We start from the raw sequence: 222,173 nt of genomic DNA on the forward strand, positions 1-222,173 counted from the left end.
GACAACCAATTCCATCATTCAAGACATGGAAAGGAGATGAACATGAAATGGACTTGTCATTCTTTATCACTCTTTCAGAATACAAAGAATAAAACCTGCCCTTCTCTCTCCTTGGCTTCTGAAAAGTGCGAGAGGAAATGTCTCCTGAGTCACTGTGGAGGTGAAACCTACAGTTTGTGACAATGAACTGTATCAGATGGATGACTAGATTGGCAGGAGTCTGAAAGAAAATATCAATACCTGAAAAAATCAGTAATTTTCCTGTTTTATTGTTAACTTCATGCATGTAAAGGGAGGTAAGCTGATCTGTAAATAGTAGTTGCCTCATTTTGAGACAGCAGTAACAACATATATTCTAAATGCACAGGTGAATACTGTAATAATACTTTACATTTTCATCCAACACAGCAGAAACATATACAAAGATGAATAAGCTATTGGCTTGATTCTGCATCTGCAAAATGCCTGGCATTCTCACTGCCATTTATGCAATAAGAGGGTAAGACCTAAAACCCCTTCTGTTCCCCAGAAGTACTTGCTATTGTTTCCCTTTCCCCCTACCTCCAGTTAAGTGCATCCATACATAGTGGTGATGAAACTCACCGAACACCGCAGCGGTGCAGCTGGAGAGACAGGGCAGTAGCGCACCTCTCCTCTACCCCGTGCTAAGACTTGGCCATCAGGACAGCCAAATTGTGCTCACACATCTTGCAGCCTGGCTCCTTCAAGAGAGCCACTGTCCCCCACAGGCCAGGGAAACCTCCTGGCAGTGTCAGTCACCTCTGCCCTTCGCAACACAGCGAGATCCTGTGCGCTGGCTGTCACTACAGGGAACAGAGCTGGGACAGCGCCAGCACTTTCTCTGCAGAACTGCTCCCCAGGAGCAAGGACTCAATGTTCTGGCCCCGGTTGATGGCACCACCACTGGTAGAAAGGAGGCTGCCCAAGCCTGCCCTGCCATGGGAACGTGGTGGGGAGCAGGCTAGGCAGCTGTACTTATAAATCGGTCCCCTCCAGACCAGAGACCTCCCCTTCTTCTCCCTTCCTCTCCAGAAAAACTGAGTTTATCTTATGTAAACCAGACTGGGTTTGGTGCCTGTCCTGAAAAGCCATTCAAATACTGCCAGGGCTGGAGGTCGTTGTTAGTAATTATATCACCACTGAAGATGGACTTGGCTGCCTGCCAGTTTCAGCTCCTGCCCTCTTTGACCAGAGGAGAAGCATAGCCATGGTAACTAAAACTTTTCATTTCCTCTGCAGGGTCTTGGACCTTCTGCATCCAACTCCTGGCTTGTCACCGGCTCCCATCTCCCCGGGCAGAGTCATGGGCCCGTGGCTGGCAGAAATAAATGGTGTAAGGAACAGCATGGGAGAGTCGGCTCTGCTCACTCGGCTACAGCCTGGGTCTGTAGCACTGCAGTAAATGGCAGCACTCAGTGCTTGCACACAGTCGGCGAGCTCCAAGTGCTTTACAAAACCAGCTAAGAATTGCCATCCTGCCTTTTCTGCAGAAGCGAGGCACAGAGGGTTCGGGTACCTGCCCACAGCAATCTCTATTGTAAGTGGAAATAAACCCCACCGCTTAGGTGCGGTGAAACCTCACACTTCCAGACAACCTCACACGGCTCTGACTCACCATGTCAGCGGGCAGCTTGGCACAACGGGTGGCTCTGCTGGACAGACTGTCTCCCATGCGGGTCAGCTGTTGTTAACCAAGGCCTCAGTAGGGCAATGAGTATGTGAGCAGCTCTGCCTGTTTGGCTGCGGGTTGTTTCTGCAAACACCTCTTGCTGTTTGGGCTGGGCCAGGAGAGGGACAGTCCCTACCCGCTATTGCCATGGCAGTGGTGGTCATCCTACCCAGCTGCCTAAAGAAAATTAATGCATACTTCCCTTGTCCTGCCATGTAGTATATCATGCAAAAGCATGAGATGCTAAGATCATACCAAACCCAGAACTGGCTAGAAAAGAAGGCTTTCCTGTCCTGTCTGCCCACTTCTCTCCACAGAACTTATTTTCACAAAAATATAGATCTGGCTGACCATTAAAATTTCAGGCGGGGCCATCCCCTTATCCAACCTGCAGCCTCTCATAACAAAATTTACAAGATAATCCATCTTTTAATCATCTCCTTCATAAGATTTGCATTTTCTGCCCTCCCAGACTAGTGCCAAGTTGTTCCCAATACAGTCTTTGTTGCTTTGTCCAGTTTTTTTACACACCGGGAAAACATAAAGCATTTCCCCCTTCTACTCTGAAAGACAGTTTTGTAAAATAAGTTGGCATTGCCAAGTGATTAGACAGACAGACAAGTAAGATCAACCAAGATGTCTCACTCTAAGAAAGTGTTCCTAGCATTCAAGATTACATATTTCTCCATTTTATTTAACTTCTTTTACTTTTAGATGAACCAGTTGCATCATGTTAAAGATTCCTATTCCTTCATAGCTGCTAACTTTCTTTTAAGTAGATACTGTAAAGTTTTCTGTAATGCAATTTCTTGACATGGTGGAACTGAATTAACCAGATATACAGTGGTGGACATGACACTAAATAGGAAAATTTGGAAAATTTCAATTTAGATAGACCTGAAATACTTTTGAGCCCCACATTAAATGTTTTATGTCAAATGAAGGCTATTTATTTTATTTTGAAATTAAATTCTCTTTGAAATTCAAATATTGAAGTGATTCATTCTAAAAAGATTGAAACAAGCATTTTCGACTCTTCTAATATTCCCCTCATATTTTTTGTATGAAATAATTTGCCAGAATGAACCTGGATATGTGGATAATTGTGGTTCTCTCAAAAGCACATTTTTAAAAAATAAATTCATTCCATGCAGAAAAATCATGCCCAACTCTACCTGGAATTTCCTGGCGCACAATGCACACTACCCCTCCGGCAGTGACAAGCTTAATTAATATTCCTCTCTGCCCCCATCCACTCCTCACCTCCCAGCTGACCCCTGTCAAAACACATGCTGTAGGTGTAAAGAACATGCAACAGCCCCACAACACTGCACAGTGCAGGAGAGTCTTCCTTTGGGGCAGAATTTACTAAGCTCCTTTTAAAGAAAGCTGAGAAATAATGATTTCAATGTTATTTAGAGCAACGTTTGCTTCAAAAGAACTCACTTGACGGTGGCTTTCCCAGCTCAAGAACTGGCCTAAGGTACATTTACAGAAATGCTGTAAACGCAGTCTGAAGTCACAGCTATGGAAGTACAGCTTGGAGGCAGAATGAGACCCCTTTCATTTTCTCAAAGGTATTGCCTTTCCCAAGCTACAGAGGAGGCTCTGTGATGGTAACACAAGCTCACCTCCTCAGCGGTACAGCTTAGATGCATTTTGTGACCATTTCTCCATCTCTCTGGTTTCCAAGGCTGCCACTGCAGCAGCTCCTCTCCCTAGCCAGTCTTCCCACTATGGGGTAGAAAACTGGGCAACCCAGCACATAAATGCTATGGAGGGAAAGCCAGAACCAAGCCATGGTTTCATGCAATATTGTCTGAATTGTTCAATCTCTGGAACAGCCTGAGGTAGCTAGCACCAAAGTAGCTGCTATCGTGGGCATGAAGGAGGTAATGTGTAATTTACTGCATCAGTAAAGGTGATTTTCTATAACTGACCTTTTCTAGGTTATCCAAAAGGGGTTAAAAAGGAGAAGGATCGCATGAATATGTTTAACTAACATACTTTAAGGCCATTATGCAGACAGAACTTGTATTTAAATACATCCTCTCCCACAGTAAACATCTGTTTTTATAATAAGGACAGGAAGAACAATTACATCATCCAGCCTGACTTCTATAACACAAGCCTTTTTCAGTCAGACATTCCTGTGATTAAGTAAGATTGCATTTAATTAAAATATATTTTCTGGGAAGCCGCTCATTCTTGATTTGAAGACTTCAAGGGATGCAGGATCTACCATCTCCCATGGCAGTTTGCCCTGATTTGTGCTAAAACATTGTTTGCCTTGCCTACACAGAAGAGTTTTGAAATATGCCAGAGTTGGTCACTTCAAGGGCTGCCAACAAACTTGCATGTCCTACCATAGAAAGAGAAGGATACAGAGTCGGAGTCCTTGCATTGTTTGCTGCCCAGACCAGATTGCTGCTACAAGCAGTTTCAAGTTTTGCCTGAGAGCAGATGGAGTCGCCCAAGTAGTTCACAACAGTGGTCACGCAGGAAGGCTGTCCCCAAGGGGGTACCAGGTGACAGGGAATCAGTTCTTAGAGTTTCTAAACTCTTCCTCATCCCAATGGCTGTGCCACAATCTCTCCACATCTTGGTAAAGCGGGTACAGCATTGTTCACTTGGTGAATAAATTAATATTTCTAAAGTGTGCTCTGAATGCATGCTAAAGATGTCACTGGGAGGTCCGCTCCAGCCTCTTATCTTAGACTGAGCTAATGAAGAAGGGAGATTGTAGCTGGAGGAAGTTCTCAGCATGGGAGAGCTGGCATCTCATCTGCTGCCAAAGTTACCTGGAGCTGCCTGGCTACACAGTGAAACAGCACAAAGCTGAGGAGATGAAACGCAGCTGGACCACCGTGGGTAAGTACCTGATTACACCAATCTCAAACGGCAAACAATTTTTTGCTGTTGAAGATCTAGCAATCTCTCCTTCCATCATTATCTCACTAGTGAAAAACTTCAGCAAGGCCACTGAAGAATATTTCCAATCATGAAAGACACTTTTCACTTCAGAATTCTTGTGAGAGGAGAAAACAGTCAGCGCTATGGATCAAACCCTCAAAATAGGAAAGCAGGTGTGTGTGCAGAGCACAGCTCATTTAGCAATGCATCCGTCACAGGGATGGAGAGCACTGACTTTCTGCACTGGCTGGTCCCACCAACAAGGCTACCTGAGATTTATGTGATAAGCCACTGCTGTCTCCCTAACACACTTGCTAAAACAATATGTATTTTCCTCTCCACTTTATAATGCAGACGTTGTCCTACTCCTCTCCCAGGGTCAATGTAAATACCAGGAAAATGGAAGGCAACAGCCATTTTTATGATAGAATTCCCTAAGCCCAGCAGGGCTGGTAGCCGAGCACCAGCCCGAACACTAACCCACCTCTGCTGCTGCCCCACTGCCAGCACCACCACAAAACTTTCCTCCAGTGTGCACATTTCTCAGCTCCTGTCCCCCTTGCCAAAACACTCACTTTCCAGCAGTGTCCTGGTGAATACATATACCTGCACTCCTGGCCACAGCAGCAACAGGACTTTGAATCAGCCTGAACCATGCGATGGTCCCAAAGCACCAAGTCAGCCCAGTTCGACTACACCAACAGATGGGGGCAAATGTTCATGAGGATGAGCTGTGGCCCTAAAGTGCTCCTCAGGGCCAGGGTAGTTCCAGACTGAGAATTTTCTGGGAGGAAGACACTTCATTTTACATTTTTTCTAGAGCTCTGTCCCAACAGGTATCAGACACCTCAAGCAGGTCCACAGGCTCTCACTTTACGCCCCTACATCTGATGCTCAAATTTCTTTGTACTCTCGGCTTGTCTGAGGGGCCATCACACGGAAAGCCTAAGGTATTGAATTAATTTCACAGGCAGCCAGTGCAGCTGCTCCAGGAGAGATTTGTTCCAATACAACTAGGATAAATACTTTCTAAATCTTTTTCTAACAGGCTAAAATACTCCTGCTGCAGCCTGAGAAGAGGCTGCGACAGTACGTGGGAGAATCCGGCACTGCTACTTTCAGTGCGCAAGCTGAACAAAACCCAAAAGGTGAAGAAGCTATCTAAATAATGAGGGAAAGTGCATTAGGTCAGTATAGCTCATTCTAACTAAGTGTAATTAGCAGGAGAAGGAAGAAAAATTAGCTCATGGATATTCTTTCACAATGTCCTTTAAAGTGTTCAGGAACATTTAATTTTGCGGAAAAGTTCCAAACAAGATAAATACGCCAAATATAATCGTCAGTCCTTACCTACTTGTACAAGCAACTGAGTCACATGCTGCTTGGGACTCTCATAAATTTATATTATAACCCCATTTAAATCTATGCATAGAAAGTAATATACATCATACTCAAGAAAATGGTCATTCTGGGCTACTTGGCGATTCAGGCAGTTGCAGGTTTTTAACCTTAAAGATGTATCTGCTAGAATTTATTTAATCTACTCACTTGTCCTCCTAGAGATGTCTTAAATTATTCAAAGAGACTCAACTGTAATGATATTTTTTCAATTGATGCTCATGCTTAATGTTTCTCTATTTCACATGTAGAGGTGTGTTTAAATAAAGTATAACTGTTTTATTTAAATTTTAAAATAATTATGAAAATCTTTGTTTCCATATTAGGTTCAGTAAATCATTCCCTTCCTTAGAGCTGGGGAAAGTTTTTTGCCAAATTATCATATTTGCCAAAAATGCAGTTGTAGAGAATTGGGGGGCAAAATTATTTGAAAATTCAGCTAGCTCTTTATAATTACTTAGATAAAAAAAAAAACCAGCAACACTTTGGAAATGCTGGAAGTTCTGATTAGACAATTCCTGGAATAAAATGCAACTTTCAGTTGCAGAACATTTTAGTTTAGAAATTTCAAAAAATTAATCAAAAGTGCTTCATGAAACCCTAAGCCAAAGTAGTTCCTTTTTGCAGCTTACTTTAGATTGCTCAGAAAACTGACAATTTTACTTTCTACAATCAACTTAAGATGACATTTTTCTTTTGTTCAATTTTCTGAGGTAAACAGCAAGTCAGTTACATAAATAGCCATTAACAGGTTTTTGAACAGAAATAAAAAGATGAGTCTGGACTGTGTGCTGGCACTGCAGAGGGACAGTGTGCCTGAATATCTTGAAATACCAAAGTCAGTAGACTTTCCTAAGCATCTGTGTGTGTACATGCTGGTACTGTTCTTCCTTCAGAGGTACTAAAACCAGATTTCTAAAGATCTGCCAAATCAAAGCATTTGATCCAATGGAGAAAGTATCACTCCAAAAACTTTTGATCAGTGACAACACGTTGCTCATGACCCGCGAAGTACTGAACTAATGCGACGCTCAAAGCCCCCTATGAATACAGAGATTTGCAGTAAAGAGATTTCCAGTCAAGCCTGTGAAGAGAAACAACTGGTGCTGCTCCCAGCCAAAGTGCTCACCAATAATTCCTTGGGAGATATCTTATTCTCTTCTTTAAAAAGAAGACTAAACAGAAAGCACAAGGCCACACAAAATTTACTTCTCCATGTTGATATAACTGCCCTCCCCCTTCTATAACGCATGTGAGCCTGTAACGGCAAGCAGCAACCATACATAGCAGTGAAGAGATTTCATCCAGAGCATCAGGAAAGTACACGATCCTTCTAGTAGAGCTCAGGAGATACGGCATTAGTGACAGAGAATACGAGAGATACCTCTTCCTGTATTTGAGTGTCCATTCGTTTTGATGTGGGTTGTGTCTTTGTGTTCTGGATGGGAATTGTGTGCTGGTATGGCAACACCAGGAGTAAAGTGTTTCTTGACTGCTGGAGCTCCTCAGGCCTGGAAGCCAAAAGCTGATGCTCTCTCTCTGAGCAGCTCCCGGCACAAATGACAACTCCAGCTCCCTGCAAATGAAGAAATCCTTCTTACTGGAATGACATCAAATCCAGGCACTCAAGAGTTTATGTCAAGATTGGCTTGAATAAGATATCAAATATTCCTAACATTGGAATTGCCTGTGTTTTTTTTCTGAAGCAGGCTCTGTTGCCCTTGGTGTTGTGTACATGGGCTCTCTACACAAGTTACAACACAGCCAGGGTGTGCGTTGCCACTACGTGTTTTATATTTTCATGCATTCAATACACCACTTCCCAGCCAAACAGAAACCTTTAGCTAATTATTAGCTTCATATCAAAATTTTCCCCTCCTGATTCAGTTTCCTCTTTATCAGAGTCAAACATTTAGCTCCTGAGTGCATGATTGATTTGTAATTATTCTTGTCTCCCCCCTCATGTAAACCACAGTCATTCACATTGCATGTCTCCTCCAGTTCTACTGCTCTCTGCAGATTTTAGTCTGAGAATCAATAATGGTGTGGGACTAGTTTCTCTGCTCCACAACCAAGTGACAAACTGCAACCAGCTGTAGTATATTCATATTGAATCCCCTGCAGAGGACAGAGCTACATACCAAATGTAATTCAGACCGTAAAACTCTCACCCTTCCAAGACACAGACTAGAGAACAAGGAAGGTCATTCCTCTTCATCCAGTCTCCTGACAACAGACTATCAGCCATTCCAGAGAGGACCTCCCTGACAGCGGCTTTCTCTCTGGGACTTCGACTTCTTAGGAAGTCCAAAGTCACAGTTCACAGGAGCTGAATTCAGTTGACTAAACTGAAGTGTTCAACACCATCTGGGACATCCAAAGATACCCACGACCTCTTAAAGAGCCATGTCCTGAAAGAGGAGGTAGAGACCAGGCAAGACTGAATAAGACATCTCAGATCACACTAGACCTCCACATCTATTAATTTTCTTTCTTCCAGTGCTACCTGCCTCTGCTTTACTACTGCTTCCTTAACACTGCATGGCCCAGGCCACCTTTTTGAAATTCTTCCCTTCTCCACAAGGATTTTACTGTTATTTTCAAAGTAGACTTCCAACATATGTTACCTTCTGGGGGCTCAAAGACTGGTGGATTCAAGCAATACATGTGATAGCCACGGTCACAGTCATCACAGAAGAGCAGCTGGTCCTGACGCAGCGTTGTTGGGGAGACAGTAGGGAAACAGGGAGAGAAGGAGAGGAGAAGAGAGAGAGAAAATGATGTAAATTAGTCTCTTGCCAAGACGAAAACATAAGCATGGTAACCAGCAGTGCTCAGCTAGGAACAGAGAGCTGCAACATAGAGACTAAGAGACTACCGGAACGTAAAAGGCTACAGGCATCATGTTTGTGCATCCACAATCAACCACCATATTTCTGAGAGGCCGCAGTCACTAAGGCAGTTCAGTTTCTAACTGGAAAATCTCTCTGAGAGGTGGAGGACTTCCTCTCCATGGTGGCCTCATAATGCAGGAGCAAAAGCTGTTAGGCTGGGGATATGCTGCACTGAGAGAAGAGGACAGGCTTTGTTGCTGCGCCAGTGTGACCAGCTGGGAAAAAGGCTGCTCTGAAGTATTCTGTGATTTCTAATACGGAACAGCTCCCCGTTTTCAGATTTCCCAATGTACTACTAATACAAAAAAAAAAAACACCTCAGGCTTCCAATTCATCCTATTACAGGGAATGTAGTGTTAGTTAATCACCTCCGAAGTTCTCCAGCCACTGTCAATTGTCCAAGTTTCTCAGAGACTACCAAGGACCCTTAGCATCAGATTTTAACTGAAAACCCCACAGAGAGGACACTGTTCAGCTGCAGACTCTGGATCACAGTTTGGAAATCACTGGGATAGGTGATTAGGTGACTAGAGAGAGGCCTAGCCATCCCAGTTCAAATGCTTTCATGTTCCCCAAGTCTTGTAATTAAGATTAGAAAATCATGCCAAAAAAGTAAGCAAAATCAGGGACAGAAGAAATACATCTGCCATCTCTCAGGTTATCACCCATTTACATCTACTCCTGACTGCCATGTTCGAAATACTGCTACTCTCTTGCAGCTGCCTGCGACATCCGTTTATGGCCTCCAGCTAAGCCCTATTGAATGAGCATACAAACCACAAGTATCGCTGTCTTGAGTGGCCCTATATGATACCTGTGGTAATTTCAGAAGAGAGCGACAGCAAAATGGGGATGCTGAGGAGAAGCCCGTCTCTGTTCTCAGGAGAGGCTCTTCCCCAGAGATGTATGGAAGCCGCAGTAAAGCCATACCACTGCCAGGGGCTCCTGAAGGGCAGGCATGACAGTAGCTTGCAGTGACACTTATTTGCACAAAAAGGTAAATGAACTCACATCATTCTCAGAGGTCCCACAAAGGCTGCAGGATTTGCACTCAATGCACTGCCACTGATAGGTTTTAACAGCCTCAGTCATGTTTGTAGTGAACTGCAGGCAGGTCGGGTGTCCTGAAGAAGATTGGAAACAACTGTCATTGTTAAGGCTCACTTATTGCTTGTCAATTAACTGGTATTAAATTTGGGAACAAAACGCACATGGACGTGGACTGATCACAACATGGGCTGCAACTAACAGATACCAAAGAGGAAAGCAGGCATTAACCCTTTCGCTGCCGGGCACAAGAGAAAATCAGAGTTATCCCCACCCATTCCCCATTGGCAAAGCAGTTTTATTCAGAGCTCTTAAAAATTGTTTGGCTTTGGGTTTGGTTTTTTGTGGGATTTTTTTTTAAAAGAAAATAAGAGAAAGGATGAAATCAGAAACAAACCCAATTTCAGAGAGCCCATCCATCTTAATAGAAATTGGACTACAGTTTCAATTAGTGTTGTTTCGACCGGACTGAAGGAGCTGGTGGAAATGAGGTTATTCTCCGTTTCAGAGCTTCCCTTCCTAGTGTCCAAATGGGTAGAGCAATTCTGTAAACTTTTCCTAAATGGAAGCAATAGCATACAGAAAAGAAGCAAGACAGGATGGAGGGATACAGCTTTTAATTTTTTTAAGAGCTCTGCCACTAAAGTTGGTTGGCATAGAAGAAACCAAATTGCACAGCTAACCTTCCAGGATCAAAACAAGAAACCGAAAGGAAAAAACCCCAAGCCAATGCCCACAACAAACTGAATGAAAGGAATAAAGAAGGGAAAGCTAGCAGAACAGTCACATCTAATTGGGAAGGACAAATTGCCAGAGTTACAACCCCCACCCCTACATGCGTGTTGACTCCAGCTTTGCAAAACAGCGGTATCACAGTAGCAGGGTCAGCAATGGGCTTTCTGGAGGGGAAAATACAAACAAACAAACAAACCAAAGGTAGGATCAGTGTTCCTTCTGCAAAACAAAACAAGAAAAATATACCGCTGAAATAAAGTACTGTACTCCCAAACCACCCCTAGCAGGCTGAGGCCGTCCCTGAGTCACCTGCAATAAGCTACTGCTTGCCTTCTTGGAAAGCCCCATATTTAGCAGCCCTCCATGACCCACGTAAGCATTAACACTGTGCATAGTGGTAGGCAGGGGGGCATGGGACAGGGATCATCTACAGAAACACCAGAAATACAGGTACATGCATCCAGCACTACTGCATGCTACTTCTAGAACCTTACACCATCAGGTGTGCGGGTATTTCCACCTCTAGCCGATCTGCTGTTCTTAGGCTACAGCTAATGGGTAGAAAAAAATCTTTTCCACCTCCATCAGCCTAAATGTCTCTTTAAGAATGGAGAAAGAAAGGCTGCTTCTCCAATAAGTAAAAAAAAAGCACAGCTACAGCAGACGTAGGCATAGATGTGCTATCTTCATTACCAGACCTATCAGTGGTATTTCGCTGTGTCGTCACATCACCCATCACTGCCCTACAAGAAGGTTCTGTATTTTCTAGCCAGTGAAGCAAATAGCTACTGAAAATTGCCGGGTAAGGCAATAATGCTGCAGGGAATATACTTCCTTTATGCACCCCTGATACCACCAAATGGTGTAATAAGGATTTTTGATCTCCAGTTATATTTGCATGGTAGTGATACGAAAACGAAGCCTGTCCAGCAAAGAAATGAGTGTACATAAGTTATTAAGGAAATTGAATTGAAAATAAAGGAGATATTTAAGGAAGGAGGGATCAATGACTGTTCACGTCGCTCAAGCCTTTGAATACAGAAATGTTTTGACAGTTTTGACAGAGCCCTGATGGGCTAAGAAGATCACTGGGTTTTGGAGTCCTTGAAATGTCAGCAAAAAACAAGAGTCAGATTTTACTGAGATTTACAGTGGACAAGTTGAAACTAAAGTTCTGGGGACCTTGAAACTGCAACTGTCCAGAAGGAGATTTTGTGACATGATACCTTTTCTTCTTGAGAGGACCTCATATAATTTCTGATACTACCAAACTAGCAGAACCTGACAGGACACTGAAATGTTCCTCCAGATCTGATTTACAGCAAATGCAGAACCTCATTCCACCACCAGTAAATAGAACAAATATGCCACACTACACATCAGGGAGGAATTCATCCCAATGGCAGCAAAGCAGCTTCCAGAAAGGTTGTGCAGTGCTGGAATACATCACAGAAAACAACTTGTACAGGGAGGCAAGTTAATCAGAGAGTTAAATAGCTTCAGTCGCATTTGAAAAGAAACAGAAAGAATGGAATCAAACTTACAGAAATAAATCACAGCTAAATGCATACACACATTCATGTGCTCGCTTGCCTGCGTACACACATTGCTCATTGCAGAGGCTCTAGCTAGAGACTCTCCCTTTCTCAAAAGACATGAAGGTCAGGTTCTGTTCACTACTTTATCTCTGTCCCTTCACAGCCATTCCTGCTCTCTTCCAGCTATCAGTCTTGACTGTCTTGTTCCTCATTTGCCTCAAAAACACCTGCAGGTTTTCTGTGCTGCATCTTGTGTCAGTGGTGCCTCATCCTTGAAGTGATCCATCCTATTTTGCAGAGCCCTTCTTAAGGACCACACCCACCACAAACCTAAAAGAAATGGGCTCTTGTGGGTTGAGGGTTGCTTAGAAAACATTAATAGTGGAGTGAGGGCCATGGTGGCTTCCTTTTTGTAGCAATGCAAGTATCTTTTGAAAAAAAATACTATTTTATTCACACCATTAGGCTCTCCCTCCAAATGCTGTGACCTTGAAAGAGTCCAGCAAATGCCCACAGCCATGTCTGCATAGCCGCAGATTGCTCTCTGTTAGCCCAGGGCTTATGACATGTCTAAGGGAAAAAGAATTCCCCGTGGACACATCTTTCTTCAGCCTCCAAGTCAGATCCTCTTTCATATAAAACACTGTGCCTTGTGGTACCATGACCCCAACCTAATGTCATTGGAAAGACTATTTTTACTTATGCCAGCAGTGTGATGAGGCACTGTAGCGTATGGCAAACATGCCAGTAGATACTCAAAACATTAAAATTCTTTTTCCTGCCCTCCATGCTCTCCTTCTTCACAATCTCTCTATTTTCCTGCTACCTTGGTTCAAAACTCAGTGTTTTTCATGACCTATGAGAAAATTCACACATCGAAGACTTCCTGGAGCAGAGTTAGTGAACACCACGACTGCTCCATATCACAGCACTTCTTGGCATTCCCTCTGTGGCAGAACACCTGAAGACAAAGCCCTGCAGCTGCATATGGCAGGCTACTATAGGTAGATTCAAATTCCCTTCAGGTAAAAAAAAAACCAAAACAAAAAAGGCTAGTTGACATAAGCCAGAGCTGGAAGTCTTTCTTGCTTAATTCTGTCACTTATGTGGTCAAGATGAAGAAACAGTCTAATTTTGCTAATCTTGTGATACACAGCATTTGCTATGGCAAAGGTGTGGAGCAAAGAGTCTGCATTTGGAACTCTGTTAATAATTCAGGTGGCGGCTCAGCCCGGGCAAACCCTGGATCACTCTCACATGTCTGTCTGTATCAGCTCCGCAGATCTAAGAGGGGGAAGAAATAACACATATTTATGGTGTCGCTGAAGTCAACAGACAGACCTCTAAAATACACCCTGGGAGCAGTTCTGTTGAAGGAGAAGGTAATACGTTAACATCGACAGTTTCTAATCTACCATAACTATTCTCTACCTAAACTTTTGCTATGCTGCCATAGCTATAAACAACATAGACAATAAAACTCACAGTGAGAAGGTTTACAACAGCTCATCCCTTTGTCTTAAAGCAATATTTTAAAGTATAGATCAGGTCTGAAAGCTCCCTCATCTTTGTCAAAACTCTCCTCTGGATCTGAACCCTGCGACTGAGACCATATTTTATAGTGACACCCGTGTTTCACATGCCACTGACTTTAATTGTACACTATGTCCACCAGACATCTGGCTTGAGGAGAGGGGGGCAAGCACATCCGGAGACCGTTTCTTGTCTCCCGCACCCAATGCATTTGCAGGCTGGCGGTGAAGGATAATTTTAACATAAATACCCTAAAAAAAAAAAAAAAAGTCCTAAAAATCTCTTCTGCTTACACTGGCTGTATAACACTGAAGACCAAAACTGACATTAAAGGGCAGGAGCAATCTGCTGCTCCCAGGCGCTCTGTGACCAGTGAAGGCCTTAGAACGGCTCATTAGTGCCTCTTCAATAATGGATTCTGCATCGCAAGATTAATTGCAGCCATGTGCTCTGTCACACCCGCCACAGACTATTTAAGTTAACAATCCAATCAATAACCTTTTTCAAGCAAAGGCAGAGATTATCTTGAGAAAAAAAAATAAGCAAATGTTCCCTTTTTAAAACAAATGTGAAATTATTTATACAGAGTAAAAGGAATTTTCACCCAGTTTCCAATTCTTTCCCTTATCTTCACTGTGTAGTGGTGGGCTTTTTAATCAATAGCATAATGAAAACCCACAGGGCTCCTGGCTGTATCGCATCAGAATTTATTCCATAAACTATTCAGGTCTTTAAACAACTATAAATACATATTACAGATATAATGACCTATGTCACAGGAACACCATCCAAATAATGGAAGTTTTACATGCAAAGAAACTGCAAAATTTCCTCCTGCTAAGACTGAATAAGGATTGCTGTGACCACTGCCATCATTAGACAGAATTATTACCATTATTTGTACAAAAGAAGGAAAAAGTAACTTGTAATTCTACTAAAGGATAGTATTTTATGGTTATGATATAAAAATGTAGCCCTTATTTGTCTATCTAAGAAGGCATGCTTACAGATACGTAGTGTCAACAACAGATGGATTAGAAAGGGCCCTTAAAAATCCAAACCACCCAAGCATACCAAAAGGCTTCACTCTGCCAGAATCCCAGGGCTTCAGGAGCTGCAGCCTTCAGAAAAAGAACAAACGTTTTGAAGGGATGAGGATGTGAGGCTCTTGGCATTTTCCTGGCCCTTCCCATCTTGCAACGTCAAGGCATTGTGAAGCAGGGACACACACCTGCCTGCTCAAATGGAGGTACTCAGAAGCCTTCAAAAGCATTTGTGGGGTGAGGATCCAAGGCACCACCTGCCACAGTACCTCTGTGATACAGGGAAGCAGGAATATTTCATTACAGAAAAATACAACAGCTTTCTCAGTGGCCAGGGCAAGGGTGGGTGTCAGAAGCTGCCCGCGAAGAGCTCTTGTCTCACCCCCCTTGGCCCAGAGCCCTGCTGAATCCAGCTTCTTAAGAAAAACCAAATAAACAAAAAAAAAAAAAAAGGAAGTCTCACTCGTAGGCACCACTGCGTTCTCTATATTATTAGACAGAAGAGGAGGAGAGGAAATATTACCACCATGAATTTCTACATCCTGATGGAAATGAGAAAACCTGGCTTTTTCTCCCGGTGTCCGAGGCACTGCGCTCCAGCACCACCAACACTGCTACAGAAGTGAGTCCAAAAGGACTCAGGGGCCTCAGTGAGCAGGCTGGTCAGTCGGATTTGGTCAGAGACCAACTTTCCTCTAATCTAATATGCCGCAATATGCCAGTAATTGTGGAAGAATTAACGCCTTTAATAACTGATGGAGCTCTGAAACCATTCAGCTGTAGCAGAGCTTATAGTTCCTATTATTTCATTTCCTGACCCTATAGTCGTTCTGGCCAGTGCGGACAGAGCCTGCAGAAAGGGAAGGGGCACTCTGCTGCATTAGCACCCGGGGCCAGCAGCCAGTTGCACTCCGGAGGTGGTGGTTTGCTTCTCGGTACTGCCAGCCCCACGGGAAACAGAGACATAAATTACAAGCAATTGCTCAAATATTCGGCACCGGTAGAAGAGAGCCTGCTTTAATTGCTCACCCAAGGGACAAATAAAGCCCCTGTCCAAAAGATAGTGGTTCAGTCCCAGTCGCAGTTGGGCAGGTGTAATTGGAGTCAATGGGAACTGAAAGCAGGACAGACCGGTGTTTGAAAGCAATTAACGCTGGAGATCTCGCGGAAGTTATAAAATGGTGGCATGTGGAAGGTGGCACGTGCAGCTCGCTCTGCCGTGCTGCCCTGCTGCTGCTATAGCCACGCAAACACCAAAGGGCACGGGGCGAGGAGTAAGCTCCTGCGGAAAAACCCTGCATCTCAAGGCACTCCCTGGAAAATTTCGTTGCCTGAGGAAAGTCCACACACCACCTCAGCTCACTCCCAGCTTTGACTGCACAACACTGCATCATTTCCTCCGAAACGTTTTTCATTGTCAAGAGGATGGGCTAGGACAAAGGGCCTGGGCTACGGAGGGTACATCCAGAGCAGAGCTTGGCCCAAAGGCTGCTGACGTGCATAAACAAAGCAAAGGGTCTGTGCATACACAGACTCACGAACGCCCAGAGAGATTGGCAGCGGACAAGACCAAGTAATTCTGTCTGGCAGGGGTGGCAGGAGGAGCTGGGTGGGATTTGGGGGTGACCTCCAGAGCATGCAAAGAGAGAAGCCAGAAGAAGAAGAGAGAAGAAAGAAGAGGAGAGAAGCCAGCAGCAAGTTATTCTGGGCATCCTAATGGTTTGTCAGTCAAATTACTCACACACCGTCCCCTTGGTAGCAGATGCCACAATTCTTACAGGAAAACTACTTGAGAAATGTTTTAAAACAGTTTTACTGTGATAGGTTTGTGTGTGCCTTTCCCTGTGCAGCCCCCCCTTCCTCAGCATGCGCAGTCCAGCCATACGTATCTTAGCAGGAAGAAATGAAAAACAGGAGTTACAGATTTTAAAAGCCTCTAAAAACTGCCAATGATTAGCTTTGGTATGTACAAATCACTGCCCTGGGAGAATGCCCTGATTTGGATTGGCGATGCTGCAGCCAGGCCCTCTGCTCTGGGCTCAGGTTTGCCCTGCCAGGGTGCTGAGGGGGGGGGATCCCCCTCTGCCCAGGGACACGTGCCCCTCCAAACCCGCCTGCAATGGCCTGAAACCTGCACCTCCATTTCATATCATCCAAGGGTTTGGGCTGGGGCAGATCTGTGGCAGAGTCTTGCGTCTCTGTCTTCCCTCTGAGGATGAGCATCGCAAATTTGGGCACACACCCGACACAAGCTGCTCAGTTCACTGCAAAGACGCTGTGGTAACACAGAAGTAAGGCAGCAAAACTGGGCTCTGCACTTTTGCAACCCGAGGGATCAGAAATGGCCCCTGAACTTAAAGCCAAAGGAAATGCCACACGCCCGCAATGTCCCATTTCAAAACCAGCCGACACTCTGCTCCCTCCTCCTCCAGCCCGGCCCCCGTTAGCCACCGCTGGCTGCTGGACAAAATGGCTATTTCTTGCCTAAGAAAAATAATGTGGAAGCACTCAAATAACCTCGCACTGAAGCATCAGCTTGTTAATGCACTGGTAAGCCGTGCCAACGCTGTACAATTCCTGGGGGTGAATTAGGTCAGAGTGACCTCCAGAAAACCCACCAGGCTGCATCGCAGCGCGCTGCATTATGGGTAACGATCTGCTAATTGCCAGGAGGCACTTGGGCTGCTTACCAACACCAACAGGAAGGCAACCTGCCTGCAGGCACCGCGCGGACTCCATATGCCAGGGACGTAGCTCCTCATAACGAGAATAAAACTATTTACAGAGCGGGAACTGGCGGGGAGGAGAGGCACCGAATACTAACGCTGCCCAGCAGGTAGACCTCGTGGGGTCGGCTGCATGAGACCCCCCGGCAATACCGGTACCGGCGATGCCGCCTGCGCGGTGTGAGGCAGGTCTTGCATTTGGTTGCACAGTGAAGTACGGGTGAGGTAGATGGAGATGAGAATGCAGGAGTGGGAGGAAGGCTGCTTATCCAGACAAGATGAATCACCACAACCTGGAAAGCCAACATATCCTTTGCCCAGGGGACGTTTTTGTTACCCTTCAACAAACTGCAGTGGAAAAAAACCTCCGGCACGGCTCCGACCTCGTCGCTATGCACTGCAGGCACCCCAGCCAGGCCAGCTCACACACCACAGAGCTTTCAATCAACTGGCAGGCTCACTAAACCCTTTCAAAATGAGCAACCAAGCAAAAATACTTGGTCATAAACACTAAAAATAGGAATGAAGGACTGGGTTTTGTTTTGCTTTTTAACTTGGTGAAGCCAGTTCTTCCTAGTGCATTAAATCCACCTCCCTGGCAGCCCATTTAGAACATCTCCTCCCCCCTGGGAGAGCCAAAATCCCCAGCTATAATGACAGGAGTGGGGCAGTACTTAAAATGCTGGGGAAATGGCAGCTTGAATAGCCTTCTGCAAAAGCGTTAACCTTTGTTAAAACCTCCCATAAAAAAAAAAAAAAGATATCAGCTCTGCTCCTCCTCCCCTCCCTTTAACCTGAACAAGGACTCTGCTACCTGCTTGAACCCACGGCCCCAGCTGCTGCACGGATTCCTGGTCCTTCCCCGGTATTAAGCTGTCCGATTAGCACAGCCGGACAGATGCCAGCATGCCTGCAGGGATGCCCAGCACTGCTCAGCGTACCCATGTTATCAAGGTAGAGCTCGAAAAGACTGACTCCAGCGTTTTCATGCTGACCCGACAGTGTGTGTCTGACCCAAGCTGGCAGTGGCAGTGGATGGGACACCTTGTTTCCCCAGGGGCACTCTGACCAGGGCTTCTCCGCTGGGATTAGGCAGCTGAGCGCGATGGAGGCAATGCTTCGTGATGCGGGCAGCTCTTCACTAAAAACAGGCTGTGTTCACCCAGTCAGTTCAGAGAGCATCAAGACAAGCCCTCTGCACCGCTGCGGTCCTCCTCAAGCACCAGGGGCTTCGGGGAGAACTTCAGAGGTAATTTCATCCGCAGGCCAGGGAACAGCCATGCCGTAAGAGTGAATGCCAGTTGAAAACAGGGTAGGCTGGGCTTGCACTGATGAATTAGATTGGAAGGGAGAGAGAAAAAGGAGAAAGTATTACTGATCTCTGGACAAACTTCCTTTCTAGAAAGATTAAAGAATGACCCTAGATTAATTCCCTGCCAGCATGGTTCTAGAAATTTCAAATCAAATGGCAAAATCCAGAGCAATTATTTAAATGTCATCATTTTAATATTAAGTAAACTTAGCTATGCAGAGGACACCATGCCATTGCATAGGCAGTGACCTCATTGCTGTTTCATGAGGTAACCACGTATCATCCAGGTAAAGAAATGCAGCACACGATGGGTAAATAGTTGATAACCAATGCAAACACGCTGTAAATGCAAGAGGTCTGACTTTCCCACGCAAGCATAATTTACACTGTTGCTAATGTGACTGTATATTCAGGCATAAGTAGAACTGCCTTGCTCAACTAAACACAAAACCAATTTGGAGCATGTTACTTCAGTCCCTCATTGATGTAAAGAAACCCTTTCAGCTGCCGAATGGGCAGTTCTCTCCATGCACACTCTCCATTGTTTCCAATGCAACACCCGAAGCTAGAAAAATCCCATAGTCTACTGATTTTTCCCTTCTCATTTACTTAAATTTCCTGTTTGTTTGGGAATTTCTACGTGCCAATCGAGATTTCATCAATATGGCAGCCAGTTTGCACTTCCCCATCACAGTCCCAGCAACATCAGTATCTAAAGGGAAGCAAGAGCCAAAACTGCACCCCGCAGAGCATCAGTACGTGCTCTGAGGGGGGAATGAAATGTCTCAGTTCACTCTCTAAAAAAAATGCAATTTCAGTGTGATCTAAACATCTGAGTGAAGGAGTGAATTTGAATGAAGTAGTTTCAGTCAAAAGCAAGCAGGAGGGGAGAAAGGGTTAAGAGGTGGCAGAAGGAGAAACTGATTTTCAGAAAGGGTGAGACCTTTTGTGCCAGTGTTTCACAAACAAGGAGTTTCATTTTGGAGCAGTACCTTGCTTCAAAAGTGAGCTCGATGGAATTGTTTTTAAGAGAGGGAAAAATACTCACAAATGAAATGTTTCATTCAAGCCTGTGCACACTTGGCAGTGGGAAAGGAAGGTAAAGGGTTGTTTCATTGAGAAAAAGAGAGCACGTTTTGTTTCGAATCAAACCAAAATCTTGTCTCCTCACCATGGTATTTTTCAGTTCAGTTATTTGAACAGTCTTTTTGAGTAACTGTCCAACAAAATGCTGCCAAAGATGCCAAAACAGGAGGATTTTTTTTGTTTGCTTTTCACTGGAAAAACACCAGATTAAAATCCATTATTTGTTTTCTCAGAGCTCACCAGACCTTCCACCCCAGATCAACCAAGCCAAAGTGCAGGCAATTCTTTAACCTGTAACAAGTGAGTAGCGTTGCTTTAACCTACACAACCAATACTTCATAGCAGCTAAATATCACATCAGATTAACCAAGAAATTAGCTAGTTCCACTGCAGTGGACACAAATGTCCCTCATTAAACAGTTCGCTAGTCCTCCTCTTTTTCAGCACCAGAATTTCTTAACAGAGGCCATACAAAACCAGAACATTTTCATATTTAATGCCAGAAATTATCTTCCATGGTACTACGGGGATCTGTGAGCCTTCTGACCCTGCTCTTAGCTGGCTGCTACACTGGCTAGCAGGACTGTTGCTCAGTGGCAAAGAGGTTGGCAAGTCCTCTCCAACAGGCTGGTCTGATCAGGTTCTGGGCATCCTAACTCCTCTCACCTTTAACAGCTGTTGAGGGTGTTCATCACCTGCGATGTTCACTGTTAGGTGGGATCCCATCACCTAAGAGATGTTTGGTAATTCTCAATTATAGCAGCACTGAGCCTCATGGGGACTAGTGCTTCTTCACATCATGCTAGACCCATAAATATGTAAACAGTCACAGAGGAAGCTAATGGAGGCAGGTGTCCTTAGGAACTTCTCCTTTTTTTTTTTTTTTCTTCAGATAGTTAAAAACTCTCCTGAGCCTCCAGGCTGATGGACACATTCAGAGAATGAGTCAGTGGGGAAAGACCTGAGAAGAGCTGGGACCTGATTTTTAAGAAGCCCAAGCCCAGATATTCCAGCAATGGATGAGACTTCTGAGCCAAGATCCAGCTGCAGAATCCACTGCACTATAAAGCAAGTTGTTGAGCCGAGGAAAGGGCTGGAAAGAATTTAGTGTTGTTTAACACATTTAAGCCACCTCCAGCAGAGCACAGATGTTGAAGCAACTATGATTTGTACCAACGGGAAAATTAATTTCTCAAACATGGGCTTAAAACCACCCCATGTAAACTCCACCATACAAAGTGCTATGTGAACTTGAAAGCTATGTCTCACTGCCTATCTGACACTAAAAGTATCCCTTTAGTGACTGCACAGCTTTCAGCTATTTCTCATCCAATGATTTCCTCTCATGTTGGAGAGCTAGCCTCAATACTGACTACTGAAATCATCATATGAAGAAGTTAATGGCTGTTGGCTAAAGAAAGAAATCCAAATTAGTAAGGTAAATCTCCAGCAATGCTTGACAAAACTCTCTCCAGCATTTTTTGAAATCTCTAATCTGTTTCAAAAAAGAAGGCCATATCTGAAAGATTTGGTCACGTTCATTCTCGTCCTGCAGTCCAAAATGAAGCCACCAAGACCACACATTAACAGCAAAGACTGAAGAAATGTAATGAGAAGCAGCTTCAGTCCAAGCAAAAAAATTACTCTTAACACCTGTGAAAAACCTAGAGATAAACTAGAAGGTCTTACTGAGAATTGGTTATGGAAGATGACCAGCAGCAAGAAATGAAACTCCACTCTGAAAAAAAACCACTCAGCATAAGACATTGAAGGGATGCTATGTCTGTTCCTGCTCAAGAGGTACCTCAATGCTGGGATCCCAAAGGAGGAGTACCCCTCTGCAAGCTCCCCAGAGCACCTGCCTCTCTCAGGCAGGCAGCAGGAGTTCCAAGAGCTTCAGCCCACTGCCCCACTTCAGTGTTCAAAGTGTATTGCCTTTTCCATAGCATGCCGTAGTTGGTTTGTAGGCCATTCAGAGCTACCACAGCTATCTTAGACAACATTGAACAAAACTGTTTCTAATTATATCCTGGATGGCAATATTAGCCACAACACTGCTCCAGAAATCTGTGCTTTTTTAAAGGTAAATGCCATCCTTCTCACATCATGGTGCACACACCATGGAATCATGAATAATTACAGGCTGCAAGAACAAAACTTTATCAAATAACAGATGATATGGTAAAAGTTTCTAACACACACAGCAAGAGCATTTGTTGAAACAGCAAAAAAAATGCAGTCAGGTCTTTAAAAATATACTGGTGAAATTAGGATGCCACAGATGGATGGCTGTCATCTTAAGTCATTAAAACCAAAGATAGGACTAAATGGTGGCAAATGTCCAGCTTTGATGCAGCAAAGGAAATACAACTTTACAGTCATTTCCAAGGGACAATGGAGATCTCAAACACATTAAGCCACAATTTGGACAACCCTAGCGAAAGCTAAGGGGAGTAGCCACTGCTCATGTGCTCTGCTACGGATGCTTTACGTAGCTGAGGTCCTACTCAGTCATCTTCAACACTAGGGATGGGACAGGGTACAGAGAACTTATGTCATTGCTAATGAGCATTAAAAGCTTGGGTTTAGAGAGAAAGGGTTATGGGTTTTTTTATCATCTGTAAGCTGATAGATCTGATTACAAGCAGGGCTCACAGCTCCAGGATGCAAATTTAACCAGACTTTTTTTTTCCTGATTCCAGGGAAAAGTTTGGAATAAATCTTAAACCAGTGCAATATTCTAGTTCAGGTCAAAGCAAAGAAGCCGATGCCATTTTCAGTCCACCTAGAGAACTTGGGATTCCAGCCCTCAGGTTTGCCAGCCTTCAGCCCAGTTTCAGCCTAGGGAAGCCTGGTTCTGGGGGCATCCATTAGCTGCCACAATGCTGGCAGACATTTTTACTCCCTCCTCCTGCCACACCTGACTCTCACCAGCAAGAGCTCTTCTCCAGACAGGAAAATAAGATACCTTCGTAGCCAGCATGCCAACATAAATATGCTCTGAGCCCTGGGGAACTGTGATATTTTTTTCTGTTCAGATAATTTCTGCAAAATTAAAACTTTCCTTTGGAACATTTCTATTTCCAGGCCTGCAGCACAAAAAAAAAAAAAAAAAAAAGGCACAAAAATGTTCAAAGTAATAAGACTTAAGCAGAGTTGTTCTCTGGAGTCTGACAGCCTGTAACAATAGCTCTGCTGTGGTGGGAAGGATCCCATTCATCCAAACAGGGTGTTGACAGACTCCCATAAAGACCAATTTCAATGTACACTTTCACTCTCAGTTACCTTAGTAGAAATGTCTAGCTCTGCTCTCTGCATCCATCTCACTGGGGACAATGAAAATGACAACTGAGTTAGAATGGGAGATGACCTATGGAACAAGAAAAGTGCCCTGATGTCACAAGCAGTTTCCTTCCTTCCTTTCTTCAGCTTTTCCTTTCTTTGATTTGTCAGCATTCAGCTTTGCCCTCAGTCCAACCTCCATCTGGGTCTCTCTGGCCTCTGTAGTACAGCAGAAAGCTCAAGAGGAGCTAGGAGAACAACAGAAGCAGCAATGGCCGGGGGCTCAGGATCTGTCATCACACTTCCTCCCTCCTCTCTCTGCTTCGGGGCAGGAAAAGAAGATTACTTGCCTCTCGTGAAATCTCTACGGAAAAGTAGTTTTGTGGGCCTGCAACTCAGATTATTGTAAGAATATCTGAGAGAAAGGACTAGAGAAAGGAAACTGGAAGTTGCTAGGAGGGGCTTTGAAACCAGCAATCCTATCAACCTAGTGTGCACTCTAAGGAGACCATGGTACCTACCTTCTTAGCACAGCTCAGAAATACGGTTAGCACCTTCTCATCTGCCTCTGGCCCCCAGTGCTCAACAGGTGAACAGGAAGGAAAGACTTTTTTAGCCACAGAACAGCTGAGGACAACCCAGTAAGGAGACCAAAAGCTGCTCTATCAGATCCCAAACAGGTTCCAAACAGCCACAGTGGCTGAGGACAGCAAAGGCAGCTGAAACTGCCTTTTGGTTTCCTCCTTCCTCCAATGAATCAGCCAAAGCCCTTGCACCAGTAAAGATAAGGTCTGAAGGCAAGCAGTGAAGTTTCAAGTCATACTGACCTGAAGAAAGAATGAAGAAACAAAACTGTAATGGAAACTAAGATTACATATGTGCAAAATAAAACTTTATAGGGAAAGGCTATAAAAGAAGACCAAGAATAGTTAATTCTTTGCTGCAAAGACACATACTCTGTCACACACAACTCTCACAAATTGGGCAAGTAGGAGCCCATCGGTACAATTCTGTACAATTCCTATGTTGCCTGACGGGATTAATTTCTGACGTGTTCTTTAAGATTTTTTTGCCATTTAATCTGCTGAGGGGGGCAGTTCACTACTTTAAAAGATCTGTACCCACATCAGAAGATCTCTTAAAAACTACACCTCAGCTGCTATTTTTGCAAGCAGCTGCCAAAGTACAAAGAGCCACCTATAGTGTCCACTGGTAGCAGAGACATTGATGGCAAGGCAACAGAGCTTCATAAAAATGACAGCAGGCCTATTAGGCAAGAGGACACACAGAGTTTCCTAAAAAGATGGCATCTAATATGAAACAGTATTTCCTCTTTCTCTCTCCATTCTCTACAACCATACAACTAATGTAATGTGTGTAAAGGGAATGGGAGGCTTCGTGCCTGCACTGTGAAATGCAGCAAAGGGAATCACAGTTTCCAGTTACTCCAGTGGCTGCATTAGAAATGGCATAGGTCACTAAAATCTATACAAAAAGCTCTCATATAATTTACACTCCACATATGAATCTAAATTAACTTAATGCAACTCTACTAATCTAATGGAAAAGGTTATTAAAATACAAACACATTTAAGAAGATCCTCTATTATAACCAAACAATAGGAAACACTCTAAAATGGGTCTGACACAAAAGCAGTATTTTATTTTCTGCCTACTTTCACTATATCAAGCAACAGGATCAGTTTCTGTAGTCCAATGAATGAAGAAGAGAAAGTAAAAGAGAAAAAGGAAGAGAATTCTTGATTAATGTCAAATTTCATTAAGAAATACAGAACAAAATCCAGCGACAAAAGTCATAATTTACAAAATTGAAAAGGGAAACAAAATCAATAGAGGAGGGAGTTTTATTTTAAGCTTCAAAGAGAGTATTATAAACAATGGAGAGCTTAGAAAAGTATATGTACAAGTATGTTATTCAACAATGTCTTTTTAAAAGAAGAATACTTGCACTAAAAAAGACCTTCTGGAATTGGTTTGATAAAGTAATATTTACAGAGGAATATACAGTAGGATTGTTGGAAGCAGAACTTTTATTTGGAAGGAATATTACACAAACTGAACACAGACCCTACAATTCGCAAATCTTCATTACAGTTGTGCGTCTTGTTATATTTTGATGAAATAAACTTTGATTTCTTTTTTTCTCTAGAGGCAATTCACAATTGCAAGTTTAGAAACCAACAAAATGAACAAAAGAAAATCATCCTGCTGAAGAGCCCGGTAAGAACACAAATTTTGTCATTTAACTTAATGGGAGCAGGACTCCTGTCTACCAGATATCTTAGATGGTTATTTTTGGCCCTATGTGTTAATTTGGGAAGGAACAGGACAAGGGGAAGGGAGAAGAGGACAAACCTGCTGCTACTGACACATGGAACCTCTCAAAGAGTTAAGTTTGAGTTTTAGGTGTGCAAGAAACATGATGCAGGATCAGGCTCTCTGGCACCTTCACCAAGTCAGGATGTATTTTTTGTAGACATAGCTTTTATCACTCCAAAAGCCAACATAAGCCACATTAACAAAACCACTTTTTCTGTCTATACCCTGGGTCTATACTAATAGGTAGATCTGGCACCCCTGTTACAGAGGAGAAGCTATTCTCAGAGCCAAGTGCAATACCCTTTGCTTAGGACACAAGGCTGTCCTGCAACCTTACTAGACAGCATCACACATGGCAGCAAACAGTCCTGTGCTATCCACTGTGACCAGATTTGGCAGCCAACAAAATCCTCCAGTGCTTTCACAGAGCAGAACACCTTATTTCACTGAGAAGATGACTAACAACTTAGAATTAAGGAGGTGAACGTCCCTCACCGCTGCCTCACAGGGCAGTTTAGGATTGTAGCTGCAGGAATTCACATTCTTCTCCTGCTGAGTAACCCCTGCTGCTTACTGCTGACACGTGAGTGCACCTGTACACTTTTCAAAGTCCACTACCACTTGAGAAAGGGCTGAAGTACACAAGGTTTCTACACATGGCATCATCCTTGACTCCAACAGGAAGCTCTGTGCCAAGACCACTTGAACATTTAGATGCTTCCCTTACAAGCAATTCAAAATCAGCTGTGGAATTACCAAGCGAAAAATACTACTAAAAGTAATAGAGACATTTTCCTTCTTCAAAGCCCTCTTTTAGCAGAAGTCTTTAACAGAGTTGCTCAAGAGCAAACCTCTTTTACTGTGCAGAAGAGATACATCAGTTCTACTGGGAGAAAGCAGTCCATTGAACTGGACTAAAAATCTGGTAACAAAACAACGCAGCCACTGAGCCTGATCTTTGCTATTTCAACAGGTTTTGTTCAGATTTGTGCCTAATAAAGTACAGCAAAGTAAGTTTTAAGCATCTAACAGGATAATATTATTAAGGAGAAAGTAAACCAGAACAATCTTCACTTACCACATCCAATTTGCAAAAAACAAAGACACCAGCACATGTATGAATGGCTTCTTTAAAGTAAGAGAGAGCAGAGTTGATCTTTATTTTCATTATTTAAAAAAAAAGGTTTTTTCCTTAAAGTAAATATTCAGTCTTTATTTTACATTAAGTGCTTTTTAAAATTTCATGTCTTCACAAAATTGCATTTAAAATTTGAAGTAAAATGTATTTCAAACAAAAATACTGTGCAACTTCAGCACTTCTTTTCTCTCTTAAATATCGAAATAAATAAAATAGTTAAGTCTTTTTTCAGTTTGTTTGTTTTTCAGTCAGTTCTACTGTAGATCAATTCCAGTTTGACCTGGGTTTATACACACGCTTAAAAGAAAGTGAAATCAAGACTTTAAAAAACTTCTTTGTATTGCACCAGCTTAGGGCATCCCCAGAACTTCTCTCAACAGTTGGCAGCCGACTTCCCACAGTCCAGGCTCCTGTGCCAGATGAAACATGGGTACAGAAGGGTCAGGGCAAGGAGAGGAGAAGTATCAAAGCATCCTGGCTTCTCTCGACCTTCTTCTGAAGTGTCTTGCTTGAAGAATGCTGGAGTCCATGAGGGCAGGGTTGACTGCAAAGGGAAAGGCAATACAAAGTAAAACTAAACAAACTCAAACAGACAACAAAAGCAAGCGTTCAGAAAAAAATAGAAGAAGCACAAACCAACCTTCCAACACAGTTTGCATTCTAGTTCTTTGAAAATACAACACGACGGACTCAATTTCAACTGACCATGGGAGCCATAAGTAAACACAAAGCAACCAAAGAGGATATGAAGGAGCATATCCAAAAGAAAGGCATCGAATGCTGTCAATCTGTCTTACTGTGAACATAATTAAATAACCTTCATCATTCAGTTTAGATAGCTGTCTCACCTCTAGAGGTTAAGGCCTTTGCTTAGGAAATCCTGCTCTAATTACATTGCTGTATTACTAACTATTTGTGCAGAGCCACAAGTGCATGCAGCACTGCATAAAAGACATTTTTAGGAGTCTGAATGATAGGCATAGGGTGGCAGCAATGTGATAACTTCTGGAAATAAGTGAAAGACTCCATTTTCCAATGTGGTTAATCCATGAATGGATTAAGTTGCACACTGCTAAGCTCCTAAGCAGTATTAGATAGCCAATAAAATAATCACTTTATTTCCACAAATTGCAAGTGCCTCCCCCATATCCATTCTGGACAACACGAAGGTCCAAAATCTTAGGAGAGGCCAGTGACCAAAAGCATAACTCAAAGATATGAACTGGCAGCATCCCCTTAACAGGAGTATCAGAACTTGAAATCACAACAGCTGGGAGTTTTTTTTCTAAATGTTATTACAACTTGTCCTCCCTGAAATTGGTAACTTAACACTCATGGAAATACTGACAAGGACATTAAAATAGTTCCGACCCAATTTCAGTATTCCATGGTATTTATATAGGTTGGGTTTTTTTCAACCCTGGTAGATATCTGGCAAACAGAACAAAGGTTGGTAGAGTTTATTGTAATGGCTCAGTCAGCAAAAATTCAGCCTGGCTACATTCCTGCCCTGTGAGGGTTTGTCAAAACAACCCCACGCCAGCATGAACACATGTGTGTGCCTCGTACTTTACATATACTCATAGCTCCAAATTTTATACAAATAAGAAAAAAATAACGGAGAATAAGAAACGGGTGTTTATTGGAAACATCTACATGTATTGCAGCACAAAACACACTGGGCAGATTTTGCAGTTTTTATAGTAAGTCAACTCCCAGTGGGGTCAATACAATGTTTGCTTGAGGAATTGATTCAGTAAAACCTCTTGCCACAGGGAAGAGGCAAATTGCATGAGGAGTCGGGCTTTGAAAGCTCCGTAGTTTGATGGTATTTGAATTACAATTTTAGGGCCCATCTCAAAATCTCATTGCAAGAATTAACCAAAGAAAGGCCAAGCAAGCAAGAGAGAATGCAGTGGTGCCCCAGCACAGTCCAGACTCAGCGACTCTCTGGGTGCTGTTCTCATTTGCTCCATGCATCAGCAGGCAGCAAACTGAGTCTCTGCCTTCAATCAAGAGCCTAAGCTGAGGGCTATAAAATGGCAAACTGGAACGCAAAATGAATAACTAATGTAAAAGCTCAAAGGCAAAACAATGCAGGGAGGGGATTTTAATAACACATTTTGCTGAAACAAATGGCCATCTCCAAGCTTGTCTACACCATACTAGCAAGCGTATTAACAGTGAGGTTTCATTCAGTAAAACCCCTAGCTAAGAAAGGCCAGTGCTAGTCCGTCTGAAGCCAGAGGCAAAGTTCTCTCTGGACCTTGCTTCAGCAGCCTAGGCTCATCATTTATGACTTTGCCACATATGTACAATGTTATTCCAAGCACCATCACATATAGAAGAAATAAATACCCAATCCATAAAAGTGGGGAGCACCTGAGTGGGGGGAAGAGATGCAAAGTGAAGCAAAACAGATTTCAGTTCCATCCCTCTTCTGCCACGTCTCACAGCCTCCTTTTATTTGTTAACTGTTATGCCAGAATCCCACATTTTCTTAAAATTTTCTCAATATATGTTATCACGCTTAAAATTTTAAACTGTTTTCATGGAAGAGTTGAGGTCTATCCCCGCTAAAATGTTGACTAATTAAGCACCACAAAAGGGAACATGCTAAGGAGCAGTGCATACTCTACATAGCCTGTGTTCCCACTGATGAGCTGCTCAAGCAGCATGTCACTTCCTTATTTCTCCTGCTCCCATCTGTGAATCAGAGTTTGCAGAGGATGGCTCAGGAAATTACATGTGTTTTCTAAGATCCTTTAGTATGGAGCAGTAGAAAGGTGCCTAAGGAGACAGTTCACATGACTAAACACAGAAAAGTCTGCATTTAGGACCTGAAATGAAGCATCCCTTTATTCACATTTCACATTGGAGCTGTCCTATTTTGGTACATGGTTTTTGTGTGAGCAAATGTTTCAGGAGAATCTTTGGACAGCCTCATGCCAACCTTCCTCTAATAAAAAGGGCATCTTATGGAGGAGGACTGGAAGAGCCAGGCTTGTGATTAGCTGAAGGACTGCACTTTCAAAGATCTTGTAAGAAGCTCAGAACAGCAGTCTCATTGAACTGCTGAAATCACTGGGGAATACAGAGCACCATGTTCCCTTCTGATTTTGAAGATGACTGTATTTTTTAGGTACAATCCAGAAGTCACATTGAAAACTCTCTTTATGCCTTCCTAGCTTGCTTTGGGGGTTTATGTGTCTTTGAAGACACAGTTGACACTGTGCAGTTCCCTCATTTCTGGCCTAGCTATGCTAGTGTCAGACTCCTCTTTTTTTTTTTTCATTGCATTTATGAAACCTCTTCCTATATGTTTTCTGCCTCATTAACATTGTCATCTTCCCCTCATCTATCTGAGAGGGTCTCATGCTGCAGCCCCTTTGCTTTGCTTTCATCTTTAACTTATGAGCTACCAACCTTCTTTCCCTGTTCCCAGCCTTCACTCCAGCAGTACCTGCCCTGAGAATATTTCCATATCAACACTTCATTCAATATTCACTCTTAACACTACTTTACAACCTAGCTTAAACAAGTGCTCTTTTAGCTTCCATCTCTACATCTTAATTTCCTCCTCCCTATGATGGATGCCTTCCTATGGTCAGTACCACACTGCCCAGCCCACTGCAGTAATCCTATATTGGTTATCTCAGTCTAATAAGACATCTTGAGGAATCCAAGGACTACTCTGCTCCCCATAACAATGAATTTATTTTACCTTCCTTCATCTCTCAGGACTAGATTGAACCAGTGACCATCCATATACACATTAATGGTATAAATAACAGTGATGGATATTTTTCTACGCTATCTGTAATAAATGTCAGCTGGCAATTTTTATACACTCTGTAAGCTGTTGTGGTTTCTTTCTGAGGGCACTGCACTACCCGGTTGTCACAAAGATGGGTGGTTAGGTTGCGAAAGGATTAAGACTGTATGCATTGTTATAGTAACTGCATTTGTGAAACTAAATCAAGACTTAATGAATTATGGACATCTGATTATTGTTTGTGTTCCCGAAGAGCCCAGAATGTGTTAGGCATGGTTCATAAAAGACAATGGTAAGGACTCCACTTGGAAAAAAATTATATTTAGACAATGTCTGTTCTGACATTGATGCAGTGACTGGAGTTCTGCAGAAAGACGTACCTGGGTGGGTTTCAGCTAGCTAGCTCAGGTACTGTGAGGACTATCGTAAGCACAGCAGCACGGAGCTCAGGATGGGTGGCAACACCACGCAAGGAGCTGGCTAAATACTGTGCTTAGTAAATGCTGAGCTCTGCGCTGCCAGCCCTGCACCAGTGGCCAGGCGCAGCTGGCTGGTTCCAAGCGTGTCAAGCCTACAGATCTCAGGCTGTAAAAGGCAGACAAATGAAAACTGAACTCTCTTCAAGTCCTTGATAATTCAGGCCTCCATTACTCCTGTGAGCCTTTCCCTGGCAAAGCATTCTCTGATTGTATTTTGAGAAACACGAGGTAAAATTAAAACTCTTTTCTTAGCCTTCTATTCTGATATGACTGCTATATGGATACAAGAAGTAGATGCAAGACGGATGCAAGAAATAATGTTGTTGGTTTACTGTGGACCTGGAACACTTCTTGCTCCCTTTCTGCTTTCCCTGTTGTTCACATGGGCACATCAAAGAGTAGCAAGAGAAAGAAAAAAAAATTTTTTTTAAAGGAAAAGAATGTAATACTAATAGCACAAACGTAAGTGCAGGGCTTGAAGGGCAGGAGTAGCAGAAGAAATCAATTTGAACTTCCTTTTCAAAATTCTATAACATTTCAGGTTTGCAATATTTCTTTGCAAACTGGGAACAACTCTACTTCTGGGCCAGATTCTGCTCTCAGTTACATTAGCATAAATTTAGACAAAATCCACTGGACTTTACTGATATTAATCTTTGCCTACAGTAAGGCCAGTATGGAACAAGGGAGCCCACAGTGCCTCACCCAAGGGCTGGTTCCACCCATTCTTGGTTGGGAAGCGTCTTCCATCTTGACTTCTGCTGCTCTTTATTTTAATGTCTGCATTACCTATACGTGTGTATGTGCCTATGTACATACATTTCTGACATATGTTTACCTATACACACACACATACACACAGATAGATATATATTATATATATATATATAATTATACAGATCTGCAAAGTATGCTAACTTTTTCAGGGATTTTGGAAAAGAAGACATCTATATATCTGTGCCTCACCCATGCAAACCATCTGAAGTTTGAGCTTTTAGTAAATATGGAAGAGTGGCAAAATATGATAAATTTATCCTGTGGGAGGAATGAAATTTATCTTGTGGAAGGAACTAATGCTTTTATCAGTTAAAGTACACTTCTCATTGATAGCATTAAGTCAAAATAGAATTGATTTGACACTGGATTGATTATAATACACTAGCAGGAACAGAATAGCAACAGAAAAGGATTATCAATATAGGGAAAGCTCAAACAAGGCTTTCTCCTGGCAGGTGTGCATGGCCCTGGCATGCGCTGTCCTATGGTATAAACACACAGAGCTATTTCATAATGTTTTGCAACACCATTCTGAAGGCAAATTATTAAGGTAATCTAGACATCAGTAGCATGTATTCTGGATTTACACCCATGTACCTAAAAGCAGAATCTGACCACTGCTTATTCCATGTCTGAAGTAAAAATAAAAATATTAGAGACTGGATTCTTTCTATTTTTTTAAGGTTTGGGGTGGGGGCGGGGGGGAATGTTGAAAGAGCTCTCACAGATAATATTCTGCTACCCCAGCAAAAGAAACAGGAGAAATGGAATCCATTTGGATAGGCTTCATTCATGCATTAGAACAATACAAATCCAAATTCTTCATTGCAAGGCTGAGATTTTTATCCTGGTATCAAAAACACACACCTCCAGCTTAAGGATTAGGCACTGCCCAGATAAATGTCTGTTTTGCCTCTGATTTAAACGAGGTCATGATTTCACCCTGTTTGGCATTATACATATCAGTAAAAATACATCCTTAAAATTTCATTTTGCCTCACTCCAGGGATATTTTTGCCTGCATTAGGCAGCAAAACATAACCTACACACTGACTCCTTTTGAATCACTTCTTACTGTACATGAGTGTGGATCCTGCTCCCACAGAACTTCCATTAGCTTCACCAGGTTTGTGAATGTGGCGCATACTCATAACACAATTTAATCCACGGGACTTACTCCTACAACAAAGCTCAGTCAAAAGTCTGTTGAAAATCCAGGGCACAGAGATTTCAAATTGAGTGGAAGACATTTCAGCTCAGACATACCTTTCAAATCCTGCCGCATGTTTCCTCCTTTCTGGGACAGTCGCTGGAAGGGAGTCACTCTCTTCTCCATTGCCCTTGGAACATTATTGAGTATTGCTTTGGTTTATTTCAAGAGAAGCTATTGAAAAGCAAAGTGTCTCACAAGACACTATAGAGAGAAAAAACTGGGTGACACAGGAAAAAATGCTGTGAATTAAAATTTAAAAACTGAAAGAAGAGTACAGGTGAGGTATTTTTCCATATAATTTCTTCCGTAATTCTGCTTCTCCATCTGTTATGTCTTTGACATCTATGACTTGCCATTCATATTCCATCCCTATGCTTGGAAATTGCTGTCCATGAAGTGAAAGGTGAAGGAAAAAAAAAAAAAAAAGTAGAACGGAGTGAGGAAGACATGAAGGGGTGCAAGGAGGAAGAGATCTATTGAGTGTAAATGTGTCCAAAGGAGGGATGGAAATGTGTTCCCCAAGGTCATGGTCTTCAATGGTGCTGCTTGTATTTTCAGGCTGTTAGACAGGCGTAGCAGGTGTAAAAGAAGAGCCAAACTCCACATGCTACAGTAAGTGCAAAATCTCAAAACGCAGAAGCCATCACATCAAGGGTTTCCTTGTCCTCTGACAGAGTCCGCCCACAGTGGTTCTCTAGAAACAGTTCTATTATCAAGTAGACATCCATTGCTTTTTTGTTTTTTTTGTATTTTTATTTAAAAAGTAGTTTTTCTAATAATATATAGAATATATAAATAATAATAATTAAAAAAACCTATCTGGGTTTGCTTTCTGCTCTCCAACCCATCTGTATTTTTCATGGTTTGCCGATATATATATTAAAAGACAAGAAAATCAACTCTGCTCATTATTAAAAAAAATATTAAATCCACCTTTTATGTTTCCAGAGAGAAAGAGAAGGGGGGGAGGTGGGAGGAAAACAAATTAAAATGAAAAAAATAACAGGAAAATCAAAACCTTCTGTCTCTTCAAAGTAGTTGTCGAGCTTTAAACGCTTGTGCTTTCAGTGTACACCCCACAGGAAAACAACAAAAATAACAACAACAAAAAACCAAAAAACAAAACCCCAAGGACCTAACATTAAAAAAAAAAGAAAAAGGTAATAACAATCCTAGTTGTAAAAAGGACAGCAAATCTCTCAGAGTTTGTGTGTCTTTTTAGTTATTTTAGCAGCCACCCTTTTTGTCTGCAGAGGGAGAGCTGCCACCACAGCCACCTCCTCGGCTTGAGAGAGGCTCTTCTGCATCATCCTCGTCAAAGCCATGAAAGGTCGAGGTGTCGCTTTCTGACGTGGAACCGAACAAGTCCTCCGTAGTGCGTGCTGGCGCTGCTTCGTCCCTCCTGCCTTCTCTTCCCAAATGAGCTGACATGTATGATCAATATATCAGCACATGGGTTAAGCAACAGGCATCATCATCATAATTTTTTTAATCATCATTATTATTAAACAATTCAGACTATTGAGCTCACAGGTGTGTGCTTGTATGTGCCCGCGCACCTCAACAACATAGTTTCGTAGAACTGCAGTAAGAAAAATAAGAAAGGATCAGTTTCTTTTTCAAAGAAAAAAAATCTGCAAACACCACAGGTGCCCATAGCTATGGCAGCGAAAGGGTTAATCATGTTTTCCTCTCTTCAAAAGACATTTAAATATTTCCTCGTGATTACTTAGATCAACTTTTAAAGACTTTTTAGACCATATAAGTAATCAGACACCGTTAGCTCTAAGCACAATAACTGTCCTTCACAGTGGCATCAACTGTCACAAATTTACTGCTATAGAAATGTACCCTACTAGATAGCTCATCAACCTCAGGACTATTTTTTATCCCTGTCCTTCACCTTATCCTAAAGAGCCTTTTCTGTAGATAAATGAAATACATTTTGAAGACTAAGCGAAAGTAACCAAAACAAGTGCTTTTATTCCAATTTCATGGCATGTCCTTCAAAAATAAAAAAACCTCAAAACAAATATATACAGTTCAACAACTAAAACAACTAAGATAAGAAGTGACCTGTTTTGGGGAACACTGAAAAGTTCAAATGTGTGTGAGTCAATCCATCTTTCGATATGGAACAGGAAACTCTCCACACAGGACATCAATAGCAGCAACAACAACAATGACAATAAAAAGAAGACTCTTAAAAAGAGAAGTTAAATACCGAAACCTGCAAAACTGAGGTTTATATTCTCCTTCAATCAAACATGTTTTGTGATTAATAGTATAGCCTTCTCTCTCCAGGAAAGGTAGAGAAAAAGATGTCTCTTGTGCCCCAGGGAAATGAAAGTGTGAGATTTTAGGGAACAGCTATTTTATTATTCAGAAACAGTAGTATGGTATTAAGTAACCAACTGTTTGGTCTCCGCTCCAGCTACAGGAATCAGCCTTATAACAAGTACACTGCATTGCTTAAGACACGAAGAATTAAATCCTGTTCACAAAAAGAAAATTGATATAACAAAATAATTGGCAGATGAACCACCTTGTAGAGATGTGATTTTAGTGACTTTGTGAAGGGAAGAAACAATGTAATTTCCATGACCTCTCTTTCAGTATAATGAAAATGTTCTCCGTTATCAAGAAAGAGAAAAATGGCGGCCACCAAAGAGGTTTTGTTGTTTTAGTTTACAGATTATTGTGTGGTTGTGCCTTAATCACTTTCATCACACATCAGTCACACCATTGCAGACCCCTGTGAACAACCCAGGTGGGTGAGAATTTGTACAAGGACAGCATTTAATGGAAATTATTTTGCACAATTTAGGTTACATGCCAATCTACTTGTTCCATCACACTATGGAATCAAGGGAATTAATGTATTTGTGTTACATTCCAATATAATCACCATAGCAATGTTTAAATAGCCCCCAAAAAATGGATCCATCTCACTGTCATATCAGGACAATGCTGAAATGAGTTATATTGAACTATAACAATCAAGGGGAAGGGTAACGATCTTCCAAGATGGCATCACAGACCACTGAAGCTTCCCTCTTCAGTTATTAAGAAGCAAACATGTATACACTAAAAGGTCCATGCCCATGACTGCACAGCATTCGTAAGGACGCCCCTGGAGAAAACTGAAGGGGTTGCCACTGGTCCTCTGGTGACCAGTAAGTATCACTTCAGAATATCTTCAAAGGTCACAACAACTGCAGAAAGCAAATTGTCAGTGAGAGTCTCATCCTGCTCCCACTGAAAGTGGTAAGAGGCTTATTATGAATTTCAGCGGGAGCATAAAAAGGCCGTTCCCTCGGCACGAGAACCGTCCACATCACATTTCAGCCATCAAGCAACAGGCATCTTTCAGTGACTACAGTACAGAAGCAGCAGCAGCAATACTGAACTTCAAGGTCTCTTTGGTTTTCACATTTCTGTGTGATAGTCTTATCACCACTAGTATCACCACTGTCCAGAAATATCACAACTGGGAACTTGGCCCAAAGCTGGAATACGCAGTTGTTAAAGGTTTCCCATTCCCTCTGCCACCGCCAGCACCTCCCATGTGAGTTATAAATATCTGCTCAGTTGGGATAACATTTCCCAAAAAAGAGAAAGAAAGAAAAAAAAAAAAAAAAAGGAAGAAAGGAAGGAAGAAAACAACAGTCCAGAAATACCAGAAATAAAGACAATTCAGAATGGGAAAGACACAATTGCCTACATTTAAAAAGAGAGGAGGGAAGAAAACTGAGAAATAAATTCCTCTTTAAGCAAAATTAATGATAGTCATCTTGTAAGAGGATAATTCTTGACAGCTACCCCCATCCCTACCCTGTAATTTCCTCCCTCTTTCTTTTTTGGATGAAGAAATGCATGAAATGTGTAATCAATGGAAATGCTTGCCATGCAACTTTCATAAATCTTGTAAGTAATTTATAGTCGTAATTGCAGCATTTGAAGACAGAACCCATTCTTTAACGTTGTCATAAGATTTTCTCCTTCCATTTGAAGAACAACTAGTACATGCACCAATGTTCACAGAAGCCAATAAATACATTAGAACTTTATTATTTTGTAGGACCCCATTAGTTTAAAAATGTGAATCCAACAATCGGTTTTATGACAGAAGATTTCCCAATCATCCTTTCCCACAAACCCAGACAAGAGGTAAGACCTCATCTTCTATCCCCTCCCAAATGTGCTGCCTTTCTTCAAAATCTTCAGAAGGAGCAAAACACAAATCACACAAATGTCTTTGAACAAGAAAGTTGCAAGAAGGAGTCACCTACCAGAGCGCCCACAGTCTGAGCATGATACAAGTTCTTCAGGCCGGCCACTTTTTTTGTTCATATTGGAGCCTCCGAGGCAGAAGTCACAGTAGTTATTGGGAATGATGACCCCGTCTGGTCCTTTCTGGGCTGCAGTCAGGTTAGAAATCAGATTTACTTAAAAGAGCATTCAGTTTGGACATTTCTGCTTTCTCCTTGACATCATGTTAGCTCAGTGAGTTTGCAGGCCACAGTCTTCACAAAATATTGTCAATTAGAACAAAAAGTGAACCATGTAAATCACCTCCATTTTAAGTGCACCCTATGTTACATCTATTTTGCCTGAAATGCACTTCATTATTTCCTTTGTAATGCCAGCCACGCTGGTCCCTCACAAGGACCTGCTGCCAGAGATCCCTGTAAAGGTCAGGGACTTTGTAACACGCAGAGGCATAGAAACAATGCCTAATGCAGAATTAGACCTACACTGTTAGTGAGCCAAGCCTGGTTTTTCAGACAGCAGTCATAATCATAAACCCACAAAATACAAATTCAGAAAGGAAAAATGCATTCCCCAAAACTGGAAAACCAACAGCAAGGAGATGGGGGAATAGGTAGCCTTAACTGGTTTTATTTTGAGTAGCTTTTTTGGGGATCACATCTCAAAGTGGAAAGGTGTCCTTAGACAAGAAGTTGGTTCAAACGTCCATGAATATTCACTGCAAAGCCATTTGTGGGCAGTTCACCCGAGGGTTAAGCTACCTGCAGCAGACTGCATGTCCCATGGGCAGCAGGTCCAGCATCACCCCAGAACCCAGCACAGGTGCAAGGAGTCAGCCCGGAGCAGACAGCCCAGCCGGCAGAGTTACAAACACTTTCAGCCAAGAAAAAACAGGACGGAAATTACATTCTTATTTTCCAGCTAGGAATAGTTGGGAAGGAGCAGGCACGCACTGGGTCTTAAGCAGAGGAGGAGGCACTTCCCCTAGAAAGGAGAGAAGGGCAGAGGTCTTCTGCATTCCTATTAGTTGAGCAGAACAGCAATGTGCTTTTTTTCTTGCTCACAACTGCTATTTCTCTCCTCCGCTCTCCAGAGAGGGAAAATTTCTTGTTCCTGCACACTCTAACTAGCAACTGGGGAAGGGAGAGGGGAGTGGTGGAGAATGGTTGGTCTTTGTCTTTGTTTCTCCATTTTTAACTTAAAATTTCAGTGGTATATCTGGCCTAATCCTATCCCATGAAGATTTCTACAAACTAGAAAATTAAGACCTTTAAACTGTACCATCTATATTTAATTATCTTTTTAATGCATATTTTGTAACTTGCAGATTTTTAACAGATGTTTTGACAGCCTTTATTAATGGACTTTTTGTCCACATCCAAATTTCCCCCAAAGAACAATGACATTCTAAAGGGCTTCTGGTAGCAGTCCAAGACATACACTTAAAATTAAAATTTCCTCCAAGTTCAGTCTGCTTTTCTGTTTTGGGTGCATCTAGTTATTCATTTACTTCCAGCTGTTGATTAGCTGAGCTTTTTGGAGACTGGTAACTGAGAGATTTTAGGTAAGCTGAAATGAAGAAAAAAATTCAAACTCTTAAGACTGCAAACACATCACTTTCTTCCCGCATGGTCGCTGAGTCCCTAACAGTATTTAGTGAACAATGGGCTTTGCCCTGAAATGGTCCCGATTAGCAGATCCCCAGTTCTCCGAAACCCAGAGAAGCTCCCAGTGTTAGGTTAGCATTTTGCCTGTTCACAGAGAGGCATTTAATACGTGCATGCAAGGTAAGCAAAAAAAGAACAGGAACCAGGTGGAAGCCTAGCGCACTGGCTCATTTTAAGAGCTGTAACAAAATGATCATAAAGTTGCTACTTGTACATATTTTGTGTATAAAAAGCAGATCTCCCTAGCATTTATTTTTCCCACTACAGCCCCATTCTGGAAAAGTTAAGTAATTACTTCTTTATATTGTGCTGCATCTACAGACAGGCCATGTGCGTTGCAAACTCAGCAAGCTCAACATTCAGTGATATTTTTTTTTGTTCCTCATTATGTTACTTCACCTTTCATCTGAGTTTCTTAAAGTGCCTTACAGATACTAAAATCCTAATATTAAGCCTCAGCGAGGTCAAAAGCCTCTTTGGCCACTGACTGTAATCAAAGTGTTGCTGGGCCGTAATTAAGCCTCGTGGTGAGGAGGCAGCATTGTATTTTACAGCTGAAAGACTTGGAGGCAGAGTGATGAACTGGCTTACTCATGAACACACAACAATTCTGTGGTGAGGCCACAAATAAAAACAAGCATTCAAGGTGGCGGCCAGCGGACGTAGGAAAGAGCTCCACTTCTACCATCGCTCAGAATAGTATAATTGCTTTAATACTCTGCATATACTGACTGAAAATTTTCCAATGCAGCTTACAGCCTTAAGATCACTGACTGTCAAACTGGAAATGGGACAAGGGACCTTGTGAAAACACACACTGATCAATTCGCCTGCGGTGTGTGGGACAGGTGGAGGGTGTTCACTGACTGTGAGGAAGCTGAAGGGATTCTCCTAGACTACTGGCAAGGGAATAAGCATCAGTTTTGATCACCTCCTTTTTATTTTCTTTTCTTCTTCTTTTCTTACAATTTAATTTAATTTTTAATGTGAGTGCCTATGTGCTCGTCTGTTGCTTGTCACTCATAAATATGGACCTGGCTCAGTTGAGTGTGATAGAGATGTCAGGCCTGAGAAGTCATACACAGATGAGAAGTTCCTGAGGTTACATCAACAATGTCTTAAATGATGTATCTCTAGAGCCAAATAAGCCAGGCAATGTTTTTTTGTTCTAACAGGTGCAAAAACTAGAATCAAACCTGACTCAAGCTTATTTTCTTGATCAGTACTGTACAGTGAATTAAGCCTCAGGCTAAATCACAGAAGGTTTGAGAATAAAGAGATTTCCAGATGATAGTAAGCAGAGTTCTTACTTTCAAATGACTTTTTTTTTGTGTACGTCCTTGGAGTGTTTAATTCTATTTTACTGTAGTTCACAAATGATGAGGGAATTAAGAAACAAAGCAAAGATAGAAAGATATAATGTGCAATATTCATGAGAAGGGGTATCATGCACCAAAAGCCCAACCCTAATCTCACCCCTTAATCAATAAAATTACTTACAAAAATAAGTATGGGAATGGATTTACAAGTGAAAGCAATTAAATTACTAGGCACAAAAGTGTAGCTGCTTTTCATCTGAGACATAGTAATTAACTAGGTATCCACTTCTCACACATGTTAATCACAAAGTAGAAGGTGCTAGCTTAAGACAGACCGTAGCTCAGCTAATGAGAATGCACTGCTACCTCAGTCACTTGGATCAGGTGACTACAACCAAACATTTTGTCTAAAAAATGTTCACCCAGAATCAGAAACTGTTTTAAAGCAAAGCCTTGAAAACCAACCATAATGTTGTCCTAACTTACTCTAAACTTCTCTGATTTTCTCTTAGGTTACAAACTGCAACAACAGATCAAAAGCTCTGAGGAGCTTTGAGGAATACTGCCTGAGCTAAGGTATGCTCATAGGGGGTGTATTTAAATCAGTGCCTCGTGTCATTTCAACTGGGTGTTGCTTTCTAGTTTCATCAAAGGCCCTCTCTTCTTCTACATCTGCCCAAAAATAAATAGAGTACACAATTTTACAAATACTTTTAAAATGGATTAAGGAGAGACATAGAAGTATCTGCACAGTTCATATGATAGTTTCTCTGTATCTGAAAGCTGATTCATGTGAAGACCGGATGCAGACTGAGAATGAAGTAAATATTTCAGAATAAATTTGGTATGCACTTATTCTGAAATACATTTTTTTTCTTCTTACCCTAATCAAGTTAATTTCAAACTATATAAAGCTAAGCAGAATAAAAACCAACTTAAAATATGGTACCATCTTTCACAGGAGTCTTCTTGCAAAATAAGTACTGTAAATTAAATAAATTCAGTAGTATATCACACAGTAACTTTGCTCTGTAGACAAAATCTACAAAGCTAAACAAATTGACTGAGTTTATACATTTCTTGATTTTGAAGGCAGGGGCTCTAACAGAGTTCTAGCTTCCCTTCTCCCCTCCTCAAGTAATCAAAAAACCAGGAAGTTCTCTTCCTCATGGTTTCAGTTTAATAATAAAAGAAAGCTGCTTCTAGAGAAATAATATCAAGAAATTAGGGTTATTCTTTTCTACATCATCTCCTGGAGCCACAAGACTCAGTAAGAATCTCAGTTTTCTAGCTTTCGTGGCTGCAGAGTATATCTTGAATGGAAGGCAAGTTCAGAAGAAGCAATTCTTGTCCCTGTTTTTTAATCAGAAAACTCAGAATATGGATATTTTAAATAGCTTTCCTTTAAAATGTGACACTTAAAAACATATAGATAAACTCCCAAATAAATAGAACCTTGTAGTTTTTCAATTTTCTGTTTTCTAAGTGAAGTTATTTTGATTATTTGGATCATGATCTTTAATAACTTTGAGCTGGAACCAGTGCTTAAAAGAAAATCTGATTTTTCTGGGTTTTGATACCAAATCACAGTCACATACATTTCTTCAGCCTGTAGGTGCTACTTAACCTTAAGTATTATGCTTAACCGTGTTTTAAGCTGTGCATCTATATTTGGTAGCATTTTATCCTATTTTTTTATTATATCTACAGTACTGGAAAGGCAGCGGAGAATGAGAAGTAGAGTGCACATCCCCCTGTCAAGTTGGGGCCTGTGCATCATTTATTTAAATTATTACAATGAATTGACTATAGTCAGACATATATGCGCTCCCAAAGGGATTTTTCCTAGCACGCTTTGTCCAGCTCTTACCTGTTTCTTCTGGGCTTGATCCAAAACGAATAAAGTCCACTCGAGTTTTCAATTCAATTCAAAAGGCTTTGAATCAGGCCATTTACTCTGTTTGCAACAAAAATTTGCAAAGCACAATAGAGACCACAGGAACCCGCATGTAAGCCTGAATCAAGTCAATGAACTTTGCGATAGAGGAAAAGGGGTGGATTTTTTTTTTTTTTTTTTTTTAATCTACAAGACTCTCTGTCTGAGACAGGGGCCCAGTTTTCCTTTCCAATGCCTCCCTTTTTCTCGCTGTTGAAGTGCAAGTCTAACATTTGGCCGCCTGCGCGGCAAAACACCAGCCAAGAGCCTGAGCCTGCAGTCATCAAGGCCCTTGGAGGACTTGCTGAGATACAATCCCAATCTATAGCCTAAGTGCCCCCATGTGCCTTCATTTGTCCCCCTTGCCCCTCCACCGCCACCAGCACTCATCCCTGGCAGGCCTGGCCCGCCTCCATGGCCACCGGCCTTGCCACCTGTTACTGCTTCACCTCTCAAGTGTAAGGAATCACAGTGCGGCCCCCTTCATTTGCTGCTCCAAACGCATCGGTGGAGGATAGTCAGGCTTGTGCAAGAAATTACAATGTGATAATTAAATTTTAAAAAGGCTTGAAGGAGAAGGGAAAGGGAAAGCAGCACTTGGACTGTGGCTTTTCTTGAAGGAAGAGGAGGGAGATGCCCTGTTGGGCACATACCCACTTCTGCCCCGGTCATTGCCTGGGCGTAATGAGCCTTGGTGAGAGTCAGAGAGGTGGGTTGTGGAGGTACTTCTGTGCTCAGTAACAGAAAAACATATATACAACCCTGGTGTGGTGAGGAACAGGCCAAGCACAGCTGAAATGCATTCAAGGCTCTTACTCTCTCATATGCACACAGCCAGGCAGAGATGCGCACAGTCATTTCTGCGGCCTCCTCGCCAATGAATTAAGTGCAGGGCTTTTTCATTGCAGTTTTCCAGGAAAAAAAAAACAAACATAAATCAAACTGAATGAGAGGAAATGGCCAGTCTCTCTGGGCATGTTTACTCTGTTGTTAACACCAGAGATAAGCACATTGGCTAACCACAAACTGGGAAGTGTTGGAGCACTAGATACAGAGACCTTCCAGCAGGCTGTAAGCACAGCTTAGGTTGGTAGCGGCATATCTGTGTCCATGGGGCACTGTATTCAATCGAATAAGCTCTGAACTTGGGTGCAGCACTGGGAAACGGCTGCTATTCTGTTCCCAGAGTTGAGCAAAACAGCCCGCACTGCACGGGCATGCCCTTTGCTGGCAGCCAGAGAAGCAGGCTGAGAGAGCTACTGAGAGAGCTGCTGCAAACCACCCACCCAAAGTATCACCAGTTCTCCTTAAGAACTGGATTTTATCTCCTCTTTGCATTAGTTGGTGCTGCGGGGATAGAAGAAGCTGTTGCCTTTGTGCAACAACTCTGACAGGTTGCCTTTCCTGCAGTCCCTGCATGGCCAAGGAGCACTACAAGCTACAAGAAGTGCTAGAAGAAGGAGATACATCTGTAGGAGAAGCCTGTGAATGTGGGAGAAGGAAGAGCATTTGATCATGTTTTTTATAGGAATCGGTATGGCTTTTAAGTTGAACAGCTAATGAATGAGCTGGAAGGTGGGCAGTGGAAGGCACAGCTAGGAAAATACATCAGATCTCACAGATTTGGGGAATCAGCATTCCTGCACTATAAGGCAGCACTTCATAGAAATGTCTGTGCACTGATCTTATAGAGTCTTCTGCAGGATCACCTAAAGTATAGGTCAAAATTTCACTTCTCACAATAAATCATTGCAACTGTCCAGTGCCTCATGACAATAAACAGTAGGAGATACAGAATAGAAAGGCAGACAAAAGAGTCCGATGTGTTATCATACAGATTTCCTGATTTTGAGGGGTACCTCTCCTGAGACTTGGCATCTGGCCACTGAAATGCATCGTTCCCATCAGCTCAGGGAACTCAAGGAGGGATTATAGTGCTCAATACACAGCCCCATCCAGCAGCATCCTTCACTATTCACGTAAGAATTGCCAGTGTCATGCAATGGGTCCCTGCGACATGTGGTAGGCTTTGGATCTGTAAATTTCTCAGTGGAGGAGTGTGAGAAAGCAGATGACCTAAGTTCAAATTCAGTCAAAACTTTTGGGTTTTACTTGGTTCAAATTCTACAGAGAGAAAAAAAAAAAACAAAACAAGGAGACAGTGAGAAAGAAAAAAAAATAAATACATAAATGATATCATTCTGTCTCAAGAGCTGATATGTTATTGAAGCAACACAAGATTTTCAAAAACTAATTAGTCAAATTGGAAACATGTTCCCATAAACTACTGAGAAGCACTAGGTGCTTCTCTTCAATGAGAGTTGCACATTGACAACAACATTTCAGGTCCTGGCCAGGCAGTATATAAAAAATTTCCTCAAACTACCAAAACCCCCCTGAAAGTCTAAACGAAACAACAAGAAGTCCCCTATGGGTCCCTGTACATAGAAGACAAGTTTGGGATTTTCCAGTATTCCAAAACTCTAAACAACAGATCTGTTTTTTTCCTCAGTATCCTAAAACACAGGCAGAAAATTCTGAGAAATTTACAGCTGCAAACAGGGTTTGAGTGAAAATCGTTACACAGTTCCAAATTCTGCAATCACCACTGTTTCTTTTAGTATTCTGACTCCATTTTGTTAGGAAAATGAGATCTGGAAGGGAAAAAAACTGAACAGATTAAACTAATGAGAAGTCAACTCAAGGTAATGTACATATTTTCACTGAAAAGGCACTTGCTGCAGGGTATCTTGTCGCAAGGTGAGCATTGATGCATCCTTGCATTCAGAAGCAGTTCCCATCATGGCCCCAGCGAGGCTCGGCACTAAGGCAGGGAAAAAGTAGGCCTGATGTAGCTTTTCAAATTGATGCCGCTTGTGGAGAGGAACAAACAGCTCGTCTCCAACTGAGGGGCTGACTCTCGTCATTTATTCATGGCCAGCCCCCTGCCTGGATGGAAATAAAAATGTTTCAAAGATGACTGTGTGGGGGAGCTGGAGGACAGCTTGGAGGCACACTGAGGTTAGCACATTAATTTTTTATCTCTGGAGACTGGGTATCCAATTATGCTTAGAGTACACAAACAACTTTGGCTGGTCTCTCCAGGAGAGATTTATCCACATCATAAAATCTGCATTGGAACTGGGTACAACTGGCTAATGCCACGAAATAACGTACACAGGTGGCTTTGCAGGTCAGATGTGCAAGCTAGCAGAGTGACAAGAGGGCACAGGACTGCATTCTCATTAACTGCAGGTACTGCAGGATGGACCAACCTGCACGTGGCGGCTAGGCCAGCGACAGCCCATGCGATATGTTTTATTTAGGATTGCCATTGGCCAAAGTGCTTGTGGGCATAAGATCTGTTCAGTTGCTGTTTACTGCACAGCTGCCTGTAAACAATGTTTCACACAGCAAAATGCCACTGAAAACTCTTCTCCTTTAATGGAGAGGAAGTTTTTCACCATGTAGACACACTATCCTATTCTCCTAGGAATTAAGGAAGAGTATTTATACTAGTACACTCATTCACGCACACATCTCAATAGATGGAAGTCTAATGTAATTCCTGTATCAGAAGTGTCTCAAAATTTGTGAGCACCAGCTGCCCTCAGAGCTGGCCTGTACCCATGGAGTGAGATGGAATAAAACAGCAGGTGTTTTGTGGAAGGCCTGGATGCACCCTGGGCTCACAAATCTCACGCTCTCGGTGCCAACATGTGGAGGAAAAGCCAGCAGTAAAAAAGGCCGAGAATGGTGTGAGATTTTTTTTTTAATCAGTGGAGTTGGGGAAGGGAGGAGTTGACTTTTTAAAAGGTTTTCTATAACTTCCTTTTCACAGTTTCATACCTGGGTAAAAAAAATCAGAGAGTAGATCAAAAATAAATGTATGTGTAGGCAGAGGCAAGACCATGCACTGAGGAAGGGCTATTTATCTGTGTCACAGGGCTAGATAAGACACACAAACAAAGCAACTAAAGCTCAAACAAAGCGCAGGCTAAGATGTTTTAGGAAAGGCAAAGGCCAGAGAAGACTGTTGAACTATCTTCCACGTTGCAAAGGGTAATCCATAAATGAGGAAGAAGGACAGAAGGAGAGAGAAATGTAAATAAACAAATCTTCTTCAATAGTCCAGGACAGCGAGATGTGCCAAGGAGGCAAGACTTGGGGCTTGGGCCAGTCCCTGTTCTTTGATACACACCTATTCAGTGGTTCTCAGTTTCAGGTAGGTTCTTCCTATTTACATGTCTTTTCCAGTCCCTGGATAAATTACTGAATTACCCAAATTGGTCTGTGCATGAGGAGAAGAGTAAAGATAACGGGGACTGGGTGTGCAGGAAGATAAGAGGCCATTGGCTTTTGAGCTGGCATCAATAGTGGAATCCTGCAGAAGCCTCACTCCAGAAAGCTCGCTCCTGCATCAGCACAGCTGCTGTTATCGCAGGTACTGCAAGGAGCGGAGGCTGCGCAAGGGTACAAAGGAAGGAAGTTCGTACTGCACCCGCCCGCCTGAACTCTGCTGACCCAGTGCTTACCTCCCACAGCACGGCAAATTCCAACTGGCCGGTTTGAATTTGCCTTGCCTTTTCTAAATCAAGCTGCTCATATCTCTCTGACACACTGCTACGCAAATAACCAGACCCTGTTCTATATCATATATCTCGTCCTCCTGTTCAGTAGGTTGCGGATTAGCTGTTTGGATTAACATCCCCCCCCACCTCTTCCCTCCCTGCCTCCCTCCCTCCCCCCCACCCGCAAGCCCATGCAGAGAGGATTCTTGAAGCCCAAGCCCTGCAACACTGCAGACCTGTCAAATCTAATTCATAACACATGCCTAGCAGTTCTTAGGGGAGAGGAAGGATCTGATGCCCTGGCTCCCCACCATCCCCCTGTACAAAGGGACCATTTAATGACTGCACATTAGCAATGTGGACAATTAGCATTCACATGGAAGATAAATGGCAGCATAAATTAAATATCACCAAGTAAAAGAGCAAAGATGCAAGATCTGAGCTCAAGGCTGTAAACAAACAGGCAGGCAAAAAGGAACAGACAGCCACTGCGACAGCTAAGCCATTTGGGACAGTTACCTTCCGGCATCTGGGATTTTCCCCAGGGGTGATCTTCACATTGACATGGCTGTTGTCCATACCTCACTGGCTCCTGGCTGGCGGTTAAGCAGATTCGTTCTGCTCAGGAATTTAGTCCTCAGAGTGGTTTACCCCACTGGCTCTAAACTTCTACCTGTTTGAGGATCTGTGCATCAGCAGCTTCCCTCTGCCACATGCATCACACAGGAGCTCTGGGGGAACACAAGCCCGAGCAGCTCCCACTCTACCCCTTCCCATAGTGTAGAACGCACCTTTCTTTCCCTGGGCCAAGGCTAGCTGCTCCTAACCTTACCACAGCTTTTCTAGCTCCTCTTCTTGCTATCTTCTATAATTTCCTAAGCACTAGAAACATAAGGACTGAGACTATCCTTGGCCTCTGTGACAAGCTGAAGGGTAGGAGACACCACCCTTCTCTGTCTGGGCATCTGTGCAAGCCCATTATCAATATTAATTCCATACAGATTTGCAATATGCCTTTCCGATACGCAACTATTACTGACTACTGCAGGCACAGAAAAAAAAAAAACAAACCAAAACAAAAAACAACAGAGATTATATAAATGCTAAGTAAACAAAAGCTACTGGCTGAACACTGACATTCTCCAGCATGGCCAAGCAGTTGCTTTTAGTGCACTGACAGCTCAAGCTGGAGGAGTCGAAATTACTTTTGCTGTGAACCTACAAAACATGTGAATAACTAAAAGGTAGAGCATAAAAGTGACAGAAGCATAGGGACTGCCAAATAGGATCACACTAAACGGCCCTTGAAGCTGAGACAGTGGCTAGCAGCAGATGCTTTGGAGGAAGAAAACCCCCTCCTACACCTCCCTGGGGACAATTATCAATTATTCTGCTTAGAAGAAAAAGGTTTTCCTACTCCTATATTTCTTTCAGTTCTTCTTAATGTATTAGAAAGTGTTTGCCTGGATATTTTTCCCCATAAACATTTTATTGCTTTGTCCACATTGTTCATTACTTTGAACTAAAATGACAGAGTTCACATGGTGGTCTGAAAAGACTTTCTGAAAGTGAACAAAGCTAGCTACACAAATCCCAAGTTGAAAGCAAAGATCACATAGTATTGCACATGGAAAACTGAGAAATTGGGGCTTAGAGACTTGCAAAAATCAGTAATAAAACACAGTCTCCTTGACTCCCAGTTCTGTGCCTAAAAAGCAGAGGCAAGACAGACAAATAGGGTGATTTGGACCACTAAGATTTCTTTCAGCCCTGTCCCAGTGTGGGGAGTCTACGCACATAACACTCCTCTCCTCTCATGTTCCAGCTCTCCTTCTTGCAGATCAGTATTGATGCTTTTTCATAGATTTTCCCAAACTATAACTAAGAAGTGGCTTTCAGTAAAGTTGAGGGTAAGTCATTTGCGGAGGAGATGCACGGATAAGGGGGACAGGTGCTGTGAATTTCATACCTGAAAAACTGAGACATGAATAAATGTCTCTTATTCCAAGGCAAAACAAAGTCAGCACCCTCAAACAGGATGCGTATTTCTTGGCATCCCTGCTAATAGCCCGTGGGAGGCTGCTTGATGATGGGCGGGTTGGGCATCTCTTCTTTTCCCCCCTCTCCTTGCCACCTCCTCCCCACAGGAGCAGTAATGGAAAAGTGACTTGCTGCAGAGATAATGCTGGTTTTGAAATGAATTCCTGACTAGCTGAGCCAGCACCCGTGTGAGCTGCGGCTGATTAACTCCAAGCATTCAGGTCCCAATCACTCACAACAGAGCCAGGCAATCAAGCCAGCCTCTACAAGGCAAAGACAGGGTGGAGGCAACATCCCTGAAAATGACCTCAAAGGCAAAGGGAAAATACTACTCACGTTTGTGGTTTTCGTTTCTGTGGACAGGGGAAGAGCGCGTCTCCTGCTCTCGAGCTTCATCGCCCTCTTCACTGGCAAGGTGGGTGTGAGCATAGTGGTAGCTCAGCCCAGGCCTGTTCTTGTAACGCTTGCCACAAACTGGGAGGAAAGGAGATATGAGGGAGGGGAAGAAAGAATGGAAACGTCAGTGTGATCTACAACAATGGCAGCATCCTCTCAAGTAATGCTTCTTCCCTTCTCCCCCAAGAGCAGCACCACGCACTCCATGCTCCTGCCCAAAACTATTGCAACTAATATTGGTGAAAGATGACAGAAGGGCAGCCCTGCAGCCAGTTGTCCCCACACAAGCTTTCTTCCCACCATGCTGCCAGCAGTCCTTCCTACGGGCCTAGGCAAATGCACATCCAGTCTCCACAGCTCATACAGCCCTAATCCTCTCTGCTGAGATTATTAACAAGATTGCACATAAAATTAAATGAAATGCCAGCTCCGATGTTGGTGCTGCGCAATGCACAGCAATGGGAACTGGACTGAGAAGAAAGGACATTATTTTCTTCATTACTGCTCTCTGAGAAAAGGAAACAGTACTAGGGTGGAGGTTTTTTGGTTTGTTTGTTGGTGTTTTTTTTTTTTTTAAAAAAGGCTTTCTGTAAAAGGGCAATAAATAGCTTTATTCACAGATTCCTAGTCAAGATAAGAAGATAGAAATCATCCACAGTTTCTTGCTAGAAGAACATGTATTAGTGATACTTCATATCTAGCATCCCAATAAATAATACAATGCATGGCAGAGAATCTTCCTTCTGAACTTCTGTTTATTTTAGGACTAAGTCCACGGATATTAAGAACGTGATCAAACAATTCATGCTGATGAAAGGTCTACATTTTCACAGGGAGCTCACCACAAGAGCAAGCTTCATCATAAGAGTCATTACACAAATTCAACTTCTATAAAGTTTTTAATTCATGCTATTGTCTCTAAAAGTTATTTCTTTTCATCTTCAAAGCAGTCTCTGAATGTCCATTTTCTTTTATACAGCTATTTCATCTACCAAATACAATTATTGCCATTTAAAAAAAAAAAAAGGAAACAAAAGCAAAGTCGTTTAGTGCCCTTCCTGCAAATTTTTACTCCTAGTCACATTTTCAGTCACTTTATTAGCTTACTTAACCTCAACAATTTCACACTGGAATAAGTATCATGCCCAGTAGTCAGTCCTGCATAGCTTACTTAGGAAGGTGAAGGAAGTGGTGCCAGAAGAGAGAATAGAACCCAGCAGTCTCTAGTTCTCTGTTTTGTTTTTAGACCCCTTGAAAAAATCTCCAAGGGGAAAGTCACCATCCACTCCTAAAAACTTCACTCAGCTCCAATCCTGAAAATGTATCCTGCAACGTGTATAGATACTTACTTCCCATTTCCCAAACACCTAAGTCTGGGAATGCCATAAGGCTTCATAAAAAAAAAATTCTCAAAAAAGACCCACTCCAACTATTCATTTACATCTAAGTAAAACTTCCATTATTATACTTTTCTTCTACTACTCACAAAAAGCCAATTGATGGACCATATTCTGGAATAGATGATAGACAATTGTAAATCAAAGCCTAGCATGGTAACATTTCATTCTCTGTCTCTTCTGTCTGATTTGCAAACTCCCTGAAGGAAAATACTTTGCCTTATTAGAAACATGTCAAACAACCTCATTATATCAGTAAGATGAGTGATCTGAAATATTAGATACTTTTATATCAGTCTTCTCCATTCTGCAAGATGAAGATCATACAGTCATCATAACAGGGAGAGGGGAAAGCTGGGGAGAAATAAAATGCCCACATACATATGCACATCCATTCCTTGAAGCATCTGCCCTCGTTTTGTACGTAAACCTAACTCTATTGCCAGAAATTTGGAACAACTAGACTGCTGTTAGATGCATGCTCTCCTCAAAACGTCAGTTCCATCTCCCTTCTTCTAGCACCAGCCATGTATTCTTCTAATGCATTCTGGAGAGGCAAACTACTCCTCCTCCTCTGTGGTCCTACAGACCAAAGGACAAACAGTGGAGCAGATGCTGACAAAGAGCCAAACAACAAGATACCCACAGTTCTGTATGACTTTGTCTCCACATTTTGAATGCCGGAAAAAAGCGTAACACAAAAGTAACCATGAAACCAGAGACAGCTACAAAATGCTCATTGTTTACATTATTTCAGAAAGATAACTCCCTCTAATTACACAAACGTTACAGCATTTCTTAGAACAGAGAGACAGATTTACACTTCTAGCAGTATCATCCTAAGTATCCTACTCTACCATCCTTACTTGGGTGTGTTTGAATACAAAAGTTAAAAAACAATTCTTCTGCTATGAATTACTGATACTGCTCAAAGACTTCAGTCTACTTAAATCATTTCCAGAGCACTATCAGGTGATCAGGGCTGTACTGACAGAGGAGGCGGCATTTGGAGTTAATAGGTATACAATATATACTATCCAGCTCTATCTTGCCCTTCTACAGCTTGATGCTGCGTTAATGCTAACCTAGCTGCAAAACCAGATAAACTCTAAAACCCAGTCCCATTGACCTATTAGAGGGAGTTTTAAATTTCAAACCAAAAATATTTCTAAAAATTCTACCAGACTTTATTTCATTCAGCTGTCCCTGAAAATATGCCAACAATTCTAGCTCTACTTTTGTTAACCTTACAAAAGCACCATGTCCTTGAGTATAGGTCTCATGCATGTTTTTCCCTCAATTCACAGAAGGAAACTTGCGTTCCCTGCAGGAAGTCCCAAGGCTGTGGCCTTGCCTCCATTCCCTACAGGATCCTGCACGGATTTTATCTGCGGAGTTTAGGATGGCATAGAAAATCAGATGGGTCTGCAGACTTGCCCTTCTCCAGCAAAAACGTATCAGCTCACCAGGAAAAAAACCAGGAAGTGTCAATGTAAGCTGACGCAGTAGTAATTCAGTAACTGAGCCCTTTCCACTGCCAAAACTCTTTCAGATGGCCTTCAAGGGTGGCTGCAAGCTGTGACATGCCTAGCTAAAAAGGAATTTGGAGGACTTTATAACCAGGGCTGAGGCAAAGTAGTTCTCTTTACACAGTCCCAGCAGATCCTTTGTAGGACCAAAGATTTGCAGCTTCCAGCAGCTTTTTTTTTCTTGGTGTCTAGACTTTTACACCTCTCAAATCCATGTTCTGTCACGGAAAAAGTCCAAAGTGATGCCATGAGTTGAAACTGCAGAGATTTCCTGTTCCGCAAGCAAATTAGACTTTTGGAGGGGAAAAAGGGTATCACAATAGGCAAAAGAACCACTGGCTTAAGTGAGACTTTGCAAGACTAAAAGCTAAGTCAGAACTTCATGGTTTCACCAACAGATTGAATCTTCCTGAATTCACCCCAATCTCTTATTTTACAGATAGAGCACACTTTATTAATCTACCATATCACTGTGCTAAGAAGTAGTTTCTATAAAAGGGCGATCATTAATAAACACTTAGCTCTTATATAACCCTTCCCACTGCAAGACTGGCTTTTCAAACATTAATTAATCTTCCTCCACATTCCTGAGTGGGAAATACTATTCTCATTTCACTTCTGAAAAAAAGAGAACCACAGAAGGGTTAAGTGACTTGCCCACACAGTGATCTTTTGTCATTACCAGGATTGGAATTCATGAGTTCCAGCATCCAGACCAGTGCTCACACCACATCTTTCTCATTCTCTGAGCTGACAAAAGCATAATGAGAACTGGTTCCCCTAGTCTGAAATGTACACTGATGATTACATTCTTGACACTATGCAGCTCACACATAGCAAGTGAGAGTGTGCCTTTCATAAACTTTGCCAGGTGGCCTTGCCTTTCTTTCAGCAGCTTTGACTTTTTTAGCTTTAATTTTCCTTGCTGGATAGGCTGATCATCCTTGCATGTGGTAGATTTCATCCTGAATCTCAACACTGGGAAGTTGACTTGATCTTTAATTAGGTAGCTGAGCCCAGTGAAAACAGCGGGAGTCTGTAGAATGTAACCCACTCCAATTCTTCCTGCATTCAAAGGAATTATTTTGCTACAACCTGATGTGAATGCCATCTTAGGAACAAGCTGGGGAAGTAAGCAGTAATACAGCAGCGCAGATCAAACCTGCACTGGGGAGATGGGAGATATTATGGGGAAGACAGTGAGATTTTATTAGGCTACTAGACACCCTCATATGGTGAACCTTACTTTCCTTCCAATGTGAAGACTGAAACGAAGACCTTACACAACTATGTTATGGGAGAAAAACATAATTTATAGACAGTTTAATCACAAGCCTTGAGTGTTTCATAAAAGAAACTCAGTTCTAAGTTCTGGCCTGTAACAGCCTGCAACTCTTTCGATAAGCAAATTCTCACTCAGCTTACGTTTCTCAATGAGTAAAATTAATATAAAATATTTCCCCTGCTTTAAAAGGGGATTTGAAATCTATGACTTAAAAGACTTCCTCATCAAATATTTAATGGCTGTGTTGCTGTCATTTTGAAATTGTTACACATTTGGTCCTTGGCAGGCTGTGAGCTATGTTCCAGCCAGCTCTCCACATACACTTTGCACAATCTGTCACCAGTATGAGACAGAAGGAAATAAACCATGTTTTTAGTGGAAACAGGAAATTGGGGGAGCACATACTTCTTTTTTTTTTTTTTTTTTGGTGACTGACTCTTGCCCCCCTCATTGTCTTTCTTTGCTTTTCTCCTTTGCCTCCTGTTCTATCTTCTCAGCTGGGCTGTGTCAAACGCTAAATCTTAAGTTAACTGCTGGCAGGCAGTCATTCCTTAAAGTTATCTTTGTGTCCCACTATTCACTCCACTCCAAAAAAAAAAACCCCATTCCTTGTTTTGCATTGGTTTGGTGATATAATCTGCCCTGCTACAGTTATGTCCACACTCTGGCACATCTAAAGATCTCAAATGCTAACAGTGTATTTTGACTTCCACTGATGGAAAGGCATTACATTTGTCCCTCTTTGATCAGTACTCTCATGCTATACACCTCTAGTATTAAAGTAGCTATTTAGTAATCCTTTTCACAGGGGATTTTCTGTAGGTAGTAAATAGTCCTTGTTTCAGTGCCCCCAGAGGACAAGTCCCAGAATCTACATGCTGTATTAAGATCACAGGAATGTTGAGCTCCAGTGCAAAACATGCACAGATCAACAATATATGTGTCCACGTGTCAATAAATTAATTGCTAGCAGGAGCAAAGGAGGAAACAGGTAGCATTTATAAGCAGAAAATGTTTGGCTATCAGTCAACTGTTCCCCTCTTACCACGTGCTCTATTCAGACCTGTGTTATTAAATACCTTTTCTTTTTTTAAAAAAAAAAAAAGTGTCCTTTTCTCACTAATCTTTGCTTTTCTACCAATAATGTAGTCAATGAATGCCAAGTATAGCAGCTATGGTGGGAGAGTTGTTTGTTGGTTTCATCTGAACAATCATCTTGTTCTAGATCTTACTGCTTATTAACTACTTAGGGATTCACTAGAAAGGATAATACCAGGAGGTGATTTAGGGCTTAAACTGATAACAGTTTAAAGGGAAGCTGAAGTAATGGTGGAGATTTATGAGAAGCATCTAAAAACATCATGCTATAATCAAAGTATTCTCAAATCAGCTTGTCATTGTGATACTTAACCAAAGGTCTGTCCTAAGAAGCAGCAGTTAGTAGTGCTGGACTCAGTCATAATATCTGTAGTAATTAAGACAACAGATCAAGTCTCAGAGAACTGGTGAAAATCAAGCTAAATCATTATTTATCTTGCAGGTCTTTTGTATACCAGCAAATCTTCCAGAGAATCAATGAGATGTTTGTTAAAATTAGTATGACAGGATCAAATCCATTTCAAGGAGATGCAAAAGAAGGCAGGTGAAGTTAGCAAGGTAATTATAGTAATTATAGCTACCTAAAAGAGAGACATCCTCAGTACCCATTGAAACTTAGTGGAATCCATTCATCTTAAATCATTTGAACTACCTGAAGACTCCTGCATTTTGTTGGCAAAACCTACAATATGTATGGTGGAGAAAGGGAATGTGAAGAAAAAAATTAACCTCAAAATAATGAAATTTCAATGCCCTGCCAGATTATGTACTTACAGAAAAAGCCGGAGGATGTTCCAAGCTATACTGATTTGTATGTAGGGTTAAGCGTTTTTAAAAAGAAAACCATGTTCTGAATAATTATTAGTAGTTCAAAGTCAAAGTGTCCACTTAGGGACCAAGCCTTATATGATCTGTAAGCACAATACAAGCAGATAGGTGCGTAGCGGGATATTCAGTTTAGGAGCCTATCTCCCATTGAATCCATGAGAACTAGGAGCCTAATTACTTTGAAAATTTCACAATGCACCTTTCTGCATCTTCACGCACCTGAAAGAGTCCATTTAGGGCCCAATGCTCGTGTCTTCTTCTTTTTTTTTTTTTTTTTTAACATTAATTTGGAGGGTGGAATAATCTGCCTGAGTAGAAACAGGTTGAACAGGGAATGAACAGGAAGCTATAGTACATGGTATATTGAATATGAACTCACATGGTAGACAAGGATGACAACTCCTTTGCCACTGAAATATGACATAGTACTGGAGAGGAGCATCTTGCATTGCAAAAGGGTTTACTAAACAACCTATTAGGTCAGCCACCTCTGCACCTCTTCTAGATACATAACAGAGAAAGTTGCATAAGTTTACGTTCTATAAGTAAATGTAAGTTACGTGTAAATGTATCAACCCTTCACCTTCTGAACTGCTTCTGTCCTCAGAGCAGCAGATTCTACTTAGTTCTGAGCACTGCTCCTTAAATAAGACCTTCTGGAGATTTTTCAGAAAAAAAAAAAAAAAGAAACAAGCTTAGTAAAACAGCTGAAGAAAGTACAGCAGAAAGAAGCCCCAGTAACTGTTTACAGACATAGAAGACATTGTTATCCACTAAGAACAGAGCAAGAACCACTGGTCTTAGAATGCAGCAGAGAAAATTCAGGTTAAACAACTACAGAAACCTGACAATTAAGTTTTTGACAAAAGAATCAGCTTCTACAAACCACTATAGGATCAGTGTCTCTGGGTACATGCAAGGTTGCATTAGTCACTGATCCAGCAGAGATCATAGGAAGATTTCAATCAATTCTCATTTTGCACAAGGAATGGATCTGAATACATATCTTAGCCTCAGAGGGACTGTGAATAAAGGATATGATACAAATATAAGTTGTTATACTAAAATAGCAGTTTATACAGGAATAAAACTAAAAGGAGACAAGGACATACCAGTAAAAGGAAAAGAAAGAAACAACTCCTTTTAAAGATGGGCAAGGGAAATCTTCCACAGATAGAGGGACAGAAAACAACAGTGGAAGTATATATGTAAGTCTCCATGGGAATATGAGAAGAATAAAAGCAGACAAATGAGAATGGACAGCAGGAAAGTTAATAACCTGTAGAGATTCAGCACATACTAACCGCTCTGGCTAAAGGAAGTAGACATCCGGAGTCATGAAGCTCAGGTGCTACAATCGATTGCAACTTTTAAACCAGAGTACAAGTTTCTAGATAAAATTTCAGTGGAGCTTCTTTTTTTTTTTTTTTTAAAAAAAGTAAATAATATATAATAAACAATAGGAAAATAGTAGCACAATTTTTAAGACTGCTGTGGTAGAACTGCCAGTTCCCCAGCTGATCATTTGACAACAACATGGCATCAGTTCTTATTACATACATAGGTATTCATACAGTCGTTCACTCTGTCCCTCCTTTAAAAATCACATGCTTAGTTTATCATGGACAGCTGTGGCGGCATATCTTCCACTTCTCTTGCTTGACATCAGAGGCTTGGCTTTGCTCTTCAAGCCCTACTTTTCACTATCCTTTAAGAGACCTACTCTATCTCCTAGCCAGGTATTCAAGCTATGTTTGGATTTGGTCTCATACAGCAGTTGACCCATTTGGCTACATTACCATTTCCAGCCTATACCCACCTCACACCCGGCTGCCCTACCACTTTCATTATCCAAGTATTTATCCCAAAGGAGCTCAAAGCACAACACTCTCCAACTCAAGTTGTTGAAAATCTGACAGACTAGTTTTCCAGTTGCTGATTTGATGAAACAAGGCATTTCATCACTATGTTGGCAATTTTATTAATGCTTTGAAAAGTCAAACTTTTTATTCTGAACTTCTGATACAGTATACGCTCAATAAAATCAACTGAAGTATTTCAAAATATTTCATCCCACAAAACAAGCTATCAACCACCTTTCCTTAAAAACACAGGATGACAAAAGATTTTGAGCTTTGAAAATCTTCCTCCACATAGAAATTCTATCTTTTCAGTCAGTTTTAATATTGGGACCAAGTTTAATATTGGTGTAAAGCTGAATGTCTCTTCCAAAAAAAGGCAGGCCTTTTCAGCAATAACATTGCTATCTTCCAGCACAAGGGGCAGTGTCAGCTGGGTACCGCTCTTGCATCATCTTACTGACACACAGACTATTTTTTTCCCATAATCTTTTTATTACTGGTGATATATTCTTGTTTCCCACAAATATGAATGCGTAACAGTTCTTCACCACAAACTGTTTTTTGTGCCCATGCAGTTAAATAAGAAAATTAACATGGTTTAGATATGCTTATGTTTTCTTCTTTGTGGTCACTTTCCAAACTTAAACATCAGAACTTTTGCAGAAAAAGTAACCTGGAGGTAAATTAAATAATATACAGAAAAAGTAAAGTGTCAACCCATTAAGGTAATTATTTATACTAATAATGTGATTGTGGGAATCATGTTTTCCCAAACAAGAAACAGATTCACTACTTTTGACCTGCATGTTTCCATGTAAAACAAAACTATCTGGCCAAAACATCTGCACATGGAGTACTGCAAAGCAATTTCTAAGCTACTGTCATTAGGTTGAGATTTATCTATAAAAATATTTGGCAAATAATTTCAAAGAAAAAAATCGATTCAAGAAATCCACCCAAGCAGGAAAGAGGCCTCAACTTAAGCCAATTACTCACAAGTAATTGTACATAATATTTCTACAGAAAGTTAACAAGGGCAGGATATTACTTTAGGATGATGGGATTACAATTGAGACAGTTCTTTCCTCTGCTCCACAGTCAGGTAAAAGAGTTCTACTACTATGTAACCCTTTTCTCAGCTATCTACAATGGAAAAGGAGGAGTCACTATGTAAAGTCTGGATTCCAAAATTCCTTATGGCTCACCTCTAACTATACATTTCCTAAAAATGAAAGGTATCAGCCAAATGAAATAGGAAAGATTATATTTCCAAAACCAAAGAGGAAATTTATGCTCTAAAATGTAAGCCAAGGCAAAATTCCGTCAGTACAACAATGTACCAGAGCCTTGACTTCAGCCTAGATTTCTGCTGCCTGCTTTGATGTCTTAGATGTTTTATCTACTCTGTGCAAATCACTGCTATGCGTGTTTTGAGGTCTCTGTAAGATCTAAAAGCAAAGCAAGATCAGAAAATAAAGAGTCATTATGTTCAAAATTACTACCACTAACAAGTGTCCTTGGATTTAGAAGGATGTTCCAGAAGAGAGATAAAGACAGTTATGTATATACCAGCAGAGGAAAGCTGTAGATTTCAGCAAGATACATACTGGGCTCCCAGAGAAGTCTTAGAAGACACATTGTAGTTCTTCTAACGCACAGGGACAGATATTTAACCACAGCAGAAATCTCTTGACTCTTCAAGAGCTCTTCCTCCTTGATCACATGTTCAGACATTCCTATTTGTGTGCAAGTCTTTCCATTTCTACTCATTGTCTTTAGAGTATTCATGCTGCTGAAGCAAAATACCCAACATGTCCATCACTGTACTGTGCAGGGTCACCTGGTCTCACCATAAAAGATGCTGAATTGATCACCATTTGATCAAGGAATATAGTTCTTCTTTACCATGCATGCTCCTTATGTATTCATGTTTTTAAAAACAAACCCCCATAGATTGACATAGTAATGGTTGGTCTTTTAAGGTCAGTAACGTTGCAAGATAGGTAAATAGTAGAGAAAGGGGGAATCTAGTTGTCCTCAAAACCACCAAACATTTGTGGATCACAGAAGTGAAGATGTCTTGCTATTCTCCTACTTCTATTATCTTTTGTTACGTTATAGTCTTATAGGGCAGAAGGCACCCAGTAACACAAATTATTATTGCATGGACACTCTACAGTAAGCCTTAAGATGGGAGACCTCAAAAGCATGTGGGTAAGATAAGTGCCCTTCACAGAAATGACATAGTGAAGCAAAAAAGAACATCAAAAGAAGAAGGAAAGCACCAAGGACTAGATCATTAAAAAAAAAAAAATTACATTCTGTATCAAATATTGGACTCCTTCTTCATACTAGGACTCTGGTATCCTTCTTCAGTTTGAGCACTGGACTCCGGTGTAATTTTTCAGTTGGGGCAATGCTTTACTTCACCTGCAGTCCCACTGCGACATGTCAAACAGCACGGCCATATGCAAAGTGAATATGTATCAAAACAAAGCATTTCAGTTGTGTTTGTTTCTTAGGAGGGTTCAACTCCTGATGATGCCACAAGAGTACTATCTGAGTGAGGGATGAGAATAAGACCTTCAAAATTTATCCCAGTGAGATTTTAAAAGGATCAAAGGAAAGAGAATCACCAAATATATGAAGAGATACAACAAGGGTGAAGTACCTTTGTCGGAGATTTTTGAGTTATGCTTTTGTTTGTAACTATCTGAAACAGAGAAAGAAATAGAGGGTGAATCTTACATGGGGGAAAGGAAGACAAAAGGCAGAGAAGCCAGAAAAAGAGAAGGAGAAAGAGAAAGAAAATGTAAGAGATGATTTATTATAGGGCAAAGGGAAGTGGAGTCTTGCTGAGGACTTAATTTTATTTCCTTCATGCAAAAACACCAGGAGAAGCAGCAGCAGCAGGTGGCAAACATGCAAGTCAGAGAGCAGCAGAATATTTTGCTGGAAGGGAAAAGATGAAGCCCTGAGTGCACTGAGCTGGTAGGACCAGGCTGGAAGCAGAATCAGCTGTCTGGGTGCTACTTACTGTCACAAACATAGGGTTTGTCATGGTCATCCTGGGAGGCAGCATCATTCCGTCTCCTGCCACCTCCAGATCCCCGTGCCTGCAAAGACAAGAGGAATGTTAACATTATTCCATCGCCCCTCAGGTCTCCTTGTGCCCCTCACCCTCCTATGAAAAATGTGCAATATAAACTAAACAAATCCTCAGCTTCCATACAGGTTTGTCAAGGGTGGGCTTGACCCTTCATCTTCTAAGATACACACTTTGTTAATGGACCTTGTAACGCAGTGGAGATCCCCTCCACAGATAACCCGAACTGTTCATCTGTAGCAGTGAGTCACTGCCAGCACATATTCAGTCGAGTATCATCACACATTCATTTCTGAAGATGTTCAAATACCTTGCTTAACTGAATATGAATGAATGGATAGATGAACAGGTGTTAGAGGATAAATATAACCATTAAATTAGTGAGAGAACAAGCCCTAGATAAAATAGAGGTAAAATTATTTCTTTTAATATTTTCAAAGGAATGTTGTTTGTTTTGGTTTGGTTTGGTTTGTTTTCTAGCTGAAAAGTAATGTTTTGAAATGGCCTTCTGGGACAAAGATACTATGGCTAATTATAAAATGGAGCTTTGCTCAGTTAGCGGAAAAGATTAGGTGACATGGCTAAAAAGGTCTCTCTGCAGTTCTGTGTTCCTACAACATACCAAGTTGGCAGCCCTGGAACCTGAAAAGCTCTGTTTCTCCACAGCACAGACTGCTCTATCCTGAGCTCCAGGGGTAACAGTGGAATTCAGCATCAAAGTTACTTGGTCCTGACCCTTTTCAGCTGAGATGCCAACAAGGGGACAGTTGACATCTGTCCCATGGTGGAAGCTGTGATGTGGAACTGGGAACTGAGCTAAGGCCTTCAGCTCTTTCATGTTCACTAATGTACTGTCTGTAGATGACAAAAACTTTAGACCTGATCTTTATTTGAGGAAGTGATCTGCAGGTGGATGGCTAGATAGCCCTTTACTAATTCTGTCAGCTACTCTATTCCTGGGTGAAAGCAACAAAATTATTTCTGCTGCTCCTCTCATTAAACTGTTGATATTTCTCACCACAGACAAGGTTGCCTGACTCAAATCCTTTGGGTTTCTGCATGTGAAAATAAGAAAGGGACAGAGCTTCATCAAGTAAAGCAGGAGAAGATGTAGACATTCTGAGAATATTAGTGTCCCAGACACAAAGGGATCATATGAGCTCTGTCCATCTTCTGTGGATTTGGGACTGAACTAGCACTATCTGAGCTGCATTCCATCAGACATCTAAAGAGAAGGAACAAGGAACAGTTTTAGACTGGTCTGCCACAGTCTGTCAAAACAGGAATTTAGAAAAACTTCACACACTATTTCCCTAGGATTGCTCAAGCCTAACTGTTAACACAGTCCTGAAGGAAAGACATGGATTTGCAGCTGTCTGGTATACTATTAGGTATGACAAGTATTGCTCTACCTTCTGCAAAGATCTCTGTGCAGATCAGCACACAGAGTGAGATTTGTAAGGGTGAACTGAAAAGCAGTTTCACCCTGGAAAAGGCCCCAGCAACAATTGTTTGGTGGAAGCTACTTTACTGACCATATCACATAAAATCATCTTACTAGTCTGCAGCATTTTCTCTCATCCTGCCAGCTCTGTAAACCCCCTCTGGGCTATGAAATCAATCCCAGGCTAGCTCTTTTCTTCCCTCACTACTCCAAAACATGCTGCAAGCTGCTTTTCAGTCCATGGCAGCTCCTATATGACCCTCAGCTCATTAGAGAGTCTTCACAGAGACAAGTAATTGGCCCTTAATAAATATTTCTGCTGATACCTGGATTAGGATCCAATTTCCCTATCCTCCCAGCTGCATTGGCTTTTCAGGGCTGTAAAAAAAGCTGTAAAGTCTTATTTTTGTCACCAGTCAGTAGGTTTGACTCTGTTTACACACTGAGAAAGGATCTGTTGAGTAAGAAGGTACTATTTTTACATAGGCATCTTTCAGAATAGGATGGTAATTTAAGGTCTGTTGCTCGGAGTTTCGCTAGTCTTACAGCCAGCTGTTTCCCTTCAAACTGTTCTCTACGGAAATGCAAGGGTACAGCATTCATGTCATGACCGCACGTCAGATATACTTTTTCATGCACTGAACACACAGGGGAAGATTTTTCAAGTCAATGACTTTCAATGGGACTTCGGTTCCTAAATGTCTTTAGTGCCTTTGAAATTGTCCCATGGGATATTTGGCTGACGAGCAGACAATCTGTACAGGTGCAGCTGCATTCCTCTCTTATCTCCTAGCAAACTATCCTTCCCAGCTCCTACCACATTCTCCCTGTACAGCAAAGATACTAAAAAGCTCCTTCCTTAAATCCATCTCTTTCACCTTCAGTGTCCTTCCTAATGCTCCCACAATTTCAGGGCTAGCAAACCAAGCAGCTGCCCCAGAGGCACTACACTGAGTGCCTCGTGCTTGCTGTTGGTGCTCCAGTTTGTGGAATTCAGCCATCCATGACTGCCTTCATTCTCCTGACGGGATGTAGCAAAGACTATGAGACTTGACATGTGAGGTCTGGAAGCCATGGCAGAGCAGCCCTGAAGCAGCCAGAGAGAGTAGCCAGAGGGACAGATGGAGAGTTCAGGATTAAAAATAAAATCATGCTGTAGGGAAAGGAAGGGACATGTGCAGTTTGGAAAGTCCAGAGTAGTTATTCTGTCGCATTAATCCTGCACCAATGCTGTCAGCCCTTCTCACTCCTTCTCTGAATCCCCAAGGGCCACACTCTGCAGGATCTAGTTTCCTATGCATGTCCTTCCCCTCTAAAAATACCCTAGCCAACACCTTCCCAGAAAAAAAAGTGCTGCCCAGGTTTCATGTCCACTAATTTCAAATCCTTTGTCCCGATTCCCTACACTGGGTCAGGCTCACATTAGAAAAGGGCTGCTTGAAGAGTGGCAAAACACTCATGACCAGATGCAATTCAGGCTTACCAGTTTTCAACAGCTAGGGAATCTGGCCCTAATTTTGAAATCCTAATTTATACCACATTTTGCTTTGGTTATTGATGCCATCAAATAAAAATGAAAATTGCTCAAAGTATTTGGCACTCTTCAGACTTCTCTTTTTTCACACTGAATGAAGCCAGGGCACTAGCAGAGCAGGAGTTAGTTGCAAGAAAAAGGCAAGAGACCATGCTGCTCCTGTACTTACTAGGGGGCCAGTTCTAGGGTGGAAAATAAGACGTAAATTTATGCTTCAAAATGAATGGGACATCTACTACCCTCCAACTCCTTTCCCTACAGCAGCAGAGAAAAAGCAATAGAGGTATTCTGAAACAGTTTCCCGAACAGGGGAGTAAAACTTTGCACATAACAGTAACTTCAGGACTTTTATTTGTGTAGGTCTGGGATATATGAATACAGCAAATTCCCTTCTTCTGAGCAGTTTATTTCTTTTAGCTATTCACTCTCTTTCACTCACCCTAACTAGCACGCGCCATTTATGTGAGAGCAACTTATTAGAATAGTTGTTAGCCTGTAATATTTGTTGATCGCTACAGTCAAGCTTGTGTGCATGTATCGATTCTAACTCCTGGTTTTGGTTACTGGTTCATACACATTTTCTGCAACTTACATTTTTCTGGAAAATTTTTTTCCAGGTGGGGGTCTTTGGCTAAGAAAGAAAGAAAGAAAGAAACTGGTTCAGGTGATTTTGAGAATAAGGAAGGTGAAATATATACTTATCCAATTATTAAAGTGCTTTGATCTTATATTAAAGGACTTAAGCTCCAAAATAAAGAGGAGCCAAAAACTGAAACAACACAACAACAGAAGAAACCAAAAGAGAGGGTCTGATGCATAAGTACATTGCAAGTATTCAATGTGGTTTCATGTCTCTCTCATTCAAAAGCTATTATATCCTGCTCATTTGGCCTAAAATGTGGCCCTTCTTGCCTGACTCCTCTAACACATCAAAAGGTACTTCTAGAGCTCCTGTGCCCCTGCAGCATCCGCTGGAACCAAAGAGAGATGAAAATGCTCGAGAAACTTATGAGAATAGTCTTCATGTTTATTTAGATGCCTAGCTTATGGGGCCACAATTGAAAATGTTGATTCCAAGTTTTTAAATGTTGGCCTTGTTACTTAACTGGTGCCCTGCTGAAATTGTGAAAAGACATCGTAGGTAAGAGAAGGGACACAGACTCCCCTAAGGATAACATACTGCCCATTTTAAGCAAATGGAAGATTTCTCATGGGCTCAAGAGGGCCGGTGTCAGCCACAAATGCTACCTTGGAGAAAGCTGCAAAACATATTAATGCAGTTCAAGTTACTTTTATTAACATTTTTGGGGCTGTCATGGCTGAATTTTTTTCTTTTCTGTAATTAGTAAATGTTGTTCTAAAGTGAGAGCATTGTAATAGCAGGATGTCTTCATAATTATTACAGTTTACATTACAATCGTAAATATAACACTATAGTAAATTTACCCCAATTTTTTACTCTCAAAATAGTCTTTTTTTTCTTGGTAATTCACTAAAATAAACTGAAAATATATTAAAAATATTTGACCATATGATGGAAAATTACCTATAGTGTATCGCTATCACATATCCATGGATATACACTTTGCATATACAATACACGTGACAAATACACACTAGAGAGCAGAGGTTTGCTTCCTTCCTTTCCATTCCAGAAAACTCTCCACCTACCCGTCCTCTAGGCCTGTTCTTTCGTTTTGGAATATCTTCTTCCAAATCCTCTTCCTCATTCACTTCATCTGCATTTTCATCATTTTCTAAAACTCTCTGTGGTTGAAAAATAAACAGGAATGGTTAGAAGAAAAGAAGATGACACATACAACCAACTGCTGCTCTTTACCACAGAAGCTGCAGGTTATTAAATTACAGTTGATTAATTATATAATGCCAAATCAGATCCCAGAACCCCTACTTCTTTCTGCTAAAGCAAAATTTGCTTTCCCTTCCACCCTCAGTTCTCCAGAGAGTTCTTATTAAAAAATACCACTGGTATCAGTCAACTACGAAAAAAAGGTTCCTAAGAAATAACAGTGGCATCACTGAGCACCAATATCCCAAGACAACGCAAGTATTAGTATGCATAACTGCAGGCCCTGTCTGGGAAATTGTTTGCATGATTTTTTTAATTCTGGTTTCTCGCACCTTAAATTGTTTTGTTTTCCTCTAATGTTGAGAATGTACTTTAAGAAGACAGAAATCAATGGATTTTGCCTTGGCAACTCAGAATTTTCTTTGTTTAGCAAAAATAAAGAAAATTCCCCCATATATTCCAACACGCCTAGTGCATCTAGAAAGTAACATCTTTCAGGGCTTACACCACACCACAGGTCCAGCTCTGTCATCTGGAAGCAGGGGTCTTGCTGCATGAGAATGCTGAGGATGTACAGGTCTCATTGAAGTGAATAGGAACAATAGCAATAGTTCCTTCAATTAATTATTTAGTAGGAACAATAATTCATCATCTCGCATAACTGTGAGATTCCCAGGCCAGGAAATTTCAATCCTTTCATCTTGACCCTTTGAAAAGTAACCTCTAGAATCAAACACAGGCTGCCCTCCCTGAAAACACGCACAAGTCGGACATTGCACGGACAAAGGCAAGACAAATCATCACAACACTAATGTGTAAAGAAGACCTGTTGAAATCCCCTCAACCCTGGGCATGTCTGCTAGAAATACAGAAATGGGCCCCAGCTACTCCTGCCATTCATGGTGTGGTGCCATTTTGTAAGGGACTAATCTGGAATCACTCACACATCTTTACCATGCCACGATTCATTTAAATTACAACATGCAGCCATGATGTAGATTGAAATCAGTGACATTAAACTGATGGGGAGGTTTTTCAGTCTTACTGTATTTGTCCCTTCCCTATAATTTCTACTTAACAGCTTTTTTAAAGCCAGTAGAGGGAGAACAGGAGCAATTCACAGTTGCTTTCTCTCCTTCCTACATACCTGAAGCACCAAATTCTGAATTTGTGGGAAGGAATACAGCAGAAATGTCACTTTTTTAGAAGCCCATATTTGAAAGACCAACTATACAAGTTTATTCTCATTTTATCAGCTAAATTTTTAAGACTAATATTGGACAGTGTCCCTTTTAAAAAGTACAAACAAGTTTTAGAACATGGTAGACAATCAAGTCTTCATCTGGGTTTTGCTCCTTTTATTTTTAAATCTCAGGAGGCTATTTATGAGGTCAGACGATCATGAAATACAATTTCATATAATACTAGAGTGCTAAATACTAGAGGGTGTAAAAGTTAAGCAAGTTCCAGTTCTATATACATAAAATGTTTCTTCAAAACTCATGCGATTGCGTACATTAATTGACTTCACCTTAGGAAACTGAAGCACTTGGAAAATGTTGTACTTGAGGAGACTAGTGGTATGTAAGAAAATAACCAAACTTTCTGATATGAGTTTATATTTTCATATTGGTTCATCTCTTAAAGTATCTCCAAAAAAAAAAGAGAAGGCTGCAATCATATCGTATGTGGGAGGGGAATGAGCTAGTTTACAACAATGATACTACACAAGACCAGTTAAGAGAAATATTACAAACCACTTTCTTCATTTAAAATTGCAGCATCAATTTAGGAAAGAGATAATAAGTAACCAAGTGTGAATTTGGTGACATTGCCAGGGTAATGACTTTAATTCTTCATAGAAGGGGCATACGGTTTCTGATGCATGGTCAAAAGGCTATTCTAAGCCTCCTCCAGTAAATGATGGAGACACACATTCAATACCAATTTACTGTAGGGCAAAATCCTCAACCCTGTTAAATAGCAACTGTACAGCGGGTCCCAATGACTGCATCTATTTAGCAGAGATAATCCCTACCCTTTTTAGCAAAGTAACTTTTCCTATTCTGTCTTTCTAAAAGTTTCCCAGCCCAATGTACTTCAGTGCAGCTAAGCACTAAGTCTTCTCCTCTTGACAGATACTGTGAGTTTGAGAGGGGTGTTAAGTGGCTGGGACTGAGGTGGGAATTACAACTAGGTTTATCCCAGGTGCTCACTCTCCACCATGGAGGCTGTGCTGTTTCAAGTTACACCACAGAAGAGCATGCAAAGGAACAAAAGAAAGGTTTGCGTTCTCTTATTTGTCATACAGATAAAAGGCACTGAGCACGATTTTGATCTAGCACAGTCTAGCTGCCAGGTGCTGAAGTACACACTGAAAGCCAGCTCTTAATAAAGGCTTCGACAGTCATTGTTCGATAGACTGAATCCAGAGAAGCTGTGCTTGCATAAGAAACAACAGCAAGACAGGACTTTTGCATCTGTTCTGGCCAAACTTGCATCCAGGTGACAGGTCACCCCTACGGCAGTTCAGCTGAAAATTTTTGTATATTTTTGCACCCCACTTCCCTGCTCTGCAATGCTCAAACTCGTGTCAGTTCCACCTTCTCTGAAGTCTCTTTCCTTGGACTGCTGCTGGGGATAATTTGTGAGCTCAGATCACACAGCAACATCCGAAGGCACTTGACAATCTCATAAGGATGCTGCACCATGACTTCTTGTGACCTTGAAATCAGGTATAAACAGAGCTTTAGGGCTCTCAGCTTAATAGAGCCAGGTAGACTACTGAAGAATGAAACAGATGGGGCCTCATGCCAAGCTTTTCCTCACTCCATGAGCATGGGATGAGATGCTTCCTCTTTGATGGTGCTCCTTCATCTGTGGAACTAGGAACGGGAGACCTAGTTTTGCTGGCCTGGCATGTGCAAAATTTGTAGCAAACAAACCAGTAGGACTGAGCTCCAAATAATACAGATTTGATGCCCACGCTCTTCTGTTTCATTTGGCATGGAGCTGCCCACTCAAATTTTTACTAGTTTCTAGTATAGATATCTTGTATATCAGACAAAATAACCAAGTTTGACACATTGCCAATGGCTCCTGCTAAAAATCACTAATAGATACTCCTAGCACAATAATATTTTAGCATCACCAAAGATTTACTGCTGCTCCTCTGGGAAAAGCCCGCTTTCCCAGCAATTTAAGATGTCTTTATAAAGTGACAAGCCCTGATATAAGAGCCCTTTATATTAGCTGAATTCCTTCTATGACAGAACCACAAATTTGTTTCTACTTTTAATTGTTAAAGGATGAAATGGATTCTTGGCAAATAACTTCCAAAGTCATAATGCATGTAAAGAGGCAATATTTCTCATACCTGCATCACAAATAATAACGGAGATAATTAACATTAGAAAATTTTTAATTATTTATTTTGCTTCTGTACTTCCTGAAGGCTTCTCAGTATAAGAAAAAACAGACAAAGCACTAACACATTTTTGTCTACAGTCAGCAGCTGCAAGTCCAGCTCCAAATCCACATCCAAATTCACTTTAAATCTGAGACACTAAGATTCAGTTTATGGTTGGGACCCATTTCTGCTTGTCAGTTTTATATGTAATCATCTCATAGTACTGCAAAACAAACTCCAACACAGGAGCTGTCCAGAACACAGCCAAATGACCGAGATTCTTGTGACAGGAGAAGTGTGCGAGATCCTGAGTTCTTTTTGAGCATCACAGTGTAGCACAATGACTTGATAACATTTTGACAGTAGAATGACACAACTATCAACAGATACACTGTTCTGCCACAGGAAATCTGCTGGGCTTAGAGACAAATTATAAAATCCAGCCCTGTTGTCAGGGCATGGGGCTCTCCTTTACCTGGATTTCTTGTATAGTGTCTTCCTCTTTAGTGTCCATTTTTTTCTCTATTCCCTCTCCGCGCAACAAGGCTTCCAGAGTTGTACTTTCTGATGTGAATCCATCTTTTTTCAGAGGCAGATCAACTTCTGAAAAACAAAACACACTGACTGTATGCGTCTCCCCCCAACAGCTAACAAGAAGAAAGACAGAGATGACAAGCAGAAAACTGACAGACATTCAAAATTGTTTCTATTGTGAAGGAGAGTTCTTCAAATTCTTCTTTTAACTGCTAAGGATCCCCATATAGGACTCATTCCTATCTTATGAAAAATCTGGCATCTTTTCAATTGCTGTGTTTTCTTACAGGAAAAAAAAGGCTGGACATACTGTATCAGGAGGAAATAAATGGGTGAAAAAAATCCTTCTCCTTTATGTAAACTTCCTATGCTTAAAAAAAAAAAAAAAAAAAAAACAAAACCAGGGCTAAGGTACTGAAATAACAAATATGAAGATCTGATCTCCTGAACACTATTCAGCATCCAGCATCCAGTTTACACAGCACAGCTACAAGGAGCATTCTCCTACACTAGAGCATGTCCCACACATGGGAAGCAGAGAGCTAGGCTGTGGGGCCAACGCTGAGAATTTTAACTGGAAAAAATGAAGGGATGCATCCTGCATTCTCATTTGATATTGACTAGGTAAAAATCTTCAGTTTGTTTTAAATGGGCCTACATCAGTGAGGAAACACCAGTCAGCACAGCTATGAGTGCAGAATCCAGCCCATAAAACAGGACGACCCCAGGCCGGTGCAGGAAGAGCCAAAGGCTGGCCCAAGGGCAGGCCCGGGAACGGGGCTCCAAGAGGCAGCGCAGGTTTATGACGAAAGCTGATGCAACTTGCCATACAAGTGAAGGAACAGGGCCTTATTCCCCTTCTGAATACTGCCATTAGATTATGAGGCTGTGCAGCAGACAGGCAAATACAGCATGTTAATTTTAGCAAGATGTTAAAATACACCTAATACACCTAATTCCGCTTCCCTTGCAGATCCTGGCCTCTATGACCCTTGTGCATGAGTTCATTCAGAGCAACCCTATGGCAGGGAGACATCCTGAATATCTCTTTACCTGACAATGCCAAGGTGTGGAATTCTCAAGGGCTCCCTCCCTTATAAAGTGAATTCCTTCCTCTAGGCCAACAGGTTTATAAAGTAATAATGTACAAGACCAATGCTCACAAATCAGCATCTGGTGTCCTTATTTCATAGTTCTGTCCACTTCTCATCTTTTAGGACTGTGTTGTGTTCCCCAGTCTGCCTGAAGCTCCCTGCCTTTCTATCATCATGACTTGAAAACTCTGCAGGGCAGAAATTCATGTGTTTATAAAGACCCAAATCACTCCTGCAATCCAAATAATGAATGAACACTTCCACCTGGAACAATAAAGTATAATCTCTTTCTTGGGGGCAATGGCATCCCAGGAATATGTTTATTCTATATATGAAAAACTCTAAGCCAGCAAATGATTCAAGGTCCCTGATCAGTGCCTCCATAACACACTTGCTCAAGTCTTCTGAAGTGAGAGCATTGCTCAGCCAATAACCACAGAAAATCCAGAAAAAAATGCCAGCAAAAGCTATTCTATTCATGGAGGGAAAGGCTGAGTACAAACCATGCAGAAAACCTAAACCACTGGGATTTTCAAAGGAAACTCCCAGGACAATGCACACAATGGGATGGGGTCAACAGTGAATTGAACCCCCTTCTCATCACAAGGAGGTTTGTTCAATTGGGCCTCTGTTTTTGGCATTAAGCTCTGCACACCCACCCCATTATGCCACCTTCCCCAACTTCTCCCTCACTTGAGCTATAAAAAAGACAGAAAAGTCAATAGAGAATCACACAGATTGAATTTCCCTGTATGAACTCCTAGTACCTCCCTCTGGATGCTACATCCAGACATTTCAATAGAAAGAAGGGATTTTAGACTTGATTTATGTGCAAATCCCAATACTTGAATCTACAGTCACTAAGGAACCTCCATAATCATCTGTGGCTGTAGGCTTGGCTTGGCTTCAAAGTCCTGTGCTTAGGTGCAAAAAGGCATTTGCTTTGTATTTAGAACCTTGTGGGACTGCAAAACCCAAGGGGTCATCACACATTCAGCAAGAGAAGAAGCTTCAAGCAAGGTAAAGGGCATCGGAAACAAACATGTCTTCACTGTGCCTGTCTCTGGATACCGATACACTCGGCAAACGAACGCATTAGGAAAGGTAATGAGCAAGGAAGAGGTGAGAGATAAGTAGAATGTATATGAAAGTAAAACTGCTTTCTGTTTGTTCTAGAAATATTGAACATTAAGTCAGAGGGAAAGGTAGGCTTTAAGGTAAAAAACTGGCAGCTGTCTTTAATAGGTGTGTTTGTTTTGTGTGGTGCTGCTACTTCCCACCAGCAACACTCCAGGAGACTTTTCATCCAAATCTCTCAGAGTATTTTTTAATTATTAAATTTAACAACTCACTGACAAGGCAGTGTGAGGTAATACTTTTATTCCCAGTTTACTGACAAGCAGATTGAGTCACCAAGAAGTTAAGTTAGTGAGCAGGAAATTCGGTGAAAAGAAACTCAGGGCAGCTGCCTCCCATCTGCCCTCTAAGATTACTGCTATTCAACTCCTTCCTTTTCTTCTCCACTGGTAGCTTGTAGGAGTACATTTTCAATCCTAAGTAGCTCTAGAAAGTGGGAAATGGCAGACACTATCTTATATGGAAAGTAAAGTTTACAGTATAAAAACCTACAAAAGGTTCAAAGACAACCTCTTAGTAATGAATTCAATCTTTATCATTAATTCAGTCCTTTCTGGAGGATGGCTGGTCTGTAAAGGGTACAGTAATGAAGACAAGAAATTGCGTTTCCAAACCACTTTTTGAATCCTCAGAGATAAAAGTCCAAAAACCTAAACAATGGTTCAGTTAACCTAGAAAAATAGTTAAAAGCTACTAGAGACCATTAAATTCATTTCAGTAAATCCCTAGTTTTCTCTTTCCTATTGCCTAACTGCCCAGGATTTTCCCACAAAAGCTAGAAAAGTAATTTTTTCTCTTATGCCTGTACCCTAAAGAAAACTGAGAATGCCTGAAAAATGTACTTTTCATAGGAAAGATCAAGGCTTCCCCCAGACCACAGGAACTGCTGTACAAAAGCAAAGTGGGGTCCGTTCCACTCACTGTCCTGCTTATGAAGGCACCAGCCAATGTCAGAAGCTGCAAACAAGGCCAGAGAGAGTGTTCTAGGCTTGAGAAACTAAACCATGATCCCACACTTGCCTCTTTTTGCTTTGATATTTGGTGTTCTATACAAAGCAGTCACATCAGATGCTGCAAAGAAGGTATGAGTGCCTGTCAGGAGAGAAATGCAAAGAAAATAATCTACCCTAATACCACATTTCATCCTGATCTCTAACAGGTCAGTGCCAAGGGATAAATGCAGTATCACTTCCAGTTATACTAAATCTAGCTCTTCTGGAAATGCAGAGTAGCCTAGCCCTTTCTGCATTTTGATACACGCCTGCCCTCAATCTTTTCCCACCTGAGTGAGTTCAACAGTTAAACTATGGTTTGAAAGACTGAGTGCTCCACTTTATTGCTTGCCCCTTTGTTCTTGCTATGAGAAGGGGAAAACAGAAGTTCCTGACCAAATTTTTTTGTCATTTCTTCTTATTCCTCTTCTTCTGAGAATAAACAGTCACAATCTTCTCTATTACTCTGCTGTGGGAAATTTTCCATATGGCTTTGTCCTGTCAGACCTCTCTGAACATCCTCTACTCTTCAATAATCTTCCCAAGGTGGACCAATACTGCACCTGTTATTTTCAGATGAAGTCACATCCCCCATTTAAACAAATGCATTACAATGTTCATTATATTACCCCTCAGACAGTGTCCTGCAGTGTCCAAGCTGCACACTAAGCAGAATTAGGAAACTTGTAACAGGCATGAGAACTTCCCATAAGTAATACTTCTAACACACAGGTGACAAATTAAAATGTCCGTTCCCACATTACTCACCAAGCACATTCAGATCCCCCCGAGGAGGCCCACACAGACGTCCCTGGTCATGATGGCTCTAAATAACTTTGTATTATGTGCAAATCTTTGTCATTTACAAGGTACTTTCTCTCTCCAGTTTGTTCCTGACTACATTACACAACACTGGACCAAACACCAAACATTGATGCACCAGCCATTAGCCTTTTTCTATAACCATAGAATCATAGAATAGTTTAGGTTGGAAGGGACCTTTAAAGGTCGTCTAGTCCAACCCTCCTGCAAGGAACAGGGACATCTCCAACCAGATCAGGTTGCTCAGAACCCCATCCAACCTGGCCTTGGTGAGGATGGGGCATCTACCACCTCTCTGGGCAACCTCTTCCAGTGTTCCACTGCCCTCAGCGTAAAAATTGTTTTCCTTATACCCAGTCTGAATCTACTCTCTTTTAGTTTAAAACCATTAGCCCTTGTCCTGTCACAACAAGCCCTGCTAAAGAGTTTCTCCCTGTCTTTCCTGTAGGCCCCCTTTAGGTACTGGAAGACTGCTATAAGGTCTCCCTGGAGCCTCCTCTTCTCCAGGCTGAACAGCCCCAACTCTCTCAGCCTGTGCCCATAGGAGAGGTGCTCCGGCCCTCTGATCATCTTCATGGCCCTCTGGACTCGCTCCAACAGGTCCACATCCTCCTTATGTTGGGGGCTCCAGAGCTGGATGCAGTACTCCAGGTGGGGTTTCTTTGTTCCATTTTGTTGTTTCATCTGTTGTTTGAGAAGTTTTGATCCAAGACAATGCTTTGTTTCTCTATGGAGGCCTATTTCATACCAAAGGTCTTCAGAAAGTCTGAGTAAATTGTTAACCCCCTTATCTATTAGTCCTTTAAATATCATGTAAAGAATTTTAAGAAAGTAGTGAGACGTGCTTTTCCTTGGTAGGAAAAAAAAAAGTAGTCAGTTAGAACCTCCTATATCATCATTTCCCAGGTACTTTACTGCTTATACCTAATTACTGTTTCAATCAATTTCTGAAAGGTTCATGTAGAATTTATGGGTCTTTAAATCATTGAATCACATCCAAATCCTTTTTAAATATAGGTACCCACATTTGCTACCCACTAATTGTTCTAAATTCTTTCTATTGTAACTCCTAGCTTGTATCACAGGCTCTTCTTCAGACATTGCACTTTCAGAGAACATAATCTTTATTACAAGTAATAGCTACTAGTAAAAAGCACTAACTAAAAGCTTATTCTTTTATATAAACTTTTTTAGAAGGCTTGTAGATAAATTTCCTTTTGATTAGTATTGCAAATACAGTAGCACCTGGTTAGTGTAGGAGATACAGGATACAAAATGGAAGCATCAAACAACGGAAGTCATCAATGAAAAATAAAATGTTATTTAAGAATTCTTCCTGTTTTAATAAATCATGGTATTGTTGGTGTCACGGCTAAACATCGTGCATATATTATAATTCAAATATGTGTGTGTGTGCATATCATTAAAATTTATGTTTCTTAACTTGGCAGAGTCCCTTTCATAGTGATTAAACTAACATGGTTATTTCTGTTTACCAGCTCAGTGCAGCAACCTCTCTATTTATCAAGGTCCTTAGACTGCGGTGGTAGAATCTGAACGAGCACCCATGCCAGCATCATTCCTGTATCTGTTTTCAATTGAACTGCTGTCTCCAAAAGAAGCACATTTTCACAAATCCTACAAAATGGTGGGCTTTTTCAAGTTTTGACTCACCAAAATAGCTGCAAATTCCTGGCCTTAAATATGCTACATTTGGTTTACAATGCATTGGGAGCTAAGCAACTTTTCAGTGTCTCTTTGAAACATAAATTAAAAACAACCATCCCTTTTTCTATACAGTGCAATGTATTTGTTTTACAATGGATCATTTCCATCTCCACAGTAGCAGCTGCCACCCAAGCCATCATCTCTGTGCACTCGTAAGCAGCTCCATTTCCAGTTCTAATTGGGAACAGAGATACTTATTGGGTGAGTTCCAGCATGATCTATCACGCCAGAGACAGCTACTATGCAAACCAAAGCAATCCGCCTTCCAAAAACCCTCTTAGACAAACACTGACTTAGCACAGAGATTCTTGTGTTTTTGTTTCTTGGTGCTGTTTTTTTGGAACATAAAAAGTGCCAGAGGAAACTATATATTAAGAGTCCATGAAGTGCTGTTTAAGATGGATAAATCCAAGGATATTACCTTAATAACCACTACCTCTTTAAAATCATATAGGTGGTCTAAAAAAGCCACCTAATTCACAGCAAACAGAACTACTGCTGAGTGAATGCAGCCACTAAGCTCATTAAGAGGATGTAGCAGGATGTGTCTGAAAGTGCAGCGCAGTGGCTCAGCAAGCAATTAAATCCCATGACAGTTTAAAATGAGAATCTATCAGTGTCACAAGAGTGTGAAGCCTCAGCATCTCTGCTGTTCCCACCCCTAGCGTTTTATTTATGATGGCGTATTGGGAACATGGGAAGTCAGAAAGATTATAATGAAATATGCCATATAAAAACCAGATTAAGCCTGCTCTTCTTTGGGGAAATATGCAGAGAGAGAAGCTGTCTGTTAGCTGTCGAGTTTGCAAAAGATACCATCTTTTGGGATGGTGCTCTCTGCCAGCAGACAGAATGCCCCAGGGGAAATGGTGGTGAAAAACCCAGACAAGCAGCATCCATCCATCCATCATACGCTCATCTCCACATCTCCAAGGCACAAATATAGCGTTAGAGTGCAAAGGGTGGGGGTAGGGGGAGATGGAATCCCTTAAGAAAGAACGAGGAGACAATGGCTTACGCGAATAGCTGGATTTTATAGCTTTCCTGTGTGTGCACAACCAGACTGTCCTTACCTTGTTTGCTTGCTTGTTTGTTATGTTCATGGTCAGTAGAGTGATTTGTTACCATCCTTGGAACTGATGCATTAACAGCAGTGACCAGAACCAGGTATACTAAAGGCAGGGCTCTGCACACCTTTTTTTTGTAAGCATGCCTCTGCCAACACAGCGCAGCACAGACCATCACTCCTCCTGCAGATCTGGATCTTCAAAACCCTTCTTTCACTGCACTGTCTCCTGCTATCCCAGGGCAAGACACTCACTTTATTGCTGTTATGCTTTAATCCCAACCTTCCACGATCCCTTCTGTCCCAGTCTGTTCTCCCAACACTACTGAGATTCAGCACCGATCTGTAGCAAACTTGTCAGTGCCAGTTCTTCACTTACAATCCTCTCCAACCCTGGCCCACAGGACCTCCTGTTAGCTCAGCCCTGGGCCTCCCCTGAGACTACACTACTGATAACACAGACTCTCACAATAAGTCCATAAAGCCAAACAAATGCCCCTAGTGACTAGTAAACATCAAATTCACTTTATTTTTAATCCACACCAGATGCAATAAAGCCGTGGCTGTACTGGAGATTGTAAGGCTACTCCAGGAACTCTTTGTCTTCCCCACCCATTCCACCCTCAAATCTCATGTATACCACTGCACTCTCAAGGTAAACAGTGCCATGGTAAGAATAAGAATCCAGTCAAAGAGAATGATAAACTGGTTTTAGAAGCAAGACTACTAGAAAACAAGAATATTTTTTTTCCTCAGAACAAACCATTTTGTGTTGAAAGAATAGTTTGGAGGACTGTCTGCCATTAAGTGAAAACTCCTCTTCAGGCTGGAGTCATAGGATCCTATAAAGCTCTAAAATGAATCTTAGTACTTGTTGCAAATTTTAGGCATTACTGAGGTTTGCTGAGGGAGACTGGAAAATCCCAATGTTTCTCTAGCACCTCTTGCTGCAAAGCTACTAGTCTCATGGTGAGGCTGGGGGGTGCAGGGGGCAGAGGGAGAAAGTGAAGAGATGGAAGAAGACAGAGGAAGCTATGATATGGAGGGACTGTACACTTTCACTCTTCAGCGTGGGTATAAACTGCAGAAAAATCAGAGGACAACTCTGAATTTTAAGATCAGGATCCAATTGAAAGCTTCTATCAAACCCTAGCTAAAATACATCCCAGGGTGCTACAACAGGGGGAGAAACAAGGCTGTGAAAAAGAGCAGAGGCCCTCAAACATAAGGTTAAGGATTGTTTAGTTTAACCCATCATCAAAATGTGGACTTTACAAGCAGCTGTATTTCTTTGGCAGACTAGAATGCCTCTATAAAATCTCTCAATAAAAAAAAACCTCCTGTCAGTTGTCTCTTGGAAGTTCTTTACAGATTTATTTCTCAGCACAGATATAAATCATTGTCACATATAATATACTGTACCTGCTTTTCAAAGACTGCCAGACTACAATATCAGGCTAAATGCTGGAACAGGTAACTACCCTTAGGGCTGAAATCATAAAAGAATATCTCCATTCAATAACATTATTCTAGCACTGATTTGTGTTCCGGTCACTGTTGCATTTGCCTTCTAGACAGGCTCACACTGCACCAGGACTTTGGCAGCATCAGGCAACACTGTAGGCAATATCAAGGGACAGAAGCTGAATAACTGCTACAATTTAGAGAAAATTCCACAGTACAAAGTCTATTTCTTTGGGCTTTGCATCACCCTAACAGGGCTTCTCTTGGAATAAGAGAATAACATGGCCTCCCTATCTGCAAGGTCATACATACCTGGTCATATAGACACACCTGCACAGATGGATGGGCCTCTTAACCCATCAGAAGAACTAGAATCTGATTATTGTTTGGTAACCAGGCAGCTATCAGCAAACACCAGTCACCCCAACACTGCACACTCTGCAAATGGGAAGAGGGGGTGGACCTCCACTGCAATAAACTGTACTGTTTCCATATGTGACAGCACTGAATAAAACCACTCATACTGAATGCAAACTCATACATAAACCATGTGTAAAACCAGCCATGCCGTAACCTTGCTGCAAATTCTGTGAGATTCTGCATAGCTTCTCCTCTTCCTTATCGAGGACGGTGGAGGGGATACCTTTAGTAACAGATAAATCTCTGTAATGCAGTTATCTCTCAACTGCAGTGCACAAGCATCCCAATTAATTCAGTCCGGGCCTAGCAGAGCCAGCACTAAGCCTGAGCTGATAAACCTGCCAACGCCAATCTGAGTCCTGCAATGATTCCTGGGAGCCTGCTCTGCGCTTTCTCATGCTCGGGACCGAGAGGGGTTATTTGTCTGCATGCAGTGCTCAGCTCTGGCTGGCTCCACACGATGTGGCAACTCTGTTAATGAGGCCTTTCTAAAACCCAAAGCGCTGGGGAGCAGCAGAGACACCCAGTCAGCTCTGAAGGCATCAGCATGGATGTAGCAAGGCTTATTAGAACCCCTCAGCCAGATTACAGGTGTCCTGGTCCTGATCCTGCATCTCTGTCTGCAAAGTTCCCACTTGCAGGAAGACAGTGCTCTGCAACCCCGGCAGGCCTGGGAAGCAGGATAGCCATGTCCGCATGGTGCCGTGTTTGAAGAAGTCAGCCACACGCAGAGCTGGTTCAGCATCCCTGGTTCAGTAAATACCAAACCTGTATAAACCACTGAAGAACAGAAAGGCCACAGTAAAGCAGCACTGATTTTAGGAGGGGATAGGGAACAATCATCCTAGACACTGCCCTTGGCATTGCTTCTGTCTCACCATGTGATCTTGGGCCAAACTCTTAACAAAGGTACCCTTTGCTTTTCCGTCTTCTGTCAAATGGAGATAGTCTTCATCTATCCTCTGGGGTTTGATAGAACTTGTTTAATATTCATAAGCATCCAGGCATTCAAATAAAATGCATCCACCACCTCTCTGGGCAACCTGTTCCAGTGTTCCACCATTCTCACTGTAAAAAATGTTTTCCTTATATCAAGTCTGAATTTGCCTCCCTCTATTTTAAAACCATTACCCCTCATCCTATCACAACAGGTCCTGCTGAAAAGTTTCTCCCCATTTAGGTACTGGAAGGCCGCTATAAGGTCCTCCTCTTCTCCAGGCTGAACAGCCCCAACTCTCTCAGCCTGTCCTCATAGGACAGGTGCTCCAGCCCTCTCATCATCTTTATGGCCCTCCTCTGGACTCGCTCCAACAAGCCCACGTCCTTCTTATGTTGGGGGCTCCAGAGCTGGACTCAGTACTCCAGGTGGGGTCTCACGAGAGCAGAATAGAAGAGGAGAATCACCTCCCTTGACCTGCTGGCCACGCTTCTTGAAATGCAGTCCAGGACACAGTTGGCTTTCTGGGCTGCAAGTTTACATTGTTGGCTCATGTTGAGCTTCCCATCCACCAGCACTCCCAAGTCCTTCTCCTCAGGGCAGCTCACAATCCATTCTCTGCCCAGCCTGTATTTGTGCTTGGGATTGCCACAACCCACGTGCAGGACTTTGCACTTGGCCTGGTTAACTTCATGAGGTTCTCACAGGCCCACCTCTCCAGCCTGTCAAGGTCCCTCTGGATGACATCCCTTCCCTCTAGCGTGTCAACCGCACCGTACAGCTTGGTGCTATCAAACTTGCTGAGGGTGGACTCAATCCCATTGTCTATGTTGCTGACAAAGATGTTAAACAGGGTCAGTCCCAATACCAACCCCTGAGGAACGCCACTTGTCACGGTCTCCACTTGGACACTGAGTCGTTCACTGCAACTCTGAGTGTGGCTGTTCAGCCAATTCCTTATCTACTAAGTGCTCCATCCATCAAATCCATGTCTCTCCAGTTTAGAGACAAGGATGTCACGTGAGACAGTGTCAAATGCTTTGCACGATAATATTTACTTATATAGTAAGATTCATCCAATAGATTAAGCTATATAATTGAAAAATGTTATTATAAGAAGGCAGGCTTGTAATAGAAAAATAGCGTGAGATGCTGGTAGGTATCCTTTCAGAAATGGGAAAGAACAAAGCAAATAATCTACTGAGATGCTCAGATCTCTTGCCACAAAAAGGCAAGAAATTCGAAGAGGCCTATAAAGTGTTTAGACAAAAAGGTGAACTCTGGAATTAATAACAGAATGGTAAACAGGAAGATTAATGGCACCAGAGAAAATGCAGATGGTGAAGACCAGCCTGCAGGCTCAGCAAGACTCTGAATAGGGAGAGAGAAAAAGGCAAGGTGTAAACAAGGTGACCTTCAAAGCCACGGGAATGCCTGCCAACAGGCCAGCCAGAGGGCATCCCAAGACACAGATGTGCCATCTGGGGTAGGCTGTCTCATGACAACATGAACAAGATTTGTCTTTTTCAAAATTTGCAGGGAGGCAAAATGGGTAGCGGCAGAAAACACGACCATTCATTCAAAATGGGCACAATTAAATGCACAGGTTGGGAAAGGATGCTGTCTATTTTGTAAAGAAAACATGAAAGAATTCCCTGAATATCCCTACTCAGAAAGGTCTTGTGCCCACTTGTAAAGTCTGAGCACACAAGGTGTGGGGGAGGAGAAACTGGTTTTCACTAAACAAATGTTTTCCTTGAGGCTTTATGCTTTAGGTTTATGGTAAAAAGATTAAAAACAAAAAAAAAAAAAAAAAAAAACCAAACACCTCAGTACAAACTGCAAAGCAGCCCTTTAAACCCATGATGGTATAAATTTTCCCCTTCTTGGCATAACTCTGTTCACTCCAGATGGCACATTTGGGTTGAAAGCAGGTAAAGATTCCTCAGACAATCTCTATGTCCAATATTTGCTTTTACAGAGTTCTCTCAGTGCTTAGTTGGGCCTTGAGTCTCCTAGTAAGCTTTGTGTATGCCTTGGAGATCTCAGTTCTTTGCCTACAGTAAAAAGCGGGAGAGAGAAACCTCCTACCACAGCTCTGTAAGGGAGCCTCGCTCTTTCAGACTTGGTGCTTAGATCATTGGTGTCAACCAGGAAAATTAAAAAGTAAATGCAATCACACATTTTTTCCAAATACATCAATCAAACACCACAGTGGGGAAGTGCTAAGGGGAACAAGGCTATCTCTAAATAAGCCTTCTAACAAAATAAGCCAAACATGTTCTGCCCTGATATCCAGAGGCAAAAAATCTAGGGGAAAACAGAATAAGCAACCACATTACAGCTCTCCATGGAAAAAAAGCAGACCCTAGCTGTGGGAGACCAGCAGGTAGTGAATTCACACATCTTTTTTCCTTCCAGTCTGGCTTGAAGTACATCAAATCTGAGTATTTCAGGCAAAACTGGCCCATCTGAGTTCAGCGCTGAAATCAGTTCATTCAGTGCTACGTGTACAAGCAGACATATCTGAATGTTTTTTATTCTGATGGGCTGCATACCAACTGCAACGAAGATACTGGCATGACCTCCAGTTTCACAGTAGGAATCACGAGTGCTGGATGAGCTCAGACAGCTTGTGCAAAGCCTGTGCAGCCCCAGCGCTGTTGCATCAAGCGGGCTTGACTCAAGGGAGCTTGCGATTGCTGACAGGAGCTGCCATCACAGCTCTGGACATCAGTACATACCTTTCTCCTGAAAGCCTCATCATGTGGCTCTGTTGATTGCTTTTTGAACAGAAAAGGAACATACAGATGAAGCACACACCTGAAAACACTGAAGTGGCATTGAGGAAGGAATCAGGAAGAACAAGGGAGAAAAACAGCAAGATGCAGGAAGGCTATTATATTCCTTCTCCTTGCCTACTGCACCTAAACTATGTTTCAGTTTGTTCTGAAAACTGCCACAGGAAAGTCTGAAAAACGGAAGCTCTGGGCCTTGAATTATGCCTTTTCAGTATCTCTCTCCTTTCTCCTCTCAGCTAACAGAGAAGCACTGTAAACTCCTGAATCCTGAATATGTACATTCTGGGCCCTTTCTGCACCTTACAAAACACAGTGATAACAGATAATAATGGGGAAGAAGAAGAGATAGCTATGCAAGGGGAAAACAAAGTGAAATACAGAATAGTTGCTCTTCTCTCCTTTCCCCCTGCTCGGCTTTCATTTCCCCTTTGTTCATCTAACGTTGAGCCAAACTAAGCCAAAGGAGCTGCCGTGCTGGGCTATAAGATTGATGGCTGCAGGCAGACTCCACAGCGAAGAGACGGATGACTGGTCATTTCCCCCAGTGCACTGAGAAACATCCATCCTTGCAGCCATGCTGAGCCCATTCTTGCTCCTTTTGAAAACAGATAAACACAGGCAGCCGGAGGCACCTGAGTGTCCTTCTCGCTCAGAAGGACACAGTTATACTCCTCCGGGTTCCTTGAGAAGGTCGCTCTGTCCATCCCTAAACATCTGGCTGTGGGATTTGCTAACTCTCTCCCTCCCCCAGCAATCATCCATCTATTAAAGCACAGTGCAGGTTGGAAGAAAACGGTGAAGAGAATTGTGTGACAACCTCATCAATCTACAGCTACACGCTTGGCTATTTAGTTTCCTTTGTGCTACTCCTAAATGCAGGACGGGGAGAATTGCTACTGGTATGGAAAGAGTGAATTGTGGAAATGGCAACATGGATTGGAGTAAGTCCTTATGACTATTAAAATGTTGTGCATGTACTAAAGCAGTAGGGAACTAATTAAGATTCAGGACTGAAAGGCAAAACAAAAAAGTTGGATGCACTCTGGTTCCATCTGTAGCACTTGCTGAGTGTTTAGATGTACTTGGGGCACCATCTTTAGCAGAGAGAGGTTATTTTATTTTGCCCATCCAGATATTAACAGAAAGCTCCCTGGAAGAATATACTGTAAGTATATTTATAATGCCAACGCTGGTATAGCAGCTTCAGAGGCACAAAGCGCTGAATCCTGACTCCTTTCTATTTAGTTAATAGTGTCTTTGTTTGCTGATACTGTCCTGGTCTATAGTGTTGCTCACAGATACAGCCTCTGTGTTTCCAGTTCTCCTGCCGTGCTGCTACCTCACTTAGGCAATGAGCATTACATGGCAGATGTACCCATAGCATCAGTAACAAATACAGCATCACTCCAGAAATTCCTATAACTATGAACCTCACTTTGTCAGAGTAGCACGCATCTGTAACCATGTCATTCACAGACTTTGCATCAAGGAAATGATGAGAAGATAAGACCATTCACCATCTCTCAAAAACACAAAGAAAGGAGTCACTTGCCTAAAGCATTTAAATGTAGTTTTAGCACTCTACCTGTCTGAACCAGCTTTGAAAATTTGTCTTTTATTCCCATCATTCAATGCTGTTTATTTTAGGCCGACAACAAAAAGATTTTCTCTACAGCTCTGTAGGACATGCACAGGATATTAATCATAACCATATGTGTTCCTAAGACATCAACCCCATACTTCCCAAGGGCAGTCATATGCATTCAGGAGCGCATAATTTCCATCAAGAGGAGTAAAGTTTTCATCTTTTCTCCTACATCAAGAACCATGGCTTTAGCTGATGGAAATTGCTGCTCTCTGTAGTATTTAATGGAACTGTACCCACCTACAACAGCTAAGGTCCTGGCCCTAAATTACCTTGTTCATTTAAGGGAAGCCATGCTCCAAGCGCATCCTAAGCGAGATCTCAGGTCTGGAAGACATTGCACAGAAAAAGCTGTATCCATCTGTTCCATTCTTAATTCCCCTCCAAGCGTACGTTGCATCGACCCTCCTTCCCCTAAGTAGTTCATTACTGGGAATGGACACCATGGCAAACACCAATGGTGTCAGAATTCTGAGGCATAAAATACCTCTAATAAACTATTAGGCGATCAAATGCAAAATGCAGGGAATATTGAAATGTAATCTGGTAGAAACATATTTAATATCTCTCAGGTACAAGATGATCATGAGGTTGTAAAATGTTTACTCCAGAGAATGGGAATGACAGACTGAAGACTTTCACCGAAGAAGATGCTGGGAGGTGCAGGGATGTGGGAGGGGAAGCCATCACACTCCCCATTCTGCTCTCAGCAATTTGTAAAGCTTGGCTTGTAAGATTTCACACTGGACTTTATATTAACATTTATCGCTCATTCCGTTATATTACGCACCAGAAAAATATCACCAGCTATAAATTTTATAATATTTCAGACCACAAAACAATTTCATTTGCTATGTGTCAGGAGAACAATAAAATTGAATAAAAGTTTTTTTAAAAATCATACTTTGAATGTGATGATATTCCATAATCTCTTTGCTATTTTTTGTTAACATTTTCTTCTAGAAAGCAGCACACAGGTTCTACTATACGGTTGATCCAGTAGGCCAGTGACTTTATTGGGCTCTGTCTTGCAGGATGCAGAGTACCAAACCTGCAAGTCTGGTCCAACCCAGTACTTTACATGTGGATTTAATTTTAAGCATGTGACAAGTCCCATTAATTACAAAAAGATCACTCATGTTCTAAAAGGCCAAGCTCAGGTGCTTTCCTTGTCCAGGGTTAGACAGCTTGGCATCTTACAAGACTAAGCCCTGGGGACTTGATCCTATAAACCCTTTTTCATGTGATTACAGGAGAACTCCCAGGATTACTCACATGAACATACAAAATACATGCAGTGAATTAGATAACAGATATCCATTTCCTAGTATCTTGTGTCCAGTACTTGCATCTAAACTATTCTTGTGCTTCACAAAAATCCTTCTGCCGATGTGCTTATCCTTTTTCAGGCATCAGTACCAGCTATACTAAGAAAAAGGCCAGTAGGTTTGCCAGCAAAGCTGCTCAGGTTCAGCACTAGGGGAAGACTCCTACAGGGCAGGGTGGCTTCCCAGCCACCACTCCCCTTTGCTGGAGAGCTGATGATCTCTGCCTTGGGGGAAACAAATCTGCAGGGCTCCTGCATTTCCCCAGGCATCATCCCCTGGCACTTCCCCAGGGGTTCCCATACCCCTTCCTCCTGACAAGCCTTGAGGGAACTGCTTGGGCAACCCACTCCTGCACCCCCAACGCCTACTCAGGGAGCACCAAAAGAGTCTTTCAAAGCAACCTTTTCCCTAGGAAGAGAATCCCATCCTCAGCTCACCTGCACTCCCTTCTTTTTAAGGTTAAATCTGTTTATTTCAGAAATAAGTAATCCTGATGGCTACTTGCAAACGTAAATGCTAACTCCATAGTAAGGGGATAAATCCCACACCATTTTACCTCTCCAATAGGAATAATGTGTATCTTAGGGACATGACATTCACAGTCAGGCCTTGGCAGCTTAAGAGGCACATGCTGAAAAACCTCATCCCAAAGATGCATCCTAGCAGCCAGGTGGTAGGTCAAACACGCAGTAGCTGAGAAAAGTGAAAGAGCAAAACAATGGGCTGGATAACATAGAAAGGGTGGTGGCACAAGTAAGCTCCCTCTTAAGCAGCCCAGGTATTTCAAGCCAATGCCATCTCAGCTGCCTGAGCCCTTCAAGCTTTTCTCACGTCTTGCAGATCGAGCCCCAAGAGATGACCTGCAGTCACACTGTAGAGGCTCCAAGTAGTTCACCAGCACAACCAATTCGTTCAGTTTAATAGACTATTGTACTGACCAGAACATTTTTCAACATGGCCTGGCTCCAAAGTCACCGTCACTCCATTTTCACAAAAATACTAAATGCAACTAAGACTACACACCAGTGGAAAAAAAAAAAAATCACCTCTCAGTGGCTGCACTGCTTCTGAAATTCCAACAACCTCGTATCTGTGGGTCACTGCACATGCAGTCTACTTTCTCATTCTCAGGGACAGGACTCTGAGAACTCAGACAGATAAAGATTTAACAGTTTCCAAAAACACCTTATCTTGTGCAGTTGCTACTTCTGCTTTAGCCTGATGACTAGAGCCAGAGGGCTCCGGCTTCAATGGGCTTTTGATCAAAACCCAGAGAGGTTCCAAAGCCCGGTGGCTTCTTCACACAGCTTTCTCCTAATTATGCAAACTGGCTCAGCCACACAAGAACGAGGAGTAATCCCAGGTGATTCATACGAGCAATCTTAGCTAACCAACACAGTTTTCCTGGTAAAGCTGCGCATATAAAATACTTGTAGTGACCTGTTCCAGATCTCACAAATGAAAGAGAAACTATTTACACAAAGCTGATCCTGTAAATTCTAGCAGCATGACTGTGGAGTTCAGCAGCAGAAACAATGTTTTTGTTTTCTTGACTGGACTATTTATAGAAAATTATTTGCTTTTCTAGAAATAAGTGTGTTTTATTTCCATACCTGCAAATTCATCAAATTCCATTTGGGGGAAAATATGCATTCACTCATATCCTTGAACCTACTGAGCTGAGCTAGTCTAAGAATTTGCAGCTTATCACACGTAACAATACCCAGCAAGAACAGTGCATGATTTGAAGGAAAAGTTATAACAGCCCTTGCAGCCATGACATACAGAAGGCTAGCTCATCTGTGGCCAAAATGAAGCAAGAAGAGTTACACTGTGCAAAAACAGAGATGTCTGTCTAACACTTACACAGCACAGCCAGTCTTGCGAGAAGTGGCTCAACAATTCATCTATGGCGAGTCTCTTTATTTGTATATATGGGTGTGTAACAAATTACTTGTTTTTCATCACCATCCTGATACATATAAGCTCAGGTTTTGCACCAGAGCTGGTACACTTTCATAGCAGTTTTGCAAGGCTTCATACTGACAGCCAAAATGTTTAATACTGGCACTTTAAAGGCTTGGCAAGTGGCACCCTTTATTCATACATTCCTTTAAATAAAAAAAAAGTCTCCCTTACCCCTCCCAAGCTCTCTAAAAAGGGTTATTAACTATCTGTTAGGCACGTCTCTGAGATGGACAAATGAGATCAATGTTTTAGCACCTCCATTTTACATACTGAGAAGCTGAGAGAAAAATAGATATTCCATTGTCCCTCGTGCTGTGTAGCCCTGTACAGACGATGTAAGTACATGATAGTGGGACAGGACATTAAATGCAGAGGTTGGGATCTCTACTGCAGACTGGCAATGAAACAAAAATATTTCACTGCAGGACTTCCACATCATGATTCAGTGTCAGTGAATACATGCAGAAAGGAACAGGTTCTCCGGTATTCTTAGTGCCATGTAAGAAATGGAAAGCAAACTTTATCTGGCCAGAGATCTGGATCACCAAAGGTCCCCTTTGTACACGTGCAGGAGGAATTTAAAGGTGGTGGACGAGAAGGAATAGAGTCTGGTTAAATATGCCTGTAAAAGGAAGGCACTGACTCACAAGGAGGTCCCACACGGAGGAGTTTTCTCTTGGTGACAGCAAGTCACTTTTTCTAACCCGAGTCATAGCTGGATGCATAAGTGCCATAGAGCAGAAGCTCTTGCCTGTGATGCCATGTCCTGCTGTGAACAATCTGAAGGCAGGATTAGTGGAGAATCAGAGCCTACTGTTTTGATTCAGTAGCGTTGATGGACTCATATGTAAGCTGCAGGCTTAGCTGATGAATAAACATCTACTTAAATTTAGGCCAATACGTAGGTACTTTACTGGATAAGAAGCCCAAAAGAGAAGGCCTAGCAGAAATCAGTATTTATTTTGGTATAAATAAAAGCTAGACTGGTAAAAAATGAATTTCCCCCCCATTCTCATGGGAGGTTCCCAATTTGCTAAAGAAATTACAGGAAAAAAAAAACAGTTGGGGTGTTTAGGGATTCCTACAGTCATGATGAACATTTCCTTTTCCTTACACATTGAAATTTCTTATCTATCCCTAAAAAAAAAAAACAAACAAACAAACAAAAAAAAACCCACCCCAAACCAAAAAACCAACACCTTCCAGCATCCCTGCTCCCAGATTTGGATTCAAAACATAAATCTTCATTTTATTCCAAAGTGCCACAGAAATGTGACATATAGAGGTACATGATAGACCAACCTCAGGATTCAGAATGGCCAGTAAGCAGATATGAACTGTAACATATCAAATGAGAACTGAAAATTGCCCACCCTGTCACAAAAAAAAAAAAAGTATCTTTTTGTTTTTCCTCTACATGAGGTGCCAAAAATAAAGGTTGATGGGAATGGGTGAAAATGAGATCTGCTGTAGCACAACCAGAAGCTCCAGGATCCATGTGGAATTGCTCAGTAAAATTCTTTGACGTGGGTCAAATATGAAGCTCACGATCGTCCACACTCAGTGATGTGGAGTTATTTGACATTTGACCTGATGTTTGCGTAACACTTGACCTAAACAGACTGCAGGACTGTTGCTTTGGCACCACCTACCAAAATCAAATCTTGCTTGTAACAAATAATAATTTAAAAAGAGGCTAACATGGACCTGATGGAGCGAGTCCAGAGGAGGGCTATGAAGATAATCAGAGGGCTGGAGCACCTCTCCTATGGGCACAGGCTGAGAGAGTTGGGGCTGTTCAGCCGGGAGAGAAGGCTCCAGGGAGAGCTGATAGTGGCCTTCCAGTGTCTAAAGGGGGCTTACAAGAAAGAGATGGGGAGAAACTCTCCAGCAGGGCCTGTTGTGACAGGACGATGGGTAATGGCTTTAAACTAAAAGAGAGTAGATTCAGACTGGATAGAAGGACAAAATTTTTTACAATGAGGGTGGTGGAGCACTGGCACACGTTGCCCAGAGAGGTGGCGGAAGTGCCATCCCTGCAAACATTCAAGGCCAGGCTGGACGCGGCTCTGAGCGACCTGATCTGGTTGGAGATGTCCCTGCTCCTTGCCAGGGGAGTTGGACCGGACGACCTCTAAAGGTCCCTTCCAACCCTAATGATTCTGTGATTCTACTCCTGCCACGGAAGACGATCTGTTACGCAGCTGACCGATGGAGCAAGCCCAGCCCCTCCCCTCCCCTGGTTTTGCCCCCAGAGCCCCATGCCCCGCCCCCCACCCCCCCCCGGCCCGAGTTCAGCTCGGCCGAGGCAGAGCCCGGCCCGGCCCCCGCAGAGCACGCGCGCGCCGCTCAGTGCGCCCTCTGCTGGCTGGCAGCAGCGCCGGCTCGCGCCCGGGTACGGCGGCGGCCGATTTGAATTCAAGGTTTTGGAGGGAGGACAGCAAACGTCACAGAAGCTGAGAACAGGCTGTTAAACTCCGTCTTGCACGAGGAATCTAGACCAAGCCATCAGAGAACAAAAGTCGCTCCTCTCTGCTGGCTGTCAGGCCACATCTACCCCAAGTTTAGGTTTCAGGACAGCAGATGTTAATAAAATTCATGCAAAATTAAAAAAAAAACCCAAAAAACAACAACAACAAAAACCTAACACTAAAATAAACTCTACACAAAAGTACCTTTGGTAAATTCACATCTGCAGAAACCTGTCAGAAGTCTGAACACTCGATACATTGATATTATAGCCCCCTTCAGGAATATCATACCCAATTCATGTGAATTTTACAGAAGTACTCTTATTTGGCACCAGAATTATTCTGCCAGTTTTGATCCTAAGACAGGCTTAATGGATCTTAAAGAGGAGCCACAGGCAAGTCTGATAACATAACAGGAACCTAACCTTTAATCTCAGATAAGCTTCCACGTATGTTAAATAGCAGCAAAACTTTTTGTGAAGAAAAGATGCGCCGTTCCTTACGGTGTTCATAGTGAAACACCACTGCTGCCTGGCAGCACTGTACAAGAACCAACGTGTGATTGTGTAGAAACTGCTGAGATTGAAAGTGAAACTAGTCAATATTAATTGGCCCATCTGAGAATAACGATCAAAGGAAATTCTCATGAATTAGTGTTTTGAATTATTTTTAGGCTCTGATATCTTTGAGTGACACTGGACATAGCAACCAGACAAAGAAAAAAGAATATGGAACTCGGGAGAACTGAGCTCTTTCTGTGTTTTTGGGTTCGATTTCCAGCTCTGCCACAAACCTTCAGTTAAACCTTCATAATAGGAGTTTATTTGTTGTTCATTTCTCCATTTTGGAATTGAATTACTTCCTTTACTGTATTTTGTATATTTGGACTGTAAGATCGGCCATAGCAGAGAGTATAAGAAGCCTTCACAACAACCCCCAGGATGACGATCTAACCTGCTGCTTGAGTCTGTAGATGCTATCATATAAGTGATACTAAAACAAACACTGTCCTTTGGCTTTTTAATTTCATCTTTACTTTATCTCTGTGAAGTGCCCCATCTTAAAGAGCACTGACCTCCACAGATATGCTGAGCATCTTCCACAGTGTTGGGGGCACTCATCACTTCCCAGGAGAAACACAGTACCTTGTACAATCAGACACAGTCTCTACAAGGCAAATTGAGATGGTTGCAAGAGATAATAGCTTATCTGTCAGGATGCCGTTCATTCACCCACACAGCTATATCCCATATGTCAGATTAAAACAGATCAGGCATTGTTTAAGTGGCATCTACAAATCTGTTATCAGTACTTGCCTCAAATAATTCTACCATGGTTCATCATAGCAAGTGAAAAATACTTTTGTTTACTTTTACCTCTTCAACGGTTGGTAAAAAAAAAGCCATTTCTGCAGTTGAGCTGAACACTAGACTGCCCAGAGACAAGTAACAGAACAGACACTAGCACAGGACACCAGCTCATTCTCACCAGAGTAGCAGCACACAAACTCTACTCCGTGTCCTCCAAGTGGGTGGGAAGGCCACCTGCTGTGAGACCCCACAGTTGGCTTTCAGTCTAAAACCAAAGGACAGCAGTGAATTGAGACAAAAGCTCTCCAGTCATGTTCTTCACACTTACACAGCACATGAAATAAAAGCTCTGTGTTTATGTGTGTATGTATCTATATTTAGCCATCTTGTAAAACTGAAGTAGGACACTACCAATTTAATTCCGCCAGAGTTTTTGGCCACACCACCCTATCTGTTGTCATCTGCATAGCTGCAAAGCTTGGGTAATACCTGCCTGTCAACAGGGTTTACTGCAGGTAATGCCACTTCCACAGTACTGATACCTGACCCAATACAAAATCATGATACCACCCAGTACCACAAAACCACTAAGTATATAGGACAATGAGCAATTAATATTTCAAGGGGCCTTGGGTGTAATCATGGATCTCTTGCATTTCTAACCCTCATCTTTCCAGCTGCTCTGATATTACTGAGGGCCAGAACCCTACTGCATGCCTTTGCAGCACCTACAGCTCAAGGTGATGGTAGAAGAGCTGGCAATTCTCCTCCCATTCCTTTGGAAGAACAGGCTACCCAGCCCAGTCTAATGCTCTCCCTCACCCATTCCCAGGCTCACACACTTCCCATGCACAGGAGCTCTGCTCTGCTCTTGCTCCTTTTCAGGGCAGGAGGAGAACAGCCAGCTGAGGAGCAAGCGTGGAAGCAAGAGCTGCTTCCAGCCCTCCACCTGCGCCGCACTGAAGTGCTGTGCAAATACCACTGCCCAGTTCTGCGGAGAATCAGATTTGCCCACACTTGGTTGAACAAAAGTCTAGTTTCATTAATATTATGAGAGTATCAACATCTAATAACTTTAGCACTCTGTACTTCAAAAATCACAGTGTTAGCAACATGTCAATATATTGCCCATGACTAGGAGTTTGTTTCAAATCTGTAACACTGTTCATAGAAGTCTAGACTGCCACACTACAACGACTCATGTAACAGCTCTTATCCATTGCAACAATGAAAACTTGCCTGCACTTGAGCCACAATGCTTGGCTCTGATGATACAAAAGTACCACTGGAAGACGAAGACCAGCCCACGTGAAAGTAAGTGTCAGGAATACTTAGTGCTATTCCTAAAGGTCTGGTAATAATATTGACTGTATTGTCACTGAAGTGCTTATCATAAGTTTTGGCAATATTTTATTTCTACTCTATCTACTGGATAGACTACTGGCTGGGATGGATGATTCTTAGAAACAGTATTAACATGAACATTGCTAGACTCTTGATCAAACAGCTTTACTAGGGCAATCCATGCACGTAACTCTGAGTACTGTGGCAGAGGAAAATAGACCTCTAAAGGCTGCATCAGCAACACCTATTCCAGTCGTCCGATCTTTACAACTTTGGCTGTAACTATTCCTAAAACCAAATACTTCCACTTGAAACTAAATAAAAGCAACAGACCAGGCCAATAAAAGCACCACATTCTATTAAGAAGCAAGCAGCAACTGACCCCAAGAAAAACATTATAGTGCACTTGCATTTTACAAAAAAAAAAAAAAAAAAAGGCAGGAGACTGTTGGAGCATGATTGTTTTCTTCATTAGGTTTTGGTATTTCCAAATACAAAACTCTCACTCACTGAACTGTCACGCACTACCTAAACCTGCAAGGTACCAACACTGCAAAAGTAGGTTGTAACTATAAATACTATATTATTACTCAGGATTTATCATACCCTTGAACTGCTAGCAAGACTTAATTCTACTTAATGACCAGCTGATGACTTGCTACAACTTATCAAAACAAAACATCCTAGGTCTATGTATCTCCTGAATTATGTAGAAGTCTTGAACTTCTGGATGCAACTTATTGCTATAATGAGCCACTCCAAAAGCCCAGATGCAGTCCAAGCAGGTATTCACACCCCCAGTGCTTATCCCACTGACTGCTGGATTGGCAACTTTTGGAGCCAAGATCACCTTCTGTTTGTTACAGTGGCAGTCTCAGGAGAAGTACTTCTAAACAGTTAGCGAATGTAAAACTTAATAAAACTAATGTTTAGCCCTAATTTGATGTCCTACAATTGCATTGCTTGCATATGTTCCATAACATATAACCAATCCAACCAGCCTCCTATAACCATATAACCAGCCTCCTACAGAAAAACCAGCTACTCGCGTATTAACCCAGCACAAGCACTCTCTAGCTGCCGAGAACAGCTCTAACCCGTGACTAGGATGACCAAGCCCTAAGTGAAGTAAAACTATGGAACATTTAGATTAGTTTTCTTCCAAATTTATTTTACATGTTCTACACTTGTGAACTATGTACTTTTTAAGGGATCTTAAACTGCCATATTTTTGCCTCACACAGCCATCTAATATTTAACTGAGAAATAAAGAGGTCAGCATAAGGTACCTTCCTAGTTCAGCATTATGCTTTACGACAGTGTCCCCCTCCCAAACGTACATTATTTCTGCAGTTCATGATGAAAACAAATCACACTGTATTTTTCTCAAATTGTCAAAAGCTACCTTTAAATGGAGATCCAATGTTTTCCATAGGTTATATAGTTTCAAATCATAGAAAGGAAAAATCCTGTTTTTGGCGAGTGGGTCTATTCTGGATATGCACAGATGGAGTGAAATTATTTTGTGGTGTAACTGACAAGGAAAGTTAATCACCAGATAGAAATTGGTTGGAAAATAGATTTAAATGGCAGAGCAATATAGCTTGCCTTATTTGGCTGCCACCACCAATGCAACAAAAGTAGCACTCCTGAGATGCAGAAGAGATGTTTATAGCAGGGGAAAAAAAAACAGAGACAGACATGCTGAGGTCTCTTTATCTGATAACTTTGTGGTAATTGCCTTTCATGCCCTGTGGCAGGCATTCAGTGAGTACAGCAAAGAAACGTAATGCAAACAAAGAAGAGTCAAACTCTACACTACTGCTGTACTTTACTAAATTACCAAGGTACAGCAGTGTTTGCATCATCACAAAGTCTGAGGCAGACATTTCTATGGGCCAGCATCATCCTCTTCCTAGAGTTCAGCCTCATTTCCACCAGTGTACCTGACTGATTTCACCGGTTCTTTCTGAGCAGCCCTGCTGTGAGGTCTTGTTCTATTTGCTGGCTGATATTTTGCCCTTGGTTTGAACCCCAACTGAATGGTTACAGGCATTTCTCCCTCTTGTCCAGCTGTCTCCTGACATCTCCTATATTGAAGGTAGAGAGCCTTCAAAAACTGTTTCTACCAAAATCAACATTCATTTTGCCTCTAATTTTACTGGGTTTAGAACTTGTCTCTACTGTCCCCGACTCTCTCTTCACCAACTACTGCATAGAAGCAAAGCCATCAGTATTGCTGAGCATAGCTCTGTTCCCAGAAACCTTCTGTCAAACAGGTTTTTAAAACATTCTTAATCTACATTTTGGGGTTTTCTCCTGTACTTTTTATACTGGCAGTGTCTCACCTTTTAAAAACCACATACAGCTGTGAGTACATGTGTTCTCTCTTCCTCATAATAGCTGACCCTAAAGATGGCAAGCCTTTATTACTAACTGCAGGGAAGAATGCACAACACTATGCTCTACCTGACGCAGCTGTAGCTCCTCCACATCTGCTTTTCAGTCACTCATTCCACATCCAGACTCATCGTTTCATGTAGTTCAATTGTGGGGGAAGAGTACCAAGGACAAGAATGAAAGAAGAATGGACTAAAGTACACATGCAGGCATACACACATATACACAAATCTGGCATATGCTCACTGATTTTTATTATTTGCTGTTTATAATCCAGTCACACTCCTGGTCCCCAGCCCCATTATGAAAAATCTTATCACCGTACCGTTCCACACATAAAGCGGTCTTTTTCACAAAGATTAGGCAGCAGATGTCAGAGTGAGATTTTGTATTAATAACACACTGAGGCAATAATTAGTAATATATTGATCCTTTACATCCTCATGAATTTGCTGACAGAAGCCAACATTCACCCCTACGGAAGGTAAATTCATCTCCCATTGCATTCAACGCAAGTTGTACACGTTTCTGCAAGGGATGAGTTGAGTGCAGAAGGTTTGGTGGTTATTATAGCAAATAAAGTAAGATGCAACAGATGCAGAAAGAAATGGTTGGAGAGGAGTAAAGATAAAGTCCAAGGTCTAAATGCCGGGTTTGCATGTATGCCAGCTGCTCTGCAGCACAGGAGAGAGAAAGGGAGAGGCAAACAAATACTTACCAGGTTTAATTTCCAGCAGCTTCAGCCTGGAATCCTCAGGGGGATGCAAACGCCTCTTTTTGCGCCAGCAACGTGCTGGGTATGTGTACAGCTGACCCGGGGCAAGGCCTGAAGATTAAAGGCAGAAAATAAATATAATCACATTTCATTTTGTAAACCACAAGCACTGTCTCTAGTGTCTTTGTTCTTGCCCTTCTAGCGTCTCCTTGTTGGAGGGTTCAATCCTGCAAACAGTGAAGCAGAACCACACACTCAAGTGCTTCTGAGGTTTCTCAGCACCTCTTGGGATTAGGCCTAGAGAGAATCCAGGTCCCACTTACACACTTCACTCAGCTCACTGAAACCAGAGCTGCACATAAATAATTTGTGATTTCTTCAGGGTAAATAGAATTTCAGGCTCTCCTGGGTCAGAGGGGTGCTGCCTCCTCATGGGCAGAGAAAGCTCCTTATGAAAGGAGAGATGGAGTTCTGACACACAAATCATAAGGCCCTGGTGCATAGAGCAGCTCAGGAAATTTGTGTCTTCCAAGTGGGAGCAAACCAAGATCCATGAGGCCTGGCTATCAGGGCTCTGTATTTTTGCTTGAATTCCAGACTTTTCTTTGAAGACAGATTCTTCATTCTGCTTATTACCTCCTCATGCCAACATCCTGAATGAGGGAGGAGATACAGCAGTAATGTTTATATTACTGCGTGGCTCAATTGAATCACATTTGGCATCGCTGGCTTCAGAGCTGCCCCGGCTCTCCTGACAGACACCGCTTAGCCAACGTTCAAGCAATGCTTTGCTCTCTTGTATGCAGAACACAGCAGGGCTTCATGAATGCATTGCTACTAGGGGCACAGAAGTGCACTGCCAAGTACTTCAAAGTAGCCTCAACTGCCCCAGATACTCACGACACACAGAAATACCCAGCAAGGCACAGTAAAGTTAGAAGGATGTCATTCTCTCTCCTGCTTCGCCTGCCCTCTCCACCAACCAATTCTGCTTTGGCTCTTCTGTCCTTCTGCTGTTGCTGTTGGTCTTGAAGGGGCTGGTCATAGTTTAGCTCCACTCAGGACCAAGCTACACAGTCTCTCACTCACTCACTCCCCCCACCCTCCATGGGACCGGGAGAACCAGTAAAGAAAAGAAGGCAAAACTCATGGATTGAGATTAAAAACATTTAAGAGAACAACAAAAGAAAAGAAAACAGAGATGGAAAACAAACAAACATTAAGCCAAATAACACAAAATATTGAAACACATAACTGACAGCACAACAGCTCACAGCCAATCCTGACACCCAGCTCCCTCCCCAGTAGCAGGAGGCTCCCCTCAGCACCCTCCTCACAGATACACTGAGGCTGGTGTCACAGGGTGTGGAACAGCCCTTGGGCCAATTTGGGTAAACTGTCCCAGCTGTTGGCTAACTAGTGAACTATCCCAGCTGTGTCCCCCATCCACAGGTGCCCCCAGCTCCAGTTCCCCTCCCAGCTCAGGTGAAAATTAACTCCATCCTAGCCAGAACCAGGACAGGCTACAGAGCATGACTGCAACTCCAGAATCATTGCACATTGCACTTAGAAAACAGGTGAGACCACAGAGGACAGGAGTGGTGTTACCATATCTGAAACTGTACCAACAGTTGCACAACAATCAAGGCGGTGCCAGGAAAGCAGAACAGATCAAGGGCAACAGGATGGCCCAAGACTTCTCAGCCATCCATTCTGAAGCAGCCAGGAAAGTGTACCAGCTTGGGAACAAAACTGACTCACTGAACCAAATCTGGATAATGAAGAAAACAGCAGCCTATTACTTGAAGGGAAAAAAAAAAAAGAAAAAGAAAGACACTACAAAATTATTAACATCAAGGGAATGGGTTAATCAAATTCTGCAAGTGAAGCCTAAGCCCCTGGTTTGAAATATTTCAACTGTTGGGAATGCCAGTTCTGATCCCAGCACTTTTCACCTACTTCCAAGGCCTTGGTGCATAAACAGAGCATCTACAGCACACTGCCTGGGTATGGCCAAGAGATGGAGTATTCGCAGAAGTCTGGACTGTTCCAGGGCACAAAGCACTACTGGACTGAGGTTTTTCACACCCTTCTTTTATTGCTGCACAGCTTGCTGGGCATTATGCCCATCCCAAGTAGGATACATTTCAGAGCAGGGCGTTCAGGACTGGTTTGAGAATAAAAATGTGAGTAACTAGCACTTCTGCAGTGTTTGGACACACTTCTTCAAGGCACTTTGCAAACATTAACCACTGCAAACAATTACTATTATGATGAGGTGCATTGTGACTCATTAAAGAGGTGGAGGCAAGAAGCCCCACCCTTTCACAGCAAGTGAAAGGTGTGCAAGAACCACAACACTGACATGGCAGTTGCTAGACCAAAGCAATAGGACAGAGAATCAGCCCTCCATTGCATAGCCCTCCAGAGAGGAGTCATTTGAATGAAATAAGCACCACAGCTTTGAGCATTTGTCCCAGACAGGAAGGAGCAAGGATTTACTGCAGGTTTTGGGGAGTATCTGTTAATGTGGGTTCAATTATTGGGCGCTCTTATATGAAATAGCAGTTCTGGATTCAGTCAGGACAGCGAAGGCCAACCACAAATGCTGAAAGCCCAACAAGAAACAAATCAGATATCCTTGAAAAGACAGAGATGGGAAAGCCTCTTCCCTAGAGGACTTACAGACTGCTCCAGGTGGCAGATAGATCAATAAGATCCAACATCCATCTCTGCACCCCTTGTCTTAAGTTCTCTGTTCCTCTGCGCAATACCCTTGCCCATTAACACATTGCCATCCAATGAACTTAAAATAGCCACCAGACCTTCAGTGGATCCAAACCCATCCAATACTACCTTCAGTTCTCCACCCTGACCCCTATCTGTCACTGTGCTGGCTTACATGAAGAGTGGATCTTTGATTGTTTACACCAAGGAGGGGTAAAAAGGAAAGGATCAGTCTTGAGCTTCAAATCCAGCCCCTCCATAGTCAATCTTGCAGCACATATGGAAATAACACATATACAGGTCTTACTGTCTTCAGTCGTGGCTCAATTGTATCTCACTCCAGTGCCTTATAGGGCAACCAGAGAAGGTTCCAACCATTTGCTTATAGAGGAAATAGCAGAACCTGCAGTGAGTTATGTTGTTTATCTCATTAGTGTAGGAGAGTCATAACTCAAAGCTGGTGTGAAAGGCCGGAGGAGGAGGGGAAAAGGAGGAGGGAGTTATGTGCAGTATTGTGTGAAATTAACCCTGAACTGTTTATCATGAGATGTGGTTTTCTAACTGCTTTAACAAAGAGGACAGCAAGAAACCAGGTTAATCTGCTGAGTTCCTGACTCTCCTCTCTGTTTTTCAAGCCCTCTGTAAGTGAAAAGGGGTCCTGGAGCTTTGCCATTTGTCATTGGTACAGGTTTTCAGGTTAGCGATAGTAAAGGGCAGTGAACGCAGCACACAAGACAGACACTAGGGTGGCTGGCTGAGAATTTTCAGAGCCCTTCAGTATGGGCAGAAGCGCATTGTGTACAGCCTGAAAACAGGCATGCTAAAAGTGTGAAGGGATGTTTTGACCCACTGTAATATTACTAGAAATAGATGATGAAAAGACACTCAAGGGAGCCCTAAAAGAGCTAATAAAAATCAAGAAAGAGGAGAGCAAATATGAGGGAGGAGGGCTGCTTCATTTCACACTGATTATTCTAATTCAAAATAACAAAGGCATCAGATTTGGTAGCCGATGCAGATGCAGGAGGCTTGTTTTCACTTAAGACCCTCCGTGAAGAATGTTCCAGCAGTAGTCCCCACTGCAGCCCTGCAGGAGAAATGCCACTGATTCCCTTTTGCAGGAGAAGCTACTGAACAGTTCACTACCAGAAGTGAAGAAAGAAAGATTTGCACAATGAATTTGCCTGAAGTAGTCCAGAGAGTTTGTGGCTGAGAAAGGCAAAGCATTAAGACCTCTTGGTTCCCAGTGTGATGCCATAACACTTTCATGATGATTTCCTCTGTTAGTGTGGAGACACCAATGAGACCCATACAAGACTATCTGTGTCTATCTTTGTAGCAGATGCTCTTGCCAAAACATTACTTGTGGATATAGTGGATGTATACCTGCTTATGACTGCATTCAAAAGGATAAAAATAGCAGCACCTTATTCATAACCAGATGCTACAAAAACAGAAATTAATTGGGTAAACGGATTTAGGAAAAAAAAAAAAAAAAAACCAGGAAAGCTAGCTTTGCCAAAGCATAATCTCTTAGGAATGGGGAATTGTCAGCTGAAAGAAAAACCCAACTGTGGTCATGAAGCAACCTACAGAAGAAGGGTTAGCCCAGAACCTCAGACAGCTCCCAGCTTGTAAACCATATTAGTCAGTCCCAGTAGTTTTGGCAGCTGAAACCTTCTCAGGATATTTTTAATGCTAGTGAAACACCTGTTGTCTCCTGCTCCAGAAGTGGCTGCATTTTGTCTTAGAAAGAGTTTTCTGGTAGGTCTGCAAGACAATACTAAATCTACTTTGGATATTTTAGGAGCACTGCAAGGATCCTTCCCTCAGCATATCCTAGGAAAGGAAGAGGGAAAGTTTCAGCTAAGCACTCTCCAGACGTGGCAATTGCTTTCTTAATCTGCTCCCAGGAGGGGAGGGAAATATACTGTGTTCCTCCCACTCCACCTGCTGCAAACTAGCCAGTGGAGGAGTAAGAGCAGGCTGTATCTTTCCATAATTCCAGATCTGCAGTTTGGGAATTTTTTTCAGTATGGTTTACAGAAACTGGCATGTGTGCACATCATGCTTCTGGTGTCCATGCACCCTAACCCCCTCCCTACCTTCTTTCTCTGGTCTGCACTGAAAGAAATGGGAAAAAAAATAGAAACCCCGTTTGGTGCTGTCAAAAAATCCATTCCCAGAGCTAACGGTGAGTCAGATACTGAGCCAAAATAGCAAATACTGATACTATAGCAAAATTCCCACTGGGGTTCAGGAGGACTTCTGCCTGAGTAACATCTCCAGTCTTTGAACTGGTGATGGTCCTTTGCATTTCAAACAAGGATTTCAGATGGATTTACTATAACAAAGGAAAGACTGACCGAAGTCTACAAAAATAACAGAGCTCTTTTCCTTTGAGCTTCACAGAGCTTTGGAACATGCATTAGCCAAAGCTCTTTAAGGACACATACCAACTTCCTTCTGCAGTTGTGGAAACTGTGGCTCCAGAACTGATATCCAAGTACCTTGTCCAAAGCAGAACCAGGAGTTATAGGGATATTTCTAAGCACCAGGACAACGTTCATTCCAATAACAGGATTCTCCTATATTTTACCTCAGCTTTATATCCTTCCCAATACAATTCCTTATTTTCAGCATTCATCTGAGAAACGTCCACCTCCACCTCTCCACCCTGAAGAGAATTCCTGTCCTGCTTAGAGCAGGGCATTGTGTCTTCTGCCACAGACTGGGATCAATAGCATTAAAAGAGCTACAATGATGCCGCCTTGGAAACTACCATGTCAGGCACTTCTTTGGGTAGAGAGAGAATAATTAGGATGAGCTCTCTGCAGTTACCAAAGGAAATCCCCTGCAGGCACAGAGGTTTAGGCAGCTTCTCTTCTGTGTGGCCTCTAGCAGGTTTGAGCTCCTATTAATTAAACCCCATGAGGGCTCAGTGGCCAACCCTTCATATGTGCAACATCCATACACAGACATAACGCTACCAACCTGGTCCCCTGTGCCTCTTCTCCATCCAGATGTAGCAGTTGTTCTGAGCTACCCCAGTTTGCGAATCCAGGAAGGGAAGGCGAACACTTCGCTCGGCGCACAGCCGAGAATTGTAGCTGCGGCAGTGCTCAATTGCTTCTTTGTAGAACTGGTCCCCGAGTCTGCCAAAAGAGACAGGACAGAGAGTAAGAAAGATTGCACTGCCTCCTCAAAGAGGGAAAAAGGGACATACAGTTGGTTTAGAACTGGACAAGCAGAAAAACATTCCCTGAACACATGCAAAGCTTGCTGACACTAGGCACTGCTGAAGCAGATCGTGCAGAAAGTGCCACCAAAAGATCAGGCTCTCAGGAACCAGACACAGATCTTTTCAGTGGTGGCATAGCTACTGAAAGGGCAAATGATGCAACCACACAGGCCCATGACCCTGGGTCCAGCAACATAGACACCATGGTGACCTCACTCTATTGTTTCTCTTCCTCCATAGTTTGTCAACCAATTTGGCAAACCAGTCATTTCAGTCGTACATTACAGCAACTCCTGCAGTACATTTTGAGCAACCACAAAGCCAGCCATGTTTAGAAGTACTTCACTCCAGCATTTCTGGTGTCAGAGAGCCCATAAACACAAAGGCCATAGTCCTCATATTGTGTGCTTCTGAGGCAAGAAAACACACCCTGTAACAATTAGGGCCATGTCTGCAGTGCTCAGAGTGGGCATTTTGTTATAATCCTTCCAGAGCTTTCCACAGTCAAGCCTGAGGCACCAACAGCAGCAGGCTACAACAGCAACCGGTAAGATCCAGCATGGCAAATGCTGCTTTCCTCTGGAGCCCAGTGGGAGGAACATTTCTGAAGACAATGTCACTTATTTCATAAATAACTATTTGTTCAAAAATTCTGTAGAATCTTCAGCTTCCCTTGAGAAAGGTTTAAAAACTCTGCCTGCTGGAGATTACCAAAATCCTCCTTCCAAATTTTTCTAAATAGGGAAAAGCATCAAAGTAGAGCTACCCTGAGGACACAAAGCAGCTGTCATGCTGGAGCATTGCAAAGTAGGTGGGCCACACTGCTGAACCTCATTCTTGATCTATTGTCAAGGTGAAATTCAGTCGTGACATGAATAGCTAGGAAAGCTACCCATTAGGGGTAAGTTCATTAGAAAATAGGAGCAGAGTGATATATAGCGTAACTTGCTCTGACTGATATTCATTAATGTGCGAGAAGAGTATAGCGTGTACAGCAAGGGAGCCGAAGGGATGCTTGCATGGAGATAAAAGAGGCTCCCTTTCCTGTTCTATTAGTTGTTTTCCCCGCTGCCCTCTTCTGTAGGCACAACTGGCATTTTAAAAGTATACTCCTTTTGCACACCTCTGAATGTCAAATCAGTGCAAATTGCTGTGTCGTAATTAATTTATCCAACCAACTCTTCAACTCACTTATCTTTTTCACACCTAAAACATTGTGAGGCAATGAGTTCCAAAGCTGAAATATGATTCATGTGAAAAAAAAAAGCATGCCCTTATGCTTGTTTTAAGCCATATCTCAATTATTTACAATAACAAGTCTGTAAGTGTCTCACAAAACTCCCACCAGCACCAGGTCATTTCTCTAATGAGCAGAGAGTATCCAGCTCACTGAGCCCTTGGATGTGGAACAAGCACCGTGGCTGGATGCTGGAGCCCACCAGCTTCTCCTGCCCTCTACCACTGACTTCAGCAGCCGTACTTCAGGGTGTCCCCAAAGGAGGGAAGTCCTCCACAAGCAGGAATTGCACTCAGGAGTCAGTACATCCTTTGGCTACAGAGACTTTCTAAGGATTGTTCAGTGGTTTCATGCAACAGTGAACATCTGTGAATGTAGTGCCTCACGGTCCTGTCCCCCTGCTGCTGATCACCAGCTCCTGGGCAGCACCTGGCACAGGGATCTCTGCAGGGCAGCTGAAGGAGAGAGCTCTCTGGACTGTACAGGCAAGTGGAGGGCAGAGCCATGGGCAGAGAGCGTACAGCGGGATCCCTCCGGACACTGAATCCCCCACAATGACCTCAACCCCCTTTTTCCATAAAAAGGCAAGGGGGAGGGAAGAGAAGCAGAGGAGAAAGGAAAAGATAAGCTGCACTGCTATACAAAGAATGTGACTAGGAAGAAATGAAAGCTTATTAAAAGCTGTAATTAAAGTTGTACACTTGTGTAATCAAAGTCAGTAACAAGGAGACTCCAGTTGATCAAAGATTAATAGCTCTTTCCAAAAACACTTGAGCTTCCACAGAGCTATGTCAGATTCCCCCTATATTAAGCCAGGGATGCTCACTAACTCCAGGGAGTTTACTGGAAAGAAGAGCACAGCTGTGTGACAACAAACTGCCACCACTGCAAAGGTTTTCGTTATGCTAAAAATTAGTCCAGTCATTAGAATACGCACACCACAAAGCATCCATATTAGTAGAAACGGTACGTCACAGCAACACAGATAGAGGATCTGGCTGGAGATTACCTCAGTTTCCACCTTCTTCTAAGACTGAAAATAACTAAAACTTTGAATGTTAAATATTTGGCTTTCAATGACACTGTCAGGTACAGTGTAAGAGTAAATTTCAGATTTCTCTATGAGGGAGAAAAAGGGGCTTGAGATCCTAATGGCAGAGAAGTTACCAAGTTAAGGGGTCAGCTTCACTCAACACAATCTTGTAGTCTAGCTGTTTCATTACATTTATTTTAAAGATTTTAAATATGCACCTTTTGCCCTAAAGACAGATAATAATTTAGGAGAAGCATTTAGTCACCTCCATACTTTAAGAAAGCTTGCTTTGGCTCCACTACAGCAAGTATGATCAAAAACCCCAGCCCGTAAGTATTCACTGGAAACGTATTCAGACACTGGGACCTTCAGGGCTTGCTTTGACTTTAATTATAAATGGAATTTTTCAAAAAAAGTGACAAATAATCAAATATAGGGAAGCAAAGAAGCAATATTTTCATATGACACTCATATCTCAGCGGAAAACAGCTTCCCTGCAATTATTTTTGGGTGGTTGGTTATTTCGTTTTATCATTACTCTTCAATGGAGTGACTCTGAGTCGTTCCAAATTTCAGTTAGCTTTTTTTAAGGAACTTTATATTTAGAGATTTTTTTTTCTTTGTTTTCAGTGCTACATACCCAAATACAGTATATTTTATCTTATGCAGAAAAACTAGAAAGTGTTATTAAAACTGGGGCAAAAAAGGGAAAGTACGGTCCTATTGTTCTCATGACTGTGGAGTCACAGAGGTGGGACAAAGCCCAGCGCACTCCCAGGAGGTTTATAATGGAGCTGGAGAACAAACAAGGACAGGAATAAGACTTGAAAGCACACAAGTTCAGATGAAACCCAAACAGATTAGCTGAGTTTGAGCAAGTGAGATACACGAAGAGAAAAAAATAAACAGACATTAATAGTAAAACGTGTATCATATGTCAGAAAGATTAATTATCTGATGTTACGTGCATCATAGTTTTCCCAAGCTGTGTTGCTATGGAAGACTTACACTTCATCTCCTGAAAAACATATCTGTAAAAACTATGGGGAATTTCTGCATCATTTTAATGAAAAGTATGTATGAGTCAGTGCTGTGCTGTGACTGACTGCAAGAGTCGATTCTTCCCTTTGGACACAGGAGTGAAAGGTCACAGAGACTTGTCTAGATTGATATTAATGACACAAAATCATCAGCATACGCATAGATTTCAAAGATGCTGGGGAAGAAAATCAAGAAGCAGATATGAACAACTGCTGGCTAAAGAAGGCAAATCATACTGAAAGCAGCACAACTGGAAATACAGAATAAAGTTGTCAGCACACGGCAAAAAGCACACAGCCCCGCAGTGCAGGGCCACAGGTGAAACCTCGGATGCTTGGGACAGGCGGGCCGGTGACACTGCTGGCATACGCTCAGGCTTTGCATTTACATTCCAGCCTGAGGACACTAAAATAACCTGGTTCTGGCCGACTAATAAAAGCTTGGAAAAGAACAACCTGTGCTATTACAGTCTCCTGCAAGGGCGCATAGGAAGCGTATACGTCCATAGGAGTTAGGGGCTCTTTTTTGGTGAAAAAGGGCAGGACTGAAACTAAACAGCTGGCTCGGAGTAGCGGAAGTGCAGCGTGAAGACTCCAAGGTGAGCACTCTGCAAGACGCCCCAGGCCCCACTGGCTCCGTGGGCCCTGGGACAGCAATGCAGCAAGGCTGGTGCAGGCAGTCACTGGTGTGAGAGCACACATCAGGATGGAGGATCAGAGCCTGTGACTTTCATGAAGTCACTGTCCTTTTAAGCATTAAGAAACTGAGCTTTTCTATCATCGAATCAGGTCAGCTAATAACAAAGTCAGTGAAGAACAACCTTCCCTTCTCTCAGCCTTTGCCCATCTGCTCTAACTAGACCACAGAATTTCTGAGCAGTCTCCGACATTACTACTTTCTGTACAGTACCCAGTGCCATGAATCCTCTGTCTAGGCATGCCTTAAAAAAAAAACAAAAAAAAAAAACCAAAAAAAACCAAACAAGAACTGGCCTGGCTTATAAATTAGCAACACGGACTAAGAATCTGGCTTCACTCCAGCTGCTTCAGGACGTTCATTTCTCTGCTGACAAGGGATCCTGATGGGCTCTGAAAGCAGCGGAGCTGCTCCACCTTTCCAGCACATCCTGCAAAGTCCCAGCTATTTGAGTGTGCTATGCCTTTTACAAAAGCTACAAAATGTGCAGAATCTAGCACACTCCTCCTGCAGTGTCTATCACATTTTAGGTTAGGATCCAGAGAAGGAAAGTACTCACTGAAGACATATAACCAGCCAAGCTCAACCTTGATTTCAGGTGCACATCACCCCTGGAAAACTTGTATAACAAAAAACCAGTCCTCCTTAAGTGCAGCTCTGAAATTTCCACCAGATCCTTTGAGTATGAATCCAGATTGTTTCTAGTTTCTGAAGGCAGGCCCCTTTCTAGTCATTTCCCTCTAAAACCATGCTCACTACATGACTAGGCAAGTAAAAAGCTGATAGCACAGAAAGAAATGACTAATCGTGTAACAGAAAGCAACAGAGTTTTCCTTCTGAAGCTTGCAATGGTCCCCAGCCATCATGAAAAACCTGGGACCTGCTCTCCTCAAGATCATGGAGTTTTCATTTACTATACTTTTAGCGTCTAGTGTTATATTCTAGATCATTTGATGTTGTGAGGAACACTGAGGACAACTGAAAAATCCATTTTAAATCAGAAATTGTTCTTCAGTAGCACTGAGCAAGATCTGAGAAGATCTTGATGTGATGCAATGTGGCTTCAGAAGATACTCTGCACTCTCATTTTGAAGACATTAATGAATGAGTCTGGAAATGAAGCACCAGTGGAGTTTTGGGCATTCTCGCAGAGAAGGACAGAGACTAAGAAATCATGCAGACACTACCTGAGCTATCAACTGCGCGTGACACTGCAGACCAAGAGGTACAGCTTGACCAACCGCATGTCTTGGCAAGTGCTGACAGAACTGCACTGAGCTGGCTACACTCATTCCTTTCTAGGAGATCCCAGGAGGCCCCTGACAGGAGCCTGCTCCTCCTCTCCATGAGCCTTGACATGAAGAATGCCACAGGGCTCAATTCTTCCACCTCGTCTATTTAATATCTATGCAAAACCTTCAGGAAATATGATTAAGTATATGAGGAGCAATGCCAGCCATTACGTTGATGACACGTAGCTTTATGTATCTTTTCCCCTCTCATGCAGATTGCAGTTTCTCAGGTCTCTCAGTGTTGAAAGCAAGGGTAGCATGGCTGGCAGAGGCTGAAGTCAGAAGAGACAGTAGTGAGGCCGGCTGGAAGTGAGAAATTATACAAACTATGAGCTAACGTTTTTTTATGAATCAAAGACAGACACTAATGTGGACAATCTAATAGACACAATCATCAAAAGGGCCTTTTCTCTCTCTCTCTCTCTCTAGTCAGCATAATTCTCTTTTCAAGCAATGATCTGGCCATGCTCGTGTGTTTTTCACATGTGGGCTGACCTACTATGGCTCTCTACCTTAGACTAAATAAGCAATGAAGACAGATGTAATTGCAAAACTGTGGTGCCTACCCTATTACAAAGCAAGCCAAAGAGATCAGTAGTCCCCAGCCTGTCCTGTCCTCATCCCTTTTCCTCATGTACTCTGAAATACCACTGGTTTTCACAAAGGGCACAGCAGGCTAAGTTCAAGCCACTTGAATAGCTGCTTCTCCTTTCTACACCCAGAACAGCAGATGCAACTGGAATCCTGTGCTTAGCAGAGCCCAGTATCACTAGACTCCTGCAGTGCCTTCAGGCAGTAGACCTCCAACTCCAGAGCATCCTCCCAGAAGAGATAAAGTATTCTGCTCTGCTCATTCGCACATCACATTGCATGCTAACGCAACATTCATCAAAAGATCCAAGCAAAAGGAAATACATGTTCAAGAGTATCAGACCACTATTAAGCACTAGAAAACAAAGGACTGGCTGGGCCCCTCCTTTGGCTGTACTCTCTGAAACTTCTAGTCTGTTGGCAGCTCCTGAATGCTACAATCATGTACTCTTTGTGACTGCAGAGACGTAGGATACCAATACTCAACAGAAATAAAGAATGGTTTTCTGGATGTTAGGTGAAGCAGAATAGATTGCTCAAAATCCTACCACAAACTCTGAGGGCAAGCCAGAAACTGCAGGAATGTGCAGATTCAGTTTTCTCATAATGGTCAGTTGCGTCTGTCCCTGCTCGACATCTTTGAATGATGTAAGGGGTGTGAATGTGAGCAAAGGCAAAACAGGATTTCCAGATGGGCTACAGAATGACTCAAACTTTCTGGGCTTACTGGGCTTTCAGTTTTTCAACTTAAACTGCTTTTCAACAGCTTTTCAGTTTTCAACATAAACTTGGCACAAACACATGTTTATCCTAGACTCTCCAAGAGTCAGAGCCATTGAGACATCTCTTTCATTTCTATACATATGGAATATTTTCACCTGATGGACAAAAAGAGGCCTGTAGAACTTTCCCCAGCATTGAAGTCAGAGAAAAAAAATGGCAAGCAGAACTGTTTCAGTAGTAGCTAAGAGTACACAAATCAGACCACAAAGTCGTATACAGCTGCAAGCAGAGACAGTGTTGCTGGAGCACAAATGATCGAAGGGTAAATGAAAGGAAAGATTTGCAAGGAGAGTTAATGCCTTTCATTGGAACAACTCATACAGCCAGGTTAAAATAGACAAGCTTTCAAGCACTTATTCAAAAGTACTGTGCCAGATGCATCGACTGTATGCAGTGCAAGATATTAGGACCCATCAGAGAGCTGACGACAAGTTCCTGAGTCAGCACTGGCACAGCTCAGATGCTACAGCAGTCAAGGAGATGCCCTGTGCTCCAAGTCTAGGTTGAATCCTAGATCAGTGAAAGTGCAACACGAGATTTTCCAGCACCCTCCTCTGAGCACCCAGCATTAGCCCATCCCCTGTATGTAGAAGGGCAAAGGAATCCCCTTTTGCCAGGTATTTATCAGCAGACTTTCCCTGGTGGGCTGGAAATCCCTGCTGGGTGTTTGTGGCCAGAATCGACAGGCTTCTCGCTGCTTGAATCACGGTGTGATGCTGAATCATAACAGAGAACTCAGCCTGGTGGAGCGAGCTAAATTCACTGCTCTGGAAAGAGTCTTAGACTGTAATTTAATCCACTGTGAAACTACAGGTATCATCTCATGCAAAAAAAAAAATCTGTCTCTGAAGAAAAAATGACAAAAGGTAGGCATAGCTTACAATTTGGGGAAAATTGATCTGATTAGCCTCATCCTCACAGGTATTGTGGAAGTATGAGAGCTCTGCCAGCACTTCCATTTAAAGAAAAGAAACAGCAGCACAAGTTAATACTGCCAAGAAGAGTGTGGTACCTCAGGGTATTTTGCTGACAGCAGCCTGCAGGCCAAATCTGGCTTTCAGGGTCAAGAGCTGCTGCCATCTTTGTGCAGACAGAAGGACCAGAGCCGGAGGTGGTCCTCTTCCTGCAGCTGCCCATGGCCTCACACAAGGCCTGCAGAAACATTCCCAGCTCACAAAGCCAAAAAAGTGGGATCACTATGCCCATCTTACTCAGCAGTTAGCATGCGGAGCTGTTGGCTAGGTACAACAGGTATCTACATATGGTAAAAGATGATATGTGCTTATATGAGGTATTTCAGAAGACTCATTTCTTGGCCCTGTTCAAATATACTGGACTGTGAACAATTATACTATGGTGCTTGTGGTAATTTGTCCACTTCTCCTCTTACTTTTCCTCCACTGCCATGGACAGGTAACAGCAGCAGTTTTCAAGCCATACACCAGGCTATCTAAGGTGTTTCCAGAGACAGACATTGCATACAATCTCTATTAGACTCAGCACAGTGACCAATTAAGTTAATCTCAGAGGCAGACTCCTTGGGGACATCTCAGAGCATCTATTCTTTCTCAGACCAGGGTTTCTGTTTTAAAGAAATGCAGCATCATCCAATTAAATGAACAACAGGTGTGAAAGGTAATAACCTAGACCTCTTTTGTATCTGAAGAGAGCAGTCAGAATCCAGCTTGCTCCTAACCTCCCCCAAAAGGTCAAAAATTCTCTCCAGTTACTAAAGGAATGAACTAATGAAAACTTCAGTAACAATATTAGATTAGACATGACAACATCCAAAAGATTTTTTAATACATATTTTTAAAGAAGCATCTCAAGCTGCTGGGGTTCGGGGTCACCAGAAGCCTGTTTGGCTTAGTGCAATCATAGCCTTAGGGGCCAGATGCAGTCAAAGACAAAGCTTATCCATTCAACTCCCTCGATCCTGATTTCCCACAGTGGACACATCTTTCACATTCCTACATCCAGGAGAAAGGCAGATTAGTAAAAGTTGTAATCTATCACCCAAGCTGGCACCGGGAAGCCAGCACACCAGAGTTCTAAAAATGACTCTGCCGCGACTTCCTTTGTAGCTGTAATAGTTCCCCTGCAGAACACGGGTAACACCCAACACCTACCTCACTAATACATCTTGTGCATCATTTAGGCACTGTCTATATTAAAAGATGCTCAGATCGCAGACATCCTCTCCTAGTTCTAGCTGTGCTGGCTAAAAATATCACCCATTGCCTCCTACCTTGCTGCTTTTCACTGCTTGTCTCCTACAACTTACTGCTCCCGCACCTCCCGCCAGGAGCAATACTTGCATGAGCACTCCCTGATCTACCTCAGGCAAGGACATTTGATCTGTTTGAGCAAACCCAGCTGACATTGCCTGGAGCTCACAAAACCCCTTCTGCCACCAGAGGTGGTCTCCAGTAGTACAACCAACTTGGGTTAGTCAAGTAGCACACTTGTTTGCTTGCAATGGGAAAAAGCCTGTCCACAACATCTGTGGTGACAGCTATGTCACTCAGTCAGCACAGCCCTCTCAGGAGACACAGCATGTACACATGGAAGGTTTTCCCTACCACCATAGTTATATCATCGGTCCAAATGACACCAGCTAAGGTGACAAGAGCATTCCTTTTCATGTGTCTCTATGTAGCTCATCTTTCATGAAGCCATGTATCTCCATCAGATCTCAACAGGCAGTGAGATGCCAGGAAAGAGCATGAGGGTTCTGCATGCTTTTAGCCAAGTCAGAGTCACAACTGTCCAAGCTCTACAGCAGGGTCCTGGTCTGAATGGCCGCTGTTAGCCCTCTTGGAAGTTCCCAGGCTAGGATTTCCCCTGCACCTTGTGCAGTTATTTAGTAGACAAATATACAGTGCCACTCAATCCAGATGGCAGAACTTAGAAGAGCTTGAAACAAACAGGCAAGTAGAAGAGTAGTAGAAATGTTCCTAAACAGCAGGCAAGCTTCTCCACCACACAGAACTGTAATTACATTAATATTTTAGGTACTTCCTGTCCCTTGACTAAAAAGAGTTACTGAGTTCACATTTTTCTGCTGACTTGCCTCTTCTGTAGGAACCTTGTATCTCCTACTGCATACAAAATCCTTCTATAGGAAACAATCAATTTTGGTCAGGTGAAAATGATCACACAAGTAGCAAAGCAGAGATTTATCTAGATCTGGAATAAACCCACATAATTATTAGGGTTTACTTTGCCTCTGAGGCCAGCCTTGGAAAAAAAAAATCAGCTATAACCAATACTTTAAAGATAAATTTACTAATCTTGAATGGGTAGCACTTTTCATTTCCTCAGTCATGATACGTATGACAAATAGAATACACATGTAAGAAAACACAAAAGTCTACTCTACCAGTCAGCAATTATTAACCAGACAAAACACAATGGGAAAACATATTTTCTCTTCTCTACAAAGCCATCTTAAGTCTAGATAATTAAGGTTATGTTTCTTTGAGTTATTATTTCTCTTGAATACACAGGAACAATCATTCTGATACTTGTATAAATCTACTGACCTCAGCAGACGTACAGCAGGGATATACTTGACTCATGCTACACAGGGGAATTCCAAAGAGGACTGTGAATTAGATTTCCTTTTCTCACCTCCTTCCCCCGGTTCTACCCACAAATGGAAGTAGGGCAGATTACAGGCATTCCTCTGCTGAAGTATAATTATTACTCCTCCAAAAGGAACAGTAAAAGTTAGAAGTAAAAGGTGAAACAGATACACTGCATTCTCCAACACATCATCTCACCATTCCCTCAGCATAAAGAACGCTCTGTATCGAGAGCACACTTGAACTAACTCAAAGGTCTAGGCACAGGATCTCCTGCACCTGGAGCACATCCCACAGGAGCAGAGGAAACCATCATTGCGAATACACACACTGCTTTAACTCTGAGAAGTGATGCTGCAAACATCTGTGTCATTGTTTCTATAGATACTTATTAAGATGAATTGTTTGATAAAGTCAAGAAAAAGGACTTGCCACAACTAACTTTCAGAAACTCACATATCTGATGGTTGTTTCCCTATAAACCAACTTTCCTTGCATGAGTTTTTATTCTGACTTGCCTCCTGTTCTCAGCACCACCTTAACTCAAGTATCAGATTGAGATGGTTATTACTGTAGAACAGTTAAAACAAATAGAAAAGTCTTGTAATTCACTTAGCAATCAGCAAAGTGTGTTGCTGCATCAGAAGTGTGTTGCTGCAATTATCACTGCACAATAAAGTTCCTCTCTTCTGCTCAAACTTACTCTTTGGCAAGTTTCACTATTCTGAAAGACACCAGTTGTTTAATGCATATCCCAGTCATGCTAGGGCAGATGGCTCTGTGTGTTCACTGAGGTCTTCAAAGAGTCATGATGAAACCCTGCCTGTGACCAAGCATCAGGTCCCAGTTCAGCAACCTCATCGGGTTCGCAGGTCCCCTTCAATTCAAAGTTAGGCAGATACTTAAATGTCTTGCTGAACAGAGATGGCAGCTGCACAGACAGCACATGCTTCAGTACACTTTTAGAATGAGGTCTTAGAAGCAGGTACATGTTGGAAAGGCTGTTCAGGTCAGTTTATCATGTTTTCCTAGCTGGAACTAGCCAGAGCTAACACATTACTTCCATTTTCTTTCTGGGATGTAATACACTGCAGTAGTTAAAGCTGTAGGTCACAAAAGTGTAATCTAGGGATCACGAGACAGTCATTAATTAATCAATCAACCAGTGGAAACAGGAGCTAGGTAGATATTATTATCTCTACATTGCAGATGAGATACAAAGAGTTTGTATAACAAAGCCATAGAGAAAGAAAGACACTTTTCTTATTTCCCAGTTTTGCTCCATCTTTTCTTCTGAAATTTGTTTTCTCGCTCTTCAAGACATCTTTCCCCAACTGCAATCCAGCAATTTTCTTCATTCAGAGGCAAAGTTGACTCCACGTCATCCCTGAAAGCTAGCTGAAGCTCTTCTATACAAAAATCAGTTAAAGAAATACAAAAGTAACCTTTCTTTTTTCCAGTCATGCTGTAAAAGCTACCTGAATGCTGCAGTGACAATGACAAGTAAAGACAATGACTAAACAAGAATTGGACATGGAACTAAACTGCATATTGAGTCGTCACTTGTCTGCACCCTAATTAGTACAGAATGGAGACGAGCATCACAGTGATCTATAAACAGGACCAAGAAAAGATTGACAAGGAACTGAAGGAAAGGAACTGAGGGAGTCAACTGTCAGAGCAAGGAGAGGTTACAGAAAAAAACGAGAGAGGTTAGCCCATTGCCCTGGAGTAATGGCTAGCCTTTAACACATGGCCTCTGCTCCTGTCAGTATTTCTTCTTGGACAGGTTATCTCAGGAATTTATGCTTTCCAATAATTACCTTTCAGAGGGCTCTCACTTATCTTGCAAGAGGAATCCACCAGTAACCTGAACTGCATTGCTCATGCAATCGCCATCCACCCCCTCTAACCTTTCATCCCATCTCTCAAAGCAAAATCAAGCGGTTCTTCCCAGACTTCCACTGCTGCATCAGCAAGGGCTGGTGACGTTGATAAAAATAAGAGTTTTAATGCTTAATCCTACACAAACATTGATGAGCTTGTGGGCAAAAGCAGTAAAATATTTAACCAGTAGGTTAAAATACCTCCTGTAGTAATGTTATATTATCCAGAACTGAAGGATGAATGCTGGTCTTACACCATCACAAGAAGCATTTTTATCTGAGAGTAAGCTTTGTTACTTTATTGCAGCAGACCTCAGAGCCAATCAGTATTGGTTTTAATACATTTTCGACTCACAGGAGTAATATTTAAGCTCTCTTCCTGTTACCCTCCCAATCTACCTTTCTTCCGCTATATGAATTGCTTTTCCTCTTGAAACATCAGTGCCTAAGAGAAGCTTTTACTTTTGGCATTCACTCCAGAATCATTTCAGATGAACTTGCTCATCTTTGCTAAAGTATATGTTTCGCACTCAGTGGGTTATTACACTTCCCTTCACACTCTGATCAAGGCCCTCCCAGGTTGGCTTTTTGTGTAAGGGACCCAATTATCTCCTGTACAAGTCGACGGGCATCGATTTATTCCCAGTACAATGGCTGAGACAGGGAGAAAGATTCTTATTTTCTGTTCTGGATCTCTTCAGCCAGTCAGTGATCATAAGGAAATACTTTATCATGAAGTTTTGAGAAAGTATCAGGCCTGACACAAGGAGTAAAAAGTCATATAACATCTTACATGGGACCCTGTTATCCATCCAGACATGCATGATCAGGGCACACAGACCATCAAATCTCTGTTGCAACTTGGCTTTGCCTCAAATGGGCTTGCAGCCACTTCTGACAGGTACCCAGAGGAATCCCTCTCTCTTCTACACTGGCAACACAACTAACTTTGGCCTGGGAGAACATCCATGCCTCTCTCTGGCTGCATTATTTTAAAGGAGTCACATACAGCTTTCAGAGCCATGAGAACTGTAGACCAACGCATATGCTTTCCCCAGTATTCCCATACTCCCATCTGAACAGGACTGTACCACAAGAAAGAGTTTGATGTGGGGAGAGCATAAGAGGGAAGGGCAAGAGAAAGCTGCTCTTCCTTCATTAAATTTCAATTGGTGCCTAGGCCCAGCAATGCTGGACTACCGTTTGGATTTATGTTCCCCAATTAACACAATTCACAGCATAAAGTTTTCTCTTTCTGTTCTGAAGGGGGAGAAAAAGGAGGAAAAAAAAAACACATTCCAAGCATTTGGCACAGCAAACTTCCCCAGCTATCCTCTGGGAACAAAAAGGGAGAGGGGGAAAAGGCTTGTCACCACACAATTTAAAATAACCCATCTTTGCTGGCTCCACTCTGTCTCAGGGGTAGATCCAAATCTTAGCCCCCATCCATTAGGGCTGAAGGCCCAAAGCACTTGACATTCATGAGGTGAAGCAAAACAGCTCCAAGGCAATGGAAGGGGCAAAGGAAGAGTCCCTCCACTGGCAGGAGTTGACGAGGCAAGAAAATGGAAGGATCTGCAAAAAGGTTGGAACATAAGGAGGGTGTGGAAGTCTTCTGCTTCTGTGGACCACTGTACACAGATGAACCATCTCAGTGTAGTTGCTACAAAGCACAAAGCAGGCAGGTATAATGTCTCCTCCACCCTCAACTGGAGGTTTTCCATTGTGGTTAGATTAGGAACTGCTACTATTTGACAGCAGCATTGTTGGCTCGCATGAACAACAGAATGATTATCGCCTTTCTCTCCAAATGCACACTCTCCCTTCTTCTCTCCAAAGAGAATCACAAGCCATATGCACTGAATACTAAAATATTTAATCATCTTTGGTGAGAGTTGAGAGAAAAGCACTTCAGAGATTCTTTCACATAACGTACATGAAACAGTTACACGCTGAATCTTCCTCAGCATAGAGAGAAAGACAAGGAGATAGCACCATGTCACTCAGGGAAACACAGGACATTTTCACAGAAGTCAGAAAATAATCTAATGTATTACATAGCTCAACGATGCTCAACTTAAGTTCCTTAAAACATCACATGTGGATTCTGGAGGAAACTGGAGGCTTAATCAGAGCCTCTCTTTGCTCAACAAACAAGAAGGCTTAGCCAATATTTCAAAGCACCTGAGATTATTCTCTACTCTTTGATGAAGTCAAAGAGAGAGGCAGAAAGATGGAGAGATGGGAAACAATTCTTTTCACCACCAGTTAGGAAGAAAACACAATTGCAGAGTTCTACAAGCTAATCATGGTGTGATGATCTGACACTGCACTAAGGTATCTGCTCATAGCTTACCATCAATATGCCACAATGATGATAAAGCATCAAAGACAGCAAATCACAGCACAGCATCAGGTTACCACACCCTGGCAATTATGTCACTTCCTCTCAGTCAAGTACCAAACCTTTCAGGTTTGACTATCACTGATCTATAGCGTTGCCTATACACAGAGAGATTGCATATACTTACAAATTAATCACTGTCACATGGAGATTCTTGTTTATAAGGCTGCCATTAATTACTTTGAATATTTTACTTCGGAGGAGCTATAGGAACTCATGTTTGTTTTTTGAATGCAAAGAATGCCTAGTGTTTATTTGACATTTTATGTGTTTAGATATGATCCCTTCTAGGTCATTCTTGTTGTGGCGGTAATAAAGAGCTGGGGGATCTCTTTGCTTGCTTTCCATGTGACTTCTTGCCAGAAAGAAGTTCAATTATAAGAAAATCATACACTTATATGAATGATAAGTTCATGTGTCTCTTTCTTATACTCCTTCTCTTGGTCTAGCAAGCCAAAAGACTGAAGGAAGGAGGAGAAGTACAAGTACAGAGCATGCTAAAGGAAAATGAAGCCAGGGGATAAAAAACTTAAGTCGGCGTCATCTTAGAGGAAATTCTGTTTGTTCCCACTAAGCAGCTCCTACTCCATTTTACTCTTCATAAGTTTGTTCATCAGCTGATGAGGTTTCTAAGTTTCGCCTAGTGCCTCCAAAAGTCAATAAACAGCTGGAAACTGCTGCAGCATCTGGCAAGCATCTGTGGCAAAAATTCCTAGAGGATTTGAGGTGATAGTAGGTATGGTTATAATTTACTACAGGCTGACATATTTTTGAAATTGTTTTTAATATCCAAAATCTGACACTTTTCAGGATCTTTATGCTGCATGCTTTTGCTTGGGTTTGTTTGCTCATCTGTTTCCTGTTAACTCTACCTACATAAAAGAGAAAATCTTCAAAAAATACTGGAGAAGAATCCCAGAACATGTAGTTCTGCAGAAAGAAGAGGACCAAGTTCTAGTAATACTTACTTTTTATAGAGTTGTTAGTGTTCCAAAAATGGCAGTAAAAATATAGTCCTTTGTTTCTGCAACTATCTGCTTCCTTCAGGGTTGTATGTTCTGCAGTCACTGCAGGAACACATTTATGTTATGTCTCGAAGGACCAAACTGGGTACTGTAGTAATATCTTTCCATGTGATTGCAACTGTCAATACCTTTGAGTACAGCAACAGCACAGAAAAAAAATACAACTTGATTTTCTAAAACATGTAATATTGCAACAACAGGTAAATTATGACAAATTACATTTTAACTTCAGTTTGGATTTAAGGCCCAAATCTGAACTTCAGAAACATCATTTCCCCATGAGATTGAACACTTGGTTGCCATTAAAGCTTTCATAGCCTGAGCACTCCATTCTGATTTCTCCTAGTATTTTACATTCACTTTGCTAAGGTAAAGAAACTATACAGGACAGAAGAATGAGGCCACAGCTACGGTGTTGGTATTTGCCTGTGTACTGAAGGATTATTTCAAAGGCTGCTGGGTTGAAAAGACAGGTGTCAATCCAAATCAGTCCAACAGGAAAACTGTTCATCATGGCTCCCATTGAACAAAACAGCAATAACTTTGGGGATGACAAATTTTACTAAGGATGGAAAGATGGCAAGGAAAGAGTGAAAAGGGAGCAGTAAATGGAACAGCACACAGCAGGGACTGTGTGTCTTTGAACAACAAAGAACTGGAAATTACAAATTGAAGGATGGAGCCCAGTCTCCAGTAACCCCAAAAAATAATGTACAAGGTATTTAGCACATAGTGGTCCACAAAAAACTGGGTACAAATTCTCGGTATTTTGAAAAACCTTAAGATCTATAGTAAAAAAAGATCAGGACTCTCAAGTACTATAATCTGTCCCAGAAAGAGAAAAAGGGCATCACTAGTCTTCTAGGGTATTCACAATTCCAAGGGATTCATAGGACAAACAGATAGTCCCTGGAGATAATCCATATGCCATGCTACAGGGAAAGGCAAAGGAGGAGACCAAGAAGACCGTTGACAAGATTCTCTAGGACTGTGGACTCCTCCTATCCATCCTTTTTTTCATATCACAAGCATAAAAGGGATGATTAGACCTCAAAACTGTATATAAAGGCCCATTCCAAATTCTAGAGCTGAAACATCATGATGGCGGGAAGCAGGAAAAGTCAGGTGAGGCACAACTCCACATCTCCTCAGATTCGGGAGCTTCGCAATGCGGTATTTGACTGAAACTTTACCAATGGGTTCCAACTTAAACTTGAGATTCAGGCACATCTCCTATTTTAACTGGAAAAATAGGCAGGAAGGGAGTGACGTCCAAGTTCAATGGACTTATGGTAGAGAAGTCTTTTTTATCCTGCTATTCCTATCTTTCTTCCTGTATCCAGCCACCACCTGCACCTGGTACTTACAGTATTTCCAAATCAAACTACTCAAAAAATAATGAGTTGGGTCCTGTTTCTGAACTGGTAGATTATTTTAGATGTAGATATTTCTACAGCCAGCAGAGACAGAAATTTCAAATATAAAACTGAAATTTTCATGCAGTCTCTGGCTTCTAGGAGCTGGAGTTCCTAAGAAAGTAACAGATTTTGAAAGCATTAACAAAATCACTCTCAAATGCCTAAAGAACAAACACAGAATGATACTAGCATGTTAGTCCCTAACACAGATCTTAGCAAAAGTTAACAATTTTTGTTCAGTGAAACCTCTTTCTCCACCAGCCAGGTCTCCCTTAATTAAACAAACTCTATACAGCCTGGTTTTCTCTTGTGAAGAAAATGCTTTTCTGGAAGAGGGTTGAGTCAGTTCCCGTGTGCTTTGGAGTACTTTTGACTTCCACCAGTGCAAAAGGAGAATCAGGACACTTTGTACTGTTCTTCCTATAGCTCTGTAATGACACAAGACATTTTAGAGGGACTGACAAGACTTTAAAAAGAGCGTATTGAAGGAGACAGTTTAGGCTACTAAAATTAAAGTAATTAATCAATCCAAAGGTAATTCTTATCATTTAGCCTGTTGGTTAGCTGTTTTGCCTTCCTAGGTTTGACTATGAAACTCAACAGTTTGCAACCCATTGCAGTCCCTGCAACTTGATTCTGTTTTGAGTAAACCATAAAAATAAACCATGGCCAGAGACTGAAGCAGCACCAGGAACCCTTCCCGTCCCCACTTTTATTCAGCCAAAACTGGTTGATCAAGTGGAAGTGTCAGCACACAGCAGAAGTCATACCCCACTACACCTTCCAATGACTACCCCATAGCTATAGAGTCACAACTGGAAATAAAAATGGCTGCCCTTTTCTGAACAAAAATGGGTCTTGAAGTTAGAACACAAACATATCTTTGATTTGCCTTCTCCCTTACTTGAAATCTCCCGGGGCGGGGGGGGGGGGGGGGGGGATCTGAGAATATGAGTCACTCCTCACTGTAAATCTAAATTTTCCCAATTCTACTCCACTGAAAATCTATTGAATACCACAAGGCTGAACAAGGATGGACTTTGTCCTACCTTTCTGCTACATATATCATTTTACTGTCACTAAGGGAATAAAATAATTATAAGAGCATAATGATAGCATGTGTTTTGCTAGCTCTTTTTCTTCACATGGGGCAATCACTGGCAATTCTCGGATTTAATCTTTCCCCTTCCTCAACCATGCAGTTGATTACCACTCTCTTTCCCAGTTAAAAATCCTTGATCAGCGTAAAGCACATAAAGGAGTCTCTGACCCCAGCTAAGGGAACAACAAGAGATGACATTTGGTTCTTTGAGAGAGAAGTAGATAAAAAGGCAAAATGACAGCTGGAGTCAGGAGGAGCTAGTTAGTGGATTGCAGGCCCAGGAGGGTGCAGGGTGGGGGCCCACGAAAGAGGAACAACAAGAGACTACAGCCAGGCTGTTCCCTCTCCTTCCCTAGGTCTCCTTTGAGTCAGTAAGAATGACTACAGCAGATGTCAGGACCCATGGGGATCACTCCTTTGGCTTTCTTATTCCTACAAAAAAAAAAAAAAAGGTAAGCTAGAAAATAGAATAAATATTGGAGAAAAAAAGAAAAATGAACCAATATCTCTGCTTTGACACACGGGAATGAATACAAAGGTGAGCGCCAACTTGTAATGACCTGTGGTATGTAAATATGCTTAAGCCAGCGGGAGGATTTTTTCTGGGTCTGGTCCAACAGGGGCAATCATTTACAGGATTTGACTGGGATTAACCTGTGGTTTACACTTCAGGATACAAAGGCAAAATACAATAAGCAAGCACAAGGCAAGCAGCAGTTGTGAGGAGCATCCCTGTGCTTCTCAGTCACACACAACAGAGACAGAGTTGGCTGGCAAACAGCTCTCAGTCCTGGGAACATCCCCAGAAGGGAATCAATACACGTGCGCACACGCGGAGACGTGTGTGTGCTCACAGATGAGTGTGTCTCTCAGCATGCTGCACCGAGAACACGAGATGTCACCCATTTCTAAAACATCAAATCTCATTCAGCAGGACAACAGACAGAAAGCAACAAACTTCAGTCAAAGGCATTTTAGGCCAGATTCACTGCCACTGGTGTAACTCCCTTGAAGTCCATGGAATTGCACCAGGGAGAAAGAGGTTGGCTGTTTAATATTTGCAGCTTGCCAAACTGTGCATCTGTGTTGGTTCTTTTGTTTTGGAGACATAGTTCTACAAATCATCGTTATGAAAGAGCTTAATTTTTGTTTGAAAAAGATCACATTCTCAGGGCACAAGAAGGAGTCCACTTCCATCCACCAAGTCCTTCCACTCCACACACCCACAGACGGACACTACACTGTCTCAGATTTGCAAATCTGGCAAGGTGTACAGAGACACTGATGATTTTAAAGGCTTCACACTGGAAGCCATTTCCTGTGGCAGAACAACCTAGCAACGACAGTGTTGGATGAACCTTCCTGTCTTTCCAAGATTCATGTAAGGCATTTTAAAGGAGACATTCAAGTGAAAACTGTGTGTTCTGGCTTTGTGCATCAGGACCAAGAGGAAGCCCAGGGACTGCAGAAGAGGAGACAAGAGTTCTGACCTCTGAACACACTTTTATCCGCTTTTATAGCGGGGAAGTTGCATACACTTGAGGCACGCTCATTGCTAGCAGAGGTTTTTTAATCCAGATTCTTCCAAAATCTGTAATTCTCTCCTTTATAATAATAGGTTTTTAAAATGCAATAGTTTGGAGGTTTCTCATTTCATCATCTTGGTAAACCCACATTCAAAGAGGAGGAAGTTGTGTGAAGTCCTGAAAAATAAAAAACTACCCCACTACTGTTTTCCTTTGATGGGCTAGTCAGGAGCCATCTCTCCAGACCACTTGTTTGACTCAAAGGCAAAAAGTAGTTTACAGCGAAATAAACAGCAGCTCATCAAGATGAACTTATTTGCTTATACAGCCTTGCTGGCTAAAATACAGCACCAGCCCTGAGTATTATTTATCTTGGAGGTAGCAACCGATTACACAGCTTCTCCCCCAATTACAAACCAACACTTATCTCCTGTGTACAACAAAGGAGATTTAACCGGGTCTTCAGCCTTTCCTTGACAGTTCTCAGGCACCCAGTAATATACTCAGCACCTTGACTAGCCAACACAAGCGAAGCCCCAGCACCAAAAACACTTTACAACACTCAAGAGCAGTCTCCCACACCAGCACCTGGAGGGCAAAGACAAATGCTGTTACAGAAAAACATGTGAGTGCTCGGAGCCAGGGACTGTGTCAGTACATGTTCACGCGGTGCCTCGTGCAGCAGGGCCCAAATGCAGAGTGGAGCCCCTGGGCACAGGGTAGGGTTTTTCTTCTGTCTGAATTCAGGAAAAATCATGCAAGATAATATAAGGTACTCAACTGATAAGGTTTGGGAAAGAATCCTTTATCTGCTTTCTCTGTAAATACCAATAGCTCACTGCATGGGTTTCGTGTTATTTTCATCTGAAGGGCAAACCTGCTATGATGCAAATGAACTCAGCCAAAACCAAATAAAATGGGCAGCAGTGTAACTGGAAAAAGAGACCAACAGTCTGAGAAGGGGAAGTGCTCAGCATTCATCATGAGAAGGAAAAAAATTCAAAATAAAAAAGGAAAGACAGGGAAGAACACTAATTAAAGACACAGTGTGGATGCAGGAGAACACACAGAGATCCCCCCCACTCCACCCCTGCCATCCATACGACAGTGCTGCTTTGTGGAACAGAACAATAGGTACATTATACTAACCTATAATTATCCCGAGAAGAATGATAGCAAAGTCAAGGCATTACATGAACATTGGAATATTGGATACAATCCCATAAGAAGCAAGGGGATGGAGGAGGAGCTTTAAAAAGAGATTGAAACCTTCTCAGCACAGAACATCAAAGAGGAAATTTCATGTTCTTTTCACATTTATTTGGGTTTTTCTTTTATTTGATGTGACGATTTAAACACAATTCCCTTTTTCATGCATTTTTTGGCTTCTTTATGCTGCAATTGGTTACAGCACGGTAACATCCTCTTTCGACAGCACAGTGGATTTGGCGCAAGCAGGAGCTCAGCCAGTGCATGACTGCACTGTGTGTATAAGCAGTGGGAGACAAGAAAGGTGGATGGAGACATACTCCAGCTCTGGACAAAGAAAAGCAAGGGGCTGGTGATTCACTGAATGTATAATCAAGTGTTACCAAGACACAGGGCACACAGGCACTCAATACCTGCACTCTCATTCCAATCAGATAGCAGGCACTGAAATACAGGAAGCAGTGAGGCACAACTCTACACCTGTTTAAAACATGCTGCTTCTGTTTGTAGTGTTTTGCAATGTTGGGGAAATACTGGAAGAAAGACTTGGAGCTGTGGTTTTTTGCTTCTTCTGTTTGTTTTTAAGAGGTAGTATGTTGCATTAGACACTTCGCTTCTGTCTCAAAGTAACAAAAAAGAGTGGAGTAGCCTATCAATTCTGCATGTTCCAAATGTTCCTCCTTGATTTTTTTTTTTAAATAGTAGGTAACTATGACAACCTGGTGTAAGCAACTGTACTGCTTGGTCCACAGAGTGGACAATGTAGGAGTACACAAAAAAGCAGACTAATATAAGCACCTCTTCCGTTCCTCGTTTGAGGTGCTCTGCTCCTCACTATAGACATGACTGATTGAGCTCTGTTTCCTCCAGAGAGAAGGTCCAACCACTCCAGCACACTGTGTCTCCAAATGATGAGCAAAAATTACAAAAAAAACTCCTAACAAACCCAAGATCAGCCCTTGCAGGACCTTGCCGTGTCACTTGGCTGCGCTCAAGCCTGAGTGTTCCTAGAGAAGCTTCCCTGCCTGCAGCTTGGTCAGACATGCTTCCTCTGAGATACAAGGTGGTTGTGCCCTGAAGGTAGAAAATGCCAACGTGGAGAGTTATTAAAGGTATTTATGGCCCAGTAGTGACAGGCTACATTGCAGGCCAGCCCTCAGAGTGCTGTTCCCTAATAGGATTCAGACGTCATCTGGTGTTCAAAGCTGGAAAGGGAATCCAGGAGCCCCTACTTTACACGAAGCTGGGTACCTCTGACCACCCAGCTGGTAGTGTTTAACCTCTGTGGGAGAGCTCAGAGCTGTCGCAATGTTCTTGTAGGCCCAGAAATCACTGTCACAGGCTGGGGCGAGTTCTGAACGTAGCAGGAAACGCATGGCACTGCTGAGTGCAGGGAACAATCAGCAATATCTCACCTCAGCAAGAGAAGGAATCCAGGTTCTTGTGGCGCTCAAAAGGCAAAGGGAACTGAAGAGACTGTTTTGCATGGAGGCAAAAGTTCAGTTTGCCCTGTTCAATGGAGGAGCTTCCAGGCTGGAAACAACTTGGGACTGGGCCACTGGCTCTGAAGAAGTGAGGCACTGCCCATCAGCTGTGTGACCATCAGCACTGAGCCTGCCCATCAGCTGTGTGACCATCAGCACTCAGCCTTCACCGTCGTGCAGCAGCCCTTGTGCCAGCCAGCTGCAAGGTCCTGTGAAGGGAAGGTGAGAGCAGGGCTCTGTCTGAACCCGGCAGGCAGTCCAAACACAGCTTTTGCACGCCAAAAGCCTGCAGTATCGTAATTTTGGGAAAAAGAAAGCAGGGGTATGCATTCTGTCTGCATACATGCCCGCTCGCAGCCCTGACTGCAGCCACAGCCACAGCCAAAAAGTTCGATCCCATGCTCAAGAAAATAGGAGATTATTAAGCATTCCCCCACTCCCTTTGCTAATGGGTCCCTAGTCTCCTCATTTTTGGCTGCCCCAAACCAGCAGGGAAGGGAATGGAAAGGATATGACGCATTCCTCTGCTCCATCATGCCTCCTCACACCGCACAGACAAAAAAGACAGGAACATCTGCAAGAGAGATAAGCAGCTGTCTGGCTCCATCCAGCAGCATGGGGGCCTCTGTTCCTGCTAACAGGTATTAATACAGACAGTGACCAAGAATTGCTCTCAGTTGCACCAGGTGAAAAAGGAAAAAAAATCGTCAGAGCTCCATCAACTCAGGAAGAATGGTTCCTGATGTCACGCTCCTGAAGCTGTGAGCAGGATCTGGCACACAAGCAATTACAGAAGTAAGTTAGAGGAGACAGGAATCATCCAAGAGAGCCAAAACAACAGGGCATAAATACAGCTTATTTGCAGAGAATGCTGGATAGGGCAGGGCTGACCCTTTTTCTTAAACTCATTTTAACAACCATTTTTATTTGGACACTATGTAATGGAAAATTTACCCTTGCCATTTCACACTCCTCTCACTACAGACACCCAGCTGATCTCATAACCCTCCTCCCTCTGCCACATCCACACATGTGCGACGATCCACTCTGTGCAGTGCAGCAACTCATATTTCATCTGTACCACAGGCTTCATGAGTTTGTAACTCTGCCCACCACGTGTTGTCAAAAAGCCACCAGCTGGAAAGGATACTGGAATGAAATCTATGCAGCTCTGTGGCCTTCTGAGCAATTACAACTATGACACTTAAACCCGCTAATGTGCTAAGCATTTTCTGGCAAAGTTGGTGGGTTACTATGGTATTTTGGGAGGGGGCAGGAGCTTGAAAAGATGTCTTCCTTGGGGAGGAGCAGAAGGAAGGAGACAAAAATGTAACAAAGCAAATTCCTCAGCAGTCTGATACTCAGCAAACGCCTCAAACTTGCCATAACAAGGGTTACATTTCAAAGATCCAAAAACAGCTTCCCAGGACAAAAATAAACTTGTGTGTTCCTGCCAGGTGGATACACAGGACTGCCTTTTGATGAATGTCTTTTTATTTCCTAGAAGAAGTAGTAGTTTCCCTTCTTCTTGCCCCTGTTCTGGCTTTGGTCAAAGCAGTGTCTGGTAGGTTTATTCCCATGCTTTCCATTCTTTTCAGCAGAAATCACTCTGTCCCTATATCCTTTTTTGACTTAAATCAGATGAGAACCAAAGAGGAAGCCAGCCCAGAAGCACCACAGGCTTTGCTATGTGGAAAACCTCCAGGACTGAAAGCGTTAATCAACTGCTTGTCATTCCTACTAAACTGGGGGCCCAGGCAGGTTTGGCCGAGAAGCACAGTAAGGCATGGGGAGGCCAGCAGAGCCCCGGAAAGGCGTCTCATGGAGGATGCTCCATGCTTCTCATCCCGTCTTCTCTTGCAAGAACTATTGTATGTTCGCTTCTTGCCCACTGTCCCTGCACACACTCAAAACTTGCTCAAAGAACACCACTAGAGTAAGTGCTGTCAAGTGCTATTAGGTTAACAACCTGTGGGGGAAAATACTAAAATATTTTTTTTTCTGAGCTAAGGCCATCTCGGGAGCTATTTTAAAATAGTGGTAACAAGCTATTCTGAGATAGAACTATGACTTGAGTTGATGTTCTTACAAGAATCAGAACATTAAAGAAAAAGCACTAAAATGTAGAGTCAAAGAACAGCCAGAAATAGAAGTACAACAAACACTATGGTATTTGACATCCCCTCCACTCACACATGCATAGTGCTGGGAGACAGGAACATCTCCAGAACAAAAGAGATGCAGACACAAAGCCAGATCTCACTCAAGTCACATAAGTGAGCAGGACATTTTTGCAAAGTAACACAATTTCATGCTTACAATATTGTTATGGCCCATCTACTTGACCAAGAGAAGGTAAAAGTGCATTTATAATATGACTGGTAGATAAAAGGAGACAAAAGGAATCTTCCATAAGAAAGCTAGTTTATGGTCTTGGTCTCTTTTCCCAAGTAACATGTGACAGGATGAGAGGAAATGGCCTCAAGTTGCGCAAGGGGACACTTAGATTGGATATTAGGGAAAATTTCTTCACCGAAAGGGTTGTTAAGCATTAGAACAGGCTGCCCACGGAAGTGGTTGAATCACCATCCCTGGAGGTATTTAAAAGATATGTAGAGGTTGCGCTTAGGGACATGGTTTAGTGGTGGACTTGGCAGTGTTAGGTTTATGATTGGACTTGATGATTTTAAGGGTCTTTTCCAACCTAAATGATTCTATGATTCTATGACAGTCAACATTATGTTCAAGAGCAGTTTTTGACCTGACAAAACATTAAAATACTAAAATGACACACGAATTGAGACATATAACTGAGCAGTATTTTTGGAAATACACAGAAGCAGACTGAAGAATCAATCTTTTTGTAAAACCAAGACCTCAACTTTTGCTCTAAACCTAGCATGTTCTAGGGGACCTAATGGTCTCTCTTTCTTTGCTCTCTTAACAGAAACAGATTTAAACAAAATTATTTCACATGGGAACTTTTAGTGGGGAAAACCAAGAGTGATCAGAAAGATGTCTGCTTAGCAGAGCTACAAGGAAGCAAGTGAGAAGCAGGTAGGTCTCTTCTCCAGACCTCTGTGGACTTTCATTAATGTTACAATAGTCCCCATTCAAAATAAAATTAAACACTACCTCTTCATGCACCTCAGCATCATCAACAAATTTTCCCTGCTGTCACTGTGACTTATTCTTCCCCTTCTGGAGAGTCTGGAGACTAGACAAGGTCTAGGGGTATATACCAAAAGGAAGCAACCAGTAGCAAATTTCACTACAAAAGAGTTTTCAGACAACATCCTGCTCTTGTTCTCCCAGCTGAGAGGCTGCTAGATCACTTGTTTTGTACCATCTCCCCAACCACACAGGTGCAAGTGCAGGTGCTACCTGATGTAATGTATTTACGGGTAGAGTCTCGGTGAAAGTCAACACTCCGCCACTTACATAGGGACAAATTTGCTATCAGCAAGCATCACTGAGGACAAGGTGGCACCTCCTTCCCTGCAAGCATTGTCCCTCTGAACACGCACTACCTTAGCCCTATTTTTCGTCACGGAAGGCTGCAGGCCAGAATGCGCAGCACAAACACAGCGTTACAAAGCTGGGGTCCCTCATTTCTGAAGGAAGATCTACACCAGGGCAGAGAAACTTGTACCCTCCCAGACAAATGTAAATGCTGCAAACTTTCCTGGTCAGCACAGGCACCTGGTTACAATCTACAAACACCACCTGTCTCCATAAACCTCCCCTCGTGAGAGTTTTACTGAATTAAACCCTCCAGGAGCCCCTTGAGGGAGTTATCTGCACTTTTGCTGATAGAGGAGCTAAATGCACAGGGAGGACATGAACAGTCTCCAAGTGCAGGACCTGCTACGTTAGCCTTAACACCTGCACTATTTTAATCAACCAGACACCCTTTATCTCCTTCCCTGCCTATTACACAGCCACTCTATGCCATGGTCCCACAATCAGTTTAAGTCAGCAATAGCTACCACCAACCTTAAAATAAATGTCTTCTACCTTTCTCTTGCCACTGTTCCCACCCTCACACTGCTCTTCCCCTTATGCCAGCACAAGCTTTCGCACAATCAGTAAATGTAAAACAATGACATAAAAAAAAAAGAAAAAAAGAAAAAAAAAGTTTTAAGCTCAATTGGTTGTCTGGCCTGAACTACTCCATGGCTGCTACAAGAAAAGGTCATCTCAGGGTAGGGACATACAGTCAGGGACAGCTGAAGGACAAGACTGCAGCACTGGCTTAAACCAATCATGCACCTACACCATCAGTCAGCAAGTCCTGCACATCCTTCACTGATCTAGATATTTTTTTCCTATTTTGAAATAGATGGAAGCAAGGAGGTTATAGGAGTTGTCTCTGTTGTTTCAACGTATCTGAAGGATCCTCACCCTCAGAAGTCATGAACTTGTTATTTCAGTCTCATTTTACTCTGTTAGCACTTTTGAAGTTTCTGCCATCCATGCTGTAAAGGAAGTGTGATCAGAGAGACACTCTGAAGAGGACGAGACCATTTTCCCAGGAACAGACTAGTCAATATTTCTGTGCCTGCCACCTTGGGCTTTCCAAAAGGCTGCAAAGCTTAACTTTCCTGCTATTTCTTCTCACAGCGCTGTTACTCTACCACTTTCTTCTCTCATCCTGCGCTGCCAACCATACATCCTTCTATCCACTCTGTCAGGTTTCTCTGCTTGGTATGCAAGCAAGTCATTAACGTACTTTCAAGCACAAAGATAATAAAATCCACAGTTAGATCTCTCATTAAGAGATTACCCTTGACAGAAGTCCAAATGTGGTTCCCTGTTCACCTAGATGATCTTGTGAAGGGGCATCAACAGAAAAGACTCCAAAGAAGAAAGAGGCAGTGTTTAGTGAGACAGCACCACCTGAGAAACAGCACAGAAATCCCTTCCAAATGGATAGTCTGCATGTTACTCGCAAGCCACCCTGTCAACAGGAAGCACAGTTACTCTTGTGCATTTGTCAACGTACCAGCAAAAAAGTGTCTCTCTTTCAAAAAGAACCGTTCATAAGAAGGAGGCTTCCAACCCAAACCATTCTATGATTCTATGATAACCCTTGTGATATTATTCACACTGGATGCACCATAGAAGAATACGATGGAGCTGTACTCTGCTTAGAAGCAGAAATGCATCTGGTTTGACTTTTTACCCCCTCTCTCCTCCTTTGCATACTACAGAATCCTATTATACTAAATCACAATGGTGATTCAGGAAGAAACCTTTATGAGCAGTGTATTCCATTTCAATTAATGTTGCTGCCAGTGGAGACTACTTAGGCTAAACAGGACTTAAATAAAGAATTATGAAGGGAGATGCCTTTGTCACATGTCCTTTAAGTGCCACCATGGTACTTCGAGAGCCTGCTACTTCCCACTTAATGCCCAAGGCCTCAGCCAAAAGTTACCACCCTTGCCCCTAGTCAAGAGTCTTGTGCAAGCATTTCCTAACCTTCCCCAGTTGAGATAAACTCAAGTAAAGAGACCGACTGCCTAAATTATATGTTTATGCTACTCTAAATTTTTTTTCAAGCCATATCTAAAAGGAGGAGCTTAGGTGGCACACCAAGGGGACATAAACTTTCAGCAGAGAAGGAAAGACAAGCTGGAAGAGAACAACTGCTTCAGCTGCACAACTGCAGCTCAGAGTTCGTACATACACTGCCTTGGCCTACAGCCACCCAGCATGATGCAGATAACTACAGAGTCACATGCTCAGTTCAAGTGCAATGAGTAAAGCCTTTCATCAAGCTATGATATGTAAACAATGTGTCTATTAATAAATAAATATTCCTCTCCAGTGCTCCTGGTAGCCTCAACAACCTCCTGTGATGCACTAAAACAAACAAACAGACAGAACCTTTGCTGCTTCTGGATCAGCTCACACTGCATCCAATACAACCACCAAGTACCATCAGTGATGTCTTAAGTACATCACTGGTAGGAGGTGGGGGTCTCAGAACAAGCCCCTAACTGCCAAAGCCCCACTGGCTCCAGAAATAAATCAGAATCTCCTGGGATGCTCTGCAATTCTAAAAGGTTTCTCACCAGTATAGTTACTGGTCCCCAATACTTGCCCTCGTTACACTGCTGTATTATGAACTACTTCAAAGGAGGGCTGTGTTTCTGAGTTAGTTTGAAACCCCAGGCAGTACGGAGTGCATAGCTGGTACTTCATGAAGCAATGCCCTGCCCTCAGTGAGTCATTATTGAATCAAAGCCCAAACCTGATGTTAATGGAACACTGTGCAGATGCCCAGATCAGCTCTGAGGTGGAGGTCCTGACACACCATGATTGCTGGAGATCATATAGAATTTATCATGTGAGTAAATTGCACACCAGGGGCAGACCACAGTCCACTAAAACTCAGCGGTGAATTTGACCTCATGAAAACAAAAGACAAACTTATTCCATGGGGAGAAGGAAGAGGAGTTGTGTGGTGATTTTGTAATACTCAGGCTAGGCTGTGAACTCTCCTGGGACAAGCACTCACCTTCTGTTCCATCCACAAGAAAAACCTCACAGCAGTGCCAGGCCTCCCTACAGTGGGGTGGGAAGGCAGGGGTCTCTTGTAACAAAGCTTTCAGTAAATGGAACACGACCAACTTCAGAGTCACATTCCTATCAGAAGGTTTTTAACCTCCTGTTAACATAAGTCATACTGAAGGTCACTGTAACGAAAACACTAGGAAAAAAAAAGAAAAACTAATGCTCCTCTGTTTGTGTACACTGCAGTTTTGTCTATTCCTTGCTTATATTTGGATATTATTTTTCACATGTTTCATACAGAACAGATGAGAAGAAAGTATATGAAAAATAAAGGAACAATTAAAAACAAGTATAAGGCAAATCTAGTGTCTGAGTCTTCTACTGAATTTGAGTTTCACGCTAGTAGTCCCTTTAATTTCTGCAATTCAGAGTACTTTTCCATCTTCTTCCTCCAAAACTTCTACAGCCAGAAACAGACAACGTGTTTCCATGTTGTAACCATCCTTATAAATATTTCATAATGTACATCTACTCGTACTTAAATAAGCCCTGTATAGGAAATCTATAACTAAACTGCAGTCTGTGGACATCTCTGTGAACTAAAATAAACAGCCTCCTCTCAAACACCTGCACTTTGGGCAGGCACACAAAGCTGCCTAATTGTTTTAAGACTAATTCACTGCTTTGGGAAGTTTTATTACAGCTCTCTAGCCAGCCGCCTTGGAATCTCACTAGCAAATCGGTTCAGTTGTGATTTGGACACAAACTGCCTGGTCTGGCACAACTGAGCTCAGATTCCACTTGAGCGCAGCCCTCCTCCGGGACAGCAGAGACGTCTGCCTTCCCAGCAGGCTCGCTATCCCACAAGAGCACTTTCACTCTATTTTGGCTTTTCTACTCCTTTTTGCAAGCTGGAATGTGAAAGCGATAGAGAAGGAAATTTTTACTTTTCACAAATTTGTCATCCACGATGGTTCAGTTCTAGTAAAGGCTCAAGTTGCTTCTTATTAAATCTGAACTTGTTTGTACTGTTTTTACTAAGGGTTCTCCTGATGTGGAGTACAACAATGAGAATTTGTGCAACTGCCTCTGAATGTAATTTTTGTTCTTTATATCGGTGGAGCAAGTGAGGAGTGAACGCAGAGTTACACTTTATCTGTTAGCTGCTAGAGTACCATCAACTGGCGCAGGTCAGCATACACCTTGACCATTATATTTTTCTCTATGTGGTACAGAGATAACTAAGAAGATCCATCAACAAAAAGAGCTACTGGCAAGTAACACCATCCTTGTGAAGTATGAAAAGCCCCAGTTCTGAGACATTTAGATCTGTAGTGAAGACTAACAATATTTGTGGGTTTCAGCCACATTTTGAAATAAAGAGAGTGGGGGTGGGGGTGGGAACCAAAGTGAAATACTTTGAAGAATTTAAAGAAACTAGCATCTTCACACAGGGTCTTGGGACCCTAAATCCAGTCAATAGAGGTCAGATGATGATACCTTGAGCACCTGTACCACAGTGCGCCTATTTCTTCAGGACCACATGTGCCGAAAACATTTCTGAAGAGCAAGTTACCTAAGGAAATTGTACTGATTTCTGCTGTGCACAGAAGTCCTCATCTAGCTTCAGCTGCAATGGTTACAGCAACACCAGATCAAAGGTTACTGCCTCAGTTTTGCTGAAGGAGGTTCCCAGTTTGCATCAAGCAAAAAATCTGGGTTAGCTTAAATAGTTTAAACTGGTGGTCAGAACAAAACCAACTGATTTCACCTGAAATGAAAGCAGCTGCACGCAAACTGCTCTGCTAGGAGGCTCAGGCAGCAGTAATTTCTGGACGCAAGGAAGTCACAAGCAGCTTATACTTGCAACATCGTTCATCAAAAGATGTCCATTTCTGGACTCACTACATAGGTTAAAATACATATATATTTAACTCATTGTCCTTCTATATGGCTTTATTTGGCTTTCGATAAGTAATATATTGATTTACCTTAAATCAACTGCTTACCAATTAACTTTCTAACTGAAAGAGTAAAAAGAATCCAGTTGTCTCACATATTCAAGGCCTAATATTGGTTCACATTGGCAAGACAGCCTGTGGGAAAGTTTCCATTCCTGCTGATAATATTGGACAGGCACATCAGGAAGGAGATTTAAGTTAACAGATCTGCAAACCCAGCAACAAGAACAAACTTCAGTTAAATCTGTTTAAACTGGGAGAGAAAAAAAGCCTACATGGCTACTACGAGCCTGAAGTTAAGTGTGTTACCTCATTTATCCTAATGAAGATCTTGCCTCTGATGTGGAAAATGTTTACAAGACCACAGGGTACAAGATACTCTAATTATAAATCTTTGATCCCCTTACTTGGTTCTAGAGACAAAATTTATTTTTGCTGTAATTCCAGTGAAGTCAGAGATATGCCAAAGATTAACTCTCTAGTTAAATATTGTTTGGAGAAAATACCACATAAATAAAGGAGGAATAAAACAAAAAGACATCTCACACAGTGTAACTGTGAAGTATATTTTCTAGCAGGAAAAACAAGGTTGTAGAGAAATTAAAATGGCAGGTGACCTTAGAAAGAAAAATCAAGGTACATGCTAAGACTTCAGCGCTTGTTTTACAAAGTATCAGAGTTGTTATACTTGTATTGGCTAAAAATACTAGATGAAAGCAAGGTAACAGAGCAATGTACTTGAGAACATTAATTCCTGTCTCTTGCAAAAAAAAAAAGAGAGACACCCGTTCATAAGAGTTACATGAATGGACTACTGACTGTTCAGAAGTGACTGAAACAATAACCAAGCCTGTGTTTTGCATTTGCTGTAATTCCCACAGTGGCCATTCTTATCCTTGTCTCAAAGATGTTCTGGACCTTGTGACTGGCTCTCGCTAAAATTCTTGTACCCCACACAGCAGGACATCCCAACCTGCTTTAAAATTTTTCCTTAGTCCTGTGACACCTTTTGTTCCAGTGGGGATCCTAAGGACAGTAAGTGAAGCTGTTTCCCAGGTACACATGAGCCCATCATGTGGACATGCACAAATTCCCAATCAGCCATCCAGTGCTTTCACCTGTATCCTCAGAGGACAGCGTGTGGCAGAGGCTCTTCCTCAATCGCAGTCTCCCTTCCCCACTATTCTCATGAGCATCTTTATGCTTATGAGAGATGTTCCGAGATTGCTGCCTGAAACTGCTTCCCACCATTACTTCTTAGACTAGAGGACACTAAGAATGGTCAGAACAGAAGGTTTCTACTCTGAGAGGCTTGTCTGGGAGTGGGATAGAGGAGGATTTCTAGCACAGAAAAGACAGGATAGGAGGAATAATTGCAGAAACAGATGATTGATTGGACTCTCCCAGATATGTTCCTTCATTTGACTTAGCAAAAGATGGGAAATTCATCAATTACAAAATAGATTTGTTAAGGAACGCAAGACACTCACTCAAGGGTTAATGTGTAAATGTGAAGCAATTTGTTTAAATACATATTTCTTTGGCCAGCCTTGTGCTGTGCCCTGTCATCCAGGAAAGGCAGATTAGATTCCTGTCCCAGGGTTTTTTTTGTTGAGATCTTTTTCACTCCCTGGAGTGACAGGCTAATTAAGGAGTGACAGAGACTGTCTCAAAAGAGTCCTGTTCAAATATCAAAGAAACAGATGCAGCCAGACAGACAGACCTTCACTGCTAGCTGATGCTCAGAGCAGCTCTCTCCCAGTGCACCGTGCCACCACTGGCTTGTCACGTGACATGAAAGAGACTCTCTTGTTCTTTTATCACCTCTCTCAACTAGGAGAACTGTGCAAGTTGGAGGAATTAAACCAGTGAAATCCAGGAGCAAGAGGAGAATCAAGTCTTTGGTGTTTTAAAGTGAACCTTAAGCAGAGAAAGAAAAAGGAGGGGGGGGGGAAGTAATCTCACCGATATCAGAGAGGAAGGTTGGCTTTGTTTAGCCAGTGACTTCACTAAGAATGAAATTAGCTTGTGATATCTGCAAAATAAAGTCAAATCCATTGTGCCATTGTTACCAGGCAGTATCAGAGTTTGATGTAACTGGAATACATTGCTCTGCATCTCACTTACTAATGAACAAGGGGGTGAACAGCGGAGTCATGCAGCTCCCCAGAAACAACCTGCTTCCCCCCTCACCTCCAGTCTGAGTTCCAGCTGTGCAGAGCGCTTCTTGCCTGTTTCATTTCGGACATAACCACCGCTCAGCACATCATTAGGACTGCCTGGACCAAACCCAATGCTCTCTACAAAACAACAGCTACTCTAAAACATTATGTCACTGGGTCGGCTCAGGCCTTTAAGGATTCACCTGAGAGGCTGATGGGGTATAGAAGACCATACATAGTACCGTAAGAAAAAACACAGGATTGCTGCTTGTCCTCCCTCGTAATACGAAACCAGGGCAAGTACTTGCTGAAGAATCTATCAAGGTTATTTCTGTGTGCATATTTTCAAAAGAAAACTACATCTGCCCATGCAAAAAATTTGAAGGATTTATACCTCTCGGTCTGGCACAGATAAAAAGCTGATGAACAAAATGTTCCTCCACAGGCTTCTGTCCTGCCCCTTACTGCAGTCATCGCATGTTCTGTCACACCGTAAAGCTAGACTTTCCACTCAGATCCTGTCGGCTGCTCAGAGGTTTCCTGTTCGGTACTATGAAAAGGTGATTTATTTATTATTCTTTTTCTAAATTACTTAAACTGGGTAAAATTTTCAGAAGACTGCATCTTCTCCTTGAGTTACTACATTTGCACAATGCCATAGGTGGGCATGCCACATTAAGGAGAAGTGAAACAGAAAGAGTCTGATGTGAGGAATTTACAGTCTAAATTAAGCATAGCACAGCAAGGGTGACAAAAAACAGCGGCACAGGAGGACACATACCACAACAGTGAGAGCTCACAGGATCTGTTCAGCGGGTGTAATGAACTTAATGATTCTTTTTCTCGTGTCACTTCATTCCCCTCTTCCCCCTCATTCATAATATTTAAATCTGTAGACAGTGAACTCAGTCTTCATCTCAGTGAAGCACATGGCAACATTTCAAATGACTTCAGTAGTGTCAGAATTTGGCTTCACGTCTGGCAAAAAAAGGCAAGGGTGGAGAACAGCAAAAGAAGGCTAGCCTAAAAGGAGTGGATTTTGAGAGTGGTTTGGAGGAAGGTTGAGTAGCACAACACACAAGGTCAGGGAGGCATCGTTATATGATGCGCGAAAATGCGTAGAGACATTTGTGGCAGGAGAATGCCGGAACAACGCAGCAAGCTGAAGTAGGAGAGAAGCTGGCACAATAAATACAGTGATCAGATACACGAGGTGGAATCTATTCCTGATTTCACCAGTATGAAACCACTGACTTAATTGTAAAGAGGAAAGAATCTGGTTGAAAAGAATATGGTTGAAAAGAATCAGAAAGGTCTGGAGAGAGCACTGCAGCACACCAAAGACAGGGACGTGGCACGAGAATCAGATAAGGAGACCAAAAAACATCAGAGGGAGTCTGAGAGTGTGGGCAGGATACACTGGTGGCCCAGTGGAGAGGAAGATGTTTTTTTAGCAATCATCCTGTTGTGCTCGTATAATACAAGAGAGGAGGAGGCCCAAAGGATGAGAAAAGGGGCACTAAAGAAGGGGCTAATTAAAAACGGCAATTAGTGTTGCTTCAGCCTCTAAATTGAAACAAAAAAAACCCAATAGAATGACCTTTGTTATATGTAAAGAGTCAGCATTTCTGCTTGGGGAAAAAAAAAGTAAATACAATCAAATTGGGAGAATGTTTACAAAGGTAAACACGTGGTGGGTGGATGTCTGTAGGAATGCAAAATAACATAACTAATAACAGTAATGAAAAGTAGTATTCCCCGAGCTGCAGAGAGTTTCAGATCGAAGATCTTTGAGTCAGATTGGAAGGGGAGGTGGAAGAGAACAGCAAAAAGAAATATAATCCTAATAGGATGTTAAAAGTAATAAACAAAAGAGAATAATCAACTGTGTGTTCTCTTCTCCAAAAAGACCACAGGGAGTTTCTGTGATACAGTAGGACATCAGGGAAGAGACCTCAGCTGCATCAAGAGCCACCACGGGAATTAGCACCATCTGCTCCACAAAGCAGAGAAGGAGGAGGAAAGGGAAGGGATGGGCAACGCATGCTGAAACTTGGTAACAAACCACATCTCTACCCTGCAGACCTGCTCACAGGTCAGCAGCGCCACTGGGGAAAAAAAAAATAGGCAAGCAAAGGATTTCCTTCAAGAAGGAGCATCAGTTGCATATAAATACTAACAGTAAAAGAAAATATAAGTGGTGGTGGTAGGGAATAAAGGAGGAGAACACTCCCATTTGTTTCCTGGTGTACACTGGCACACTTCCAGCAAAGTCCGTAAGGTGACCAGGATTTACTACAGTTGCGAGGATCTGGTCCAATGAGTTCATTTTCTTGCATTGCTGCATTATGAATTTGGCCGAGTAAGTTCCTGGGAAGGGTCCTGTCACCATTACTTTATTTGGAATCAGCAGCGGGAGTGCAGAGGTTCCCTAGTCGGTGTAGACATCGTGTTTACACCAGAAAAGGAGAACCTGTAAAGGTCACGTTTTGTTTAGTGGAAAGATCACAACTCTCCACACACACAGCCAAATGTTATTAGCCTTGCTTAGCTGAGTAGTTCCAGGATTGCTGATGAGAGCGAGGCACCCCAAAATACCAGTCTTGCTTACCTGAGCAGACTCACTGAGTTCATCCTTACTCCGGATGTGCTTATCTACAAATAGCAAATAAGAAATTATAACGGTCAGTGTACCCAGTGCTGGGCTCCTGGCTGCCACATGGGAGCTGGGGCATTCTGTGCTATCAGGCATTGGACAGCTGTGTATTTTTGTGTGCGATTTTAAATGGCTGTAGTGTATTAGGGTGGTTAGCACCTCCAGATAGACCAAGGAAAAGAAATATGAAAAAGTTACAAGACTGCAGAAGGAGCTGCTTACCACTTTTGTCCTCTGAAAATCTGTCCATCAGTATCTAGTTAAAATATACATCTTTTCCATCTGTCTCGGTGTATTGGATTTGTATGGCAAATCCAATAGCGGTGGGGCGGCTTCTGTGAGAAGCTGCTAGAAGTTTCCTCCGTGCCCAGTAGAGCCAATGCCAGCCAGCTCCAAAATGGACCCGCCGCTGGCCAAGGCTGAGCCCATCAGTGACGGTGGTAGCACCTCTGAGATAACACAGTTAAGGAGGGGGAAAAAAAACGCAACCCGCAACCTCCATTCCCTATTCTGCTTGCGGTGCTTGTTATGGGGAGGAGGTAGGGAATTTGGGGTTAAAGTTAAGTCTAGGAAGAAAGGATAGGTGAGAGGAAGGTGTTTTTAAGATTTAACTTTATTTTTCATTATCCTACTCTGATTTTATTGGTAATAAATTAAACTAATTTCCCCAAGTTGAGTCTGGTTTGCCCATGACAGTAACTGGTGAGTGATCTCCCTGTCCTTATCTTGACTCACGAGCCTTTCTTTATATTTTCTCTCCCCTGTCCAGCTGAGGAGGAGGGGATAGAGTGGCTTTGGTGGGCACCTGGTGTCCAGCCAGGGTCATCCCACTGCACTCGGGAAGCACACCAGCCTGCAATAGACCAAAGTCTGATTCAGCTTAACATATGTTATGTGAAAGGTCCAGAAAATGTCAAATGTCAGGAAGAACTTTGTTTTCAAAAGTTCCATGGAACTAAGCAGAATACAAGCCTGGTCATTCTTCAAATTTGAGAGGAACTAAGTATTAATTTTAACCTGATCTCAGTTTCAAGAGAAGGCCTATATGCACAAAGGCTGGATCCAACAGCACATGTAAGCGTTAAGCCACCAATTTCTCACTTTAATCCCTGCTAGCTATTCAACTGGATTTGTAATCTTCTACTTTTTTTCTTCATTGGGAAAACACTGTTCCAAGGCAAAGCTCTATAGAAAGCATTTACAGTATTAACGCGTTATCAGATCAAGGTAAACTCTAAGTTTCACTCACCACTTCACTTGAACAGCTAATGGGCTAGAAAACCACAAGTTTTCATAAAGATTTTTCCTTATATTTGAGCTCTGCATGGGTTTACTAACTGAAGGTAAACCTGCGTCACTCTTTCCAATGCAGATAGCGCCATCATTTTTTCAAAACCAACTGCATGCTCTTTTTCAGTACAAAACATACTTAGACCAAACAATTCTGGAATTCAAATAAACAGAAGTTACATACAAGTAATGGGCTTTGATGTATCTTCTTGACAAATCCATTCTTCATTACAAATTTGAAAGATGTAGGTAGATCTATCCAATCCTATGTAGGTGGCTTGGCTATTTGAATTCTAAATCCAACTACTGTTAGAGTTGGCAGAAGAGCTGGAGGAGACAAGATGGCCATTCAAACATGGCCAAAGGTTAAAGGAGCACCCTGAACCACCACAGGTTGCTATAGAGCAAGCTGCAGTACTCAGGGATAGCAGCAGGAAGACTGTTGGAAGTGGTGTAGCTGCCATGTTGGTCAAGGTGTCCACACACGGATTGCTCCCATGGCCACTGACAGTGTTCTTAAGATCAGGTGTTCTCTCTGGTATTAAAACACCTATGCTCTGAGGGGAATAAAACAGGATGTAAACACAAGATGTGCCGAAATCTGCCAAGGGATCTGCAGAACGGTTCATGTGCCAAAAAAGTCTTAATGCTAGAAATGGAGTTAACAAGGGAAGACCCTCAGGCAGAGCCAGAAATTGAAGCATACCAACTGCGTTTCTCCTGCTACTTCATATCTCACATGAAACAACGGATCGCAATTTAAGAAACAGAGAGATGATGCTGCTCATTCGACTAACAGGAGGACGAAACTCTGCAGCTTGTCATGTTTAGGTTACTCTGAAACACTTCAAAAGCAGTTATGAAATCATGCTAAACCTACTGAAATGCCAGAAAGGAAATGTAAGGCTAGCCCCAGTTTTTGAGGCTGGCCCCAATCTCTGCAGGGGAGAGAACCCAAGCACTTGCACAGGAGCAGGATACCAGTGCTACGATGCAAGGCTATCTTTAGCGACAGCAAACTGAGAACTATTTACTGGTTATCAAAATAGTGCATGCATAAATGAGAGAAACAGGATGTGGCAAAACGACCAGAATAATTTAAATTTTATTCTGAATCGAGACTCTGCCAGCCTCCATACCGTATATGGAACATTTCCCCTGCAGGTGCAAGAAGTTTCTGTAGGATTTGCTCTTGCATGTAGTATCCCACAGACTGATATTTTAATAGATGCAACGGTTGATTAGTTGAGTTTCTTTTCCTGTGTGGGGGGCAGGGAGGAGAGAAGGAAGAGGGGGTAGAGAAAAGATATGTAAGCTGCAGGTTTGGGGTGAGTGGGGGATCTCTTTCCCTCTCAGAGGCCTAGCTGTATAAACCACGTGTGGTAATATAATATAACAAACTACCTGGTCAAACCATAAACAAGTTAAGGTAAGAGTCTGCGGGAGAAAGGCATGAGGCGTTTCACAAGGGAATAGTCTATTCTCAGACAAGGATGAGAGAATTGATTTTCATGACAGGAGATAAAGCACAGCAGATAAAACAGGAGAATGTTTGATCTGCCCACAGAAAACACCAGGTGAAACGGTGACCTGGCAGAAGGAGCAGGGATCAGGCTAGGAGAGCAGTGGCCATTCTGACAATAACACTGCAAAAGCACCAAATGAGAAGATCCAAATTGCCCCTTTGGAGCATTACTCACTCCACATCAACAGCAGTTCCTCACCTCAGCCCACACAGCAAACCTAATCTTTAACAGCCACTCTGTAAACTTAAGTTGCACACAGTGGAGTATATCTGTTTTTGAGAGAAGCTTATCAGCAGGAAAAGGACGTTAATCATTTGCGTTTAGATAGAACTGTAAAAAAGAGAAAGGGCTGTCTTCAGAGTGTCCACAGGTCCCTCCTCTGTCTTGCCAAGTGTATCTAAAGGCTTTACTTCCATGACTACTGAAAAGTTTCGATCAGCCCAGACCCCAAGATGAAGATGTAACTGATTTATTGGTTCATGATTGATTTAGGTGAAGACAGTCATTCTCTACCCAGTCATGCTTTCCCTACAACTGACCGTCTGTCCCTCATACAGTCTTCAGTCTAGTTTTTGTTCATTCTCTCCTTTGGGTTTGGAAGTAGGTCTGCCATAAATGTCAAGAAACACCCCATGCATCAATGCCCCAATTCTGGTGCATTTTGGACAAAACATGAGAATCTAAGCAAGAGATCCTTGACTACGGAGGGAATGGATTTGCATGTGAGGAATGGGGAAAGGGTGGAAGAAGAGGATTAATGCTGCTGGTCCTCATTCGCCTGACCATGAGCCAGGCTGATCTATAGTGCTAAACTCAGCTAAGCAGATAATTCAGTGGGTGACCTTGTATCAGCCACTCATCTTCCTTGCATTTTTGTTTACCCATCATAAAGTGGGGCAAAAGCAGGCACCTTTCCTGAAAAAAAAAAACAAACAAGCTAGCTTCCAAACCAGATGAATAAGTTACGGAAAGTTAAATATATTATGGCAAACAAGAAAGACCCTAACATTGTTCCAGTTTGATATAGGCTGTCATCAGAGGGAAAAAAAAAAAAAGGGGGACAGCTAATACAATTTGCACGTTCTCTTTGCAACTTCAGGAAACTTTAAAAGCCAGAATTCTTTTTCACATATCTGCTGTGTAGTCAGTCAGCCCATAAACAGGAATCAGGAACGGTCAAGTTTCTATCTTGATTCTGAGAAGCTGCCACTAGTTCTCAACTCATGTGCAATATCATGAAAAGTGTCAAGCAGCTCTTACCAGTTCCCATGGTTTGATTTCACATTTTGGGCAACATGGTGTTCTTTCTCAAAGTTCTACTCCAGAACCATATTATTTACACAGTCATAGCTTTCATAGGTATAAAACTGTTTCTAACTTTTGGATTTGCAGAGATTACCTTGGACTTGTACCCTAAAGGCTCAAAACCCAAAAGGTAAAGATACACATTCAAAAAAGCACCATTAAAGAAAAAAATCATAATTTTTAACCTTCCTGGAGAGAAGAAAAGCATCTCTCTGTCAGAATTTTCAGATTAGCCGTACTGCAACCCTACACAGTGGACCTAAGCAGCAGTAGTCCCAGTTATAGTATAGGCTTCTGATTTGCTCAACACAGCACAGACATTCAGAGAACTATGATTAGAACTTTTTGGATTCACATTTCTTATTTACTAAACTTGACTGCGAAATTACTTTCTCACCTTTGGTGATCTGGAGGAGATTTGTTGCCCTCACCCACAACAGCACAAACATTTAAGATCTCAGAAAAGTGCCTAAAGTCACAATACATTTTAAAAGACTTTAAGTCAATTACAGTGGTTCACTTTGATTTTAACCTTTGGGGTCTTTTGAATTATTAAGTAATTTCCACTTAAAAAGAAACAAATCAGGAAATATCAAAATGGAATGTTCTTATATGTTCTAAAACTTTTCTGAAAAACAATTTCAATTCTTTGATTTAGGAAATTAATCAAAAATCAACTGTGTTCTGTGAACTGGCTTTGTTTTGATGAACTGGCATACTTCACTCCAAAACAGTTCATGAAAAAATTCCCCAGTCTTCTCTGGTTTTCAAATAATTGCCCCAGAAACTCCCTATTCCCTCTGCCCACCTCACAAGTTGAGCACAGAGCATTCTGCTCTTGAGCAACAACTTAAAGAGAGTTCAGATAACTCTTCTTCAATTAGAAGGGCCAGTCCTGCATTTATATGGGTCTGACATTCTCTGATTATAGACATGCGAATATCTAAAAATTTCAGTTAAAAATAAAGCAGTATTTCTTTGAGGGCTTCCATTTCTTTTCAAGGTCTCAGAAGAAAAAAAAAAACTAAAAATACACGGGAAACTCAGAGGAGGAAGAAGCTGCCCTACTAAAAGACTCCACCTTCAACCACACCTTTCATTTCTTTGTACTTCTTGTCTTCCCATCCAAGATCAGTAACACCACTGAACTGAAGCAAAGTCCACACTCCTCTATTAAACATCTGTTGTAAAACTACAGTCACCAAAATTCACCTTTGCCTTTTCCACACAGCTCCTCATGACAGTGACCTACTCTTCCACGTATGGTGCGCGCGGCATTTGTGAACTACAGGGGAGAGGTGTTTCAATTTAGTTTCCTGTGGACAAGCAGGCACATCACTGGAAACATCATTAGAATTACCTCCCTTGGAGAGAAGCCAGAGGCTTAAAAGGGTTGTGGAGCATAAAATACCTTCTCATTCCTTTGAATGAAGGATCCCTTGATCTTTTTAAGGCAAGATGAGGGAGTCTTGCAAGATCTTGCCTGTAAGTGTGCTGTAAGATAAAGAAAAGAACCTGCAACCACCAAAATATGAGGAGGAGTACTTATTTTCCTTCTTCATCACCCCCTCCTTGCCTAAATTTAATACCTTAGTAAATGTCAACTCCCACTGAAGCAAGTAATTTAACATAAGCAGAAGACTTCTCCTCCACCTCTCAAATCTAAGAACTCCTTATTGAATCCGCTGCTGGCCAGGGGCTCTCAGCAGCCTGTGTACCTGAATCCACTCTGTGCATACACAGACACTACACACATAGAAGCAATCTCCGGTAATCATGATGCACACGATAATGCCGGTTTGTCTCTCAATGGGCCCCTTTAAGGCTTTTTACAAGGATGCATCCACTAACCCTTAAACACTCCTTCAGTGCATGTGAGGTTTATTGTTCTCCTTGTATAGGAAAGGAAACCGAGTTGCTGAGTAGTTAAACAACCTGCTCAAGGACACTAAGGATGCAACAAACACAGGTTGGGTATTCTGACTCATTATGCCTGAAATCTAACTGCTAGGCATGCTTCTCATGCTAGTTTCACCAGGCAGCTTGCAGAGTTCATTAACATTTTTAGGAAACACATAATCTGAATTGTCAGAAGGATTTTCCTGCCCAACTTGGCTAGATAGAGAAGAGGAAGAAGGCTCTTCTTTTAAATACTTATATCCCAGCCTCAGTTTTCCTGTCCTAATGGTATTCCCTGAAATCAAGAAAAAAGACAGACAGTTTGCTAAGCTCTTTGGAGCCTCAGCCTAGCAAAGGAGAGGTGTCCTCTTACAGCTTCAGGTGTTCAGTGGTAAGTGGAGAGTCTCATGCTATCTGCCTTTACCAGGTGTCAGGTGAAAGGGTCAGAGGTTCTGTTTCAGTTTAAAAGCCTTGCTTTCACAGAAAATGGGAACAGTTAGGCCACATGTTCAGAAAGGGACACCATGTGGGGTAGAGAAGGGTGAAGGGCAGTGTCGTAAGGACATCAAGTTATTTTCAAATAAGGAGCTCCAGGCAGAAACCATCAGATACGTACAGTGTACGCAGCTCAACTATTACTACTCTGTAGCTGCACCCATTTTTCCTGGCATTACATTTTTTTTTCTTAGATTATGACTTCTTATTTCTCCACATAGTGTAGTTTTTGCAAGGACAACTGTTTGAAACACAAGTCTTGGCACTTCACAGTACATGATCAAAAATACAGGATCTTATTCCGCACAAAACCTACTGCTTCCAGCACTCGCTTAAAGTAGCTCTATTGACACAGTCTAGAGCCAATAAATCAACAAAAGTTGAGTCTACTGTTTTAAGCAAAGAAAATGTAACAAAGTTAAACACACTGCATGTGTTCTTCTTACTAAGGAAAGGGTATTAAGTGATTAATATTAGCCTGTTCCCAAAATGTAAGATTTGCGAAAACTCCATTATTTTTCCCATTAAATCTCTCTCTCTCCAGAGTGTATTAAATAAATTCCCCAAACCAAACACTTGTGGCCTAGACAGTCTTCATTTACCCTAGTCAAAAATACAGTTTAGGAAAGAAATTATTTCTTAAAAATATGTATGTCATATACCACAAACAATGGTCACTGGAGGTAACATGGGTTGTAAGTAAACACTGTTGCGCTCCACCCAGAGAAAGGAGCTGTGAGGACTTTCCTCCACCTTTTCTCACATCCATGAACTGTAAAAGAGAGTCACTCCAAGGCAATGTTTCTTGTGGGAAGGAGAGAGAAGGGGAGAAGAATGAGCTACATCCCTTTAATGTTAGCAGGAATTACATCTCCCATCTGAAAGAGATTACTTCTTTATAGTTGTGGAAAGCTGAAAGGAACTCTTCACACCGCTAGTTCCAGGGCACAAGCCTGTCACCAAGCCTTTCCATGAAGTTGTAGTGTTATTTAAGTGTGTACTTCCATTACAACAGAACACATTCAGAAACCTTTCAGAAATGGGGAACATTTTACTCTGCCATCCCTGCTGTCATGTTTGTTCCTTTCAGTTTCCTTTCCATAGCATACATAGCCTTCTGGAAATTCAATATGAACGTGGATTTGCAGCACATGAGGCAAAATACTGCATAATAACCCAAGGATAATTCAGGTTGGAAGAGACCTACAAAGGTCTCCAGTCCACCCTCTTGCTCAAACCAGGGTCAGCTGTGAGGTCAGACCAGGTTTCTCAGAGCATTGTCCAGTTTGGTCTTGAAAAACTCAAAGGACAGAGGTTGCACAACCTCTCTGGGCAGCTTCTCTCACTGCTTGACTGTCCTCGGGGAGAAAAGGCTTTTCTTTACACCCGTTCTGAATCTCCCGTTTCAACTTATACTCATTGCATCTCATCATCCCACCATGCAGAGCTGCGAAGAGCCTGGCTCCCTCTCCCCGGTGACCTTTCTGTAAGTAGTGGAAAGCTGCTGTTAGGTTCCCACAAAGCTGTCTCTTCTCCAGCCTGAACTTGCCCAGTTCCCTCAGCTGCTCTGCACACGAGGAGCACTTAATCTCTCCAGTATAATGACATTAGATTGTGATTTCTCAGAACATTAAGAAAAAGTTATTTTAATTGTTCCTCATGTTCAACATTGTTATGTAAAGAAACCAAAGAGATAGAAAGTCAATAACGTCACCTTTCAGACAATGGTAAACTCTTGTATTTCCTAGGTTGCACATGAGGGGGGAGCAGCCAAGGGTCTATGACAAGGGTCACAGAGAGGGTCTGATGAAATGATGCAATGAATCTCTATTAGGAACACCTCAGTATGGCTCTCAACAAGCTCTGTCTCCAAGATGACTCACATGCAGTCATGAGGACTGCTAATATAAATACAAATATAAGATACATAAATAATATCCAGACAGAGGCATGTTTTGTCATACTTAACACAAGCACAGGGGCCAGCAACTCCTAAATGTTGCTTAAATCCTTGTAAAGTCCTAGGCCTGTGACTCCACCTCTCTCTCTCCTCTCTCTTCTTTCAATTCCCTAATTTTATAAATGGGAATAACATCACTTGGCTCCATCACAGGAACTTCCGGTACGAGAACTGGTGCAGTGCTTTGAAGATGTGAGCTGCTACTCTGAGCACCTTAATTCAAGTCACGCAGAGTGGACAATGAGGTGTATCATAATTACACACTTTTTTTACTATTTCTGCACTACGCGCACAGTCACACAGCAGCGATTAAACATGTGAAATCCTGTCCAGCACGCACTGGATTCAGTATAAAGCCTTGTAAGTCTCTCCACTGGCTGCACAAAATTCCTCAGCACAGTTCTTGAAAATAGAGCTGCTTTCATGAAACTGCTCTCCCACCCGTAGCTCCAGTGCGTGTAGTGAACCTCCCAGTAGTATCTAAGCAGTGAGTGTAAGGAGGTGTGTTTCCTTACCACCAAATCTGTAACGAACAGAAGCAAATAGAGGGCAGGTTGTGGCTCCTTTCTTAAGGAGGTGCGTTAGGATAGTGGCAGCGGAGGAAGGAGTCTCTGAGCGACATCATGCAGGACACAGAGGTCTCCTGCTGCAGAACTGCCCTGACCTTCAGCGCAATGTCCAGTGCCAGTTTTGAAGCCCTGTCGTGGACAGGGCACAGAACAAAGCAGGGCAGTAAAGTCATCCACCAAATTTCTACAAGAAACTACGTAGCATCTTCTTGTGTGATTTTCTGCACACAAAAGACAAGCACCACTCCAAACCATAACTGGAAGAGGATGTCCTTAGGACCACTGCAACACTGATTGCAAATGCCAACCTTCTAGAAAACCTTCCTGACACTGAACTGCTTCTATGCTTGCCCTCTGAAGATGAACGGCATGATGCCTACAGTCCACTTTCATGCACTTGTGAGCCATGGGCTGGGCTTTTGTATCCCTTTGAATCCTGTCTATGATGTGAAAGAAAAGAATATGTTTGCCTGGTATATGCTACTTACTGCCGCAAAAAAAATGAGAAGGCAAGGGTGAAACAGTCGTTTAGGACAACGTGAAAGAGTTGATTCTTAAGCCAGTATTTTATACACCAATGGAGCGCGAGGCTCATCTCACTCCGCTTGGCGCACCTTGTGCTGCTGTTAATACCTGGCCAAAATGTGACAAGTTTCAAGCTGAAGTATTTTCCAGGCACTCTCCGTGAACAAACCACCATATCAGGAAAACAACAGAGGCTGAAGCTCACTTACCAAGTCCTCATTTATACTGATCAGTTCAGGAAAAAAAGAAAAAAAAAAAAAAAAAGCACAAAAAGAGAACTACTCAAATTATTCTAAGACAGATAGATTGGCGGCAAGGGTGGAAACTGCCTTTGGTGTCTTTTAGGAGAAACTCTGTTCAAGAGGAGCAGGGAGGGAGAAGAGGTGATCAGATCAGTGCGGCCACTCACGTGCAGGCAGGCCCAGCGGGAGTTACTTTCACAGGCTTCCCCTCGGGACCTCCTTGGCAAATTCAGTGGGCACAGAATCCGTTCTGTACCCAAGAGCAAAATAAATAATGGGATTATATTTCTCAGTCCCTACAGATTCCCAGCAGAAGGAAGTGGGAGTAGGAACGGCACTAGAGAGGGAATCTGTTGAAGCAAACAGCACCTGTGAAGACAGCATACGCTGTCTCCTCAGCCTAAGCAGAAGGGCCCTCATGATAAAGCTTTCACTGAAGACCCTTAGAAGACACTAAAAATTCGTCTTTGAAACTGTTGCCAGAAGAAGATTCTGGATGAGGCAGGTAACAGCTCTGATCTGGTATGACACATCCTGCTTAGCTACCTAAGAGTTAAGTCTATGAGCTGGAGCAGAAGGATCCCTGCTTCTGCTTCCTCTCAGAACAGTGACCCACAAACTTCAGCGTGACAGCTGCGCCGTTGTTTTCCACATCGCCTTGCAGTGGTGCAGAGGAATGCCTGGCACTGCCTCTTGCCCTTCCAGCAAGGCTGCCACTGCATTTCCTGCCTCCGCACCTCAGTGGGGGGAGCAGGAGGAAAAGTGATTTCCTTCCATTACCAGTGGGAGGAAAAGTGATCAGATCCCCTGAGCTGTGGTACCCATTTAGCCTCTAAAAACCCAAATGCACAGAAAGGTCTCTGCCTCACACCTCGCCTCAAGGACAGGAATACAATTATTACCCGCTTTGGCACCTACTGCTGAAACTGTGGTTTACTCCCCTTTGCCATGAGGGGCCTCCCACTGAGACCCTTGCCAAACTCTCCCTTGCCACTTTTTCACGTTTGGCCTGGAAAGAAGGTCTTGCTGTTTTTCTCCAGATCCGAGCCTTCTCATCCAAAATCCCAACATTACGCCCAAGGATATCACACCAGGCCCCACAAGCTATCCCCTCTAAGGAACACTGTGGATAGCTAATTGCTCTCATGCTCTTCACGTGCCAACGTGTGCCCATCCCGTTACTTAGCAGGGACCAGGACCAGTGGCAACTGCCAGCTGTAAGTTCTTTGGGTCAGAAACTGCTCGATTAGTGCAATGAAATCACAGCCTAGCGAGAGCTACTTTCAATACTGATTTCTAGTTAATAGTAATTTCTAAAGGAATTAATTAAGGGAATATGTCTTTAATTTGTATGTCAGTTTGTCTTTCTGTGTCTTCATTTCCCTTCTAGCCTACAAAACCCCTTTTCCTATCTTACCCTATTTCTACAATGCTTCCTATTCCTCTGTGTCCTTTTGCCACTCAGTTCCCCATGCAGAGCCTTCCCTATCAGCCCTCCAGTAAAACACTTCTGCCTTAGAATCCAGGCAATGGTCCTGTCTGAGTCTCCTTGTGTCACCACACCTTGTAGGCAGCCTTTATATCTGCTTTCACACCCTCCACAGGGCTTCCAAGATTGCTCCCACCACCACTACCTGACTCTTCATTACTATATGAGGAGAGCACTGACACATGAACTTATATTTTGGAGTAGTCCCTATTACAATTACAAGGAAACCAAGAGTTTAGTGACGAAAGAAAACCTGCATGCATCCCTACATGCAGTGCAATGTACACAGAGAATCAGAAGTAAAGTTAACAAGGGGAGCCCGAGACAAGACCACCCTCTGAGCATCATCCCTGGCAGCACAGGCTGACGTGAATGCCCTTTGCACAGTTACTGTTTGCATAGCATAGAATAACTGTTTGCTAAGTGGTGTTTAGGTACCTCTCTACACTTATGCAAAGAGCAAGGGGGCATGGTGGCTTTCACGTAGAATTTACCTGTGGGGAGGGGGAAACTACATAAAACTGAGACACACATCATTTAAATAACTTTTTTTTTCCAAGTCAAAAAGTAGCTGTAACTGACACACAAGTGGCTTAGCATGTACGTGGAAATGAATTCCAGGGTGAACAGCATGAATGAAATAAAACACATGGGGTTGGGTGTTGTATCAAATCTGGACAGCTTACTAGTGCAATCTTAGATGCAGAGCAGTGGCCAAATTCACTTGAGCATTACCTTGAGGTGGGCAGAGTTTGCTGGGGGAAAAGAAAGGCAGTTAGGGACTGCCCATTAACACCCCAGTGTGGCATCCATATTCCACACCACACGACTCAGTATGGCTCCTCAGGTCATGCCTGCAGACAGTCCTGTCCTAACTGCTGATGCCATTTCTTCTTTTACTACAAGCCTCTCCTCACCATCCACACACGCCTTCCTAGCAGCCACCTGTAGTGGCCCTGCAAACCCATCAGCAATTGCTGGAAACACATAATACCAAGGAGCAATTGCACATCTTTTGCCTTCACATTTGCAATGAGGACTTGCATCCACATTGTGACTACCCCCATGCTCAACAGGACTATTCCACATACAAGCACTAAGCAGATACATTAACAGGAGCTGCTAATTTATTTTGCTGCAGCAAGGTTCTCCATAGGAACCTCACAGTCCCAGCTATTTAATTTTAAAAGTGTCTAGAAGTTTATTAGTGAAACTTAGAGGAGGTTTGCACAACCACCTGGGTCCTCTCCCACACTTTCTGGCCCATAACAGCTTTGAGCCAGAGGACTGATGCAATCCCAGAACTTAAATCCCAGTAGTAAAGGCAATTGTGTAGGTCGTCTTGGTCGTGCTGCCAAACTTTGTTTCATCTCCAAAGATTTCTCAAAAATGTGATGTCTAAGAACTCAAATGCTGATACATAAAAGGAGCACACCAGAGCTTCCTCCTGACTGTAGAAAGCTGTGTTAATACCTAGCGAGAGCACTGAAAAGGACGGATTTTTTTCTTTGTCTTTTACCCAATGTGTACAGTAACCTGGAAACATCTACAGATGCCTGATCAAGTGACTAATATGCAAGTGTTAATCATTCTGCCAACCTACAGCAGCAGCCACTCCTGTGCAAAGACAGGTCTCCTTGGAGGAGCCCCAGTGTGGGAACGCAGCAAATTAAAAGGCCTCCTCCCCTAGAAAAGAGAGCGAAATGGGGCTTGTGACTGGGGAAAGAGAGAAGGCAGAGCTGAAATACCCATATACCCCAACTATACCAGAGCAGTGTAAGGACCACACTAATCAGATGTAACAGCAACGAGAGCCAGGAATCAAATCACTCCCCAGAAATTCAGAAATCAAGCAGATTCAAGTCACCTCTCCTGACAGATTTTAGTCAGTCCAAAGGAGGGAAAGCTTTAAATAATCCATTCCATCTTCACAACGTGTGTGGAGAAGGCTAGGAACAGAATTTGTTATGTTCGTGGCTACATACCGTCCTGCTGAAACTTGATTTAAGCAAGTAGTAGGCACCTGGGACACAAGAGCGGGACACCAAGAATTTTTTTCCATGTCTCCCTGAAATTTCATATCATCTAGCTCAGCAGCAAATGCTAAGGGAAGTTCTGGGGCCTCTGGTACATTTAATTTTGAACAAGAGCATCTCCTTGTCTTCTCATCAGGATTCAGGTATGCTACTGCACAGCATGAGGAGAGGACAGCCACCTTATGCACAAGTGCCATCAGCTGCCTTTCATTATAAATAATAACTTAGAAGACACGTCTGCAAATGGCCACAGGAGCAGAAAGAGCCACATGGAAGAGCAAAGGTCACCCATGATCGTGAATCTGAGACATGACTAGAAAATTCATCCCATAAACAGTAACCTAGTGAGAGCACAAAAACAAAAAGAAACTGTGCAACAGGACAGAAAGGACAAAAAAATAACACTTCTTCTCGTCAGACCAGGCCACTGCAGATTTCCCAGGGGTTACACACCCCAAACCAATGAATAACGAATAAGTATAGAAACAACTAATTCCAATTTTTTTTTCCCTCTAGAATGAATCTGAATATAGGTTTTACTGCTTATCAGGTCTGAACGAGAGGCCTATGAACAGACATTGAAGATAGCAATTTTCTTAACTGCAATGTCCGTTAAACAAATCAGCATCAAACACTGCACTCACTCATAAATTTAGCACTTATTTAGCACTTTACAACTATTAATCTCAAACTGCTCTTCAAGAAGAGCTATAAAGGATTTTATCTATTCTTTGCATAGGGAAACAGAGGGACTACAGGACTTGGCTGGAAATGCACAGAAAGTCAATGGTGTAGGCAGAAACTAAATGCAAGTCTGCACTACGAGTCTGGATCATGCCATTTCCTCTGCATAGCAGCCAAAGCGTATGTTTAATAAACAGGTTGTCTCAGGTTGTTGCAAGACCCGGGTGAACTGGCACACAGATTTCCCCCTAGGGTTGACATGAAGGAGCAAACATTGCAAAGAACAAAACAAAGCTCTGGTTATTCAGCTGGTAATCATAATTCCATCTTGCACTTCTGGGTCTCTTATTCTGAAACTTTCAAGGCCTTTCTTGCAACACTGCTAAGTACTATATGGCTGCCAGAGCCCTTGAAACGTAAAAACAGCAATACTAGGTCAGACCAAAGGTCCATCTAACCCGGGTCTCAAACTTCAGCCAGTGAGGAATCCCTTAGGAAGGGAGGCACACAAAATGTGGACAGGATATAGTGATATTCTGCAGCAAATAACACTGGTATATCCTCTCTACCTCTGGAAAATTGCAATTCAGATATCTTGGTATTCAATAGCGATTGAAAGATTTTCCTTCTGTGAATTTGATGCTTTTTTAACCCAGGTAAACTTTAATACACCATACATGCCATTGTAAAGAGTTCCACAGCTTTATTTAATATTTAGTGAAAAAGTATTCCTTTTTGTTTCTTTTGAATCGGCCTCTTTATAATCTCATTTGATGCCCTATCTTCTGGCTTCAAGAGAGAGAATGAACATCCATCCCTTACTTGCCCCATCCTTGATGCTCCCAATCTCATGAACCTCTCTCATATAGAGAGAGTCAGAAAACTTTTTACAGACTGGAAAACCCCAATCAATTTAGTAGTTCCTCATACAGAAGTTGTTCCTTTTGATAATCCTTGTTTCCTTCTCAGTACATCTTTGAGTTTATTTTATCCTTTTCAAGACAAGGAGACCAAACTGCTCACAGTATTCAACATGTAGCAAAGCTTGGATCTATACAATGTCACAGCAATGAAGTTTGTTTTCTTTCCTTTTGTAGTAACTCCTAACATTCAGCCTGCATCTTTTCTTTTCTGTCTCCCTTTCTTTCTTATTATTATTACCTTATTATGATCTTTCCCTGTTATTGAGCACAAAGCTCATATTTTGGTAGATTTACTATAACTCCAAAACTTTTCTCTGCAGTGTTAGTAACACTTCTGTCTCCGTTGCTGTATACGTTAATTTGGGATCACTTTTCCCTGCATGCCTTAATTTACGTTTATCTAAACGGAACATAATCAGCCATTTAAATGAGCACAATCACGTCCATTTCACAAGGTCCTTCTTCAACACTTCGCAGCAACCTTGTGTTTTTCCCCCCTGGAATATACTTAGTATTATCAGCTAAGTTTGCCACCTCCCTCTCCGCTTTCTTTTCCAGATTTGCAAACATCAGGCGGCACAGGCCCAATTACTGATCCAGCTGGACCTCCACAGGTGACCTGACCAGTTGTTCCTAGCCTGTGTTTCCAGGGTTTTAACCAACTGTGCCTCTGGAGGACTTCCCCAGGCAGCTTAGGTTCTTTAAAAGCTACTAGAGAAGCAGGTGATCAAAGCCATTTGGAAACCAGGCTGAGCATCACGGTGGCTGCTGAGTGGGAGTGGCTGCCACTGGAGGAAAGCCCTGCTCCCCAGCTGCAGGTGCCGTTCCCATCTCTCCTACCTCCTGGCAGATAAAGGAAAAGCAGGCCTCGTCCTCCCCCAGTTCTCCATTCCAGCTCTTCCTACTTCTTCCTTCCCCGTAGCCAGAATAGCACGCCAGAATAGCATTCCAGCTCTTCCTACTTCTTCCTTCCCCGTAGCCAGAATAGCACTGGCCTTGGCCTCTCATCCTTGGAGAGGCAAAACGCAGCTTTGCCTGTGCTGCCAGGAAGCCCCAAGTCTCTTTAGAGCACAGGCACCTGCCGTCCCAGGGAGCAGCGGTGCTACTGGAGTAGGTGATAACCTGCGTAAGCGTGCTGAAGAACGATTTTGGAAGAATTATTGTTAAGAAGTAAATACAGAAAAGAACAACCATCTCCCTAAAATAAAGTGTAGTTTAACTGTAACAGTAGAAACAAGGAGGAATTCAAAAGGTTTTAAAACAAAACCTACTTGTGCCTTCTCCAGCTGAATTCTAACATTCCGGGAGGATGCATCAGCAGGTAGATCCATATGTCAGCCTGTTCCCATCTTATAACTACCCAAGGGAGCACCGTTTTACCTGGGGAGAGTTCTTCCCCCTTCCCATTTGCTGGGGTTTTTTGACTTTGTTAACCCAAAACTAATTTGAGTGCAAGCCAGTGGACACTTCCATGCCAGCTGCCCACCCGTTACTGTGTAACACTAATTGTAGTTTTCATTTATGGATGCTCTTGGTCTTGATTTTACCCTCTTGATTTTGTTTCCTTCTTTTTTAAAATCAAAACCCTGCTATTAAGCTAACCTGAGAAATTATACAATAAGCATCCTTCACAGACAGCAAATAATCAGAGAACATACAGCATCCAAAACATTGCAGAGTAACTCCCAATCTCTCACTAGAAAGATGAAAATTCTGGAACAGTACCATCCTGAAATGGCTTAGTGAAGTGAAGTGCCTGTAACAAACTTCCGTGCAGGAATGTACTGGGCAATTTAAAGGCAGTGGCTGTTCTTGGTCATCTCGAAGTGTGGAACCACTCAGGATGAGCACAGCTTATCTGACAGAAGTGGTTTTGCAGGTATCTCAAACTGAAAAGTAACTACCAGCAGTTTGCAGGGCACAAGAGGATCATTTGAAAGCAGAGAAAATTAATTGTACAGTTGGTATTAACATATGGATGAAACATTGCTTTAAAAGTTCAAACGGCAACTGTCAGCCGAACAAAGTTGGCACAAGCGTAACAAATGAGTTTTGCAATTGTGCTATTTTTACTATGTAATACCAATACTGTATAAAAGAACAAATGTTGTGTATATGTTCAATGCCAAACCTAAACCACTGCTAACAGTGTTGTTATGATATGATGAAAATGTCACCATCGTTATTTGCTGAAAAGGATTTTATCCCTCTCCCCAAGCAAGTGTTTTCATTACTGGAGTTCTACCAGACATGTTGTGAGAAAGAAAGGTGAAGGAATAGCCCAACTCAAATATTTAAAAGCATTTAACTGTTCTGGCGTATGGACAACTGTATGCTCTCCCTATGATTTTTAAGAGCTGCTGACGTCTCATGGAAAAAACTTTGAAAAACATAGTATTGAAAAACAATTTTGCCAATGTGTCATATTTTCTGTCTTGTCCCTTCCCTTGCTTCTCACTAGCAGAAGAATCTACATGAAAACAGAACCTTGATTCTTTAGGTAGACAAAATTTGGATCTGAGCTCTGCCAAAGCATGTGGGTGTTTGGATCCTGTCCATTAAAGACATTTAACTTCAGATCCAGGTTCAATCTTCAAAGCTTGCAAGAAGTGCTGAGATCCAGGATTTTGTTCTGACCCATCCCTGTTATTGAGAAGTCATCTGCTGCCTGTTCTGCATGTTCTGCTATAGACTTCTGCTAAGGATCTCATAGGTGGCTGCTGATGTCAACATTTGCTGCCAAATTACAAGCATCAGGTGCTACTGAGTATCTGAGGTGGAGGGAGATTCTGAAAATTTAAGGGGAGGAATAAAAGGAATTTTCTCTGGTAGTACAGTTGTCTTGAAATAACATAGACTTGGTTTGTCTCTCACACTGGCATAACTTTATGGACTTCAGTGAAATCACACTGACTGAGTACAAACAAAAAACACAGCCTGCATGAAGCTGAAGGTTTTTTTTCACATTCAGTGTGTTGAAACAACACATTCCAGCCCAGCCATAGAAGCTCCCGCTGCCTTGTAAGCACAGAAAACAGATTCACCCCAAATCTCCCACTCTGCAACTTACTGTGAGTGGAGTAGGAGAGCCAGCCAAACTTTCTCAGCTCAAAAAGATGTCAAACTGGACATAATTTCAAAAAAAAAAGAACCACATTTCAGCATGGCTTTGGCTCTCTTACTTCCTGATTTAGCTACACCGGGCAGAGGAATGAAAATGCCAGATAGACACCTTCCTTGGGAATGTGCAGGAGGGCAGGCTTTTTATGTGATCTTGCCCCTCCTTTTATCAAAACACTTCTCTTACTTTCACTGACATTTACCCCAAGGACATTGAAGCAAAGCAGGAGAGGAAGACCAGCACATAGACTGCCCGCCTGCTCTAAGAAAAGCTTTTCATCAGTGGATTTACCAGCAGCTGGGATATCTGAGGAAGACTGACAGATTCATAAGTGCCCAGGGTTTGTGTTTCACTGTTGCCAAGCCACAAGACAAAACCCACAAATCTAGCAGAGGACTAAAAAACTAGAATTTTGTGAGGGATGAGCTGACACCTACCATATGCATTGGGAGAAAGAAGAAAACAGCAACAGTATATAAAACAGGCTCCAGATTTCTGAAGTGTCACCTATCTGGTCCTCTTGCATTGTGTCACGATACTAGACAACCCATCACATAGACTTCCAAGGGGCTACTTAGTTTGATTAGACAGAGCTGAATTTGCCCACAGAACCCCACCGTCCCTTCCTCTGAAGAACCAGAGATGAGCAGCAAATGCTAGATGAAATGGAAAAAAAATAGCCAATGACAACTCCACTCCCAGATCTCTGCTGTCTTGCACTTCACGTGGTCATTGCATCTGGGCGAAGTGAATGTGAAACACTTCCAAAGCGCAGAAGCAGTAATTTACACTCACTTCCACTGCATTAGGCATAAGACTGAAGAATCAGGCCCTCTCTTACAAGCAAAATGTCCCCAACAACGAATGACGAGTAAAATACAGGCTGTGTAATTCCACTTATTTTGGAAAATAATCAATTTAGAAAGGTTACCACAAGACAGCAGCAAGAGTCAGCTCCTGAACTCCCACCATCTCAAGCCGTAGCCTTGTCAGTAGTACACAGGGTGCAAAAGATTATGGCCGGCTCAGGTCATTACTTTCCTTTCTGGGCAGGAATCCCAGCATAACAGATACTTATGCATATTCTGTCCTCATTTTATCTAATTACAAATAGCTCTCTAGGGATGGGGAGGGGAGAAGAGGTTCGATCACACGATTTTAGGTCACTTACGCAAGGGATTGCTGGGATATGCATTGATCCAAAGAGTGCTGTAATATTTTAAGTTCCCAGAGCCCTCTAATAAGAAAAAAAAAAGTACATATGCATCATTTTTTTCCTATTTATATGAGTTTTTGAAACTGACCAGTAGGAAAGAGTTGAATCATATACTGCTATAAATCAGTAAGAAGTATATGGAAATGGTTAAGATCCCAAGACATTGATTAATAAACAATACCATGTTTTCCTAAACACCATCTGTAAATACATTCTTTCTTTCCTGTATTATGCATGCACACAAACATATACATATTTTACACATACATACAGTTTTCTCTGAATAAGACCAATAACATCAGAGAAAAATGGAACAAGGTCATTTAAGAAAAAAATCGACTTTATGTTGCTCAGCTGGATTTTTACTTAATGGTTGCAACTCTGGTGAAAGATGCAACGTTGTTTTACATTGATGAACTTTAAAAGCCACATTTACCCATGATCTAATTAAGTAAAACAACTTTAATATTAAGCTGAATTGCCCCTGCTTGCCCTAGATCAACATGGCCTAAGTCTTCTGCAGTCCAAGAATAGGTACAAAATTGTACAATTCCCATCACCATCACAAAGTGCTTCAAACGTGCTCCTGAGTGCTTCAGACCTGCTCCTTAAGCATGGGAGGAGTGGAATGCAGAAAAACTTGGGGGAATTCTTTAAGAGAAAAACGTAAGAATTGTTTGAAACTCATATGGAAAGACTGGAGAAGTAATTGGCTAAATAATTACCTTGGAAAAGGATATAATAATTAAACAGACACCTTTCAGGAACACAAAACAGTAGTGACAGAAGAAAACATTGACTCTTAAAGGTCAGGAATTATAGGGAGAATTGCCAAAGTCAAGAGTTAGAATTTGGAAAAGCTATTAAAAAATAGTAATATTCTTCAGACATCACAATAAAAGCGATCAAAGAAAGTTCAGCTGTTTTGCAGTTAGAATGGTGCATAGATTAAATGTAATGTAGGAAGAGGCCAAGAACTAAAGGAATGCTATGCTTCAGTGGGATGACTGAGGTGGAAGCCACAAAGACATTCGTGCAGTCAAGGCATAAACTCTGAATGATCTCTGCCCAAGAACGGTGACTTGAAACCACACATCTACTGGCAAGTCCTTTAAACAGACACTGCAAATGATGGTTACTACTATATTACTGAAGTATAGCAAGCAAAATAAAATACTCTTTGTTAATTGCTTTAGAACACAAACCTTGCAAGTTACTGTAGCAAGGCTAACAGCCAGAGCTTACGCACATGCAATTTTTTTTAAGTGCAAAATGACCAAGGACACACTTGAACAAGGAAACAACTAAGATGCAAGATCCATACCTTGTGCCAGAGTAACTTGACATCTTGCTTTCACAAGACACTGATATTCTAGACATCTTCTTAGCTATTTGGACTTTCAGAAAAATTTTTCATACAGTACTATATGAGAAATTACTGACAGTGGAGAAGATCAGGATTAGTACAAGAATGGTGATATGACTGAAAAACCACTGAAAGAGGGTTGGACACAGGTCAAGGCCTAACAGAGACAGTAATTGGCTGATGGGAGGTTACTTACGGAGTTCTAGAAAGGATTGGTCTGGGGACTGATTTTATTCAGTGCTTCCATTAATGACCTTGGCCCAAAAAGTATGTGTGCTGATAAAAGTTAGCCACTTACACAAGTTGAAGGGACATCAAGGAAATTAAGAATATCAGGAAAGAAGAATTAGATTGAGTGAATTCAGTATAAATTTCAATTAATTTATCATTGAGATCATCATCTCAACAAAGGATAGGAGAAGAAACATAACAGTACCAGTCTACCACAGGATGGCTATGAACCACCATCACAATACAACCACAAACAAATGTAAAAACAAGGTGCTCCCAGAAGAGGCAAAAAATAAAGTTATTCTAGAGAGCAAAACCTCACCTGGAACAGCATACAATTCTGTCTACTCACACTCAACAAAATTGAATGTTAGCAATCCAAACTGGAGTAGAGAAAGCAAAGACAATAAATACTCCAGTGATCAAAGGAAAGGAAAAGATAGCACAGACAGTTTAGTATATCAAAACAAAGACTGAGAGGGCTTAGAATAGTGGCGTATGAATGCATGATAGTGGAGAGGAAGACATGGAGAGAGCAGTAGCATGTAAACTAACAGCTCCATGCTGGCAACAGAACAAATGGGTATAAACTGGTCACAAGTAGGGCTAGGCTAGGGATTAAAGTGCTATTTCCAGCCATCAGAGCAGTGGGTTCTGGAACCCTCCCAAGAGGAGTAATGGGAACAAATAGTCCAAGTGGGGATTTAAGACAAGGACTTTTCAGTTTATGAAAAGGATTATCTGACATGGTACCAGGGGACTGGACATAAGACCCAGGAACCCTCTTTTAAACCTACAATTCTATTAATTGAGCCTCTGTGGCCAATTTGGTCTTTGTCTTCTCACCTGAAAGTACCCACACAGGAACCAATTAGTGCCAACTGGGATGGCAGCCTTTATGATATAGGCACCCACCTACCCACTAGAAACAGGACCAGGCTCACCCACAGGCTCAAGACAAGATATTAGGCATAGCCTCTTGCTTTAATAGGTCCTCTAGCCCAACCAGAAACTGAAAGAAATATCCAGAATCTCCCCACACTAAGACTGCAGCTTTTGTATCAGTGTACAGACCTAACACTCAGCATTTGAGCTGGCGCCTATTGGAAAAAACTAGAACTTATAAAGACAAAAGCAAAAGGCCAAAGTCCTACAGCCCTGAAAACAGATGTGTCAGAGGGGAAAAACCTGACAGGTCCTGATTGATAACCATGCTTGAGGGAAACTGCTGGAGGAAAACTGCTGCAGCAAAGGCTGCAGGGAGTTACCGTTCCAAAACCCTGCTGCGGCAGAAAAGGCACATGTGGCTGCTAGAGCAGGAGATGGACATGGTTAATTGACTGGGAAAGTTTAGCAGAGATGGAATTAATGCAAAGAGCTCAGAGCCCAGGCGTGCAATTCTGTTACCAAGGGAAGGAACCATTCGGCTGGAATCGCAATCCGTTTTCAGGTCAGAGCCCTTCCCAAGGGCAGAGTACTCACCCCTCATCTGTTCCTCCTCTTCCCCTCCAAGGGGTGCATGAAGGAGAAGGTAGCTAGAAACAGCAGCCTGGGAAATAGACTGCCCTTTGAGGGCCAGCCAGGTTTTGACTTCGCATGGTGTGTGTTTAGCAGTGAGGAATTCGGAAGACGTGTCAGGAGAGACAGCCTCTCCTAAGCCCAGGACTTTGTGGACAAGTTAGTTGTGGAAACAGAACTAGAAAGTTAATGATAGGGGAGGAGGGAATTTACTTTCAGATCTACTCAGCAGAATGAATACCTGAACCAGACACATTTGCAATCTGGTCAGATGAGAATGCCAGGAATTAGTTACTGTGGAACTGCAGCAACAACGTGGAAAAAAATACACCCAAACAATTATTTTTTTTTTTTAAGTAAAGTGGACTGCAGAGGAAAACAGGAAAGACACAAGCACAAACCACAGACCAGATGACATAGATGATCTTATGCAGGGATGCGCTGCCCATATTTTGATAAGTAGCATCCACGACTGTGTTCCTTGCAGCTACTGTCATAGAGCCACTTTCCTCAGTAAGGCAGGACCAGATCTGGGTACTTCTTCATTTCTTCTGTCATTTTAACAAAAGGGCTTTAAATACACTTAGACATACTTACAAGTAGCCTTGTAAAATAAATTTAGCCAAACTCTTCTCACACCAATTACTTTGAATTCAATGTAGGAATCGCACTGAACAGACTGTCTGGCATGCAGCATGTATATTTTGAAATTCCGAACTACTTTCCACTTTGTTCATTTCCGTGGCAAAATCTTTGCACCCCAACAGTGCCTTTATCAACTCTAGGCATAAACCACTGCCATTAAGGATGGTTTAGCAATATTGACTGGTGAACTTCTTCCATCAGAACCAGGTAGACAATCTTAACTCACTTTCCCACTCTTCCTCTGTGACCCTAATTTCAGCTCGGCCATGGAAGTGCTACCAAGGTAGAATTCCTATTTCCTATTCCACTTTCAACACATCACTCACATACTGTCTAACATTTAACACCAAAAGCAAAGCAATGCAACTTCTAAACCTCCAATTCTGTCAATGGTTGATGGCGTGACCAGTGTGACCATCAGCAAGTCAGTCAGTGCTTCTCCCATCAGAAGAACAGAGAAAACAGTCCCATGAAAGGGACTGTGATGCTTACTTTATACAGATATCATCTACCTGGACTTGTGCAAGGCATTTGACACTGTCCCGCACGACATCCTTCTCTCTAAACTAGAGAGCCATGGGTTCGATGGACGGACCACTCGGTGGATAAGGAGTTGGCTGGATGGCCGCACTCAGAGAGTGGTGGTCAACGGCTCAATGTCCAAGTGGAGACCGGTCACCAGTGGCGTCCCTCAGGGGTCCGTGTTGGGCCCGGCCCTGTTCAACATCTTTGTCGGCGACATGGACAGTGGGATAGAGTGCACCCTCAGCAAGTTCGCCGATGACACCAAGCTGTGTGGTGCCGTCGACTCGCTGGAAGGGAGGGATGCCATCCAGAGGGACCTGGACAGGCTGGAGAGGTGGGCCTGTGCCAACCTCATGAAGTTCAACCAGGCCAAGTGCAAGGTCCTGCATGTGGGTCGTGGCAATCCCAAGCACAAATACAGGCTGGGCGGGGATTGGATCGAGAGCAGCCCTGAGGAGAAAGACCTGGGAGTGTTGGTAGACGAGAGGTTCAACATGAGTGGGCAATGCGCCCTTGCGGCCCAGAAGGCCAACCGCATCCTGGGCTACATCAAGAGGAGCGTGGCCAGCAGGTCGAGGGAGGTGATTCTGCCCCTCTACTCTGCCCTGGTGAGACCCCACCTGGAGTACTGCGTCCAGTTCTGGAGTCCCCAACACAAGAAAGACATGGACCAGTTGGAAAGGGTCCAGAGGAGGGCCACAAAGATGATCAGAGGGCTGGAGCACCTCTCCTATGAGGACAGGCTGAGAGAGTTGGGGCTGTTCAGCCTGGAGAACAGGAGGCTCCAGGGAGACCTGATAGCGGTCTTCCAATACCTCAAGGGGGCCTACAGGAAAGATGGGGAGAAGCTGTTCAGTAGGGCCTGTTGTGATAGAACAAGGGGTAATGGGTTTAAATTAGAAGGAGGTAGGTTTAGATTAGATATGAGAAAAAAATTTTTTACAATGAGAGTTGTAGAGCACTGGAACAGGTTGCCCAGAGAGGTGGTGGAGGCCCCATCCCTGGAATCGTTCAAGGCCAGGCTGGATGAGGCTCTGAGCAACCTGATCTAGTCAGGGATGTCCCTGCTTCTTGCAGGGGGGTTGGACTAGATGACCGTTGAAGGTCCCTTCCAACTCTAACTATTCTATGATTCTATGATTCTATGATTATAAAGCATTTTCCTGCTCTGGCATGAAAGTGCCACATACTTTACATTACAAATAACATATATTTTTCATAACTCTTTCAAGCTGGAACCTCCTCAAATCCTTACTGTAGGATATATAAAGAGAAAATTCCAGGTGGGAGAAATTTTGTGTAGTTTCTTTGTGCTCAGTCTGAAGCAATCTCACTTGGTACAGCTCCTCATAGTAGGCAAAGGTAGTGTTTACAGGTAAAGAGGGACTCTCCTTTAGACCTGTATTCAAGCACAAGAAGTTAAGTACATTTTAGCAACACGTAATTATGTTAGTGCCTCCTCTACTCAGCCTGACTAGCATGAGAGTCATACCTGACTCTGAAAATAAGCTTATGACTTATCTATGCCGTACAGTAAGTCAGGGGTCGGATTTAATTCAGTAGGCTCTGATCTGCCATGCTGCAACCACAAAACAAAGCTGCCTCTCCGTGTGCCTGAAGGCAGAACACTGAAGCAGGCCTTGCTCCAAGACAGCACCAAAGTGCATCACTTCATACTCCCCATCCTCCTCCACATCACCGGGGCAGATCATAGAGAGTCCATCCTCCCAGTCCAGAAGCCATTAAAAGCTTTTCTCCTCATCTGGTGTGAGGGGCCTGAAACAAACCTTTCATTTGGGGAAATGACTCAGGAAGAACATGCGAGGAAGCAGAGCAACAAACACCACATAAGGTGGATATAAATCAAGATAAAATATTAAAATCATTAAAGAGTTGCTGCTCCCTGAAGGTTGGAAAAAACGAAGAGAGTTAATTAAAAGCAATCTCCACACAGTGCTGAGCTAGCCTGCCCTGATAAATCAACAGCTAGGACTGCGTTTGTAGAGGTCAATGGGGGAAAGAGGTTGAGAGGCGAGGGAGAGGAAAGCTAGGAGAAGAAGATGAAACATTTAGCTGAGACTATTGACAAAAACAAATCAGATCTGGTGACAGTAAATTGAAAAGGGTTTTCCACATATTTCCCCCATCATCATTTTTTTGGTCAGATTTTGACCTCAGGAATGCCTGCTTGCCATCAACATAACACCAGCTAACCTGACCAAGTATCATTGATCACCTGATCAAGTATTCATTTGTATCAGCACAGGAGGAGATAGAGAAGTGAGAAGACTTCAGGGCCTCATTCCACCTGGGGAGATATTAACATGGCTTTCACCCACATGCTGTTTGATCACTGAGGACTATCACCAAAATTAAGAGGGGCACATCGTTTTTGGAGAAGCACCTCCTAAAAGTTAAAAGGGTAAGTCAGATTCGATGAAGCAGTAGAAGAAGTATCTCAATGCTGCAATGGAGAGGGTTTCTCCACACCTGTGGAGAAAGAGCTCACTGCAGAGTCTTCCCATCACCAACCCTCACCCATCACACCTTGCATGCCTCTTAACCTGCACTACCCCAACTATAAAAGGTACTAATCTCTGAATTAAAATTGTACTCCTGATTTAATCTATATTTCACATAGTATCATAGAATCATAGAATCTTTAAGGTTGGAAAAGACCTCCAAGATCATCAAGTCCAACTGTCAATCTAACATTACCATGCCTACTAAACCACCTGCTGAAGTGCCACGTCTACACGTTCTTTGAATACCTCCAGGGATGGTGACTCCATCACATCCTTAGGCAGTCTATTCCAGTGCCTGACCACTCTTTAAGTAAAGAAGTGTTTCCTAATATCCAACCTAAACCTCCCCTGCTGCAACTTGAGGCCATTTCCTCTCGTCCATAGTTACTTGGGAGAAGAGACCAACACCCACCTCCCTACAACCTCCTTTCAGGTAGTTGTAGAGAGTAATGAGGTCTCCCCTCAGCCTCCTCTTCTCCAGATTAAACAATCCCAGTTCCCTCAGCCGCTCCTCATAAGACTTGTTCTCCAGACCCCTCACCAGCTTTGTTGCCCTTCTCTGGACACGCTCCAGTAACTCAATGTTCTTCTTGTACTGAGAGGCCCATAACTGCACACACAGTATTCCAGGTGTGGCCTCACCAGTGCCAAGTACAGGGGCACGATCACTTCCCTGCTCCTGCTGGCCACACTGTTCCTGATGCAAGCCAGAATGCTGTTGGTCTTCTCGGCCACGTGGGCACACTGCTGGCTCATGTTCAGCCGGCTGTCTACCAGTACCCCCAGGTCCCTTTCCGCCAGGCAGCTTTCCAGCCACTCTTCCCCAAGCCTGTAGCATTGCATGGGGTTTTTGTGACCCAAGTGCAGGACCCAGCACTGCACCTTGTTGAACCTCATACAGTTCACCTCAGCCCATCCGTCCAACCTGTCCAGATCCCTCTGCAGAGCCTTCCTACCCTTGAGCAGATCGACACTCCCACCCAATTTGGTATCACCTGCAAGATGACATCAACAGGAATATGCTAATGAATGGAAAACTTCAAGGAGAAAGAGTCCATAGAAAACACAAAACCCTACAGTCTTCAAAACACCCTTTAAGAGTTTTTAAAAAGAAGCAAAAGCAATCAGGGTAAGCTTGTAGATACAAGTGGGTTCATGTTATAATTTCCGATATTGGACACTGGTGGGTGATTTATCTGAACACTCAGTAGAATAGCAGCTTCAAACGTGATGCAGTTTTTATTCATGGTCAAGACCAAAGCAGTTTAGCAGTAAAACAGTTTTCTAAACCACTGTTTCCATTATTCTTTATTCAGTTTGCATAGGTTTTAAAGTAGTCATAAACATAAAATATATTTGTCCCCATCATTGACTGAACATAGTCTCTCAGGAAACAATATTGAGACCAAAGTACTTGAACAGTCACAAATCAGTGGATGACTTTCTTCAGGACTGTTCTTGAAGGAAATGGAAATATGGACATTACTTTTTCCTTGAAGAAATAATACTAACTTTGTGTCTCCTTTATAAGTTTCCCTATAGCACTGTTCACTGGATAGTGAACTATCTGGGCTATAACTCCAGCCATTTCAATTTTTCTCCCAAATCTGTGACTCATCACATTAGGCTGTGGATCCAGAGGAACACTAAAAACTGCAAAGTTCCTAGAATCAGACCAAAAATTGCACAGCCACGTGACACAAAACACTGAACTGGTGTTCACTTACTCTTCTAGAACATGAAAAGCACCAAAAATATTTTCAAGAGGAAATTTTATTCCAACAGGCATAATCCTATCTTCCTGTGGCTAGCATGAAGCCAACTCACAGCATAAAAGCAGCATAAGCACTGTACTTTGTGTTTTGGCAGGAGTAGCATGCCCGCATCTGATCAGATCAAATCAGCCCTGCCAGCTGATGCGGTAGGGCAGACTGGAATTAACCAACTCGGGGCATGGCCTTATTTCACTGTGCTGCACCTGATATTCTTTGCACCGCCCAACCAATTTAGATTTTTGAGACCTAAAAGGCAGGAAGCATTAAGCCATCTGTTTGTAGAGAATTTAGCACAACGTCTTAACCAAGGCCTTCTATCTTGTATCACAATCAGAAATCTGAGAAGAAACAAGGAGGAGAAACTATAAGTTTTGTGGGGTTCCTTTCTTTTGCATACTAAGCTTTCATACACATGTTACAGTTGGCAATTTATATTAATTTATTAAAAATTATCACAAAGCAAGGACAGCAGTATCAGATGTCAAAGACTGATACAACTCATGGTACTGTATGAATGGAGAGATGATCCTCAGGTTGGATCAACTCTGTCATGAGGGACTACAATATTAAATATCACTTCCAGCCTTTCTCACTAGAAAAATAATACTGGTATAGTCACTGTTCCCATCAGCGCCTGAGCAGGGGACTCTCTCCCATCTACAGCTCAGCAGAACACGAAATTAATGACTCAGGATTTGGCAAGCACACGCTGCTGATCACAACCGCCTAGTGCACACTCATCAGTACCCGTCCCTGCCCTGCTCTCGCTGCTCCACTGATTCCCTGTGAAGCCTCCCCTCAAACGGTGCTGGGGTGCCAGTAAAACCTTCCATGCGGCTGGAATTGCAGCTCTCTGACCGCGCCCGGCTCAGGCAGGTAACCTGAAAACTGAGACACATGCTGACATACACCTGCTGTTTCCATACCGGAGGGGATGGAGGTGTGAGAAGGATATTTGCCAGCAGCCATGGAGACACTGTAGTATTCTTCTCTGAGACATCTGCTGGGAATCTGTGATTAAAATAGGCTCTGCTGGGAAATAAACCATATATAACAATTTAAAAAAGTATCGTACTTCTAATAATTTAGGCTACTAAAGATAAATAAGAATTTTAAACATTCAGTGTTCAAGCATTCACTTATGATATGTGTCACACGTCACTCAGTTTAGATAGTGAAAATACACTGGGCAGTTCTGTTCTTTCTTTTGAAATAAGAAAGAAGAAAGGAAAAGCACTTTTCTGCTTCTCACACACAAGTCCAGTGTATTTGGGTTTGTTCCACAAACTGTAGAGAAGTTTTTAAACACAAGAAAGAAGCATTTCCATCTGAAAAATGTTGTTAAAAGAGAATTATTTTTAAAGTATGCTTTCTTTTAGATTGTGTTGATGAGATAACTTTCCTTACAAGAATCAAACCAGTGCTAAAACTGGGACCTGCACGAAGGCAGCTATTAACACACCTCAGTCTCTGCGTCCTGGGGAAAACTGGCAGGCAAAGGCAGAAGAGCAGCACAGTCCTAACGAAGCCCTTGGAACAGGCCCTAAGCAGTGTTGCCTTGGTGCTGCTCCTCTACACGTGGGAGTATGTCACCCCAGCCAGAGAATCCTCAGATCAGAGGTCGGTCTGTCCAAGAGAGAAAAAAGTCAACTCCCGAAACAGATTCATTCCACTCCTACAAGTCCTCGGGGATAAACAATACAGGGATGGTTCTTGCTCAAGGCAACATCACATACAGACAACACAGTGACAAGCCCTGAATAAATACCAAGGTTGTAAAGTTGATCTACCAAGCAAAGAAATTCAGCTCTGACACGAAAGACAAACCAGAGTGAGAAAACACCAGATTCTGCAAACGATAATCCTAAAAGGTAGTTCATTCACAGCCAATGGGGGCACTGGAATGGTGCCCCTCGGGCCAGCAGCGGTACAGCCAACTGTCAGAAATTGCAGAAGGCAAATATAGAAGATGGACAAAGACTGGTCTTGAGAGCAACCTCCAAATACCACACTTCCACTTTTAGGAAAGCAGATGAAGGAACAACTTTTCATTAGGCTACACAAAGGATGAGCCACATTACCTTCACCATGACTCAGACTGAAGACAGAGCCCCATTTTGCTTTGTGTACCAGGCTTCTGCGTGGTCTGGATAAGCTACTCCTGCTCGGGACACTGTCAATCCAGTCTAACAGGCATTACGCACCCAGCCCACTGGACATGTGCTTATCTTGAAATTATTACACTCTCCAAAAAGTCATACCTTTGGGCCTCTGGAGCACAACCCAGATAGTTCAATATTGCTCTCACACACCACAGATATGTTTTAAAAACTTTTTCTTCAGCGACAATTTTGCAATACAACTGCCATCCATCCACACATCAGGGCAGACTGTGAAAGGCTGGAACACCAACAAAGCAAAATTACAAAAGCACTGCAACAACTAATCCTGCACAAGCGACTCATGGAACCAGACATAACCCCGTAACACGTAACATAGCATTTACCAGACTCTCTCATATTCAAACTAGTGTATCCTCAGGTTTTCTTAACTTAGATTCTCTGCCCACCAATGACTTTGGTTTTATGCTTATGTTTCCTTGTGTAAATACAATAATATTCATCCCTCATTTTCTCTGAAAGCTGAGGCTGAGATGTAGAAAATATGGTTTCCATGTGGACAACAGTTTTCGTTTGAAATGTGTCATGCTAGGGCTCATTTATGTTTTCAAGTGACATCAGAACCACACTGGAAATGCTGTAGAGATTTTGGTACACGATTTAATGTGCCCAACAACACTGTTCTGTCAAGCAGAAGAAAATTCCCTTCTGCAAAGCCACATTAAAATCACCTCCACATCACTTGTAAACACTGAACTGGCAACCTAACTGTCCATCTATTTTATTGCTTCCACCTGCTCAAAGCAGCACTGCATATTATACTTTCACTTTAATATTAAAAATCAACAACTGGATGCTTATGCAACAACATCAAACAAAAAAAAAAAAATCAGTCTTCGTCAGCACTTAATCAGGATGTAGGGCTGTTTCAGGGAGGGGTAATGGGATATGGGACCTTCCAGTTAGGAGTCCCCAGCTTGAATTCAAGCCAGAGTTATCACTAATGAAATAGTCTTGCCATACAAGACCCCAAGACCCACACTGGTCTGTCACCAACATGAAACAGGGATGTGAGCACAGATCATTTCTTTAGAGTTGTCTCATGCCACAGAATTCTTCATCAGAAGGATGGCCATTTGGCAGCCCACGGGTTGGAGCTGGCTGTCGAGGCAATTTTATCGGAGAAGGTACAGCAACTGGAAAATCAACTGCTGCTGCATGATTGCAGCGGGAACGCAGAGACAGAACAGGCCTGGCAGGGTTTATAAGGTCTCAGCACACCAGTCTGCCATAATCTGGTCCCCAAACACCTGGCAGGGAATAAGTGTCCCCAAGCATGTCAAAGTTATCTGACAACACAGCCAGCATGCCAGTGACCTAGCCTAGCGTTTGAGCCCGAGTTAGCCTCTTTTGTCCCAGAGGCTGTCTTGAGCAGAAGAGAGGGAGAGCACCAGCACGGATACTCCAAGGACAAACTACTGGAAGGAGACAGCTCCTCTGGTGAGCATGCAGGCAGAGCGCTATATGGCATCAGGGAATCTCACATGCAGAAACAGCAATAGCCTAACATATTGTTCCAGTGAATATGTTTAACTGACAACCTGAAATAAAAGTCAGCTGTGAGAGCAGAGACAGAGAAGGGAAACCAGCTCTGCTTCTAGATAAGACTTTGTAAATTACAAGGTCTTAATTACATTAAATGTATTACGGTACCATATGCACATCGGTAATAAGGCAGAGATGGAGGAAATGGGAATAGATGCTAAGACTGGAAGTTGAACAGCTGCATTCTAGACTCGATCTCTGAATTAGAAAGTTTCTGAACTACTTTGTCCTAGTTTAGCCATCCGTAAAACAAAGGCAATAATCCTTTCTTCACAGGGGTGTTGAGAGGTTTAATTAATTAATGTTTACAAAGTCCATTGAGATTTCTGACTGACATTTGAAGTAATTCAGAATACTTTAAAACTGCATTTGTTTCTTCTACTGCACCACTCAAATGTCTCCACACTAAGATATCCAAAGGAGAGGAGGATGGAAAGAAAAAGTACAGAGATGGGTACACAGAGCAGTGGATAAAAAACAAGACAAGAAATCCAGCACTTCAAATCCACTGCTGTCCTATCAAAGCTACCTGAATACTGCCTTTCCTACAGATGAAGAAGAATGTGTTTGTCCAGACACCTGCCGCCTTTCCCTTGCAGATCTGTTAAACTTAGATCTCTGATATTTTCGCCTGTAGCACCAGGAAACAACAAGGTATTAAATGGCAGAAATAATAGGCAGTCACGTCAGGTTGATTGGATCACCAGAGGAAGTGAAGGGGAGAAGAGCAAAGGGATGAAGGCACGAAAAGAGAACCACAAAGTGAGAACTGAGAGCACTAGATGGAGAAAGAGGCAAGCAGAGCCTAAGGAGGTGCCAGTCATTAACAAGGGACTCCAGGCACTGAGCTATTCCGTGTAGCATATTCCCACAGATGCTCAGGTACACCGGAAGACGTTATCCCAAGAGACTAGCCTAGCATGAGCAAGGCCACCTATGTGTCCAAGTGCCGGGGATAAACTGAATATCGGGCACACTTAAACGCAGAAGCACACCCAAGTAGCTGCTCGATACCTGAGCTAGGATTTCTCCGTCTCTACATTGTCCCCCATCTCAGAGCAAAACCTTTGTGTGGCCGGCTTCTGTAGGGGGCGTTTGTGGGTTCCGAGATACAATCAAAGCGCGGACAGAGGAAATGCAAATGTCATTCAGCTCCCTTTCATTGTCAGGAAGGACACATGAGGATAAAATACTGTGCTCTGCGTCCCGTCCCCTATTATGTGTCCTACCGCTTTTGTCCTAATTTATCCCATGCATAATTTATTTACATGTGTATTGTTTCCCGATCAGCAACTTTAAAGAATAAGTGAAAATTATAAAATGTTTTATTAAACAAGTTGTTAATAAAAAATGCAGATGGTGTCAGCCAGCCAGTGCCAGTTCTGTTTCCTCCACACAGCCTTAGTTCTTTAAAAGGCGCAGAGAGAAGAGCGAACCCAGCACTTGATGTCTATTGTTTCCTCCTCTCATACCCCCCAGGGCCGAGGGGAGGAGAGGGGAGCTCATTACAAACGGCCTCATCCTGCCATCCCCGGGTTGCAGCAGCGGCGGGATCGGGCCCCCGCCGCACGCCGGCGCAAGCAGCCCCCGGGGATCGGATCCGCCCTCCCCGGGGACCGGCCGCGACTCCCGGGAGCCCCGCGGTCCCGAGGTGAGGTGGGGGGGGCGAGGTCCCGGCCCCCGGCCCCGCTCCCCGCCTCTCGCCCGCCGTCCCCACGGGCCACCCAGCCGGGCTTCCTAGCCACCGGCCGCACCGGCGACGGGCGCAGCCCCAGGTGCCTTTTCCCGGCCCGGGTGCGGGGCCGTGCGGCGCGGCCCCACCGCTGCCCTTCCCGGTGCCCGGCGGGGCCCGGCCTGGCACCGGGGGAAGTTGCTCTCGCCCACCCAAGCACCAAACCTGCCGCCAAACGGGGGACACGCCGCCCCTTCAAGCCCCCCACTTCCCCGCGAGGACGCGCGGACTTCTTCCATTAACACACACCTCCCTCCCCCCGAGAACTGCGCTCCCCCAGGAGTTTCCTGAGGAGCTACTGAGACGGCTGGTAAAGGAAAGCCAAGGTTTTCAGCCAGGACGGAGCGGGAGAGCCGATAAACATGTCAGCACCCCCTTCCCAGCTTGAGGCTTTCCTTTCCCTCCGGATCGCACAGAGACAGCGGCGGGAATCCCTGGGAAGAAGAAGGAAAAAAAAAAAAAAATCCTTCAAGTGTTTTTCCAACTCCAGCCGGAGAGACTTGAGTCGGGGGGAAAAAAAAAAAAAAAAAAAAAAAAAAAAAGAAGGAAAGAAAAAAAAAAGAAAAAAAAAGAAAAACCTCGCAGCCCTAATTTCATCTCTGAAAACTCAAACGGATAAAGCCACCTACTCGGCGCAGCCAGAAAGTGCGGCCGAGGTGTCCCCGCCAGGTACTCGGCTTCCGCGCTTTATTAGCCGGAGCGCTGCCCCCGTTAAGCGGGGAAGTCGTTTGAAAAAGGTTACGACAGCTCCTCTCCCCGCGCACGGTGCCAAATCCCACTCTCCCTAATGCCTTCGGGGATTAACGGCGTGCGCTGCAGACCGCAAGGAAAATAAAGGACGCGATCCAGAAGACGACAACCGGCTCCTCTCCCCCCTTCCCCGTGAAACCGGCCTTGTTTCCCGACCGGGAACAGCGCGCCCCACCTCTCCACCCCCTCCAGCAGAAGCACCTGCCCCCTCACCCGCTCGCTCCCTCCCTGCGCGCCCCCGCCAGCAGCCGGTCAGACCCCGTCCGGGCCGCCCCCGCGCTGGAAACCCCGTCAACTCTCTTCGCCACTTCGAAAAGCGAAAGCCCGTCGTATGCAAAGCAGGTCTCCGGACTTCCTGCCCCAAATCAGCCACCGGCAGTCCCGAGTCATTCATTTCACGCAAGTCTGCTTCCCTCCCTCTCCCTTCTCGCTCCCTGCCCTCCCGCACACAAACGCCGGCTGCCTTCCCGCCGCCCGTGCAGCCCGAGAAGCGAGGGGGCCGGTTCGCTCCCCCCTCCCCAACTCATCTCAACTCCGCCAAGCTTTTCGCGGAGGCAACTCCGAGCCGCGGCCGGAGCGCGGAGGTACGCCGCACCGAGCCGCCTCCCCCCCCCCCGCCCCCGTCCCCGCCACGGTCTGAGCCCCCTGAGCCCGCCGGGGCGGCGGGACAGGGCGCTGCCCGGGGCGCGCACCCCCGGGGCGGCGTGGGGAGTGGGGGGGGGGGGGGGCCGCCGGGAGCCGCCGCTGCGCTCCGGGAGCAGCGGGCAGCCCGCCCGCCCGCCGCCGCCCCCCCTTCGCTTCAATTAACCGGCGCGCGAGCCGCACAATTTTTTTTCCTCGTTAATTTCGGCGCGAGCCGCGGGGATGTGTTGCACAAAAAAAAAAAAACCGAGGGAGCCGCCGGGGCAGAAAGGAGGGCGGGAGGAGGGACCCGCCGGGAGGCTGCCGGCACCCGGCTCAGGCTGGCAGCCGGCGCTGGAAAGGCGCCTTTTTTCATATTTAAACCACGCGGAATATGTACATTTTTGATTCCTACTTACGCTTTCAGGGGGTTGTGAATGACAGTCGCCATTTTGCTACAATGTAACAGAATATTGTGTCTCGGAGTTCTAAAGGTTCGCTCAGGGGAAGCGGCCAGCCAATCAGGGCGCGGCATACCGGCCCGCCGACCAATCCGGCGCCGCGGGCGGGGCCGGGGCTGTGCTGGTTATTAGGGGAGCTGTCAAAGCCCAGAGGTCACTCCCTCTCCCTGGAACCGGCGGCGAGCAGGTCTTAAAGGGGCAGCAACCGGTCGCCGGGCCGCGGCCGCGCCGGGGGACACCCAGGAGGAAGAGGGGAGAGACTTTCCTGCAGCTCTGGGGCTCTCGCCCTAACGCGCCGCGCCGGGAGAGGGGAAGCCGGGCTCGCTCCTCGTCCCCCCGCGCCGCCGCTGCCGCCGGTGTCGCAGGCGGCGTGCCCCGCCGGGGAGACGAGCCCGCGCCGCCCCGCAACCCGGGGGCAGCGCCCAGAGCCGCTCTCCCCGCCGGCTCTCTGGGAGTCGGCGGCGCTGGCAGCGGCCCCAGGGCAGCGCCGCTCCGGCTCCTCCTCCCCCAGGAATGTCCCTCTCCCTGTCAGCCATCCCGGCCCGCAGCCCCTGCGCCCTTACATAACGCGCGGCGGACAGACGGACCGACCGGCCCTACGCTGCCCGGCTCCCCCACAGAGCAACTTCTGGTCAGTCGGGAGCCGGCCCCCCGGGGCGCAGATGGCGGGGAGAGCCCCTACCCGCGTTACACCGGACGCGCGCTCCCGCGGGGAGACAGCGAGCGGGGGCCAGGGCGCGGGCAGAGTCCGCTTCTGGGGAGGCAGCGAACTCCAGGAAATCTGGGCTTTTACCTGCAGCTCATTACGGAAGCTTGCAAACGAACTATATGGAGCATGACCTAAGTGATTTAGGAGGTGCCAATCCTGATCTCACTCGAGCTCAGAGGCAAATCCACTGAAGTTCACGAAATTACACCAGTGTCAATTAGGTGTCAGCGAGAGCAGAGTCAGACCAAGAAGTTTTCTTCTTGTCCGATGTTAAGGTGAGCTTTGTCATCCAATACTTCACTCTCCCAAAGGTCTTGCCTCCCTTCAGGCATCCTCTATCCCTTTAAAAAACACAACAACAGCCACCAAAACCAAGCCCGCTTCTCCATTCTTTGCATTTATATAACCAGAAGAAACTCAACCAAATAAAATACACTGCTGTAAAAACAGTAAAAGAGAGGAGACTACAGAACCAACCTGACTCGCAACATAGTGAATAAAAGAACAGGAGTGATGATGTCTGTGAGATATTCAGGTGTTAGCATGAATAGAAGAAATAGCAAACTTTCTGAGCTAGTGAGCTGAGCTTTAAAAGGCAAAGACAACAAAAATCTCTCCTTTAACTGCCGGAGGAAATAAAACTTTCTAATACTGAAGCAGAAGAGAAAAGGAAGGGGGATGGACAACAGAAAGACAGAGAAATTGTTACCTCTGGAGAAGAGAGCAATGCGGCAGTTTCCCATTTGGTAAGGGTTCATCCAAAGTTTGCAAAAAGTTAAAACTTCTAAGACCTGTCTAGGGTCCCTCTTTCCAAAACACTGCCTACTCCAGCTACTAGGTCAACCTAGGTACTGTGCCAAGCGTATATCCCTGGAGGGAATTGTCTCTTCCATCAAAGCAATCTAAGCCATTTGGCTACAGGCACTGCATAGGAGAAAGCAGCTTTCTGTCAGCTGGAGAGTTGCCAAGATGCTGAGATCTATCCCAAAACAGTTCTGGGAAGCAATCTTTACGAACGTTTCCATTATCATATCTCATTATATTATTTAATACAGTAGTAGCCCAGGTGACATTGAATGTGACTTCAGACCCTCCTGTTCAGTGCTCTCTCACTCTTCACAGGAAAAGCTAACCACAAACTGCCGTGTTTTCATAAGCACACAGTTGATGTACACCCTGTGAAGAAATGAACAGCTCAGCAAGCACCTGAACTGCTGACCCTGAGCTGGCAACCTATTATGAGGTCCTCATCTAGCTATTATGAGGATTGCTGGTTTGGCTTTTCTTACTGCCATGATATTCACCTAATGGCAAACACCAAACAAATTTTAGCATTTACCCTCGGATGGGCAATATTGACTTGTCGGAAAACAAGTCGTGCTTCACACAAAAGAAAAAATAGCCTAGAGTCATATCACGCTGCAGAACTGGAGGTAGGTTTGTGGTACTGAGAGAAGGCACCAAAATTCAGCCAAGCTCTAGAAAGCCCTGAGATATTCTAATGCAAACTGGTGACATTTTCAGAGACTTTAAAAAAAAAAAAAAAAAAAAAACACCAAAAAACTTGTTTGAGGTCATTTTTAGGAGTTTAATGAGTCCCCTTAGTCCTGTTTGGATGGATATATCGGCCCATTCCTGCTCTGCAGGCAAAGAGCTCTTGGAGCAGCTTGGCAGGGAGCATATTGCAAAAATGGGATTAAGCCACACATGCGCCTCCCTTGCTGCTCTTGTTATTCAGACATCGGGCTTTATCAGCTACGAGCAACAGCAACAAGCAGTGAGAACAGCCACCGATGACCTTGGATTGTTGATAGCCCTTTTCCCAGTCACAGCCCACGTTACTGGCCAGGAGGACCAGTCAACAGCACTGCCTCTCTCAGAGGAATCTCCAGGACGCCCAAGGACAGATCTGCCCTGTCAGAGCAGTGGCAAGTCTCACCCGCAGTAACAAAGATATCCAGGCTTTGTTCATGTGTTCATACAGTTTTCCTATAGTGTGTTTGATGCACAATTCTGCCACAGTTAGATTACCATTTTAGCAGGGAAAAAAGGCAGGGAGCACTGAGTGGCATTTCACTTGTAACAAACTACACAACTTATTCATATATTCACTATTTGCAAGTGACATCACACATCTATGTTAATAAAACTTCTATTCCACACCACAGTTACCTCAATTTTCACATACACACCAGTCCATCATCAACCAATCGTTTATGAACTAATTTTTTAGATTTGTTTTTCTTCTGGTTTTAGGCTACCACTAGTCACTCATCAATAGTGTTACTGTTACTTTACACTCCAACACAGGACCAACACACCTGAAACACTCAGTTACACATACACCAAGTCCCCACTTCAGGATTTTTACATTCCTACTTAGCTTCTGATAGTTTCATTCAGACCCACCTGAAACAAAACAAGGAGGCTGCAAGAAAATATAAATATGTAGAAATATTTGGCATAAAAAACCCAGATGGGCATATATTTAATGAGAGGTTACCAACCGTTCAGACAGCCAACATTTAAATTTTTTAAAAGGAAGGTAAGTTTTGACATAAAACTATATTTGGGGTAAAATCTATAGCATTAACACAAGGCCTAAGCATGCTGCCTCTATGGGGTCAGAGTGAGCAGGGCTTTAGAAGGCAGAATCCACCGCCTCACCTCCCGTCCCCTGTACGGAACTGCAGCTGGTCTCTGCCCAAGTAGAAGAAAAACAGTGTCATATCTTTTCACTGTATTGGGAAGTCCCACATCTCATAGATCATATTGCTGCCCTCCTGATCCACCTCTATTTCAAACATTTTTACTATTTACATAATGCAAGTGCATTGATACTTTCTGTGAGGTGTCAAAAATACTCCTGCTCACCCTGCAAAACCTTATTTTGGCAGACAGTCTTTCACTGCGGAAGAGTTTTTACCCTGTATTTATTGTCTCCTGTTTTCCTTTTTATCTTGTTAAGTTTTAATGTAGAGTTGTTCTTTTCAGGAGGGAGGGAACGTTAGGTTCTTACTTACACATTCCTCAACTCTTGTGAATTGGAAAGTGAAAGAAACTACACACTGACACTGAAAGCCACAAATCTAATTTTGCTGTGGAGGGAAACAGAAGAGACAAAGAGTTGTTAGTCTACCAGAAGCCACGTGGGTTTTTTTTCAGCTTTGATATTCCCAGATATTTCAGGTGATATACAACTTTATTTTCTTCCAATACATTAGTATTCAAAGGACCAGATTCATATGGGTCTAAATATGACAGCGTGCTCTGTGTGCTGGCTTGTTACAGCAAAACAGGGCCTCACATGCACAGATATCCTGCAACAGATTTGAAGTTTTAACCCCTTTTTATTTATTTAAAGCTTTGCAGGCATCTCTCATGCACTGTTTCTTGTCAGCCCTCCTCTTCACATTCTTTGATCTCTTCCAATAGTTAGTTAGCTGAAAGAGGAGGGAAAGATATCAGAGTGTCAATGTCACAGACTCAACACCAGCCGTCTACAGACACATCACCAGAAGCTTTACACGGTCAGCATAACAAAGATAACTATGGAGCTACACAGTGTAAAAATTGGTGCCAGTGATTCATTCTTTGCAACTTTGGGAATTGCATTCTTAAAAGGTGACCTCAATTTTTTAAAATTATTTTTTAAGGAAATTTCCCCTCTATAGCTATAGCAACAATTTTTTGATGCCTTTAGGTTATCTTGATTTCAAACCTGATTCTGACTTCCCAGAAGTCAGAATTTGTGTTTACTATTCAGTTTTCTATCATCTTACACCTGAATTACATCTATGATGAGGTCTGGACTCAAGCTGCTTTGTTTTTTGATGGGACACTCTGATAAAATAAATATATTTTAACACTAGAGAGGAATCTCTACTATTGAGAAGTACATTGAGGCCTCTATCTGAAGGTTTCAAAAGTCTGGGGAGATGGGAGTTGTTTAAGGTTCCAGATTCTGGTTCAAGACTGCCCCCAACTTAACAAACTGCTGAAAAATCTATTTAGTGTCGTTGCTAGAAAATTCTTTATGTTATCACGGATTGTTCTTAAACTTCTCCAACAATAGAAAACAAAATTACAAACAATATGCCTCAAAAGGAGAATACAAATATGGTAGCCATTGCAGTACCACGGTAATAATAGGAAAAGGAATCTAGTAACACAGATAGACACGTGCTCTGAAGAACACAGGATCTGTGGTTGTCCTCTCCATGAGGTGAGTCATTGTTACAATTTAGATGGGCCAAAATGGAGTTCCCACCACAAAGCAGAAGATTTACACATCCAGAGTCACAAGTCTGCCTGCCTTATTTCTTAAGTGAATAACTAGCTGTGTAAAAAAAGAAAAAAAAAAAAAAAAGAGAAAAGTGAACCCTTTAGGACTCCTTTTCACTCTTCCCTGCATTAAAGGTCGGGAAAAGTATTTCTGCATCTATATCCATCAATGGCTACAGGGGTGGTGCCCTATTCATCCGAGATAATGCTGTGTCTCCTGTCTCCATCTACTCCTAGTGCGGGGCTGAAAGAGAGTTTCAAAGATGCCTTGGATCTTGGAGGAAGCAAGTTGTATAGATGAGGGCATAACTACACGGACAGATTTGGCCCTTCAGAAAAGTTCCTCATGATCACTGTGGATGGATTTTGGGGATTCTGACTACCTATGGTTAACCACGTTTAAACACAGATTTCAAATGTGGCCTAAGAGTGCTGAAACACAACTTCCTCTTGTCCATGAGTAGAAAACAGAACGTAACACCTTGCTAATCAATCTTATCTCTAACAAGGACAGAGCAGACACTGTCATTATGATTCTAAGACAGGTTTAACATTTGGATTGAGCATAATGAATAGCACTTTACCCGAGAAAATTAACAACTCTGAGAAAAACATAAACTGCCACATTCATCCAAAGTGCGTGTTAACTTCGAATTTTGCTGTTGATTTTAACAGCTTCACCTTTCCTTCATTATTGATGGGACCACCTCAGAGAAAGGAATTAATATTTCACTGTGACTATCTGCTGACTCTGCTATGGAGATTTTTTTTTTTTAATGGAGTAGGCAGACCAAACACAGCTTGAGACTAACAACTTGTTTTCTTTCATTATTCAAGATTCCTTGTTTATAAAGTGTATTTTGGTCATTACAAGGCCAAGGGAACAAACATTATCATAAGCAGGCTACTTTTGTAGCACATACAGGACGTACAGAGCTTAAAACAAAACTAGTCTTTTTTTTTTTTAAACAACATTGAAAATTATATTTATCCAGAAAATGTCTCACCTGCTAACTTTTTTTTTGAGTTTTTAAATATTATTTGTGAAATATTTTTATTTTCAGTATTTTAAAAAAAAAAGTATTTTAATCACATCTTCAATGGTTTCACTCCCTCTTCCACATAAATACAAAAGAATTTCAGTGTTGTGGCTTTTAATTTTTTTCTTTCCTTCCGTTTTGTTCCATTATTTTCAAAACAATCCATAACTTAAAATATCTTCCACTTTGTATAAGTTCAGAGTAAGATAAATAAAACATGATAGGGTGGTTGAGATGGAAAGGAAAACATCCACATAAACAGCAGCTTGGAATTAGTGAGGGGATAAGAAGGCACTAGCTCATTTTATTGCATTGATTGGCCAAACACCAGAGGAAAATGCAAGTAAGGGGGAAATAAGACTCCTTTTGTTTAGCTGTGCTTTAAATCCTGCTAAATAGAAACAGCTTTAAAAGTGTCACAAAGTTGTTTTTCAATTTCCCATCCGACTTTACTTTGGTAGAGGAGGGAAACAATAGAAAGGTACAGACTGACCTGTCTAAAATACCAGTTTAAGGCAAGCCTAACTTTAAAAGTTGACGACTGCAAACTTTAGTGGACACATGCGGTACTGGCGTAACACAAAATTTATCCTGGGAATCTATTAGGATCTATTGCAGTCATGTCACAGCAGAGCCAGCCCCAATTTACTTCCCCTCAAATATGCCAAACAACTCGTGCCTGTGGAGCTAACATGACACAAATTTCCCCAATCCAAACAGGTTCTCAGGCCAGAATTCTCCCCTTCAGAACAATTTCGCTGATACTTTTTAACAAAGATAGCCACATTGGTAAAATCCCTTACATAGAGACAGCATTGCCAAGGGCGGTGCATTAATTGTTGGGATTTTTTGTTTGTTTTCCTGTTTGGTTTTTTTAAAACAGGGGTGGAGCAGCTTTGCTGTCAGGACACCTCCTTCTAATGCAGGAAGCAGGAGCAGAAAGCTCTGCCATACAGCTCTTGCCCCAGCCATTCTTCTCGCACATCTGAGCCCTTCTGTCAGGTCTTCTACAAAAGCTCAGGCTTTTGCATGAGTCGACAGGCCTTTGCTGACACCGTTGCTCTGTGCTGCCTCATCAGAAAGCTGCTAAGAAGAACTTGTCAAAGTTTATTATTAAATTCCAAGCAAAGAGAAAGGCTGATGGGATACTGCTTGATGCCAGACCCACATTTTTGCTACCACTGATGCTGCTTATTAGGGTATTTCTAGGACTATCTTGTAGAGTCCTTGTGTTACTCCAAGAAAGACTGCCGACTGCAGGATTTACCAGGCGTATACACAGGGCCAGATTCTCATCCTTCATGTGTATTACTAATACAGGCCTGCTGACTTCAGTAGTACTACTGCTACTGTTTACCCCAATATCCACAAGAGTAGGTTTATACAGGCATAATTCCAAACACCACAGTTAACAGCTGTTACCAGTGAGCTCAAGTAGGCTACAGAGGCTCAATCTTCCTAACCACTATGCCCATGAACCACACACACTCTTTCCCCCACACATTGCTACAGGTAGCACTCGTATCTACCACATACTTAACCCACTGTCAGATCTCAGGCCGGCAGGACAGAAGTGATTGCTACCCAAGAGCTGAGAGCAGAATACAGGTCTAAATACAACATTGTCACATAAAGCTTATGCTCTCCATCATGCTAACTGTGCCACATGCACAAAATCAAAGTTCCCTATCTCACTGTTCCTTCCAGTCCTTCCTTGCGATGTGGTTTTGTTTGTTTGTTTGTTTTAAAGGTCAACAGCCAACTAGGAGTATGCCAGCCTGTACTTTTGAAAAAAGAAGGCACGGGCATCTTTAGTATCAGAAAAATTCCCACCAAACATACCCGAGGAAACCTCGTAACATTTAGAATTTTTTGGGGCCTGCCAGGCTCAGGAGTGATCAAGCACTCTATAGTTTTTAAACTGAGCAAAACTTTGCAAAACTACGTGTAAGATCAGTCACCTACTAAGGACAGTGTCTTATATGTGTTGAGTTCTGCACTCAGTTGCAAAATCCAAAAGGTTTGCCCATCTCACACATAGCAGAACGCTCCCTCCCATCTGGTGCTAAGGCTAAAGCTCTTATGAAATATGATTTAAAGGCATTAGTACAACTTTGATAGAATAAAAACATCTACAAAGAACAATATTGCAGCTGCTGCTGCAATGCTCCATCTTGCACAAAGTAGAATAGCTTACCAAATTATTTTCTTAGGGGAGATTCTCCCTGCCTGGCTCCTGCAAGCATCAGCATCTCACTACAAAACACAAGCAGTGGGAATCCAGCTTTCAGGAACCCTGTGCAGCCAGTGGCCACAAACTAAAGCCTTATGATTGATCCTTACCCAGTTTATGACTCTTCAGAAATAGAATCAGCAAGCATAACTGACCTGCTTTCTTTTCCACTCCCCTTTGGCCCTGCCACAGCTCCTTACTCTTTCCTAGCCATTGGCTAGTTCTTCTCCATGTTCTTTTTATTAAAAACTTTCCTCTTCCCACACAGTACAAAGTTCTCCCAGCAATCACAACCATCCGCTCTCATCATTCTTCTAGACATAGGCATTGGCCAAATCCACTTGGGAGGAAGGGGAAGGATAGCACAAAATGGTCTGAAATGTGCTTGCATTTGCTGTGGGTGAGAGGTGCTTCTTGCTCAAGACCACTCTCCTATCAGACAAGCGATGGATTGATTCCCTTACTCTATTTATATACTTGGAATAATTCACTAGCTAACACTTTTCCCAGCTAAATAAATGCCCACCTCCTGAAATGGATTCAAACTTCTGGAGCATGGAGGTTACACAACAAGGGTCAGTATGCAAAGCCCAGTGCCAGAGACGTGCAGCTGTTTCCCTCACTCACACTCCCTCCTTCTGATTATCGAACATGAGAATCCCACTTGTATTCCAGATACAAACATAAGCATGTTATATTCCAAAACTGGGCGCTGTTCCAAACTGGAGTGCTGGGGACATCCAAGTCTGGCCTACTTGTTAGCATAGCATCAAGAATGCTGGGACAATAAGCATTCGTTTGGCAGTTACTGCATATTTATTTTTTTTTTCCCCCTAAATATATACAGCAGCAAAGCTTTGTTTCCAGGCCATATTCCTACACAAATATCCTAATACCTCTGCTTAAAGGCTTATGGAAGCCCTATGCTGTTTTTAAAATATCAAGAAAAGTAGGCCCTAGTTCAGCAAGACACTAAAATACTTGTCTATGCATAATCATTAACACCATTCATTTGCTAACGGTGAGCTATAGTATTGAGTACTGTGTGGAAACAAACCTGGGAAGAGAAGTATCAGACAGGACTGGAAAATAATTTAGAAAGCAATGACTGCTGAGGCTTGGCTATTTTAAAGAAAGGATCTAGAATCAGAGTAGGATTATATAGCTAATGCAGAGTCACTAAGGGCTAAGGGCTAGGACACCTTGAAAAAGCAGAGTGGAGTATTTTTGAGTGCTGCAATATAGCTGTGTAAGCCTAGATCCACACAGCCTAAATTCCACAGGGGTGCCTGTGCCTAGTGTTTCCTATTCAGTAATTCTGGGAGTTACCAGATTCAGGGGTCCAGCGTTAGTCTCCTTAAGGCTGAATGTTTGGGCTACAGAACAAACAAACAAACAGAAAAATCCCTGTCAGTCAGATTCTGTTTCCATTTGTAATACGCAATTCTAACCCAAAGGCTTGGTTCTGCCAAAGCTGGCTTCAATAGGAAGAAGAGTTGTCCAACATTGTCACAATCAAATCCAGTTTATACTGCCAGTAAGAATTATTCTACATTTACAGTGGTGGAAACTAAAGCAGAACATAATCTATGCTTATATAGAAGTTTTAAAACATATGCATGCTGCCGTTGAAATCTTGTGTGCAGATTTTCTTATACTGTTTTCATAAAGTCAAGCCAGCAGAGAAATTGGTACTGTCTAAAGTCAGGGTTGAGTTGAAAGTCCTGACCTGAAAAGAATTAGCATTTATTTATGCCTCTAAGTGCAGAATTTGGCCTATATGCGGTATTTCTTTATGAAAGCATGGTCTTAATTAAAAAAAAATACTTTGAAAAAAAATCTGCTAATAGCAACATGCACGTAATTCCTCTGTCCTGCTAGTCAGCAACGGCTCAAGTTATCTGCCAGCTCCCCAAACAGACGGCACAGGCGGGGGAACGGCAGAACTAAAACTCGAGGTGCGTTACTGCGTACGGTGACCACCTAGGGGGGGCGAAAATCGTTTCGGGTGACGGCGAGCCCCCCCTCGCGGCATCTGCATCTTCATTGTCCCCCCGCTTCCCCGCCTCACCTGCAGCCGGCGGCGCCCGGCGCTGGGCCGCCCCCTGGCGGCGCGCCGCGGCACCCGCCCGGGGACGCTCCTTAGCGGCCTTAAGGCCACATTAACGAGTCAAGAAGCGAAGGGAGAGCCGCCCCGCGCAGCTCCCCTGCCGCTGCAGCAGGTACAACGCGCACCCGCAGAGACGGGAGCAGCAGCTACTCCGCGTTCACGCGTGTTCGAACAAGAAGTTGTATTTGCACCAGGCACGGCCGCGCACGGGAAACGCTCCTCAGCAGCCGAACCTCACCCGCTTCGCACGGCCCACGCGTGCCCGGACCCTAAGCGGCACTGGCTGCTCCCAGACTCTCCAGCACAAGGGCTTCCCTTGGAGAAGGTGGCGGGGGGTTGGGGCAGGTTGGTTTTGTTTGCGTTTTTTTGGTCGGTTTTTTTTTTTTTTAACAGAGCTGGGAGAAGAGAAACGAGATAAAGTAGTTTTTTAAGTTTTGACGTGAACAATTTAAGCGTTTCCAACAGTGAGAGCAAACAAGGTATCTTAAACGCAACAATAACAGGGTTGACTGACTTCATAGCTTTGAAATTCAGATGACTTAGTGAATGTGGTGTCAGGTATGTGGCATCACATATTTTCTGCGGAAAAAAAACCCCACCTGCAACTGCCTAAGCCATGAAAAATACCATCAGAAACCTGTTGGGATGTGGCAATTAAATTCCCATGGATTCCATCTGTGTTTTTGCAGTATTTGCCCCTCACCCAGAAGTTCATGTTGCATGAGGTAGCAGGGACGGAAGATCAGCACTCTTCTGCTCTCTGGATCTTCTCTGCTAATATATGAGGGACAGCAGGGCAGAAGAGAGGAGAGTGGGAGACTCAGCCTTGCAACCGAAAACTGTATTATAATACAATCCACATAAAGGAACTGAATTAAAACTTTGAAGAAAACCTTTGCTCTGGCATCTCCTAAATTTTTGAGGGCTTAACTTTGCAACATTAATGCTACTTTTATTTTTTAATATATCATATATATGGTATTGTATCTATATATAGCTGTGATGGACCATTCTGCTTTTCCCCAGAATACTGAATACATGTAGTAGGACAAAGAGGTTACACCTCAAGACTTTTATTTTCACCATTCTTCGTATGTAAACACACACAGACACACACAGAGAGTCCCTCTCCAGCATTTGGGCATGCACATGCAAGCATGAACACAGATCTACAGTCTCATTTAACCTTTGAAGTCAGGCTGGAAGCCTTGGGACAATCTCAAAACTACGTCTGAAAACAACTCAAAAAAAATAAGAATCAGTGCTATGTACATAGTGTTATTAGTTTTTCTTTTCACTTTGCTTTACTAGTATAGAGATATTCCTTGAAAGCCAGCTTTTGAAGTGTTTTATCTGTTTTTGTTCTGTTCATTTGAAATCATAGTTCTGTTTATAACACTTTAATTATTCATACAGCAGCCAACTCTGATTTTATAGGGATGATGATGATGCTTCAGGGGTAGAACAAAACAGAAGGATCAGAGGAACACCTACACAGAAAGTAGTGTTTTCATGCCAAAACTTTTAGTCAGGAAAAAATCAGGTAAGAGAAAGATGAAAAACACAAGACATGTCACTATAAAGTTTAATTTTTTTTTCACCATACAATGATTTTTAAAGGAAGTTTAACAACCTGTAGTCAAGGGGTTTACTAAGTATGTCTCTCAAATAACATGGGACTTGTTTGTCACAGCCTATAGATTAAAAGAAGCGTACAAGACATTTATTTAGTTGAAGTCTTATATGCCAATGAAGCCAGATGCAGTATTTAAACCCATTTCTTTCATAAATATGAGAAAGCATCACTCAGTTTGTAACATTCCCAAAAAAGCCAAAACCAACAATATCAGCCAGTGGAAACTCTTGACAAATACAAACTTATGATTTCAAGATCAGTTATTTCTGATTACATTACATTATAGGACTGTTTCCAGCCATCAGAGTAGCTTCAAGCTTATTATGGATAGATCTTTCCTTAAAGCAGGAAAAAATCCATCCAACAGTTAATACCTTTTTTTTTTCTCTCCAGACTACAAACAAAAACTCTTCCTTCAAGAACACAGGGTAAATACTCAGCTTAACTAATTGTCTTCAGGGGGAAAAAAAAAAACAAAAAACAAACAATTCTTTAGCAGTCTAAACATCTCAAGCCTCCTTCCATTCAGCCTCGCTTCTACTGGAGTGGACACAGCCTGGACAGCCCTGTGAAAAGGATACTGTGGTGAAACATTTTGTCACTGGCCTTGGCACTAACACATCTAGCACAACTCTCAAGCATTTTGGAAGCTGGGCAGGACACTTCTGCCGTCACTCTACTTCAGAGCAAATTCCTGCTTTTCCACTCAACCTTCCCAATCCTTCACACCACAGCCAGCTACAAATGGGTGATGACATCCTACCTGTCATCCAGCCTGACAAAAAGCCAGTGGCAGTAACCAACCCAGACCACTACCCATGAAAAGAGATGTGCATGAAAAGAGTCTCCTACAGGAAAGCAGGTGGTGTGCCAGGCTGAAACAAAATGCAATGGGAAGGCCAAATAAATGAAGTCCTGTAATTTGTCCATTAACATCAGGAATATTAAAGGACACAGTCAAGTTATGGTGCCCAAAAATAACAAGACAGTGCCTGATTCATCTCATTAACTTAGGTAGTCACATCACAAGTCTGACTCAGAATACTTATAAATTACCAAAAACTGTAACATGCATATTATTTTGATACTTTAAGTCAATGGGTTTGGTTTGGCTCAGCAAAATGAACTGAAGAGGTGCACTTTGCATGTCTCAAGAGATCTGAATGTTCTTAGATAAGAAACCTTTAAATGCCATTCCAGGATTTAGCACCTAATCCACATTTCATTAAAATAATTTTAGAGAATTAGATAGGCTTTGCATTCAGGTCTATCAGGGCGTGTCATCTACTCCACCACCAGTCTTGCCTACTCACTAGCTACACCATGGTGCACAGCAACTCTGGAGCTGTCTACAGCTTGGTTCATTGGCCAGCTGAGCAAGCTGGGCCGAGTTCCCACAACAAACTATACCAGCCAAGTGTCATGCTTACTGTAAGCTTTACAGGTGAACAAAGCTGCACATAACTCGGCACAAGAATGGAGCTGCTGGGCCATCAAACAGGATTTATTGTCTGAGACACTGTTCCACGCAGGTATAGCAGTGCTAGTTATGAAGCCAGAAGTTGATGCCGATGTAGCTACCCTTCCTCTGGTGCCATCAGCTCAAGGCTTTCATGCAAACACAACATAAATGCTGGTCACATCTCTGAACATAGAAAATGGAAGAGGAAACAGTTGGTTTCACAAGCCAGCATAGCCTGTTAATAGTTATTAGTTTAAGAAATACTACAGAGGTGACTTTAAACCGGAACATTTAGGAGTTCACTCCTCCTAATGGGTAGGATACATCTAACATGTTACGACTAGCACAGTTTAGATAAAACAATACCTTTATGGCATTGCTTATATCCTTAGATAATATCTACTATAACACAACTAAGATAATGTATTCATGGCACACATTCAGCAAGCAATCGGAAATCTATGCACTCCTGTTACAGCACACGTTGTGTACTGCTGCTCACCACAGGCCAGCAGCACAACGGACCCCAAGATTCTGCAGCACTAGCTAAGCCTGAATAAATTATTTTTAACTGCAGGTACCAACCTCTTATCCTCTTCAGGGACAGCCACATTCTTTGTGAATGTGCTGCATACAAAACTTTCAATAACATCTTTGCCAGTTCCTGTAGCACTGCTTGCCACTAACAGCAACAGTCAGAAAGAAATCAGAACCACTTAGTAACCTCTTTCCTGCGAAAGTGTTTATTTCCAGCAAAACATTTTTCACTAATTCAGAAAGCCTGTAATCATTTCATATCAGTCACATTACATTTCTAGTGCATTTCAAGTAATTTCATCAGCATTAGAATTGGGAACTTGGAAGTAGTGGATTTTTTCCAAGCTCTCCCTGGAAGCAAGCTCCCACTAGTCCACCTACAGAAAGGGCACTGTAAGGTGGAAAGTTTTTGAGAAAGTCTCAGTGACAATTTCCAATCGACTTGCAGAGAAGCTTGGGAACTGAACTTTATTCTTCCCACACAATTGAACTCAGTAGGAGTAATCTTTAACATTTTTTGGTTTGGAGCTTTTCAGGAGGTGAGGGAAAGAGGCGAGAGGGACAGGGAAAGGGAGTTATAAGACATTAAATGGCAGGTAAAATGTGTGACAAAGTGAGATACATTAAAAAAAAATCTTAAGTTGCATGTACAACTTCAGTCTCTGAACTACTTATTATCAGTCAAGAACAAGATCTTTGGGCATAATCAGGAATGATTTGAGAACAGCTCACTACGGAGGCCCAAGTCAAAGACAGCAAGCTCTGGGCACTGTGCCACGACATACAAATCAATACTCTGCACAGTTTGTCAGAGCTAGAAAAGACACAAAAGAGGACAACAAGGATGGGCAAAGGCATAGAACAATTTTTGTACAGTCAATTTGTACAAACAAAAGTTAAAAAAGAAAGATGTTGACTCCTCAGGCTGGAAGAGATGGCTGAGGTGGATTATACTGGAAGTCTATAATGTCACGAGTGCCAGAAGAGGTGTAGCTTTTGCAATCTGTCCTAAACCAAGGATTTTGTGTGTCAAAATTTCTAAGAGGCAGGTTAAGAATTAACACAGGTGGTACTTCTTCACATAGTTAACAATTAAGTTATGAAATTCCTTGTCAGAATTTTGCAGTGCTGTGCCTGCAAAAAAATGTGCACACACTAAAAAAAAAAAAAAAAAACAAATCAAAACCAACCAACCAAACAAAAACTTAGTTTAATGCAGTAAAAGTACATCAGTGATTTTTTAAAGTCTTCCTGGATGAAAAATTTTTAAATCTTTCCAGATGAGGCCCTGGGCCACTAGATGCATAAGACAGAAGGTATCAGTTTACATTCAAAACATCACCGTCTTCCCTGTTCCTGATAATGGGCGGAAACAACAGACTGGCCTAGATGCAACTGTATGCTTAAGTACCATTATATTCTATACTGTAAAGGCAAGGGATGTAATTTTAATAAATTTAAAATTTTCATTTAATTTCTAGAACCTAGGACTTTTTTCAGAGATGGACTTTTCAACCCACCACCTACTGATTTAATAAATTCCTGCTATTTCAAATTGAAAGATCCATAGGCGTGTACGGGTTTGGGGGGTTGGGAGGGTTTTGTTGCGGGGGAGGGTGCTTTGTTTTGGTATTTGGTGGTTTGGTTTTTTTTTCGCCTTATGGAAATAAGCAACAGGTCTAAACCTGATTGTGATGTTTATTTTATCTCTAAAGTCCTGCTTTCAGTTATTTACCCAATATATGCTTTTATAGCCTCCTGTCATGGTATAGTCCTGCACAGTAAGCATTTCCTATGTACAACTACCAATGAACAGATTCTTCAAGACCTTAGCGAGTCTGCCCCATAGCATAATCACTTTGGTCTGAATTCTACATGTGTTAAACAGAATTCCAAAACAAAATACAGATGACCCTCAAAATATTTTTTCCCATTTCTTCCACCTCCACTTATTTTTTTAAAAAAAAAAAAAACAAAACTTGTCAAAACAGTTCTTCTTAAAATTTCTACCAAAAAGGATCCTCCCACATTTCACAGGGCTGAGACTGATGACTGTATGACTGGGAGCAACTGCCTGTGAAAAAGGTTACTAAGTACTTGTATTCCTCCTAGAAGACATTTTTAGGGGACAACCTCCTCAAGTCAGAAGTACTTCTCTGTTGGACACAGTATACATGCAGAGCTGCAGTGTATAAATACTGTTACCTGCTATTTTAACCCGTGGGAACAATTTTACTTCACTGACTTATCACTGTACAACGCTCACCTGTTATGTTACTTCTCTTATAAAAGTTCTCCTAGACCTTGACTTTACACATACTTGATGATCATCTGTATTTTCCTTTTCTTTCACACTTGGCATTCTGAACGGAGGTGATAAAATATGTTCAGTATTCAAGGTGAAGATGCTCTACCAGTTGACATAATTGCACTGTCTTTTAGCTTTAAGAAAGCAGGCATGTTTTATAAAGAAAACAAGTAAATGCTATTAACCAACTTACACTCAACTGTTACCCAAGCAGGGAAAAAAAAAAAATAAACCCAAACAAACAAAAAACAAACCAAAACCCCACAGCAAACTGAAAACTACACACCACAGACAATTAAATCTTGCTGGGTAATTAATATAGCTTAAACCCTGTGGTCTGGTAGCCTCTTAAAGCCTCTGGAAGCTCTAAACCATTTCATACAGAGTTCTGTCATCCTTCCTGATTTCCCACAAGGTTATAGTACAGAATTTGTATTATCCTACAGCCAGTTACTTTAGCTATTCTCCTTTCCTTGGAACCTGCAGAGCTTTCCAGCTCCCAATTAGAAAGTGCTTTGCTCAGGGAAATCAGAGCTCAACCAAGCCCATAAACCATCTTCTATATCCTACCTCCTCTTTCGATTTCCATCCAATTAAGCTGAGCGCTAAAGATTTGTTGGTTGGGTTTGGGGTTTTTTTTTTTTCCAGCTGCAAACTGATGTATTATGTCTTGTATATGAAGCAGTTCCTGCTTCAGTTCCACAAAGCACACAAGCAGTTTGAGTTGTCTTTAGACTTTTGAAGACCTTCTTACAAAATACTGCTAAGATTAAGACTACACTATCTGCAGTTTTGGTTTAATTTAGTGATTTATCTAATATTTCTTTCCAGACACAGTTCATTGTTTCCATCTAAGAGTTCTATGTCTTAGTCTAAAATACTTTTGTTTTTTTTAATTTCCACAGGTTCCTAGAAATGATAGATCATAAACTGCACAGAAAGTTAATTTTGTTAACTTGTAGACATAGGACAGATCCTGCAGTGCTATTCCCATGGGCTGACTTGGGCACTAGGCACATGTATGAAGTCTACAGGCTGATGCCTATACAGGTAATTGCAACTGACCACAGTTCCTGGCTTCTATTCAGTGCTCAGAAGAGAAGCAATCTAAAAAACAGCTCCTGGAAGGGCTCTGTGAAGAAGAGCATCTATGGAGCCATCTATGAGATGCAAAACAGGCATTCCAGCGGACTGAAGGGAATGCCAAGGTCAATCATAAATATCAGTATACACATGTAATTATAATGACCACAGGCAGAGTAGTCTAAGAATAAAATTTAAGACTGAGGCCACAGTGATACATCTGGAAGTATCCAGAACATGAGACAGCATATAAATAGCAATCAAGACATGAGTAGACGATATACAGTATCATTACGAGACCAGGTGTCTGTAGATCGGTATGCTTAACTCCCCTTCAAACCCTTTCCCCTGCCACCAAACAAATCAAAGAACCCACACATACCCTCTTACAGAATGTACTGATACATGGAGACTGCTTTCCCATGGTAACCTTCCCTCCTCCCACCCTTCTTCCTTCAGGATGTGCTCCTGAAAGACCTCAAAAGAAACTTACTCTTGATACTTTACACCTCAATAAGAGGAAGCCTCCCACACTAGTCTGTGTACACTGGGCTGAGCTTCCTCTGCCTTCTGCTGTATACTCCCTGAGAGAGGATTTAGAAGGAAGAATCCTTATCTCATAAAACTTTCATTCCCTTTTTTTTTTTAAATTAAAAAATAAACAAACAAAAAAAAGCAAACAAATAAAAAACCCGAACACTTGAAACAAGAAATTTCAACATACACCTTCAAAGATGATGGGGCGATGGGGAAGGAGACGAAGCAAGTCACCCTAGCATCATTCAAACAGTACTTTTACCAAGGGTACATCTACAGCACACAATGCCTACAAGATAATTGAGAAAGCTCATGCTCCAAGACAGCACTGTATTCATTTACTGTGCATTTCTGAGAATCACACTCACATGATTATAATGCTTCCTGCACACAAGTCTCACCAATTACTTTTCTTTGGATGTGAGCAGGATATAGACTTTGACAAATGAGGTGTTAGTAGCCCTGTGACACTGAGTCTTTAGTTAAGTTGCTATAAACTTCAAAAATAAAGTGTTGTTTTCTGAAAGCAAAACACTGATTTCCAGACTGACATTTCTGGAAAAGCATTTTTTTTCCTGCGTTATCATAGGTCTCTACATCTGTTCAAAGCCTTGTGAATTTAATATACGTTAAAAAATCTAGTAAAAACATTATTCCTATGGTCTATGTCACCAATGGTTCTTCCAGTGGGAAATCAGCTGTCAGAGCCCTGGCACCTGCTATTGATGCATAAAAGCAAAACAGTTCACCTCTCTTTGTATAAAAAGTACAACCTTACATCCAAAGCAGACAAAGGAGAATATGAAGCAGCACACAAGATTTTGACCCCCAAAGAAAATATTTCCTTGGAGACGCCGACCAGTTCTTTTCACTAGCAATTTTTAAATACGAGGCTAGAAATCAATCTTGTAACTGCAAGCACTTTGTGTATTAGAGACCCTAAGATGAACAAATGAGTCGGGAGGAAAAATGGAAAAGCTGCCAGCTGCCACTGCTTTAAAGACAACATTATTTAGATCATGAACTTAACCTTCCAATGCAGATCCTAAGTTTTCTCCCTGTGAAGAGGCAGGACAGCATTATTCAACACAGGTTTCTTCAAAGACCACACCATCAGGATACTCTACTCTACAATGGATTTGCAAGGACTGTAAGGTCCAGTCTCAGTTCTGCGTTCTGGCAGTGTAAAGCTTCATTACCTGCTTGACAGATCATTTTACCATCTGCAGACATGATCTTTTGCCAAAAAAAAATTCCACAAAAGCACTAAAATTATTAACAAAGGGGCTAGTTTTTGTTTTGAACTAATAGATGCCAGACCTACAGCACCACAGGAAACACGGCAGAGCACAGGCATCTCTCTGGTCAAAATCATTGGCAAATCTCATGCCTGCAAATTGGCATTCTCTCCACCCATACATAGAAATATGCAGTAATGAAGTCTTGGTTTTGTAGGCTGAGATATGTTCATCTATGTGTATACACACAATTGACTTACACCTACACCACCAGCAGGAGAGGTGACTGTTGTTACGCTATTTAATAATTCTTATATAGGACCCACAAGCACTAATAACAGAAGTCAAAAAAAGCCATTTTAAAGTGTTAGGTAACAGTTCATGCTACACGTAAATTATATTTAAGATATTTAGCTAAGACATCAAAAATGTTCAAAAGGACTTCATAGATACCTAGCACTTTGCCATCTGAAAGACAGCAAGCTGTTTTGAAAGACAAACATAGTACTAAAGTGCAGCTGTTTCTGTGACATAGACTTACAAAAAACTAGCTAGCGCACAGAAGGCTGCGCTACATCACAAAAGTAGCAAGTCTGAACCAAAACGGCAAAGTAAACCCTTCTTTTTACAGCAAAAACTAAATGATTTTTAACATCCCTTCAGAATCAGAGCCAACAGGAGCTACTTTAAGATATACACAGTAACCTACATGAAAGTTAGCACCAGAGTTTGGATTTCAGCTTATCTTTCTTGGGAGAGAGATCTCAAATATAAATACACATATGCACAATAGAAGTGAGTTCCTGTCACAGTAGAGAGCCTTATCTTCTGAATTCCCAGTCTTGGACTGTTTTTCACTCAAGAAAATATCTCAGTAGCTGTATCATTTCAGTCATTTGACTTTCACTATACACAACAGAGCCAATCTGTTGATATTAGCAAGTACAGGTACATCTTTTCCGTGTATCTAAGACCATGCCTGCAATACCAGATTTTATACACAAGTCTAGCAGGCTAGTAATAACATACCTTGGGTTCCTGGGTTCTAATACCCATAGAAGCTACAGCAGGAAACACTCACATGCGATAAACACTTGCATTTCTCTAACAAGCTGGCAACCGCAGCCACCAGACCTGCCATTCTGCACTCGCTAGGTTGCTGCTAGATGGATCAGAAGCGTCCCTCCAACTGTTCCCTTAAAGTCTAATAGGATTTGGGGTTGGGTTTTTTGATTTGTTGTTGTTGTGTTTTGGGGATTTGGGGGATTTTATTTGTTTGTTTTGTTTCCTCCAGTCAGCTCCAAGCGACAGCAGCAGCAACACAGCTCAGTCCTGGGCTACTGCGGTGGCAGGAAGTGACAGGCGGTCGCTGAGGTAGCAAACGCCGCCCTGTCATCTGTGCCTCCCACGGGAGAGAGCAAACGATGACAAGTGGAAGGTCTCAGAGATGGGTTTTACCAGAGACTTATCTCCTGGAACATGCCAGCCTAACTAATGAGACCCATAACACCACAGCGCCATTTCTACCAACATGCAAACCACAGAAATTGTTGGCATCCACTTATGACTGCATATTCTTCACTCTTCTGATTACAAACAGAAGCCATAAAGTCCCTCCACCAGCACCAGCAAAAGTATAACCTACATACCTTTGTTATTGTATTTTAGTGAATGCTTCCTCATAACCGAAATAATTTTAAAATATGACTTAATTCTGGTTAAGTTTTACATACAAATCGTTGAGACTTTTTATTCCTTTTGATCCCACAGAACAAAAAGATAAGAGTAATTAATTAATCAGCAGAATATTCAGTAAATTATACCTGAACAGGACTGAAGAAAAGGCAAAGTTTGACCAGGATATTTCTCACTGCTAAGGATATTCGAAAGTAAGAGACTGCAGACACAGTCTCAGAGCACAATTCGAATTTATATCAAATGATAACTTAAAAAAAAATACCTATGCATATATATAAAATACTAAGAGCCAATATATACGGAACCTAATACAAAATTTCCAGGAGCTGCTTATTAGCATACTCCTTACCATAACAGCTAGAAGTACTGGATTTTTTAAAAAACTCTCAGCTCATGCAATGATATAAACTGTGAAAGTTCAGTTTCATTTGTCAGCTTTCCAGGGTTTTTTCGTGGCCTCCGACTTGCATGCGGAGACGAAGCTGACGTACCAGGAGAAAGCAGCTTCACCTTCTTAGTTGGAGAGAAGTCTGGTTAAAACACGTAACACCAGTGCCCCTGGACCTGAGCGCTATAGACACAAATAAATACACTTTAAGTGGTTTTGCAAAGGGATTCGTTGGTGTACTTCGACTTTTAAAGTTGATTTTTATAGGAATTCGATACTTGGTGCACAAGAGAGCCAAAACAAACACCGGACGGCGCCGGGAGAGAGCGGTTTTGTACCAGTGCACTGCTGCCCTCTCCTGGGGCCGAGCCGACCCGCGCCCGTATTTCCACCACCCAGCCAGCCCGGAGGGGGCCGCTCCGCCGAGGCCGTCAGGACCGCTTTGGGAGCTGGAGAGCTAAAACAAACAAAACATTTTAAAAGTAAAACACACACACACATACAGAATAGACGCACCAAGTTATTGATCATTATACACACTGTGATAATTCATCAGCTTAAACCCTTAAACGCTACAGCAGTTTGTTCCTTCCTCCGTGACCTGATGTGGGAGAAACCAAAAAGTGATTTTCAGCATCAACAGCAGAGCTGGCCTGTGGGAGAGCAGAATATTCTGAGAACTACGATTAAAAAAAAAAAAAATCAAACAGCAATTTTCACATTCAAAAATACCTACAAGCTTTGACATTACTACTGCAGGACTACTGCAGCTCATAATGCAAAGAGTAAGCGTACAAAGTCACACCGGCTGTTAATGCAATTGCTTTGATTTCAGTGGCATTAGAACAAGGGTAAATTTTACTGTTAGACAAAATCCTGCTTTTGATTACTCTACACAAGCCCAGGGTAGTTCACGGGCCCAGGAACACCTTCCATTTACCCAAGCTTAACAAGCTGTCTTACATAAGCTAAACTTCAACTGGCAGAATGTAGAGTTTTAGCCCCCAACAAGTCTGAGAGAAAATACAGAGCTTAAGCCTCTGCACAAAAAGACTTTAAGCAAACTAATTTTGGTTTTCAGATGTGACTGCTAAGATTGAACATAGGTTCAGGTACTGCAGGTCAGCCAAAAGGCAACTCACTAAACTGCAATAATCCAAAGCCTACGTCCGAACCATACATTCTAATGTTATTAACAATGTTTGGCCTTTACAGAACGTTTTAATCTGATTTACAATTACATTTTAAACTTAACTAACAAGCTAAGTAAGCACAGCCTGAACACATGCATTTAATTGACCGCACAGGTATAAATCCAGTCTCTCAAGTCAAATAAGCAGAGTGCATTCTGCAGGTCAGGATGGCCTCGACCAGTCCAAGAACCACTCCGAGAAGAGCAGCATTCAATCGCAACCAGCCAAAGCACAGCCAATTCCACATTCCTTTTCATCATAAGCTTCGTGAAAGTTAACACTGTTGTGCATCCGTAAAACATACAACTTGCAAATGTGAGGACATTCTGCAAAACACACTCAGCACTAGGAAGGCCTCAGATGAGCAGTGGTATGTCCAGTTTTTGGGAATATATTTCAAGGAAAAAATGTGTTCACCATGGAAAGGGTCCAAAAGGGAAGCAAGAATGAGTAAAGCTGAAAATTGTCATCTGTCATATCCGAGTGAATTGGCATTCTTTAGCCTTTCTTTAATCCAGAGAAAAAGACTCAAGTGGGACAGCATTACCAATTTTCAAGGGTTGCAGAGAGCAAGGTAATAAATTGTTTTCTGCATCCGCAGAAGGAACAGCAGTAATGGTTTTAAATTGCAGCCATAAGCATTCAGGTAACACATCAGAAAATCTTTCAGTGAGAGATATAATAAAATAATCAGAATAAACCAAACCAAAAGACTTTAAGAAGAGGTTAGACAAACAATTGCTAAGGAACAATGTAAGGGTGGTGTGTGTATTTTATTCATATATTTGTACGTTTTATTTCAATACATGCATATATACACAGAAAACCAGTGATTTCTGAAATATCTTCCAGTCTATTCTTGTCTATGAATTTCCATGGTAAGTATATGCAATACAAGTGAGAAAACAAATCATCTGACATACTTCTTACCTGATGGTAATTCTAATTCCGTGGAGTAAAACTCACAGCTTCCAAACAGCATATTGGTCACAGAACCTAAAACATTGCTCACTGGCATCAGAAATTAAAAAGATGAAGCAAAATCAACAAAAGCAACTGAGTATAACATTATTTGTAAAACATTAGACTTTCTGAATTAGTACCCACAAGCCAGCAAACAACAGAAAAAAAAAACAAACAAAACATTGCCTAGAAACCTGCCCGTAGGTGTATTGGCATCAAGAACCAATACCATATAAACCATCATTTTGAATTGTCTACACCAATTAGACAACAGAAAGGGCTGTTGATGCAGCTTTCTATAGAACTTTTACTCTTCTCCTGTTACTGTATTAAAATTCAAGATTACCTTGTAGAAGCTAAAGATCAGTATCACTAAACCACTATGAGAAACAGGCTTAATCAATGAAAAATGCCTTAGAATTAGGCCATGCTGGTGCTCTGCCTTGTAAAGATAAATAGAACTCACAAACTATACAAGCTGCAGGTGAATTCTCCAGCTGTTCATATTCTTAAAGGCATTCTGGGCTATTTTTAACATTATGCATTTTGAACTTAAAACACAGATCAAGTGAGTGAGAGACAGAACAAAAGAGCATCTCCCCAAAATCACCCTCCTTTAGACATTCAAAAGTACAAGTGAAAATACACTGCCTATTTTCCCAGTACTGGCATTTTCTTATTTAAAATTATTAAAGTGACAAAAAAAAAACCAAACCCAAAACCTAACTTTTTGGAAGGGCAAAGGCTAAAGCCCTGTTTTTCCACAATTGTTTTGTGAACTCATGTTTTACTGTAACCTTGATCATCCAGGAGATGGATAAACATTTTTACCACAGTTTTCAATTTTTTAACTCCTAGATGCCGCACAAATGGGAAGGGGAGGAGGAAGGCCACTATACAAAACCAGCTGAAGGACGCCTTTAACAAAAAATGAAGAAGTGAAGGGGTTTTCTTACAACAACAGCGAAGGGATGGTAGTTACCACTGCGTCCTTCTGTCACTCTTTCAGCTTTTGCTGACTCTTGAAGCCGAAAAATCTAAAATAAAAGAAACTTAATAGTCCATGTAACTATTAAGCAGGTATTCTTTATTACAGCACCAGGCACACGGGGGATCGCTCCTCCAAACATGTACAACGTGGTAAGGAACAGGTACAGTATTTACGCATCATAGACATACATATTCATAGAATTCCTGCGGACTTGGTTATATACTAATCAGGTTTCTGAGAAATCATTATCATAAGTTTTCCACCCACGACAGGTTATTCCCCGGTCTCTGCATCCATCTCGTGTCTGTGCTCAGGAGTCACAGTCTCTCTGGTGGTCGTTCTCTCCTCCTTATCACCATGTCCAGCTGCGTGGGTTCAGACCTTTGTCCTGCTTTGTTCTTGCTGCCAGGGTGGTTTCTTGAGGACTTATCTTTGCTGGTTCCGAATTTCCTTGGTTATTTCACCCTATCAGTTAGTTCTGAACTTCTTAAGTCCCTTTATCTTGGTTTCAGCCAGTGTGTCTGTACCCCCTCAGGATGTTCCCATCTAACTTATCTCTGCTCCTGCCAGAGCATCCTGAAAGTATCTCGTTATGTTAAGTTTATGACTCTACTGTTCTTTCTCTCAAGGTTAGTAATTTGTATTTTCATACAAGAATTAAATTGTTAGGCAGGGTTCCTGCTAGGATATATATCTGATAATTTTATTATTCTGACTAGTCTTTTATTTTTCTAAATCTCCTCTTTTCTAACTCTCCTGTCAGTGGCCACTGCAGCCCCCAGTTTTTTCTCCCACCTTGCCCATTTGCTGTATATGCTTCCCAAAGCTGTCCTCATACTAGGGCCTCACTGTCACCCACCTAACCGCTTGCTGCCCAGCAGCAGAAGGCTCAAAAAACATCTAAGCACCAAGAGGCCTCAGCAGGGAGGGTCGCTTTAGAGCCGCCACTCTCTTTTCTAAATTCTCGAGAAATTTAGCAAGGCTGTAACGGCTTCTAGCTCCCCAAAGCACGGCCTCCAACCGAGCAGGGACCCAGAGATGGAAGCAGCGGTACCCTTTCAGCGACCCCATCCCTCACAAACACACACCTCTGCCTCCCTGCAAATCCACCGCCCCCCACACCAATTCCTGCGGGAAACACTCGCGCCGCGCCGCGCCGCTCTCCCGCCCGTCACGGACAGGCCACAGACTCCTCCCCGCAGCGCACGCGCCGCCTTGGCCTCCTCTTTAGTGAGCGAGCCGTCCGCCAAGCGACAGGCGCGGGTGAGGGCCAATCAGGCGCGCCCGTCGGGGCGTGGGCGGAGCCTTGGCGGCACGGTGGGAGCGGCACGGCACGGCACGGTGCGGCGCGGCGCGGCGCGGTGGGAGCGGCACGGCACGGCACGGCACGGCACGGCACGGCACGGCACGGCACGGCACGGCACGGCACGGCACGGCACGGCACGGCACGGCACGGCACGGTACGGTACGGTACGGTACGGCGCGGCGCGGGGGGTCGGTGTAGGTGGGGGACGGGCGGCCTGGGGGAAGTGGAGGGGGTTGTGCCTCCGCCTCAGGGGCTTTTTGCTTTGGCGCGGCGGGGCAGGGTGAGCCGTGGGGCTGGTCTCGGCCCGGCGGAGGTAAGGAAGGTCAGCAGGGCCTGGTTGCTGACAACACCGCGGCCGGGGGCGTCGGCCCGCCGGTCCGGCCTGGCTGCCGGCTGGAGGAGAGGCCCGCACCGGCCGCCTGCTCGAACCGCTGTGTCCCCGCGGGAGCAGCGCGGTGCCCGGGCCCGGGGCGGGAGGCAGGCCCGCGGCGGCGGCGGGCAGGCCGCCGTTGGTGGCTTCGGTTTGTCCCCGCGCTGAGGGAGCCCCGCTGCTGGGAAGGAAGCGCGTTGCGCTGGAGAGCCGGCGCTTGCCAACTGCCGCCTTCGGGGCTGCAGGGCTCCTCCGCCCTGCGCGCATGAGAACCGAGCAAGAGAGGATCTCGGCGAAGTGCTGCATGCGAGGGGTGGCCCCCGGCCGTACCGTGCTCGCTGCAGTCGCCCGATGGTGCTGTTCTGCCTGTCTCTTAATTTTAAGATCTGATACCGTTTGGATTTGAAAGTGCTTCTCCTTAAACGTAACTTATTTTCTTCAATGTGCCTGCTTGGTTTTGATCTTTAGGCCTTTGCAAAGCTATTTGAAACTGGTTGACAAGAGGCTGTATTAGGAGACTGTGTTGTATGTTGGACCGTTCAGGCAAGTAGCATTGAAGTACATGTGTATGTTTGCTTTATAGGTAGAAATGAAGAGAAGCTACAGGAGAGGCAAAGAAAAGCATGGATGGAGCAATCGTAAGCACAGCTACCGTCCCCATCGGTACAGAAGACCCAATCACAGTAACTGTACTGAAAGGCAAGTATATGCAGTTTGTGCTTAGCATGGGTTAAGTCATTAGCGTTGGCTATTATGCCTAATTAAATCTGCAGAATAGTGGCTACCTAGAACTTCAAGGGTTGCAATCAAAAATCTAGTGGACAGTGCTTCTGGTATATCTGTCATCCCTAGTGGGAGTGAAATTGCATTGATTTCTAGAAATTTATCATATGTTCACAACTGTATATTGATTTTTAAACTGAGGTGTGATTCCATGAGCTAGTCCTTTCAGGTGTGCCTCATAATCCATAAACTATTCATCAATGTGCAGAGATAGTTCAGGGAAGAAAAACATTTTCAAGTATTTCATTCCACCTGCCTGTTTATTGTATGCTTTGGCGTCTGCTAGTATAAAAACTGTCATTAAAGGGTCTTACAGAAAGTTTGAAAGCATGTTAATTAATGTGGTAATAATGCCACGTCTAGGAGATCAGGAAACTGAAACAAGATCTCTGGAATAATCCACGGCCTTGAAAGCTGATTCTTTCAGAAAAGTACATTTTAAACTTTAGAACTCATATTTCCCTGTGTTTGAGCTATTTTTATGGTTCTTTTTCTTTCCCTTGTTCTTTCTTTAGTGCCTCTTGCAGGAGTCAAAGAGGCCAATGGTTTGCTTTAATGCTCTAAGCATTTTTTTTAGATATCTTTTTAGAGAAAGAGATACATACCCTTATGTATTAGTTGTCCTGTTGTATTTGTGTAGGAAAAGTTAGAAATGCAAAGGGACTCTAATGCAGTGAATATAGAATTAGAAGGTTTTTGTTAAAATCTTTAAATTTAAGTGCTTGGGTTTGGTGTGGGGTTTTCTTCCCCTTGTAGATTGGTTATGTTCTTTAACTATTTTCAAAGTTGTTCAGTCAAGCAGCAATAGAACTGGTATTTAAACTAGAATTTCTTTGTCATTTTGTTTCCAATAAATTGTGACTCTTGCAAAACATCTTGGCCTAATGCTTTTAGGATGACATGTAATAAGACTTGTCTTAAAAAGGGAGAATTGTACGACTGATTCAGAACATTCCAGTGGAATTTTGCTCATCAGTATTGAATGTGCTTATTTAAATTACTTCAAAAAGAAGAAAGCTGCAGTTACCCTGTCAACTGCAATGTTTGTTACTAAAGCAGAGACTTTTCTCTTTTGGAGTTTTCATTAAACTTTTGTTTGTTTTGCATGTTTCTGAACCTCATCAATGAAATTTTTATCATTAAGAGAATGGCAGAATATTTTTGACCTGTTTTACCCACACTATCTATCACTTTATGCTGTGAAGACTTACATGCTTTCAATGTTGGGTTATTCTTTTAATCAGGGGATATGGTAAAATGCCTAGAATTAATATTTTGCTGAAAGAAGTTAAAGGCACTTGCAGAATCAGCAGCAACCTCTAATGTTTTAGCAAGTAATTAAGACTTTTAAGGTGTTGGAATCTCTAATGTTCTTGAGAGGTTTTTAAGCTGAGTATCTTTACTGTTCCATTTTCATAGTTTAGTGTATGGTGATATGCATGGTGTGCTTATCACAGCCCTGCAGAATTGTATTCCATTAATGTCAGTAACAAGCTGCTTTCTTAGATTGTTTCTAGGAAAGATGTGTAGGACAATTGTGAACCTTTCTTGAAGGCAGTGCTATTTTTTCAGACCTGAACAGGAGGAACCACAGGCCCCAGCAGCAGTGGAGATCCTTCTTCGTCCAGTTCAACACAAAACTCTGTGGTACCAGGTAAGAGACTGTGTGTATGCATCAAAAGCCAGTGTCTATTTGCTGACTATATGAAAAAAAAATAGTAGTAGCTGCATTAATAGTATGGTGTTACAGGAAGGCTATAACCAGTAAAGTTTGTAGAGAAAAGTAACATTGGGTGATATAAAAAGATGTAGCAGGTGAGGGTCTAGAGAACAGGGCCAAATGCACTTTCATGCCCACAAGTGCTTCTCATGATTGAAAACTTGAGTGCTTTGCCAAGCTGATATAAACTGAAAAAATAGAATTTTGTTTCTCCCTCCAGAAATGTTGCTTTGGGAAGAAAATGAACTTTGTTCCTTTTCTCATATATGCTGAAGATGTTATAAAATACATCTTTCAATAGAAACATTAAATGAGCAAAGAAAATAAGAGAGCATATTAAAAAAAAATAACTTGCATCCAGTTATTCAGTCATTTAAAGGACACAATGATCCACCATGGGTGGAGGGGGGTGGGAAAACTCTCTCTTTATGCTTTCAGTGTATTTTGTAGTCTCTGAGATCTGGCTGAATGTTTGATCATTATAATGGAATTGACTGGTGAAACCAGACTTGATGCAGCAGCAGTGTTATTGAGGAAGATGTCCCCTTTGCATTCTGGTTTCTTGACTCATTAAACAACCCTAGCAATAGCTAAGCGTGTGGGCACATGTGTTTCTCCACAAGAGGAGAGTCCTGAAACACCACTGACTATAACCTCTTAACAACAGACAAAGCCATAGTTTAGAGAGACCTTTTTTGTATATCATCCTTTTGTGCTTGAGAGGTTGTGAGCATGTTAGGAGATGTTTCCTGCAAAACGTTTTTTTTGCTGTGTAATTAGATTCTGTATATGAAATGCAGTGTGCTTTTATGAACCCTACTGATTCATTCACTAACTATGTTTTTGCTGACCTGAATAAAACTTGGTCACTTGTTGCTAAGCTGAAACCTAAAAGATGCTGACAAGCAGCAGCAAAAAGAGATTATCCAAATGTAATTTCTGATAGTAGATAAAGGTTTAAATAAAAACTCTTGAAATGAAGACATTAACAGTGACATCTTCATAATAAAATCCTTTGTCTTGAGACTGTACCATCATGAATCTGCCAAAGTATTTTAGCTGTGATTTTACCTGAGCAGTGAAGCACTAAAATTGAATGTTTCTCTCATCACAGTTTATATTTGCAAAGAGCCTCTTGTGTATTGTCCAAATGTATTCTTGATTGTATCTAAATCTTTCCTATGTGTTGAGGAAAAAGTGGCTTGTTCTGGGAAGTGAATCACTTTGGTTTGGGTGATACGTCGTTGTCAATTTGTTTGTTTGTTTGAGGCTGCCCTACCTGGCCTTTTAACTGGAGTGTCCCCTCATGATTGATTTATGAAGAAAGTTCACTTTTGCTGTGCAGCAAAACCTTTCCTCTCTGATCTGTCTGCATTTCATCTTAGTCAGTGGTGACATCCTTTCTGTACCTATGTAACGGTGCTGCATTTGAAAACTATAAATAATGTTTTTTTCCTTTAAGTGGCTGTCGTCTATTCCTAGTCTGTATATCATGCTTGGGACCTGCTGGGAGCAAGAGTGCTTTGAGTCTTGTGACTCTGACATTCTCGTGAAGATACAGGTTGTCAAAGAGCAGACAAACTTAGTTATCCATCAGATTTTGCCTGGGTTTTGCCACTTTTTTTTTTTTCTTTCTTTCTTTTTTTTTTTTTTTTTTCCCCTCTCTCATAAGAACTGCCAGGATTTTACTATGACTCAGAAAAGAACCGCTATTTTCGCCTGCTGCCTGGACATAATAACTACAACCCACTCACCAAGGAGAGCATTCAGTACAAGGCAATGGAATGCAAAAGACTGAGACTCTTGGAAGAGGAAGAAAAACGAAAGAAGGTACATTCTGAAAAAGGTTGCAGTTAGGCTTTATTGTGCTCTGGCCCAGGACAGATGGTAAGATAAAGCCTTTCAGTTCTGACTGTGGTACATTTCCCTCAGCTGTCTGAAGAAATGAAAATTTCTTTTTGCTGAGAACTTGTAGTCCTTGAAGCCTTTTGTTTGGCTGTTCCACATAGGAATGAAAGCAAGCCATCACAAACAAAGAACTTGTAAAGAGATAGGAACTGTGCTCAGAATCGCAGATTGTCCAACAGTTACACTTGAGTCAGGAGGTTTCAAATGCCCGCCTTGAATTGGCGAAGTGAGGTCTTGATTTTTAAGTTTTCCTCATGTTTAATAAATGTATTGATCATATTCCTGGACCCTGAAGAAACAATACTAACGCTGTTTTGTCAAAACAGCTTTTTCATGAAGAATTTTTTTGGACAGGTAAAATCAAGGTGGGCCTTACGTTTATACCGGGAAAGCCTGTGTGCTTTCTGTCATAAAGTGTTAGAGCAGAGTTAATGCTGATGCTGCATATCTGTAATCTGGGTAGAATACCCAACGTGGATGTTTTTTAATTACCTGAAAGCTATGTCTTACAGCTTTACAAATCACAGCTTGGCTTAAATATGCTGTCATTTGGAAGAAGCAAGCAGTATTTTTCTCTTTAGGTAATGAAGTTCTCACTTCAACCAGCTATTGAGCTCTTCAGTCTTCACTGTGGAAGCACTGCTGTTGCTTTTGTTTTGGGTTTTGTTGTTGGTGGGGTTTTTTGGTTGTTTTAGCTATTTCCTTGAGCAGTTCAGGTTTCATAGATACTGAAAAGCTGCTGGCCATATTGCTATTAATGGGAACTGTGGATATACGACTCTTCTCAAAATCTGGCTATTGAATCAGACATCTGAATTAAGCTCCCAAATAAGAATGTTTTGACTCTTAAATACTTGGTTTGGCTGAGCATTATCAAAAATATTTCTTACTCTGTAACTCTGCAAAGTACTCTATCCTTTGATGTCACCAGAAAGTGTTTGTGTGAAATTTTTTTTAAAATAATGAATGGAAAAGTAGTTCAGTGCAGCAGTAAAACTGCATAGTTAATAGCAGTCATGTTATGATAGAAAATTTTGCTATATAATAAGAATTTAAGGTTTTATAGTGAAACCAGAAAGTGACTTCACACCTCAAGATGGTACTGCAGATTATATAAAGTGGAAACAATGGCTGTTGGTTTTGGTTTTTTTCCCTCCAGTTTTGTATTTATAGAAGCACTCTACATATCACAGGAATATTTTCTTGTCTGCTTACTGTAGTAGACCAGGGAGATAGTGCTGGAATGTCTTTTATATATGTTCAGAAAATTTTAATGTTTGTAGGCTAGAGGGAAAAGTTATCTAAATATCCCAGATATCTAAGATCCATAGCCATGTTTGAATAGTAAACAAGCAGATAACTGAGTACACTTTCATGTTACTCTTTTCCAGAAAACATCAAGGGCTGGACTGAACTCGTCTGTGCTGTTACAGAAACGGCAGCTGGGTTTGCTCAGCTCCACAAGTTACTGCAGGTACAGTCATTTGATTTGTCTTCTCTTTGCAATACCAAGTTCCTGTCAAGTATTTTGCATTTCTTACTATTCCACTTAAGATGAAGAGGAGCATATTACTTACAATTAAAATAGTTGTCTTCTTTTATAATCAGATTACTGTAAAGTGGTGAGAATTCAAATGAAGAGATCTCCTGATTTCAGATAAATGGAGTTTAAAGCTTCCCCCTTTTTTAATATATATGCTGTTTTGACACATTGTGCGTTATGAATGCAGTGCAGCTTTTCTCTGGATGAGTGCTCTTCAGCTGATGTGACTGTTCACCCTGGCCGCTATTAGAATAGCTAAGATAGCTCAGATTCAGTAACAGCACAGAAGGCAAATTAGTGACTTGCTGTGTTGTTGCTTCTGCTACTGAAGAAGTGCTGATGGATGAAATTTCATGAATGTGGAAGATGCATGTCTTCATGGCTTATATAAGTGAACTTGCAGCATGCTAGTCGTTCGGGCATTTTTTCTGTGATTGAGAAGCAGTTCTGGATATTCTATCCAGAATTCTTTTCATTGGCATTAAACCTAGGCTTACCTGAATTCTTCTCTCTCCCTTGCCCCCTCACCTGCTTCTACAGGCTGGTCCATGAACTAAAAGTGAACTGCATGCAGAGGAGGAAGATAGAAATTCACAGTCCAGATTCCTCAGTTACTGGAACCAACAATTTTAAAATAATTGTGGTATGTTATGAGAACTGTTAAGTGTTTAGGATCAAGAGATCCCATCTTCAATTAAAATTCAAGATCTTGTAATCAAATCCAATAGGTCAAATTTTGCTTTCGAAGATGCATTATTCCTATTGTGTCAGTTTTTGCAGTCTGTGCTCAGTAGTTTTAAACAGGTAGGAAGAGGCTATTCCTTCCCTAGAAAGGAAAATTATGAAAAGGTTGACTATGAAAGTGATAGATACAGATATTTTTTTGGTTAAAGCTTATCAACTTGTTTTCTTGGAAATAAACAAGAGTTGAGCAGATAAATAGTTTGGGGCTGGGAGGGGGAGTGGAGAGGATTAAGAGAAAGAAGAAGAAAATGGAAGACAATAATTTTGGGAATGGCAAAGTCTGTGGTCCAGGGAATCTATGTAAACATCAGTAATCATTTTACATACCATGATCTGAAGGCAGTTTCTACTGGTGTTGATGGTACTGCATGTGCAGGACAGGTCTCTGGAGCAAATATCTTTCATAGTCTGCGTAGGAAGCTCCCCAGGACCAGCTCCTGGCCTTGTAAACAGAGCACTGCGTGGGTAGCTGAAGCCAGAAGGGAGTCAGAAACTTAGTGTCATAAAGAAAAGTTGAAATGTAGCACCAGCCTTTTTGCTGTGATCCAACAGCAGGAGAATTCCACATTGACTTTTGATAAGGTTTAAATTTTTGGTTTGGGTCCCCTACCAATACCAGTCTGTGCTTACTAATCGGCTAGAGCAAGTATCTAGAACTGATATAATTAGAAAGAGTATTTGCTGTTACTTAAGGACTAAATCCTTTTCTTACTCATGTTTTTTCTGTGCACGTATGAAAAAAGAAGTTGGCCACCGCTTTTAGAGATGAATGGAAAGTGGATAGTGTTAAAGGGATCAGAATTAATGTGTTATTTCATTTTAGACCTAATGCAGCTCCCTCAAGCTGTTTTTTCCTTTAAGTTGCTAGTAAGTATGACCAGTAAGTTTTTATTTTACAGGCAGATGTTGCTTGTGAACGGATATTCACTGTGAACGATGTAGAGCATGGAGGATGTAAATATGGTATCATCAACCTCAGTGGTTTGAGGAAGGAATCTCTCACTGTGGAGATGTATGACAACCTCTACTTCACAAACCGCAAAGTACTGTGTTTTGTTCCTGCTTCCTTCTGTTGTTACATTCTCAGAACGCTGTTCTTGGCAGGTATAGGTGGAAATGCATGAGGGTTGGGGAAGGGGAGGAGAGAATGGAAGAATCTAGCGATGTGAAGCTTGGATAAACACACAATCACAGTAAACTTTTCTCTGAAAGTCCTCAGTACCAGTGTTAGTTCTCAGGAATGTTATGTTACAATTGGAACAGAAGACTGTGTAGAGGTACCGGCTTCCAAGGATGGTGCTTACTTCAGAGTTGGACTTGGCCATAGCTGACAAAACTACAAAGATTTGCATGCTTCTTTCTCAAAAATAATTCTGGGAAAATGTATTTATCCTCAAACAAGAAGCACTTTTAAAACAGGCTTTCATAATCTCTTCACACCCAGATTCTTTTAAGGATGATCTCTTAAATAGTAAGATATGCTTGGTGCCTCAGTCCGTGTTTGGGCAGACTTCTCAATGCTGCTCTGTCTCCTGTAGTTAAGAGGAGTATGTAGTTAAAATGCTCATGTCCCATTACTGGGCTATTTAGTGGGCTAAGGGAGTGCGCGCAGCACATTTTTTTACATCATCTTTGCATGGAAATATTCTTTCATTAATTGAATAAGAGATCACAAAAATAGTATGTCTTCTTGTGTCTAAAGGTGAATTCTGTGTGCTGGGCATCGTTGACTCATCCAGATTCTCATGTTTTATATCCTTTTGAAAAAAGCAAAATTTCAGTTCCGCTTTCACAAGTCTGCATCATGATGCACAGAACCAGTAACTTCCAGGAAGACCTCTCATGTAGTTGCCCCAGAAACTTATGTTTTCTGGTAAACAGAGAAAGTTACAAGAATTGGAAGACAGTGGAGCTAGTGGGACAAATGTACGGTTGTGTTATAGATACACGTAGAATTGTTCAGGGTAATAGTAGGTGAAATACTGTGTTTCCTGCCCTGGAGACTTCCCACCTCATTAATAGTGTAGGTGCTGTATCTAAAATGATCTGATGTTTAGAAACTGGCTGGAGCAAAAGAACAAGAGAGAGGGTTTCTCTTCAAAGTGGACCTGTTTGAAAATGGTTTGGTTGGTTTCTGTTGTAAACCATCCCCATATTTGTTGGGGCAAGAGGAGAATGGTAGCAATTCATCAGCATCGTGCTCTGCAACTTTCAGAGCTTGTTTGGCAGATCTGTCTCAGAAGAGGAGGAAGGTTGATGGTATAGTAGAGGAAGCAGTAATGGACAGTGCAGAGCCCAGAAGAGAGGAAGAAAAGGGGATTTTAACGTGGGAGATAGCATGCAACAGATGTGTTATTAAAGTGCCAAAAGAGGAAATTATATACAAATGTGCATAATGGCTCATGGGAAAAGCCAAGCAATTCAGGACTGATCCAGAAGGTGGCAGGAGTTCATCAGGCTTGCTCACAGCTGGTTACGAGTTGGGGATTGTCTGGTTTGGTTATTTGTGCTTTCCTTTAGTCATGTTACAGATTTACCCCACTGAACTTGAAATGCAGCTTTTGAATCCTATCTATACCTCGTATCATCTTTAGAAAGTATTTTAATGTAATCTAAAGTGAGTGTTCCCTGCTTCCCCAGCGTGTGCACTCCTTTCTCTAACTTATCTCCATGAAAAACAGATCTATATTGATGCAGTGTCAACAGCATGTAAAGATGAGAAGAATGATCCATATAGGCCGTGTGTTTTTTTTCTCTTACTAGAAAGATGCCTTTTTGGTAGTGAAAATGCACAAGCAAGAATTTGAGTTCTTTCTAGCTCTTTCCTATGAAAGAAATGAAAAGTCAAGACTTAATTGCAAACTGTAAGGCACATCAAAGGTCTCAAAGGGAAAGTATTGTGAGCTGTGGCTGTGTCAGAGCATTTTGCTTTTCCCAGTTATAAATGTTAGGCAGCCTGTTACATTCTAGGGAAAAAATCTTTGTTTTCCTTAACTCACTTCAGCAAGCTGTGTCTGATGGGAATTGCAGAAACACCAGGCTGTGCCAGTCTACTTCCAGCATCATTGTTCAGCAGCACTAACCCAGGTAGGGTGGTTTTGTTGGTTTTTGTTTGTTTTTGTTTTGTTTTGTTTTTCCTCCAATTTTCGATAGCAGCTATGGTATGAAAAGAGCACAAAGGGAAGATTATTTCCATACTTTTCTTCATAGCTGATAAGACCGTTGTGTTCTTGTAAAACTTAGCAACTCTGTAACAGTTTAGGAAGTGAACAGATGAAAGAACTTACCTTAAGAATTAATTAACAAGCAGTATTCAAAGCACTGGTTTATTTTTAGCTGCTGCTGATGTAGTACTTGACTTTGGCAGGAGCACACCTCACTCCTAAAGTAAACATTTGAGATTTTTCATGAGTAGCTTGGCCTGTGACTAATACTTTGAAGCCGCACACAGGAAATACTCAAATTTCCTTATAGATTATCTAGAATGACTGCAGAATCCCTTCTCATAGCAGGTACTCAGGTATGCTGAGTGGATTAATCAAAGGTGGAAAGCTGGTAAATGTCTCAGCCCATAGCTCCTTGTACAAGTTCATGCTCAGTTGTGTGTAAGCATGATAGATTTGGAGAATCCTATGTCTTAAGCCTGATGGCTGTAGCTGTATCTTTATATATTTGTTTGTTCAATGTTCTTGGGGGCAGGACTTTATTAATTGGACTTTCTTGATGGATGCCAGAACCATGCTGCTCTAAGTTACACAGTACAGTCCTCTAACCCAGTTTTCGTTTGGACATGATCGGTTAAGTTTATACAGAGGAAATCTGTCATAGATGAGTTATGGACCTATTTTGGATTTTTAATGTAATGCTATTTATGCAGCCATTGGAAAAAAAAAAAATATGTATAGAGTTAGCATGGGCTTGAAGAGTCACTGAAGATGGATGACTGTTATGCCAGCTTACCCAGTTACCCTGTAGAACATTTTAAGCACTTTACCATAATCAGATGCCCTGAGGTCAACCAAAGTCCTCCTGTCTAGTATTTTCTGTTGACTGGTTTTAGTACTTCCAAGTTTCTTTACTTACTTTACTCTTTTAAATTGTTGGTTTGAGGGAACCTTACTAAGTAGATGCTGGGAGCAAAGTGGAATTTACCCTGTCTAAAACCATGTTTTAGACATGTCACCTGTGCTGCCTGACATGTATGATCACGGTGGATGTGCCATAAAGGAAGTGAAAACTGAGAACTTAAAATTTATGTCAATTAGTAGACTTTGTACAGGAGCTATGTGAGTAAGGATCAAATCTAGGGCATTGTTACTTACTCAAACCTTCTTTTTTTTTTTTTTTTTTTTTTTTTTTTTTTTTTTAAATAGACAGGCCAAAAACTTACAGGGTAGGCTTTGGCTAATCTCTACTGTATAAAGTAAATGTTTTGTGTTTCTAGCCCAGTCATCTTTAAAAAAAAAAAAAAAACAAACAAACAAAAAAAAAAAAACAACAAAACAAAAAAACAGGGGCTTGCTTAGTGCTGTAAGGCAAGTAGTATTTTTCTTTTTCCTGCCATGGTCAGCACTCTGACTACTGAATACATTTCACAATCTCTCCCAGTCATCTATCTGTATAGACTGTAAGTCTTCAGCTAACAGTCATGAAGTCCCAGTTTTGTTCTTGTCTCTTGAATAGCACAGGAATGCTAATTGGGTAACATTTTCTCTGCTTCAGATTGAAATGTTGAAAGAAGTATGGAAATCCAGATAAGCTTTCTGAGTTATCATCCTGTCCTGACATTTCATGGATGCTTTATGTGTTACTCCTAGGAGATCGACCTGGAATGCTATGCAGCTTCAAGATATCCACTGCCTGGTCCTGTGCTTGGTGTCTGAATCCCCAAGCAGATAACTGCTTCAGCACAGGTGATCTGCAAGGCTAGCAACCCCTTCTCTCTGAGTGGGAAAGACTTCTTGCATTACAGCTAAACGAACGTAATCTGTCTTCCTTAGGCCTGACACGACGAGTTCTTGTGACCAACGTAGTGACAGGGCATCGACAGACATTTGGAACCAGTAGTGATGTATTGGCACAACAGTTTGCCACACAGGTAAGAAGAACCATATACTCTTCATTTTTTCAGAGTGCTGCCTCCTTGGTGGGCTTTTTGTTCTGTTTGTGATGGGAGTTACTCATCATGTGGTACATAAGGTTGTGATTACAATTACTGCTGGACAGCTGTTCCACAACAGACCTGATGTGGTCTGATGCTTGCACACAATTGAGTAGCAAGAAAAAATGAACTGATTTCAAATGCTGTGCCAACAGGGGCAATTTTTGTTAGTTATACAGAGGTAAAAAGGAAATAAAGGAAGTACAAAGAACACAGTAATAATACATTGTAAAATTATTTTGGTTTTGGCAAGTGACCTCATTTTGTTAACACTCTGTATTGTCTCCATCAAGGAGAAAACCCCTATAAAATACTAATGGACTTGTTCATAAAGATTTAATGAGAAGGGTGAAATTGGAATATGAGAATTCCAGTTCTTGTTTTGCTGTTACATTAGACTAAGTTCCTACTTACCTAGCTGAGCTTTTACAGATAAAGTTGAGGTTTGAATGGAACTAATGAGTTGTCTGAAAAATGTTGCAATCTGTAATAAAAATTCTGGTTCTTAATGCCCAAGTTAATAAAATAATTTGACAGCTGCACCAGAGAGCTCAAAAGCTTGACATAGCTTCTCTCTGTGTAACTTGTAAGGTCCTTTCAGATGTTACATAGTATGCTGCTTTTTCTTGGATTCTTCCAGACCCCAGTGTTGTACAATGGCTGCCGTTCAGGTGAAATTTTCAGCATTGATGTGCGTCAACGCAACAGAAAGGGCCAGAGCTGGAAAGCAGTTCGTCTCTTCCACGACTCAGCAGTTACGTCTATTCGCCTTCTTGAGGCTGAACATTATCTTATGGCAGCAGATATGGCTGGAAAGGTATGGCTTTGTTGCATTTAGGGTATTGTCTTCCTTTTAGTATCTGGGCATTGACAGAGGCTTATCCCAGTGCCGAGGGTGGACGCCTGCTCTTTCTGGGTGGTAGTATGGAACTGGGTGGTAGTCCCGTATATTGGTCCTTTGCTAGATCCACTTACTTATCAGCCATTACATGCTCTCTGGTTTTTTAATACATCCTCTTTCAAACAAGTACTTCAACTTCCAGATACAATTGTGGGACCTGAGAACAGCAAAGTGTGTGAAACAGTACAAAGGTCATCACAATGAATATGCCATTCTGCCTGTGCATGTAAACGAGGAGGAAGGACTTCTTACAGCAGGTGGGTTGACTTTTTTTTTTTCCCCTCTACTTGTACTTTCCTAGCTACAGCTGTTGGAAGCTGTAAAGCTGTTAATTCTTTAAAATTCAGAAGAAATTTGGCCTTAGACATACTGCAATATACTATAAAAGTTAAGAAATAATGTTATGGATGCACATCTACTGAAATCACTCTTGTGTAGTGCTTAACAGCTTTATCTGCTGTGTCCTGCAAAAGTCCCATTATCCTTTTCATAGTGTGTCTCAAGTAGAGCAGAAAACACTTTATTTTGAAATTCAGAGAAACAACATGTAAACGGGAGACTTGGAGATAACTTTATATAGAGACTAAAGACTCTATCTGTTTATTTGGTGCTTAAGTGGGCAGTGTGGTGACAGACTGAAGCATTGTTGTGTAAGTATAACTCGTTGTGAACTGTCTGTACCACTTAGGTTCATTTTGAATATACTTGGCTACAGTCGGAGATTTTTTTTAAAAATTAATTTTATTTGGGGTGGGGAGAGGAAAGGTAACAGTAAATTAAGCAAAACCTCTAAATCCTCATAGTATAGCCAAGTTTCACAGTGTCTCTGTAAACATAGTGAGCTCCTCTCTTTGGAATTGTCACTAAGTGACAGAATAATGAGAAGAATTTGTGTTAATTTGACAGTGAGTTTTTCTCGCCTTTTTTGGCTTAGGAGCTTGATAATGAGGAAAGCACTCTAAATACTGATTTATCATACCTTTTATTGCCTAATAAGAAATGGACAGTTTTCCCACTTTTGTAGTATTCAGTGTAGAATTTCTGTTTCGTGAAGTATTGATAAGCACTTTGCCTCTAGTGTGTGTAGAAATAAATGGTCAGGGTTTTTCCCCATGGACCTTCTGCTTCTGTGATGATAATCTTGCAGAACCGTGTAAAGTACTTTCTGTGTAATGTTGAATTCTGGTGTCCTTTCCTTTCCAGTTGGTCAGGATTGCTACACCAGAATTTGGAGTCTCCAAGATGCTCATCTGCTTAGAACCATCCCTTCTCCCCACCCATCCTCCAAAGATGCCATTCCCAGTGTGGTGTTTTCTTCAAGACTTGGGGGTAGCCGAGGAGTTCCAGGCTTACTCATGGCTGTCAAACAGGATCTCTACCACTTCTCCTATAACTGACAAAATATTCTCCTCAGGCCTGGTCTACAAAGCTGCCAGCCTATAAAATGACTTCAAAATCGTTGCACCAGTCACCATGTTGAGTCACTGTGTGCTGCTGTTGCATCTGCTTTACCCATGAAATTCTGAACCTCCTTCAGCGGGTTCAGCAAATCTTACTGTATACATCTTGGACATCTTGTAAATAAAAGCTGAATGCTGATGAAGTTCTCAGGCGATATTCAGCCTCTTAGAAATCTAGCTATAAGCTTTGAAAAGCTGGTAATGTGCAGTAAGGGCCTGACTCATGCTAGCTGAATTTGCTGTCAAAAGGCTGCTCTAACTTAATCTGAGTTTGGTCATGTGACCACTTGGCTGTGGTTACATCCACATGAGCAAGTCAGCTGCTGCAACGGGGTGGACTGGCCGAATGAAGTAGCTGGGGTTGAGAAGCTGACACTATAGGTGTTCTGAGGCTTTGTTGGGAGTAGCTTTGGTCTGGGTCCCTGCATCAACTGTCTCTAAATCTAATCTATGGTTGGAAGCAGTCCAAGGAACAGCTGCTCTCCCCACTCACACTGTCAGTCCTTTGACCTGGGTCATGATGAACTTTGTCCTTTTTGGATGATGGTGGTGTGCCACTGCTCTGCCACTGTTCCCTCTAAAACGCAGCACCCATAGAACAAAGCCCCTTTTCTAGTCCAGTAGCCAGGCTGAATGTCCCTGTTAATTTATCATAGTGTTTCATAACCAAGTCCACACCTCTAACTTGGAATTTGGTCAGCAGTCTGGAATGGCAGGCTTGTTTATGCAGCTGTAGCAGGAGACAAGCCAAGCCTGGACAGACCACATCCTCTTTGGGATATGAGATCACCTGTCCCGTCAGGGCTTTTGCATACAGAGGTACAACTGGGCCCTCACCTGCAAAATTGTAGCACCAGCTCATGATAATTGACACTTCAGGAGCCTGTACCTGTATTTGAGAACAATTATGGAGCCTCACTCCCTCCAGCTCCTTGCTGGTAACTGGCCTGGGTTGGGCAAGACCGTGCAGCTAGCATGTGTAGGAAGCACTGACAAGATTGGGAGCCTACAGAGGGTGAAGGACCTCACAAACTAGATGTGGCTACTGATGGGCTTCACAGGAAAGACACACCGCACTCGGGTTTTCAAAAATTCTTAGAAAAGGAATGCAGGAACTGCCTTTCCATCCTGGGATCCACTTACAGCATTCAGGTGTACAACTGTGTCAGAGATACTACTTCCCCGGGGTTCTGTCAGGTCAGCAGGTGAGCATACAAGCAGGTTATAATCACATCCTTGCTGCACAGCATGTTAAGATGGAGGCTGTGTCAGAGAGCTAGGCTGAGTGTCTGCATTCCAAGTGCCTTCTGAAATCAGATACAGGCCACATGTGCACAAAGTGTTGCTGGTGACTCTTAAGTGTGGCCTGTAGCTGGGAGTACCCAGTGCAGCACTCACACCAGAAATGCCATCTGTGTCTTCATTGCAGTGGGGTGCAACAGTGCTGAGCATTCTGGGAAGGAAGGGGCTTGCAAGTCCCTATCAAAGCTTTTCTACATCACTAAATTGCATTCCAGGAATAAAAAGAAACATGACTAATACCTGTTTCTTCACTGCTTACCCTGTTCACTCCACCATCTTCTGAGCAGGCATAATTAATTTGTTTTCCAAGGCCCTTCCTGATGTTGCTGTGTGGTGTCCTGTGCCTGTAAGTGCTGCCTCTGAAACCCTTCTGGTGTTTAGCACCAACTGGCCGGCTCAGAGGAGCAGGGAAGGCATAAAGTAGCAAAACTACATTTTCCAGCAGCAGATTTAGAGCAGTGGTACTCCAGAGGTACTCCTCTCTGTGTATAGGCAGGGAATAGGGGTCACTGTAGGTGTGTTGAAGAGCTGTTGCAGTACTGCCCCACCAAAGGAGGTGAGGGATGCTCTGTTGGTTAATCAGGTACAGCAGGGTACCAAGCAGTCCTGTTCCTGCCCTCAGAGAAAGCCTTCTCCACTACCCTCCTAGGCATGCTACAAAGGTTTCTAGCTCTTTTATTTCTCAGCAGATACTACTGTTCTTTTGCCCCTAAAGCTTTTGGTCAGAGCAACCTATTCATGGAGGGCCTGCACCTCACCACCTTCATCATGATGCGCCATCAGCTCTGTTCCACCTCACACTGGTGCACGTGCAGGGAAAGCTCTTAGGCTGTTTAACTGCAAATAATCTTGCTCAATTACAAGTGGGTTGGCAAAACTGTTCAATTGGTCACAAAATGTTTTTCCCAAAGGAGCGCGTGACCTGCAGCATGAGGACAGCACTGTTAACACAGATGAGACACTCAAGGTTATGGCGTAAGCTTTCTAAGACCTCATCGAGGACTTGGTGATGCAGCCAGTTCATCCCTTTGCATCTCTGCTAGTGGCCTGAGCTCATCGAGCACACTTCACAAGTGTGTCTCTGGCTTGGCTTCCGTCAAAAGGAAGGATCACAAGTGCCCTGCATTTCAACTCCAATGCAGGGAGATTCCCTTCACAAGACCAGTGCAAACCTAAGCATATCCTGTGGTTTTTTTGTTTGCTTATTTTCAATGCACTCCTCTCCCCTTTCCTTCTGTATTTCAAGTGACTTTAGATAAGAGGGCATTATTCAAATACAGGTGCCAGGAAGGGTTGGACCTGATAAAAAAAAAAAAAAATCCTCTCTGTCCTGCAGGGCTCCACGCTCATTTCTCCTGTCCTCTCACAACCTTCAGGCCTAAGCACTCTGCTGTTCTAGGAAACTCTCTCTTCCTTCTCAGCAGCTCTTACTGCTCACCACACTCCAGTGTTGTGTGTGGTGATCTCCTTCCCTTTCTTTGTATTATTTCTTTTATCCATTAATCTATATAGAAGACAATAAAGCAGGAAAACTCTCCTCTTGGGAGCAGTGTGAATATATTCTACATGAAATAAGTGTTGAAAGGCTAGTCAAGATGAAAGATGAATCCCAGGCAAGTATTCAAAACTGTTTCTTCCCTGCCTGAGTATACATTCAAAACCTCCAAATCTTTCTTGTATTCCATTAACAGCCATCTCCCATTTCCCTGTAGGCAGACTGAGCTGTGAATTCCTTGTAACTACGGCTCCCTTGATGCATCTGGCTTTAGCCTTTCTCTGCAGAGCCTTCTTGCTCACACAAAGCAGAGTGGATGCTGCTCACAGCATACTCTGTGCTGCACTTTTTTTCTAAAAAGAACTTACTTATAAGACCAAAGCTTCTCTGTTTTCCTCAGATGGTAAGTCTTGCAGGCTCTTCCCATTCCCCCTACTACCCTTGGATATCCAAGAGACCAGTTTGGCTAGTGTGGTCACTGATTCCTGGCTTGCTTTGCTTTTCAATTTGAAAAAATACTCTGCAATTTGTCTTGATTAGTTATGTTAATTTGGGACATTTTCTGTTGCATGCACAGTGATTAATACATGCAGCACAACTTTCAAAAGTATTTGCATTGACTTAATAATGCATACTGCTACTGAGCATCTGTTCTGGAAATAGAAATGCAGCTAGCCTTATCCCACTGCAAACTCTTAATGTTACGTCAGATAATCAACTCAGAGTTGAGCTGGAACATACTTTGTATTGGTATTTTTTGCTAGTAAACGTGTGGTTCAAACACATGCAGGCAGCAAGCCACATGGATCATGAATTCCCTTAAATCAGAAATAATTTCAAAATTTAAATTAGTGTTTAAATTATTTTCAGTGCTCTTAATTCCAGTAATGCCTGTTCTGCAAGAACAAGACTATGCAATAATTGTCCTCAGTTACTGTGGGAAACACAAACTAGGAATTGTGGCAGAAAAGCATCTTACATAACTGAAGATAGTTTCTTTTCTTTGTTCCCTTTTAGGGACAGCTTATAAAACAAAAGATAGTCATTTGCTTTCTGTTTTTTCCAGGAGCCAATCGCACACACATGTCCCTGCAAACCCATTCACCCAACTAATGCTTTTGCAGCCAACACTTCTAATTAAGGCTGCAAGAGCAGTATGAAAGGAGTGGGGAAGCAGGGCAAGAAGAAAGGCAATTGGGCTTCAGTAACAAACAGCAAGCAGCCTGCAGGCAGTGGCTAAACTATATTAAACTAACCATTTCATCATGCAGCAATAGCTAGGACCCTAAGGCAGATAAAACTAAGGAACCACAGCGCTCTTCCCCTCTGGCACAGTATCAAAATACCGTATTTCTTTGCCTCAGTTTCTCAGCAAGTACTGAATCTAGTAAGAAACGTCAGGAAGGCCAAACCTGCACTCTGAAGTAGGTTGCAGCATCCCTCATCCAACAGGCACATTTTGTTTGGTCCCTTTTGCTCACTGGAGCAAGGCTCAGAGCGGACCACCAGGCTCTCCTTGCTGACCAAATTGCCAGTCCCTCCCACTAACACCACGGTTTCAGAAGCTGCAGTCTCACCCTGGTTCTGTTCCAGATATCCTGCTCCTATTAGTCTTTCTTCTCTCAACCCTGATTAAAAAGGCTTTTACCACATAAAATGCTTTAGGTCACATGAGGTTCTTAGACATAACAGGTAGAAACTTAAACTTCTACAGTTTTAACTTCAATTGTCTAAAGCAGGAAGGAGATTTGCTTTTGGGTCTTCTGTGGTGGCAGGGGTTATGTCTTTCTGTTGACCCGGATTTATTGCAGTACACGGCTTCATGGTCATTTCTCCTCTATGATCCTGAAGAATACTGAAACTAAGAGGTTAAAAAAAAAAAATTTACTAGTCACAATTTCACTTTGGCATCTTTACATTTTTGAGCTTAGTAGGGACCTATTCTAACAGGACCAGAAAATTTAGCATTCATTGTGAGGAAGTGAGAATTCAAACCAGAATGCGTACATAGTCTCGAGATGTCCCCATACAGCAGCTGCTTTCAGAAAAGGAATCTGGCAGTCGACAATACAGCTTTGGTACCCGTTCAGTTACTGGTGTCTGCTTGCATATACTATGTATGCTACATGTACTGTGAGCTGAATCAAGCAGTCAATACCAACCCAAAGTACTTTCTAGACAGGAGTTCTGGGGAGAAGGGCTGGGAGTTGAAAGGTGCTTAAACCATAGCGTTTAAAGCACTTTACAAATTAGTTTCATGTTTCAAAAATGGAAGCCAAGGCACAAAGTTGATAAACTGTTTTACGTAATGTCTGAAAAAGATAATAAAGATCACCTGCCTTTTCTTGTTCAAACAACTGCTTTCCTATCTGCAGCTCTAGTAACATGGCAGCTGTGAAGCACTCTGATGCCTTCCTGACAGGTCATCATCTCTATGTTACCATACGTACACCACTGCTTCTCTCCAGTGGTGCTGTAGAACTCCCTTCTAAGTAGAACCAGACAGATTTAGCCAACTGTTCAAAATGCCAGAAATCAAGATAGTTCCAAAATCCCCAGGCATTCTTGACTTTAGAATTTCTGTAATGCCACAGTTCAGACATTTCCTACACGAGGACTTTAATATATAACTTGTATCTGTATTGGTTTATTTTTTGCTTGAGTTATAGCCAAGAAAAACAAAGTTAAAAAAAAATGAATACACTTTAATTTTGGCTTTAGATAACTGACTAGCTGCCATTCTAGTTTATCTTTGTCACATTATACCGTTGATTTTGAAAGCCCTCATATGAAGTTTTTATTTATTTTGGCATTGCCATGATTTCACTGTTGATGTGCCTGCACTATGAACAAAACCAGTTTATGACATACTATGTCTGTGACTGACAGAATATACATGTCAATATTGCTTTATCAAGAAAGAGTGCTCAGCTAAAGCGGGGGGTGGGGATGGACATGGACAACAAAAAACAGACAGTTCTATTGCTTGTCCAAATCACTCTCTGTTCTCAAATTACTGGCAGCCAAAGACATATCTGTTAGTGCCAAATTATATTACAGCCATCAGCAGTGAATCAAATGCAAGGACAATGCCACAATATGTGGAGCTACAGTGACTGACTTCAGTTGACAATGAAACATGAAAACAAGAGGCTGCAAAATAGAGTAAGATAGTAGTACTTAAACCTCATTGGGCTGCTTATGCTGGAAGCAAAAACATGTAGAGCAAAGCCTGTATGACCTGGTGGGAAGCCAGAGCCCTGCAATGCTAAAGCACAGGCTACCCAAAGCAATAGGGGCATTTGTGAATGTCTCAGCACAGCCACAGCAGACAGACACCTAGCGTAAATGCAAGGCAGATCTAACATAATGATGGTGTTTATTTCAACAAATAAACTCTTGTTGATATCAAAAGCTAGCTAGGGTTGTCATGTTTTCCAGAACACAACCAAAGGTCCAATTCACAAATGACATAGACAGGAACATACAGGATACTTTGACCAACTTCAGCAGGTGCAACTTCACCTGTCAGGAACTGGGCAGGAGGATGAATGAGCTGGAAAACTAATGGGGCCAGGGGTGAGGGAGTGAAAGACAAAGCAGTTTTTCTTGTGCAAGCAGCTATGTGTTACAGCCTGCTGCTACGCTGACAACAGCCACATGTTACAGCCACGCTCTTCTGCCATCTGGTTCCCTCGCTGCAAGTCTCAGGTGCATTCTGTACCTGCTATACGTTTAAGCCAAGTTTGGCCTAAAGGTTTTGAGTAGGGAGTCTATCTGAAAGCATGCACATCTACATGAAGCTACATGAAGCTTCACAGAAGGAGAGGAAAACCCACATCACATATTTAAAGATGAATCTTTATGCTGAATTGGCATAGGTACCCACAATGGAAAAAAAATCCGTCAGAATGGAGCAATCATATCAGATGTTTTTTCCTCTACAAATCTAGGCTTGTTTTGTGGTGCTTTAGGTGAGGAATTAGTTTTTCATTGGGGCACATCTTTGCACATGAATTAATTCACATTATTCTTATTTCACTCATTTTTTTTTGCATAGCATTTCCTAATCAGAAGAGGTGCAGAGACTGCTTGATCTGCCAATAATTGATCTGATATCATTTTTCTGGCAAGATATTTACATCAAAATCAACTTAGAATCATAGAATCATAGAATGGTTAGGGTTGGAAGGGACCTTCAAAGGTCATCTAGTCCAACCCCCCTGCAAGGAGCAGGGACATCCCTGACTAGGTCAGGTTGCTCAGAGCCTCATCCAGCCTGGCCTTGAACATTTCCAGGGATGGGGCCTCCACCACCTTTCTGGGCAACCTGTTCCAGTGTTCTATAACTCGCATCGTAAAAAATTTTTTCCTAATTTCTAATCTAAATCTAGCCCCCTCTATTTTAAAACCATTACCTCTCATCCTATCGCAACAGGCCCTACTAAACAGCCTTTCCCCATCTTTCTTGTAGGCCCCCTTGAGGTACTGGAAGACCGCTATCAGGTCTCCCTGGAGCCTCCTCTTCTGCAGGCTGAACAGCCCCAACTCTCTCAGCCTGTCCTCATAAGAGAGGTGCTCCAGCCCTTTTATCATCTTCGTGGCCCTCCTCTGGACCTTCTCCAACTGGTCCATGTCCTTCTTGTGTTGGGGGCTCCAGAACTGGACACAGTACTCCAGGTGGGGTCTCACCAGAGCAGAGTAGAGGGGGAGAATCACCTCCCTCGACCTGCTGGCCACGCTTCTCTTGATGCAGCCCAGGATGCGGTTGGCCTTCTGGGCCGCAAGGGCGCATTGCCTGCTCATGTTAAGCTTCTCATCCACCAGCACACCCAAGTCCTTCTCCTCAAGGCTGCTCTCAATCCATTCCCTGCCCAGCCTGTATTTGTGCCTGGGATTGCCATGACCCAGGTGCAGGACCTTGCACTTGGCCTGGTTGAACTTCATGAGGTTGGCACGGGCCCACCTCTCCAGCCTCTCAAGGTCCCTCTGGATGGCATCCCTCCCTTCCAGCGTGTCGACGGCACCACACAACTTGGTGTCGTCGGCGAACTTGCTGAGGGTGCACTCTATCCCACTGTCCATGTCGCCAACAAAGATGCTGAACAGGGCCGGGCCCAGCACGGACCCCTGAGGGACACCACTCGTGACCGGTCTCCACATGGACATTCTTCATTCTGTAAGTTGGAACATGCTTTTATCGTGCCATGTCTCAGACCAGTTGAATTCATTATCTTATCAAGACAGTGTGCTGATTTTAACTACTTACTGAAATATTAGCATTACAGTGAATGTCAGTTGATCCAAAGAACACGCTATCATCTTGACCAACGGCAATTTCACGGTAATTAATTTGTCTTTTGTAAAAGACACACAGTGATCTTCTGGAAATTTCCCGGAAAACAGCTCCCTCCTATCCCCTTGGAAATAAACAAGAGGTTTTTGCACAGGAGTCGCATTAGAGTGTCAGACCTGTCTCATACTGCCATTATAAAACACTCACAGTTTCGGCTTTGGCAGACCTCCAATGAGGTTGCTGTTAACTGCTCACATGTTTTGCAAAGACTCACTCTAGTTAAACGTACCAACACCTCTGCAGGGGAAGCATCTCTCCTTAGAGTTTAGGAATAAAACTCTCTCAAGTTTCTACTTTCTAAATCTTTTCTTCAAGCTCACAGTCCCACTGCAAGCAAAGGATGCTCCCCTGTTAACTTGTTCCAGTGATTTTTTTTTTCAGGATTTTTATTTCCTTCATTTAAGTTTCCTTTAGATGTCCACAGACATCGTTCAGAGCCCTTTCGTTTATTGAATTCTAAAGTGTTAATACCAAACAGCAGATAGATGCATATTTGAGCTCTGCTAAATTATCCATCTATCCCCTTTAAATAGCTAATCCATTTAATAACCATATTCGATACTCTGTATACTCACAGCACCTAATACTATCAGAAAAAGAAAAGCTCTTGCGTACAGAAAACTGCAGTAAACTTAAACCTTACAGATATTTTTTTCATTTTGGAAAACAAAGAACCCCAATAATCCTCTCAACATTGTCCAGAGAAAGTAACACCGAGCCTGCTGCAGTTTAAGCACCACATGAGATTTTGCTTTTTTGAGCAACAGCATAAAAGATTCAGCTCCAGGATAATCAATCAAGAATGAACTCTGCATATTGACAGGTTACTAAATTACTAAGATCGCATATATACTAAAAATGTTTAGACAATATTTTCTCTTTGACTAAGTAGTCATTCTGGCTGTGACAATGTGAAAAAAAAAGATTAAAAAAATCAGACAAGTTGTTGAAACAGATGCCAAAGATTTTATACAAGGAATGTCATGGCTGCTTTATCTTTGTGCATTAACATGGTAGTAAAGCTACATGCATAAATGACACAAGGCACAGCCTACAAACCAAGAACACATTGCTCACCCATTAAAAAAATAAAAATACTTTGAAGCACAGAATTATGCTGAATGTGCAGAATGTGTTTTAAGAGAGTACTTCTACCTACTCGTGCCCTTCCTTGAGCAACTGTCAGTTTATGGCAGACTTTGATTACAAAAACATTAGACAGTCCCCAGTAAACTCGGCCAGTACCGACGGTGTTCTGGAACGTCTTCCAAGTCTACTTCCATGTGTAGGCTGGATGTAGTTGCGAAGGGGCAATCACTTTGTGAGTATGTTCTTTCAGAGACAAAGTGAGAACCACTTGTTACAAGGAAAAAGTCAGTACGCTTGTTCAGAAGATAGTCTTTTATATCAGTTAATTTAATAATACAGTCCTAAAACCGGATGTTGGGCACTCATCTACACAAGAGCACATTTAATAAGGTGGGGAAAAAAATACCACAGTTCCAGGACATTGCATCAAACTCCAGCCACTCCAAGAGGAGACAACTCTCACGTGGTGCAAGAATTATTGTCTATGTAAGCCAAGAAGGAAGAATTTTAGGTAGTTCAATCCACAATGGTCCCTTACTTCTTATAAATGGAACCACAAATCCACAGTACAAGACAGTATTAGTTAGGTTAAGTGGTGGTTTTGATAATAAAATCAGTGAATTCATTGCAGTCCTTTAATAAAAGGATGATGTCCAGTGAGTGCCAGTTGCTAGGAGCAAAGAAGAAAGGTTCGCATTTTCCAGGTGGATTTGTAAGTTCATATTATTAGAAAAAAGATAAGTCAAATCTGTGCAGTTTCTATGCAACCACATTTGAGAACGCAGAGGCTCCAGACTCCGGAATCACTTAAAAAGTAGGGGAAAAGTCATCACAACCCAAACAACTCAAACTTCATATTTCAGAATTGCCTACATAACTTGTTCTCTTGTTCTGCTCTGGACAAAACTTAACTGCAACAAGCTGGCAGATAAACTTGAAGAAAACCTGAGTACATGTGAACATTATCAGTGAGAGCAAGACCCTGCTACCTTTTGATCTGGTATTGAAGTTGAAATGGCAAAATCAGAATGCTTTGCCTTGTGCCATGATTTGCTTTACCTTTCAGAGCTCTACTAGTTTCTACTAGGGAGTCTATTTCAACCTCTTGCACACCTTGATACCTCTTGCACTGCAAGACCACTGCTCATATCACAGTTCAAACAAACTTGCTAATGAATCTGATTTTTATCTTCCATAGCCAGAAGTATGGCACCTCCAGATATAGAGTTGGTTGAATTACCAGGTGGAATTCATACATCAACATTGGAGATTTCCTGGCAGCACAGAGTC

The 222,173-nt window shown here is 42.5% G+C and overlaps 2 protein-coding genes across 2 annotated transcripts; one reads left to right on the forward strand and one right to left on the reverse strand.

Moving 5' to 3' along the window:
• Positions 1-7,506: 7,506 nt before the first annotated feature.
• DPF3 (double PHD fingers 3) lies at positions 7,507-171,409 on the reverse strand. Its single transcript, XM_086749496.1, has 13 exons — positions 171,294-171,409; positions 100,320-100,480; positions 94,602-94,709; positions 68,898-69,025; positions 64,875-64,970; positions 63,796-63,834; positions 60,157-60,235; positions 59,791-59,832; positions 49,061-49,198; positions 37,212-37,340; positions 9,907-10,019; positions 8,629-8,710; positions 7,507-7,577 (listed from the first exon to the last, which is right to left on the reverse strand). The coding sequence occupies exons 1-13, from the start codon at positions 171,407-171,409 to the stop codon at positions 7,507-7,509; spliced, it is 1,302 nt and encodes a 433-aa protein (XP_086605622.1).
• Positions 171,410-199,777: 28,368 nt separating this feature from the next.
• On the forward strand, positions 199,778-211,780 carry DCAF4 (DDB1 and CUL4 associated factor 4). Its single transcript, XM_010123974.2, has 12 exons — positions 199,778-199,858; positions 201,597-201,754; positions 203,224-203,306; positions 203,916-204,018; positions 205,019-205,162; positions 205,822-205,899; positions 207,128-207,206; positions 208,937-209,032; positions 209,120-209,217; positions 209,921-210,097; positions 210,324-210,438; positions 211,385-211,780. The coding sequence occupies exons 2-12, from the start codon at positions 201,704-201,706 to the stop codon at positions 211,576-211,578; spliced, it is 1,218 nt and encodes a 405-aa protein (XP_010122276.2). The 5' UTR covers positions 199,778-199,858; positions 201,597-201,703; the 3' UTR covers positions 211,579-211,780.
• The last annotated feature ends 10,393 nt before the right edge of the window (positions 211,781-222,173 follow it).

Source organism: Chlamydotis macqueenii, chromosome 5 (genome assembly GCF_036417535.1).
Source record: "Chlamydotis macqueenii isolate bChlMac1 chromosome 5, bChlMac1.mat, whole genome shotgun sequence".
Classification (NCBI taxonomy): Eukaryota; Metazoa; Chordata; class Aves; order Otidiformes; family Otididae; genus Chlamydotis; species Chlamydotis macqueenii.

What these genes read in the sequence shown, in the direction of transcription:
- DPF3 (XM_086749496.1), bottom strand. Translation starts at nt 171,409, where the DNA reads ATGCCGCGCCCTGATTGGCTGGCCGCTTCCCCTGAGCGAACCTTTAGA. An exon ending in AGAACAGGCCTAGAGGACGG is followed by an intron (nt 63,835 to 64,874) that starts GTAGGTGGAGAG and finishes TTTCTTTCTTAG; the next exon opens with CCAAAGACCCCCACCTGGAA. An exon ending in CTCAGACTGTGGGCGCTCTG is followed by an intron (nt 10,020 to 37,211) that starts GTAGGTGACTCC and finishes AATCTTCTTCAG; the next exon opens with GACACCCGACCTGCCTGCAG.
- DCAF4 (XM_010123974.2), top strand. Translation starts at nt 201,704, where the DNA reads ATGGAATGCAAAAGACTGAGACTCTTGGAAGAGGAAGAAAAACGAAAG. An exon ending in AGCTCCACAAGTTACTGCAG is followed by an intron (nt 203,307 to 203,915) that starts GTACAGTCATTT and finishes CTGCTTCTACAG; the next exon opens with GCTGGTCCATGAACTAAAAG. An exon ending in TCTACTTCACAAACCGCAAA is followed by an intron (nt 205,163 to 205,821) that starts GTACTGTGTTTT and finishes TTGTGTCTAAAG; the next exon opens with GTGAATTCTGTGTGCTGGGC.